Source organism: Dermacentor andersoni, chromosome 7, assembly GCF_023375885.2.
Source record: "Dermacentor andersoni chromosome 7, qqDerAnde1_hic_scaffold, whole genome shotgun sequence".
NCBI classification, from domain to species: Eukaryota; Metazoa; Arthropoda; class Arachnida; order Ixodida; family Ixodidae; genus Dermacentor; species Dermacentor andersoni.
The window spans coordinates 19,394,780-19,683,137 of NC_092820.1; the positions used below are offsets into that span (position 1 = coordinate 19,394,780).

A 288,358-nucleotide genomic window follows, 5' to 3' on the forward strand; every position below is an offset into this window, starting at 1 on the left:
GTTATACAGTACTTTGGTTATAAAGTACAGTAAGTCTAGTTAATAAATTTTATTGGGATGTGAGGTTTTATTTTGTTAAATCGAGAACTTCGTCAAATTGAAACCACTTGATTAGATCACGCAACATGCCATAAAATTGATGCAAGGGCCAAAAATGTCGTTTTTGCCTACGTTCACACTTATTGTAGCAGTTGAGCATGTACTCTGCCTTAACGGAAGAAACGATTAAACATTCTTAAAAGCTATATGTCAGTGATACTAAAATCCCCAGAACTCAATTAGACCTACTATACCCACATTTTTCTTTTTAATTATGGCAAATCAGGCAAGATATTAGTTGATTCTAGGTTTTCAGTGCTCATGAATGTGACAGTGAAAGTATCGAATGTCGTGTAGTGTAATGCAACGAAAACAAGGACACAAGAAAAAGGAAAACACAGACATAATTAGGCGCTTGTGTCTGTGTTTCATTTCTTCTTGTGTTCTTGTTTTTGCTGTGCTACACTACATGCCGTTCCATGATGATCAACGAACAAGCCCACATTGCCACCCCCGTGTAGAGAACAGGAAATTTCTTTATACACTTAAACCTTGATATAACAAAGTAGGTAAAATCGGCAATTCGCTTCGTTATATAGAAATTTTCTTGTATTGAAATTCGATCTGTTATGCAAATGAGTACAGTCGCCGATCGTTTTTGTTGCACGGAGAGGGGCCATGCAATTTTCCGAATTATTGGGCAATAAAAAAAAGTAAGTTTGAATGAGAAAACATTTTATTTTTACAAATATAGGAGTCAGCGATGAATGATACGGTTTCATATGCCACGTTGATATTTTTACATCAGCGGTACGAATTGAGTGGCGCCATGCTTTCGCGTGCACTCCGCCCCCAAAGCGTCGCCCGGTCGCACTGCGACGACGCTATCATGAAAAGCGCCGGCAGCTGGGAGCGAATGCTTCGTCTGCTTCTCGTTCTAACGGGTCATCAAAACTCGAGATTGCGCAACCTTCAATACTAAACGTGCGGGAAAACAGCTTACATGGTGCCACGCCGTCTTGGCATGCCCGCTCTTTCCACACGCAGCAGATTACCTCTAGAGCAGGGTGCGCGGCTGCGTATGCGCCCAGCCGCGTCTCGGCCAGTCATGGCCGAGACGCGCGCCAACTTACCCCCCCCCCCCCACTCCGCCCCCTCGCGCGCGCTTGATCGCGTTACCGCGAGCTCGCTTTCCTTCCCCACTTTGCCATTGCTCGCGTGGGAAGGCCGCACTTATGAAGCCACCATCTTTCTTGTCTCACCCTCGCACACACTTTCACTCGCACCTAAAGCACAAGTGCGCGGGGCGCGATAGGATCTGATCGCACTTGGACTTAATTTATACGGAACATGATGCGGCTCCAAGCTGTTGTTCTTGTCGCGCTGCACGCAGTTTGAGAGGTGCGTTTGCAAGGAGCCGCTTGTAATTCAGTCATTTGACTATCTGCGTCCGCGGAAGTTACCATTGATTGTCTCAAGTGGCACTCCTCTGCGGCAGAAGCGAAATTTCGTTATATTGAAATTGCACACAAACACACTTCTTTATATTGAGGCTCTAATTGCATGGTGTAATATGGAGAAGAGGTTATGAAAAGTTAAATTCTTCGTTATGTCTAGAATTTCGTTATACTGAGGTTTAACTGTATAGAGATTTGAATTTATATACCTTGTTGTGCAGCTCCTTGGGTCATGGTTTCTATGACTATGACTCTGTATCTGTTGCGTAGGAAACCTCTCTCACCCTGTTTCCCTATGGTTCTCCTTTTGGAGGAGGCCCCCTTTTGATGCTATCCTTGTTCCACTCTTGGCCCACATCATTTCATAATCGAGGCATCTAAGGCCACAGTTCCTTATGCTATGCAGCTCTGACATCATGCGTACCATACAGAATTGTACATGAGCCTGAGCCCATGCATAACCATTCTTCTGATCAAATGTTAATTTTTAGACTGACGTCCTTTCCTCTTGCATGACAGTTATCTCTGCTGTATTGTTGCTGCTCTCTCATGTACGTATACCAATAAATTATCTTAGTCAATTTCTTCTTGAACATTGAGTCCAATCTTTGCCAACTTAAGTGTGTGTTGAATGTTAATTTTTTAAGACCTGCCTTCACAATCTGCCTCCACCTCATCCATTTTAGCATCCTCAATTCAGTCACTTCTCCATCCTGACTTCTAGGTGACTTTATTAAACTTGTTTAGGTTCCATACAGTATTGCTGGTCATGTATTGTCTTATAAGTTTATTAGACAGTGAAAATCTTCAACTTGACTGGAACCTGTGTAACATAAATATCACAATGCATCTTTTCAGTTTTTCCAAACTATGTCAATTCTGCTGATTCTGTGGGCTGTCCAAATTTTCCATGTTGGTGTTTTCAGTTATCATTGAACCAAGGTATCCGTCTTCTCTATGGATTACCCTCAAGGCTTCCCTTTCATCTACTCTGAGAAATTGGCATGCGGCTACCAGATGTGGGCAGCTTGCCTCACAACACATGCACATGCTCAGCTACTTTCGCCAACCTTTGTGCTAGATGTCAATCAGCATGAGCGAAGCAGTGAGAATGGGGAATTATGAAATTAAGGCAGAGGTTCGAGCATTAAGGGAAGTCATACTTATGAGGTGAGTACATGTGAAGAAAAGTATTCAGAAATGTTGGGAATTTGCAGTTTCTTGTTTATTGGTCTATTAAACTCTCCCTAGCTATTTCAGTTATTTCATCATGTGTTGCAATTTTTAGTTGCAATATGTTTTTCTTAAGTGCTGCCACACTTACTACTAGAAGTTTGAGAACCTATATTTCTTATTCACTTGGTTCATTCATACCTACAAGCAGCAGTCTTTTCACTTTACATCAGCTATTGAATGCAATGCCCAGATATGTTCTCAGTCTACTTCAGTGGGAGTCACTAACACAGTGAATGATCATGAAGCATGTGTGTTCTTAGAAAGTGCCTTCACGTGATGCAGCTGTAAGTTAAGGTAGGGGATGCTTTGGAAAGCATGTTATGTGGCTTACATGATAATTATTTTATGCCAGAAAGCATACAAATATTCGTGTTTATTTCTGGTGTTCTTCTTCCTTAATTACCTCCTTGATTCAGCGCATATATATGAAGCAAGAGATCCTGGCTTGTTCTTTCTTTACATTAGCAAATTACATTAATCATATAATAGCACACTTTACATAATTGAGCACACTAAAAGTCACTTGGCGAGCAAAACATGTACTTGTCTTTTTGAATATCCCAGCTTAATGTTTTAGTGTTTGCAGTTTGGACGTGATTCTTCAGAAGCACTACATCTGCTTCAAGTATATGAGGTATAATTACTTTTGCTTAAAAATAATCCTAATCTTCCTTGATAGCTGTCCTTTTTTTACTAGACAATATAAGCATGGTGCTTAATTCGAAGATAAATATGCCTGCGGTAACTGTATGCATCAGTGTTTGACTATTCGTTACCTACTATTCCTATTAGAAAAATTTATTTGCCAACCTCCAATTATTTGCATTGAAGTAGTGAAGAGTTTGATGGCAGCCTGTCTGGTTTGGTCAAAAGAGGCACGGTAAGTAGTTTAAAATTAGATGCCAGCCGTAAAAATGAAAAATAAGAACTGGTTCAACTGGAGCTTTGTTCACAACCTTTGTGAACAAGGCTTTCAAGTGGGAGCCGAAACATCTATCTTGTATGCCCGATCTTCATTTGCTTATTATTATTATTTGAATTCATCTAGCCCTAAAGAGGTGGCAATTTATTTCGGATACTACTCTTTGCATTTTGTTTCCATTGCTGAGTTGTTTTTTTTTAAAGTAACTTCATGCACCACACAAGTGCAACTCAAACATTTTCATTCTTTCAAGGACGTCACAACTAGTGGAAGGTATTCTGCACTAACATAATTATTTTGAGATTTCCAGTAAATATGTAGTCCTCATAAAAAGTAGCTAAATAATTTTGGCCTAAGCGGTTATACATTAACCATGTAGGCTTCATCAACTTCTGATATCACTTGGTCTTGGCAAACTTGTGAGCTGACAAGTTTGAGCATGCAGTCACTTCCCTCCATATTTGTTTCGATGAAGGCTTGCCCTTTGGTGCTACTCTGGATCCACCCCCGTTTCCTGTGATTACCACTACGGGCTTCAAGGCACACACCCTCAGGAAAACTTTTCATGCACAAACCTGGTTCTTTCACACTTTTACTAAGACAGACATTGAAAGCAAGGATGGCATAGCAGGCATGTTGGTTACAGAAGTACTTTATTAAATAGCTTTGTAAGTATTCATCTAGTGGACATGTCCATATCCTCTTCTGCTGAAGTGCAAATTAGCTGGGGGAGCATGTCTCCTTCTCATGCATACGCCAGCCCAGCCAATCAGAACTTCAGGAGCGGATGAAATGGACATTTCCACTAGGTGGACACAGAATACATCCCCTGTTCTCTGTCCTATCTTTCCACCCTTCTCCATGTATTTTACTCAGTAAACTACTGGTTCAGCATGTTGGTCACCTTAATCAATCTTCCAGTAGCTCAGCACTTAAAAGGTATACAATACAAATAAGGCACTGTAAACCCAAGCAGTTAGGCTGGCGATTGCTGCTGTTATGCACCATACAGGCTGAAGCAATGGCTTCACCGTAGCTTTCTAAGTTAACTTTACTGAACTTTGAATTTAGAGAAAACAGAATATAAAAACAGACTAGCATTTTTTTTTATGTGCTTCACCACGCTGCTTTTTTGTGTTACTAAAATAAGTATATTGAACCTAAATGAAGTAAAAAGACAAGGAAATTGTGTCACTAATTTCATTTCACTGTCTTTTTAAAAGTATAGCAAGATGTTTTAATTGCATTACGAGTTGTTACTTATGTTTTGATCTTAATGTTCATTTCTCATGCTCCAAATAGGGCTACAACTGTTCCCTCATCCACAGCTATCAAGGCCTTATGGCAACCTTGGAAGCTCTCTGAACTGAGTAAATGCTATGCATTGCATAATTTTTTAAAACATTTTCATGGGTGCCTTTAACCTCTATAGTTCCTCATTAAAGCCAGCATCTCTCTTGTGGCCACCTTTAAAGACCTTGTAGTAATGTATACCTAACAAGAAAGATGGGTGCTTTGTAGTGCTAGTATGCTCTAAGTAAATCGTTTTATGCAAAAATTGCTGACATAATTGTCTGACAAATACTGCATCATGTTTGCTATTTTGCCTTCTGTTTCAATTTCACTGCATCTATACATTTTACCAGTGCATGAGTAGGGTTCAAGGCTGTTCTTTAAAATGCTCATGAGCACTTATCATGATCAGTTCCCCATATAAGTGGTTTTGCTGAAGAGAATACAGGAATATGAGCAAAATTGACATGGAACCAACATATAGATAACGTCTGCATGACTGCCTATCAAAAGTTATATTTTCTTAGAAAAAAAAACTGGAACGTGCATCGCGTAATGTAAAACTTATTGCATACACCACCTTCATTAGGATGATACTAGAATATTCAGCGTTGTTTGGAGTCCCCATCAAGTGACGCTTAAGAGGAAGTTGGAAAGAGTCTGGCGGCGCGTTTTATTTGTTCGACATAACGAAGGAAGGAATCGGTCACGCTTATGTTACAGCGTTGCAACTTCGATCTTCTTGAGGTACGTAGGAAAAAATATAGGCTGAAGGTGCTTTATCAAATAATGCAGGATCAACTTAAGATTGATAAGCTCAAATATCTACATGCTCCAGGCAAAAGATACCCGCGAACTAACCACGACTACGTCATAAAGCCGGAGCATACCAACAGTGATACATATCGATACTCATTTTTCCTGGATGCGATAGAAATGTGGAACCAATTGCCAAACGCTATTGTTAGCCTAAAAGATGTCACCGACTTTGAAAATGCTGCTGAGGCATATTTATGGGAGTTTTCGATTTAGTTTTGAAGTGCCAAGTGATATGTGCGACTTGATATTCATTGTACGTATTTTGATAAACGTCAGAAGTGTGCTGAACAGCATTCAAGTGAACATCTTATTAACTGTGAATTGACAAGTGTTAAGCAACTTTACGTACATTGACATTGTCCATATTTGATTTATGTAATTGTATTGTCCTCTCTGTTATGACCCTCTATGAGGGTTGACAGTATTAATAAATAAATAAATAGACAACGAGGAATGTGGGTAAGAACACTTTATTTTCAGCACACGTTTTTTTAATGAACTGCTGTTATACTGCTAAAATCTGCACATTTAATAAAAGTACACTGCTCTGCTTCATCACTCCATGCTAAGTGCAAGTATCCTGTACCAGGAAGTCAAACCAAGATGTGGGATGTTCAGTCTGTAAAAATAAAAACGAGTTTGAAACATTAACGTGCAAAAACTAAAGCACACTCAAGAAAATAAACACAGCACAGGAACATATCCAATGAATCAGAATTACCTTTGAGAGCAAACATATAGTTTCTATGGCACAGTGAAGAAACCTTATTCCTCCGGCTTTTTTTGAGCGCGAGAAAATATGAAAGTGCATGCGTTCTCCCCATATTGTGTATCTGTCACCTTTTCACACGCAACAAAGATGTTGTCTCAGTGTGCCCAACTGTCTTTGCATATCCATTTCTCTGCTCTCATACCATGATACCTACAGTTAAAGGCTGTAGCAATGCTTAGCTTGAATGAACCAACACAAGCTACATGCACTGTGCTGTTGAACATGGCATTGTAAGTTAGATAAATGCACAACACATTCATGTGCTAATCGTGATTGTAGGCGAGATAAATAAAAAGAAGGTATGTAAATAAGAATGTTCCCTAATAAGCTATGCAGAAGTGCTCTCCCGTTTGGACAGAAGCTGAGCACAACTTCAGTGAACAAGAAGCCAACTTATACAGCATTTAAAATCTAGGTTCTAAATGTGCTACAGATTTTTCTGAAATCATGGTCGAAAATGTAGGTGTTAAAGGTGACAAACATTTAAACAGGTCTCTGTTCGGACTGGTAATGCTATGTGTCGCCTAGTTTGATAAAATATGCCGTATCACTGGTCTCCCAAGCTAAGGCTGCTGTCCAGTTGCCAGTGCAAATCACTCAATTATGTCTAGGGCACGTTTGAGCAAAAGGCAGCCAAGATTACTGTGCCACTGAGGTCTATTTCCTGACATCTGATTTCTTCTCAGAAAGTGACCTCTCTAAAAAAAACCTTCACAACAAAATAACCCAAACCTTTCTTGAGAAAAGCCACCACACTGGTCCTTGAACACTAATTACACAGTGGCTCTTTGTGATGTAATGTTATGTACGTCAGCACCTAACGAAGTACAGGAAAATTTAATAATGGCAGCGTGACAGGTACACAAAAAAGTAAAGGGATAAAACATCACATAGGCTGCCATCAGTGTTCATATCTCCATTTCAATGTGGATGTTTTTAGCAGTGAATACATGTTCTCATTAAACTGAGTCATATTATTACAAAAGCGAAGGGCAAGGGTCTTTACATTCTAAACTGACAAATGTGCTTTATTACGATTCACCACAATACAGGAGGTGTTTTGCAGTGAACCATCACATAAGGTTTTGGCTAACTACGGCGGGCGTGTCCTGCAGCGGGGCCTCTTGTGTATTGCGGTAAAGCGTATTATTGTGACAAGAGCTAACCTGGCATGTATGGCTTTAGCCAACAAAAGTTCTCAAGACATCATGCATCCTGCCACGAAAATCTGCTTTGATGAGAGTGGAACATTAGGTTAGTCGCTGACAGAAACCATACATTCCAGATTCACGTAAATCTTTCCCAATAACGGCATGCTTCACCGCAACACACAAATATGTTGCGGTGATAACGGTGGTCGGACAGGCTGGTGCAAATGTTTCGACAGGGGAGCGTGCCTTCATCAGGGCAACTGCTTTCCTTGGCAGTTTTCATATACGTGAGTCCCCCAAACTCCCAACAGGGGAGATTTACCTGGACCTTTGCCAAGAGACGTACTGACAAGCGTTTGGTAGTGGCTGGTAGAGATGCAGGAGTCTAAAAAGCGTTGCGAAATTCGGTTCCGTAAGGTTAGCTTCACCGCAATACAAATATGTTAAGCGGTAAGACATACAAAATATGTTGCGGTGAATCATAGCAAGGGTACCTGGCCTTTGATGCAAAGCAGCTTCCCAAGAGGCACGGTAATCCCGTGGCTAGTTATGCAGTTCCCCGCATGCGAGTGAGTTCCCTGCGTTCGGCGGTTTCCCAGTGACATACAAAATTACATTGATTGACTGTGTTGTAAATGGGCGACGGCACTATATGCTGATGCAAGAGCGTCGTTTCGCTTTCCAAAACTGCGCTCGGCTAAAGAGAACAACCTTGACTCGCATATGACCAAAGCAGTTGAACAGGAAACTACGAAATTACGTAGTTATTATGGAAGAAATCAACAGCTCAGAAAAAAATGGCCGTGTAAACATTAACTGGCTTACGAGGTCGACAAACCAACGGTTCAAAGCATCACAGCCACGTCCGAAATAGCGCTGAAGGCCGGCCAGTACACTTAGGCGCCTCGGCGCGCGTAATGTAACAGGAGACGGCAGGTGCACGCGTACATCATTAAGGAACACATATTATTTATGTCGGTGAAAGCGGTCACTCTTCAGTTCTGACATGCTTCAACGCGTAACACTAGTCTACTGCGGCGAAGCTGACTTCAGGACGCCGATTTCTTCAACTCATCTAGCGAGGCAGGTCCGTTTATCACGCTTGGCAACGTTTGACATTTTCTGCCTTAATTTCGTTTGTTCTTTTTAATTTTCTTATCACAGTGACCCTGTATCACGCAGTAGCAGAGCTAGTGCCGCGTCTTAACTGCGTTAGGAAAGGCAAGCGTGTATGCAGCAGGCACGGCGGCATTGGCTCTTGTTTGGAAACTTCAAGAGACGCTCTTCCGCGCAGCAATGTCATTTGTATTATTAAAAGAATGCAGGTGATGATTAAATGAGCCGCTGCAAAGCTGTAAAAAAGCAGTAGTAATGCTGTTCTAAGATCCTCTCGCTCGAGCGAGATGGTCTTAGAAAAAAAGCGCGATGTAACGCGATCTGACGGAACAGCTCGTCATGCCAGTGTTTTCTTACGTCCTCGTTCTTTCGCGCATCCTCCCCTGAACCAGACTACTGAATGGTTCGGTGCACGCACTGACGATCCTGACGGAGGCAATACCACTCACATGAGCAGCTCCATATAAGATGCCACGGCCCATTCCACATGCCGGCTGCAATTTGACGCGGCCAGGAGGCAAAATATGCGCACAAGGTACCTAATGGTAACGCATCAAACTGCTCACAGCCCCAATCCTTTATTACACGCATATAGCGTGGAAAGATGAATTACTCACGCTCTAAGTGGGCATGGAATACGGACCGTTTCGCAGCGCAGCCGGCTCCGTAAGACGGCCGCCATGGAAATGAGCGGATGTGACATCATGGGTTATAGCGGACGTGACGTCATAGGTGAACGTAGACATTTCGGGCACCTTTCGTCTGCTGTGCCCCGGGCACAGCAGACACGGCCTTCTGTCTTTCTCCCCCTTACCTTTATAAATTAAATTCATTCTACTTTGTCGCCAACTGTCTGGTATTCGTCCATCTTTTAAAGTTTTTTCCACTGCTTTCACCAAAGCTTCCTTACTTTTTGGTCCCAATTCATTTATCAGCCTAACGGGAACCTCGTCTAGCCCTGTGGCTGTGCGCTTAGGAATTTTCTCTTCCGCTTTCTTCCAGTCTAAGTTTGTCAGCACCAGCTCCTTTTTCAAGTTAAGCCGCGTTGAGCGCCTCTAGCAGAAAAAATACAAACTAAAGTATGTGACTAAATCACAGTAGCTCCACTGACGCGCTTATGCTGGAATGCGCCGCGGTTGATTTTTCGCCCTCTGTGGCGATCGCTGGAACTTGAGAGCGGGGCTGTTTCTCACGCGTGCGTCTATTTGTCGTACAAAAATCCCTCACGTGACCTGATCCTAGGTGCCTAGGGACAGCATCGTTTAGGGATTTTTGAGAAGGCGCGATGCTGGCGCCGAGCGACGCCGTGGCGTTTTCGTCCTCGGCGTGATGGTTCTCTGGACCGCGCGTTGTTCAACATTGCTCATGTAATCGTGCGTTGCTTGTGTGTTGGTTGTAGGTTCTGTGTTACTTGGCGGAAAGCCGTGAGTAGTGGCGGTGCGGCAATGCGGCTTTGGCCTCGATGAGCTCTGGCACTACAGAATCTGCGTTGTGTGACCCGTGCTTTCTTGAGAACCCGGTGGTGGTGGCAATTGAAATATCGAAGTGGCCTAGCGCCTCGGCAGCGAAGTTCTGCGAACCGCAAAGTGGCGTCGCCGTGTCCGACTTTGCTTAACGGACATCGAGGCATGTGCTGCTCGCTGCAAGTCATGTAAATGCAACTGCGTCGACCGCCCACTGTTCAGCGCTGAATGTGTGTTTGGTGTGCTGTGCTTGAAACGAGTGGTGCAGCCGTGCAGCCGTGCAGCGGGGGTGGCGGAGGAGCAGAGTGGCTCCGTTTGCGCGTTCACAGACATGTGCTCCCGTCTTGGTCTCATTAGCGGCTGTCGCGGGATTGTGGTGTGCTAGCTCCTTGCCTAGTATGAAGTTTACGACGCTAACACACAGCACGTTCACGTTTTTCCGCGCTATATGTCATTTGCATGATGACCGAGTTGAAAACGAGACATATAGTGTTCTTTGCGTTTGTGTGTTGTAAATTACTTTCTATTGTGGAAGTTCTGGGAGTCTTATTACGCAAGGAGTGCGAACGTAAACATAAACACATACGTGTGTAAAATTTTGAATTACCCATAATACCCTTTACGACTGATAGTGGGCTACACGGCCTGTGTGAATCAGCTACCGTATGTTGCGACGCTCTTCCGTGTGGTAGACTGATGCATGGTGCGCGTTTATTTCTGTGCTGTTATAAAAACCATTTGTTTATTCACTCAATACAAATATACGGCTTCTTCGCCGCAGTACGTTTTAGTTACGCGGTGAAGCATACTAAAAGTGGGAGGGGGCCACTATCAGCCAGCATAGTATGTCCACTTAGGCGACCTGAGAGGCGGCGGGTTCGCGAGTGTATGATTAAAGAACTCTTATTATGTCCAGTTACAGTGGCCCCTTTTCACTTTTAGTATGCTTCACCGCAGTACATTGCTTAGGCTTCACCGCGAAATAATAGTGTATTGCGAGAAAGATAATCGTAAAAAGCCTAATTATGCAAAGTTTCTTTTGTAGCTTGCTACACCGCAATACAGGGGTGTAAATAAGCATCGTGCAGTAAAGCATACTAAGAGTAGAAAGGGCACATAGGTTTACACTGTGCTCATTACTTTCGATTGTGTACATAATTTGCAAGTGCATCTGTGCTCGTGGTAAGCTTCATTGACAATTCTTTGTACATTACAAATTAATATTGCAATGAAGCTTACTAAAGCACATTCGCCATTATGGTACGTGTTATTCACCTTCAATGCAGGAGCACAATGCGGATTCTTGCCCCTGCTTTTGAGAATTGATTCATTGTTCATAAGTGCACTGGTACTTTACTCTAAACTGGAGGGCTCAAGTTGATATGAAAGCACAATTTTTATTAAGGGGACAAGATGTTGCCAAGATGGTTGCAGCATAGCTTTTTTTTTCTTCCAGGCACCTTTTCTACTTGAAGCTTCCATTGCAGTGTTTCGAACATCATTGAACCAGCACATAGTGTATATAAATATTGGACACTGATTGGGAACATCACCTAAGTTCATGCCTATATATAGTAAAAGGATGTAGCACGACCAGAAAAAATAAAGAAGGGGGTGGGCTGTAGCAATACTAAGTGTTAAATGGTGCTTTATCCTTTCCCTTGAGTTTTCTGTTTTTGTGCTTTTTATGAATCTTCCGCAGTAACCATGCGAGTGCTGAGCTTGAGCTTGTTGGTTTCAAGTCTCATGGTTGTTACCAACAGAACAGTGTGATAAACGAACAAGGGCTTGGAGGCATCCATTCACCTTGCTTGCCTCATGGTGCTGCTTCATAAGCACCGTGAGCATCCAGGCCAACTAGGAAGGGAGGTTTGTTGCAATTGCTTCTGAACTTTATTGCCACCAAACCAACACTGCTCTCAATGACAGCTTTTGGACAGTAGAATGCTTGCACCCAGCAAAGTCTTAAGAAGGAAGCATTCAGGATGTGCAAAATAGGCTTTTGATGTTGGCAGCACTACTGAAGGGGCTTTGCCCATCTGCCCTCTTTATGGATACACAAGGATTATTTCCTCTTTAAGAGGGATTGTTTCAGAGGTCGTTACATGGCAACAGTGTTGGGTGTTTAGTAGCTTGTCTTTGCCCACTGTTAATAACCTGTTCCTTCTCCAGTGCCCCTGTGAAGTGCCTACTTTTTGGACACAATGTGCTCTCCATGCATTCATGCATTTTTAGCTTGTAAGGACGTCTATTACCCCTTGCCTCAAGCTGGTCTTTGCTGATGTCACCCAAGAAGGCATTGGGGAGTATGGCAATGTACGCTTACAAAACACTGTCGATACCAGTGAAACTAAATTAATGGAGCTGCTGTTTTTTTTTTGTCCACTCCATCCTTGTTAGTTACAATGAGCAATGTCCGAACAGAAGGCATATGTAGTTGGTCGTGCATAGCCTGCGCACTAAGACTTGTTGGCATATTATGACCTTAGCACAGTGTTTATATTTAAAAACCTTCTGATGTGTTGATGACTTCCTTCTCTTTATCATACTTTGCCTGGTGGAGCCAGCAAGTGGGTCAACCAGATGTTCAACAGGCTTCCCACTAGTTTTCCCAGAGTCTCCTTACCAGGGTGCTGCTCATAGATATCTGTTTTCTTGACCTTGCACTGCACTTCAACCATGGCCACACCTGTTAAACCCATAGCATGCGATCAAAAAAGTGCTATACATCATGTTGCTCCAAACTCGTAACATGTGCTACAAGGCCTTGAGGAACACCCTCATTTATTTACGCCCTCATCATACTGCATGAAGCTTCGCATGATAAGTGCGACAATTAACATCTGCTGGTCTTTCAGTGTTATTCCTGTCCAGCTTGCTGAAAGCTATCCTGAGTGTTTCAAAAGCAAACGACCGCTGCTGGACAAGAAGTGCTTAAAACAAGGTTCGCTATAACCACATATGTCACACGAAATGAAGGCCCCTGAGTATACAGGCGGTTTACTTCATATCCGACAAGCTTGGTTCTCCCTTTGCTAGTGAGTCAACTCAACTTGCCCCGAATACATGGCCTGTGACAAACTATGTGCCAAATGCTGTGTCCCCTGCAAAGCTAAAGATGTGTACGAGATCTTGACACCCTGCAGCGGCTTCTACACTGGGCAAACAGGCTACTATAAAAACGACTGTCTTTACTAATATGCTAATAACATGAAAACGGGCAGAAATTTGGCTATTCATTGGACCCAATTGCAGGTGCAAGCCACCCTTCCACCAGATGTGTGTTGTTCACAGAAACTGGAGCTATACAAATGCAGATAAAAACAATGATGTTTGAAAGTAGTAGAGCTGCACTATATTCTGCACAAGCAGTGCTATCTGCAGCGCTGGTACCTTATAGCCACAATTCATGGCTGCACCACCATGCAAAGGCACTATTCTTGAAATATTAACTTCTCTTATATTTATGGCGGCCATATATTGCAATTACATATCATCCATTGTGTGCAATATCAAATATTAAATCAATATATCAATCAATCAATATATAAAAAAATATCAATATATTAAATGTCAATTATGATGGCCATTCCTAATCTGAAATGCAACAAAAGAGCAAATATAGGCAACAAATTGCAATTCAAAGAGACAAAAGGCAACCAGTGCACAGGATAAGTGACAGACTTCCTTTTATTGAAAAAGAAACATGACGTGTCATGCCACCACCAGTGGGTAGCAATCTTTCAAGCTTGGGTGACAGAGGCAAAACTTCGCAGAATGCTACAATCACGCTGTAAAACGGCCTTGGACACACAAAAAAACCGACATCATATTGTACAGAATGAAAGGGCAAGACTTCATCTAAGAACAGTCTATGGCATCACATACTTGAAATGGTGTAAAAAATGTTGACTTGCCCTACCCACAAAGAAAAAGTAACAAACACAGAAAACACGCCTTAAAATGCAATGTGCAGTCTGAAAACAAAAAAAAAAAAACAACCTGAAAAAGGTTTCGCTAAGTCTTTCAATGATTAAAATTGTCAAACTGTATCATCACTTAATGAACCTGCACAGCTGAAAAGGAAGGAAAGCTCAATAGCGGGGCTGCAGAAAATGTCACCGAATAAATATACTTTGCTTACCAACGATACCTGTGGTTTAGTTGTGGTCTGTGTATAAACTTTTCTTGTTTAGAATGGCTGAGCGGATAGGGAAAAAATGACCATAAGAGCACCAGGTGTATGCATAGTCTACGCACAAAAAGCCACTGCTTCGTTACTTTTTTTTTTCTCTGTATTACTATTCATGGAGTATTGAGGTGCCTTATTAGCACTGCTAACATCCCACTGCAAAACACAAAATTGGGCAAGTTGTGGCATAAAAAACATTGCAGTTTCACTCATAATGTGAAACAATGATGCAGTAGCTGGTGAAATATGCACAGGAAGCTTACTTCATGCAGTGTTTGCTGAAGTGAACACTTGCCAATGCAAGTCGGTAATCTCCTTAAAAAAGTAAAATAAGTAAGAGTCCTATTTATTTGTGGGAGTTGTGCCTCAGTGTTGAAGTGGAAAGACTCGGCTTTTCTTCCTCCTCTTTCATATCCGGACTTAGCCACAGATCTACACCAAAACAACCCTTTAGCTTCTTACTGCTGAATTTGTTTTGGTTTTCTCAAATCTATATTTGGGCTATGCATTGCTATGTCTCGCGCTTTGCTTGAGGAAAACAAGACATCAACAGCTCCATCCAGTAAATCTGAGAAGCCAAGCACTAGAAGAAGATTAATGAAGCAGATGAACCCAATCATTGTCATCACATGCAAGAAGAAAACTTAACATAGGACTACCTTCACAAGTGGGAAGGTGATGTGTAAGAACTTGAAGGTGTGGATGCCAGCGCTATATACAGTATGCAGACATTGAGCAGGTGTTAGCCAATCTAGGCACCTGTTGGCTAGATCACGCTCTCCGGGATCAGTATTCACCACGACTGTACCTTCAGCAGAGTGGCTGAAATGTAGAATTGTGGGCTGCCACTCTTTTGATCGTATGTTTGAATCCTCACAGCACAATGAGAACTTTATTTGAAATATTCTAGCAAGAAATTCGGGAATTCCAGCGACAACACCAGTAGACATCAGAACAACCAGGGGAGTTAGCCCATAGCAGCTATTGCTGTAAAAAATAAGACTGGCATAAGCACAAGAATTGAGATGGGCATACCACATGCCTTTGTTCTGGTAGTGGTGCACTACTTTGGTGCTACAGTTAATGATCTCCACTGTCACTGGACATAATAAGAGTTCTTAAATTATACACTCGCGCATCCGCCGCCTCTCGGGTCACCTAAGTGGACATACTATGCTGGCTGATACCGGCCCCCTCCTACTTCTAGTATGCTTCACCGCGTAACTAAGCTGTACTGCGGCGAAGAAGCCGTACATTTGTATCGAGTGAATAAACAAATGGTGTTTACAACAGTACAGAAATAAACGCGCACCATGCATTATTCTACCACACGAAAGAGCGTCGCAACATACGGTAGCTGATTCACACAGGCCGTGTAGCCCACTTATCAGTCGTAAAGGGTATTATGGGTAATTCAAAATTTTACACACATATGTGTTTATGTTTACGTTCGCACTCCTTGCGTAATAAGACTCCCAGAACTTCCATAATAGAAAGTAATTTACAACACACAAACGCAAAGAACATTATATGTCTCGTTTTCAACTCGGTCGTCATGCAAACGACATATAGCGCGGAAAAACGTGAACATGCTGTGTGTTAGTGTCGTAAACTTCATACTAGGCAAGGAGCTAGCACACCACAATCCCGCGACAGCCACTAATGAGACCAAGACGGGAGCACATGTCTGTGAACGCGCAAACGGAGCCACTCTGCTCCTCCGCCACCCCCGCTGCACGGCTGCACCACTCGTTTCAAGCACAGCACACCAAACACACATTCAGCGCTGAACAGTGGGCGGTCGACGCAGTTGCATTTACATGACTTGCAGCGAGCAGCACATCCCTCGATGTCCGTTAAGCAAAGTCGGACACGGCGACGCCACATCGCGGTTCGCAGAACTTCGCCGCCGAGGCGCTAGGCCACTTCGATATTTCAATCGTCACCACCGCCGGGTTCTCAAGAAAGAACGGGTCACACAACGCAGATTCTGTAGTGCCAGAGCTCATCGAGGCCAAAGCCGCATTGCCGCACCGCCACTACTCACGGCTTTCCGCCAAGTAACACAGAACCTACAACCAACACACAAGCAACGCACGCACGATTACATGAGCAATGTTGAACAACGCGCGGTCCAGAGAACCATCACGCCGAGGACGAAAACGCCACGGCGTCGCTCGGCGCCAGCATCGCGCCTTCTCAAAAATCCCTAAACGATGCTGTCCCTAGGCACCTAGGATCAGGTCACGTGAGGGATTTTTGTACGACAAATAGACGCACGCGTTTCTCACTAGTTCAAAGTTTCATGTTCCGAAATTCTGCAGTTGCTACATGTGTACATACATGTGTTCGTGGGTGTCGTTTATGTAGCTGGTGCGTTGAAAGTCTTGGAACATTGTGGAAGAAACAGAGGCTGACGCGCCCGCTGTGCCGAACCGAACCTTGCGGGGTGCCGAAGCATCTACATCTACCTTGTGGGGCGTTGTTTCGAAGCAGCGCACAATGAGCATTCGTGCCCTATGCATCATTAGCATACCGCACAAGGATGCAGCAACGACCATCTACTACAAGTAAGCTGCGTGCCCATTGCTTTGTTTGCTGCGCTATCGCCAAATTGTCTGCGCGTGGGCTGTTTGTGAAAGGAGCCGAAACGCCCGTTCTTCGTTTCGATTAACTGCAATCAAACCAGCAACGAACGATCCAGAAACTCACAAAAACTTGTTGCCTGACTAGTTAATTATGATTTTCGACCATGAAACCAATGACCACTTAGCGCAATATTTATAAATTGGAAGTGGACAACAGGAGCGAAATTGCTATGGTCGAAAATTGTTAAATATTAACCGACTAGCCAAGCAACACGTAGTACTAGTTGATTATAGTTTCGCACAATGCGTTGGCGGGCTAGTTGGTGCGAATCCATGAATACTTTGTTTTGCGCTAAACAAAGTATTCATGATCATAGTTCAGTTGATATGTAGTGGCACAATTAAAAGCCCTGACGCAAAAGAAGACTGGACCGACATTGCATTAAGCTTCAGCTGGTTTACTTGCAAGCCAAGTTTAGTCTAACAGCAAACAGCAGTGCCTCCTTTATTTTTTTCCGTGCCTGCCGCGTGAGCGCCGCAGCGTCCGCCGTGTCCTCTTCTGTTACTTTCTCGATTTTGTCCCGAGATGCCGCTTGGCGGCTTCACCGTATCACCGTACCCGCTTGCAGACGACGTTCTCCCCCGCTCGCGAGCCGGCGCTTTGCGGACATTTCGCGCCCCGCTTGTGTCGTCTACAAGAAAGAACTACAAACGTTATTGAGTGTTTTTGCAATGACAATAAAAAAAAAGTTATCTCTGCGCGCAATAAAAGATAACGTCGAAATAAATTGTTATTATGGATCTTATCGGGGCCACAGTACCTGCCTCCACCAACTTGTAGATGACACTTTTAACCCGTAGGTTTCTGGCAGCGGTAGATGAAGGTCCGTCTGTTTGCTGCAATGGTGATGTTCCTGTGATGTTTTACACGTCAGTAGGCGCTGCTGTTGTGTACTGTTTTGTACGTCGAGCCAGCGAAAGAAAGACGCTGGAGTTCCTTTTCACGATATACCAGCGAACAAAGAGCTACGGGAACAGTGGCTGCAAGTTATCGTGAGAAAGAACTGGGAGCCGAGTTCTAATTCAATTTATTTGGCTGTTTGCAGCATTCATTTTTTGGAAAGCGACTTTCGCCAGGAGGAAAAGGCATATGCTCAAGCAAGGTGCAGTGCTACTCTGTCCTACTTGAATGAGGAGCAGCCTAAAGTGAGGAGTTCTAGGGTTACGCAGAAAAGAAAGCGCGATTCCTCTATGACCACGCCGGCTAGCCTGCCTGCATCTGCTGAGGAAGTGCATTCGTATGCTGCATCGTCGTCAGACACACTCAAAGTTTGTGTGAACATGCTCTCTCAAGCGCCCGAGCCCAGATGGCCCAGTGATCAGGTCACATCAGAAAGTGTATCTGCAGTCTGCAGTGATGGCGTGCCTGATACTGCTTCTTTGGCATCAACAAGTGGGAAATGCATGAACTTCATTTTTCCAACCGATGCGCAGTTAGCAGATGGAGCAGGCGCCCATGCCTTGAGATCACTAGGTGCCCAAGCTGAATGGATTAGCCTTCCTAGAACGAAAGGAGGGGTGCGAAAAAGAAAGAACCTGGAAGGAACGGAATCAGTAGCTGCAGGCAACCGTCGATGCTTACAAAAAGGAGCTACGATGCCTAAAGAAAGAATGCCATGTCGCCAATTTCTTCAAGTCGCCGTAGACTCAAATCAGGGCACTACGAAAGCCAGATTAATTATGAACTACAAAGCAAAGAAAACAATGTGGTCTGAAACCACTATATGGCAGTGCCTAATTTTGGGCAACCTTTCTACGAAGTCATAAGAATACCTGAGGACAGAGCTCCTCACACTGCCATGCAGAATGACACTTCAAAAGTACCTAGGAAATACTGCAGGCAAAGTAGGTTTCAGTGATCTCGTGAAAAAAAGGCTGAGCACTGAGATGGAATGCCTCGGGATGGAACAAGCCAGAATGTTTAGCCTAGTCATAGATGAAATGCGAATCAAGCAGAGGCTCGAGTACAACAAGCAAAGAGATATTTTCCTGGGAGATGCTGGCATGGGAGCTCTGAACAACGGTTTGTTGGCGTCTGAAAGGAAGGAACTGGCGAACTTGCCCTTGCGCTTTTTGCTCTGTGGCTTGCATGCGACGTTCAGGATCCCGGTAGGATACTTCATGAGGGCCTAGCTGTACTGGTGTGCTACTTTCGGAAACCTCGAAGCACGTCATCAGAAAGACCAAAGAACTGGGATTTGAAATCATTGGAGTTGTCGCTGACAACCATAAAATAAATGTTGCAGCAATGGAAGTATTATCGCATAGGCAACTGCAAACCCGAGTATCTCATTTCGCCGATCCAAGCTGAAGTTTGTTCCTGGCATTTGATCAGAGTCGCATTATAAAAAACATCTGATCACAGGGTCTGGCAAAAGAATTCGGAAAAAATGGAGAAATTTCTTCAACTTACATAGAGGACCTCTACAAGATGCAACAGGGCTCGATTCTAAAGCCAGTCCGTTTTCTCACGAGAAAACACCTTTTTCCATCAAATATAGAAAAAAATGGGAGTGAAGCCTGTTGTCGAATTGTTTTAACCTGCCGTGACAGTGGCTTTGGCCTTCATGAAGGATCATGCAGGGCACACTTGCGATGCAAAGTTTGCCAGCATGGGACCAACTGTGGAGTTCATGAAGAACAAATGCAAATGGTTTGTCCTTATGGATGTCAACAATTGCCAAAGATTAACCAAAATCACCTGGACTCCAAGCAGTTCTCTGATCCGGAGCACTCAAGACTTCACTGGTTGGAGCTTGTTTTCTTAGAATATGTTGAAGACTTCAATTTGGCAAGCGAACTGCAGTACTTCCTGATGAAAGAAACCTACCATGCCTTGGTATTCACAACTGTGTCTATCATTGAGGGCATTAAGTTTTTATTGGAGAGAGGATTCAAGTTTGTACTGATGCGCAAATTTTCGAGCGACCCCATAGAATCACTCTTTGGGACTCTTAGGCGCAGTAGTGGGCGCAACGACATGCTGGACATCAGAAGCACTGTTTCTGAACTTGAGGAGATGCTGAAGACGGAAATGGTTGCTGCTTCGCACACCAGGAACGTACAAACTTCAAGCTCATTCTTTTCCTCACGCAACATTATTAGGAGTAGCGAGACAGATAGCACGTCAACAAAAAATGTGCCCACATCAGTGAAACTAGTGCAGCAGACACTGTGTGAACTGTGCATCTCATCAAAACCTTTTCTTCCAACGCCAGACGTTGCAGCGATTTCCCTTGTTGTGGGATACATATCCCGCATTGTGAGCAAGAAAATTGAGTGTGAGCGCTGCGTGCCGCTGGTCACAACAGCACAAGGGAGCAGTTCTAGTGCAACAGATGGTTTGATCGCGCGCCAGGACAGAGGAGGTCTGTGCTACCCCACTCCAGAACTGGTGCGAGTTCTGCATCTGCTGAAGGGGTTTGCAGACACGATGCTTTCAGACCGCGCATCTCTGCACAAGCCCTTGGAACCTTGTTTAATGCAAAATGTTGATGGTTATTGTGGCCTTGCCAGTACTGTTTTGTGAGCGTTGTGGCAAAAGCCAAAAGAGCAGACTAATAGAACTTGTATGCAAGAAATTCATGAAGCCGCTTTTCACAAACTATGCCGTTGACTTCACCGACAAGAAAGCAGTAGCCAGGCTTTATGAAAACAAGCCACTGTCTCGCAAATATTTGAAGCTTTGATGGCTGTAGGAGTTGAGGAGGAAGTCGGGATGAAAACTTGGGAGGTTTATTTACATTATTTACAGTGAGAGTCAATTAACAGTCGTAGAGTCATTACGGGCCAGCAGCAACTTGGACGCTGCGGCCCGTCGCAAGAAGCTCGAAAGAGATGAATCAGGGAATGCTCTAGGAATGCTCTTCTGTTGCTCCCAGTCTGCGTCTTTTAAGCCCTTCGGTGTCACGTTCGGCCAATGGGAGAGCCCGCTCAGGTGACGCCATTTTTGGCCAATCGGCGAGCCTGCTCGGGTGTCGTCATTTTCGGCCAATGGTAGGCGCCCGTGCGATGGAGTCACACCCGGCGAAGAGAGTCGCTCCTTGGTCCCCCTGCGGTCTTGCCTTGCTGACTTGCAATGCGCTGTCACCATAGAGGGAAGGGGGCGACGCCGGCAGGTTGTCACGGTGCATTACAGCCGTCTTGCTTCGGGACCCACTTTACCCACCACAGTGCCAGGCTCTCGCTTTACTTTCGGGAAGAGCCAAGCAGTGAATAGCTCCACTGGCTGCACACGAAGTGGGGTCTGCCAACTTGTTTGCACGTGTCGCGCCTCGGGAATGTGGCATCCATGCTCAATTAGCTGTGGTGCGATTTGATGTGGTCGGGTGAACTCGAAGTAGGCTCAGGAAACGGTCCTGTATCTAACATGGCTAAACGACAATGCACTTGTCGCTTGTATGCTATCTTCGACACTGGACTGATCCACGTCCGTGTTGGTTGAGTTTTAGTGGTTCATACATGTTTGTTTCACCCAATTCTCTTGCCACAGTATTATTAAATTGTGCTTTTGCTTTCTCACTCATTCCTTTGAATTCAATTTATTCTTAACTCGGGCTCTCGCCATCAGCAGAGCACTTCAGTTGCTTTGAGAGAATGCGACAGATTTTTTTAATGCTTCTTTCAGTGCAATGCCCTCATGCGGTAATATCAAGGTCTTGTAAACACGGAAGACTGTAAAAAACTAAGACACAACAATAATAATAATAATAATAATAATAATAATAAATAAATAAATAAACCAATGCGCGGGTTAGTAACGGCTGCATTACGTCGCGGCCGCCACCATGGGGAGACGGTAATAGCGAAGTGCTACCATGCGGTCAATCGGAGCAACAGAGCGACGATGGGACACCATTGGAAATGGGCGTGACGCAAAAGGCACAGAAAAAATAAAGGAGGCGCTCCTAACAAATATACAAATACACTGTGCAATTGGGCATACATAAAAGTAACGTGTCAAACTAAAATGTTGTTATTGTAACAATAACTGGAAGTAAAAGACCAGTGCTGTCTAGAAAGGTTGCAAACCTGAAGTGTGTGATTCAGACAGTTTGCTCCCACCATACTAAAATAGTGTCGCCGAAAGATGACACATCTTTGTTGTTTCATTGGCACTGTTAAAGCTAGCTGCAACCTCTGACCGTGCAGTAACTGCGCGGGCAGGAAAGTTAAATGTCTGAAAAAGCATGTGAGGTCACAGGTGAAGTGCAAAACTGGTGTTATGTGATACCACCTGATTGTGGTATCACACGATGTATGTACCCATGTATGTCAAACTGGACATTGTGTTAGTGACTGTAACTGTCACTCTGACCAGGCAACTGTCAAAGCACACAGTAACGTGTACTTTCCCACACTCAGCATTATTCACTGCGTAGTGTGAGTTACTGCTAATTATCAGAATAAATGACACGTCTGTGGCAATGCAAGAAGAAAAAGTTTTGGTTTCATTGGAACGAAATGGTGCTGGCAATATCACTAACGTAAAACACAGTGGCTGCTGCATTTCAGCAATGATGATGATTTATTGGCATCCTCTTTAAAACGGGGCAGTGACAAATAGTCTACTGTCCTGCTTGATTTAATGAGGAATGCTGTACGTGCTTTTCATTCTAGCATTTTTGTATACATCTCCATAATGTTTGTTTTATATTTCTCAAAATTTCACTACCTTGTAGTGCGCTACCTATGCCTATAACAGGTCTGATTGTAACGATCTCTTCCCTGCTTTCTTTTTATGCCAATACTCTAAATGTCTCTTGCTTATCTCTCCTGCTGATGCTTCTGTCCAATTTAAATCCAAGCGCTTCTGGAAGGTTGTGTTACCCACTGGGTGAATCCATTCGCATTCCATTAGGATGGGCTGAGTGTTCTCCGGATTTTCACTGCAGCATACACAGGCTTCATCTTATTGTGAATATTTTCTCTGGCATGTTTTTGTCCTTCCCAGTAAAAAACAAACAAATAAACCATTGAGTCCAGTTGAATTTGTCAATGGAACTCGACTGGTTCCAATTGGACAGCATCGGTGGGCCAAGTTACAATTTAGCATCATGACAAGGGCTGTTGGTTCCACTTGGACATCACTGGAGCTTGGTAAGCCAATTGATCCCAACTACACCCAATTGGAAGTTACCAGATGAGTAATCTCGTGAGCAGCAAAATAGTTAGTAGTAATAGCGCAAATATAATGTTAGTTTTCAAGTAAAAGATCTTTTTATTTTGGTGTGATCAAGGAAGAAAGGATTCAGCTTTTTCTCAAGTTAAAGTTCTCTCTTGAAATTTTACCAGTTTCTCATGAACCACTGGCACCACTTGGTCAACGAAATTTTACTTACATATATAGCACCTGACATGTGTCTCTCAGAGTGAAGTGGTGAACATTGGGTATGTCAATGAAGAGAATTGCTGTAGTGTGTTCATGAATGAGTATGCTTCTCGAAAGGAGTTTCAAGTATGTCTGTGTCATATCAAGATTAAGGCCCATTTAGTTTCTTTTTTTCTTCCTGGAAATAGAAAACTAGAAATACTGCACTTGCACACGTCCTGAAATTTGGTGTAGCCCAACGTGTCGATGGCTTCTGCAACGGCTTGTACCACCGCTGGCCTCGGGACACTGTAAAACAGGTCCTTCACGTCTATTGAAAAACAAGACGTTGGCGGGCTACTCTTTAGTGTTGCAATAACTTCGTCAGAGTTGCGGAGTTTTGTGAACTTGTTAAAACTGTATCTACATGGTGCGTTTATCGAATATGGTGGCAGTGTGTATGAGCAGAAGGATGGCATCGCTATTGGTTCTTGTATAGCTCCCGTGCTTTCAGACTTATTTTTGAGTGTGGGAGACAGGAAACTTGCTGCCTTGTTTGAAGAAACTAACATAACTACCTGTTTCAGATATGTTGACGATTATTTGGTGTGCATGAAAGAAAACCAAACCGATCCATTTAGCGTAGAAACTGTCATCAGCATGTTCAAAAAAGCGCATGAAGGTTTAGAGTTCATGTACGAGACTCCTACCGAAGGTCGATTGCAGTACCTTGATATAAACATTAGGCTCAGAGGCTCCCACATCTGCTGGTGCTACAAAACTAGAGGAGAAAAAGAAATCCTGAGGTATGACTCTTGCCATTCTAAAATCTTAAAAAGAGGCATCTCCAAGGCTTGCATCTGTCAAGCAATTGAAAAATCATGCCGCCATGCTGTGAGGGAGAGCATCGATTTGCAAGTAAGCCGCTTAAGAAACAGTGGGTACCCGAACAGTATGGTGGTGCAAATCTGTCAAAACTTGTTGCTCGAAATCGGAGCCAACAGGAAAAGGCAGAAAACACAGGAAAAAGAAAAATTGAAAAAAACGCGTGGTGTTGCCTTACATCCATGGCTTGTCACGTAGGATAAAAAAGACAGCCCAACGCCATGATGTTCATTCATTAATTCATTCATATACCCTAAAGGCCCATTCAGGCATTACATAAGGAGGGGGGAGCCAGTTACAATTACAAACGTGTAAAAAAAAGAACATTGGTAATATACAGTGACATAATTATATACAGAAAGAATAACATACGCAAGTAAGCACTCAACACAGAAATAATCACACATTTAGAAAAACCTTCAACTTGTTAACAAAAACATGGTTAATGGCAGATACAATGTCCCTCGGTAGTTTATTCCAATAATATATTGCCAAAAGTAATGGTGAATGACGGTACATATTAGTGCGAGCAAAAAGGGGTTGCACTTTAAATGGGTGATCGAAACGTTGAAAAATACTGTGAGCTGCATTGATGTAAGATTCGCGGAACGGGGATCTACTATGATAAAGCACGTGAAAATGTGATAACAATGTTATTAGTCGGCGGTTTTGAAGAGAGGGCAATGAAAGTGATTCCTTGATGTCCGTAACACTGTAGTTTCGCGAGTATATTTTTGTGATATATCTTGCTGCTTTATTTTGTATTCCTTCGAGCTGTTCGATCAGATAGGTTTGATGCGGATTCCAAATAATAGATGCGTACTCTACCTTTGAACGAACAAGCGTAGTGTATGCAATAACTTAGTAGCAGAGTTCGCTAAGTATAAGTTGCGTTTAATGAAGCCGAGTGTTTTGGATGCCTTACTCGTTATGGTATTAATGTGCTCGTTCCAAGATAACTCATAGGATAAATGAACTCCAAGATATTTAAATGTGGATACTTTCTCAACAGGGATTGCCTGAATCGTGTAGTAGTTCAATTCTGGATTATGTGTTCTCGTGAACGTCATGGCCTTAGCTTTAGAAACGTTAATTTCCATTTGCCACTGGCAGCACCAAAATGCGAGTTTGTCGAGGTCTACCTGTAATGAGTTCTTGTCTTCTGCGTTACTAATTTGTCTGTAGATGATACAATCGTTTGCGAATAACCTTATAGTAGAAGATAAAGTGTTTCCTATGTTGTTAATATAGATCAGAAATAATATTGGACCCAGGACCGAAACCTGTGGTACACCGGATTTTACATGCGAAAGTGAAGATGAGTACCCATTCATGTAGACTGATTGACTTCGGTTGGTTAAAAAATTAGCTATCCAATTTGTAATCGTACTGTTTATGTTAAGATTCCTTAGCTTCATTAATAAGCGGATGTGCAGAACTTTGTCAAATGCTTTTGCAAAATCAATAAATATAGCATCTATTTTTAGTCCACCATGAACAGCTTCGTGGAGGTCAGTTATCAATTCGAATAGTTGGGTTTCACAGGAACGACCACGAAGGAAACCATGCTGATTGCTAGCGAAGAAATTGTGATCTGATAGAAATTTCATGACGGTGGATGATGATGTGCTCTAGTAATTTACAACAGATGCTTGTCAATGATATGGGCCTGTAGTGTGAGACTAAGGAGGGGTCACCAGATTTGAAAATGAGAATCATGCGTGCACACCTCTAGGCGTCAGGCAAGCATCCTGTATTAACTGACTGTTGAAAAATAGCTACCAAGATACGCGATATAGCTGGTTTTGTAAGTTTTAGCAATTTTGCGCAAATGTCATCTGGTCCGGGTGCTGAATTGACTGGTAGACGATCTATAGTGGCTTTTACACCTTCGCGAGTGATTATGAGGTCATTCATTGAAGTATTTAAGCTGATAAAGTTCAGATCTCGTGGCACTGGTTCTTCTGATTTGAGAACCAAACACAAAAAAGTGTTTAATTCTTCCACAACATCGGGCTGCAGAAGAGGCTCACCATCTTTCGTTATCGACACAAGGGATGATGACCATGGTTTCGGATTTACTACTTCCCAAAATTTTTTACAGTTTTTTAACATTTGTGATAAGTCGTAGTTGTAAAATTTTTCCTTCGCTGCTTCAATTTCTGCTTTGCAAAGTCTCGCCTGTTCAAGATAGCATTCCCAGTCATCGGCAGAGGTTGAAAGCTTTGCCTTTGAATACATTCTTTTCTTCTTATTAATGCACCGCTTAACATGTGTTGTAAACCACGTGTTTTTATTTGAAGATTGGATAGTAATTCTTGGAATATATCTTTCCTTAAATTCAGTGAGCGTCCTTTGAAAGATCTGCCAATTTCCGTTTGTATCCCGCTCGGAAGAGGTCAATAAAAACTGCGTAGAAAATGTTAGTAGGTCATTATTTAGTCCACGTACATCCCCTCTGTTGTAATCGTATATGGTTTTCTTTGCATTACGAGGTTTTTCATAGTTTATGGTGTACTTGCAGTAGATAACATTGTGGTCACTCATGCAGTCAAGGACGCGTACATACATACTTTGTGGATCTGTAGTCAGTACAAGATATAGAACTGAATCACCACGTGTGGGACATGATACCATTTGGCTCAATCTAAACAAACAAAAAACATCAAGAAACTGCCTACATTCATGCCTTCTTCCGCCCTCGACGGGTTTGCATGTCTGCCAGTCAATTCCGGGATAGTTAAAGTCGCCTGCAAGTATTATTTCCGATGACGGATCCTTGCTTTGAATAATGCTTAAAGAATCATGAAGGCATTCAACAAAGTCAGCTGAAAAATTGGGTGGCCGATAGCAAACCCCGATAACGCAAGTTACAGATGGCGATAAACAGAGTGCGATCCACAATATTTCCAGGACGAAAAAAGTGTCGACAAGATGCGCGCTGAACTTCTTATTTACAGCAATTATGACGCCACCGCCTCGAGATGTGCTTCTGTCTTTTCTAAACAAGGAAAAACTATTCGAAAGCCATAGTTCGCTGTCAGCTACATCAGAGCACAGCCAAGTTTCAGTACCAAGGACTATGTCCGCGGAACAGCATTCAATAAAGGCTTGCAGATGATCTTGTTTGTTTAACAGACTTCGGAAATTTGATACTATGATTGACAAGGTGTTATTCAGTTGGGTTCTTTCAGGTTCATTCGTTCTACGTGTCTGGTGGTCTGGGAGAACTACCACCTTATTGGCCGAGGAATCAAACGTGTAGTGCTTATTGGCAAGAATTAGTTTATCAAAAACTAGCTTGAATTTTTCGTTGGGTTGGCGGTTAGTCCGAGCAAAATCGCGGAGTTTATTTCTGATCTGCCGCAAGCGCGGTGAAAAGTATTCTTCTACTCATACTCGAGCAGGTGCAACGTCTTTAAGCTTGAATGCATTCCTCAGGATATTGTTTTTATCCTTAAAGTTCAAAAACTTAACTATTATAGGGCGATTATATCCCGGCTTTTCCTGTCCCACTCTGTGAGCCCTTTCAATACCACTAGGCTGAATGTCGAATATATTCGTTATAAACTCTGCAATTAATTTTTTCGTGTCATTCCACTTCTCAGTTCTTTCCTCGGGAATGCCCTTGAATATAAGGTTGTAGTTCAAGTTCTGTTCTCCGCCCCGCAAAAACTAAAAGGCATGTGCAAGAGGGTGAACGCTGGATCCAAAGAGGCCAACCCTAGTGCTATGGTCTGTCAGACTAAGCACGTGAAAAAGTACGTGGAATGTGCTACTTCAGTTGTTTACCAACTCCCACTAGATTGCGGGAAAGTATACATCGGGCAAACTGGACGTTGTCTAAATGATAGGTTACGGGAGCACAAATACACGTGCCAGCTTCTGACAGCACCTAGCAACTTGGCCGCACATTGCAAACAATGCAAATGCTTTCCGCTACTATAAATGCTCTCCGCTACAAGAACGTAGTGAGAAATATGGGAGGCGCTTGCAATAGCTAAAGAAAAAGAGATGTGCGTAAGCACTCCGTCCATCGCGCTTATCAAAGCTGAGGTCGAGTTTGCCAGGGCGAACGGGTGCAAGTGAACGATGTATGCCTGACCCGAACTATGATCACATGTCGTCACCTTGTCATATCTTTTTATATGTCCCCCCCACGTGCCATATCTCCTTGTATATAAGTGTGTTCTTTAACAGTATTAAACAGTTGGTAGTTTGCGCTTTGTCCGTCCACGTCCTATCCTTCCTTAATATTGTGTGTGTAGAACTGAGCGCAATATAACCATGAACGTTCACCAACTAGCCCCCTTCATTGCTTTACTAAAGTTGTTTGTCATGTTGGTCCAAATGAGTCTGATTCAGAGACCAAGTGGGTACACCAACCAATTAGTCCAATTGGACCTGTTGGATTTTTTCAATGGGTGTCCCAAACATAATTGGAAATAACTGATTTGTTCCAATCTGAAAGTTTCCAACTGGTTTGAGCAATATTTTTTTACTGGGTTAGGCAACCATCTTGAGTTTCAAAAAGCACAGCACTGCCCTTTGTGCTACCATACAGATATTCCCTTCAAATTTCATCTTACCATTCTTGTAAATCTTCATAGTTCTTTTTTTTTTTGTTTCCGTTCTTTACATCCAATGCACTGTCTCTGTTTCTCTCATTTTATTTATGATGACTCCTGGTTGGTTGCCCATTTCATGACCGCTTCCCAGGCACCCTGCCCTCCCCCCCCTCCTATATTAACCCTTTACTGCACAATTTTTTGCTTCCTCAAAGTATTATTCATGGAGTTGTAGGGAAGCATAACAGTACCTGTACTCCCATGGAAACTTACTTTAGTGAATGTGTGTGGTTTCAATTTGCAGAAAAAGGGTATGTTGCATATTTGCAACAATGTGCAAATAAAGAAGAAGTTGAAAGTAAAAGATAGATTTAGTGCGATTCATACTCAGATGCTTATTTGCACGAGACAATCATTGGTGCACCTATGATTTAGTGTGGAACAAAGAGAAGCACTTGTACATGCTTGTGCAGCACAGGTGGTTCCCACACTTCGTGCAGTACGTCATGCAGATCCCCGCCCAGCCAGGAAACAATGCAGTGTTTTCAGGTTATTGTCAAAATGTAGAACATCGAAGCACAGACGTAAAGCTGTACCCGTGACGACGTGACACGACAACATGCGGAGGCGCAGCGTACTTTTGAAAAGAAAAAAGGAAATTCGACTAGAGAACATCTTGTCCACATATTGAATCGAAACGGACTTACACTCGTGGCTGTCGTGACTAATTGAATAGTCACTGCCTTCACTATCAGGAGGAATTGCTGGGCCATACCAGCGTTTCGGAGCCATTTCACTATTCGGAAGAAAATAAACCATGTACATGTTGTTGCATTTGTGCACCATAGCAACGTTCTGTCGCCAGGAACAAACTATTCCGAAATTACAATGTTTTTTTGAACCTGCAGAGTCAGAAGAATGTGGAGCATAGCGTAAGAATTTTTTTTGCACTTTGTCTTATGGAGAAATACATTTACAATTTGTAAAACTTACCTATATCACTGCTCGCGGGCGCGCGCAGCCTCCGCCACGTTTGTTTAGGTAGAAGATGCGAAGAATTAGCACAGATTGCAGCACAAGGTGCCGTGTTTTACAGACCAATGTTGCGGATATGCAACAACGTGTACAGGCAGCTCCAAACTGACTTTGCTTTGGTTTTTAACGCCGTTCATCAGAATGTTGCGTAAATGCAACAAGGTGCAGTAAAGGGTTAAGAGGCATTCCCCAGCGTCTTGCGCCCTATGCGGTTGTATGGGACTGGCAGCCACGCATCGTTATGCAACTTCCCAAATAACAATACGAGTCGGTTGTGGCACTTGGTAGAGCAGTAAATGAGGGATCCAAAGGAACTGTGATTGTTCTGTAAATATATAATGTTAAGCCCATGAAAGGCGTTTATTGACAAGCCAGATAGAGTTAGACGCTGCGACGGCCTCGATCAGCTGAGCGCCTATCGAGATTCAGCTAGCCAGCCGCACGTCGTCTTCCGCCTTCACCTCTCCTGGATGCCCCCCATGCTGTTGAGGCGTAAACCCACTACACACGTAAGAGTGTCACATTTCCCTCTGCGTAGACGAAGCCCGCTGGACAAGTCAACAAGCTGTTGAGAAATAAAGGGCTTTAAACAGGCAACATGCGAAAGTTGAGTCTTTGCTGACCGTCAGCCATTTTACGTGAGGCGTGCTATGTGGTAGGTTAATTCGCTTATACAATCAATAATAACATAGGGTCCAACATAGTAGGCCAGCAGTTTTTCACATAATCCACATTTTCTGGTTGGTATCCAGAGCCACACTAAGTCACCAGGGCCATATATCATATGTCGGCGTTGGCGGTCGTAGCGTGCCTTCGAGCGGTCTTGTGAAACAAGATTGTGCAAAGAAGCAAGTTGTCGCGCCTCTTCAGCAAGAGAGACAGTCTCAGATATACAAAGATTATCGTAGCTTGAAAACAGGAAGATAGTGTCTAGTGTATAACGAAGCGGACGAGCATAAAGAATAAAGAAGGGACTGTAGCTCGTAACTTCGTGCTGTGAGGTGTTAAATGCGTATGTAATGATAGGTAGCATGCTGTCCCATTTCTTATGATCTGACGTGACATACATGGACAGCATGTTAGTAAGAGTTCCATTTGTGCGTTCCGTAAGGCCATTTGTTTGTGGATGATATGGGGTGAAATGTTGAAAACTTGAAGCCATAAACGAAGCATCTCCTCGACGACGTCTGCTGTGAACTGCCACCCACGATCGCTGATGATGACTCTGGGAAGTCCATGTCGGAGAATGACAAAACGCAGCTGAAAAATACACACTTCGGTTGCAATAGCCGATGGTATCGCAGCTGTCTCACAGTAGCGTGTCAAGTGATCGGCACACACGACGATCCAGCAATTCCCATCAGATGACCGCGGAAAAGGACCAGGAAGGTCGATGCCAACTTAGTCAAACGGAGGGCTCAAGGGTGGCATGGGATGTAGTCAACCAGGAGGAGCACTCGTCGGATGTTTGTGACGTTGACTCGCTGCAGCTGGACACATACTGATTGGTCATCTGGTGCATTTTAGGCCAGTAGAACCTTTCGTGAATGCAGTAGAGTGTTCGTGCAGATCCTAAATAACCAGATGTTAGATTGTCATGCATAACGTGCAAGATGGAGACACGGAGACTCTCCAGGCCATCAGAAGATATTGTGCGCTTGTAGCAGAATAGTTCTTTTTGTAAAGAACCCCATCACGAATGCAGAAACAAGTGGATGGTGCTCATTTCCTTGCAGTAATGAGCAGAGGCTCTAAAGTTCTGTCTTTTTGTTGCTCGACCTTGAAGATATTTATATTGTTACGAATGATGTTTATTTACAGGGTGAAACGGTGAAACGAGGTCCGAGAGGGAAGCTACAGGCCAGGCCCAGCCGGCGCAGAGTACCGCGAGATCACGCGCTCACACTCTACTTCTTCTTTCTCTGCCTCAGCCGCGCAGTGCTGCGACATTTTCCCCGGGGGCAGACGAAGCTCGCTGAGCGAGTTAAAGGGACCTGTGATGGCACTGCTTGAGTCTGGCCACGTGAACAACTTGCGTCGCCCGTGAACGCCGATTACTTGCCGTCACTTTGGCGACGACATAGTTCACATCACTCACGCGGCTCAGTATAACGAATGGTCCGGTGTAAGTGGCGAGAAACTTGCGGTACAATCCCTTTTTGCGAACAGGTGTCCACAACCAAACATAATCACCGGAAGTAAAGCTGACGGGGATATGCCGCGCATCATAGCGAATCTTGCTGTTGCCTTGTGAGGACAACGTCCTAAGATGCGCCAGTCGAGGTGCTTCCTCAGCACGACACAGAGTTTGGGCGATGGAAGGATCTTCTTGGCACGATAAAGGTAGAATAGTGTCCAGAAAGCTCTGGGGTGCGCGGGCGTACGTCGCATATCCAGTAACTTCGTGCTTAGCACTATTGTACGCGTACGTTACAAAAGGTAAGACGGCGTCCCAATTCTTGTGGTCAGCAGCGACATACATTGACAACACGTTGGTAAGGGTTCGATTCGTCCGCTCCGTGAGGCCATTGGTTTGCGGGTGGTAAGGAGTGGAATGACGATATGCAGAACCACAAAGCCGTAAAAGTTCTTCAACGACGTCGGCGGTGAATTGCCGTCCACGGTCACACAACACGGGGAGCGCCATGACGGAGTATGACGTGATGCAACAAAAATGAAGAGACATCTGCTGCAGTGGCAGATGGAAGTGCCGCCGTTTCCGTGTAGCGAGTAAGATAATCTACGCATACCATAATCCAGCGGTAGCCAGCTGACGCCTTTGGGAGCGGGCCAAGCAAGTCGATGCCGACTTTTTCAAAGGGTAACGTCGGTGGCTTAACTGGTTGTAAATAGCCTGCTGGGGCCGTCGTCGTTTGCTTGTGGCGCTGGCAAACAGTACAGCTGGCGACATACTGTTTCGTTGTTTTCCAGAGCTTGGGCCAGAAAAATCTCTAAGTCGGTGTAGTGTGTGTGTAAAGCCAAGGTGCCCGGATGCATGGAACGAAGGACAGCAGGGCGCAGGTTTTCGGGCACAACTAGAAGCAATGGAGGACCATCAGCAGAGTAATTTTTTTTGTACAGCAAACCATTACGAAAAGTAAACGGTGTTGTTCCTGCTGGCTCACGTGCAGCTGCCCGTAGGGATTTCAAAGTAGGGTCGCAACGTTGCTCGCTCTCGAAGGTACGCAGGTCTGGAAAGTCGGAAGAGATGGAAACTAGGTAGTCGTCGAAGTCATCATCCTCAGCTTTAGTGTGCGGCGAAGGGAGACGGGATAGGCTATCAGCATCCGTGTGACAGCGTCCGCTCTTGTAGTTAACGGAAAAGCTGTACTCTTGAAGGCGCAAAGCCCAGCGGGCCAACCGGCCAGACGGGTCACGCAGCCCAACCCAACGTTACTAGATTAGCTTCAGTTGTAAAACTACCCGCCCGCGCGCTTACAGCCGCTGTCGCCACTTCTGTGACAGCCACCAGAGGGCAACGCTGTTCCATCGGGCTCCACTGCAGACGCCTCGTCACAGCCTTGAGCTCGTGCGGATGGGCAGTTTGCGCGTGTTTCACGCTCCCTGGCGTTCTTCCTTGTCCGAATTAGTGATACCACGAGGAAGTGGTATCCACCTACAGCAATAAGATTTATCGTGCCAGTTCGTTAATATTGAAAGAACGGTAAACTGCACGAAAGGAAGAAACGCATACAGCGAAGCGCAGAAGCTGCGTTTCTAAATGTTGTGTATTTCTTCCTGTCGTCTTAGCGTTTCGCGCAGTTTAGGCCTCACGAGCCTGAATATCTGGCCAAAGTGCAGGATTGTAGGATGATCTTCATCCCCACCGAAGCTTCTCACCACGCCAAAGAAGCGCTCCAAAAAGAAAGATGAGGTCGGTCTTTGTACACACAAGCCACAAAAGAAAAAGAGAGAAAGAAAGAAGTGGGATTTATCGTTCCGTGAAGATGCCTAATCAGCGAAGCTGAAACGTGCGGCCCCTGTGTTTATCAGTGGGTTAATCCAGAGGGTTCATTAAAGTATTTCTCAGTTATGAGGTTACACACACAATCGGCTGCGATGGAGAGAACGACGTCTGACGGTATGCCCGCAGTCCGCAGTTGTCGCTTGCGTTCGATGTCTCGAGTTTGCTCGGCGGCGTGGTTAGCAGCCTTCGCCTGCGATTTGCCGCTTGTGATTCTTCGAAATTAAATTTCTTAAAAATTAAGTTTTTCCGTTACGTAAGACGATGAGCGGCTCATGCTCCCTTAAGCAATGGCTCATACCCCCGTAAACGCGGCCTCCCCATTACGACGACAGAAGTGAAGTGAAATTCTACGCTGGAAAGATGAACGGCCACGCAGCCAGCTGCTGTGGAAGACGACGACGAACGCGGGAGCAGTGGCACGAGCGCGGGCCGTTGATTTCGCAGAGAGTTCCCGGTCGGCACGAGGAATCGCTCTGTTTCACGCCGAGCGAAGCGTCGCATTGCTGGGAGCACAGAAAAAGTGGTGCGCCGAACTGTTGACATCGTTCCGATAGCGGCCTATGCAGCCAGGTACGCTGCACGTCGGCATCGTCTGATGATATTCTTAAGAAACTCGGCGAAGGCTACAGTACCACGGATGACATGCTTGCTGAAATTCGCTGTCAACAACGAAGCACAGAATACACCAACGCTGCACCGCGTGCTTAGTCCGGCCCGCCCGCGTAGGCGGCTAGTGATGAAGTGAAGCCGGGCGCGACTGCAGCGCCACGAAGGCGCGGGCGGGTGGCGGTTCCGCGCAACGGCGCCGAGTTTTAAAACTGAAGCTAGTCTAGTAACGTTGGCTCAACCAGCCAACAGAGTGAATGATGGTCAGTCACTATCGTGAATGCGCGGCCATGTAGATACGGACGGAACTTCTGAATGGCGAAGACTACTGCTAAGCACTCGAGTTCAGTAACGGTGTAGTTTGTCTCCGCTTTTGTAAGTGCCCGACTAGCGTAGGCAATGACATGCTCACGACCATCGCAGAGTTGAACAAGCACAGCGCCAACACCCGCACCGCTGGCGTCAGTGTGCAGCTCAGTTGACGCCTCCGGATCAAAATGCCACAGTACCGGTCCAGAAGTCAACAAAAATTTCAGCTGTTGAAACGCCGACTCGCAGTCAGCAGTCCACAAGTATGGGGTGTCTTTGTGAAGGAGAGACGTGAGGGGAGAGGCAAGCTGTGTGAAATTCTTGATAAAGCGTCGGAAATATGAGCAAAGGCCCAAAAAGCTTCGCAGATCTTTCACCGTTTGTGGCTGTTGGAAGTCGCGAACCGCTGCTATCTTTTCAGGGTCTGGTCGTATGCCGTCTTTGTCGACCAGAAAGCCTAGTACGAGGGCTTGACGCTCACTGAAATGACATTTCTTCGAGTTTAAAATAAGGCCAGCTTGCTGGATACAATCAAGAACGATCGACAGGCGCTGATTGTGCTCGTGAAATGTCCGGCCGTAGATAATGACGTCGTCTAAATAGCACATGCAAATTTCCCATTTGAGTCAGCGGAGCACGGTATCCATAAATCGCTCGAATGTCGCTGGAGCGTTGCATAAGCCAAAGGGCATAACGTTGAACTCAAAGAGACCGTCAGGTGTCACGAAGGCTGTTTTCTCCTTGTCTGAGGGGTGCATGGAAATTTTCCAATATCCTGACTGCAAATCAACAGAAGAGAAATACGACGCGGAGTGGAGGCAGTCGACGGCGTCATCTATTCGTAGTAGGGGGTACACATCTTTCTTTGTGACGGTGTTTAGGTGGCGATAGTCCACACAAAATCTCCATGAGTTGTCTTTTTTCTTGACTAGGATTACAGGAGCAGCCCAAGGGCTACATGATTCCTGGATCACTCCTTTCTGTAACATTTCTTCGACCTGCTCGGCGATGACTTTTCTCTCTGAAGGTGAAACGCGGTAGGACTTCTGACGAATTGGCGTTGCTTGCCCTGTATGGATGCGGTGTTACATACGAGACGCCAGTGGTGTATGGGACGCTCGTTGGCCTTGAGAAAAATCAAACGCTGTGGCGTAGCGAGCGAGCACAGCTTCCAGTAGACACTGCTCACTAGAAGACAGCGACTTGTTAATCATGCGCTTAAAGTCAGCAGAATTATGGTGGTTGGAATCGGGGTTGGATTTTTTTTCGGCAGTTGAGATTTCGACCGTTCTGACGCTGACAATGGCTTGTTCATCAAAACTTGCCAGTATAAGTCCTAGCGGCAATGTTATGGATTGGGTTGAAACGTTCACTGTCCACAAACGAGTACAACCATCAGTGGTGACAACGAGGGAGCGAGGGACTATCGCATTTTTCTTGAGCGCATTGTTATAATCGGGCTTGGCTAAACCACAACAAGAACCTGTACGAGGGCGAGAAGTATTGACAGGTACAAACATTGCAGTCTTAGGGGGCAAACACACATCTTGTGACACGGAGAGAACGTCGGCGGCATCACTGGTGCTATCTGTCATTGAAGTTCGCGCGTCGCGGCGAAGAGAAATCGCGCCACTTCCACAATCCAAAGTTGCCCCCCACTCGCGCGAGAAATAAATTCCTAAAATAATGTCATGCGTTGTACGTGCAAGCACAGTAAATTCACTTCTAAATGTCTGCTCCCCTATCGTAACTGAAACAGAACAGACCCCAAGTGGGCGTAACAGTTCCCCGCCAACTCCACGAAAGGTAGCGTTCCGATCGCAAGAAAACATAACTTTTGGTCCAAGACGATTTTTGAAGGACAGGCTCATAACAGAAACTGCCTCCCCAGTGTCAACTAAAGCAAAAGCACTCGCATTGTCAACTAACACACACACTTTGTTTTTAAACAATTTTACGCAAGGGGGTTTTGATGAAGATGAACATATTGCGGCCTCACCCCTGTCAGTCGCACCAGCTAGTTTCCCTGCGGCGGCGGTGATAACGAGCGACGACGAGGTGATGGAGAGCGTCGTTGTCGTGTCGGTGGTGGTGTGAGGCTGCGATCGGAAACGGGGGAGTCACTGTGGTTCGCGGGTCCCTGCTGCAGCCGCTGGAAGGAACTGGGATATGGCCAGGGCTCGTCAGCGGGCACGTGGGGTGTGTAGGAATTAAACCGTGGAGCACGCTGCTGGCGGCGGTGGCAATACCTAGCAATGTGTCCAGCCACACCGCAGCTGTAGCAAATGCGGGAGTCGTGGCTTATAGCGGGTGACCCCGGTGACATGGGTGTCATGGGTAGAAACATACTCTCAGGCTGGTTGTAGGAGGGAAGAGCCCGTGGAACAAATCGTTGTGGTGCATCTTGTCGGCGTTTCAGACTTGTCGGTTGTGGTGGCAAGTTGCTGCTCTCCGTACGATCAGCATAGGTCCTGCGAGGTTCTCGGAAACTCTGAGGTGCCCAGGTGGACGGTGGCACACGAGAACGATGATCAAATGCACACTGATGGCACGTATGAGCATCGTCAACAACTTTAAGGTGTTCAAGCTCTTCTTTAACCACTTGCCGAATCACCGAGGAGATGTCGTCGTGGGTTGGGACGGACACACTTGCAATAGTAGTAACATTGTCCAATCGTCCAAACTTTGGCCCAATCCTTCTCATTTTCAGCGCTTCAAATGCCCGGCAGTGTTTCTTCAGATCAGACGGAGTACTAAGATCTTCCTTCGTTATAAGAAAATTATAAACATCTTCAGCAATTCCTTTAAGCAGATGGCCTACTTTGTCTTCGTCTGTCATGGTAGCGCTGACAATTCCGCATAATTTCAGAACAGCCTCTATGTACGTTGTACACGTTTCGCCAGGTAATTGAGCTCGTCGGGAAAGCGTCTGCTCAGCCTTCTTTATCTTGGAGATTGGGTCCCCGAAGCACATGGTGAATTCTTCTACAAAATTATCCCAGCTCGTTAGAACGCTCTCGTTGTTTTCAAACCAGAGGAGCGCGGTTCCAGCGAGAAAAAAAACCACGTTATCGAGCTGCTTCGTAGTGCTCCAGTGGTTGTGGCGACTCACTCTGTTGTAGTGTTTGAGCCAGTCGTCGACGTCTTCATTGGCCTTCCCCGAAAAGGTGGGTGGCTGTCGGAGCGGTGTCCAGTAGCCAGCCTGACCTGCTTGATTGCTGTCTGGTCCGCCGCAGGTGGGGTCGTCATTGCCTTCTCCGGAATCGGCCATGTCCGCTGCTTGTGGTCGTAAACTGGCCAAGCGTCTACTCCGTCGGACAGTTGGTAGAGCTGGGTCGTCCAGGATCGTCCAAGATTTACCCCGCACGTCCACCAAAGATGTTACGAATGATGTTTATTTACAGGGTGAAACGAGGTCCGAGAGGGAAGCTACAGGCCAGGCCCAGCCGGCGCAGAGTACCGCGAGATCACGCGCGCACACTCTACTTCTTCTTTCTCTGCCTCAGCCGCGCAGTGCTGCGACAATATAAGAAAATCCTGGCTCCAGTGATGCGATATAGCAGTTGAAGTTGTCCACGTTGCAGTCCATCGTTGGAAGCGACATGTGCGAGAGGCAGTCAGCGTCGGCCTGCTGTGGGCCGCTTTTATAAGAAACAGTAAAGTCATATTCTTGTAAACGAAGTGTCCAACACGCAAGCTGGCCTGACGGATCACGGAAATTAACCAGCCAGCAGAGAGAATGATGGTCTGTCATCACAGTGAAGGGGCGCCCATACAGGTATGACCGGAAGCGCTGTACTGCGCAAATCACTGCAAGACATTCTTGCGTTGTGACGGTGTAATTGCACTCGGACTTAAAGGGTGACTTGCATAGGCAACGACGTTTTCTTTGGTGTCGACATGTTGAATAAGGACAGTGCCGATGCCAATACCGCTAGCGTCCGTATGAACTTCTGTCGGAGCTGCATGGTAGAAGTGTCGGAGAATGGGATGGGACGTCAGAAGAAACTTCAGCTCGCGAAAACTAGCCTCACATTCAGGAGTCCATTCAAAGGGAATGCCCTTCTGGAGGAGGCATGTCAGCGGATACGCGATGTTGGCAAATCCACGAATAAACTGATGGAAGTATGAGCAAGGCCCCAGAAAACTGGGTAGCTCTTTTACATGGCGAGGTTGCTTGAAGGCTTCCATAGTAGGAGTCTTTTCCACTAGATGGCCCAGAACCAGGGTTTGGTGCTCTCCAAAATGACATTTCTTTGAGTACAGCACTAAACCCGCTTTTCCCAAGCAGTCTAGCACTAGATTGAGACGTGCGTTGTGCTCATTGAACATGCACCTGAAAATCGCTACACCGCCTAGATAGCACATGCATACTTCCCACTTCTAACCACACAGAATATTGTCCATAAAAAGCTCAAAAGTTGCAGGTGCTATACAGAGCCCGAACGGCATCACATTAAATTCAAAAAGTCCATCTGGTGTTACAAATGCTGTTTTCTCCTTGTCTGCCTTGTGCATAGGAATCTGCCAGTACCTTGACCTCAATTCAACAGATGAAAAGTAAGACGCTGATGAAAGGCAATCGATAGCATCATCAATACGCGGAAGAGGATAGCATCCTTTTTAGTCATGGTGTTGAGGCGGCGGTAGTCAACACAAGATCGCCATGTACCATGCTTCTTTTTAACCAGAATCACTGACGCTGCTCACGGACTACAGGATTCTTGGATTACATTCTTATTTAGCATTTCGTGGACTTGGTTGTTGATCACCTTGCGTTCCGATGGTGAGACTCTGTACGGCTTCTTTCGCTAAGGATGGGCAGATCCCGTACATGTGATGGTGTATACGAGAAGGAGGAAACAATGGTGGCCCCCTCTTGCTGCGAGAAGTCAAGCAGTCGGGCATGTTTTAGCAGAATATCTGCCACTATGTGACGCTGCTTAGTGCTGAGTGACTTGTTCATCATAGCTAGAATGGAGGAGTGCGCAGCAGGGCATGCAATAATGAAATGGTGTTCATCCGCAGAATCAGGAGCCTCTGTAAGAATGGTGAGTGACCACTTGATCCTCATGGTAGGTGGCAAGTTTCAGACCCTATGGTAGTATTGCAGGTTCACTGGAACAGTTTACACAAGTTTAAACAACTGACAGCGTGCAATACAGTACCAGCGCATTCTTCTTGATGCAACTCAGATGAAAGGCTCCACGGTAGCGTCAAACGTTCCATCGGTGGTAGGAAAACAGGTGACTGAAAGACATGTTGCAGATAACGGTGGCACAACTGCATCCCTAGATAAACAAAGCACACTTTCATGATATGGTGGGCCTTCCATAAACGCAGCAGAAAAGCTCGTACCTACACTGATTTCTCCCGTTCTGCAGCTGACAGTGGCACCTCACAGTTTCAAAAAATCAAGGCCCAGGATTACATAGTGCATAGAATGAGGTAGAACAGGTAACTCTGCATTAAATATTTGACAAAAACGTCTACATATAACTCTACAAAATAACGTCTACATTGCACATGCCGACAGGATACAACAACTCCCCACTTACTCCACAAAACGTATTGGCACGGTCCCAGCGAAACATAGCTTTTCGTCCTAGGAGCCTTTTAAATGCAAGACTCATCATGGAAATGGTTGCTCCCTTGTCCACTAAGGCCATTGATGAAATTCCGTTAATTAATACAGACACTTTATTCTTAAACATACAAATGGGTGGAGGTGTCTCTGTCGACATCGAAGATTGTCCAGCGACCTCACCTCTAACGGTTGCACTTACTAGTTTTCCAGAGGTGGCGATGGGTAGTAACGCCACAGAGAGGGCGACCGGCTTACGCGAGGAGCAAGTGGTGTCAAGCTGCAATAAGATGCTGGAGAACGGTTCCATAGTGGTTCCGGGTGCTGGTGAGGCAAGTTTCCTGGATATGTGTGTGAGGGTGAATACGTTTTGCCAAGTGGAGCGTGGTACTGCCTAGATATCGTCGATCGGTCGAACCTCGGTGATTGATGGCTATTGCAGTACCTGGCAATGTGACCCAAGTCGCCACAGCTATAACACACAGGTTAACGACGATCGATAAACTGCTCCTCGAAGCGCTCAGCCATAGGGGGTCATGCAGCAGAGGGAAGTGGCTGAGCCTGCTGCACAGGAGCGGTCAGTCTGCGTGCAAACCTGCTGGGGCGAGGGTGTTCTGCAAGTTGGTGTTCAGGTGCAAATGTGCCCTCACGTGGCCATGGAGCTCCTCTGTGGTTGATGTGTGTGACACATAATGACGGTTGCCTTGGTGCTCCTCTGAGATTGGTGTCTGTGATACATACCGCCGGTTGTCACGAAGTGCAGGGTGCTGCAGGCACCATATGTCGCAGGTAGTAAACATGAGGTTGTTGCATGACATTGCGTGCAAGTTCCTGGTGTCGCAGAAGTTCTTCATGCATGGTCTGCTGTATAGTAGATGAAAGATCGGTGGACGGGCTCTCATCGACGCTGGAAATTGTTGTCACATTCGGCAGGCATCCAAATTTTCGCGTAATGCAATGTGTCTTCAACATCTCAAACATATGGCAGTAATGTACGATATCTGAGACGGAATCAACGTGTTCCCTGCTTATAAGGAAATTGTAGACATCTGCAATTCCTTTGAGAAGATGTTCAACTCGGTCTTCCTCAGACATCTGTGAAATGACTATTTTGCACAGCTTGAGGATTTCTTCTATGCACGTAGAGCATGTTTCTCCAGGAGTTTGAGCTCTTTGAGCCAGTGTTCTCTCCATGCGTTTCTGTTTGGCATAGGAGTCGCCAAAACACTTCTTAATTTCATCAACGAAGCGCTCCCACATTGTTAGGGAATCTTCGTGGTTTTCGTACTGCATCAGCGCTGTCTCACTCAGAAACGGTACAACATATTCAAGCTGAATGACAGAACCCCAAATGTTGTAGCGGCTCACCTTTGCGTAGTCTGTCAGCCACTTGTCGACGCCTTCGCCCACTCTTCCCATGAACGAGCATGGTTCCATGTAGTGCTGTAAAGGGCCAACTGGTGCTGACCTTTGAGCACGTAAAACTAGAGCTGGCGTTTGTCCACCTCCATCCTGAGCCATAGGGAAGGTCCTTGGTAAGAGACCGGCAAAACAATGGCTTCGGTGAAGTTCTAGGTGCTGCGATTCCATGGTTCCATTCAGCAGCAGCAGCAGTGGCGGTGTAGCAGTGGCGGTGTAGCAGTGTATGCATGCTTAACTGTTTCGCCTCGACTTCACAGGTTTACGCTATCGGCCTGCCTAAAGAAATCTTCAGCACCTACTCGCGACCCTGCTCGTGCAAATAATTGGCCCAATCGCCAGCTGCGTGCGTCATCGGGCTCCCGGCGTGATTCTGAGAGCTCACCGCAGCCCTCGGATCTGCGCCTGCACCTGGTCGCCAGCAGCTTGCCTATATAAACATCCTACGGACCACTCAACTTCATTCAGCAGCAGCAGCAGTGGCGGTGTAGCAGTGTATGCATGCTTAACTGTTTCGCCTCGACTTCACAGGTTCGTGCACATTTTCCCCTGTCTATATATTGGTACTCATTTAGTTCATAATTTAGTGCCACTGCTGCTGCTGCTTCCGATGTTATCATATAACCATGCCAACTGTCGCCGAACTGTCCAAATGCGTGGAACAGCTAGAAAATACCTTTAAAGAGAGACTTGATAACCTGCTTGACAAGATAACGACAACTGTAGTATCTAAGCTAGATTCCCAGCCTTCCTTGATCATTAAAGGCCTAAAGGACCAGATAGGGGGACTAACAAGCAGTCTTGATTTTCTGAACAGAACTGTTGAATCCCTCAAATCAGAAAAGGAAGAACTAACTGCAATGAACAAATCCCTGATTGCGCATAATGAGTCTTTGGAAAGACGAATTGGTGATATGGAACAATACTCACGAAAAAACAACTTAGAAATCAAAGGCGTTCCGGTTACCCAGGGTGAAGACTGCATGACAATTCTTCAAACTATTGCCTCTAAAATAGAATGCCCTATCTCTGTTAATGATATTGACGTCATTCATCGTGTTCCGTCCGCTTCTGAGACAAAGCACTTGCTTGTCCGATTCCACTCTCGAGCCTTGAAAACCGACTTCATCAGCAAAGCGCGAGAGGCACGCCTTAACACTAGTGACATTGGATTCGGCAAAGCACGAGGTAAAGCTTTTTTCCTAAATGACCACCTCACTCCACAGAATAAGCAATTATTCAGCAAGGCCTTGCAACTGAAGAAAGAAAAAAAGTGGCTTTTTTTGAGGACCGATGACTGCATCATCAAGGCGAGGCAATCAACTGACAGCAAAGTGTTTCGCATAAGGACTGACACGGACCTTGCGATATTCAGTTAAACTGACAAATCTTTTTCTCTTTTTTTTTCCTCGATTCCTCTTATCCTGATCTGATTGCATGTCGTACATTTCGGTTAACGATATTTGATCCTATTTTTCGGGTAACTATCATTCAGCGATCCATTTTAATTCACATAGTCTTCACAAACATTTCCGCGATTTTCAGAGTCTATTGTCTTCTTGTCTTCATTCTTTCTCAATTTGATGTGTTTCTGAGACATGGCTGAGTGATTTTGACAAAAATCTATGGTTTTCTATCATACAATTCAGAATATTGCAATCGCATTTCATCACAACATGGTGGCTCAGCTATGTTTATTCGGTCTGACATTAGATACAAGCATAGGCTTGATCTTCACTTAAATATCTGTGATTGTGAGTCCGTGTGGATTGAGGTTGATCATTCTGTAATAGGCATTGATAGTCATATTGTCTTTGGTACCATCTCTCGATCACCACATTCGCCGATTCCTGCTTTTTGTGAAGCACTTGACACTATTCTTGACATTCTTTCAAAAGAAAAAAAGCCCGTTGTCATCTTGGGTGACATTAACAATTATTTACTTGATGCTTCCTCCTCTTATCTAACTCAGTATATCAGCTGTTTCCAAGGTGATGGTCTTGATTCTCTACTCTCCCTTCCCACCCGTTGCACTAATAATGGTTTAGGAACACTTATTGATCATACTCTTTCGAACCTTCTTCATCCTCCCTCCGCATTCATTCTTCAATGCAATATTACAGATCATTTCCCAGTTGCACTTTTCGTTGAGAACAGTCCTCGCACAAATAGTGTAAGCTTTGTTAAAAATAAGTTTGATCGCGACAAATTCATAGAAATGGTATCTAATTCTGATTGGTCTTGTGTCACTTCAATGAATAATGTTGAATCAGCATACACCGCTTTCATTTCTACAATATCCAATTGCGTATCTTCATCGACAACATGTGTACAGTGCCATAAACGTTATTCTTCCCCTAGAGACCCATGGTTAACAAAGGGATTACCTAATAGCCTGCGTAAGAAAGATAACCTATATAAAAAAACAAAAAGAAAGCCATTTAATGTGCATCTACTTGACGGTTACAAGCAATATTGCAACACACTTAATACTCTGATGAAGAATGCGAAAAAGCGCTATTATCAAAACGAAATTAATTGTACTGGTTCAGATATAAAAAAACAATCGCGCTTGATAAATTCCTTCCTCAATAAAACCATTAACCCGCCTATAGCCAACATTCATCATGAAGGATCTGTTATGTCTAACCCACTAGATATCGCCAATGCATTTAGTGACTACTACTCCTCTCCCATACCCGTTCAAGCCAGTACGCATGACAAACTTGATCATTGTGGTCACAAATTTTTTTCATTTTTCCTGCTACCCCTGATGAGGTATGAAGAACAATTAGTAGTATAAGGTCCTCTAGCGCAGGCATCGATAATATTTCCGCTAACCACGTGAAAATGATTGCTGGTGATATTGCGGGTGGGCTCACCTACATAATCAATCTAATTTTTGAAACCGGCGTATTTCCCCATGAGTTAAAGATGAGTAGGGTTATCCCGGTATTTAAAAAAGGTGACAGATGCTTAATTTCTAATTATAGGCCAATATCCATTCTCCCCGTTTTTAGCAAAGTAATTGAAAAAATAATACATGTTCGCCTGTCTAGCTACCTAACGAAATTTAACCTACTTCATCCGAAACAATTTGGGTTTAGACAAGGGCATTCGACTAACCTAGCCCTCGTTTACTTCACAGAAAAATGTAAACTAGAAATTGACAATGGTAACTTCGTTGGTTCTGTTTTTCTAGATTTTACTAAAGCTTTTTGATACACTAGATCATGACATTCTTTTTTCTAAACTTGCATCTTATGGCATTATTGACAACTCTCTCAATCGTTTCCGTAGTTACTTATCTGATCGTGAGCAATTAGTATCCATCTCCGGCATCTATTCCAATAAAAAAATTATTAACATCGGCGTTCCGCAAGGCTCAATTCTAGGCCCGCTTTTATTTTTACTATACATTAATGATCTTCCACAGTGTCTAACCACATTATCGGAATGCATCTTATATGCTGACGACACGACTGTCTTATGTTCGAGTAATTCTCTAAGCAACATTTCAACAACCCTTAACGCTGAACTTATTAACGTCAGTGCATGGTGTGCTAAAAATAAGCTTTTGATAAATCCCTCGAAAAGTAAGTTCTTAATTTTCCATTCCAAGTCAATAAATAACGAGCAAGTTATGCCCCTCTTTATAAACACTCATCCTATTCATCTATCAGATCAATGTTCCGTCCTTGGTATCAAATTTGATTCCCGCTTAAAATTTAATTTGCATATTAATGAGCTACAGCGGAAAACTTCCTATGGTATTAGGGTATTACTAAAAGCTAGATGTTACTTTGACTTGACTACTTTGGTCACCTTATATTATGCATTCATTCACAGTCATCTAAATTATTGTATTGCTTCCTGGGGTCAAACATATCACTGCCACCTTTCTTCCCTCCAACGTGTACAGAATCAAGCCATTCGCATTCTCACCTGGAGCAACCGACGTTCACATGTTACTGATCTGTACCGGGAACTGCACATACTGAATATTGACAATCTAATCAAATTTAGTGTCTGAACATTTGCTTATCAAGCAGTTAAAGACCATAACCTTCTCAAATTTGTTCTTATCCGACACCTTACTAACTCAAATATTATGCGCTTTTCCTCCAATAACAATTTTATACTCCCTAAGGTATGAACTAACTATGGTTCACAAAGAGTAGCATTTGTTTTAATCAAACTTTGGAATTCATTGCCTTTTAACATTAACTGTGCCTTTTCTATATCGTCATTCAAACGTCAGCTTCGCAATTTCATGTTTAACCTATAGCTCCGTTTATTGAATATGTCTTTTAAAACACAACTTCTGTTCTGTCATTTCTAATACTGTTTGCTTCGTTTCCTACTTCTGCTTAAGCCTATCCCTACCGTCTTATATTTTCCATTGTATTATTGTTTTGCATCATTATGTATTTGAATTTGTATTTGCATTTTCGTATTTTTATAGCTCGCTGCCTTTTTGCTGTCAAGTAGTATTAGTATTTTTTAACATTATAAAAGGTCCCCCTACAGTGTTTACACTATGGGACCTTTTTCTGTCCTAAATATCAATATTTTTGTATCTGCACTAAGCATTCAATAAACTTCAAACTTCAAACTACGTTGTGTCGTACCCACACCTCCATCACTCTGTTACGCTCACGAAAGGTGTTTATTGACAAACCAGATAGAGTTAGACACCGCGACGGCCTTGATCAGCTGAGCACCTATTGAGATTCAGCTAGCCAGCCAAACGTTGTGTTCCTCCTTCGCTTTTCCAGGATGCCTCCTATACTGTTGAAGCGTAAATGCACTACACATGTAAGAGTGTCACAATATATTTCTCTATACTTCCAGAGCTAATTAAAAAAACGCTACTATAGTCGGATAGAACTTAAGTCTGCAGTGAAGCCCTGGCTACGCCCTCATAGCCACCAGCCACTGTTCCTCCGCGAGGCTGCAAATATTTTGTACTTGAAACTATCCCTGTTATCCAAATATGACGGTAACCGCAAAAATGAAATTATTAGCGAGTAACTTTACACGTTTTCCCTCACCTATTATAGTGGAATGGTGAGAGCCCAATTCTTTATTGAACTGAAATAACAAGCTTGCTCTGCTGCAACTATTTGTTGTCAAGTTTCACTTCAGTTGGCAATGAAGTTTCAAGAGTAAAACAGGTTCAGCAGTGAAATGAACGGCACCGCAGATTTTTGAAGAGTAAAATGCTCAGACTCCATGCACTTTGTCCATGTCTGTTGCACACCTCATTGCTTCCGCCGATGAAAAGACTCTTCAAGAACAGCAGACGCTCCGGAGGTATCAAGTACGATGCCATTTTAAAAAGGTCTCGTGTCAATGATTTTGTTTGCTTCTGTGATTGGCTGGCAGAGTAACACAACTCCGTGCGGTCCGTGTGCCTTGGTTGTCAACTGCTGTTTTTTTAAAAGTTGCATTCTACTATAGTAATATTGATTTTACACTTTCAAGTGTTTACGTGTTCTTGGCAGTGTTCTTCCTGCACTTCTTTTCTGTGCGAGTCCACTTGACGTGGTTCCTTGTTTGCCTAGTAAAGGAGAGGTGTATCTCATAAGCGTACCTGTAAAATACACCTTATTTCATTTCTCTTTTGTGGGTTTACACGTCTTTATGGCAAATTGTGGCCGTTATTCACATTTGTAGTAGTAAAGGTAACCCCCCTCATTTTCATAGAACAGTTACCGTGGGTTGCCGCCCCCCCCCTGAAAAAACTCTTGGGTACGTGCCTGCCTTTTCCTCCATTTTGTGTCCACTCTTTTCAGGTACAGAACCAGAGGTAGATGGCACCACCGATCCTTTGCACTGAATGAGCACTTTCTTGTCTGGCATTGCTGCAGACATTGTGTCATTTATCATAAAGGAAACAGAACAAATACAGCTTTAGAAAGCTGAATGCGCCACAAAATACCACGTCTACGCGAAATTTGAGCATGAGTAAGCCAGCAGTTTAGATGAAAGAGCCATGCATGACTGGTGGTACTCATGATCATTAGTTATTAAAAGTGGGGTGTGGAGAGTATTCAGGGCGCTGTTTTGTGGAAAAAGCTTCTCGTGGCATTCTTGACTAGTGACTCATTGTAATTATCCATGTTTCATCAACAGGAGATTTCCGACATGCGAGTTGCGAGCAAAGTGCCTGGAAGGATACGTGCCACTGCCCCCTCACAAGGGTTTGGCTGCTGCCTTGGCGAACTGCCTGGATGACACGGATGTTAGTTGCTGCTTATGCATTTACTGGTTCATTTCTCTGAGGGTATGCAGAAGTATGTTTGCTGCGAAATGGTGTGGTTTCTTCAAAAAGTTTTGGTCAAGTTAGAACAGTCGACCGAGTACCATCTGATATACCGTATAGGTCAATAATGCTTTAGAGGCTAATATGAGGTTATTTTGGGCTGGTCTGTTAAACTTCAGGAATAGCACAACATCAACTGTCGGAAATCGTGAGCGGCGCGGACAAGACAGTGAAGAACTGGATAGTGGGGTGTGGTGTTATGTATTGGTTTCGGTTTCAGGACGAAGCTGATTTGCCATTAGGGGGCACCGTCGCAGTGTTCAGAGTCTACTTAAGTGGTTGCTCGCTAAATAAACGAGTTCTTCGCCTCGGTACCTGCCTGTGTCTGCTTACCGTATTTACACGATTGTAAGTATACTCGAATGTAAGTCGACCCCCCCATATCGTGTGACAGGAAAAAAAAGAAAAGGAGAGCATACCCGAGGGCGCATTTGATAATGAAAATTTATTAGTAGCTGACATGGTCACTGGATACTCATCTTCACTAGTGCTGCCATCGTCATCGTTGCTACGGTCCCACAGCGCGTTGTCGTCTCCTGAAATTTCACATTTGGCAAACAACCGCACCACGACATCTTGTGGAACAGCAGCCCACGCCGAATGTACCCAACCACAGGCAGCCGTCAGGGAGGCTCTTTTGACAGGTCCGGTTGGCGTAATTTCGCGGTCTTCTGCCGCCAGCCACTCGTACTCACAGCGGAGCAGGTCCTTAAAAGGCGGAGATCCGGGCTTGTTTCCTGACCAAGTCGCACTTCACTGGCAAGGACCAATTGCGCATTTCAGTGACGTGCGCTGCAAGCTTAGCCTACAGCTCCGGAAAGCGTTCAGACTTCGGCACGTGCGAAATTTCTCACTTGCCGTCACAGGTGAAAATTTCGCTTCACTGCAGTCGCCACTCTCGCACCACCCGTTCAGAAACATCGAACTTGCAGCCCACTGCGCAGTGATTTGTTTCTTCAGCGTAAAAGATGGCAGCCCTCTTGAACGGTGCTGTGAACGAGTGCCGAATGATTAGCAGGTCTGGAGCACTCATGACGACTGAGGAAGCATAGAGGTAGTACTTAGCCGGCAGTCAAGTGGAACGTGTCAAACTAATGCCTTTCGTCAAACTACAGAGAAAGCTAAGTGCAAGAAGCAAAGAGAAACCTGTGAGTGGTGTCTGCTCTTCCACGAACTACCCCCGCAAGCGCCGTCATTCTGAAGGTGCTGCTGCGAATGAAACAGCGGCGCTTCCATCAACTATCGACACCCCCTCATGAGTGTTGTGTGCACTGTAAAACTCTCAAAAATGTTGAAAAACCCTTCCGAAAAGTGAACAAACACGTGGGATAGCGAAAAGCTACGGGTAGGGCCATAGAGCAAACATAAAATTGTAACTACGTTGTAGCTCCCGTTGGTCTTGCTTTTTTACCGGTGCCATGTTTTGGTTTCGACTGTAAGTCAACCCCCCACTTCAGATTTTAATGTTTAAAAAATGTGGTCGACTTACAATCGTGTAAATACGGTACTTGCTTCAGGCCGCCGTCCGCCATGCCCCTGCGTTCCTGCCATGTCCGGTGGGGCATTCATGGCAGCCACGCTGACTCGTCGACTGGCGATGAGGATTAGCCCTTCCGTACGGGCTGCACATCGTCGACTGCTGCCATAGTGCCCACAAGGTTTACCGGTGAGCTACTCTGTTGCCGCAGATGCCGGATCCTGCCCAGACGCTACTAGCGTTGCACCTGCACAACATGTTTCGTTGCCATTCACGACTCAACAACTGGTGACAAAGACAATTCGCTTCCATCGTGGCCAAATGTAAGTGAGGATGCACAGCGCTACTGTCAACTGTGATTACGTCCTCATTACTTCTGCCTGCCACCTTTAATTTCGGCCATGCTCCTCCAAAGCTTTCATCCCTGACACCTGGTTCAACGCTACTGAGCCATCATCTCTTAGCCTCACTGCGTCTCCTGTCTCCTGCCTCCTTCGTTCGATATGAATGCTGCAATTCGCTTACCTCCATTCTTGCCATGTCCCAGCATGCTGAAGATGCTGTTTAGAGAAGGACTGTTTGGGATCTACGCCATGTTTGGATGGCATTGTGGCTAATAATGCTGCAGAAGGACTTCTACCGCATTTTATTTTGGTGCCGAAGAGTCGGAAAGCCAGCCTTCATTCCCACAAGCTGTTGCTTCTGATTTTGGAAGTCTTTCTGCACCGAAATTGTCATGGAGCATGTCAAGAACAAGCAGACGTCTTGGTAGTCCCGATTTATGAGGATTGTGAATTAGGTGAACGAACTCATTCAATCTGAACAGTTTGTGCTTTCGATGCTTCATATCCTCCATAGCCAATTGCAGGCGGTGAAAACAGAGTTATCTGCGCTGAACGTCAAGCTGGAAACCTTCATGGCGGACGAGCAGGCGGCGGAAGACTACGATTCCGTCATGGAATATGAAGACGCTGCAACAGGCGCTTTAGCCCTGCTTGAGCACCATATGGACAGGCTCAAGGTTTCCGCTCAGTCTTCTATGACAGAACCACCTGCAGCAGCTGATGGGGACTGACCAGCAACCTCTGAAAGGGAAGCAGCGCTACCTCGATGCGAGTTTGGAGCACGATTGCGCAAGCTAGACCTTTTGTGATTTGACGGAACTTTTACTCGATGGCAGCCGTTTTTAAACATGTTCTGACACTCTGTGCATGAGAAGCCCACTTTATCTAATGTGGATCGGTTCCACTACCTTATTTCCCTTCTTGACAGAGCCGCTGCTCAAGCAGTCGCTGAAATTCAAGCCACCGATTTGTCGTACTATGATGAACTTGACATCTTAAAACAACGATTTGGGAACGTGAAGTTCATTGAGCAGGAACATCTCAAGAGGCTCTGGACACTGAAACACATGAGCAGAATACTGGTTACACAATAAAAGATAGGAGATGATCGTAAAAGTCAGCCATCTGTTTTGTTGATAGAAAAACAATTTGTGTATCTGTGTAGCACAATGACTGATAGGAAAGGCCAGCTGGCATATGTTTACATTGTATAGATACTTTCTTGTTTGTTGTGGCATTGGTTTCTAGCAGGTGACACTTTTAAGAGTTGTATAAAAAAATGTCTCTTTTAACACTTAAATAAATTAATGTCCCTTCAATAAAAACGCCAGTTGAGGGTACCTGCTCATGTTGTCCAATACTTTATTTGTGTATTTTATGTGCAACCGGCAGTGTGCATCCTAATCCTTCTGGGTTTCTCCACCAGTTACGGTCATGGCGGGAACATGTGGACCAGCCCCTTCAGCTGCCTGCACTGGAGCTCTCCACCACCCAGGGGACACTGTGGCCTTTCGTCTTTGTTCAGAAGGTTGGCAAAGCTTTGTCCCACTCCACTGTGTCTCAAGTGCCCATTGCACAAATGGGCTGACATAAAAAGGGGCCCTGAACCACCCTGCGGGCTTGGTGCGAGAACATAATCAACGGATGTTATATGCTGCTGTGAACATGTCAGCCAAATTTTACAGTTGTGCATGGCAGGTGGAGTTTACAAGCAGAGTGCAAAGTTGCCATTTTCTCAAACACCCTCTAGACCCTAAAAAGAATACTGGGAAGCAAAGTACCTTGGATAATTCACTTGCTTGCCTTTATAACAATACTTGCTTCTATGTACTAGTCTTGGTTTTTTGGTACCCAGGAGGTTGACGTGTTAAGCTACACCAGCTCACTCTGTTTTTGCAATCATTGCGGTTGCCACATTCATGCAACTGCAGCCACAAAAAATGTGTGTGGCACTCTTCTTTTTTTATTGTGAATGATATTTTGGCATCGTCAGATCACTTTTATTTCTGACTATCTGCCTGTCTAACCAAAAGTGTGGCCCAATCCCTAGGGAACGGCGGTATGAAAATGGGCCATTCCCATGGGGGTGTGCCACTGGGGGTGTGCCGCTTCCAGGCAGTGCCTCCAGAAGGATGTCCAAAAAGATTAAGGCACCTTTGGAGATGACACGTCTTGGCTGATTGCTTACTGGGATTGTTATAAGAGTTCGGCCTAAATATTATGTACGTCATCATACCTACCTAGCCTTACTGCTACGTGGTGTCAGCAGATCTTGCTGTTTCAAGGTATCACAGTAATGTTGATGGTCTGACATTTTGAGGCCAAGATGTCCTGCATTTATCAACCATAGTACTTCCTAAGCTTAATTCCTTTGTTTGTGATAAACTTGTGGAAGAATTCCTACAACTTCTGAGATACATGTCAGTGCTTGTAAAAGTTTTAAAAGAGTGCGGCATTTTTTGCTGCTATCAGTGGAAATCACTCAGTCGACTTGCAAAGCAATGTTGCCTATTAAGTTCTCCTGAAGTGGAATAGTTTAGTTTTTATATACTTGTGTTTCAAATTAGTGTCAGGGACAATGAAGTGCAATGTTAACCTAGTTATGCTGTATCACTAAATTACAGCTCTTAAAATTTGAACAAGATCTTATAATTCAAACCTCATTAAAAGGAAGTTTCATCAGACACAAGAATACTTTCACTATATTCGGTATTCGTCATATGCACGTGTATTCATGACATGCTTGTATTAGCAAGAAACATTTTATATTTACACTCGCACCTCGTTATAACAGAACGGGATACACAAAATAATGAATGTAATGAAGTAAATGCAATTCCCCTCGAAGTTCCCATAGAGATCCATGTATTTGAAACTTTGTTTTAGCAAAGTAAAATTGTCCTGACAATTGATATAACGAACTAGGTCCGTCTCCAAAACCAAGAGATACTGACCATTGCACACTGAGCACACCACTTTCTGCCTCTTTTGGCATTCATTCAGTGGAGCAGTTCGAAATTCTTCGAGCAACACTGGTCATTCTCACAGCTGTGCTGTAGCCATACACACCGTGGTGGTCACGCACCAAGCAGCAGCTTTTCTTTTCTCTCGCTTTGGCATGGAGCTGGCGAAGCTAGGCAGGCAGACACACCCTCTGAGATCGCAATCTCAGAGGCCATGCCTAGCTGTGCCTTTGCACAGCACACAAAAAACCAGTGCCTCCGCTTCACGCTTTTGCTGCGACATGCCACGCCGTGCAGGCTGGTGCAGCTAGGTATGTTAGCAGTAATTTTCTACTAAGAAAAAATAAGTCGAGAACTGACTTAGAGGTACTATATTGTATTCTGGTAACATTGTTACAATTTGCAGTAAATCAAAAGAAAATGCGATATCTAACATAGCTTCTCCAGATTTATTGTTAGGATCTTTGAGTGATAGAGTAGACCAGTCCAATTTGGGAGATTAAAATAGCCTACCAGTACAACACGATCACCAGACTTCACATATGTGCGCAGGTAGTTAGGCCTTCTAGTACGCTAAGAATCAAGGGTGTAGGCATGGCTCTGATAATATACCGTACTTTGCCATGATAGGCCTCGGCATGATAGGATTGGTGACTGTCCTCTGTGCATTCTCTTTTTGTCCCATCCTCAAAATGTGCCGTTATAACCATGTTCCATCAAGCCAGCAACCAACTAGCTTATCTAAGTCTATTAATCGCTGGCCTTACAAAAGGCACATTCAATATTAGGTGCATCTGGCATGTTGATCATGTGGGTAGAGTCTTTGAGAATTAAGCATACTCCTCCACCTTCGCCTTTGCAATGTTTTCTGTTTCCGCTATATCCATTCGGGACAAATTCTTTGTCATAAATTGTGGGGTTCAACCAGGTTTCTGTCAAGCTGGAAATATCTGGATTACAAGGAAACAAAAGAGCCTCGAAGTCGGTCACCTCATTCATTGTACTTCTACAATTTATGTTGAGTATCGTCACATGGTAGTGACGATCAAGAACACAGTAGCAAAAGTATGAATGATGAAACTTGTTATTGGGCAAACTTGTGTCCCTAAAAGCAAGTGACATTCACAGAACAACAGTAGGGGCGAACACAGTCGGCGATCGTTAAAAATCTGAGCCTGCAAATCAAGCATGTTGGCTTTTATACATGACTCATCGAACAGTCCAGCGTAATCACTGGTGCCTGCTTGCCTTCCAGAAATTACTACACAATTCGTGTCATGCATACAATCTGGTTACACAAAGTTTGGCGAGAACATACACAACAGATAGAATCAGTGATAACATTTGAGTAAGGTCCAAATCATGCAGGTGTGTCTTGCACTGAGCGATAACCTTAAGTTTGCAGGTGAAATGCAGTCTCCATAAAAAAGATAAATAACTACACGTGTCAGTATTTTCAGCGAGGGCCATTCATACGTGCGTCATCAGGTACCGTTTCTGTTAAGCTTATACTGACACCTGTTGGTGTCATTCCACCTAAAAAGCACTGCATCAATGCTCAGCTTTTCAAACATAAGTTTTACCTTAGATCTTCGTTTTCTCTCATCAGCTGAATTTTCTCACAGCTTTTTTTTCCATTTTTTTCCCCATTCCTGTATGTGTCTAGAAAAATCTTCGGAGAAGGACAATTGAGTGCCTTTTAACTTATGGGACATTTTCAGCACCAAACCTTTTTCACGGTAGTCGAAGAAATTTTGCAATTACAGGTCTTGTTTTGTGTTCGGTTTTACAACTTAATCTATGTAACCGTTCAATACCAGTTGCAGTTACCGTATAGATTAATGTAAGGGCCGCACCCCCAACTTAGCAGCCCAAAATTTTGAAGAAAAAATTTGAACGGAGTTCGGTGCTCCAATGCCGTGCTCACGCATTGGCAAATTCTTGCACGCTGTGTAGTTCTGCATGCCACTACTGAATGGCAAGAGCTGTGCGGTGACCTCTGATGCAATGGCACATCTGGGACATGGACAAGTCAAGACTGTGCCAGCACCATTTTGACGAAAAGGTTCAGTCCCATGGGAGGGCCACGCCTCACTAAAATTTGGCGCTTATATGAGCCTATACAGTATGCCCAACTTTCACTCGATTACCTCTTTCTTCACTCACTTTTCTAGCTGCGCAGTAGTTTCACTCTAACATTCTTATAATCCATAAATAATAAAATTATTTCTAGATCCCCTGCAACTTTTCATCAACTTCATTCAGCAACTTTTCAGCAACTTCATTGAACAGTGAATATAATTTCTTGTCGAGCCCAGATTTGATGCCTCCATTTCATTCATTTTCTTTGGTACACTATCGACGAGTGATGTCGGCTTCCTATCAATTCTACATACAGTTGCTTCAATCTTTTTTTTTTTTAAACTCACCCACCGTGGTTGCTCAGTGGCTATGGTGTTGGGCTGCTGCGCACGAGGTTGCGGGATCGAATCCCGACCACGGCGGCCGCATTTCGACGGGGACGAAATGCGAAAACACCCGTGTACTTAGATTTAGGTGCACGTTAAAGAACCCCAGGTGGTCGAAATTTCCAGAGTCCCCCACTACTGCGTGCCTCATAATCAGAAAGTGGTTTTGGCACGTAAAGCCCCATAATTACAATTACAATTTTTTTAAACTGCTTTGTCAATGCATGAAGTTTAGATATCTGGCATTGAATTCCCTCCTTTCTCTCTTGTATGTTGTCTGGAGTTCTCTGTGTATCATCAATGCTTGAACTAATTTTTTCTGGTGCTGCAGATAGGGGGACATCGCCAATAAAGCTTTGCCCAGACTCTGCCGCATACAGCGTAGATGTGCTTGGCATTTCCACGCATGTCACTGCCACACTACATTTCCACGCTGGAAGATGGCTCCCAATCAAGCCACTTGCAACCTGTATTACAAAGAAAACACTTTGATTCAGCATTGGGCTTGTCATGCTGCTGGCATGCCCTCTGAATTGTCAGGGAATTTCTTGTTTTATTATGGGGAATCATGGAAAATGAGCAAATAAATTAGAGTTGCAAATTCTCACGGTTTGGCTGCCCCGCAAAACTTTTGCCTAATCAAAAAATTGCCTGTGAAAAAAAAGTGTGATTGACCCAAGGTAATAATTCGACAAGTAATTACGAAAATAATTAACCTTAAAGACCATCTGCAACAAAGTTTTCAACCAAACAAGAATCCCAATTTCAGATAATTTAGATGTGATGTGCTAGTGTGACAATTCGGGCGTCACACCTGTGCAAAATTTTACGCTTGAGATAGGAGTGGATGCGTTACAATATGCTCATTAAAATGAAAAGTTGAAAGTTTATTTAACATAATTAAAGTGTATAATTGCAAAGTACACACTTTAGGGACCCAACAAAATTGTTAAAGGGTCCCTACCGATTGTTATTAAGAAAAAACACTTCTATGGCAGCTGTTTTTTTTATACTGTAAGATCACATAAAACTGAATTAGCTAAAGTAAGTAAAAGAAGAAAAAACAGTAGTAGGGAAAATCTCACAAATTAGGTACATTTTTCTAACAATTTTCTTTTTTAAGTCATCAAAAATATCGGCACAAGAAAAGAAAAGAAAGAAAAAGAAAAGTGAGGACATGTGCAAGCATGCGCAGTGTTACGCATTGTTAATATTTGAGTGTTCTAATTGTTTAAGAAATGTATGCAATGTTCTTAGAGTGGTTAGGTCACTATCAAGCTTATTTCAAACTGAGGTGCCTGTAAACTGTAGTGTAGAGCAGCCGTAATTAGTATTTACCTTAGGCAATAAAAAAACGACAGCGAGATGCGTTCCTAACATTGCAAAGGGAGGGATGGAACGAGACTGTTGTCAAGGCTAGTTTTTCATTAACAGTTTGATGCATGATGGAGGCGATGTATGTTGTAAATCGTAAATGTTGAGGTTGTTCAAGGTTTTAAATAAATCTTCACTCTTAATATGCATATTGTGGGGTGCTATAATGCAAAAAGCTCTTTGTTGAAGTGTAAACACCGGTGACAGATGAGTTTTGTACGTGCAACCCCAGATCACTAAGCAGTAACTATAGTGAGAGTGAACAAATGCATGGTAAAGATTGATAAGTATGTCGGGAGGGAAATAGTTTTAACATTACGACAGCACATGCAAGCCATGAGCTTGTGTGTGCTGAACAGAACGCACATGAAGGTGGAATTTTATATGGTTTCTGATAATAACACCAAGAAATTTTGTCTCCGTAGATTGTTTTATCGGATGGTTATTGTAAACGACATCTGAATGAATAGTCATTTTCATTTTTTCAGAGTGAAATAAGATAAAAACTGTCTTCGTTAGGTTAAGGTGAAAGGCATTCACTGTACACCACCGGTCCAAAATTTGTAATTCAGAGTTAAACTTATTAATTAGGTTGCATTCCTCACGATCAGCTATAATAAGGTTAGTATCGTCTGCATAGAGTACAGGGGTAGCACACACAAGCTACGAAGGGAAGTCATTTATATAGAGTAAAAAAAATAAAGGTCCAACTATGGATCCCTGGGGAACGCCATGATTAATAAGGGTGCTGTTGGCCTGAAAGTCACCTAGTTGAATAATTTGTTGCCAATTTTCTAAGTAACTGAGAATTAACGTCAAAGGTATTGCATTAATCCCATAACGAAGCAATTTATTGCTGAATATAACATGATTGAGAGAATCGAAAGCTTTCGCAACATCTATGAACAATCCCGCAACTCGATAACCACTGTCTATTGATTTTCTAATTAAGTCTGTAAATGTTCATACTGCAGTTTGTGTGGAGAGGCCATTTCTAAAACCAAATTGGTGCCGAGAAAGAATCTTGTGCTTGTGCAAGTAGTCATTAAGGCGCCTCGCGAATATTTTTTCGGGTATTTTGCTGAAGAACGGTGGCACTGAAATTGGATGGTAGTTTTCTATTCTATGCTTGTCCTTTGACTTGTACAGTGGTAGCACCTTGGCAATTTTCATCCGTTCTGGAAACACACCCGTGACGAATATAGTATTGACGATATGTGCGAGAGCTGGTGACACGATGACAGTTACAAGTTTAATGACATGTGCCAAAACATTGTCAATTCCAGAGGCTGTATTTAGCAAATTAGAAATAACTGAAGCCACCTCAAGCTCATCTGTAGGGTAAAGGTAAAAAGAAGCATTTGTGCACGGAATGTACGTTGCATCAAAATCCTTACCAGTTGAGTTAATGTGGGACGAAAAATAGGCACTGAAAGCATTACAGATACTTTCGGATGTAATGTACACAACGTCATTGTATATTATTTTTTCTGGAGGATGTTGTTTTACGTCTCGCCCTAGAAACTGGTTTTTCGAATCCTTCCCATTCTGTTCAATGCGATTGCTAAAATAAGTTTTCTTTGCTGCATAAAGTGTTCGTTTAAGAGTTTGCGAATACGTAGAGTATCTTTCCTTCAAGGAAGTGTTTTAAGGTTGCCTTATTAATTTCCTATACATGTTATATTTCGTTTTGATGTTTTTCATACCGAAACTGCAAAAATGTGCCGCCATTTCTGCTCACCGAAAGTGACATGACTTAGATTGTAGAGAACCGGCGCTCCATGTTGTTTGCTTCACTTGCTTGTACCACTCCCGCATATTGGCAAACATGTCACGCACGGCTGCTAGCCATAGAGCTAGTATATAGCTAGCTGCTTTGCGAGTTTTGCTCACACCGTCATGCGTCCGTGATGTTCTTTAATGTGAAGAATTCTTCTCCAAGTCAAGTCGGTTTCCTGTATCTGCTTGTCTACCTTCAATGAGCAGAGCCTTGGTGCATTCTGCAGGCTGCTCGGAGACGTGGAGCACACGGAGGTGACCGAGCTAAGGGAGTTTAACTACCTTACTCCGAGCAGGCAACTACTGCCATCTGTAGTAAAGGATGGGAAGTAGCTAAGGCTTGGCACAAAGAGCCTGCTTCACATTTTGTCTGTTTTGCTCTGGCGGCACTTACCTTTAGTTTTCAAGCCTCATCGCGGCTGATATTAAAACACTAGGCAATAGCAAAACGACAAGGCACGTCTTGGGACATTCAGGCCTTACCAGCTTGGCACGTGTTGGTATCTTGTACTGCATCGATTTGTGTAATGCTTCAAATTTTACTGCCAACAAAAAATGAAAAGCAGCAGTGCAAATGTGCCCTCTGATGAATGACTGCTATGAAGGCAGTATGAATGCATTTGTTTACATTTTTGGCAATATGATCTGTCAAATGCATGGTATCCTTGAACGAACAATGCAGTTTCTGAGCATACTTGTAGTCATCCTGAGAAAGTGTTTGGCAAGCAGATCTTGCATGGGTAAATGACCATGCCTGCGGAGCTTGTGCAGCTTTGTGAAGTGCAGTTTACATGCTTTGCATTGTGCGTTGGCTGGTCCACGTCGCACTTGCCTGCTGCGGCGCCTTGCATGCTTGCGCCCTGAAAGCTATGACAAGAATGATGTGTTCTGCTTTCCTCTGCGTGGCGTTGTGTACAGCACAGCCATCACTCATGTTCGAGTACGTGTTTGAGCACCCTACAGCCACTCAATGGGCCGGCATTCTTGGAACAGCTCAAATCACATGCGTAACAATGAGAAAGCACGCCGAGAGAGACATCCACCAACCAGCAAATGTTCAGCGATTGATGCGCCTGGGTGCCTAGGTGCAACTGAGAGATTGGCAGTCATGTGCGGTTCGTGGACTTTCAGCATATCCGCGTCACTGCTGCTCACCTCCAGGTGCTCGCATCATCTGCTTAGGTTCTCTTTAAAGGCTTCTAATAACAAAATTTGATAGTTACCAGCCCTGCAGCATTGCCAAGATGACTTATATTTATTATTTTATTATTAAGCAGCATCACAGGGTATGAGAAGGGGTTACAGACAAAAATAGCTCTGGAGCCCTGTTTGACGTTCACAGTCGCAAAAGGCAGCAGCAGACTTTTTCGAGTATAAAAGCGGCCCGACAGAGAAAGTAGGGCGATGGCGTCAGAGAGGCTGCTGCAATGCATTGATACAATCACTGACGAGTTAGGAGGAACGTTGGTGTCGTGCCTGACGAGTAGTTTGTTCGCCAAAGAAGCATTATCGGAAAGCGTCATATATGAGATCGGCGACAGTTCTAGTTCGGCCCGTGCGCAATGAATGACGGCATCGTGGCGGGCGAGAAAGTCCCACCCCAGGATAACTTCGTGGGAGCACTAGGAAATCACAATAAATTCGGCGGCGTATACAACGTCCTCGATGAGAACACGAGCGGTGCACGCCGCAATCGAGTGAATACGCTGTGCGCCTGCTGTGCGGAGGGCGAATCCAGCAATGGGCGTCGTAACCTTTCGAAGGAAGCGACAAAGCTTTGTGTCCATAACTGATACAGTTGCTCCGGTATCCACGAGGGCATATGTGTGCACACCGTCAACTAACACGTCTATCACATTGGTCGGGCTATGTTGAGGACTTCCGCGTTTCGACGGCGTCGCAGCCCTTGCCTCATGGACTGCAATGATTAGTTTTCCTCATTCCGAGCTTCAGGACGAGGCCGCATTGGTGATGGGGAGCGTCGGCGTGGAGAAGTTGAGTGGCGGATGTTGGCGGACCGGCGAAATGGTGGTGATGCAGCCCGAGGTTCGTCGTCATAATAAGGGCGTGGAGAACCCGCCATAGAACTTGGCACATATGGTGTAGCGCTAGGCGACTGTACGCGACTACAGTGGCGTGCGACATGGCCTGCATAGCCGCACGCAAAACATATCGGTTGATTGTCCGCTGTACGCCACCGAGTCGTTGCGGCAGGTCCCATTCATGTGGAAGGACGCGTTGGACGTGGCGGCTGGTGAAGTGATTGCATAGCAGGCTGTTGTCGGGGCATAGCGAGGAATTTGGCGTACGTGAGAGGTCCTCGTTGAGGGGAGTTGTGGAGGCCGGGTGACGACTTCCGCGTAGCTGAGTGGCACAGTCGTCGGGATCTGTTGGGGCCTGGCCATGACTTCGGCGTAGCTGTGAGGCGCAGCCGCAGGAACACACTGGTGGTGCTCAGGCAAAACCTCGTGCAGTTCTTGCGCTATGACGCAGCGAAGCGGAGGCGCAAAACTTGGCGTAGGCACGTGTACCGACTGCGGCTGTGCAAAATCCATTAACGAGAGTTGCCGGGCAACTTCCTCGCCGATGAACTCCTTCATTTCTGTGAGCAACGCTGCCTGGTTGGACATGGCAGCCAAACCAGCGAGGTGTTCGTCACGCGGTAGAGATCGACGGGTCAGTGACCGCTGCCTGCGGAGTTCTTCATAGTTCTGGCACAGTGTGACAATTTCAGCCACAGAGCGTGGACTTTTGGCCAGCAACATGTTAAAGGTGTCGTCTTCTATGCCCTTCAGGATGTTTCAGATTCGATCAGACTCCGCCATGGTCGAATCGACTTTCCTGCATAGGTCCAGGACATCTTCGATATAACTGGTGAATGTTTCGCCTGGCTGTTGAGCTCATTCTCGCAAACGTTGCTCGGCACGCAGCTTGCGAACAGCAGGGCGTCTAAATACATCGGCGAGGGAAGTCTTAAATTCTGACCATGTCTGGAACTCTGCTTGATGGTTGTTATACCACAGGCTGGCCACTCCAGCGAGGTAGAACAAAACATGGCTCAGTTTGGCCGCTTCATCCCACTTGTTATGGTCGCCTACCCTGTCGTACGCCGTGAACCATTCGTCCACGTCAGTGTCATCCGCTCCAGTGTAGTAGATGGGAGGGTCGCGATGACGAGGCACCCCGGGACACGCAGTGGGTGCAGGAGGAGGCGTTTGCTGGGAGGCGTCTTGGGGCGTTAAGGGATAAGAAAAGAGCAGATTGGGTGAGGGAACAAACGCGTGTTAAGGACATCTTAGTTGAAATCAAGAAAAAGAAAAGGGGATGGGCAGGACATGTAATGAGGAGGGAAGATAACCGATGGTCATTAAGTGTTACGGACTGGATTCCAAGGGAAGGGAAGCGTACCAGGGGGCGGCAGAAAGTTAGGTGGGCGGATGAGATTAAGAAGTTTGCGGGGACGACATGGCCACAATTAGTACATGACTGGGTTGTTGGAGAAGTATGGGAGAGACCTTTGTCCCTGCAGTGGGCGTAACCAGGCTGATGATGATGATGATGATGTCCTGGGGCATGGTATATGGTAGGGTACGGGACCGGAGTTCCAGGATGATCGTCTGAGGGTACCCCGCACACTCCAACAATTCTAAAGGTGTTTATTTGGCAGAGCTCGGAGCAGCGCAACGTCGACGGGCAGGGCAGTCACAGCTTCCAAGCACGAGAGCCGTTGCTGAGCAGGAGCGCTCGACCCACTAGGGTTTAGAGCCAGTAGCGCTTAACCCACTAGCGTCTCTCTTCGCTACAATTTATTTATTATACCCTCAGGGCCAAAGGCATTACAGAGGGGAGTGGTGTTAATATACAAGCAAAATGTAAACAAAAAATACAATATTCGCTCATAATACAATGGTGGCTATATCATTCGAAGAAAAAAACCAAAATATTAGCACAATAACATGAAAAACCAACATTACAAAGACCCTGTTTATACATCGTTAGCTAGAAAATTTCGGAAGTGTTGGTTATTACTGATAGATACAGCATCGGAAGGAAGGTGATTCCAATCGCGACTAGTCCTGGGCAAAAAGGAGTGAAAGAAATGCTTAGTGTTGCAAATGTCAATTCCAACTTTGCGACTGTGGTCGATGCGATGGGATCGGTAATGGGGCCTATAGATAAATTGGTCGCGCAGAACAGGATGATAATACAACTTATGAAAAAGAGTTAGTCGGGAAATTCGGTGGCTCGCAGACAGGGATGGGAGAGTAAGATTAGACTTCATGGCAGTAATACTATCGGTTCTATTGTAGTTACACAGAATAAACCTAACAGAGTTATTTTGAACAAGTTCCAGTGCCGTTACAAGTTTGTCCTGACTTGGATCCCATATCGAGCATGCATATTCCAGCTTGGAATGCATTAGTGTCTTATACAGCAATAGTTTAAGTGACAATGGAGCTCTAAGGAAGTTATGATGTAGGTAACCTAACATGCAGCGGTAACCTAACGGGTGCAGCGGTGGCGTAGAGGTAGAACACCCGCCTCACGTGCAAGAGGTCCGTGGTTCGAATCCCAGTGCCGTGCAATTTTCCACCGAATAAAAAAAAAAAGGATCCGCGTGTTGATAAAACTGCATAAACAGGCCTGGAGTGTGGCCTGATCTCGGTGACCAGAACTGGTAACGCACTCCCTCACCAGAGCAGGATTGGCCACCCGGGTGCAGTACTTGGCCACAACCTTCTCTATGAACACAACAATCAAACCCCAGCCCTCAGTCCCCAGCAGCTGCGCAACTGACCACGGCGGCGGTCAGACCTGCGACGCAGCAGAGGGTGCTAAGAATTCCTGGCTCCGGACAGGCCGCCATTGGAATATGAACCTGGCAACGTTTAACGCTAGAATGTTATCTAGCGAGGCAAGTCTAGCAGTGCTATTGCAGGAATTAGAGGGCAGTAAATGGGATATAATAGGGCTCAGTGAAGTTAGGAGGCCAAAAGAAGCATATACAGTGCTAAAAAGCGGGCACGTCCTGTGCTACCAGGGCTTAGCGGAGAGACGAGAACCAGGAGTCGGATTCCTGATTAATAAGAATATAGCTGGTAACATACAGGAATTCTATAGCATTAACGAGAGGGTGGCAGGTCTTGTTGCGAAACTTAATAAGAGGTACAAAATGAAGGTTGTACAAGTCATCCCCTACATCCAGTCAAGATGACCAGGAAGTCGAAAGCTTCTATGAAGATGTGGAATCGGCGATGGGTAGAGTGAAAACAAAATGCACTATACTGATGGGTGACTTCAATGCCAAGGTAGGCAAGAAGCAGGCTGGAGACAAGGCAGTGGGGGAATATGGCATAGGCACTAGGAATAGCAGGGGAGAGTTATTAGTAGAGTTTGCGGAATAGAATAATATGCGGATAATGAATACCTTGTTCTGCAAGCAGGATAGCCAAAAGTGGACGTGGAAGAGCCCGAACGGCGAGACTAGAAATGAAATAGACCTCATACTCTGTGCTAACCCTGGCATCATACAAGATGTGGACATGCTCAGCAAGGTGCGCTGCAGTGACCATAGGATGGTAAGAACTCGAATTAGCCTAGACTTGAGGAGGGAATGGAAAAAACTGGTACATAAGAAACCGATCAATGAGTTAGCGGTAAGAGGGAAAATAGAGGAATTCCAGATCAAGCTACAGAACAGGTATTCGGCTTTAACTCAGGAAGAGGACCTTAATGTTGAAACATTGAACGACAATCTTGTGGGCATCATTAAGGAGTGTGCAATAGAAGTCAGTGGTAGCTCCATTAGACAGGATACCAGTAAGCTATTGCAGGAGACGCAAGATCTGATCAAGAAATGCCAATCTATGAAAGCCTCTAACCCTACAGCTAGAATAGAACTGGCAGAACTTTCGAAGTTAATCAACAAATGTAAGACAGCTGACATAAGGAAGTATAATATGGATAGAATCAAGATGCTCTCAGGAACGGAGGAAGCCTAAAAGCAGTGAAAAAGAAACTAGGAATTGGCAAAAATCAGATGTATGCGTTAAGAGACAAAGCCAGCAATATCATTACTAATATGGTTGAGATAGTTCAAGTGGCTGAGGAGACGATAGTGGAAGAGAGAATAGTCTAGAGGAATTCGAAATCCCACAGGTAACGCCGGAAGAAGTAAAGAAAGCCTTGGGAGCTATGCAAAGGGGGAAGTCAGCTGGGGAGGATCAGGTAACAGCAGATTTGTTGAAGGATGGTGGGCAGATTGTTCTAGAGAAACTGGCCACCCTGTATACACAATGCCTCATGACCTCGAGCGTACCGGAATCTTCAAACGCTAACATAATCCTAATCCATAAGAAAGGGGACACCAAAGACTTGAAAAATTATAGACCGATCAGCTTACTGTCAGTTGCCTACAAATTATTTACTAAGGTAATCGCAAATAGAATCAGGAACACCTTAGACTTCTGTCAAGCAAGGACCAGGCAGGATTTCGTAAAGGCTACTCAACAATAGACCATATTCACACTATCAATCAGGTGATAGATAAATGTGCGGAATATAACCAACCCCTATATACAGCTTTCATTGATTACGAGAGAGCGTTTGATTCTGTCAAAACCTCAGCCGTCATGGAGGCATTACGGAATCAGGGTGTACACAAGCCGTATGTAAAAATACTGAAAGATATCTATAGCGGCTCCACAGCCACCGTAGTCCTCCATAAAGAAAGCAACAAAATCCCAATAAAGAAAGGCGTCAGGCGGCGAGATACGATCTCTCCATTGCTATTCACAGCGTGTTTACAGGAGGTATTCAGAGACCTGGATTGGGAAGAATTGGGGCTAAAAGTTAATGGAGAATACCTTAGTAACTTGCGATTTGCTGATGGTATTGTCTTGCTTAGTAATTCAGGGGACCAATTGCAATGCATGCTCACGGATCTGGAGAGGCAAAGCAGAAGAGTGGGTCTAAAAATTAATCTGCAAAAAACTAAAGTAATGTTTAACAGTCTCGGAAGAGAACAGCAATTTACAGTAGGTAGCGAGGCACTGGAAGTGGTAAGGGAATACATCTACTTAGGGCAGGTAGTGACGACGGATCCGGATCATGAGACGGAAATAATCAGAAGAATAAGAATGGGCTGGGGTGCGTTTGGCAGGCATTTTCATATCATGAACTGCAGGTTGCCACTATCCCTCAAGAGAAAAGTGTATAAAAGCTGTGTCTTACCAGTACTCACGTATAGGGCAGAAACCTGGAGGCTTACGAAAAGGGTTCTGCTGAAATTGAGGACGACGCAACGAGCTATGGAAAGAAGAATGATAGGTGTAACGTTAAGGGATAAGAAAAGAGCAGATTGGGTGAGGGAACAAACACGAGTTAATGACATCTTAGTCAATGAAGAAAAAAGAAATGTGGCATGGGCAGGACATGTAATGAGGAGGCAAGATAACCGAGGGTCATTAAGGGTTACGGACTGGATTCCAAGGGAAGGGAAGCGTAGCAGGGGGCGGCAGAAAGTTAGGTGTGCGGATGAGATTAAGAAGTTTGCAGGGACGACATGGCACAATTAGTACATGACCGGTGTTGTTGGAGAAGTATGGGAGAGGCCTTTGCCCTGCAGTGGGTGTAACCAGGCTGATAATGATGATGATGATGAACGTAACGCGCGGTTTGCGTCGTTAATTATATGTTCAATGTGAAGGTTCCAGGTTAAGTTAGTGGTAGTGTGAATGCCAAGGTATTTGTACGAGGTGACTGATTCTAATTGAATGTTGTTAAGGTAAAAAGGAGATATCGAGGTCTTAAAGTGGGAAATATGCACTATTTTACATTTGCTAGTGTTAAGTTCCATTAACCACGTTTTGGACCAGGTAGCAACAGCATCTAGATCGGACTGTAAGTGGGTAGTGTCATTAACAGTTCTTATTTCACGAAAAATAGCACAGTCGTCAACAAATAAAAATGTTAGATTTTAAGAGAGGCACCAAGTCATTGATATAGATAAGAAACAAAAGCGGTCAAGAACCGATCTCTACGGAACGCCTGAAGAAACGTGGCTAAAAGCAGAGCAGCACTGATTCGCAACAACAAACTGTGAATGATGTGTAAGAAAAAATTCAATCCATTTTAACAAACTAGTGTCTAAATTTAGTTGATTTAGTTTATGAAGCAGTAATCTACGTGAGACCTTGTCAAACGCTTTCGAAAAATCTAAGAATAAGCAAACGGCATGAGATGATCGATCTAAGGTTTGGTGCAACGTGTGCGTAAAACATATAAGTTGCGTTTCACATGAATATGTTTTGCGAAAGCCGTGTTGAGCCGCGCTAAAAAATGAGTTTGATTCCAGAAAGTTAACCAAGTTATTGTAGATTACATGTTCTAGTATTTTGCAACAGCTACTGGTGAGAGAAATAGTGCGATAATTACAAGGAAAATTACAAGGAATACTTGGATAGTATAGGCTATGCATTTATAGTGTAGCATAGAGGAGGAATGCTACAGTGGACCACCCTCTCCAGTGCTTTGCTTTGGGAACGCCGCTCGTGCTGAGAGTCCGTGCCCTGCTCTGATGGTCAGCCCAAAGTGCTGGAGAAAGCGGCCCACTATAGCATTCTTCTTCGCTGCAATAGTCAATTTAGCCCATGCGAAATGTTGTTGCAGTTGGCCTTTTAATGAAAGAGTCAGACAGTTGATCCTAAGGTAACGCATTCTATGAACATTCATGACTGATTAGAGACACGCAAGTAACTGTTGTTGATTTGTGCAGAGCGAAGAATTCTCGCAGATTTCACTCAGAAAACCAAAATTGAATTGCCAAAGAGAGCAACTGTCGTGCCCTTAGCAGACACACATGGTTGACGTGACTGTTTACGTTCTATTGTCGGGCAAGCTTGAAGTGCACAACCTTATAAAGCCACAGTCTTGCTATAAACTGCATGCTCGCCTGGCCTTTTTTTTTGTCATTGCAGCGATAACAGGCATTTCATAATTTATGAATTGAACAACAAGGCAAGAATATGGCCACCTTTGCAAGCAATTTACAAGGCCTTCTAAAGTTCCTGTACCCGTAATATGCAGAGTTCTGTAGCTATGACTGCTATGAAGGCTGATGGGTGTTTAATCGTGAGGTGGTTGCATGCTGTAATTCCTTCAAGAAGGCTCCATCTATGAGCCTTATTATGCGATGAACGCTGCTCCAATCAGGATTCAACATCATAGAGCCAAAGGACAAAAATCTGTGTAGCTAAGAAAAGCATATGTGTTTCGAATATTGTTGACGTGGTGGAGTCGTGCATTGCTTGGTTAGAGGACTGTGCCAAGTGAATGTGTGTATTACACCAAACTGTTAACCTCTAGTTGGCCGGAATTTTTTGTGTCCGCGTCCATTAGCAAAAATGTGTACTGATCCCTGCGGCAGTGCAGGGCCAGGAGCTCGTACCCCCGTAAGGCGGAGGCTTCAAGCAATCAGCAAAGTGAAGTGAACAGTGCATACATTCTTTGGAATCACGCTCTAAGGACTGTGTGGTGGAGACGGCAACTGCAATGCCAAGAGATGGCGCTACTGGGCTCAGAGACATCACCGACACGTGGCAGTGGTGCAGCTGAGGGCAGAGAATAAAGGGTGTTGCCGCAGACGTCGTGTGCACAATTCCTCTCTGACAAGTGGGGGCTCATCCATGATCAAAATGGATAGCATAAGTGTTCCGGAGGAAGTTGTGCAATACCTGGTTAACCAGACAGAAGGGTGGCCCATCCAGCCTGAACAGGTCGCATCCCTGCTGCAGCAACGATTGCCGACGATTACAGTGCCTACTGCGCCGGTAGGCTTAAGGGTGCTGGTGTCTGCTCTGGCTTCCATGACATACGTCACAACAGAGCCGTCAAAGTTTTTGGGTTTCAATGACCTACAGTCGCCGGAGGTGTTCCCCGAACATTTAGAGAACTTTTGCCTTGTGTCAAGAATTGACTCTGCCAAAAGGCTCAATAACGTGGTGCCAGCTGCCTTGGAGTGCAGTGCTAAGCTGTGGTGGCGCTTTGTTTGCATTTCCACTATGTGGGAAGAATTCATGCAAGCATTCTTCGTGGAGTTTGCTTCAATCGATCCGAAATTCCGCCTGAAGGAAGAGCTCCAACAATGCTCCCAGCACCCAGAGGAGAACCTGGAGGAGTTCATCTACGTGACATCAGCGTGCTATGACCGCATCAGTGAAACCATACCAAAAGAAGAAAAGGTGCAGTGGGTTCTTCGCCTAATGCACCCGCAGTTACAAGACCTCGTGGGAGGGCCAACATTTAAAACCTTGAAGGAGCTTGCGATGGAGGCAGATGGCTTGAGGAAAAGAGCTTGGAGGCAATGGCAGTACAAACCGCTGCCACCACTGACAAATCAGGTTGCAAGGGATCTGGCATTCCAACCACACAGGGCAGCCGCTAACATTTCTGGACTGCGGCCCATGCTGACAGCTGCCATTGTGGGCACTACTACGTCTACCCCAATATCTTTAGCGCACCATTGTCCACTACACCCGGCAGCGGTCCAACCGTCCTATGTCCATAATCACATTCATGCAGCCTCCACTGTCCCTATGGAGCCACTCATAACAGAGAAGTATGCACGCTTCGCCTGGCCATGGCCTGGTCCCAATCTGCTACCTCACTTCGATGCAAGATCCACTGGGTGGCAGGGTCCCGTTGACAGCATTTCCCATGTGTGTGCAATGTCTGTAAAGACATCGTACTTGGGAAGGACTTCGTTAGAGTGACTGGAATATCATTCTATATTGTACTTGGAGATTAAGCAATTGGGACTGAACCACAGTGCACGGTATGCTTCGTCAGACGAGAGCAGCAGGCTGAAAGGGAGCTGGACACTGAAGAATCCTACGACCTGCAAGCAATCTTTGCTGGGCAACCTGAGTCTATGGTACACTCTGAAGTCCCAACCGCCAATGACCCTGCTCACTTTTCTGCTCAGGTGAATGTAGACTTGTGTCTTGCGCAAGTGCTTGAAATCTTCAGCCGGCATATTATTTCAACTATCCCAGGTGCACAACATTTTATGAACATCGAATTGACACTGGGGAAAACCTACTTCTACTTTGCAAGCTTCACCCTGTCAATGCAAAATACAGGCCATTATGGATAACTGCATCCGTGACCTCCTAGAACAAGAACTCATACACCCATGCACCAGTCAGTGGACTAGCGCTCCCATTTGGTTCTAAAAAAAGTCTGGTGGCATCCGCCTCGCCATTGATTATCGCCCATTGAACAACCAAACAAGGGTGCCTGCTTACCAATGCCCAGGACCAACTGGCTCTTGACTCAGCTGGGTCAAGCACAATGGTTTTGAAGTTGTGATCTTTCACAAGTCTTTTTCCAAACCCCAGTGTCTGAACAGGATGTCCCCAAGACCGCATTTATCTGCCACCAGGTTTTATCGAATCTACTAGGCACAACGCATTTATCAAATCGACTAGGATGCCCATTAGAGTGGCAGGCAGACCAACAACCTTCCAAACATTGATTTACCGAGTTTTGGAGGGTATAAATCATAAATTTGCACTGGCAATTCTCGACGACATCCTGGTTTATTCAGACACCCTGGCCAACCACATGGACAAAATTTGATGTGTACTAGAATGGAGTAGAGCAGCAGGCCTTGCCATTAACCCAGACGGGATCCAACTCTGTCGTCATACATTCAAGTTCCTTGGACATATAATTTCGCCTGGGCAGTGCAGACCTGATGAAGGCAAAGTGCTTGCTGTGTTGCACTATCCTCGACCAGCAACGGTCAAACAACTGTAAGCCTTTTTTGGCCTGGTGGGGTATTATAGGGGCTTTATACCTCGATTTTCTCTCACAGCCCACCCCCACACCAGTCTCTAGAAGAAAGATTCACCCTCGTGGTAGACCAACCAGCAAGATGGCGCATTCCAGAGACTGAAGCAATCCCTGGCCCATGATGCCGTGGCAAGCCTCCCTGACCTCATCCGGCCCTTGTGGTGGAGACAGATGCCAGTGGTATCGGATTAGCAGCTGTGCTACTCCAGGCAAGCCCTGAGGAACTGAGTCCTGTGTCATATATAAGCAGAGTCTCACCGAAGCAGAAAAGCAGTACATTGCTCAGCAATGGGAGTGTCTGTCAGTGGACTGGGCAGTCGGTAAATTCAGGCCTTACCTTGAATTTAAGGAATTCGGAATCCATTGTGATCACTCTTCTTTGTCGTGGATGTTTCATATAGATCAAGCCTCACCAAGAGTCAAACGGCTTGTCCTTAGGCTGCAAAGTCCTAACTGCAAGATCAAACCCAGACCTGCCAACATTCCAGCAGATGCCCTCAGCAGTGCTCCCTTGAATTGCCCAGACAAACCAAGCCAAACTCTCCCCAAAATGCTGTCCCCATCCAAGAGCCTGAGCAACACGTTATGTTAGAGACATCTGCCCCTCTGGCTATGACAGACGATGTCACTCCCCTGAACTATATGGAACGTCTAGTTGAGAAGCAAGGTTGTGATGCACTGTTTGCCAAGTCGAAAAGCATTGTGCAAGGTACAACACTCTTAGGGAACCACTTACAATCACATCTAATTAAGGACTTGGCTGCTTCAACAAAACTGGAGTCTCGTGGGTTGCTTATTCAGCACAGAAGAAACCAAAAGGTGCCTTGGCTACAAGCACGCTTGCGGTCTCTGGTGCTGAAAATGGCACATAACCACCCCACTAGTGCACATGTAGTTTCTTCAAGATGTTGCAGCGTGTTTCTTCTTGCTTCGGTATGTGAGCAGACTGATCTATATATGTCAGATGCTGCAGTGTTGCAAAGCAAATCGCGAAAAGCCAGCAGGCCTTATGAGCAGCCAGTGGGCCACTGCACCGATGGAAGAATTTAGTGTAGATGTCATTTGACCATTACCACTCACACCAGAGCACCACCAGTACCTGCTGATGGTGGTTGACATGTTCACGAAGTTCATTGAATTGTCTCCTCTAAGAGCTGCGACCAGCTAAGCATCGTTGACTGTATGCTGCAAGTTTTCTGTCGGCATGGTGTACCAGTAGCAATTTACGACAACGGCTGTCCATTGGCCCATTCAGGCCCTTTGGTGGAAGGGCCTCCTGAAGCATTGGGCCTAAAATACTGCCATACCGTGCCATACTGCCCCTCTGGACAAATGGTAGAATGTCTTAACAGTACAGTTAAGGAATGCCTCCGGGCCTACTGCACAAACCACAGGGAGTGGTACTCTCACATCCCCAAAATTGCCTTTGCGCTTTGCACCGCAGAGTGTCATGACAGGGTATACACCTGCCTTCCTGTGTTATGGTCGAGAGCTGTGCACTCCATGGGAGTTACCTGGCACCAAGGACAATGTTGAACCACCTGCCACGGTCTAGCATGCCTTTTTCAAAGAAGTTCATCCGTGCCTTACCTAGGCCTTTGAATTTTACTCACAGGCAACAAACTGCATCTAAGGTGAAACAAAACACATATTACGACTGTCACAGGTGGCCAGTTGCCCTGAAATCAGGCAACCATGTTCTCCTGGACAGACATACTTTAAGCAATGCACCAATGTCGAAACTAGCCCCAAGACGTTCAGGTCCTTACAGGGTTACGGAGAATGTTGGTGCTAATGACTTTCTGCTGACAGATCCAACAACTGGGCGCTGTCACTGGAAAGCCATGCGGACCAGCTGACAGCATATTATGAACCTTGACTGGACATGCCCACGACAGGTTCACATTCTAAGTGGGGGGGAAGACGTGAAAGGACTGTGTGTTGGAGAGGGCAACCACAAGGCCGAGAGATGGCGCTACTGGGAGCAGAGACATCATCACTAACACCCCTGGGGCAGCGGTGAAGGTAGAGAATAAAGAGTGTTGTCCGAGGCATTGTGTGTGCGCTTCCTCCCTGACAATGCATGCGACGTACAGAACAGCATATGTTTCAATAAAGAACAAGCACGAAACCATCATAATTGATGGTTTCGTAATTGATGATGATGATGATGTAATTGATGATGAGGCACTCCTGATAAAAATGCAAAGCACATAGCACTCCCCGCATATGTTTCCCGGTAAAGATTGTTGTTGCGCAAGCTGCTGTTGGCGTGGCAGCTTGTGACGTGGGGAGTGACGTCCCTGGCCTTTCATATATAAAAGAACCAGCCTAGCAACTGATTTTAATGTTGTCGCAGCACCGCTATGGGCGGCGGTGGCATGCTGTCAAAATTACCATTATTATCATTACTCTAAATAACCATTATTACCATTACTCTGAAGCAATAAAGCATTGCATACCCCCTCCTCCCAGCAGTTGTAGTGGGGGTTATGAACAGCTTCGCTGGACATCCACTTTCACAGGGCTGGGATGGCGAGTAAATTTTTTTTCAACACGATAGCGTTAAGGGCCTCGTGTCACATAAAATCCCGACGTCGGCACCTGGCATCCAGCGTCGGACGTTGCTTCAGCAAAAAGAATTTCGAACCATGCATACCCAACTGTGCAAGCCCTCTTGTGTGGCACAAGAAAATTACTGAACTAATTGAATTTCGTAAGGCAAAATACGTAGAAAAATCATAAAGTATGACTTACACACAACCTACAGACATGATAGCATCAGTTTGTAATTTAGGAGTGGTGCGGCCCCCTCGATTCCACACCATCAAAAAAAAAAAAAGAAAAAACCACGAAGCTCGTCCTCGTGCATAGCATGAACCGCCAGAGTTTCCCAGTGAACATTATTGTTACATAAGCTGCAGTTGCTGGGAAGCGTGAGAAGCACTCGGGGATCTTTGAATGCTATTGCATTGCGCTCTTACAGGCAAAGCTTAAGCATCTTCCAAATTTTTTTTCCAGCGAATGTCGGCAATCAATTTGTCACCGGAGTAGCAGTGCTGTCTACAGGACCCCATCAGTGTGGGCTGTGCAGCTGCAAGGTAGACTGTGCAATGAGAAATGACCAACTTCTGCAGTGACTGCGGGCTGACTTCAGCCTGTGAGTTCAGAGGACAACAGAGCATTACTGAACTTCCTCCATGAAACATAGTTACACCCATTTTGATAACATTCTTGTTTTAATACTACTGTGCCTTAAATAGACACGAAAGAGAAATGCCAAATCAGTTTACTATACTGATAAAGTATTTTTCAGAACTTCTCATTGTTGATTTGTTTAGTAGAAAATAAAATGAAGGTCAAACCTCAATTTTCTTGTTTCACATCAATATGTCAGTGCCGGTACATCTGTGTGACGTCACGGTTTTTAAAGCATTTTTATTATTTGGGTTACGTCTCAGTACGAGTTCTCGAAACTCACGAAGTTCAATCTTTGGCTACGTTGCAGTGTAGTCCATGTTTATCAGAAAAAAAAAGTAGTAACTTAGCCCAAGCATATGTCAAAATCCTATGGTCTCGTCTAGGGGACGCACCTCAATGGGGCAAACCAAAATTTTGAAAAAAACTAAATTCAAACAGGAAAGCAATTGCGTTCGGTGTCCCGATGCTACGCGCATGCATCGGCGAATTTTTGCGCGTTGCATATTTCCGTTTGCTGCTGCTAGATGGCAAGTGCTGCGTGGTGACCTCTGATGCATTGGTACATCCAAGATTCTGGGGTGTGCACACGTTTCCGACTGCGCCAGTACCATTTGGCCAAAAGATTCAGTCCCGTGTAAAGGCCGCACCTTGTAAAAAAGTGTGTTTATTACACAAGTCTATATAAAGAAAGAAAAAAGCCTGCATGCACTTTTTTGAGGAACTATCCTTGCCAGCACAGAGGATGTCATGTGTCTAATGTCATCTCCACTAGTGTGTCATTATCATATTGTTAGAAAAGTCAACAAAATTGAACTGTTACTGACTTAAAGTTATTCGTTGCTGGTTCTTTTGTTTAGTCATGGAAATTTCCCTACAGAAGTAGTGGAAAACCTGTCGGGTAATTTTTGCAATGTATTTCACTAGACACCCTGTCAAGGATGCTTAGAATTTGTTTTATTGGAACACATTTTCCCAATATGGTCACTAATGGCACACCTACTATCGGTGGCTGCGGCGGCCACATTTTGGTGGTGGTGAAATGCAAAAACGCCCGTGTCCTACGTATTGGGGCAGCGTTAAAGATTCCCTGGTGGTAAAAATTAATCTGGCGTCCCCCCATTATGGCATGCCTTATAATCAGATTGTGGTTTTGGCATGTAAAACGCCAGAAATTATTATTATACCTACTATTGGCACATATCTGCTCAAACTTCAATGCTGAAGTCATGAGAGGCAGGTCTCCAGGCTGCTTGGTTCAGTTTCAGTTTGGAGGCCCAATGTCTCATTTAAAATGAGAAATGTGAAAGTAGATTTACATTTTTTTAACTTCTCTCTTGAAATTTTAATTGATTTCTTCAATTCAAGAATGCAGTGAGCGCATAATTGAGGGTCTGCGCGCTATCGGCAGTGCAGTGCACAATGTACAATACAAAGTTCTTGTTGTACAAACAGTATTTGTAATGAAGAATACTTGGTGTGTAAGTTTACAGCACCAATTTATCAGTAGTTCCAACCAACAGTAGTGGCAACAAAGTTATACGCAACGAGGTACAATGAGCATAAATCACTTTTGAGACATACAAGAGGAGAGAAAGAAAGAAAGAGAACAGTTTGCAAATGTAATTCCTATGCAGGTAGTGCCTGAAAATGATAACAGTGCCAGAAGTGATAACTGCATGCCGATACCAAAAACAATTCAGTAGTGTGATGGAATCGAGGAATGCAGTGTGGTGTCTTCTTCTTCGTTGTTTTCTTTTAACATTTGACAAGATGAATTGCACTATCTTACATGTGAGAAGAGTTGCAGAGAAATTTAATACACCCACTTTTCTAAGTTGATGGAAACATTCTGAGAACACCTAAGCACTTCTTATGACTTGTGAATGCGAAAGCAGTAATGTTGAATGCCGCTGAGCAGTTCTTCAAGTTTGAGCTCCTTGCGGGCAAGCGAGCATGTTGAGGTGGTTGGCGAGTTTTGATTTGGCCTTACTGAGGTGCAGTTAGAATGTGCAGCTAACAGAGGCTTCTGAGAGTGAAGGTGACATGGTGTCGAGGCAATGCTCTTTCCGCTCACGCCATAGTGCGGCAGGAGGTGTACCCTTTCACACACTCTGCTCTGCCTAGGCCTGGGCCAGCGTCATGAGAGTGTGTGAGGTGCACCCGTGACGTGGCGTCGCAGCCAATGGGAAGTTTCACTGCTACAGACACCGTCGGCTTTTTTGCTCAATGGGCTATTTGATGCTTTCACATCAAAATTGTCAAAGTTGCACGTTAACATGTTGGGTGCTGGTTGTCTGCCTCAACATAAAGTGAATGGTCTCATTCCAGGAAGGGCTGTACTTTGGCTGCCTGCCACTGGTGTCTTTACCACCGGGTAAGCGCCCGGATTTGCTTTCACTGTGAGTACACATCTGCCAAGTTTTCACCACGTCTTGGCTGATATTCAGCGTAAGCAGATGATCATGAAAAGGAAACACCCAGTATGGCTGCTTCACTTCATAACTTCCATGAAAGCATAGCATTTTTCATGAACTGTTTATGCCACCACATTACCACCAACCCCTCACATAATGTCCTAGTGGAGCCCTTGAGGTAAAACAAACAAACAAAGAAAGAAACAAACAAACAAGCAAAATTAATACACGAGTGCTAATTTACAGCCAGTTATTTGTGGAAATGGCTGCTATGCTAGATGCTAAATAGGCTCAATTTACTGCATAACTGATATCATTTGAATGCTGCAACACAGCATTTAGCCTACATTGTTGGAATAATTTTTCTGATCTACCATTTGCAGTTACTGTCATAGCAGAAGATTTATTTAGTTCTTATTTTCTCTGATTTTCACGTTTCCCGCATGATTACATTAACAGATTATCTGTATTCAGTTTTTTTTTGTTATGACATATATATAAATCTCGATATAACGAAGTTGGTAAAATTGGCAATTTACTTTGTTAAATCGAAATTTCGTTCTATTTAAATTTGGCCTTTTATGCAAATAAGTGCAGTCGCCGGTCCATTTTTCTTACACGGTAAGAGGCCGCAGAATTTTCCAAATTATTGAGTAATTGAAAAATGCAAGTTTGAATGAGAAAATAATTCATTTAGATAAATTTGGTAGTCGATGATAAATGATACGGTTTCATGCCACGTATGCCGACGATATCTTCTCGGTGGTACGAATTAAACGAAGCCAGCCATGCTTTTGCGCGGGCACCCCGTTTTTGCGGCTGATAGCGTTGCTCGCACTAGGACAGCGTTATCAGGAAAAGTGCTGGCAGTGGGAAGCATACGCTTCGGCTGCCTGTCGCTCCAACGGGTCACCGAAACTTGAGATTACACAACCTTCAATACTAAATGCGTGGTAAGATAGCTTATATGGAGCCACGCCATCTCGGCACACCTACTCTTTGCAGCAAATGCAGCAGCTTACCTCTAAAGCACGGTGCACAGCTGCGTATGCGCTCACCCGGTCTTACAGCCATGTGCAGCCACGACCAAAGTGCACGCCAGAAATCGAGACACGCACGAACTTACCCCCCCCCCCTCTGCCCCCCTCGCCTCCTCGCACGCGCTTTGCTTTACCTTGAGCTCGCTTCCCTCCCTCTTTTCCCCTTAGCTCGCACTCCTGAACCCAAGGTATTTGTTGTCTCACCCTCGCACACTTTCACTCGTACTTAAAGCATACGGTGTGTGGGGGGGGGGGGGCAATAGGGTTTTATCACACTTGGAACATGATGCGGCTCCATTTCAGTGGTCGCTCTTGTTGCGCCACGTGCAGTTGGAGAGGTGTGTTTGCAAGCAGCCATTTGTAATTCAATCATTTGACCATCTGTATTGTCTCGGCATTCCTTTACGGTGGCAGTGAAATTTCGTTATATTGAAATCACATACAAACATGCTTCGTTATACTGAGGTTCTAACTACATTGTGTTCTATAGACAAGAGGTTATAAAAAGGTAAATACTTCGGTATATCGAGAATTTGGTTATATTGAAGTTTGTTGTATAGAGGTTTAACTGTATATGCATTTTATATGTTATTCTCGGAGTGAGGTGTCCCACTTTCTGTTAAGGTAACACTTTAAAACAGCTTGTTTTTGTCGCATGTCAATTATTGTTTCTTGGTATAGGAAAGCACGACAAACAATATTAATAAGATATACAAATTTCAAAAGAAAGCGATTAGGTATATAGCTAATATTGACTACTATGTACACCCCTGTGAATTGTTTAGATGATTTCACATCGTCCTAATTCACGAACTTTATGAGTACTAGTACCTGGCATTAAGACATAAGCAATCACTGTTCACGCCTTCTTGGATATCTTTTGGCATTTAAACATGTTATTCCAAACCCCACTCGTTACCAACAACATTGGCTCATTCCATCCTGCAGAACACTTTTTGGGTGGCCAATGCTATGGTTCACTGTTCCTGTGTTATTAAATAAATTACTCCAGAAAAAGATAACAATTGAACAATGTGGTCCATGTGAGATTAGGAAAGCACTTTTATTGTGAAAAGAGATGCAATGTTGATTTTGTCCTTAAGGCAACTTTTTATGTACAGTGCTCACGAAATGAAACGCATCAATTTAAGGCTAACTAGGGCATATACTTTCATTTCCACAGGCAGCAGTTCGTGTCACATCAACACAATTTTGGCGTGTACACTTAGATTGGAGTCCGTGTCGCCTTTGGTGTCCAGATTCTTAGTGATGGGCCATAGCACTCTCGAGTACTTTGCACATATCCAGGATTCTACTAAATGCTCCTTGTCGCATTTCATTCCGTAAGCACTGTACATTGTGGTTTGTGTATATAGCACTTGTGTTCATGTATATTGTGATTTGTACTGTGTAAAACGATTTTCATGCTTTGTTGTACACTTGTTCAAAATGTTTCTGTGTAACATTATTATTTTACTGAATTATCTTAATGTCTATTATGTTCATCGAACTTGCTCTTATGTCCTTGTTTTCTATGTATGAGAGACACTTGCATTTTCCTCAAGTGACAAACTTCACTTTTCTCCCGAGCCTACCCTCATCCTTGAGATGAAAATAAATTTGAATTAATATTCAGACTGTGTATAATATGTTCCATTAAGAAAAACGTATATCTTGGGTCCGTGCGACTTGGGTGCACTGCACTGTCTGGCCTGGTGGAGTCTTGTTGTCATGACCCCCTGCGGTAATGAGCTTGGGTGAAATGTAGGTTAATAAATGAATTAATAAATAACAAATCAGATTATTGCAGTTACACTGAGGCTTCATCATCATGGGCCTCAACCTGGTGAGCAGCGCGTACGATTGCACGAGAGATTTACAAATGGGAAATATGCACACTGACTATCAGCTCATTCTTATTGAGAGAGGAACAGCACTGATGACAATCTTACGGACATGAAATCGCTACACTGTGCGAGTCTTTTGCTTTTGTGTAATCTTGTTGACTGTCTCTTGTAGATACTGCAGCAGAACCACATTGATAGGCTTTTTATCGGACCAAGAGGCAATAATATGTAATCTGTCAAAATGTGACATCTGCTAAACCTTGTGGCAGCACTACAGATGAGGCAAGAAGCGCCTCTCACATAACACTTTACTTGAACTTGAATAGAAAGTCAACAGACGATTGAAAAACCACTAAATTGGGACAATTGACAAAAGCTATTGAAAACTTCCGAATTTATCTTTTGAGCAGGGACAGGGCTGCAGATGCCACACCGGTGGTGCGCTGCCGCAGTCTTAACATCTGGGAGGGCAAGTCTAACAGATAAACATGGCCATATGGGAGCTGAACAGGACTGGCATTTCATAGCGTAAAGAGCGAGGAAAACGTTACAAACAGTAATGTATCGACAAGGTTCTACTGTATTCTTCTCCAAACAAAAATCAAATGACAGGTCTCTCCTGTTCGTGCTTCACTTATCCTTGCTTGCACTCACATACAAAATATAGCAAGCCCACCCTTGGACGCTCACGTAATGAAGTGCGTCCATTACGACAATGAGGCTTAGCTGCTGTGTCTTATGACCTTTGTAGCACTGATGGAGCACTCTGAGGCAAGCAGCCAAAGATACAATTTGTGCTGAATCACCTCAGACACAAAAAATATCAGTGTACTCATGGTACTTCTGTCTTCGCAGCCCTGGGGTGACCACTGCCCTGCTGGCGGTCGAGGCAGTCATCGAAGTCCTGGGAAGCAGCATTGCCTCACTGAATGCGGTGTGTGTTGCTTTCTCTGCAGAGCATGCTCACACTTTTTTTCCGCAAACAATTGATGCAAAGTTAGGGAGTGTGATAATTATGTGGCAAGAATTTTCTGGTTGACATTTTTTAGGTGCTAAATAGAAAAATAGCTGTAAATCCAAGCTCTCACACCAGCCACTGTAAACTCGAACAAAAAATTACTGCAACACAGCACTTTCCTTTGTAATAAGAGCACAGGCTCTACACAAGCAGGAATAGCAAACACTTTTTATTTGTTGACGCTAGCTCAACCTAGAGTCACTAAATGAATAAAGCGACTCTGGCCGGACATATTCAGAGTTGGTCTCTATATCAATGTGGGAACAAGCAGGCAGCTTGCTGCCTGTGTAACAGTTTTCCAGGGTACGATGATTACTTCAGGAAAAAAAAATATAATTTTTAATGGCCATTGTAGGGTGTGTAAACATTAGGTGTGTAAACATGGTGCACTGTTTGTATTAGTTAAACCTAAACATAACGATATCAGTAAAATCGGCACTTTGCTTTGTTATATTGAAATTCAACCTTTTATGGAAATAAGTACAGATGGTGATGGATTTTTTCTTATACAGAAGGGACTGCAAAATTTTCTGAATTATTGGGCCATCGGAAAAAGCAAATATGAATGATGAGAAACAAATAGTGTCAAAATCCATCTCACGAGGGCTGTCATCTGTAATGTGTTAGCATTGAATCACTGTAGCGACACTATGTACAGTGCCACCATTGAAATGAGGTAGTATGTGAGGTGTGCACTGCAGAGGAACTCCTCTTTCGCACTTCCCTGAGAACACTCGGAGCCATCTAGCACCACCACAGCTGTGAATCCTGCATGCGGCCTCCAAAATGCATAGCGTGCCGTTGCGTGCCAACGCTGAGAAACAAGTCATGCGGCAGCTGGACTCCTCTCTCGTGCTTCTTGCTGGACACTGTGCCACATAGTGGCACTGCCAATAAGTCCGCGCATGGCTTCCGAGATGAGAAGCATGGCACGCCGGTGCCTGTGAAGGCTAAGAATTGTTTGCTCATTTGCCACACACTCAGTGGCACAAACTCAGTGATTCAAGCTGGCCAGGTATTTATTGAAGAGCAGCACATACCCAGTGAATTTATGGCACAGCTTGCTAAAGCGCTGGCTTGAAAGGTGTTCATTGAAAAGTGGCACATGCCCAGTATATTTGTGGCGCAGCCTGCTAATGCGTCATGCTGCTGTCCTTGAGGAACCCTTGCGACATGATTTTGATTCTGCTTAGCATTGGAGAGGGTTAAGGGATCTTTTTCGTCATTGCAGAGCGGCATATTCCCAGTGACACATACCTAGCTACCCTATTTGGCGTCAAAGACATGCATTGAAGAGCGGCACACACTTTCTGGAACATACCCAGTGACCCAAGTTGGCATCAAAGAGGTTCATTGAAGAACCAGTACCAACTGAGTGGCGCATATACCCAGTGCTTCAAGCCGGTGTCAAAGGGTTCGAGCAGCGGTGCCGACCAGTCCCGCATCTACAGTGACTCATATAGGCATGAAAGAGGTTCATTGAAGAGTCGCATGTATGTACACGTTGGCATATACTCGGCGACCCAAGTTGGTCTGATGGTTTGTTTCAAACCCTGTTACCTCAGCACAGCAGCCTGATCTGCTACCCAGTGACCAAGGTAGCACGAAAATGGTTAGATACAAAATGAAAGCATATATACAAACACAGATAGATAGCCCCTGAAAAGTGCGTGAAGTACCCAAAGAATGTCAATGCATTAAAAGGTCATTTTGTAGAATTTTGGAGTCGGCAACAAAAAGTACAGTGTCATGTTGGGTAAACAATATCTTCACATCGGTGGTACAAAGCAAAGCCACCCATGCTTTCACATCCACTTTGCCCCCCGTGGCTGATAGTGCCGCTCGCAGTGTGGCGATGCTATCCTCGAAAGTGCCAGCAACGGGGAGCGAATGCTTCATCTGTGTTTTGCTTTGACACCTCTCCGAAATTTTAGATTATGCAACCTCCTGTACTAAACGTGTGAGAAGACAGCGCACATGTTGCTACACCATCTTGGCAAGCCCACTCTTTACATATGTAAGAGATTACCTCTAAAAAAGGGCACGTGGGCTGCGTATGTGCTAGCTGTGCTGACAGCCATGTGAAGCCATGGCCCTGCTGAAGAAGCAGACGTGTGGCAACTTGTTCCCTCTTCCTTAATTCCCCCTTTTCCATTGCTCATGCAAGAAGACAGTGCTCGTCAAGCCATCATTCTTCTTGGCTCACTCTCACATGGTTTCTTTCGCACCACAAGCATACATTATGCGGGGCATGATGGGATCTCATCACACGTGGACTTTATCGAAGCATGAACTTGCCGCAGGTTCCCACCTGTGACAAGTTGTTTTTTTATCCACTTTAATTTCCATTAATTTATAATTTCCTTATTTCATTTATTAAGCACAAGTAATTTCCCCTATGTTGCCTTTGGTGTCAGTGTTTGTTGGCTTCTTATGATATGACTAAAGTCCAAGTATGACAAGATCCTATTGCGCCCCATGCACTGTGTGCTTTAGATGCGAGTGAAAGTGTGCGAGGGTGAGACAAGAAAGATGGTGGCTTCACGAGTGCTGCCTTCTCGTGCGAGTAAAGGGAAAGATGGGGACCGGAGCGAGCTCACAGTAACGCATTAAAGCACACGCGAGGAGGCAGGGGGGAGGGCGGAGTGTGGGGTAAGTTATCACGTGTCTCGGCTGTGGCTGCACACAGCTGTAAGTGCAGCTGAGCACATACGTAACTGTGCACCCTGTTTAGAGGTAATCTGCCGCATGTGCAAAGAGTTGGCGTGCTGAGAGGGGGCGGCACCATGTAAGCTGTTTTACCATGTGTTTAGTATTGGATGTTGGAGTTTGTGTAATCTCGAGTTTTGGTGACCTGTTAGAGCGAGAAGTAGACGAAGCATTCACCCCCGCTGCCGGCGCTTTTCCTGATAGCATCACTGTGCGAGCGATGCTATCAGCCACAGGGGCAGAGTGCACGTGAAAGCATGGCTCGCTTCGCTTAATTGGTATCGCCGAGAAGATATCGTCGACGTATGTGGCATGAAACCTTATAATTCGTCGGAGACTCCGAAATTTATCAAATGAATTGTTTTGTCATTCAAATTTGCTTTTTTCGATTGCCCAACAATTCATAAAATTGGCCTCTTTCCTAATAAGAAAAATTTATCGGTGACTACTTATTTGTCTAAAATGTCAAATTTCAATAGAATAAAATTTTGACATAACGGAGCAAATTGCCCATTGTACTGACTTCGTTATATCGAGGTTTAGCTGTATTGAAATGTACAAACACACTTTGTAATATTGAGGTTCTAAGCACATAGTGTTCTATCAAAAGTTACAAAAGCTAAATACATTGTTATATAGAGTATTTTGTTATATTGAGGTTTAACTGTAGTAAGTCACATAACAATCTTTACCGTAAATTATAAAGCAAGGAGCTAAGCAGTATTTCTGGGCATTGTCACAGGCTAGTGATGGGGCACAGGTAGAAACACTAAGTAAAAGGATGTACAGGTTCAATAGGGCTGTTTATTGGGTGAAGCTTGCTTAGGAAGTGAGACAACACTTAGGTAACGATAATGGGAACATAGTAGGTGATCTTTGAATGGAATTACATTGCTTGGATCAATGCACTATTTATGCATGCATGACTACATACCCGAGCAGGTGGCAGTGCTTGCATCAGTTCAAGAATGTGCCACTAAATTTTCCACATGCATATGATCTGATTTCGAGGGGTCTATCTCGCTACCAGTGTGATGACAAACATCCTGATATGTTCTGGTATAACAGGCACATATTGTGTAAGAGTGATGACATAACAGTGATGCTTTGGTGAAAGTGATACTAGCGTAAAGTAAAATATTGCATGCATGGAAATAGCCTAGAACCATGATGATATTGCTGCACTTGTGTGGTATTTGCTTGTTTGAATGAGGCGCGTGGGTGCCATCACTCGAGAAAAGAGGAGGAAGAACAAACTGGGCTCGTGCTGTGAATCTAACTGGTCAGCGCTGCAACCGCTGTTGTAAACACAACCTATAAATAGTTGCTCGTCTTACTGACTCGTCCTTCGCGTGCCATTGTGGTGGAGGTGGAACGTTTCCCGTCCTCGCCACTGTGCTCCGAAGTGGCTGCACCATCATCTTCTCAGCCATGGCTTCCGATGGAACCGCCCCGTTGCCACCTGCACCTGCGGCGCCTACCACAATGTACGTTACGGTTCCTAGTCTCCGTGATCCTGGGACATTCTCTGCCCAAAATGACGTTGACGTCAACTATTGGCGTGTTAGCCAAAGCCACCACTGGGACCCTACCATCATGCTTGCCAATGTGATCTTTTATCTCGACGGGACACCGCGTGTCTGGTTTCGCACCCATGAGGATGAGCTCTCTAGCTGGGACATTTTCAAAGAGTGGCTGCGCGACCTATTTGGCAACTCGTCAGGTCGCCAACAAGCTGTGCGAAAAGGAGCTTGCCACCCGTGTCCAGTCGTCGACCGAATCGTATGTCTCCTACATACCGCAAGTGCTTGTGCTTTGCCGGAAAGTCGACGAGCACATGACCGAGGTTGACATGGGGGGGCCATATCCTAAAAGGCATTGTAGACGACGCCTTCAATTTGCTCGTCTATACAACGTTTCTACTGTTGACGCCATCATCAAAGAACGCCACCGCTTCGAGGTAGCCAAAAGCTGCTGCGTCATCCCACAGTTTTTCCGGCTCCCAAACACCCCTGCCACGTCCTCTTGCTCCGCTCTTACCGCCATACGACCATTTCAAGAGAACGTCACCCGTATCGTTCGGTATGAGATTGAAGCGGCGAGTCCGGCCCCCCTTCATACACGACCCCCTGACCAAGCGGCCCCCACTATTTCCGTTATTCAAGCCGTTGTGCGGCAAGAAATTGCAAACCTTGGCATCCCTACTGCCTGCTCTGTCTCCCGACCTGATTCGCCACCCATTTCCATATCCACAGCATGTAATGACCAGTACTTCGCTCCCAAACCACGCAATCCTGCTGAATGGCGAACCCCAGACAAACCGATCTGTTCCGCTGTCACCACATTGGTCATGTATCCCGCCAGTGCCGCACCACCTGAATGCCGCCATACTGGAACTCATTCCCTGCTCCTCGCCCATACGCCGATGCTCGCCGTTATTCACCTCGTCGCCTGTACCCTACTTCAGGATGCCCCTGACAGCTGCTCCTCCGTGTCATCGCTGTCACCTCAACGCCGTCGCTCCCCGTCGCCCCAGCCTCGCTGCTTTTCCTCGCCAAACCGACGGACGGAACACTATGCCATGCAGCTCATGGAGGTAGTGCTGTGTCACATTCGTCCTGTCCAAATCCTCTGTTGGCGCTCTTCACCAATACGAACCTAATTGAAGTAGACGTAGATGGTTTTCTGTTGACGGCATTAATTGATACTGGAGCCCAAGTGTTCATAATGAGCACTAACCTACGTTGTCGCCTCAAAAAAGTTCTTACACCTGCCATCGCTCGAGCTGTACGCGTCGCCAATGGCACCACTGTTGCCATCAGGGGTATGTGCACTGCTCACATAGGAATTGCTTCTGCCAAGTTCTAGTCCTGTTCACCATGCTGACCAGTTGCCCTCATGACCTAATCTTTGGGCTCGACTTTCTGACGACGCATTCTGCCCCCATCGAAGGTGCCACCGGTACGCTGTGCCTCGAGCTTCCTTTTCTTTCAGACATTCCCCCCGAACAACTCAACACCCTCTGCACTACAGCATTTGTTCGCTTACCTCCAAAAGCCCTAACCTTCGTCGAATTGGCCTCAACAGCAACTGTGCCTGATGGCGACTGTGTTGTCGCACCTATTAGTGATGTCCTCCTGGCACGCGACATCTCTGTGCCACACACTGTCATAACCCTTGCCGCTAATCGGATGTGTCTCCCCGTTATCAATTTTGGCTTAAAACGAAGCGAGTGTTACCCTGAAGGCATAGCAGTGGCCACACTCTGATCAGTGAGAGGCGACCATGCTACTGCTTTTTCAGTCGACGCGTTTCCAGACCCTCGTGATTACCCGCAGGATGCCCTGAACCTCAACGGCCCATTACGTCCCCTGGTCACTCCGGACCTCGCACCTGACCAAGCAGCCGCCCTATATCGCATTTTGCTTTCCTACTGCGACATATTTGACAGTGACAATCGACCACTTGGTCAGACGTCCCTTGTTAAGCATCGGATAAACACTGGTGATGCTGTTCCCATTCACCACCGACCGTATCGCATGTCCACGGCAGAGCGGCAAGTTATTCAGCAGGAAGTAAACAAGATGCTCGCCAGAGGCATTGTTGAGACCTCGTCTAGTCTTTGGGCGTCGCCGGACGTGCTTGTCAAAAAGAAAGATGGCACGTGGCATTTCTGCGTTGATTACCGCCACCTAAACCGAATTACTAAAAAGGACGTTTACCCTTTAACACGAATCGACGATGCTCTTAACCCTTTCGCTGTCACGGACGTACCGGTACATCATCGCGCTTCCCCCCCACGGTGTCACTGACGTACCGGTACATTCTCTATCGTGCGTTCAAAATTTCGCGCCTGAGCACAAAGCTGGCGCTCCTGAATTGGCCATGCCATCTGTTGACTCTTTCTACAAGTTCGTAAATTCTCCCCGACCTGTGTTAACACATGTATTGAAAAGTACGGTGCGACTGCCACTCCCCACTTTCTCTTTGCTGAAAGGCGCGGTGGCTCCGCGTTCGCTGGATCATGCGTCGCGTGCGTGTTGTTATGGGTTCAAGGGTTGTTCTGCCATCTCCGCTGGTTTGATGGTTTTTATTTTTCTTCTGTTGGTGTGTCTGCTACGCCGCGTCAAGTTCAGGCGCACGTGCCGTTGCCTCTCCGAAAAGAGTGACTCGATTGCTGCTTTCGCTCTCTCGCCGAACCCTCGCTTCCAACTTGCAGCAGTAAACGTAAAGCCCTTCGCACTTTGTTTAGCCTTTTTCCATCTCCCTCTGTCTTCTTGATCACGCAACGTCCCATTTCTCTCCGTTGTGCGGGCGACTGAAAGCGCATCCTCCCAGCGCGCGGTTACTTTCGGATGGCTGAGCGCGCGGGACCTTCGTCTGCTCATTGGTACGGTGGCTCAATTCCGATTTAGAATACGAGCCGAGCTCGGATTCGGACTCGGACAGAGTCACATGCAAGGAAGAGGGTTCCGCATCGTCAGATTCGGATGTTAAACGGATTTTATAATCAGGCTGATGATGATGATGATGATGTTTACTAACAGCAGCTGCAGAACACTGAAATGTGCATATAGCATTGACTACGTTATTTGTATACCAATCATAATCAAAAATAAATTGCTATGTTCATTCCCTGTTATGCTCGTTCTCTGAAACCAAGCCGACACTGGGGGTGCGTCACGGCCAGAAAGGTCCGACAGCGAAAGGGTTAATTGTCTTCACGGTGCCAAATGCTTTTCGTCCATTGACCTTCGATCTGGCTATTGGCAGATTTCTGCTGATGAGCAAGACCAAGAAAAGACCGCCTTCATCACTCCAGATGGCCTCTACCAATTCAAGGTTATGCCGCTTGGTTTATGCAATGCCCCGGCCACGTTCGAACGGATGATCGACTCTCTGCTTCAAGGTTTCAAATGGTCAACTTGCTTTTGTTACTTTGACGATGTCCTTGTATTCTCTCCTACATTTAAGACGCACCTTGAGCACGTCGCAGCTATCCTTGACGTCTTCCACGAGGCTGGGCTCCATTTAAACTCATCGAAGTGCCACTTCGGGCGCCGACAGATTACAGTGCTAGGCCATCTCGTCGATGCTTCCGGAGTACAACCCGACCCGGAGAAGGTTCGAGCGGTAACGGCTTTTCCTGTACCTAAGTCTGTCAAGGACGTCCGGAGTTTTGTGGGGCTCTGTTCTTATTTCCGACAGTTTGTGACAGATTTCGCAGCAGTCGCTCGACCACTCACTGAACTTCTGAAGAAAGACGTGCCTCTTACGTGGGGTTCCCTTCAGGCTGCCGTATTTTCACGCCTTATCACGATTCTCACCAAACCACCGGTCTTGGCCCACTTTGACCCGTCCACACCTACAGAGATCTGAACCAATGCCAGTGGTTATGGTATCGGCGCTGTCTTATCACAATGCCAACACGGACACTACTGCGTTATAGCCTACGCTAGCCGGCTCCTGACAACTGCAGAGTGCAACTATTCCATTACCGAGTGCGAATGTCTTGCTCTCCTCTGGGCTGTTTCAAAGTTCCGCCCATATTTACATGGCAAGGCCTTCTCAGTAATCACAGATCATCATGCGCTCTGTTGGCTTTCGTCGCTCAAGGATCGTACTGGCTGGCTCGGTCGTTGGGCCCTACGACTACAAGAATATCCCTACACAGTGACATACAAGTGAGGACGCCTACACCAGGATGCAGATTGCCTCTCTCGCTACCCAGTCGAAGAAGCGACCTCTGCGTCTGATGCTGACACCGACGCCTGTGTTCTCTTTCTTTTCCCACTGCTCCATGTCGCCGACGAGCAGCGCCATGACCCGTCCTTGCGCATCATCATTGACCGCCTGGAATCTTCACTCGCCGACAGTTCCCTTCGCTTATTCACATTTCCAGATGGCATACTCTACCGCCATAACATTCACCCCGATGGCCCTGCATTACTTTTTGTGATCCCTAAACACCTTTGCTCAGCTTTTTCCACGAACTTCACGACCTCCCCACTGCCGGTCACCTGGGTGTGTCACGTACCTATGACCGGATCCGCTGACACTTTTTTTGGCCAGGGCATGCTCGCTCCATTCAAAGATAGGTAGCTGCGTGTGAGAAATGTCAGCGATGCAAGACACCATCGACGCTCCCTGCTGGGTACCTTCAACCACTCGACATTCTCGCGGAACCATTCTTTCGGGTTGGTTTGGGCTTACTTGGCCCTTTTCCTCTTTCTACTTCTGGGAACAGGTGGATCGCTGTGGCCACGGATTACGCCACACACTACAGCATAGCCCGAGCGCTTCCTACAAGCTGTGCCACAGATGTCGCTGATTTTCTTCTACGCGACATGATTTTATTACATGGAGCTCTGCGACAACTTCTCACAGACCGTGGCCGGACATTCCTATCAAAAGTTATCGCGGCCATCCTGCAGTCTTGTGCCACGAGGCACAAGCTATCCACGTCAACCATCCGCAAACAAGTGGCCTCACGGAGCGTCTCAATCGCACTCTCACAGACATGCTCGCGAAATATGTCTCTTCATACCACACTGATTGGGACCTCGCTCTACCGTCTGTCACATTTGCTTATAGTTCCTCGCGCCACAACACCGCCGGTTATTCGCCATTCTTCCTTCTGTTCGGCCGAGAACCAGCACTGCCCCTCAACACAACCCTCCCTGTTCACGCGGCACCGACCAGTGAATATGCACTTGACGCCATTGCCCGCTTGTGCCCACGCAAGGGAAATTGTCCGTGACTGCCTTCTGAAATCCCAACAGTCAAAGGCATTTGTACGACCAGCGCCACGGAGACAGGCACTTCTCACCTGGTTCTTTGGTGCTTCTATGGTCTCCTTCACGTCAGGTTGGCCTATCAGAAAAACTGCTGTCTCGTTACACAGGCCCACACAGAGTTCTTCGCGCTGTGACTTCCGTTACCTACGAGATCGCCCCTGATGCTCCATCTGCTTCCCAGCCCAGTGATATCGTGCGCGTTACACGACTTAAGCAGTGTCACCCTTTCAGTGATGACATTTAGATGCTCCAAGATGTCGCTTCTGCCGCCGGGGGATTATGCTACACACGTGTGGTATTTGCTTGTTTGAACGAGGTGCGTGGGTGCCATCATTAGAGAAAATAGGAGGAAGAACAAACTGGGCTCGCGCTGTGAATCTAACCGGTCAGCGCTGCAACCGCTGTTGTAAATATAACCTGTAAATAGTTGCTCGTCTTACTGACTCGTCCTTTGCGTAACAATATTAATCTCACAAGAGTGTATGAAGTGTTTGCATCGTCTGAAATTCATATCCTTAAAGGCTAACTGCCATGAAATTTCACTTAGGCTAAATTGCCTATAAATGCTTAGCATATACTATCAATGTAATCTTGTCAAAGCCGCGGGGCTGATAGTAGTCTAATTTTCTTATTAGCAGCCTTTATATAAGCACCTAAGCAGACGACACGTGCACCTGGTGGTAAGTGGTAGCGATGCGGAAATTGCAAAAGTTGGAGAACTGTACACGACTGCTAATTTCTCGGTTGTGCCTAGGTGACCAGGCACATCGCTCGCTCAACATGTGCAAGTTTATAGGTGTCTCTCTCAGCATGCTTTCTCATTGCACGCATGATTTGAATTGTTGCAAGAATGCTGATGCATGCATGGCCGTTGGGTATTCGAATATGTACTTGGACACGAGCGATGGATGTGCAGTACACAACACGGAGTAGAGGATGTCCAAACATATCTTTCCTGTCCCTGCTTTCAGAGCGCAAGCGTGTACCGTGGCAGGCAGGTGCGACGCGGCCCAGCCATTGTGCATAAAGCACTTAAACTGCACTTGAGGAAGCTGTACAAGCTATATTTTACAAGCACAGTCATTTACCCATGCAAGATTTGCTTGCCAAATGCTTTCTCAGTATGCCTATAACTACTTTAAGCCATGATGGCGCACTAAAAGGAAATGTAAGTTTTATTCGGGGGCGCTATTCTCAAGCGACCATTTCCAGTGGTGGATCATCTTTGAGACATTCTGCGTGCTTTTTACATCGGACGTGTCAAGTAAACGAATGAATGCCTTTCTGAAACGGCCAGAAACGCTGTCAGTGGGAGCCGCCGCATGCGGCATTTGTCAGGAAGGAGAATGTGACGCGGCAGCCATGGTGTAGATGTGGTGGCAAGCCATGCAGGAATGCGACGCTGCCAGAGCAAATGAGTGAAACTTTAGCATAGCTGGAGTCCGGCCTGCCTGGCTGTGAGTTTAGGCACACTTTGCACCGAGCTCACGGGTAAACCGGGCTAGGCTATAGGGTACACCCGTCTAGCCCGGCTGTGCCGCGCCTCAGCTACTTATCACCCTTTACTACAGATGACCGCAGTTTGATCAGTCGAGGAATCCGGCCTCTCTGGCTTGCCAGGTAGCAGCCGGTGAAGTCAGATATGTCGTGCCAGAGACGCTAAGATCACTAAAATTTTACTTGGTGCTTTAAACGTGACCCGCAGCAGCGCAACGATCAGTTGTTGCCGTAGCACAAGTGCACAAGTGTGCGGCGAGCGCGTGCTTTGTTGTTTGTTGAAACTGCAAAATTAACACACTCTCATCAGTGAACCTGAATAGCATACAGGTCAGCATGGTGCTGTCCAGCGAAGCTAGTGCGTGATGCACCCTGTTGCAGCGGCTCCAGCATGCGATAGGACATGTTCTATTCTATATAAATTGGATGCTCTACATGTTCTAGACTGTAGAGCATCCAATTTTTGCCAATGTAGCGTAACTGCGCCACACGTCGATTGCGTCTGCATTAAGCCTGACCATATCTGTGCCTTTAGCCTGCCCATCCAGATGCACTCTTCCTTGAGTGGAGGCAGAGTGTATCGAGGCTCTCCTTGTTGAACGTAGACATCCAGATAGCGAAAACCGGCTTGACTCAGAGAATACTTCGCATTAAAAGAACATCGCGGGTGCACAATGGCTTGGCACAGTGCACAAACCAGCTAGCAAAGTATACTAACGCTGTGGCTAGCAGACATGTGGGACCTGTTCACTGATACACAGGAACGATATACAAGCAAGGGAAGCAGATGATCCGGGTGCTGGTTTTCTGATCTCCAAAGTACATCACTTCTGGCAACTCGTAATGGTGGTGTTTTTTTCAGTTGATTTTCAGTGTTTTTTTTTTCTGTTTCAAATTTTTTTGAATGTTTTGTGAAGCACCCACTCGCATTTCAAGCGTAAAATTTTCTTCTGAAGCTACTGTATGTCTAAATTATCTGAAACGGAGCTTTTTATGAAATCCAGAATTCTGTTGCAGTCTGCCTTTAAAAACAACTGAAATTTGGGTGTTGAGGCACCAGAAATACATTAGTTAAATCTACTGGTTGGTAGGTAGGGCACAAGTGATTGCGATTTCATTTGTATAGCCCAGAAACTAACACAAAGAAAAAAAATATTACCTTTTAAACTAGGATGCTGCAATATTGTTTTGGTAAAAAAATTGCAGACTGCAATTTTATTACCTCAGGACAGACATACTGCACTAATTGTGCATATTTTCAAGGATTTGGTAAGCCGATGTTTATGGCTTGAATATGCCTGCCATGAGTGCTCCAACCAACGTTTTTAGATTGGGTCAGTTTGGTAAGTGCGTGCGGTCGCCACGGTGACGGAGCGTTGAGCGTTGGGATTGGCGACAGAGGGTCGTCTGCTACTTCTCCATGTTGACCAGCAGAAGCAAGCCATTTTCTTATCAATGAAATTCCACTAAAGCTGGTTGAGAAGGGCTAATTTAATACCACTTACTCATAAATAGAAGGCGCGACAGTCACTACACGATATTGGATGACTAGTGTTGTTGCATTCAAGAGGGCTCATCCGTGCCTGTTTCTTGGGTCGATTCCAAGGCACGACTGTACTATTCTAGCACACGAGCCTATAGCAGTGGCGTAGCTAGGTCGTCTGGCACCTGGGGCCCATAGGTCTTCCGTTACCCCCCGTCTCCCGGGTGTTGTCGAGGAAGGCGAGGATATTGACAATTTCCGGGTTTCAGCAACAGTACAGCCGTCTTGGATACCGCGCACGTCCCCGGGGTCCCCCTCTCCTTCGCTTTCCTTCCCAGAGATGGCAAATGCAGCAGGTATACACACTGTTTTTTCTGCGCCAAATAACACAGAGTGCTGCACTGATAATGTGTGATAAGCGCATGTGCACATCTTCTGTCAGACTGTAAGGCTTGGCAGCCAATGCAAATGTGGCATCGTGGCAAATACGGCTCACGTCACAAGTAACAAAATATATCTTTATAAAGTTTTAATTACCAATTTTAACGGCAACACTGCATTTGCAAAATTGAAGGCCGACATTCATATCTTGCCCAGCAACAACTTCACAAAAATCACCGTAGGTACTATGGTACGCAGTATTTTGGCTGTGGGCAGCCCTGAACGAAAACGAAAATTAAATTGTGCGTCAGTGACGCTGATCTCCCCACCATATTAGAAAAACGGAAAACGCCATCTGCCTCCCTGCTGCGCGGGCGCCAATGCTATGACAATTACGAGTTGTCTTCATTCTGATCAATAAAGCCTTGTTTTTATTTGCTGCTATACGGACAAACGTGATTATCCGAGCTGCGGTACCACCACAAGGTTGGGAACAGAATAGAGCAAGCTTCGCGGCGATTCCTTGCGTCACCATCAAAAAAAAAAAAGGGCCGCGATAAAGCCCGTGCCAGCGAAAGCTTGCACTACTGTTGGTCTGCACTCGCAATGGAGAGGATTGAGGGATCAACGTCACTGCATGGTCCACTATTTCATATTTATTTCGCTGCTGCCATACTGGGCACCACCCGCAGTGCCAAAGTACTGTAGATTGACGCATCCAAAATGGTTTTGTTTAAGAAGTTCTTGTTGAGTTAATAATATGACTTTGAGTCCTCAATTCTCGAATTGAAGTGCTTCCTCTATAAGTACTAATTAAGGGATTATTAAGGATATGGTTATTACTTACCTGCCATGTTTTTCACGCTACTGAGTTCCTAGTAATCACAAAGACAAATAACTTCATAGAATATCGGGAAATATCCTTGCAAAATTCACCTTTTTTAAATAAAATTCTTCGCACCTGACACCGACACTGTACTTGTGACATGAAGCCACACAACAACAACAGTTTTCTAAAACTTTCGAGGGTAAGAAGGAAAGCGTGAAACATAACGGCAGGTTTCGTAGCGGCTTCTCGGAGCGAGCGGGAGAGGGGAAGTAAAAGCGAGCCGAACATCGCGGCGGGCCCGCGACTACAGCCTGTCGAGTCATACGCCACCAAACTCTTCAGCCGCACCGAGTTTGAAGACGATCCAGAGAATCCCATTCGCGACTTTTGATGGCTGCACAATTATGCAACGTCGCTGTCAACGAACGCTTCGCCGTAAACGCGAGTGCCGGGCGCGCTCGTTGAACGCCCTCTTTGTTCGCCTTCGCTGCACATTCTGACTCCCGCGACTCCTGCTCCCAGCATGAACGCACGGCACGAGTGCACCCCACATGAAACGTTCTGCTAAGGCGAGTAGTTTAGCGACCATTTTGCGAATTAATTTTTTTAGCCCGCACATTCGTGCAATTATTTCGTGGGGTGTTGACAGACCTGCAGCCGAAAATTCTGCAGCGCAACGCATTGGGTACATGAGCTCTGGCTACTGGATACCGGAGCATTCTTTGTCATTTGCGCCCAGTCAAGCCGGAGGAAAGAGGGGTGTCTTCAGGCATATATGACACCCCCCACCACCCCCCCCTGGCCCCTTGCACCCGGGGCCCACGGCCCCCCGGCCCCCCCTGTTGCTGCGCCACTGGCCTATAGTAATCATATATCCATGTTTAAACCATTGTATAAGTTAAGCTTGAGAATATATTTACAAACCATCCTACCACTTGAGCATTATAACGGGAATATGAAGGCCGCACTGCTAGTCTTGTACGACTGAGCACCCCGAGGGTGTGGTGCTTCACGTCAGTAAGCACATCTCACTGCTAGGATACCTAACATTAATGGCGCACTTTATCTGACTCGCGTATGCACTCCTCTTGGCTTTTCATTAAAATGTTCGCACCAGCTATGAAAGAGGTATGTAGAGTGAAGGAGGAAGTAATCAAGAAAAATTAGAGCACAGACCAATACATGCACCGACAGTATTGCACTTTTAATAAGCTCTACTTAGAAAAGCTTCAAGTGCCAATGGTGTGTTTATTCGCCAATGGAGTCAATTCGCACCTTACATCACCTTCACTTTCTTTTTCACAGAAGCGATAGCTCCACAAGCAGTCAGCTATTTGCATGCATCCTTTGCAACGAAATGTATTCGCAAAACAATGTAGGACTGCAACAGTTCTGCAGTCAGAGTGTTCTTGTGAGTAGTGCATCCAACACCTTTCATACCGCAGCTCTGGAGTGAATCCAGGATGTCCCAGAAGGTGCCCATGCTGAGGCTGTTCTCCTGCAGTAGATTAGAGATTGTAGTTTCGACGCTTCTAAACATGTTGAATAAATCCCACGAAGAATGCTTAAGGCATCCTTCCTTGAACTCTTATTCTAGTGTTAGAAAAGCTCCTGGGCACTCTGTACCTGATGACTGCATTTTGCTGATGCATGCAGTACACTTTTGATGTTTCAAAAAAGTGTGTATGAGATAGCCACACAAATAGTACACAGCACTATCTTGTGCAGCTGGCATGCTGTATCCATGATCTTGTGCAGTGTTTCCCTTTGCCAGATCACTCTTTGGAGAAGTGCATAGCTTCGACAGCTTTGACTTGACCACAGCTTGGAGCTGTTTGTGTTGCCAGCTGTTCTTTCTTTCCTGCCTTCATGGTTTCTTGAACAGCAGCAAGCACAAAAGTTGTCTCTGCCACAACTTTGCCTGTGATGCAAATCTTTATAGGTGTGTAGTGACTTAAAAGTCTGTATATGTGTGAGAAGCTCATAATAGTCGGGTGGTCTTCATTCCCTCCAAAGCATCTAGTGACTGCGAAAAATCTCTTAAAGAAAGAAAAGTGGAATGACATCTGTTTCCATGAAACATTTCAAAACACTCGTGTCCATGTACCGACAGATATGTAACATATGTAACCTTTCGAAAAGTTTCCCCATTTCCTACCTCCAAGGGATCCTGGTTAAATTCTCTTGTCAGGACAAGTGTGCTCCTTTGGAATGAAGGTCTCTGGTCAGATCCCACACAGACGCGAGTGTCACTAGGAGGGACTCCATGGTCACTTGTGAGGCAAACATGATGGTTCCTTCTCTGATGTGTTTCTGCTAGGTCACATCTTCAAGTCGAAGGAATTTCTGGACCAACTTGAAGGTAAACCAGTATGCAACATTTATTAGTAGTGTGCACTACTAATGTTTACCAGTTTGCTGACAGTCCTCAAGTCTAAAGTTCAACGTTTACCGTAAACCCACGCATACAGGCTGTTACCTTCACTTCAATTCTGTGCATCCTGATTGCCAAAAACGTTCGGTTGTTTCTTCACTCCTCCGTCGAAAAAATGTCTGTTCCACGAGGGAAAGTGGCTGAAGCTGAGCACGTACGCCGTGATCTGTCCAGCTGTGGCTATCCTCATCATGTAATTGAATCCGTGAAACGCCAACTTGACCATCCAAAGCTGCAACCAACACCAGGTGCCTGGAAGCGAGCTGCCATTCCATATGTGCCAGGCATCAGTGAAACCCTGCCGTATGTATTTCGTTCGTTTGACTTACAGACCATGCATGTGCCAGCTCGAAAACTGAAGAATCAGCTACAAGTCAAGGACAAACTCAAGAAAGAAAAATTTCCTGGTGTGGTGTACTTGATTCTTTGCGCTGACTGCCCATCTGTGTATATTGGCCAATCAGGTGACTATGAATGAAGGTTACATCTTTAGCAAAGGGATGTCAGAAATCGGCACACAGATCAAAATGTACTTGCTGAGCACTGGATATCTACTGCACAAAAAATCAACTGGGCAGAGGCACGTGTGATTGCACAAGAAAAGGACAGAAAGTCGCGGCTCTATCTGGTACCTTCTCATCCAGACGACAGCACATATGCTTAATCGCAATGACGGAGACATGCCTCCAATCTATGCAAGATACCTGGGTCCGCTCATTCACCGTACTTAAAGAGCGACCCAGAATCGTTCTGTCTCATTGTGAACAAGGCTCTCGTGGTGGAGCCGAAACGTCATTCCTTCTTTCCTCTTTTTTTTTTTTTTGTTGGTGCCATCTAATTTTCGTCAAATAAGTAAAAGATCTAGTTATTTTTGCGCTACTTTCTGCACTATTGCACACTTGCAATGGTAAAGAAAGCAGCAACATGAACAGCACATGTATTTGAACAAGCAAGTTTCATGCTTGGATCATCACAATACTCTTCTAACCATGGCTTATTGCAGTCACTGAGTTCTCTCTGTTTGTGTATGTTTATGTGTTTACTTAGCTAGTGTTTACTACAATTCGTACTGCCATTGTACGTACAAGCATTATTTCCTGTAACAAGCATGTTTCTATCGCATTCATTGCTTAGCCTTTCTGGCGAAACTGACTTGTCTTTGCATACCTCAATTTCTTTGGAGGAGCTTCGTGTCCCAAACCGTGGCAGCTTCACATTTAGGGCACCAAAGAGATTGTTCAGCAATAATGTGAACTGCGCTGTTCCATCACAGTTTTCAAGACTGGGATGTTGAAGTGTTCTGTACATGTTTAGGCCAATTCCAATGCTGCAGCTGAAAAGCTGCAAAGAATGCAACAATTTTAGACATTTTCTGCCACGCATGCAATAATTTCAGCAAAATTTAAGAGCAAGAAAAATGTGTGCAATTACTCCTACCTGCACAGCCAGCCGCATATTCATTTTTCGCAAATTGTTAGGGTTCACATGCTCCTTTGTCAGTTTTGGTACTAAACGGAGCTGCTGCTTGCTGTTAAGCTCCTGAAGTATACAATAATGGTCGTAGTTGATGTTATATTCGCCAATCTGTAAAGTAAAAAGATGATTGAAAAGTGGGAGCTGATATTTTATGTCATCATGATAATTTTAGTACAAGCTAACATAAAAAAGCGGATACTCACTAGGCTGTACTTGTGACGAAGCAGATTCCTTATACACTTCACAATGCGAGGCACATCACAAAGAAAGTACAGACTGCTGCCTGAAATACGTGGTTGTTCAATTTTTTGCTTAGGCACATGAAAGTTGCCAGTCGCATCAAATGTTGACCACACTGACTTGTTTGTGCTTTCTCTGTCGCTTATGACTGTTGCATTTTGTTTATGAATCTCCATGATGGCTTCCAAAACCGTCCTTGTGAGGGCTCTCCCAGGAGGAACATTTTTTGTAGCAAAGCTGGTGATTCGTTGTACCCACGAATGAAATAGGTACACAAACATAAGGATAAGTGCATGATCTGCCATGGCTGTCGACTGCTGGTCATCCCCATTATCAACAAAACCATCTACCTTATAGGTTTGCTTGTTGAATGTGACAGCTCGGCGCACTTTCATTTCGTCTAGTATGAGGATTCCACAGCAGCTTACTCTTTCTTGTTTCATGAATGCACCAACACTGTTAAGCAAAACCTTATTAAAACCAAACTTGCAAGGCATTTCCTTGATAATTTGTTTAAGGCGCGATGATGTAGGTAGTGGCAGAATATTCATCTTTGACATCAGCCTATAAGCAGCAGGGCTTGATATCTTAAGGAGGAGGCAAGTCATCAACCACTCAGTTTCATAGCACTTTCCTCTCGCTGACTTCGCTTTCGAAGCTTTCAACACTGCGCGAAGAGCAAGCTGTTGCACTTGAGGAAGACCATCCATGACTTTGTCAACTAGACTGCTAGACACTTTTGAAAGCTGTGCCTTCATAGCCCGAATTTCTTTTTTGGCGTTCTCGCAAAAATTGTGGCCCCAGTAACTCTCTTTTTAGGTTTTTAGTTGTTGAACATAACCTTTGTTGAGGCTTGGTTCGTTCCTTAGATTTCTTCTTTTTTTTTTTTGCTTATCCCATGCTTGGATATTTTTCCTTTTGCTCTTGCATGGTGGGCACAAAGTTTCCTGAGACAGCCCAAAGCATTTTGTGCTCCTCCACACGTTCTGCATCTTGAGAGCTGATGTTGCTGCTGAAACGGAAGGGAATAAACCACAATGACAGCCTGTGCGCACTTTTAAGTTGTCAACATAATTGAGAAATACAGATACTGTCTTCAAGCTTGAGACTTGTAGCTGTTTTCCCGAACCGTATTCATTGTAGACGCATGGAGGAACAAGCTTTCCCCATGGGCTGAGCACAGCAGTGAAGTCTTTCCTCACAACCACGGCCCTGTCGATCACAACAATACCTCTACTTTCTCCAACTTTGAAAAAATTAACTTCTTCGGTCATGAGCTGGACATTCCAGGACTCAAACTTTGAGCGCTGTTGCAATGTAGGGAACAAAGCTGTTTTCTCTGAACTCAACCCTTGATCGGAAGGTATCCCAGTTTCCTCAGCATCACTGTTTTCTGTTTACATAACCCACACCGCCACCACTTTCGGACGTACGAACATCACAATTTACTGTTGCTCTTAGCTTCGGAGGTTTTCTTCTAGGCTTCGATGCCTTTTTTTTTCGATAGGTGTGCGGGAATGTTGGGGAAAATTTGTGGAACTATACCCGGCTTAAACGTCCACCTGCCACGTGGAATCTTAAAAATGCTGCTGTTGACAATGTGCTCGTAGAAAGTGATTAAGTCCTTGGGTTCAAAATGTAAGTTGCAAATGTAGGTCTTTAGTATCACCTGGAAGGCTTTTCGTAGAATAGCAGCTCTCCACACCTCGAGGACTTCGGGGTCATTTGGAGGTTTAAAGAAGTGCCGCCGATTGCACATTCTCTCTTCAGAAGCATATTCACTTTGGCAGCCCGGTGCACTGCAGGTTGGCATACTGACTCTTTGTCAAGCTTAGCTTACAACACAATACGCGTGAGCTTTATGTCACATACCTATAATCCAATTTATAGATAAGCAATAACGGCAAACAAACTTTTCTGAGCGCACGCCGGCTACAGTCAGCGCAGATAGACACCAAGAAAAGCACTGAACGCACTCGCCGGAAGCCGGCGGCTTGATCCCAATGCGATGCAAGTGCCACCTCTCTCAAAGGATACAAGTTGGAGCCACCTCTGAAGCGGACTTTCCCAACTGACCTAATCTAAATACATTGGCTCCAACCCATTTTTATTTATATGGAAATTTAATTCCCATAGTACTTGTGTCTTTTTAGCCTAGATAAACACACTTATTCAGATTCTCAAAAGGCTTACTGCCCATGTAGTAACTAGTCATTGCTTGTCATGTGTCTTGTCAATGACATGACTTGTCATTAACCCATTCGCTGCCAATTCCGGCGAATTGACAGGCATAGCTGCAGTGGCAATGTTGCCGAAGCCGGCAAATCGCCGGGCTGCCGCTTTTAGGATTTCGAGAAGCTGTTGATAGATGGCAGCGCTTATCACCTGATCTGAAGATGCTTGGATATATTACTGATAGATGGCAGTACTGAGTTGTCATTTGAACGCACTTTTCTATGTTTACGTCTCTTTTTTTTCGTGATGATCTCTGGCGGCTGAAGGAATGGCGGTGCCCAGTGGACGGCGTGCTCTCTCCGAGCATGAGATATTGGATATGCTCTTCGATAGCGAAAGAGATGAGTAGCCTCAAGGGAATGCCAGGTGTGTGAGGCTAAAGGAAAGAAAAGTGAAAGCCGCTGGGAGGGCGAAAAGTGTGATGCTGCTCTGCACATGCCCGAGTGCTTCCAGATTTTTCACACGCTTGTGACTTGAAAAAACTTCACATAATAAATTGTGAAGATTTCTCAAATGTCGATGAATGTATTTTTATCAGTGCCCAGCAAATAGTTTGCTTAGGCGCTCATGACGCACAGAAAGGTGAGCGTGTGGCACGCGCGCACTTTCGGTGAAAAAATACGTGGTACGGATGGCCCACACGTGAGCGCGGCGTGCGGCAGCGAATGGGTTAACAAGTCATGTGCTTGTGTTGCTGTTGAATGTTACTCTAGTTTTCTGCAAATTAATACAGTTGATTCTAATACAGTCGCTGCTTTTCTGGTTCCTTGTGCGTGCGCCTTGTGGACCTTCTCCTGCAGTGTTGCTGTGATGAAGCAGCAGAATTTGCCTGTCGTTGTGAAGCTCGAAATCATAAATCGGATTGAACGCGGTGAGAAGTCAGATGTCCCTGCAGCATACAAGATTCCAAGGAGCACGATCTTGAAAAATAAGAGGGAGATTAGGGCCAAAGTGGCCAAACTCACGATCCAGTGCCCGTGACGCGCAACGCGTACGCACGGCCGTGTACGAATGGTTCATCCAAAATTGCTTCTCCCATGCCGACTTCCGCGTGCTCGGTGATGACTGTAAATTCTGATGAATGCGACGAAGCCGTTGCCGGTGTTGCCGAAGTTTGGAGCGAGCTGTCAGAATTTCCGGAAGCCATTGAAGGATCAACAATGGACGAGTTTGTGAGCGCAAATTATGGTGTCGCGACCATGGGAGAGCCCGAAAACGAAGACTACACTGTCGACATCGTACCGAGCACAAGCGAAAGTGGGCACAATGAGTAAAGCAACAACAGTCCTTGGCCCACATCCTCTGAAGTGATTGGTGTGCTCGCACTAATCTGGTGCTTCTGCGCAAATGCGGAAGGTTGCAGCCTCATCTGCTCTGGCTCCTTAGACAATGTGGAGAAGTACGTGCGTCGCAGGTAGCGAAATTGCCCAAGCAGAAGGAAATGCAGGAATATTTAGTGCGAAACTAAGCTAGTTTCATCAATAAAGTGATTTTATAAATGGTATGTGCTTTTATGACATCCAAATCTTTAGCAAGCTTATATCGAATTATGCTCTATATCGAACTAATAGGCGTTCTCTTGCGAGTTCGATACAGCCGGGTTCGACTGTATAACAAAGCGAACTGTTTGTTTGCTCGCAGCTCAGAGTGTGTATTCTCGTGCCGCAAAAATGTCCAATACTCAGCAAGAGCAACTTGAAATGGTGCATTCTGGACAAAGACACATGTTCTGGCCAACAGCGTAACTGGCCCTCGGTCAGCAAAGTGACGTACCAGTCTCATGCGACCATACTGATTGCACAGCTGCACGTTAACATTGGCACAAAGTGCATGTTAGTAAGCTTGCTTTGTTAACATGCTACTTATTTGCATGGCAAGCCGCCAGTAGGCCATCAAAATCATGGGTCTGGGGCAGGCATCTGCATGTCTTTTGCATAGACATGACCACAAATATGTATCGTTTTGCTTTTTTTTTGCCAATTTCAGCATGTACTTTCATGTTCGATATGAACTGCAACATGCAGTCTATGGCCACAGCGATGCTCTTGAGAAAAAATGTGGTGAGGTTTTTGTCATTTCAGTGATGCGCATACTCCTGAGCTTTCTTTGCGAAACGATAATACATGCATTGGTCTGCTGAACAGTGCACGTGGTCTTAGCCTTTTGGCACAGTGTGCTTCGTCGAGGCGTACCGTTGCCCTAACTTCGTAACAATATTTTCTTTTTCTTTTTTTGTGACAGGTGATAGCTATTCAGTGGGCTTGTGTATTATTGCTCCACAAAGAAAGCAGACAATGGGAAGCAGGTGGTATTGAAATTGCTGGCAGTGCAAAACCCGCTACTTTTCCCTAGAGAGCATTGCTATGGCCACGGCTTGCATGTTAGATGTAACTTCATGATAATCAGGTTCGACTGCATTTGAACATGCCCTCACACTTGAAGGGCTCAGGTCCTCAATTTTTGTTTGCCCTGCTCTTGTCAAAAAATGCTGCAGGCCTCTGCACAGTTAATGCAGGTGGAAGAGTTCCTGTCGGTGGCTGCCCCTTTCGGCCTGTTGCAATTCACCCAGACAAGTGTGGTGCAGGACATCCTCAGGGACAAAGAGCTGTCCCCGCCAGTCGATGGAACCACCAAGGTTGGCTGTCTTTTATTGATAGGATTGACATTCTTAGGAACTTTGGGTATGTGCCACTCTTCAATGAACCTCTGTGACACCAACTTGGGTCACTGGGTGTGTGTTAAGCGTGTGCTGCCGTTCACAATTATCATTATATAAAACATATCATAATAGGGGCCTTCAAATACCGAATAGTAGATTTCAAATTAGATATTGAATCAAATCAAGAAAGAAGTACCAAATATTGTAACGGTGTTGAGGACCACAGGTTAACAAAACAACAATATTTATTAAGGGTGAACCTGTGCCCGCAACGAAAAGTCACTGCGGTCGTGAAGAAATCCCTGGCAGTCGTGCTCTAAAACTGGCCTCGAACCGTCTTCTTTCTTCCGCGTGATACCTCGTACGTGTGGCGCATGCGAGCTGGGTCTAACCGGCTACCCATGCCACAAAGATCGCTGCCTGTTGCTAAACAACACCACAGTACGGTATGCACAAGGTCCAATACGAAGCGCGTGCAACTTGAATGTGACCAAGTTGTCGCGGCGTTATCCCCCTCCTTACCGCATTGGCCCGATGCGTGAGTGGAAGTAGGGGTTCCTGTGGGCTCTCACTTTTTTTTTTTTTTCATGACCTCTCGTGGTAGGGTTTCATGCGGACAACATGCACAACTTCCGTGAAGTTGCGCCGTCTTGGGTTCTCGTGTCCAGCGGATTTCACTTCGTAAGTGACGTCATTTCGTAAGGGCCAAAGTATCGGTAGAGAAGCTTTTCAGGTAGTCCACAGCGTTGTACTGGGGTCCATACCCACACCTTGTCACTGGGCTGACAATGAGCTTCACTACGTCGCTGGTTGTGCCGGCTGGAGTCGATGCGTTGTTGGCGGTGTATTCGGTACCTTGCCATCTGTCCTGCCTCCTCAGCTCTTTGCAAGAAATCATCTAGGTTAGATGAGTTATTGTTTTCTTCATCTAAAGGCAGCATAGCATCCAAAGTTGTGGTTACTGGTCGGCCGAATACAAGTTCAAACAGGGCGACTCGTGTTGTTTCTTTAACGGCCGTATTATATGCGAAGGTGATGTACGGAAAAATTTCGTTCCACAGCCTATGTTCAACGTCGACATCGAAAGCATGTCAGCCAGTGTTCTGTTGAGGTGTTCAATTAAACTGTTTGTCTGAGGGTGGTACACCGTAGTTCTTCTATGATCAGTATGTGCCATTTGCAACAAGCATTTCATTAGGTCCACAGTAAAGGCTGTTCCACGATTGGTAATAACAACTGTGGGAGCACCATGCCTGAGCACGATATTGTTGACAAAGAATTTTGCAACATCGACAGCCGTTGCACTGTACAGGGAATCTGTTTCTGCATAATGGGTCAGATAGTCCGTGGCCACAACTATCCATATTTTGCCCATAGATGATGTTGGGAAGAGTCCAAGGAGGTTCATACCGACTTGTTGGAATGGGACTTTTGGTGGCTCCATCGGCTGGAGGAGGGAGGCCTGCTAGAGTTACGGATGGAGTCTTGCGCCTTTGACACTCACGACAAGTCTTGACATATTGCTGCACTGATGCTAATAACTTGGGCCAGTAGTATTCCTGACGAATCCTGGCAAATGTATGGCTCATGCCCATGTGTCCAGATGTCGGTTCGTCGTGACATGCATGCAAAATTTATTCTCGCATAGCTGTGGGTACGACAAGTAAAAACTTTGTCTCGCTATTCTCAAAGTTTCTCTTGTAGAGGACACTTTCTCGCAGACAGTACAAGGATAACCCTCTAGAGAAAATACGCAGCAGTTGAACGTCGAGTCCCTCCAGGCGCTGTATAAATGGAAGCAATTGCGGGTCATCTCGTTGTTGTTGAGCGATTTGTAACGTGTCAGCAATGCCAAGGAATGGGAAATCCTCTTCTTCTGACACAGTTGTCTCAACCTGTGCACATGACAAGCAGTCGGCATCGCTGTGTTTCCTCCCGGATCAGTATATGACAGTAATATACTCTTGAAGCCTAAGGCATCTTGCTAGTTGTCCAGATGGATCCTTGAGATTCACCAGTCAGCAAAGCGAATGGTGATCCCCGACTGCTCTGAATGGTCTACCATAGAGGTATGGTCGAAATTTACATATTCCCCAAATGACTGCAAGACACTTTTTCTCAGTTGCTGAGTAGTTTGCCTCTGCTTTCGAGAGCTTACGGCTGGCATAAGCTATTACTTTCTTCTGGCTGTTCTTCCACTGCACTAGTATAGCACCGAGGCCGACGTTACTCATATCGGTATGAACTTCAGTGTCGGCTGTCTCACCAAAATGGGCAAGGATTGAAGAAGCTTGCAGGTGTTTCATTAACTCGTCAAAGGTGTCTTGTTCACTTTTCCACATGAAAGGTTCATCTTCTCTTGTTAGTATTGTAAGAGGCGCAGCAATCATTGAAAAGTTATCCACAAATCTTCTGTAGTATGCACATAAACCAAAAAACGTTGCATTGACTTTTTGTCTGTGGGTGTCGGGAACCTCGCAACAGCTGCTGTCTTTTCGGGATCTGGCCGAATGCCTTCAGCACTGATGACATGTTTGAGAAACTGAAGTTCATCGAAGCTGTATTGACATTTTCCCGGCTTAATTGTCAAATCTGCGGCGCGAATAGCTTGTAATACTAGTCGCAGGCACTCTAGATGTTGGTCAAATGTTGCGGAAAATACGACCACTTCATCCAAATACACCAAGCACGACTGCCATTTCAGTCCTGCGAGCACAGTGTCCATCCTTCGCTGGAACGTTGCAGGCGCAGAACAGAGGCCGAATGGAAGCGCGTTTAAATTCGTAGAGGCCATTAGGGGTTACGAATGCTGTATTTTCATGGTCCCGCTCATCCACCTCTATTTGCCAATATCCACTCTTGAGATCCAGGGAAGAGAAAAAGTGCACATCGGAGCCGATCTAACATATTGTCGATACGCAGAAAGGGGTATACATCTCACTTAATTACGCTGTTCAATTTATGGTAGTTGATGCAGAATCGAGGTGTGTTACCTTTTTTCTTAACGAGCACTATGGGAGGTGCCCATGGACTGCTGGAAGGCTGAATAACGTCATCTGAAAGCGTCTTCTCTACTTGCTTCTTGATGATTTTTCTTTCTTTTGGTGAGACTCGATACGGGTGCTGGCATACCGGTCTGGTGGCGTCCTCTGTTATAATTCTGTGCTTTGCAACAGACGTGCGCCGTGCCTTCGAGGAAGTAGAGAAGCAGTCAGAAAAATCCTTTATCGGGGCATATATCTGTTTCTTGTGGGCTTCCGGGAGTCTCGGGTTGATGGTAATTGATCTGTTGACATTGCAGGCTCCTGGCAGAGCAGTTGATGTTGTTGTTAGGCTGCATAATTTGGTCGCTACACAGAACTCGGGGAAATAGGCAATAGCTGTTCCTTTTGCGATGTGTTGGATTTCATTTCCGAAATTCGTAAGTGCGACATTTGCACCGCCATTGCTTAAGTGAACAAGACCCCGAGCCACGCAAATACCTTTGTTGAAAAGGAGCTCTATGTTTCCATCTGCTATGCCTTCATGGTCGTAAAATGTTTCATTCTCCACAAGAACCATTATACTGCAGCGTGGCGGCACAGTTACATCATCATCAACGATGCGCAGTGCATCAAGATGTTGCTCCTCCGATTCTTCCACAGGTATAGCTTGTTTTGTAGAGAAAGACACACTGGACCTACGTAGGTTAATTATGGTGCCGTTAGCTTGTACAAAATCCATTCCCAATATAAGTTCCCGGGAACATTTTGGCAGTATAATAAAGTCAGAAATGTAAGTGAAGCCTTTTATCATAAGTCTTGCAGTGCATCGGCCAAGGGGCGTAATAAGGTGACCGCCTGCCGTGCGTATCGGCGGTCCAGTCCACTGCATCACAACTTTTTTCAGGTGCTTTGACATCTTGAAGCTCATTACCGAATAATCAGCGCTGGTGTCGACTAAGGCATTCAGCTTGCATCCGTCTGTTATCAGATGCAAATCTGACATAATCGTTTCGTTCCTGCACCTGTTTACTGGAATTGTCTCGTCATCGCACTAGAACTGTGTTGGAGCATCTTCATAACTCTGGTTATCAGCGGCCTCACATCCACAGGTCGCTTGCTTCAGTTTTCCTGGTGTGAGCTTGATGAACGATGCCTAGTCAATCTTGGAGACGCGTGTGGGCTAGGTGATCAGTAGCGCATGGGCAACGATGACTGTCGTTGATGTTGGTGAGGAGTAATGGGGCTTTGGCATGTGGACAACTTTTCTCTCTCCTGGCCGTTCACCGTTTCATGGGTATGGTGCGCTTAAGGGAAAACCCCTTAATCCAGCTTGACGGTACGGGCAGAACCTATACAGGTGACCCGCTTCTCCGCCGTGAAAACACAGAGGCCTGCGCTCATGGTCACGCCAGACGTCACTTTTCCGGGGCCTTTGTTCCACAAAACGAGGTGAACTCGTGCTGAAGGCTGATAGGCAGCCGGTGATTCCAGTAGACGAGGCGCACTGCGTACTGTCGGCGGGTAGGGAACGGTCGTTGCAAATACTCCACTACTGTGTACGCTGGCTGAGTACGTTGGCGTACGTTCGGGTGCACCACATCGGCTGTGGCTCATGCTCTGGATCTCGTATAACCTGCCTCAGTTCGTCCCGGACAACGTCGACGATAGGTAGTGCAGTTGGAGTCTGAGGTGTCTGCAACTTGTTGAGCTCTTCCCTGATCACTGACCAGATGAGCTCCCGCAGGGCTTCAAGGTCTTTCATCATGCCTCCAGAGAAGACATGAGTAGGTGCACAGCTTGCCTCACAGTTGTATTGCCGAGCCCGCTGTTCCAGCGTCTTTTTGATGGTCGTTGCTTCGCATCTGAACACGGCGACCGTGCGCGGTGGGTTGCGGACGAGAACTGCGAAGAGTTCCTGATTTACTCTACGCATGAGATGGCGCAGCTTCTTGTCTTCACTCATGTTTGGATCAGCATGCTTCAACAGGCGGGACATGTCCTCGATCTACATCGCCACGTTCTCGTTTCTGAGCTAGTTCCTAGCTTGAAGAGCAATTTCCGCCTTTTCTTTACGATCTGTGCTGGCGTATGTTGCTGGCAGTTGTCGTCGAAATTCCTTCCAAGAGGACAAAGAGGGTTCGTGGTTTTCATACCACATATTTACGAAGTCCTCCAAAGCGAAATATACGTTACGAAGCTTCTGTCTCTCATTCCATTAATTAAAGCTCGCCGTACTCTCGAACAGTTCCAATCAGTCTTCCACGTCTTCGAACGAGTCACCATGGAATGTTGGTGGCTTACGAGGTTGGCTTACAACCAGCTGTGCCCGTTTTACCTGGCTATTCATTGTGGTGGCGCCCATTGTCCGAGTTTCTCTTGGCGTGAAGAAAAGAGGGCTGAATTTGGCCGAGTCACCTCGAAGACGGTGGCTGGTCCGCTGGTGCACAACTGTCAGTTCCACGGGATGGACTCACTGGTGGTCGGGGCTGTGCTGACTTTCATTCGTGGGGCTTTGACTCATACCTTGCACCTCCACCAGAAATGTAACGATGTTGAGGACCACAGGTTAACAAAACAATTATATTTATTAAGGGTGAACCTGTGCCCGCAACTAAAAGTAACTGCGGTCATGAAGAAGTCCCCAGCAGTCGCGCTTGAAAAACGCCTTGAACCGTCTTCTTTCTTCCCACGTGATACCTTGCGCGCGTGGTGCATGCGAGCCGGGTCCAACCAGCTACTTGTGCCACGAAGATTGCTGCCTGTTGTTGCTAAACAACACCATGGTATGGCGTGCACAGTGTCCAATACGAAGGGCGCGCAACTTGAATGTGACCAAGCTGTTGCGGCAATATTATATGGAATATTGAATATTAAAAAATATTTCACCAAATTTAATGCTTATAAATTTTGGGCTATAACATAGAGTGCTGCACATGCTTGGGAATCTCCTAGCATTGCATAACAAGAATGTAGTAAACTATCAGTAACTTAGGTACAGAGGAATCAAATTATACCGTACTGTTTACACTTATTAAAGGGAACACGAAATTGTTATGCCAGCGCTGATTATGGCTCAATTCTAGTATATGAAGGTCTCGAAAATATTTCCCAGAAGAATTTCTGTTGAGTCGAATAAAATGCTTCTTTCTCCTCTGAAACTAAATAATTGGAGACGTTCTGGTGGGTTATAGTAAGGCTAATCTTTTTGACAGATGAAAGGACCATGCATCAGGTGACCTGATCCATGTGTGGCTTGCACCAGCGATAAAGAGCAGGAGCTGTCCACGCTATTTCATTGTCAGGTTCAGCGTGAGTTGTCATCAGTCCAAAAACCTGAAATTTGGAGGGTCACGACAAGCCTGAGCTACGCTCGCTCCCCGCCACCCCTCTCCCCCTCGTGCTTATCTGCTGTCTGCACAAATGCAGGCAACTGGCCATTACATTTTTGTGCCTGCCATGTGAATCTATAGCTAGTCTTGTGAGAGGTTGCTCGAAGCTACAAAGGGAAACCAATGTGTGTTTGCAAATGGCATCAGGAGCGAGAGGCTGCCCTGTGGTGCGTTGCGAAGATGCTCCCATAAGCAAGTTTCTTGCCATCCTGAGCACTTTCTTTTGTTTGCAAGGCCATTTGTTGGCTTCCTGAGTGTCATGTGGCTGCTGTGAATAGATCTGCATTGATTCGGCACCAAAGCGTAACTTTAGTTGACGAGTAGCTGACAAAACCCAGTGAAGCAGCACCGAAAGCCTAATGAACTAAGCAGTGTGGCCGTGATGAAAATTTGCTGCTGGCCGATGTGGTAACAGGCCGCAAGCCATCACGGAGCACTTGCTGCTAATATGTTCGTACGGGTGGCTGATCAGTCAATACCATGGTCACGTGTGCAGGGTAAATTGGTGGCTGTTGAAGGAGCATGAAGTTCATTACCGCATATCCAGCACGATCTTGCACATGCTTTCGCACTTTACGAAATATGTGCTGCTTTTGTTGCCGCTCTCTGTCTGTGGTGTAGAGGGTGCATATAACCCTACTAACGTCACTAATGGCTAACCCTACTTATCATTTGTCCATTCTGTTATTCTGTTGGTCCATATAAAATATTTGGCAACAAAGTGAGCGGATATATACCTGCCAGGTTGTAGAATGCAGTGCTGCTTCGTTCACTACATGGTGTCAGCAGTGGCCGTCCTTCGGCCTCTTTCACAGTGGTGGAAGGGGTGTGCCAGCAGTGATGCGCTGCAGATAATGGTCGCCGGTGCAGTCGAAGCGGGCACCCGAGCACAACATAAGCAATAACGATAAGAAGACGGATAATTTTTTGCCAGGTGTACTGGAAATTACGCCGGCTCCCGTATTCGCAGGAGGGAACCTCAAGGCTCCACTGCCTTTCAACTTCTGCAACCCAGGGCAGTGAAAACACTGGATCGTTCAGTTAGAAGACTACCAGCATGCTTCAGGTTTGTACGCTGCCATGGGTCGGCAGGCGTGGGAAGTGCTCGGCTTGCTGCAGGTCTCGGAGGAGCAAATGGTGATATTCAGGCAAGTGTCTGGCAAGTTCAACTCTTACCTCATTAATCCGGCAAATTCGCTTTATGAGAGCGCTACGTTTCACCGGCGGGTACACCAAGCTGGCGAATCAGCAGACTCTTTCTGTACCGCACTTTGGGGCATAGCCTTACAGTGCAACTACCCTTCTAAGGAAGTCGAGGATGGACTAGCACGCGACCGTTTTGGCGTCGGCTAGCTTGAAAGCAAGTTCTCTTACAAGCTGTGCAGGTGCTCAAAGTTCAGTCTCGAAGAAGCTTTGATACAGGTGTGTCAGGAGGACGCTGAGAAGGAGTGTATTGCATGTGACTCCCCAGATGTGAGTGCGGCGTTTTTGTCCACCTGTGTGGACGCTGCGAAAGTAAAGATGAATCACCCGTGACAAAAGCCTCCCGCAGCAGCCGCAGCTCCGTCACCTCCAGCTCCAAGGTACGGGTGTGCTCTCTGCAATAAGTACTGAAACAAGGGCCACTTTGCAGTGGTGTGCCGTTGTGTAGTGTCGGCTATAGGGCTGAACGAGGTTGGCTCAGTCAACCTGCCCTGAGCCAAGTACATTGACGTGGAGGTCAATGGGACAATGCTCAAGCTCAAGATTGATATGGTGCGAAAGTTTCTGTCATAACAAGCACATTCTCTTGAATTTCTGTGTGTCTCGATCCTCAAGTAACTGAGCTAACGGGCCCTGGAGGGCAGCTGGGGGTGGTTTTGGATGCCTTCTGGTGGGCTTCCTTGAGGCCTCACTCAAGAGCTGTTCGAAAGTCTTGGCGGGATGGAAGAACCATAGAAGATGCGCATAGAGACAGGGGCCATTCCATTTTCCTTAAAAGGGGAGACGTGGCTTTGAAAATCAACTTCCTTATTTCTTCATGGATTTTGATGAAAATTGGCACAAATGTTTAGAATGTCTCCCTGATGCTTCCATAAAAGTTTCAGAGTGATACCTTGAGAACATTTTATTAAATATGATTCAGCAGAATGTTTCAACCTCGAACTTTGTGAAGAGACTGGGGAAATTAAAAAATGTGATAGAAGGCTTGTTAAGTACTGACTGCGTAGCTAAATGCACGCTGAAGGTCGCGACATTCTTGCTTTTCTTTCAACACAAATCGTTTGGAGTGTCATTTTTTATGTTACCTTTGTATCAAGCACACTTTCGGGGTGAACGAATAGCCACATCATAAATTTATACAACGTCAAGGCCTAAAAGCAAGAATGTCACGACCTGCACTGTAGCCCAAGGAACAAGACAAAAAAAACAGTCAGAATAGGCCAAACGGTAACAAAGAAATTAGCTCCGCAAACTGAGCAGAAAGGCAATAACACAGTTTTGAGAAAAGGCCTTCAAAGTTTTGCCTTGCCTCCACTCTTCTAAAGTGCACCACTCTTCTAAAGTGCACCACTCTTCTAAAGTGCACCTTGGTGTCCTTAGCACAGCGGTGCTTCTTGGGCATGTGGCCTTTCATCTGATGTTTTTTCGATGCCTTTCTTTTTCGTAGGGCATCCTTTTTCTGCAGCTCTTTGAAGGGAATGCTTTCCTGGCTTCAAGCCAAGTGAGGCACAAAACTGTCTGTATGCACGAAGCGTTCCGGCATTGTGCTTGCAGACTGCCTCATTGACAGCTGTCTCCGCTGCGATCAATGAAGCATTTTGCTCTTTTGGTAGAATTGACCAAATGACAGAGTGGAGACTCTCGGCTGCATTCTGAGTCTGAGGCAGGAACGCAGCTGAAACATGTGTTGCCACTTTGTACTTATGTTCTGGCGGAGCTTTACTTTCAGCTTCTGCAGCCCCGTGTCTGCACCAGCTCAGGGGTCCTGGAGGGCAGAGCTCATGATGAGGGTCTTTATCTGTTGAAGTGATATGATAGAAGGTTGCCATTATGGCCCTTTGCATATCATATACTTCACTATTGTTATGTATGGCCAGGCCATAATAATTGGTGAGCTTTTTGATTAGGTCTTGGGTCAGGCCACCCTTCCCTCCGATTGGTTTACTTCTGCTTTTTGACACAAGTGTTCGCAGGGCTGTACCCATTCTCTTTTTCACGTGATTGATACAGTCCTCTTTGTTGAATGTAATGAAGCCATAAGCCTTGTCTTCACAAAGGGACTGGAAAGTACGGCTATCCCCATCACAAACAATAGATGTGTAGCGGAGGTCATTCCTTTTCAGTGACCTTCTGAACAAGATCAACGCTGCCTCGACCTCCATTCGGCTTGAGTTTGCATCGGTGTTCTTTTGGCACAAGTGATTCTCCTTCCATTCACTGTAGCATTCATCGTTTTCTTTCAGCCCAAGCGTGCATCCATGGCATCTGTTCGAGAGCACAACGCAGTCAAGCACCAGATCAGTGTAAAATTCAATTATTGTGCCCACACCAATATGGGATGCATGACCACTTGTCATCCATGTCCCGTCGTAGACTACCGTCACATTTTTTGTGAATGCCAGGTCCATTTCGCTGTAAACTTTCTGCACACCTGCCACAGCATCAGAAAAGAGACTTGCCGCAGCCATCTCACCAGCAGGCCTGAATTTTGATTTCAGATGTCTTTGGAATGTCTTATGGTGCAAGCCTCTGTGTGAAACATTCATTACTGACTAAAAGTCAGTCAGTGCAGTTGCTCCTCTGCCGGTGGTTTTAATTGCTTGCATCGCACGCATATTCATGTCAAAAGCCTTACCACCCTCTACTCGCGGCGATGACCATTCACTTAAAACAATGCCGCAGGCATTGCAGGTCAGTAGCATTCGTGCAGCCAATCCATGCCTTGTTCCCAAATGAACAGTCAATCCCGGCTGAGAGCATTCTTGGAACAAGGCATTCTTGTACAAAGCATTCAATGCTGTAACCTGCACAACCAAAAACTCATCCGCCAGCTCCACATCCGCACAACTTCCACTCTCACCTGTGAGCTTCATTTTTCTCTCGGTCGCCGAAACAGAACTGAGTGATGCTTGCATTGTGTCGGCTCGCCCACGAGATGCTTGCATTGTCTCGGCTCGCCCACGAGAAGCTTCTATCGATATGTAGTGCGGTTCCAAGTGAGCCTGAATTGTACTGCCGAATCTCGACTGCGTTTAATCCACGCGCGAGGTGCTTGTTCGCGGGTCCGAGACGTCGGCGCCTGAAGTGCTTGGTCGCGGGTCCGAGTCGTCGGCGCGCGAGGTGCTTGGTTGCGGGTCCGAGTCGTCGGCGCGCGATGTGCTTGGTTGCGGGTCCGAGTCGTCGGCGCGCGATGTGCTTGGTTGCGGGTCCGAGTCGTCGGCGCGCGATGTGCTTGGTTGCGGATCCGAGACGTCGGCGCCTGAAGTGCTTGGTCGCGGGTCCGAGACGTCGGCGCGCGAGGTGCTTGGTTGCGGATCCGAGACGTCGGCGCCTGAAGTGCTTGGTCGCGGGTCCGAGACGTCGGAGCGCGAGGTGCTTGGTTGCGGGTCCGAGACGTCGGCGCGCGAGGTGCTTGGTTGCGGGTCCGAGTCGTCGGCGCGCGAGGTGCTTGGTTGAGGATCCGAGACGTCGGCGCCTGAAGTGCTTGGTCGCGGGTCCGAGACGTCGGCGCGCGAGGTGCTTGGTTGCGGGTCCGAGTCGTCGGCGCGCGAGGTGCTTGGTTGCGGATCCGAGACGTCGGCGCCTGAAGTGCTTGGTCGCGGGTCCGAGACGTCGGCGCGCGAGGTGCTTGGTTGCGGGTCCGAGTCGTCGGCGCGCGAGGTGCTTGGTTGCGGATCCGAGACGTCGGCGCCTGAAGTGCTTGGTCGCGGATCCGAGACGTCGGCGCCTGAAGTGCTTGGTCGCGGGTCCGAGACGTCGGCGCGCGAGGTGCTTGGTTGCGGGTCCGAGTCGTCGGCGCGCGATGTGCTTGGTTGCGGATCCGAGACGTCGGCGCCTGAAGTGCTTGGTCGCGGGTCCGAGACGTCGGCGCGCGAGGTGCTTGGTTGCGGGTCCGAGTCGTCGGCGCGCGAGGTGCTTGGTTGCGGATCCGAGACGTCGGCGCCTGAAGTGCTTGGTCGCGGGTCCGAGACGTCGGCGCGCGAGGTGCTTGGTTGCGGGTCCGAGGCATCCATACATTGAGGGAACTGCTGCTGTGTGTCCACGATGTCCGCGCCGCACTGAACATCAGCAGAATCAGCACTGGAAGCTGTTGACGACGCTTTACTTTTGGGCATCGGAGACTTGCGCTTACGGCTGCCAAATTGATGCGAAGTTTTGTATCTCTTCGTGCGCCGTCGCCGTTCCGTGATCACAGCCGAGATCCAACGCGAAACTACGCCACGGAGCTTCGGAGCCGCTACCGAAACTATGGAGAGGCTCGTGATACGGGCGATGGAGAACGTAGCTGCGGGAAGAGCAGACGACGCGCGGCACTTCGCCCGCCGTTGCTAGGGGCAACCGCTCCGGAGACCAACGGGGCCGCGCGCCGCTGTCACGTGGCGCGCGCCGCAAATCAGGAACCTGCGCGAGACCTCGAAACTTTTGCTTTTTCTGCGTTTGTTTTCGCTCGGAGGAGGCCGGGAAGGCGGCAGATTTAAAGTTGAAGAAATGCTATTTCTGTTGCGACCAAGATGTCGGCGCTCGGTTGCGCCGTTACGGAGATATCGTGGCTTAAAAAACACCGTCTTTTTGCGATTTCCGCAAAACTTCTCGTCGCCGTGGCTGATACAACAATTTTTTAAAGCACTTCTAAGTGGTTTTCAGGGAAGATATTTTGGAATCAGGTAGAGAAAGGGAAAAGAAAGAAACTAGGAATTGGCAAGAATCAGATGTATGCGTTAAGAGACAAAGCCGGCAATATCATTACTAATATGGATGAGATAGTTCAAGTGGCTGAGGAGTTCTATAGAGATTTATACAGTACCAGTGGCACCCACGACGATAATGGAAGAGAAAATAGTCTAGAGGAATTCGAAGTCCCAAAGGTAACGCCGGAAGAAGTAAAGAAAGCCTTGGGAGAAATGCAAAGGGGGAAGGCAGCTGGGGAGGATCAGGTAACAGCAGATTTGTTGAAGGATGGCGGGCAGATTGTTCTAGAGAAACTGGCCACCCTGTATACGCAATGCCTCATGACGTCGAGCGTACCGGAATCTTGGAAGAACGCTAACATAATCCTAATCCATAAGAAAGGGGACGCCAAAGACTTGAAAAATTATAGACCGATCAGCTTACTGTCCGTTGCCTACAAAATATTTACTAAGGTAATCGCAAATAGAATCAGGAACACCTTAGACTTCTGTCAAGCAAAGGACCAGGCAGGATTCCGTAAAGGCTACTCAACAATAGATCATATTCACACTATCAATCAGGTGACAGAGAAATGTGCGGAATATAACCAACCCTTATATATAGCTTTCATTGATTATGAGAAAGCGTTTGATTCTGTCGAAACCTCAGCAGTCATGGAGGCATTAAGGAATCAGGGTGTAGACGAGCCGTATGTAAAAATACTGAAAAATATCTATAGCGGCTCCACAGCCACCGTAGTCCTCCATAAAGAAAGCAACAAAATCCCAATAAAGAAAGGCGTCAGGCAGGGAGATACGATCTCTCCAATGCTATTCACAGCGTGTTTACAGGAGGTATTCAGAGACCTGGATTGGGAAGAATTGGGGATAAAAATTAATGGAGAATACCTTAGTAACTTGCGATTCGCTGATGATATTGCCTTGCTTAGTAACTCAGGGGACCAATTGCAATGCATGCTCACTGACCTGGAGAGGCAAAGCAGAAGAGTGGGTCTAAAAATTAATCTGCAGAAAACTAAAGTAATGTTTAACAGTCTCGGAAGAGAACAGCAATTTACAATAGGCAGCGAGGCACTGGAAGTCGTAAGGGAATACATCTACTTAGGGCAGGTAGTGACGGCGGATCCGGATCATGAGACGGAAATAATCAGAAGAATAAGAATGGGCTGGGGTGCGTTTGGCAGGCATTCTCAGATCATGAACAGCAGGTTGCCATTATCCCTCAAGAGAAAAGTGTATAATAGCTGTGTCTTACCAGTACTCACCTACGGGGCAGAAACCTGGAGGCTTACGAAAAGGGTTCTACTCAAATTGAGGACGACGCAACGAGCTATGGAAAGAAGAATGATAGGTGTAACGTTAAGGGATAAGAAAAGAGCAGATTGGGTTAGGGAACAAACGCGAGTTAATGACATCTTAGTTGAAATCAAGAAAAAGAAATGGGCATGGGCAGGACATGTAATGAGGAGGGAAGATAACCGATGGTCATTAAGGGTTACGGACTGGATCCCAAGGGAAGGGAAGCGTAGCAGGGGGCGGCAGAAAGTTAGGTGGGCGGATGAGATTAAGAAGTTTGCAGGGACGGCATGGCCGCAATTAGTACATGACCGGGGTTGTTGGAGAAGTATGGGAGAGGCCTTTGCCCTGCAGTGGGCGTAACCAGGCTGATGATGATGATGATGATGAGAGAAAGGGTTATAAAAACTGAAAATGTGATTTTCGAAAAATCGGTTTTTCGGTCATATTTCGCGATGCGAAAGCCGCGTCCCCCCTTAAGGACAACAAGAACGAAACCCATCCCATTGTGCCGTGTCGTAAAATCTAACTTCCAGAGTATGGAAACACAGGGCATAGTTAGGCGTATCACAAAGCCGACACGATGGTGCCCTGGCCTGGTGGTGGTGCAGAAAGACTCTTGTAGCTACTACATATCCGTGGACTTGACCGAATTGAACAAGTACGTCCTCCGGGAGCAACACATGCTACCTACGGTAGAGCAAGTTCTGGGACTCCACTGAGCAGTGAAGGTCTTTTCAAAGCTGGATGGGACATCTAGTTTTCACCCGGTCAGTCTGGCGGAAGGCAGCCAGGAACTTACTACATTCTGTGGAGTTTCGCACATACACTTGGGACGAAGGAACAACAACACAGTAGTGTAAACAACCAAAAAGGCATTTATTGCACCTTTCATACACGAACATCTGCTAGCCAACTTAGTACCCACAGAATGTGCCGATGGGCATGCGACTAATTGAGGAAGCCCGACTTACTGTGACCGAATAGCGAGCGGATATGTTCACTCCCATGCTGGACACCAATGCGTTTGTGTAGGTGTTTTTTGTAGGTTACACCATATTCTTTTCTGAAGAAACTACTGCACTTAATCTTTTATGTGATACATTAAGAAAAAGCAGAATGATTGTACTTTTCAAGCATAAATGTTTTATTAACAAGATGTATGCCATAAAAAGATATAAATTGCAAAAATCTAGATTGTAGGGTAAAATTGAACAAAGTTTGTAAAGACATGCTTGAATCTACTAATAAAGATATGTAATAAGTGTTTGTGTGTACAGTCACACGAACGGTGTTGTGTTCAGACGATCAAGTTCGTCCATCCCAGTGCCATGCTTCGAGACCTCTCTCGGGATGGTCCCGCAAAACATCTGCACTGTTCACCGACCTTAAGTCAGAGAGGAAGAGCCTACTCCCTTTTGCGCTCCAGTAACCTCTCTGCTAGGCTTCATTAGCAGTTCAACACTCGCTCCATCTCTCGTAATATGCTGCAACCACACCGACCCCCACCGGTGCTTAGCTACGCTGAGAAGCCAGATTACAGCTTCCATGTACAATTTTTTCTGTATACCTGTGTTAATATTTGCATTATCAACTGTACCCACCCCTTATGTAATACCCCTAGCACAGGGGTCTTTAAGGAAATAAAACTGAACTGAACTGAACTGAACGTGAGAGCTATGTGGGAAAAACAACGTCAGGGGACACCTGAGAGTAAAGCATCCCCGCATCTCTCCAAACTTAACTCTTTCCATTTCGCACCCATTGGGCATCGTTAGCCCGCTAACGATAGTTTAAAATGCTGCTTTCGAGAACTTCCGCACTGCTCATGGGCACACTGCACTATCGGACCTGAAGGAGGAGAACTATATCTTTGTTTTCTAAGCAGTTCATTTTCTTCCCGCCAGGTGGTTATATTTCAATGCGCTTTGAAGTTTCGCGATCTTCAAAATGTAAAACAAAAATGGCTGCCTCCAGGAGCGGCGCGCGCGCTTTGAAAGATGGCAGATTTCGTCATTCCGCTGCATCTGCGGCTGATTTATTGATGGATCGAGCAGCAGCGAGTCTGAGAATGTTACCTTTTCGTTGGACTTTGACACCGAGAGCGACAACGACGCAAACTAGCCTGGAACATCGGCGGCCCCAGTCTGGCACGCCAAACTGTAGTGTTCGCAGTTAAATTTTTGTAGTAGAATAGCTGCTAAATGAAAAATTTTGATTTTTTCGGAGATAGTGCCTATTATACGGCAATACATTTTGTATATATCATAACTTCTGTCACATATTTTTATTAGTAGATTCAAGCATGTCTTTACAAACTTTGTTCAATTTTACCCTACAATCTACATTTTTGCAATTTATATCTTTTTATGGCATACATCTTGTTAATAAAACATTTATGCCTGAAAAGTACAATCATTCTGCTTTTTCTTAATGTATCACATAAAAGATTAAGTGCAGTAGTTTCTTCAGAAAAGAATATGGCGTAACCTACAAAAAACACCTATTTTGCCCATGGTAGGGAAAGAGTTAAATCACTACATATGCCGCCGAAACATGTCACGCGGTCTAACATCAATGCGTGCTTCACGAACAACAGGTAGTACATGTGGCAGTGGCCGCACCGAGAAAATGTCCATAACATGGGCCCTGCCCATAACATGTGCGTGGACAATGTCTCTGGGGTACACTGCTGGCATCCCTTGGTCACAGCAACAGCCCTACAGACTGGACGGCAGGACTCTAGGCCAGGATTCCAGAAATAGGGACGCACTGTTCAGCACGAGCAAGGATGGATGGATGGATGGATGTTATGAGCGTCCCTTTTTGAACAGGCCGGCAGGGGGTTGTGCCGCCAAGCTCTTCCTATCATACTTCCTATTGTCCTACCTAGGTTAAGATAGAAAAAAAAAGAGGAGGAAAAGAAACATGATGAATTCCCATAACCAAATTTTCTGACGCCCTTGCATGGGTTCTGACCAAATTTTCTGACCATAACCAAATTTTCTGACCCCCTTACTTTGTTCTTGCATGTCTCCATATTTTGTCGTTTCCCTACTTTTTTTCCGCCAATCTTCTAATCGCCTCTCACTTGTCTCTATTGTGGACATGTTTACTTTCCCCCTGCTCTCGCTGAACCCAAGGGCTTCAAGGAGGCCAGTGGTGCCTAAATCGACCGCTGGGCAGATGTCTTCAAATTCTAATAAAACATGCTCACTCGTTTCCCTAGCTTTACTGCAGCAGGCACATGCTTCTTCTTCCTTCTTATATCTCGTTTTAAATGTGAGTGTTCTAAGGCATCCTGATCTTGCTTCGAAAAGTAATGAGCTTCCCTTTGAGTTATCATAAATTGTTTCTTTCCTGATTTCATTTTTTCCTCTTACCTAAGTAGTTACTCATGTCAGGTTTCTTTTCCATTGCCGCCGCCAAAGAGATTATTTCAGCCTCTCTGACTTTCCGCTTGACATTCTTTGTTGCTGTGTTGCTTACCCTACAGGCCGCATACTTGCTGGTAAGCTTCCTAGTTCTTTTCCTCCACTGTAAATCGATGTTATTTCTGTACAAGTACCTCAACACTCTCCCAGCCCATTTACTTTCTTCCATATTCCTCAGTCGTTCTTCATAATCAATTTTACTCCATTGCCTGGGATATCTCGGTCATAGTCTAGGGCAGCAGCGCAGACGATGTGCAGGTGACAACAAACCAGGGATGACTCCATTCACACTGCATACACGCAACACACTTTACAAACACTGTAATAGTGCAAGGGAGAGCCATTCTATGCGCATTACCAGTGTCTTAAGATGTTCAGTACTGCTAGCAAAAGATCAGGTGGCTACTCAGTTTTTAAGTAAAGCTCACTTTCTTGAGGCAAATGAGTAGTTTAAATTTGTGTGAGGCTACTGTATTTATTCGAATCTAGGCCGATAGGTTTTTTTCAAATAATCATATTCCAAACTCTAGGGTCCACTTGGATTCAAGGATTTTAGAAAACGCGGCAGTTTTTCATTGGAACTACTAAATATGGTGCATAGCTAGCGCCACCTAGAAAAGTCAGTATCGCAGCCGCCACTAGCCTTGCCAGTAGCCAACCTTACACAAGCGAGGTCGCCATTTTGACCTGCGTCGTGTCGGCCGTGCCGTATCGGTGTGCGGCGTGGTGTTATCGTGATGGCACCAAGCAGGAGATGCCACTACAGTGCCGCTTTCAAGCGAAAAGTTGTGATATCCGCAGAGGCATCGTCGAACCTTCAAGCCGGGCGGGACTTTGGCGTCGACGAGAACAATATCCATCGTTGGAGGGGACAACGACAGCAGCTTTTTGCGTGTGTCGCAACGAGGATGGCATTTAGCGGACCAAAGAAAGGCCGTCACCACGAAGTAGAGACAGTTTTGGCTGACTTTGTTCGGAGGCAGAGAGCAGCTGCCCTTCTAGTGACAACAGAAGTGTTCCAAGCGAAAGCTAGGGAACTTTCGAGGGAGTGGGGCCTAACGTCAAAGGATTTCAAAGCCAGCTGGGGCTGGCTTCAGAAATGCATGAAGCGCTTCGGCTTCAGCCTCCGACGTCGCACATCAATCACCCAGAGCTGAAAGCTGCCAAGCAGTTTCGAAGAAAAGCTGATAGCTTTTCAGCGCTACATGCTGCGAAAGAGAGAAGTGGCAGGCTACAACCTTGGGCAAATCTGCAACGCCGACCAGACGGCTGTGTATTTTGATATGCCAGTGGCGTAAAACATGTATGAAAAGGGTGCCAAGTAGGTGAAGGTGCGCGCAGCGTGCTACGAGAAGCAGCGCGCAGCTGTGATGCTGTGCTGCACAGCTGATGGATATAAACTCCCTCCTTATATGATATTTAGAAGGAAGACACTGCCTGCTTGAGAAGCTTCCCAAGAAATGTCATTGTGCGGGCAAATGAGAATGGGTGGACGACGGGTGCGATGGTGGAAGAGTGGGTTAAGATTGTGTGGCGACGGCGTCCAGAAGCGCTTTTGACAAAGAACTCGATGGGCACTTGACCGAAAATGTGAGGGCTGCGCTTGCCCAAGCGAACACGAGCCTCGCTGTCATACTGGGCGGCATGACGGGCCAGTTGCAGCCACTTGATGTCTGCATCAACAAACCTTTCAAGGATCGTCTGCGGAAATATTACATGGACTGGTTGACTGATGAAGACCACATGCTAACGGCAACGGGCCGCATCAAACGTGCATCGCTATCGCAACAGGAGGGCTGGGTAGCTGCAGCGTGGGACGGCATCCCAGGCACTGATCGTATGTGCCTTTAAGAAGTGCAGCATATCTAATGCGCTTGACGGTACTGAAGATAGTGCACTGTTTGAAGGTGACAGTGACAAGGAACACAATGACGAGTCTAGCAGCGATGACGACGTTGAATGAGCTCTGCATGTTCAGATTCAATAAATGTTATTTGCATTTTGTGAACGCTGTCCTCGCTTTTTTTGTTCGGCCTACATTCGAGGTAATGTACGTTTTTTTTTTGTTGTTGTTGGTTTGGGACATTAGGGGGTTGGCTTAGAGTTGGGGCCGGCCTGGCCTAGATTTGAGTAAATATGGTAACTAGAATGAGGGAAGCAAAGTGTGACACCTGAATGCCGTGGTCCACCAGGTTGTGTTCTCCACATACGGCAGGCAGCTTCGTAAGGCCTTAGGCCTGATAAGTCGCTAGCCTGACAACAACCAGCATCCAAAAACAACACTCAAGATATCCGCAAATCAGGCAGCTGTGAGGATAAATCAACTCTGTAAGGTGGCACTGCCCTGCCCGGTGTATACAGCATCCAAGTTGATGGCAGCCATAGACCCTGATAGTGTTGGAGTGCCCTCTGCCAGACTGCAATATTAGACGGGCCGTAGTGGCACCTGTGGCCTGCGGCTGCACGTGGCTTCCAGAGTCAAGGAGATAGAAGAAGCTATTTACCTAAGAAACTTGGACTACCCACAAGACTTTTGTACTCACTTGCTTCAGGCTTGCCAATGCTCTGCGGGTGCTAAGCCTTGTTCTCCCAGGATGCGGATCATGTGGCTCTTGCCGAATGTTCTTCAAGAACACTTGCGAAAAAGGCCTAGCATTTTGATAAGCTCAAACACACTACAGCAACCATCGCATCGCTTTAAGAAAGCATGCCACCAACGCTAGTGATCAAACTCAATGCTTGGTGTTCAGTTCAAACAAAGGTTGCCTAGAATCGAGAAAAACTGTCAAAACTATCGTCCGATGCCCCAATATGCCACATTGGGCGCCAGATCTGGGGTCTCACATGTGCCCTTGGGCCAAAGGAATGACAACACAGTAGTGCAAACAATCAAAAGGGATTTATTGCACCTTTTATACACTATGCCTGCTAGCCAAATTAGTAACCCATGGAACATGCCGATGGGCACATGACAAATCGAGGAAGTCCGACTCACCGTGACCGGATGGCAAGCAGATATGTCGCCCCCATGCTGGACACCATAGCCTTATTCTTTGGTGTAAAGTAGCACGAATGGTGTCACATTCGAACGGTTGAGTTTGTCCATCCCGATGACCCACTCCAAAGCCTCTCTTGGGACAGTCCTGCAAAGTGGGTCGGCGCACGCACAGAATGTTCATGCCGCTCACAGGCCCCAAGACAAAGAGCAAGGCCCTACTCCCTTTCGCGCCCCAGTAACCCCTCTGAAAGGTGGCATTAGCAGTGCAACACTCACGCCATCTCTCCTAACATGCTGTATCTACACTAAGGATTGGGGGCTCAATCCCATCGCTCGTAATCAGTTGTCAAGATTGGAATAGGGCATGAATTAGAAGGTAGCTGGCCCATGCCGTCGTCCAACATATCCACGATAAGGACGTTGTTGAAGGGAAGGACTGCTTCTCATAGAGAACGAGGATATAGGTTTATTTACAGTATCTACGTAAGGACGTTGCAGTTCATCAGTCTAGCATGACTGCGAGAGAAAGTGCACTGAGCGGCCGCACAGCAGCGGTTTATAAACACTCGGTCCTCCCTCAATCCCAAGGTGTGGGAAACGTTCGACCAGTCATCGTAAACAAGTCGCCTCTCTGCGCGAGGGATTACACACACACACACTTCCACACAACAGGTTCACGGTCCTCAACCGACGTCGTGAACCGACGTCCTCAACCGACGGTTCACGGTCCTCAAGCCTGCTTCGTCGAACTCATCTCGGTTCCTGCGACGGAGACTCGAGGACGCGCGTATTGTCCACCGGACACAGCCAACTTAGTGACGCTGTGGCTAGAAAGTTGCGGCGGCCTTCTAGGAAAAGTTTGACGCCGCTGTCGCAACTGGCTGGCAAAACTTGCACCTCAGCAGGCCGTTCTTAACAGCGCCTCCGTGGCCCGGAAAATCTCGACTGTCCAGTGCTGACAACCGCTGGGCAGGAAGAGAACGGCTGGTGGCCAGGGGGTGATGATGACACCGCCCCAAAACATCCAACAAGGACAGGCAACTGCAAAACGAACCCCACAACACGGCTCTGCGCCGAGACGACGTACCTTGGATCTCACTTTAGACCCGCTAGGCTTCAAAGAAAAAAGTGCAAAAACAAAAAATGCTGCATTTCGCTATGCCATTTTTTGAAGCAATTTCGTGCTGACAAATTCAGCAATCGTGGAGGGAATCCCGCTAAATGAGAGGGGATCCTGGCTTAACAAAATTAACAATAATAACCCTAAAATTTAAGCGGGACCCTTGAACACAGAATTCAAATTAACCTAGCTGCTCAAACCATCCGCATTGCTATGCAGCTTTCCCTTCTTATATCTAACGGAGAAGTTGTACTCTTGGAGAGTGAGACTCCATCGGAGCAAGCGGCCATTTTTGTGTGACATTTGATGAAGCCATGTCAGAGGACAGTGGTCAGTCTCGAAGATGAACTTCGCTCCGTACAAGCAGAGTCCTTCCTTTTTTTTTTTTTGAAAAACATGGAAGGACTCTGGTACAAGTAACACGACAACTTCTGGGCGGCCCAAACTAAACAAGCACATTCCTTCTCTGAAGCGCTGTAGGCTTCCTCTCTTACACTTAGCTTACGGCTGGCATAGAGGATAGGATGCTCCTCGTTATCATCGCCGACCTGACTAAGTACCACGCCCATACCTCTGTCGCTTGCGTCGTATTGAACTATGAATTCCTTTGTGCAGTCTGGCGCGCGAAGCACAGGACGAGAAACGAATAACGTTTTCAAACTTTGGAAAGCGTTCTCTTTGTCCTTATCCCAGCGTACGCTGTGCTCCCTTTCAGAGGGCGTCCATTAATGGACTTGCGATTTGCGAGTAATTCGGAATTTACCGTTGATAGTACCCCACAAGTCCCAAAAATGAACAAAGGTCTGTTTTCGTGCACGGCCGAGAAAATTCTCCAATCGTTGCTATTTTCAGCTCGGCTGGCCGTCTTGTGCCCTGGCCGACAACATGGCCCAGATAAGTAACCTGTGAACAACCAAATCTACACTTTTCCGCTTTCATTGTTAAGCCGGCTTCCCTCAACCGTGAGAACACCTGTTTGAGGTGTGATATGTGTTGTTCCCAGCTGTCCGAAAAAATTGCTACATCGTCAAGATATGGCAAGGCGAACTCCTGCAAGTCTTTTAGGACAATATCCATTAACTTAGAGAAGCTAAACGGCGCGTTCTTCAGCCCGAAGCTGAGTGCGAGAGGGCGAAAAGTGCCTACAGGTGAGATGAATGTGGCATAGCGGCTGGCCCTTTCTGAAAGGGGAAATCTATAGTTGAAATGTATTTAGCAGCGTTAACTCTCAATTCGTTCTTCAATGTTGGGTGTCATGTGCAGCTGATCCCTAGTGATGGCATTTAACTTCCTGTAGTCAACACACGGACGAGGGTCCTTGTTAGGGGTTTCTACCAGTATTATAGCGGTGACATGTAGTCACTCTCAGCGGGCTCAATAACTCCCAACTCTAGCATGCACTGTATCTCTGCCTCCATATAATTTCTCTCTGTCTTGGGGACACCCTGTAAGGCTTTGATCTTACAGGTTCGGTTGATGTCAGCTCTATTTCATGCGTTATTAGTTCGGTTCTACCTGGCCGATCGCTGAATCTGTCGAGATATTCCCTTAACATCCCTTTTAGCTCATCTAGCTGCTCGGGTCTTAGAGCGTGCGAGCTTACCGAACATTTTACTACTTCTCCTAGACAGATTTCAGAGTTGGAGGTTGCCCTATACTCCTTAAACTTGGTACTAGTGCGATCCTGCTCTTTGATGGTATAGTCAGAGTCCTTCCGGTATAGTTAATGACACCGCTCCGCTCTATATACAGCTTCATCCAATTGCAGTGATATATCCTCACCTCCTTCCTGCGACCGGGCATTCAGAGCATAGTTAGTATCTGAAAGTTTGTGCAACACTTTCACGAGCCCGTCCCAGTGAACTTCAAGCTTGTTCTTTTTTGAAGGTTTGAGGATCATTACCTGGTCTCCGGCATTAAACGTACGAAGCCTCGCATTCTTGTCGTAATAGAATTTGGCGTTCTTTTGCGCCACTCCCATGTTCCTTTTGACTAGTAGTTCTTAGGTTGCGCTTATAGCCGTTCCAGCAGATTTAGCACGTATTCAACCACTGTTGGACTCTCTCCTCTTTCCTCCCACATCTCTCTTAACATTCTTAGTGGAGAAGGGAGTGTCCTCCCATACACTAGTTCTGCTGGCGAGAACCCTGTCGCTTCACGTGGAACCGTTCGTAAAGCAAACAAAGTAGCCGGCAGGCAGTTCTCCCAGTTCCCCTTGTGCTCGTAACAGAGCGCACGCAAAACTCGCTTAAGCACTGAATGCCACCTCTCTACACTGTTTGACTGAGTGTGGTAGACGGAACTGTGTATCAACTTTACCCCGCACCTTTGCAAGAATGTGGAAGTCAGTGCGCTGGTGAATACTGACCCTTGATCCGTCTGAATTTCGGCTGGAAACCCAACTCCTGCAAACACTGTCAAAAGTGCGTCTACTACTTTGGTGGAGCTGAGCTCTTTCAGAGAGATTGCTTCTGGAAACTTTGTAGCCGGACACAGCATGGCAAACAAGTACCTGTAACCCAATTTTGTTTTTGGTAGAGGCCCTACCGTGTCTATCACAAGTCGTCTGAAAGGTTCTTTTGTTATGTGCACTACCTTTAGTGGAGCTTTCGATTCCATGTCTCTCCTGGTTTACCTTAGCGCTGGCAGGCGTCGCATGATCTTACAAAGTTTTCCACGTCTTTGAAACCAGCCAGGCCAGTAGTATTCAATAAGCAACCTTTCCTTTGATTTGTTTATGCCTAAGTGGCTGGACCACCGATTTCACAGAGACTCAAAAGGTCCTCCCTGTACTTAGTAGGTACGACTAACTGATCTAAAATCCTACCCTTTCGATCTCTGTAGTGCCGATACAACAATCCTCCTCTCTCATGTATTGTCACGTTGCGCCTAGCAATGCCTTCTTTAGCTGTATGATGTAATTTAGCTAAGCTGTCATCATTCTTTTGCTCGGCTGCCAGTGACTCTCTGCCCACACGTAAGAGCTGATCAAAGTTCTTTGAGGCTGGTGATAATAACGACCCTGTCTCGCTTGCGATTGCGTCAGCCTGCTCTTCCTGCAGGCTTGAACTTTGACACTCTAGTGATACGCTCTCATTGAGCTGGTCAGCTGGCAGGCTTTCCTCAACTGTTTTTTCATCCTTCGAGCCTAGCTCGGATTCGGTTAATGATCGAAGTTATCTCTTTTGCTGCTTCCGCTGGAGCAGCTAGTGCATTTTCAGCCGAAAGCGACGAGATTTTACGAGCTTGGCCTCGCGTCAATGCCTGTACTACGCCCTCTCCCAGTTTAAGGCCCTTTTCACGCTGTAACCGATTTGAACGATCCGAAAAAAATGTAAGGGCACTGCAGTGACAAAAATTTTGAAACTGCAGCCTCGGTCACTAACTCCCCGAATGGTCCACTGATTTTGACTTTGGCCATGGGCAGACACGCTGTGTTCTTCTACAACTTGTTTGATCCATGCTACTTCTCCGGTGAAGTCATCTACCGTCACGTGAGATGGATGGACAATGTCCATCGTGGCAGCACTCTCTTATCACTCAGCATGGTTTGTCATTAACTTGCAGGTCGTGAAGATATGGGCTTAAAAGTTCCATATTCTCGTCTTTTTCGTCTACGTAGGAGAAAACTACGCTAGACTTCCCGCAGTTTACAGCTATATGTCCCACTTTGGGGCATTTATAACAGCGGATTGGTCTGAAAGATTCGAATTATCTTTTCTGCTCTTTTGGTACTGTTTCCCCGTTTGATTTCTCCTCGCTCTTTTCTGAGGGCTTTTCCTCCACGTCTACAGGCTCCGGTCATCTAGTCTGCGAGCTCTTTTTGAACGGAAATGGTTTCCGCGGTCCATTTCGACCGTCCCAATTTCCGTCCTCTGCGTTCAACCTTCTACGCGTTGCGTACTCTTCGGCTAATTCAGCCGCCCTTTCCACAGTGTTTACATTCCCTCTGTCTTGCACCCACAGTTTCACAGCTTGGGGGATGCTTTTGTAAAACTGCTCTAGACACATGCATTCAATGATCATGTCTCTGCCGTCGTACGCTTCCGCGCTTTTCAACCACTCGACTAGGTTGGCCTTTAAGCCGTGTGCAAACTCCGCATACCCCTCGCTATCTTTCTTGCCTGTGCTTCTAAACTTTTGCCGAAAAGCTTCGGCTGAAAGGCGATATTTGTTCAGGAGACTAGCCTTCACTTTCGCATAATCATATGCGTCCTGTGCACTGAGTCTGGCGATTACTTCCGCCGCCTCACACAGCAACATAGACAGCAACCGCTGTGGCCATGTACTCGGACCGAAGTTCATCTTCTCGCACGTCCTTTCAAAATTGCTGAGGAACAAGCCTATGTCGGTCCCGACCTCAAATGGCTTTAATAGCCTGTCCAAGCGGTATGATTCTGCCTCACTTGATCGTCCCAGAGCCCCTTCACTTCCTTGAGACAACTCCAAACGTTTGCTTTCCAGTTCAAGTTGCATTTTTCTTAACTTACGATCTTTATCGCGTTCCTCTCTCTCTCTGTCCCGTTCTTCTCTCTCTCTGTCCCGTTTCTCTCTTTTCTTTAGAAGTTCCAATCCCATTTCAATTTCTTCCTCACTTGCCTGTTCGGAAATTAGCTCCAATAATTCCGCTTTTAGCATTTCCTTGCGTACATCTAGGCCCAGTTCCTCACCAACAATCAACAATTCGTCTCTCAACAGTCTCCTTAACTCCATGATTGCTGCTTTACTGCCTTGGTCCTGCTCGCTTAACCTACCTAGGAAAACACAACCTAGCTAGCAATCAACAATCTAGCTTCCCTACTGTTCTAAACAGAACAACCACAAAACGAAGCCTAGAGAGTCAAAACAAGAACTAAGCACTCACCGCTAACACAGCACCACGTCGCAAAGTCCATCCCACCGCTGCCACCAGTTGTTAGGGTTGTAGGACGATCCCAGCGCTGACATCCAGTTGTCAGGATTGGGGGCTCAATCCCATCGCTCGTAGTCAGTTGTCAAGATTGGAGTCGGGCATGAATTAAAGGTAGCTGGCCCATGCCGTCGTCCAACATATCCACGATAAGAACGTTGTTGAAGGGAAGTACTGCTTCTCATCAAGAACGAGGAATGTGGGTTTATTTACAGTATCTACATAAGGACGTTGCGGTTAATCAGTCTAGCATGACTGCGAGAGAAAGTGCACTGAGCGGCCGCACAACGGCGGTTTATAAACACTCGGTCCTCCCTCGATCCCAAGGTGAGGGAAACATTCGACCAGTCATCGTAAACAAGTCGCCTCTCTGCGCGAGGTGACTTGTGTGTTTGTGGCGACACACACACACTTCCACACAGGTTCACGGTCCTCAACCGACGTCAGACGGACTTCGTAGGACTCGGGGCTTACGTCAGGCAAGGTGCCTTTTATTCCCTGAGCTGACCCCCGCAGCGCGGCCGGTTGCCAATTGTCTTGCATTGCCTCGAACTACGTTCCCTCGGGGACTCCCCCGCTCGCGGCAGACTGGGTAGGCGGTGTCATGTTCCGGCACGAAGCCTGCTTCGTCGAACTCATCTCGGCTCCTGCGACGGAGAGTCGAGGACGTGCGTATTGTCCTCCGGACACAGTCGACTTAGTGACGCTGTGGTTAGAGGGTTAATTGCGGTGGCCTTCCAGGAAAAGTTTGACGCCGCTGTCGCAACTGGCTGGCAAAACTTGCACCTCAGCAGGCCGTTCTTAACAACAGCGACCGCCGGTAGTGCTTAGCTTTAGCCATGCGGAGAAGTCGGATTACAGGAAAATCTAGAGCTGCGCGGGGAAAACAACATCAGGGGATGTGTGAGAGTTGAGCATCCCCACATATCATAACACCTTTTCCTGCCTACCTCTCGGCAGCAAGGTGCGGTTAACATGATTGACGATATTCTGATGTTCGGCCGCAACTGAGAAGAGCGTGGCGGAAAACATAGTGTGTATTGGACCGGTTATGCTGGGCAGCTAGGGCTTACTCTAAATAAAGAAAAGCACAAGTTCGGGACGTGAAGCAACAAATTCGTGGGCGTTGTGGCTTCCACACATGGCATCTTGTCTGACTCAGCTAAAATGGAAACTGTTCAGAAAATGTAACCACCTGCATATGTTGGTGTCCAAAAATTCATGGGAATGGTAAATCATGTTGCAAGATTCTTGTCACATCTGTCGGACGCGGCCTCGATTTGAGAACTTCTGTGCAAGTGGACAGCTTGGTTGCGGGGGCCAACTCAGCAAGCAACCTTTGAAAAAATAGAATGTATGCTTTCTTTCAAAACCTGCATGGCCTGCTATCACCCAACTCACCTAGCAGTAGTCTGCCGATGTAAGTTTTTTGGGTTTAGAGCGGTCCTGATGCAAGGTGCAAAAGATGGCCTGTGGCCTTTGCTTCATGCTCACTCATGAAGACTGAGCAGAGATACAGCCAGACTGAAAAAGAGGCCTTGGCTGTCATGTGGGCCATGCAGCGCTTTGACGAATTTCTCCATTTCATCATTGAAACAGGCCTTGAACCACTAGCAACACTGGCATGGAGGTGGATCTGCTACCACATGGGATACAGTGCCTGCGATTTAAGCTGATGCGCTATCAGTTCAAGGTACTGTACATTCCAGGCAACTTATAGTTACTGCCGACACATTGTTAAGGGTTCTGCTTCCCTCTTCGGATGCTCCAAATGCTGCAATTGTTTCTTTTGAAAGGTACATGCAACTGGTTGTGGAAGCTGTTGGTGAGAGCGTGCCCATTTACTTGGAAACAATGAGAAGGCATCAAGCGTCTGATGGCATCTGCTCTAGCTTGGTCAAGTTCTGCTACTAGGGTTAGCTGTCTAAGACATAACTACCTGTACACTTGGCAACCTACTGGAAACACCATGGTGAACTTTCGTTTGCCTGCTTACTTCTGCTGAAAAGGGGTTGTTCCTGCAGCCCTTCAAGTAGAGGTCTTACGATTTGTTCACGAAAGTTATCTCGGAGTGAGCTGATCATGAGTCACCTCGGTCATCTAAGGTGAGAGCTGACGAGTTGGCATGGTGGCCTGGAATAAGCTGCAGAATAAAAAAAGTGGTCGAAAACTGTGGACAATGCACAACTGTGAGACAGCAGAGAGTGGAACGCATGATGCCGACAGCTACCCCAGAGCTCCCATGGGAACAAGAAGGGGCAGGCATCTTCCATTTTGAATATTGGGACATCCTATTAGTAGTTGACTACTATTCAAGGTTTCCGGAAGTAGTGACTCTGTGTGGAATGTCAAGCAAATCAGTCATTACTGCATTAAAGAGCATTGTGGCCTATTTTAGTGTGTCCAAAATTATTCGGAATGACAACAGACCACAGTTTTTGTCAAAAGAATTTGTGGATGTGGCATCGACGTATGGCTTTACTCATTGCATGAGTAGCCCTGCTTTCCCTCAGTCAAATGGGGAAATGGAACATGCAGTGTGAATGGTGAAGGAACTGTGGAGGAGGAACATTGACCATCACATGGCTCTGCCTGTGTAGAGGGACACTCCCTGCTCAGCAGGAATAAGTCCACCTCAGCTTTTTATGCCTGTGCACCTGCTTGCCAAAAGTTTGTGATCATCTAACTTCTGAAACTGCCTGACTATGGGGCCTTCGAAGGGCAGAACAAAGCTGCTAGGTGCAGGCAAACCATGAACTACAACCACCACCGCCACTGTGCTTGATTGCTACCAGGTCCACAACCTAGCATCTGTTTGGGTGACATATGCCTGGTGTGCTGCTTGTGTGCAGAGTCGTGGTCAGCGTCCACAACGCTACTTGGTGGAAATGCTAAACGGTGCAATTCAGTGGAACTGTCATTTGCTTGTTCCCTTTGCTAATCGCAGCAGGTCACCTGGACGGTGCACACCGGGACTCCAGGTCACTTTTCTTGGTACACTCTATCGGGTCGACGCATTTTTACGCCAGAGAGACTGGAGCAATAGTCTCTTTCTTTTTTGTGTGCATGGGTGTGTTTCGTGTATATTTGGTTTTGCAGTATAGTCAGAGCATGCTTTCCTGCCACGTGCTTCAACACGGGCAACCGTGTGGGACGGTAAGTCTTTATAGCCTTTGAATAGTAGCTTGGAAGTGGCAAGACTAATAGCTATTAGTGGTTTTACTGTGTGTGCTTTGGTATTAGGAATATTGCTTTGGTAGGAAAGCCAGAGCGTGGATGCGTGGTTGAACGCATGTGAACATGTGTCATACATTAAGTCTGTGCAGCATTGATTGCTTTTAAGACATCGGCGAGAATTAGCAGTATTTTAAGGATTTAGATTCTGTGCATATTGGTTTTTGCTACATGGCACGTGCCCTGAAAGCTTCAGTATTTGCATTACAAAAAGGAGTGCAATACATGGCAAGAAAGCCGCGAAAGTGTGCAGTGTGCAGGGTGTCCCTCACGGCAGACGAGGGGACGGATGAGAATGGAGAGGGAATCGAAGTCAATCAGCAGACACTGTGAGGTCGATGCCAGGCTGAAGAAAATGGAGCCTTTCCAGGATGAACTTGTCAAACAAGTCAAAGAGCTAAAAAAATCAGCTAGAGATGGAGCGATATGCACGGAAGGTAGTGGAAAAAAAGACTTCAAGCAGCCGAGGAAAAACTGAACAGAGCTGCTATTGTGAACAAGAATAGTCGTAACAATGGAACGCAGTCTCCCGACATAACAGGAGAGGGAGTGTCAGCAAAGCACACGGAACGCGTGCAACGTGGGGAGGGGGTAGCTGGAAAGAACGACACCTACCTTGTGGTGGCTGCTACACAAAAAAAACAGGACCGCAGGGGTCAATGGCTAGTGTGGTTTCTCCGGAGGCCCCTTGTCAAGTCCAAATCACGCGGAAAAGGACAAAGGGAAGCAGGGAGAGGTAGAAGTCAGTGAAATGATAATTAGCGTTGGTGACTCAAGCCTGGCTAGGTGCTCGGAAGCAATTGTGGAGAGGTTGAAAGGTGATAAAAGAGTGGCACTCGGGACATTTCCAGGGCAGACACTGGGTTCTGTCATGGAGTGAGCAATAGCAAAGCTAATGAAAAATGCCCATGTGCGCAATTTTGTCATAGTAGCATGTGGGCTAAATGACATCCTAAACAGGAAAGGGACAGGCAAGTTTGGTTGTAGCTTTTTTTTTTTCATGGAATTGCGGAAAGTGATGAAAGGAATGAAATGGGGCATCTACTTAAGTATGTTGGGTTCGTGCAGACTGCTTGGCATGCCTTTAAAAGTCGTTCATGTAGCATTCGACAGATGGTAAGCACGATCATCATTTGCTAGACTTGGCATACGACATATCACTGCGACAAGTTCAGGGTGCAATCATTACATAGGAAATAAAAAAATTCGAATTTTGGCCACAAAATTCACGGGTGCGATCATTACGCAAGTGCAATCATTATGCGAGTAAATATGGTATCCTAGACGAAGACGGAAACAAACTGGAAGGGGAAGCGGCATTAAATTACATGCGAAAAATAGCAGCCAAATCTTTCCAAGGGAATGACAAGGTTGTACTTGAAGAAAAAAAGAGCATGAAAGAGAGAACCAGATGGAAAAGGAGCTGGTGCTGACAAATTTCAACTGGAAGAGAGCCGAAGTGAAAATTCCTAAGCACACAGCCGCAGGGCTAGACGAGTTTCCCGTTAGACAGATTAATGAACTAGGACAAAAAGTATCAACCTATGGTGAAAGCAGTGCAAAGAACTTTAAAAGATAGAAGAATACCAGACAGTTGGCAACAAATTGGAATGAATATAATTTATAAAGCTCAATAGAATTCACTCGTATAGACCGTTGACCATTACATCGGTAATATACAGGTTAGCAATGCAGGCAATCAAATTAAAGCTGCAAGCATACGCAGAGAATAATGGTATTTTGGGAGAACTTCAGAATGGCTTGAGAATAGGTAGGCATCTGGATGATAACTTATTTGTACTTACTCAGTGTATTGAAATATCAAGAGTTGAAAGCAGACCGTTATATGTGGCCTTTTTAGACATTACAGGAACATATGACAACGTAGACCGCAACATTTTGTGGGATATTCTGGAAGGCGAAGGCTTAGGTGACGATTGTCTTTCGAGAGAGATTTACCTAGAAAATACCGTTTGCATGAATGGGAAGGGATAAGGAGTGAGGAAAAAGTTGATATCAACAAGGGACTGAGGCGGGGGTGCCTTTTATCCCCACTGCTGTTTATGATGTACATGGTGAGGATGGAGAGGGCGCTAGAAGGAAGTAATATCAGTTTTAATTTCTCATACAAACAGGCGGGTACAGTAGTAGAGCAGCAGCTTCCTGGTTTATTTTGTGTGGACGACAATGTGTTGCTAGCTAACAAGCAAAGTGATTTGCAACGTCTGGCTAATACCTGTGGAGAGGAAGGCGAGAATTTAGGTTTGAAATCTAGCATCATAAGATCAAGTGGTATGGTATTCAATGAAAACAGCGAACAGACAGTGGTAATACAAGGCCAGGAAATACCTCGGGTAAAAGAATATGAATACCTTGGTATATGGATAAACAAAGGCGATAGATATCTGGAAACAGGAAAAAACAATCGCAGCAAAGGGGAAGAGAAATGCGGCCATAATGAAACGCAGAGCGCTATGGGGATACAATAGGTACGAGGTCCTTCGAGGTATGTGGAAAGCTGTAATGGTTCCAGGACTTACGTTTGAAAATGTGGTTGCTTGCTTGAAATAAAGTGTGCAAGCAGGACTCGATGGCAACCAAAGGTCAGTGAGACGCCTCGCATTGAGCACTCACAGGAAGACTACAAATGTAGCTGCGCAGGGTGATATGGGCTGGACAAGTTTTGAAATGAGGGAAGCTTACAGTAAAATTGATTATGAAAAACGACTGAGGAATATGGAAGAAAGTAAATGGGCTGGGAAAGTGTTGAAGTACTTGCACAGAAAACACGTTGATTTACAGTGGAGGAAAAGAACTAGGAAGCTTACCAGAAAGTATGCGGCCTGTAGGGTAAGCAACACAGCAACAAAGAATGTCAAGCGGAAAGTCAGAGAGGCTGAAATAATCTCTTTGGCGGCGGCAATGGAAAAGAAACCTGACATGAGTAACTACTTAGGTAAGAGGAAAAAATGAAATCAGGAAAGAAACAATTTATGATAACTCAAAGGGAAGCTCATTACTTTTCGAAGCAAGATCAGGATGCCTTAGAACACTCACATTTAAAACAAGATATAAGAAGGAAGAAGAAGCATGTGCCTGCTGCAGTAAAGCTAGGGAAACGAGTGAGCATGTTTTATTAGAATTTGAAGACATCTGCCCAGCGGTCGATTTAGGCACCACTGGCCTCCTTGAAGCCCTTGGGTTCAGCAAGAGCAGGGGGAAAGTAAACATGTCCGCAATAGAGATTAGTAAGAGGCGATTGGAAGATTAGTGGAAGAAAATTATTAAAATCACAAAAAACGGAGACATACAAAAACAAAGTTCACAGTAGGGGGTCAGAAAATTTGGTTATGGGAATTCATTGTGGTTTTTTTTCTTTTTCTTTCTTTTCTTTTTTAACCTAGGTAGCACATTAGACTGTGTAATAGCAAGAGCTTGGAGGTGCAACCCACCACCCCGTTCCAAAGGGAACGCTCATAGCATCCATCTATCCGTCCATCCATCCACATCAGTAATGGCTGATGCTACTTATCATTTATCCATTTTGTTATTCTATTAGTCAATATAATATATGCCACAATAAAGTGAGCGTATATACGCTTGCAAGGATGCGACATGCAGTGCTGCTTTGTTCGCTACACTGTCTGCGTTGCGTTATCATTTCTATTGGTCTTGTGGACCCGGATGAACCTTGTACTGAGAGAGGCTGACCAGCCCAATGCAGCACCACTCTGTGAGCCCTGGCGTTCGGGTGCAGTGTTTGCAATCCCCGTACCAGGCTGACGTTGGGGAGCACTCGTAGTGTCGAAGTCCGCCACCACGTCAGCCAGGGCAGCCCCTCCGAAGCGTGCTTGGCCCTCCTTTCGCACTGAAAAGAAAGTGATACATTTGTTTGGCCGGCATTGAGCACAAGGGGGCTCCATGGAGCATCTGATATGAGGCACTGTGCAAGTCTCTGCAATGAATATATTGAATATTCGAAGAATCAAAAAGTAGATATTTGATTAGCAAATTGAATTATTCGAACGTTTACTACTCAATTTGATTCGGTAATATTTGAGTATTCGCACGCCTCTACATATCAGCAATTACCCACCAACCACAAGATACGTTGTCAATAATAGGAATAAAGTCACCGATCATCTCTAAAAAGTGCATGCACCATCAATTTTTTGTTTGCAATGTCTATGCTCAGCCAACTAGTCTAACTATAAAACAGTGAGCTGGGTGAGTTGGTAGGTTAATATTGTAGAAAACAGTGCAACAGGAACAGTGGGTGAAAGAATCGTACTGGTGGAATTAAAAAGAAAGAATCAGATCCATGTTGTCTGATTTTCTTGTCGTCTGTTTTTTGTGCACTGTTCTTTTTCTTAAATGTTCGCCCAACTTCGCACCCTTGTATACTATATCTTGTTGTACTGTACAGGATCTTCTAATATGCCCCAAATTCACCGTACTGTTACAGCACATATACACAGAGAAAAACGCCACGAAGAAACATGATGGAGGGCTGACCACGACTAGGCGAAGGTCAAAAGCCTCCGAAAAAAGGTTTCTACATCGGGAGGCAACACTTTTCGACCTTTGTCTATTCATGCTCACCACTCTGCCCTGTCTCTTCCCGTTTTTTTTTTTTTTATGTGCTGTAACAGTACGAAGAATGCATGAACAGCTAGCCTGGCAGCAAACATTATTGACGTCCCAAATGCCTTTGATGCTAAGTTTCATTGGTGTTTTATTTTTTTTAAGTTCTGAGTAGGCTTGTGCGAATAATCAATATTTCCAGATATTCAATCAAATATTGTGATATTTCATATTTGGTTTGGCTTTAATTTTATTATTTGAAGTTTACTAAGTACTCACAGTGAACGAGTATATGTATTTTTCCATAGATAAGCTGCACCCCAAATTACAACCCCCTGGAAAGAGGAGGAGGAGGAGGAATAAACTTTTTTCAAAAATGAGCTGACGGTGGAGTCATATGATGTGGGTGGCATCCCTAGTCCAGGATGCCATGGGCCTGAGCTAATAGCTTGTCTCACCAGACAATGCTGGTCTTCAGGGCTCAGGCTTGTCAGCTGGGCCTTCCACTGCTAACAGTTGGTCCAGTTATGTGTGGTGTCAGTGGGTTGTGCCCACACTCCCATACCATGTGGTAGAGGGTATTATGCACAGAGCAGAAGGTGCACTTGTAAGTGTAACTCACGGGATACATGGCGTGCAGCAGGGTGCATTGTGGGAGTGTGCCGGTCTGTAGTTTGTGGAAGATCACCGCCTCTTCTCTAGTAAGCTTGGAATGTGGGGCCTGGAATGCCCTCCTACCCAGTCTGTAGTGGCTTAGGATGTCGCTGTATGTGGGACATCATTGTGCAGGTCTACCGGGGCTCGTGAATCCGGTGGCATAGCCTGGAGAATGTGATCTCGAGCAATAGTGTGAGGCAACGTAGTATATATTTGTTGAAAATTGTCCAGTGTCTTGAAGATGCTCAAGGCTTCTTTCGAAATGCAGCCCTTTTGGTAATTTCTATGTGCTGTTTGTGAGTTCGTGATGACTGTGATATTATCTTCCTCTTGCTTGCCCGTCGTGGCTGCCAGAGCAGTGCATATAGTCCACGGAAATAACTGCATATAATGGCCAAATCTTTGTAAGAACAGTCTCCATTCACAGATGCATGAATCATGTATATCGCATCTTTGGCCGGCTGCTCTGTTCCCCCACTTCTATGCCAACGATGATGGCAGAAAATTTTGCATCGAGGGTGGTTTCTTGGCAACACAGCTCACACTGCTGTAAAACTGCACCTCAAGCCAAAATTCATATATAACCTGCATCCTGATGTTACTGTTGAATTTCAAAAATTTTTGGTACTTGCTATATGTGCAGACATAGGATAAATTTTAAAATATACTTAATCAGCAGCTTCAGTTTTAGTGAACAAGTGGCATTGCAATGCTCATAGCCAAGACAAGCAAAGACGAATTTGTTTACAATCCCCTTCTGATTTCTTCACCTGCTCGATTATTGAAAGGTATTATTCAGTGTCCATACAGTTTCCCAAAGAGCTGTATGGCTGTTCTGAGTAGATTTGCATCGATGCAGCACTACACCATAACCTTGGTGGCTGACACCCGGCAAAACAGTGCTGGTAAAGCCTAACAGCCAAGGAAGGTGTGGCAGTGAATGGCAAACCGTTGCGGGAAGTTTGTCGCTCATTGGTGATTGGGCCCCAGATGATTCGTGCAAGCTGTTAAACTGAGGACCACAAAAGTTGCATCTGCCAAGTTTATCTGTGCACATGTGATAGCTCAAGTGTAGACAAAAAGGATCAAGATGAATTTGTGTAACAAAGCGTAAACTGCAGGCGTCGTGCAGTCAAGGTAGTACTTGACAGTATTGCGACGATGCACAATGGGTGGATGTGAAACACTGCTGAGGCCACCGGAAAATATGACTTAAGCACAACAGTGAACAAGAACCTGTAAATAAATTTTCTGGGCTGCTGGAGTTGTTGTTTGACAACAACAACTCCAGCAGGTTGAGAACTCGTCAACATGTCTTTTTTTTTAAAGAACCCACTTTTCTTAGCTTTTCATTGAACAACTGGCTCTTATGTCAAGGTTTTATGCAAATCTCATTGCTATTCGAACTGTTCGGTTTGAAACTATTTGGCACCATTTGCTATCTCCTTCAACTTCACTTTCAGAAAATGTATATTTGCACTTGCCTAGTTCTGAGGGAGCCAGTACTGTGGTGTGCAGTGCGGACACCAGCTGTTCCATCACCCTCACAAGCATTTCTTTCTTTGAAGGTGCCTGCGTGGAGGCCAACGGCATTCCATGGGAAACCGGTGTTGCGCGTACAGCTTCGAGAGGTTGTTCACTCCACACAGGTGAGCTAACGCACAACGTATTATATGGTGAGGGCCAAATGTAGACTTCGCTGATTTCACGTGCACATAATCACCATTGTTGCTTTTCATCTTGGTCTTCATGCTAGGTTGTTGCGAATTTTGCAAATTAATCATTGAGTTGGTCGTTCTCTGTCAAGTGGTGAAGTTGCTCCTTGGTCCCCATGTCCTCTTCATCTTAAAGGGGCCCTGCAACGCACCATGGAAAGCTTGTTAAACGGCACCGATGGCATTGCCTTGATGTGGTGATTTTGTGTAAAACCTCGTGAATTGAAATGTCACAGGGCAAAAAAGAAAAAGTCAGAATTAACAGATTGTAAGATTATCAATGTTATCAAGAAAAAGAAATAAACAGATGCTTTTATTTACTGAACGAATGAGCAAATCCTCTTTCAGCTTTCTACAAAAGCAGTGTGCAAACTGCAATTATCCTAATTTCGTGACTGATTAGGGCTTGCAATGGCGAAGGCCGAGCATGGCCATGGCATGCGTCTTCATCTGAGACATGCTTTTCACTATTTCGTGCACATCCAGATTATTTTTTCGCCAGCGAGCTGGCCACAAACAGATTGTCTGTCTGTCGTGATATAGTCGGTGCTCTTCATCCTTGACAGCTTTGCAACTAGTCAAAACGGAGCTGCTGTTTGCTGCGACAACTGCGGAAGAAACCGCAGTCTCTATCGACGTGATCGTGGGTGGCGACCACAGTTTTGAAGGCACACTGCTGACATGTGCACTGAGTCAAAATGAAACTACTGTTTGCGGCAACCGCTGCGGCCGAAACTGTGGCCGCCATTGATGCGATCAAGGACGGCGACTACGCAGTTATGACTGCATGTGGCTGACGTGTGTATTGAGTCAAAATGAAACTACTGTTTGCCGCAACTGCTGCGGTCAAAACTGTGGCCACCATTGATGCGATCAATGGATGGCGACTACGCAGTTATAAATGCATGTGGCTGACGTGTCTATCGAGTCAAAATGATACTGTTTGCCGCAACTGCTGCGGCTAAAACTGTGGCCGCCTTTGATGCGATCAAGGATGGCGACTACGCAGTTATAAATGCATGTGGCTGACGTGTGTATCGAGTCAAAATGAAACTACTGTTTGCGGCAACCGCAGTGGCCGAAACTATGGCTGCCATTGACTCGATCAAGGACAGCAACTACGCAGTTATAAATGCATGTGGCTGACGTGTGTATCGAGTCCAAATGAAACTACTGTTTGCCGCAACTGCTGCGGCCGAAACTGTGGCCGCCATTGACGCGATCAAGGATGGCGACTACGCAGTTATGAATGCATGTTGCCGACGTGTGCACAGAGTCAAAATGAAACTACTGCTTGCCGCAAACGGTGCGAAAAAAACCATGGCGGCTATCGACGTGATCATAGATGGCAACTATGCAGTTATGAAGGCACGTGGCCAACGTGGTGTTATGGGCAGCGGTAAATGCAAGAATAAAGGCACAAATAGGCGCGAAGCGTTCTGGCATTGCTGTCATTCACATATGATTTCCGTTGATGATAATGGCGATTTGGTTGGACACTAGCACCGTTTTTGCCCTTCTGTGTCGCACGTTTGCAGAGCTCCGAGCTCACTGAGCTCGGAGATTTGTTTGGATTAATTAGTGAGCGGCAAAATACGCTTGATTTAACAAGAGTTTCATTGCATTAAAGAATGCATATGCCTGCTGGGACCAGAAGACGATTTGGAATTATCGGATTTTCAAAATTAATGAGGTTTTACTATACTAACACTAGACAGAATGCAATCTCAAAGAGTGATGCTGTGATCATTGGTTAAAAATGTAACATGTGATTTATGTTTGCACACTATTGCAAGCACTGCAAAAAGAAACTTTGGCATGGTGTTGTACAATCATTTCAAGTATCACACAGCCATAGGTGAGGTTTCGCAGCCATGGGAACAACGCGTCAGAGTGCCAAGCACTTTGGCACGCCAATGGCTGCCTCGTATAAGCTCTTGTCACTGGGAAAGAGACACCGTATCCTCTGAGATCGGACCACACACTGCCCAGTTGTGGACTCCCATGGAAACGGCAAGCTGGGCAGACAAGGCAACCATGGTGAGCCTACTTCCACTAATGCTCTGCTGCTATTAGCGCCACCCTATGATGTCATGGGAGAGTGAAATGTAGCATTAGAGCTGCAAAAATTCGAGTTGAGGGAAACTCTAATTTAGAAATTTCTTTGACTGATAACTTGGGTTTATCTGTGTTATCATAATTCCTCTTGCTCTTTGATTTTTGACACACTGAGAATAAATCTAATGCACATGTGGCAGCTTGAAAAAACTGTTGCAGCGCCCCTTGAAAGTGGCCCTAAAGAGAAACACCAAGTAAGTTTAGTCGGGTGAAGTATTCCTTAGAAACTCTATTTGTGTTGAATTTACACTAATAGGTGGGTTATTAGAAGTGAGCAGAAGTTCAAAGTTACATTTCTGAATTTCGGGCTGAAACTCCAGTGCTAGTGCGGGATGTCACAAATTTTCACTCTCCTTATTATGACCGTTTTCTTGTAGGTTGCACTAGATTATTTTCTTTTTTTTAAGAATATATTGCGCTCATAATTTATATATACATGAAAGCAAAGCACAATGAATCTGCTTTTCAGGCACACAACATTTATTAACGAGGTTTGTGTAATGAAAAAATCTACAAATTGTCAAACACTATACTTGTAAAGATATGTTTCTATCTAAAAAGAAACAAATGCAAAAATATTTCTTTTATATGTACAAAGTGTTTCGCTGTCTACTTGCCATAGCTGCAAAGAAATCAAAATCTTTCATTGAAATCTACTTGCGCTACAAAATTTTAACTGGAAGCCCTACATACAGATAGGCAAAATTTTTCCTTGAAATCTACTTGCGCAACAAAATTTTAACTGGAAGCCCTACAGATAGGCATGCCATGCAGAAAAGTAGTTCCTCAATGTGAAACATAGGAGAACTTTTGCAGTAAATTCTTGTTTTCTGCTGCTGTCATAGCATTTCTTGCAGTTTGGTATGTCTCCATGTTAGCTGGCTAGGGCTGAGTGACTTTAGTTGGTGAAGAGGCACGAACTAGCAGTGCATCCTCAAGCTCTGGGTTGGTTTCCATCGTCACTTGTAGGATCAAAGTCAGATGAAAAGGCAGCGTCCTCTGACTGGCTGGTGCTTGAGCAATCTATAAAATCAGCTGCAGACACAGTGGAATCATGAGATCTGCGATGTTATGCTGCTTATCGACACTGCTGTTTTCGTTTTCAACTTAGACGAGCACCCATGTGTCTTCGGAGCCCATTGGAAACTTGCCCCGAAGTGGGAAAAAAACAAACTCTATAAGGAACAAAACTTTGCTTCTCCTACTATGCATCAGATGGTGCAGTGTGTCCATTAGCTGCAAAAACGGCATTTGAAACTATTGTTAGTACGCTAACTGTGCCCAACGGGCACGGTAGAAAAGGAGTTAAAGATTTTTTATTCGTACTTGGGCAGTTGTGCATCCATAAATGCTCCTGAAATTTGCTGAGTTCAGTCTTCAGGTTCTTTAGAATGTAACATACTTCAGCTTTGCCGTGAACAGTTAACTAGCCCCCCAGCAGAGGCCATTGGCGATGTGGCCACCCATATTTTGTTCTTGCATCTTTTTTTGGCTTACCAAGCCTCCGATCAGAGTGACAGTGGGTGTTTTTGGTATTGTAGAAGAGCAATTTACTAATACAATACAAATAATTTTTCACCTAGTTCTCACTTTGAGTCCTTCTGCCATTTATTTCGCACATCCACAAGAAGGTGTGGGGTAAGCAAGAGGTACAAGTTAAACAAGGCAATTTGCGAACACATCTTGCTTGTGAAATGAGCAGCCTCTTTGGCCAGACCCACATTGCCAGACAGTTTCTTGAGTTCCTTAAATGACCCTCACTGTGCTTGGGCATTGCAAGCAAGCTAGCCTGATGCATAGATCATGCTGTGGTCCTTGCTACGTTGGCACCACATCGTACTTAAATGCGTAAACATTTCTATGCCGACCCAATGGGGAAACCTGTCCGTTCGTCTTTCACATAAGACAAGTCTTTATAAATAATAAATAAATAAATTAAATATAAGTAACAGCGCGTGTCCTGTGTCCTTTCACTCCGTCGTCGTTTTGTTCGTGCTGTTCCCATTATGAATGTATACCAACTCGCCCAACTTTACACTTCAATACACTATAAATAAATTGATGTATACAGTCGAGCCCACATATAACGGCCCCACTTAAGATGAATTTCCGCTTTAAATGAACGAGAGCCATGTGACCGTCAAAATATACATACAGTCACCGACCGTTTATTCGGACCTCACGGGGACTGCAGTAATGTCCGAATAAACAGGTGTCCGAAAAAGCAGATTAAGAAAAAAAGAAATCCTTTATTTCCATGCACTTATTCAGGCTCGGCAGTAGGCTTGAAGAAATCGTGAAGGCGCCGTTGCACGCTGTTCTGTTTACGCGCATTCAGATAAGGCTGAATCTTGGAGAGGGTCGTACGGTCACTATAGGTGGCTGAAAGCACAGTCACTGCTTGTACACACTCCGCATGCGATGGCAGCATAGCACATGGTGCGTCATCTTCCGAGTCAGAGTCATCGTCTGGCGGTGCAGCAGAAACCTGACGAATGATCTCGCCGTCGTCAAGTTCTGCGCATGTCAGTACAGCAGTGTCAGCACTTTTGAAACTGTCAAATGAGACGGTGTCCGGAATCGCAATGCAACCACTGCGCAGTTCTCGGCAGAACATTTTTGGTGTCGGTAGGGAGCACATCGGAAGGCGACAAATCCTAGGCCTCCTGACACCTGCTTGCCAGCATTCCCCAGTGCAGTCTGCGCGGGCCCTGTCGGCGCCATTAGACACTAGACGCAATGTTTCCGTATGCCGCGTTGGATCACCACAACCTCGACCAACAAAGGAGGTAGTTGCCTCGACCAATGCCTCCTCTAGAAAGATGCCTGCAACGTCGCTCGCTTACCCATTGTAGCCGTCGTGCCTTGAGTTGCGATCAGTTGTCAAGAGATGGCGCCACTTACGTCCCTATCTCTGCCAAGGGGACTGGGGCGGTGTGGTATCGCGGCGGTAGCGGCGGCCGCGCCGGCCGCACTGCCATGCGGTGATGTGCGCATGCGCGCATGTGTTGCAAGCGACCACCGCAACGATCGCTAGCTACCGCCTCGAGTGGAAAGGAGGAAAAGGGGAAAGGTAAGGGCAGCAGATTTTCGGTGCACACGGCAGGCATCTTTTTAAAGGAGGCGTTGCCTCGACACAGCACACAAAGTAAACACCACCACACCGTTACGCTGACACCAGTCGCACGAACAAAAAACGTGGCCTACTCGCAGCGTCGTGCACGAAGTCTTGACATGGCTTACTAAGCTGAGACCGAAACTGCTGTAACCACAAACCAGGCAGAAATGATGATGATGAGCGGGGATTTGCAGTAACGCCACTTCGTGGAGCAGCAAGGAGGCTCCATTCAAATAAAAAATGGCATTCAGCAAGTCGAACCATGCACCGGTCAGAGTCGGTGCATGGTGCTTTCGATCGAGTTGCCTCAAGGAGTATACGAAAGATCAGATGAGAGGTTGCAAGGTGTCCAAACTTTCAGCAGTTGTTATACATTATGGTCTATACGGACAATGGTGGTGCCGTGAAGCAGAATGAATAATCGAGCATGTCCAACTTCTTGAAGTCCGAAAAATCAGTCGGCAACTGTAATTTAAATGGCATAAGATCGCACGTATAACGAACGTCTTTGAGCCCTGGATATCGGTTACAACGAAAGGATGGCGTAAACCTGCTGCTGTGGTGTGAAATGACGACCTCCAACCCAATTTTGCACGCAGTCTATTTTCCCAAGCCTCCTCGGAGGCGAACTATCCGTTTCGTGCCCCTCTACCTTCTTCCCGCCATCACGCACTGCCCACAAGTGTCGGCGTGTTGCTTCGAAGATTGCCCTCCCGCCCATCCTCACAACTCTGCTCCCCTCTCCTCACTCTTGCTTGCAACTCCCTCGCTATCTCGGCGCCCGCTACGGCGCCGGCTAAAGTTCAGAAGTTTTGTTTTCTGGCCGTTAGCATGAAGCAGGCCTCTCCGCACTAGACTTTGCGTTCCTGCTAGATTTTCCTGACTTCTGCCCGGGCAGTGGCTGGCTACATCGATTCAAAGTGTGGCATGGGATTGTTTTAAATCGATTGTCGGCGAGACGGCTTCGGTAAGTGACCAAGACATTGCCGCTTGGCTTGTAAGAAACCAAGCCCTTACTGCAAGCTACATGGAGCACGACATGTATAACACAGATGAGCCTGCGTTATCAGATGCTGCCGGACAAGACGCAAGCCATGAAAGGCGACTCGTGTGCTGGTGGTAAGCATAGTAAAGAGCGCCTTACAGTACTTCGGTGCGACCAGCATGCCATTTGTAATTGGAAAAGCAAATAAGCTGCGTTGCTTTCGGAGCTGTGTACCTGTGCGCTACAGGCACAATACTAAGGCGCGGATGACATGCAATTTATTCGCAGAGTGGCTGGGCGAGTTTGACTGCAACATGCAGAGGCAAGGAAGGCGTGTGCTGCATGTGCTCAACAACTGCTCAGTGCACAATGTGCGAACTTCTCTTGACAGCAGTTACTCTACTTTTCCTGCCACCCAATACCACTTCAAAAGTGCAGCCGCTTGATTTGGGCATAATACGCGCATTTAAGGCATCGTATAAGCGCCAGATTGTTGTATTCATATAGGAGGTTGTGGCCAAGTACTGCACCAGGGTGGCCAATCCTGCTCTGGTGAGAGAGTGCGTTACCGGTTCTTGTCACCGGGATCAGGCCGCACTCCAGGCCTGTTTGTGCAATTTTCTCGACACACGTTTCTTTTTTTTTTTTTTTTCCGGTGAAGAATTGCGCGGCACCGGGATTCGAACCACAGTCCTCTTGCAGGCGAGGTGCGAGGCAAGAGTTGTACACCTCATTTAACCTACAGTGGTGCCTTATTTCATCAGTCAAGGTGGACCAATCTGAGCTCAGTTATACCGCACAGATGGCACTCAACTAGAGAACCTGGTATTTGTGACCTGCACATGTGTGGCCATACATAATAGAGGAGATTGTGTTTTCTTTTTTTTTTTTTTTTAAGGAGGGTCCCCGGGGAGTACAGTGATAAACTAAAAGAAAAGGCATATTAAAAGGGGGGGAAGAAAAAAGAAAAAAAGAAGGAAGAGAACAGGTGGTTTGAACTCGTGACCCTTGGATGTTGCCCGGAGAGATAGCTCAGTCGGTTGGTTCGTCAGGCCCCAGGTTACCTTGAAGCGCCATAGCTCCTGTTCAGAGCCTCATACTTACGTGGAAAGAGACTGATGTTGGAAGGGACTGAGTGGTTGGAAGGCATACTTTCTTGGAAAAATCGCCACCCGTGGATAAGAGCGAACTCGAGCGGCTTTAGAGACTAGGAAAAGCTTGATCACGTGCTAGGCGAGCGCGGCACGCTTAGCGTGGGAAGCTAGCCCGAGTAACTATCTCGGGGATTGCTGCTCACGAGGGCGAAATACCTTCGTGTAATTATAATAACCCTAATAAGACTACTTTCGAAAAGAGAACGGCCCAGAGGGCTGTACTACGAGTGCTATGACTGATTTTATATATATATATATTCATCTCGTCTATGGGATCGAATGTGAGCACTGTTGCTTTGTCTCTGCATGTAGTAGTTAAGAGAACGAGTTTAAGGGAGGAGAAGAAGAAAGGAAAGGAAAGTTTCTGAAGCATAATTGCAGCGCCGTGGTTTTAAAGCACACCCACGGTAGAGAAACGGAAGGAGATATAAGCGTACGTGGCCATGATACGCACACGACAAACTGCCTTAATAAGTTTAGAGACTTGAGAGAAAGTTTCGTTAACAACCGATAACATGGCAATCTAGAGGAATTCCGGATCAAGCTACAGAACAGGTATTCGGCTTTAACTCAGGAAGAGGACCTTAGTGTTGAAGCAATGAACAACAATCTTATGGGCATGATTAAGGGGTGCGCAATAGAAGTCGGTGGTAACTCCGTTAGACAGGAGATCCGTAAGCTACAGCAGGAGACTAAAGATCTGATCAAGAAATGCCAATGTATGAAAGCCTCTAACCCTACAGCTAGAATAGAACTGGCAGAACTTTCTAAGTTAACCAACAAGTGTAAGACAGCTGACATAAGGAACTATAATATGGATAGAATTGAACATGCTCTCAGGAACGGAGGAAGCCTAAAAGCAGTGAAGAAGAAACTAGGAATAGGCAAGAATCAGATGTATGCGTTAAGAGACAAAGCCAGCAATATCGTTACTAATATAGATGAGATAGTTCAAGTGGCTGAGGAGTTCTATAGAGATTTATACAGTACCAGTAGAACCCACGATGATAACGGGAGAGAGAATAGTCTAGAGGAACTTGAAATCCCACAAGTAACACCGGAAGAGGTGAAGAACGCCTTGGGAGCTATGCAAAGGGGGAAGGCAGCTGGGGAGGATCAGGTAACAGCAGATTTGTTGAAGGATGGTGGGAACATTGTTCTAGAAAGACTGGCCACCCTATACACACTGCCTCATGACCTCGAACATACCGAAATCTTGGAAGAACGCTAACATAATCCTAATCCATAAGAAAGGGGACGCCAAAGACTTGAAAAATTATAGACGGATCAGCTTACTGTCCATTGCCTACAAAGTATTTACTAAGGTAATTGCAAACAGCATCAGGAACACCTTAGACTTCTGTCAACCAAAGGACCAGGCAGGATTCCGTAAAGGCTACTCAACAATAGACCATATTCACTCTATCAATCAGGTGATAGAGAAATGTGCGGAATATAACCAACCCTTATATATAGCTTTCATTGATTACGAAAAAGCGCTTGATTCAGTCGAAACCTCAGCAGTCATGGAGGCATTACGGAATCAGGGTGTAGATGAGCCATATGTAAAAATACTGGAAAATATCTATAATGGCTCCACAGCCACCGTAGTCCTCCATAAAGAAAGCAACAAAGTCCCAATAAACAAAGGCGTCAGACAGGGAGATACGATCTCTCCAATGCTATTCACAGCATGTTTACAGGAGGTATTCGGAGACCTGGAATGGGAAGAATTGGGCATAAAAGTTAATGGAGAATACCTTAGCAACTTGCGATTCGCTGATGATATTGCCTTGCTTAGTAACTCAGGAGACCAATTGCAATGCTTGCTCACTGACCTGGAGAGGCAAAGCAGAAGGGTGGGTCTGAAAATTAATCTGCAGAAAACTAAAGTAACAGTCTCGGAAGAGAACAGCAGTTTACGATAGGTAGTGAGGCACTGGAAGTGGTAAGGGAATACATCTACATAGGGCAGGTAGTGACCACGGATCCGGATCATGAGACTGAATTAACCAGAAGAATAAGAATGGGCTGGGGTGCGTTTGGCAGGCATTTTCAAATCATGAGCTGCAGGTTGCCACTATCCCTCAAGAGCAAAGTGTATAACAGCTGTGTCTTACCAGTACTCACGTATAGGGCAGAAACCTGGAGGCTTACGAAAAGGGTTCTGCTGAAATTGAGGACGACGCAACGAGCTATGGAAAGAAGAATGATGGGTGCAACGTTAAGGAATAAGAAAAGAGCAGATTGGGTGACGGAACAAATGCGGGTAAATGACATCTTAGTTGAAATCAAGAAAAAGAAATGGGCATGGGCCGGACATGGTAATGAAGAGGGAAGATAACCGATGGTCATTAAGGGTTACGGACCTTGGAAAGGGAAGCGTAGCAGGGGGCGGCAGAAAGTTAGGTGGGCGGATGACATTAAGACGTTTGCAGGGACAACATGGCCACAATTTGTACATGACCGGGGTAGTTGGAGAAGTATGGGAGAGGCCTTTGCCCTGCAGTGGGCGTAACCAGGCTGATGATGATGATAAGCAGCACATATTGGAGCGCTTGCCCATCGCTGTTGATCGCCCGGCTGCCAATTTGCCGCTTCGAGTTTCACTGTATTCAGCCATTGAGATGGCGAAGGCAGCCTGTGCGGAAGTTACGGCCACTTGCGTGGGGAACTGTTTCCGCAAGGCCAACTTTATTGACGCAGTGCCTGATGCCGAGCCTGATGCTTCGGAAGATGATCAGTCCGGCGGTGATTTGTGGCAGTGCGTGATTGACTCAGACATGGGGGGCTAATGACACTGGTTGGGATGACTTTATTTCTGCTGATGAAGACGCTGATATTTTGGAACCGTGCATGGACGAGGGCATTGCTTGCAAAGTGTGGGTGGAGAGCAACGCGGAGGAATCAGATGACGATGAAACTTCGGAGCCAGCACCCATAAGTGTGCCTGTTGCAGTGGGCTACATAGGGAGCCTCAGGCAACTTGTCTATGCCAATGGCATCGGCGAAAAGCACGCTTCTGCATTTAATAAACTAGAGACCGCCCTCATCGGATCTACACTGCAGAAACAGATGAGCATCACGAACTTCTTTGCAAAGAAATAAATTTTGTGTTTTGATTAGCCACTTCTTCTTTTTGAGCTGTCGTCCACTTACTATGAGCTTCAAGTTATAACAGACGCCGCATAATGCTCAGGTTCGTTATAAGCAGGCTCGACTGTTAAACAAAACAAATCTGAAATAAATATGTTGGCAATGGTGAGTTTCAAACCTACAACCCCATGCCTAGAAGACAAGTGTCTTACCCACTGGGCTAAACACCCACACTTGCAGAAGGTGAGTATAGCTGAACCACATGAATGTGTTGTACCAGCAGTACAAAGCAAATTTCAAAGGAAAACAGTTTCTATGAAGGCTTTGTTGAAAGATTTGGTGATGGTGGAATAAAAGCCATCTCTAGGACCACATGTAGAGTTGACTTGAAGCATTGTAGACGTAAGGAAAGTTCCAACTTAGCGAAAATATAATGCCAAAGAACCCACATCCCCTGACGCGTTTTGGTGATCCTGGGTCGTGCCTTCTGTTGGGGCATTCCTCCATTGATCGAAATGCCACCGATCTCTGAGGGCTCATGTGCTTTGCGTCTCACAGCACTGAAAGGTAAGCAGTGAATGAGTTGATAAGCATGATAAGTAATGATGCGGGGTTATATGGTTTTCATCACAGTTGATAATGGTTCGACGTGGATTGATAAGGTTCTAAACAACAATAAGGGCTTACAATGATCGGAGAAATTCTGATTAGGTTGATAAGGACCGACAAGGGTGATATCGTGTCTGACAAGGTTGATAAATGATAATGGTTGATAAGGGTCAGATCTAGTTCGATAAAGTTGATAAGGACCCATAAGGGTTGATAACTGTTTATACTGGTCAGTTTGATAAGATTGATAATGACACTGGGCTGCACGGAGATGAGCAAGTGGCGCAATGTTTACGCATACTTAGACAACTCTAGTGGAGTTTCTGTGTAAATTTTTTTTTATTGCAGTACCCTCAGGGACCAAAGGACTACAGAGGGGAGTGGTTGCATAGGTTTTACTAAAGAAATAATAGAAAACAACTAAGGTAATTGAAAATATAATTTTTGGCATTTTGCAAAAGGAATGTAAAGGACAACACAAATAATAAACAATACAATAATTACAGAAACAGTAAACAATGTGATAATTACAGAAAAAGTTATCAATAGCAGCTTTGAATGACGCAACATCTTTGATAATGACAATGGAGTGGAGAAGGTGGTTCCAGTCCAAACAAATTTTGGTATAAAGGAGTGTGAGAACATTGCTCGTGTGCAACACTTTGAAAACAGCTGAGAATTTAAACAAAAAGCTGGGCCATCTAGCCTTCAGTTCCATAGTAGCCAGTGAAATTGCCAGCAGAGATGACATCACAAGTCCCTCCTACAGTATTACAGGCATACTTGCAGCGGGCAAATAGCCAGCAGTAAGATGTAAAATGTTTGATTTTCTGTGGAGCACAGATTGCACAAAACTGTCACTTGAAATGCTGCGTGCAGGAAAGGGGAGAGGGAAACAAAAGGAGACAGTGCTGATTACGCAAATGGAACATGCACTTTTGACTAGTAATAAAGTAATAATTTGCCATTTTTAGTATAAGCATTCAAAGTAAAAAAATCCTAAATTAAACAAAATATGCACCTGGTTCCCAATCTCGTAAGTCAGATCACACAAAAAATATTATGAAGATTTGTTGGCATCAACAATACCCATAGGGATGTGAGAAAGCAGTAGCTTCGCAAATGTGAAAAAGAGCATGTTCTTATTGTGCAAGGAGCATTTTGTTTAGTCATCTTTAACCATTGCAGTAGGCACCTATGCTGAAACCTCCTCATGCATGATGATTGCGTTAGACCAGCTTTTTTCTGCAAACAAGGTGGTCAACTGGTGCTGGAGACTCCAAATGCTTTGCTGAATTCCTGTACAGTGCTGTACACTGTGATGTGGAGTGTTGCACAGTATTGTTATGAATGAAGAATGGGTATATTTACAGTGAAAATGGTAAAGAAGACATGGGATGGTTTGAAACAGCTGATCATTCTGGAAAACCTCGTGCCGCTTCTTCTTTCTCTTTCATGCTCCTCTGGTGCAGCATTACATTTTCCTTCGGGACAGACGAAGCTCACCTAGCGAGTCAAAGTGCGCGTTGATGGTACGGTTTCAATCGTGCGACGTGCACAACTTGTGTCTTACATGAACGGCGGTTATCAGCCGTCACTTTGGTGATGACATAGGTCACTTTGCTTAAGCATTTGAGAATGACAAACGGGCCCGAATACTTAGAGAGAAGCTTTTGCCAAAGTCCCCTTTTCCAGAGCGATGTCCACAGCCACACGAAGCCACTGGTAGCAAATCTGATGGGCAGATGTGCGTCGTAGCGAGCCTTAGCATGAACACGTGACGATAAGTCGACGTGCCTCTTCGACACGACACAGTATCTGTTTGACAGGAGCATCGTCGTTAGGTGAAAAAGGAAGTATGGTGCCGAGAAAACTTTGAGGATGGCGAGCTTAGAGGAGAAAGAAAGGTGCGTATTTTGTGAATTCATGCTTGGCTATGTTATAGCATACGTGATGGACGGTAATATGGCAACCCAGTTCTTATGATCCTCTGAGACACACATTGAAAGCATGTTGACGAGGTTGCGATTGGTGCGTTCGGTAAGACCATTGGTTTGCGGATGGTAAGGCGTGGAATGACGATATTGATTTCCACAAAGGCGTAGCAACCCTTCCACGACGTCAGTGGTGAACTGCCGGCCGCGAGCACTTATCACCACATGAAGAGCACCATGGCGGAGAATAATCGAATGCAGAAGAAACCCCGAAACATTGGATGCAGTAGCTGAGACAAGTGCCATTGTTTCAGTGTAATGTGTTAAATAATCGAAGCACACGATTATCCAGCGGCAGCCAGTGGAAGACTTGGGGAAGGGACCGAGTAAATCTATGCAGACTTTCTGGAAAGGTGAAGTCGGCGGTCTAACCAGTTGCAGAGTTTCTGCAGGAGCAGTAGTCTATCGTTTGTGGCGTTGGCAGACATCACAGCTGGCAACATATTGCTTGGTAGTCTTCCACGATTGAGGCCAATAGAAATGTTATCGGAGGTGGTGGAACGTTCGAGTGAATTCAAGGTGACCGAATGTAAGGTTGTCGTGCATGGCCCGAAGTACAGCAAGGTGCAGGCATTTTGGAATGACGAGCAGCAGTGGAGCACCGTTGTTTGAATAATTCTTGTCATAAAGCAGACCGTCATGAATCACAAATGGCGTAGCCCATTCATATCTGTGGGTCGCATCAATAATCGGCTTTAGTGAATGGTTGCGCTGTTGTTCGTTCTTGAAAATGGCAAAGTTACGAAAGTCTGATGAGATTGTCGTTAAGTAGTCGTCGAAATTGTCAACATCAGCATTCTTGCTCTGAGAGGGAAGATGAGATTATTATTAAAAAATTCTAGACGTCTTCAGCGATGCCTTTTAATAAGTGTTGTACTTTGTCTTCATCTGACGTATTTGCGTCAACGATTCCGCATAGCTTCAATATTTCTTCAATATACATTGTACACATTTCACCAGGCAATTGGGCTCTGCATGAAAGCGTGTGTTCCGCTTTCTTCTTTTTGGAATTGGAGTTGCTGAAGCAGGCTTTCAATTCCTGGACAAAAGTTTCTCAAGGGGTCAGCATGCGTTCATGATTGCCAAACCAAAGTAGAGCGGTACCGGCGAGAGAAAATGCAACATTTACAGGCTGCGTTGACGTACTCCATCCGTTATGCCAGCTTACTTTTCCGTAGTGTCTCAGCCAGTCATCCACGTCTTCATCTGTTTTAGCTGAGAATATACGTGCTTCCGGTGTCCAGTAGCTAGGATGCCTTGGTCTCTGGCTGGCTTGAACAATACCTTCTTCGATGTTGTTCGTTGACCGACCTGCTTGGGCGTCGGCCATGCTTGTTGGCTCTGGTGGTAGTCCAACCAGGCATCTGCTTCTTTGAAGATCTTGTAGGACTGGGTTGTTCTGGGTGACCAGTACCCAGCACCTACACCACTTGTCAGAATGAAGAATGGGTTTACTTACAGTGAAAATGGTAGAGAAGACATGGGATGGTCCGAAACAGCCGATCACTCCAAAAAACCTCGCGCTGCTTCTTTCTCTTCCACGCTTCTCCGGTGCAGCGTTGCAATATTGTACAGTAATGAATAAGGGCACTTGCATAGGCTGTGTTCAAAATGTAAGAGATTAGTTAGCTAGTCAAGCTTCAGTTCAAAGTTGGTCTGAAATTCGACTGCGTGCTCTTGTGTGAATGAAAATCCCACATGACAGGAAGGATTGCTCATAATAATTTTCACATATGCTGTCGAAGCGCTGATAGATGAAAGCTACCCAGGGAGGGGAAAGTAAAGTTGCAGTTGATCTTGGTAGAACACAATTATCAGAATAACTCGCACTCATGAGCATGTACTGTTGTTTTTGAGATATCGTTAAAACAGCCTATATGTTGGATCGGAAAATTTACAGCCAGAGAGAAACTCCTGTGTCTTCACTGCTGCTGTCATTTAAAAGTTATGTTGCCGAGTTGTCTAAAGCGAAAATTTTGCTTCTTTTTATTGAAGAAGTGCTAGGAGCATTGGGGGCTTGTTTCGACGATGCCGACAGTCGAAGTTTTACTTTTCCTGATCCCCCATACTGCCAAAAATTCTAAAGTCTGACAAATAGTTAAGTTCAGTCGTCATTTCAGACAGTGCATGATGTTGCTAGTAGAGCTCCATTGGAAATGTTTAACAATGGTTCCAGAGTACTACGCGTCGTCTGTATCAAATCAAGTTTATTTCCAAGAACACCGAGTCGGAGGTCCTTAGGCAAAAAGATGTCACAGACATCTGGAGTGTGCTCAAGGACCCATTAAACAGCAGCATGCAGTTAACAAAAGTAATCACCTGAAACACTGTACAAGCTTGTGCCAAAATTTAAACATGACATAGAAATCATGGAATGCAACCCGTTTAGTGTACAAAATAAACACACATAATACTTGTGTCACAAAATCCTTGTAAGCACTTGCGTAAAGACAACAAAAATAATTATATACATATAGTTTACATCAAGATAACAAAGAAAGATGTTGGTGTTGTAGCGGTTCCTATATGTTTAAAAGCATAGTTCGCACATGTTTCTTGAATTTACATTACAAAATTGGTACAAGTTAAAAATTTGTTCAGTATTGCTGGTATCTGGTACTGTATTGAAGAAGGCATTCTCCGTAGATTTTCCGCGAAAAAGTAACTCGTATGTATTGATTTCGGAGAGTGTATCGGGGGGAGCTATCAAATGAATGTTGATAAAGCTTGTTTTTCTTTGTATAAAGTAGTAATTTATATAATGTATAAAGATCACTTGCTCTAGTAATATCGGGATTTATAAACAGCCGATGAGGACATCATTCGCTAGGGTGCCCGTAAAAATTTTCAAATATTCTAAGAACCTTTTTCTACAATACCTTGAGTCTGTTTAGGTTTTGAGCAGACGTTTTTGCCCATACTAGTATGCAGTAAGACAAGTGAGAGTAAAAGTGGGCGTAATATATAGCCTTTCTTAGCCATAATGGTACTAGATTTGAAACCTGTACAGGCAGCTTACAGTTCTGCCTAATTCAGAAGCAAGCTTTGACACAAGGGTATTCCACGACATGTTTTCCTCAAACCAAACACATAGAAATTTTTGCATGCGAATGCGCTCTAACATGTTGCCTTGAAAGGAGAATTTCAGGTTAATGCATGGTTTGTTCGTAGGCCTAAAAATAACGTATGTTGCTTTACTTGTGTTTAATGCAAGCTTGTTTTCATGGAGCCACAGTTCCAGATGCCTTAAATAATTGGTTATAGTAGCTTGGAGAATGTACATTGATTCAGCACTAAAAAAGGCATTCATGTCAGAGGCACACATAACTAGTTTTTCTGTGTAAGAAATATGACATATATCATTAACATAAAGTATAAATAATAGGAGTCCTAGGATTGAACCTTGTGGAACGCCTTGCTTAAGTTCAGTTTCTGCTGACCTTAAGCTTCCGACTTAAGAGGAAGCTTTAGCTCGGGCTCAGCTCCGACGCGGCCTATTAAAATACATGTAAAACGCAAAAATGTGTTTCTGAGATAACCCCTGGACCGATTTTAAGGAAATGTGTTGCATTTGAGAGTGAAAGTTAAATTCTAGTGACTGTAAGAAGCGAAATTTCGATTTAGGGCCTGAATTTTGTTACTAGAATTTTCAAAAATTCGGAAGTTTGAAAAGAATAGAAGCATGAAGTTTAAAAATTCATAGCTGTGCATCAAGAACAGATATCGCGGTTCTGTGAATGGCATCCATTAATTAATTGAAAGCAGACAAATTTGATATGTAATTTTATATCTTACGTGACTTTGTTACATTGTTTATAAGGGCTCTGCAAAAGGTGTATTTCCATGTTACTGAATTTTTTTAGATTCATGTGTAACATATCAATTTTGTCCGCTTTAGACGTACTATCAGATGCAATTTACAGAATTATGATATCATGTTTGCTTGCTGAGTTAGAAGAGAGTTGTAAACTTGAGAGTATTGTTTCCTGAAGATATGCTATTTTTGCCAATTTTTAATAAAAATTTCACAATCTAAATAAAAAATTTTAAACCAACAGTCACTAGATATTAAGTTTTTCTTTTAAATGCAACAAACCTTGCCCCAATTCTAAGCCAACTCCCGAGTGTCTAAAGCCAGAAAAAATATTCAAAACTTACGGTATCTCGAATCTAAGCTGAACAAAAAAATGAGGATAGCGTTCACAAAATGAAAACAGCATTTATTTAATATGAACATGCCGAGCTCACTCTATGTTATCATCACTTATCACCGAGCTTGTGCATGCATCGAAACACAGCACAATCTTGGTCAACAGCTCCTCTCTGTTATTGTCTGCTTATATTTCTTAGCGCTGTCATCAACATTCGTTCAAAGTTGTGATAGCTGCATCATTGCTCGTCTGTGGATAAGGATTTGACGTTGATATGTGTTTTGTGATACCGCGTCGCCCTCATTGTGATACCGGATCAAATGAGTCAAGCCAGCGCCATACCTCTCCGTCTTCTGGTGGTGGTTCAAAATCTTGGGAATCCATTGTGCACACATGGGCCGATAACCAAGGTGTTCATGAATTATGGTGTGAACCGAACTGTGGCTGTTGTTTGCACGCTCTGCCAGTTCATCGATGCTTATCCTCTGTTCTTGTCTAATCAGCTCATCAACCTTTGCAATTGTGTTGGGGATTGCACGGTGGCTTTGGCCCGGTCTTGGATCGTATTTGCAACTTTCACATCCTTCTTTGAACCATTTGGTCGAATGCTCTACAGTGGCCAATGAAATACAATGTTCAACGTACACACCAGCCATACAGCGACTAATTTCTTTTTGAGAAACACCTTCAGCTGTGAAAAACCTCACGACACCACGCTCTTCAACTTTTGGAGCGTCCATTATGTCATTATGTCATGCAACCATGTTCAATGCAGTGTACGAGAGCATTAAAGAACATTTATCGTCACACCTGTGTGTTTCTTTTGTAAATGAGAGGTGCCTGTGTGCTATGTGCATGCCTCGCAGATTATGAAGTGAACCATTATTGTGAAGGATAGGTTGGCTCACTTTCATTTCACTTGCCCTCATACATTAGAAATGCGAAGATACAGCTTGACAAAGGGCAAAAAAGTGTAACTGGAAACTGCACGTATACACACCTCACTACAAGATATTCAAATATATGTAAAAGTCTCCAATTAATTTACGTATCTAAGAAAAAGTCACCCTGTATAATGCGTCAAACAAGGCAAATAAACATGTTTTGCAATCACAGACTCACAGATCACAGAATCCTAAGGCTCGCCTCCCTCCTCCCTCTACTCCCCCTGGCGTATTGTGTGTGACTGAAGGCGGCACTCATCCTCCCTGCTTTTCTGCCTTGCACACGCAGGACTGTGCCACCACCGTCGCCTCACCCATGCCACTGCCCCACAGTATGCTTTCATTTGCACATGTAGCATGTGGCACGCGGTCATGATGTTATCGTCCTTGGACTTCATACGGAACATGAGGGTGATGGCGAAGGCAGGAATACGCCTGAGTGTCCATATAATTGCTATTGCAATAATAAGAGTATCCGGCAAATGAAGCATTCTGCGGCTCATCACTTTCCACAGAAGAAGTAACAAAATCGAACTTCCGCCATGCGACAATTTGTTGCGCTGCAACAATGTCTTTTTTTTTATTATGCTTAGCTGTATTAAGTTTTTGTCACATGTTCATTTTTCTTCAATTTGTCCCCCCCCCTCCCTGCAATAATGCCCTTGTGGCGCTGCAGGTACTTGTATAAATAAAGAAATAAAATAAAAAAAATAAATCAAAATGCCCTTGAAACATTGTGCTTAGATGGGGCTCCTTGTGTTATGTGACTCCAGGTGCATGGGCGTTGCCACGAAATCCAGTCCAAGTTCGCAATGTTCGCACTGAAATGTCTGTGTCTTTTCGAGCGCGAAAAATACTTTCTAGACAAAATCCAGAATGATTGCCGGCACCGGGGGTTGTTTTGGTCAGCAGTGCATGACAGCACGAAAAAATTTTTTTTGGGGGGGGGGAGGCTGAAGCGTCTTCAACCTCTCCAGACTGCAAACGATTCTCTGTGCTTCGAAGATATCTTACTGTCTGGCTGCAATGTGACAGTGATGTGCAACATGTCTACAGGTCATCCTTGACCGTATGTTTCACACCAATTTCATCAGCAAGATTTTGATGCACTAGACTCCTTATCGCACCCTGGAGTACGTGCCACTTCCCGCTATCTGTGGCCGTGTATGAACGCTGATGTCCGTTGCCGGACTTGGGCATGCATACAGTGCCAGTGCGGCAAATTCAGTCGACACACTACGAGTGCGCCTGGTCATTTTCTACCGCCAGACGTTCGTTTTGACCACGTTCACATTAATATTGTTTGTCCGCTGCCACCATCCTCGAACCAATGATACACACTCACTTGTATCGACCGCTTCACATGCTGGCCCGAAGCAATGCTGCTCTCTCACATTACTGCAGAGTCTGTAGCTCAGGCCATCATAAATACCTGGATTTCTCGTTATGGTGTGCCACACACCATAACGGCAGACAGAGGAAGACAATTTGACTCGTCGCTCTTTCAAGCTCTCTCCCATGTTCTGGGTGTAACGCACATACATATGACAGCTTATCACCCTAGTTCCAATGGCATCATAGAACACTTCCACCGTCAACTGAAAGCAGCACTTCGTGCCCATGACTCCATGGATTAATTTTTTAACGATAAACGATAACGATAAAAATTTTTACATGAGCCCATCATTACTTCATCATCATCATCAGCCTGGTTACGCCCACTGCAGGGCAAAGGCCTCTCCCATACTTCTCCAACTACCCCGGTCATGTACTAATTGTGGCCATGTTGTCCCTGCAAACTTCTTAATCTCATCCGCCCACCTAACTTTCTGCCGCCCTCTGCTACGCTTCCCTTCCCTTGGAATCCATTCCGTAACTCTTAATGACCATCGGTTATCTTCCCTCCTCATTACGTGTCCTCCCCATGCCCATTTCTTTTTCTTGATTTCAACTAAGATATCAATAATTCGCGTTTGTTCCCTCACCCAATCTGCCCTTTTCTTATCCGTTAACGTTACACCTATCATTCTTCTTTCTATAGCTCGTTGAGTCGTCCTCAATTTAAGTAGAACCCTTTTCGTAAGCCTCCAGGTTTCTGCCCCGTACGTGAGTACTGGTAAGACACAGCTGTTATAAACTTTTCTCTTGAGGGATAACGGCAATCTGCTGTTCATGATCTGAGAATGCCTGCCAAACGCACCCCAGCCCATTCTTATTCTTCTGATTATTTCAGTCTCATGATCTGGATCTGCAGTCATTACCTGTCCTAAGTAGATGTATTCCCTTACCACTTCCAGTGCCTCACTACCTATCGTAAACTGATGTTCTCTTCTGAGACATTGCTTTAGTTTTCTGCAGATTAATATTTAGACCCACCCTCCTGCTTTGCCTCTCCTGGTCAGTGAGCATGCATTGCAGTTGGTCCCCTGAGTTACTATCATCAGCGAATTGCAAGTTACTAAGGTATTCTCCATTAACTCTTATCCCCAATTCTTCCCAATCCAGGTCTCTGAATACCTCCTGTAAACACGCTGTGAATAGCTTTGGAGAGATCGTATCTCCCTGCCTGACGCCTTTCTTTATTGGGATTTTGTTGCTTTCTTTATGGAGGACTACGGTGGCTGCGGAGCCACTATAGATATGTTTCAGTATTTTTACATACGGCTCGTCTACATCCTGATTCCGCAATGCCTCCATGACTGCTGAGGTTTCGAATGAATCAAACGCTTCCTCGTAATCAATGAAAGCTATATATAAGGGTTGGTTATGTTCCACACATTTCTCTATCACCTGATTGTTAGTGTGTATATGGTCTATTGTTGAGTAGCCTTTGCAGTATCCTGCCTGGTCCTTTGGTTGACGGAAGTCTGTGTTCCTGATTCTATTTGAAGTTATCTTAGTAAATACTTTGTAGGCAACAGACAGTAAGCTGATCGGTCTATAATTTTTCAAGTGTCTTTGGCATCCCCTTTCTTATGGATTAGAATTATGTTAGCGTTTTTCCAAGATTCCGGTACGCTCGAAGTCATGAGACATTGTGTATACAGAGTGGCCAGTTTCTGTAGAACAAACTGCCCACTATCCTTGAACAAATCTGCTGTTACCTGATCCTCCCCAGCTGCCTTCCCCCTTTGCATAGCTCCCAAGGATTTCTTTACTTCTTCCGGCGTTACTTGTGGGATTTCGAATTCCTCTAGACTATTCTCTCTTCCATTATCATCGTGGGTGCCACTCGTACTCTATAAATCTCTATAGAACTCCTCAACCACTTGAACTATCTCATCCATATTAGTAATAATATTGCCGGCTTTGTCTCTTAACGCATACATCTGACTCTTGCCTATTCCTAGTTTCTTCTTCACTGCTTTTAGGCTTCCTCTGTTCCTGAGAGCATGTTCAATTCTATCGATATTATACTTGTGCATATACATATACATTATACATATTATACGTGTTGTACAGCAGCAATACGAAAGCCTGGATTACACAAAGCTTGTTTGAATGTTACGTTCACCGTCTGGACCGGATGTTTGAGCGCCAGAAGAGGCAAGTGATAATAGTCGTAGACAAGTGCGGGGCGCACGGTGCCATAAACAACCTGCAAGCTATTCGTCTTGAATTCTTGGCACCGAATACAGCGAGTGGGCTCCAGCCGATGGACCAAGGGGCCATTAAAAACCTCCAGGTGCACTACTGGGCCCGTTTACTTGGCCGCACACTCATGTGCTTTGACAACGGGAAGACGTACTCCGTGAACCTGTTCTCGACACTCGGCATGCTAGCACATGCCTGGAAGGCTGTTCAGCTTTGAACGATTCCAAATTGTTTTAGGCATGCTGGATTTTGCAACTCTAAAGAGCCCGTGACCGAAAAGGCAAGCGGCACCGCTGAAGACATCGACACCGGCGAGCAGCTGATTGCCGATTTGTGCAGCAGTGGGAAGGACCTTCTCGCTGCTGTTACTTTTTACGAGTTTTCCCACGATCAACAACAACATAGAGTTGTGCGTGGAGCTTATGGATGACGAGATCGTGCACCAGGTGACTGCACCGCCGCAAAGTGACTTGGACTCCGACGGCAACACCTCTGGCCACCCGCAACGATCAACGCGGGACGTTGTCAACGCTCTAACATTGTTGTTTAGTGTATATGACGAGAACATTACGCTTGCATAGATGCAAGAAGATGTCGTTACAAAAAGCAGAAATTTAAAACAAGGGACCATTTGCAACTTTTTCAGTCCAGTTTAGCTGGAATGAAGTTTGCTTTTGCGACTCGTGGATTTTTCTGACTGTTCTTTTACTCGGACTATTTTTCGGTCCCCTCCAGGTCCAGAAAATCGTTCGGCTACTGTAGGCTCGAAGGTGGTAGCCACAACATCAACGCAGTCACTTGATAAATAAATGAAAATTCTTTGTGAGCCTCTGTTCCTACAGGTGTAATAAAAAGAGAAAAAACTGGTAAGTGGTCATTCAGGTCAAGTAAAAATAGGCTGAAGCAATCTTATTTGTTGGTACGTTTGTGGTACAAACATCCAGCAGTGTGGCGAGATGATCAGTGATTCAGCTGGGCAGCTTGACAGTGTTCGAACAATAATAGGAGGACAGAACAGTTTCAAACTGCACAGGGGCCACGTCATTGTTTATCATGTTGATATTTATGTCACCCATCAGAAAAAAAGGAACGTGCAATAAGTGTAACTTAGATATAAGGGTTTCAAAAGTATAAAGAAATTCATACTTTCTGCTCGTGGTTGGCCGATACACAGCAGTCAGTAGCTGCAATATTTGGTAATCAGATTGTAATACATTCGAGGCTAGTTGCCACAAAAGTTAGCTTATCAATAACATCATGAATAAGACTGTCTTTCACATACAAGGCCATTACTATTGGTAGACCTGGTAACACCATTGCATGTGTAACAGTCTAATTGTGTAAGACTCTCGTTCGGAGTGAACCATGTTTCGGAAAGCAATATTACATAAAATTTCATAGTTAAGGAAACAAGAAATGTGTGGAGATCTGAAGTTTTGTTTTTAATACTGTGCGCATTTAAATGAAAAGCACTGAAATGCTTCCCAATCTGCTCGGGCGCTTCGTTAAAACTGACCGGATCATAGTAATGACAACTGTCAAATATTTAAAGCCATTTCTTAGCAGATTGGGCTATGCAAAAGTATTGAATTTGATACCTAGTGACACATTTAGCCCAAATCATAGGGTTCAGCAAATCTCAGCACCTTCAATGATTCTGTTTTTCTGGCAAGAATTTTGCCATTGTTTGTCCACACGTACTTCCATCCAACCTCACGCTTCTTAGCTATAGCAGCACCCAGAAGTTGTTTCCCAAGTTGGGTTAGGTTTTCATTGACAGATGTTAGGACTGGTGGACTGGAAGCCAATTTGGTTAGCACAAAGACATACTATCTCGGCTTTAGCCAGAGTAGCCTTTCATTTTTCTTGGCAATCGGAGCATACAATGATATTCTTCACATCGGGATGCTTGGTTCCTATTCTGTGACATCAATATCTGTGGAGGTGATGGGTTCCCCAACTGCTGTGCAAATTTTCTGGACTACTTTGGAAGGATCACCTTGATTGGGCACACCCTTGATTTCAAGCTTGTTTGTTGTGGTATATGCTTCCAAACCTTCAACTTTCATGCTTAATTTCTTTGTTTTCATCACGAGAGTATTGTTAGCTTTCCATGCTTCTGCGAGTTCTTTTTGCAGCGACTTTATCTCTTCCATGAGGGGCTTAATGTCATCACAGACTGCACTACTATTGGCCACACTTTTCCTAAAGTCATGAAATTCCTTCCGTATTTCTAGCTGAAAGATGTCTAGCTCCTTACTCAACCTTCAACAAAACAACAATAAAGAGACACAAAAGGGGGCAATGGTGTTTGGTAGCAGTGCTAGCTATAATATCATCATCATCTTCTTCTTCATCATCATCATCATCATCATGATTTTTGTTTTCACCACTGGATACACAAGGTGAAAAAGGGAGAGCTGGAAAAAAAGCTAAAATTTCTTTGGCTTGACAAAGCTCCCGTCTCCCAGACAGGCATAGTAGTGGCTGGTGTATCAATACAATCACGCATAAAGTGTGGACTTAAGAGTATTTTAAACACAAGTACATGTAGATACTTTCATGTTATTACATACAAACTAGTTATAATACAGTTGTGTAAAATAACTCCCAGTATACAATTACAATCTGTTATCTTGCATATTATTATTTGACACAGTCCATATATCATAAGAATGCAAAAGCAATATATATATACATATATAGATACATATACACACATACACACATAAATATAACACATTTCACAGAAGTGTACAATAGACACAAGTTACCATCAGGAAATGCTCTTCTTTTAGAAATTATTTTACATTCAGATATTTATGTGCATCTATGTTAAAGAAATAGAAACAATAGAAAAAGAAAATCTAATTAAGATGAAGCAATGAATCCTCACCTGTGTACAGAGAATACTCATTAGTGACATTAATCTTGCGAGCACTGCTGCCGAACACCATATGCCAAACAAGCATGAAATATCACCCATAGCTGTGTCCGTAAAATACATTACAGCTATTCATCCCATGCTACTCGCACAGAAGTTCCTTTTTGAAAAAGATAAAAACACTGCATGAGCGAAGGTCTGACTGCGATGGCTGCTCGGAATCACGCGCACGCATCACCCACGTGCCACCTTTCGCGAGCTCCCATTTAGCGAGGCAGTCATGCCACGCACCGCTCTGTTTGCAACGTGCTGCACGATACAGATTGTCCGTGCCAGCCAATATATTGCGAAGTGAAAACACATATACAGCTGTGTTCAATTTTGCATTAGAGAGTATTGTAATCGTCTGTGAATTTTTTAATAGTGATAACATTTTATAACTCGCAAGCCTGCTTAGTGGAGTCTGAGTAGTCAAGGTTACTGATTTGATGAGTGACCTTTTGTAAAAGCAATACATTTCACTAGCATGTCCGATTTGTTGTCAGCCAGACAAGACTACAGTAATTTATTCCTGAAGCAAAAAGTGGATAATAAATATTAGGCTTAATTTTTGATGACAAGAGTAGATGACAAAAAATTACTCCTGTAGTGAATGCAAGGTTTTTGCATAACCTTTTGACATGCGAATCTCGTGTAAGGCCAGATGTGAACGTTACCCCAAGTATTGCGCATGTTTCGGCAGTTAGAATTTTTTTTTTCTCCACAGCACCTTAAGGGCTGTTAAAGTTGAATAATTTGATTTTTGTTGCTCAGGATAGCATTACTCTTGTTTTTGTGGGATTAATTTTAAATATTTTTTACTGGGACCACGATGCAAGTTTTTCAAGTACTTGATTGCACTTTATCGCCAACTGTTTTGTGTCTCCACCAGGTATTATGACTGTACAGTCATCAGCATTGCAGATGTTGCATTTAGTATGAGGAAATATTTTGTTGAAAATAATCAATTTGCAAAGTCACAAAGCTGTGTGATGCCAGAACGACAATGCTTAGGCAAGTGCTACGCTCCATACTGGCAGATCTTGTAGACACTAGTGCCAGAGCTTCTTGTAGCACGAGGGGTGTGCTCCATCATGACTTGGGAATGGCCAACTGGAAGCAGAAAGTGTCATCTGCTTAAATACGTATTACATCCAACCAATGGAGTTGTTGATTGCTTTAGGTGCCGTTGTGTTGACTGCAGTGTGAGCGGACCGATGTGAGCCCCACGGCCCAGGTGTCGGGAAGCCTGCGGGTACATGCAGAGCTGGAATGCCGGGAACTCTCGCTTAGCTTGGCTTCCAGTGGGACGCTGTCACCCACACTGGCGGCTGGTGTGCGGCTCACCACCCACCGAGGTGCACAAGGTGAGCGTACCAGGGGAGGCCCGAGTGGCCACATGACTAAGCAGGCACCTGCACGTAACCCTCACTGGCTCACTGGGAAGTGCTTATGAGAAGAAAAAAGAAGGAAAAATATATGCAGGTCCAACTCGCATGTTGAAATTTGTGTGAAGCAAAGCTTTCATGAAATGGTTGATTGTATGCTATGCAGCTAAATGCAGTGTGTAATCTCATGCAACGTTTATGTTCATGCACTACCCAGTTCAAGAGCTATGCCATATTGCCATAAAGAAGAAAGCTTCATTTTAAAACCTGTATAAAATCATCTGTGTACCAAGTATAGAAATAAATTAAGGGAAAAATCAGACATCTACCCATTTGTAGCAATTACTACAAAGGAAACCCGTATGGGTTCCTCGAAAGAAAAGCCTTGCAGTTGAAGAAAAATTTGTCCTGGTCCGGGACTCGAACCCAAGACCACCGCCTTTCCAGGGCGGCCGTGCTACCATCTGAGCGAACCAGGCAGCTAGCAGATAGCAGGGCGAAGTCGAATTTGTCAAAAACTCGAAGCAGAGGCAAGAGTTTGATGTAATAGTCATGCAGAAACCTGCTATGTGGAGAGAAGTAATTATTAATAAACCTTGGGGGTTTCCGCAGAACTAGGTATTACGTCAAGTATGGAAATGAATGGGCTTACCAACTTCACCATCAAACAGTACTGTGGGTGCCAGATATCCGTGATCCAGATGCTCTTGCAACCCATGCACATTATATTTAAACAATATTCTGATACCTGGAGAATCTTTCCAAAAATATGCACAACACTACAATGCAGAGAAGGCTGCCTTATAATACAAGTGCAAACCAACACATTATCTCCACCTGCTAGACTCTGCTGTGTCTGGGATTCAGTGCACTTGTCACCTCCCAAAACATAAACACAGTGGAGAGTATCCCGACGCAGAACATGCACTATGGCACTGCTGTCTCAAAATCCACCCACTGTGTGCTAGGTGACTAACTCAAACACAGGATCAACAATTCTTTGCTGTGTACATCAGAATCGGCACTGGCGAACACACCAAATGATGCTGTGGACTGTATGATCATACGTTAAAATCTTGTCTCTTTCTCTTTCACTGTTTCTTCACGGGGTTTATCTTCTCACTGGCATTTGGAAAACACTCCGACTAGGTTGCAAGTCAATTCTCCCGTGGCTTTTGTACAAGCTTTGTCTTCAGCAGGCTTTCAATTACTTCATCACAGACGCTTAATTACACTGTTTAGAAGTTTCTCACGTCAGAATATTTGCAGTACACACCTTATGAGCTTTAACTACTCTACTCCAAACCTTAAGTCTATATCTTCCCATGAAAGCCTGAGAACTGCTCAGTGTGTTGGCTAAATTAGTGTGGCGTTACTTTTTATTGCATAGACTTCGTGCAGACAAATCCAGTTTCCTGAGTCTTCACTGCTTGTTGAGGTCAAACGAAGATGACTATATCTCAAATCCTCTTTTTCTTATACAGTCGAACCCACTTATAACAATATTCAAGTGCCATGAAAATTCCATTGTTATAACCGATGATTGTTATAACCGGGTTGCATAAAAACAAAGCAAAATAGGGCGATGGCACAGGTGCTGTGCAAAATCTTAAGTGCCCTTCCCCGCCACCTGCCTCCATGCGACTGCTGTTTGTGTTGACTCATTTTAACTGTTTAACTCTGTTTCCTGTGTACTCCGACAGCCTGTAACAAGCCACTGCTGTCCGTGTTCAAGAATGGCACTGCTATAACAACTGCAAAGAGGGGCCACGGACGGCAAGTGACACGCGAGCTCCACCGAGGCATCATTTTGGTGGCCCCGAAAGGGGTCTTTTAAAAAATTCCGAGAAGGTTGCCGCAGCAGCTTCTCAGCTTCAGAAATTCAGAAGAAATGTTGGGGTGAGATCACCACAAGCGTCTCGCCACGTACTTCTCACTAGCTTGCACGAGAAAACCCCACGTCCGTCAGCCTTGTTTGCTTTATGCGAAGCTTGCTGACATCTTTCTTCAAGGCATCCAGGTGCTCCACGTAGTGCAGCAGAAGGTCACTCGCGAAAACGAAGCCCCGGAGGGACTGAATCGTCTGCAGGGCCTCCTATGAGGACAACGTTGAGGCAACCTGCCTTACCGCGTCATTGCCGCTGTCATCATTATTGTCATCGTCGCTATCCGACGCAAGAACATTCGTGACGCTTACCTCATCGATTAGAAGTTCTGATGTTTCTAATGCAATGTCCATATGTAGAAACTCTTCGAGTTTCTACATACATAAAGTTCAGGTATCACTTCGTGAGTGGGAACTTCGCAGGCTTCATACCGGTCGTTCCTGCCTTGAACAAAGCATGCTTTCCTAAAGCAGTTCTGGACCGTAGAAGCACTCACTTCGGACCATGCACCAAAGGTAAACTGCACGGCCATCAGTAGATTGATTTTCAATTCTGATTGCTCCTTACCTGTCCTCGTGGCCATGTCCATCAACAAGACTAACTTGTTCAGGACACGGCGACGATACATCACCTTAAAATTGGCAATCACACCAACGTCCATGGGCTGCAAGCCTGCTGTCGTGTTTGGTGGCAGGAAAAAAACTTCCACGCTTGAGAGCTTAGGCATCGAGTGGTGGGCACTATAATTATCAAGGATGAGTGCCACTTTCCTGTTAGATCGCTCGCTATGTTGATCAAACTCCAAGATCCACTCGCAAAAAAGTTCTTGCGTCATCCATGCCTTGTGGTTGTGATGGTAGCGTACCAGTATCCTGGCTGCACTGTGGAAGCAGCATGGATTTTTTAATTTTCCGATGAGAAATGTGGGACACTTGTCGCTCCTGTCCATGCTGGCGAAAAAAACAAACAGTGAGGCACAGCTTGCTGTTTTTGCCGCCCTTACACGTCTCTCCTTTGAGTGCATGCATCTTGGACGGCAACATCTGAAAGAATAGTCTCGTTTCGTTGCCATTATACACGTAAGCGTCAGCGTAGTTGTCGAGGATACGGGGCAGCGTTTCCTCCACCCACTTCTGCTTCGCCTTTGTGGCCAGAATTGGCCCAGTGATGGGCAGGTTCGTGGCACGGGTACCGAGAAACCACTCCTAGAAGGCTTCTTCCACCTCCTTATAGGCACCTTGTAGAGTGCGTATGCACCCATTGTCTAGCGTGCATTTTTCTTTGTCGAACTTCTGAGCGGAGCGGATGATAGTCGACACTGTCCATTGCGATGGTCCATACTTCTTGACCAAGTCAGGCACCTTTTTACCGTCTTTGTAGTCCTGCACGATATTGCACTTCGTTTCCAATTCTATAGCCGTGCGCTTTCTTTTCACAGGCAACGTTCTGCATTTCCGATGACCAGTGGGCAGATCAGCCATCTTCCACTTCGGCAGTGTCAAATGAGGCGGAGAAACCACGTGGCGAGGAACGACTTTGGCGCAACCAACACTGACAATCACAAGCGGCTCACTCCGTTGGCTGAACTGCGCAGAATGAAGGACTGGCCGGGTTGGCCAATGAGCATTCTGGGAGCGGCGCAGTTGGCGTGGTCCATTCATGTTTCGGAGGGTGGCGCGGCTTAGAGGTGTGGGCGCAGCCCATTCGTGTTTGGGGGGGGGGGGGGGGGGTGGAAGGGCGATGGGAAAGAAGTGCGCATGGCTGGAGAACAGGTTCTATTGTATGAGCGCGCAGCGGCGGGGAGGGTGCAGTGGCTGGAATTTCTTGTTTTCTTCTTTTCTTTTCAAGGATTTCTCGTTCCATTACATTTCGGCACAAACACCCAGCAGCCAGACTTCATCGTTATAACCAATAATGCGGCATGGGGGAATTGTAGCAAGTGGGTTATTTCACTGTAGAAAACATACAAAAGTTAACGGTGCAGCAGATTCTCATTGTTATAACCGATATATTGTTAAAACCGGTATTGTTATAAGTGGGTTCGACTGTACGAATGAAGGACAGTAGTCACTAAAACAACCGGTGTGTGTAACCCACTCCTCTCTGCATTCATCACCTAGGTCCTTGAGGGAATGTGAAATAAATTAATGCACTGCCCCTGCAGGTTCCACAACGTGGTGCATTCACATGAGCCCACCACCTACACACCCTGTTGAGGCCCTGCGCTACTTCCTGCCACCGCCAGTTGCAGTGCCACCCATCTTGGGCCTGTACTCCATGAGGGTGGGAGGACTTGATTCATTCTTTGCTTTTTCACCGTGGAGGAAGCAAAAAACAGAGGCCGAGTCAGCCCCACACGTGATCACGTGGCACAAAAGCTTTAGTGTCTTGCACTATGCAATGGATGCAACTGCAACGTCTGGCTGCCGCACTTGCATGTTGCAAAAAAAGGCCATAATACGTATGTGTTGCATTGTGAATGGCTGAAGTTGTGCGAACATATAGGGAGATGATGTGCACAGATCGTTTGGCAATGCACTGGAATGAGTGCATGTTGATTAAAACCTACCACGAGCCAAGCCTGCTGGACCAAGTCCACTAAGCAAGAGTCACTTGTTGGGCTGGCTAGAGGCAAAAGGAAGGGCTTCGTGGAGATTTGTCTTGTGAAAGCAAATAATGAAGGCATTACATAAGCTCTCCTCTAAGTCATCTCCTTGTTCCATGATTGGCACAATGTTTGTTTACTAAATGTGCATGAGGTGTGGAGGACAGGTAAGATAAAAGAAAGCTAGGAAGTAGTGTCGCGTCTTCATTTTGAAGCCTAGGTATAAAAGGTGTTAAAGGAGCCTCATTAGAAAAAGGTTCTCACCATGAAATAGACAAGTGATAGCTTCTATAGCCCACTTTTATGCCCACTTTATGGTGGGCATTTCGTAGAACCGATATGTGATGCAACTGCCCTGATAGAGTTACAGTAACCAATTACAGTAGACAGCCAATAAAGGAAGCTCGAAATAATAAAGAAAATATGTTCTTCTTATCAGAAGTCTATCTTAACAGAAGTTAACAAATGAAAGGAATTCACTACTCAAGTGCGCCCAAGTAGTAATGAATCATGTAGCACAAATAAAAAAGAGTGTCTATTGCACTTGCATGATTCAGAACATTAGTCTATGGATTTTTATTTGAACCATAAAGTTGTTTTCCTTGCTGCTTTTTGCAAATCTCCATGCTATCTTGAAACTGACATTTAACCTAACTTGGTCAAACATCTTTCAGTGCCCTTATATTAAGTCAACATGTAAGGGTATTTGAGTAATTTTCAACTGTATCATGTGTGAGCACCACTTGCTCTTGTGGCTCCTGGCCTGTGTCCTTGCCATCGTCATCAGTCATCAAGGGCACCTTGACGACCTCTTCAATTAATGTTTTCGTGGTGTTGTCAGCCCTGCACGTTTCCAGATGATGTTCATCTCTGGTTGTTGTTTATGTCCACAGAAACAGTTTGCTGAGAGTGTATGAATATGTAAATTTTCAAATATGAATCGACTGTGAATTCTAATATTGGATAATGAATAAATATATTGAATAATGATATGCCAAAGAATTTATTGGCAGGTTTCCTTACTTTAGAAATTTGGAACATCACAATTATAGGCAAAGTATAAAAAATAGATGTGTAAGCCATCGCAGTAAAAGCTTGATTACTTGACTTGCATCATTAATTTGGTAAGTTAATGAAGTATCACCAACCTGTGCATTATCATACAGCATCAAATGCCCGTTAACTCAATTAAATGCCTACTCATATTTCTTAAATGTTCACATCTATGAATGATGAACCACTTCACTACGAGTTCCTAATGGAATGAAAATTTTTAGCAGTGTTCAATTAATGACATTGCCAACTAGAGTCAGAGTTATTTGAGTGTAGAGTGTACTGGGACAGAATTACCATCAGCATACATTGGAAGGCAAATAACTGATCGCAATAGCTGCTACTCATAATCATATGGAGGTGCGATGTGTAATCAATCTGTAGCCAGTTTGTAAGTATGATTAACCTAATGGTCAACTTCCTTGCAGTTTTTCTCTCTCTCTCTTTTTCCAAGCATAGTGTAGTCCCAAGTGTGTGTTTTGGAGTCTGAATTAAGTGACTGTAACAAGTGGAAGTGCGCCCAAAAACAGAACAGTGCATTGAAATATTTTCAGAATAGTTCACATTTTAATTTATGCTGAACGTAAATGTATCAGAGGTACTCAAGTCAAACCCAGACTTCTTATTTTTCAGGATTATGTAACATGTTTGGATACGTGGAAGTTATCTCGCATCTTGAGGTAATCCCTCTTGGAACTGGTGCTCTTAGCCCAGTGTTTCAGCAGTGCATGAATGCCAGCAGTTCAGACAGATTTCTCCTTCCATTGTAGCCACAAATGGACAGCCTGCTTAACCACGTCGTCCCTGCTCAACTGTTGGCCTCCCTTGAACTCCTATGGTCCAAACAAATGATAGTCATTTGGAATGAGGTTGAGACTCCATGGCAGATGTGGCAGTACGTCCCAACTGAGAATGTGCAAAGTGCATATGGTGTGGTGCCCAGTATGCACGCGTGCATTGTCCTGGATGAGGAGTGTGGCTGGGTTAGTCAAACCAGGATGTCTCTTCATGAGCGCACTGTGTATACATGTTGGAGAACCTTCTGATGGTCTCACCACTTGGAAGAGTGAGTGAATGAAAACTTTATTCAAAATGTCCGGTAATTTGGGCGGGGTGGGGCCATAAGCATCCTGACCTAGGTGACCGCCTCGAGTCCTTGGACATGGGCGGCTTTCTCGGCGTGCCGGACGGCGGCCCACAGGTAGGACATCAATGGCCCACAGTAAGGACATCGGTGGTAGATGTGGCCGGCTTCTCCTGGACGGTGGTCGGGGGCTTGCCAAACGTCAGTCTTCCTTGGAATACTGCGTGGAGCGATGGATTGGCTTGCTAGTGGTGGTGTGGTCGTAGGACTGCTTTGATAGTCTTGCGAAGTTCGTTAGTGGCCAGAGACTGAACTCCAGCGTAGTTTGTTGAGTTTGTGTGGCGGTTGAACTGCTGGTTCCGCATTTTCAGTGTCTTCTTGATGCTGGTGGCCTCGTGAAGAAACTCGTCGACGGTCTTTGGTGGGCTTCATACTATTCCAGCAAAGATTTCCTCCTTCACACCATGGTTGAGTAGGCGGACTTTTTTCTCCTCGGACATTTCCGGGTTGGCGTGGTGGAATAGACAGGTCATCTCTTCAGTGAAGATTGCGATGGTCTCATTGGGCAGCTGCACTCAGGTTTCTAGTAGTGCTTGGGCTTATTCTCTGCGTACGACGCTTGTGAATGTCTGCAGGAAGCCACTTTGGAACAAGTTCCACGTCATTAAGGTGGCTTCTCTATTCCCAAACCACGTCCTGGTGTCATCTTCCAATGCAAAAAAGACATGTCACAGCTTGTTGTCGGAGTCTCAGTTGTTGAAGGCCGCGGTTCGTTCATACGTCTCCAACCAGGTTTCTGGGTCTTCAGATGATGATCCATGGAAGGCGGGTGAGTCTCGAGGTTGCAGCAGAATGGGGGAGGCTGGGGCAGCCATTGGGGTTGCTGACTTGGGCTTGATCCCTCTAGTCTTTTCGGGAAGAGGCCTGTATTCCAGTAGCAGTCCTTGCGGCCTACAGCTAGCTCACTGGTCCTTGGCGACATTGGTGTTGTCTTCGAGTTTCGGGCTTGGATCGCGGCTTTGCGGGGGTGTTCGGTACATGAACGCACTAACACCTCCACCAGATGTCACGTAGTAGTGACGGTGAAGAAGGTAGCAAAACTGTGAATGGCAGAACTAGCATTTTATTGGGCGAACCTGTGCCCTCAAAAACAGGCTACACTCGAAGAACAATGATAGCGGCGATTACAGTCGGTGATTGTCGAAAATCTGCTCAGCGAGTCAAACGCATTGGCTTTTATGCATCAGTCATCAAAGATTCCAGAGTAATCGCTGGTGCCTGCATGTCTTCCAGAAAGTTCTACACCATTCGCATTGCGCATATATGAAATCAGATTACACAAGGTTCGGTGACAACAGAGTGGATAGAACCATGGATTACATTCGAGAAACTTCCAATACACGCAGGTGCGTCCTGCACGGTGCGATAACATTTGTTGGGCGGTGAAAAGCGGTCACCTGAAAAAAAAATAAAGAAGTACATGTGTGAGTATTGTCTAGATGTTGGAAGGCGCTTGCACATGTGTCAGCACTGCCTACAGAGGGATGCGTGCAGAGGTGGCGGCCACTGCAAGCATGTATTTTCGTCACATTTTCTTACTAACTGGTCCTCAGCAAGTTTTTAAATTGCTTACTGAATGAACAGTTGTATCTTGTACACCGGTGCAACTTGTATATGTTCTTTTTTTTTTAAAGAACTGCCGTTTTGAGGAGGGTGCGACTTATAGACAGGAAAATATGGTACATTATGTCTGATGTCTCATGGTACATGATATAATGAATTATCAAATGTATAAGTAAAAGAAAATTCTGACATTAGTGTAATTAATATATTCTTACAACAAATCTAGGATAGAAAAGGCATTTTTGTATTGGACATGACTTTACTATGAAGAGGTTTATCTGCACTCACTGTGCACTGAGGTTTGAAGGTGCGTGGTTCATAACTTAAGTGGCACACATTTGGGAACCAAAAGCGCTCAAATCGAAACAGAGAATAGAGCAGCATGTTCTGTGTGTTTTCATTCATTGTTCTGAGTTTACCATGGTATGTTCCTAATTTCAGATTCATGTGTGCATGGTGTGTCCAGTACAGCTGTAAGAAGTAGATTGGTAACTGTGCAACAATTTCTGCTCTTGCAGGGGGACAAGCATATTGATTTTCTTCTCCAACTGAAGCTGCAAGCAGGCATCAAGAATGCATTCCAGTCACTGGATGTTAGGATTCCATTCTTTAACAGGTACTCTTGCACTCTGACTGATGACACTGATCAAATTATCTGGCAGGTTCAATTCGAGAAGAGACGGAAGAAAATGCCCAGCAATGCTGCTACTGCCTTCATTTCGCAGTACTTACCCAATTCTTGCACACATCTTCATCTGATGCACACCCACTTTTTATGGGTTGAAAGTATAAAATTAACATAATTGGTGTGAGAGCTCCTAAAGAAGTAAAAATCTAGCATTCACCCAATTTCCTGAATAAAAAAAAAATGTTGCACTTCATCTGGTTCTGACAATTGGAAAATGATAAACCAGCCAGTTTTACCTCCGCAAAATAGAAATTTATTTACATTTGTCCTCACTCTCTGACATGACTCTATCTCTCTCTGTGGACCACAGCTTGTCATCGTCCATACAAACAACACTGCGTATTCTCCTGCCTTGGCTGCCCCACTGCATTGTGTTGATGACGATGATCTCTCTCCTACCAGTGGTGCCATCTCTTGGCCTTGCTGTTGCTGTCTCCGCCACACAGTCCTTACACGTCTCCCCCCGCAGTACATAAATCCATCACGGGCATGGCCAATCGGGGTTCATAAGACGTCGGCTGGACAGCATCGGCTATCCCGCGACGGTGCCCTGTCTTGAGGTCTGTCAGCAGGAAGTCGTTAGCACCAACATTGGGCCTCTTCGATTTTCCACTTCTGACTGCCCATGGGCTGCCAGTGCCAGCTAGAGTGCCTTCATTTTTGTCGTTGCTCCATCTACCGCGCAATGCACTTTTACCGCACATTTGTTTTACTCAGGCTGGGCGTTTCTGGCTACCCACAGGCTGCCAGAACCAGGCAGGACAATTTTGGTCTGGCTACTATCCGGAAGTTCTCTGGCTAGCAGACGACAAAAAGAGGCGATGAGCAGTCGCCACCATCTTTGTTGGGACTTGACGGGCGCTTGAGGAGATTTACCTCACTCAGTCAACTGGCTACGGTCACCTTCAAATTGCATTACTTCTAATGTTATCTTCTAAGATTCTAATGTGCCATTCCTCCTTGTGAGGGGGTGCGATACGAGTGGCGGCAAACCATTTGAAGCTTTCTTTTAAGTGTGTCCCATTAAGGCTTGTTACCGGCCACAAACCGGCATGCTCTCATGCATACATGCTATCTGCATTGTGTTCCGCACAAGTTGTATATGCTCTGCCCTTTCGTTCTGCACCACACGTTGCGGTGAATTTTTGGTTCATCTTTCTCTGGTGGTAAACCTTTTCACATCCCTCACGTATGCGGTGATATCATTTTTTTCTGCAGTTAGCAGTTGCAGCTATCTCGTGTTCTCTCTCATATGCTTGGGTGGTAGCTTGAAACCGATGTGTACTAACGATAGGCTATTGATGTTTAAAGAATGCACTGGTTGAGTAATGGCCACACGTACGTTAGCTTATTGCTCTCATGATCGACCAATACTATTTTTCGTGTGAGACCTTTCGTTGGTCACAGGTGGCATGCATTCTCGTGTTAACTGCAGCCCCAGCTCCTTAAGCACAGGGTCAGAAGAAAAGCACCATCAGCCGAAACAAGCTTTCTGAAATTGAAGCCTGTGCATGTATCTCGGCACGAAATTTTATGCATGTAAGATGTACCTGATATCCTGCTTTTTTGTCTTGTGTGGGGTCTCACACATGTTCTTGGGACAAAGGAACGAAAACAAAGAAGAGTAGTGCAAACAATCACAAGGGCATTTATTGCACCTTTCATACACTAATGCCTGCTAGCCGAATCACAGCACACAGAACAATCTGATGGGTGTGCCACAAAGCGAGCAAGTCCGGCTCACTGCGACTGGATAGCGAGTGAATAAGTTTGCCCCCCATGCTGGACACCAACGCCTAATTGTTCACGTGTGTTGTCACACGAACAGCGGTGCGTTTGAACGATCATGTACATCCATTCCGGTTTCTTGCTCTATGCCTTTAGCCAGAGGGTTCCACGAAGCGGGTTGACGCACTCGCAAAAGGTCTGTGCCGCTCGCCAACCCCAAGCCAAAGATGAATAGCCTACTCTCTGTTGTCCATGAGTAACATTGCCGTTAAGTGGCATTAGCAGCACAATACTCGCACCATCTCTTGTAATATGCTGGAAACGCACCAACCACAGTCGGCACTTGGCTACGTGAAGAAGCCGGATTACAGGAGACGTGAGAGCCATGCGGGGAAAACAACTTCACGGGATGCGTGAGAGTGAGCCTCCCCACATCCCCCCCAACCTTAAATCACTACATACTCCGCCGAAACATGTCACACAGTCTAACATCATCACTTGCTTCACAAACAAGAGGTAGCACATGTGGCAGTGGCTGCACTGAGAAAATCTACACACTGTCCATAATATGTGCACCGACAATATCTCTGAGGTACACCGCTGGCATCCGTTGGTCACAGCAGCAGCTCTGCAAACTTAACTGCACAAGTCCAGGCCAGGATCCCAGGAATGGCGACGCACTATGTGGCACAAGCAAGCATTGGTCGCCCCAATACGCTCTGTTGGCGAGAGCCTCGGTAGCCACTTGTCGCTGCTGGCTGTTTTGCGAGCTGTACACGGGTGGCCGCTGAAGTCGCTGCAACAAACTGCCCACAGACATCTCCATTGTCTGGGGTGGCTCGATCATAGTCCGGAGCTGCAGCGCAGACAATGTGCAGGTGACAGCAAACCAGGGGTGACTCCGCTCACGCTGCATACACTCAATCATCATCATCATCAGCCTGATTACGCCCACTGCAGGGCAAAGGCCTCTCCCATACTTCTCCAACTACCCCGGTCATGTACTAATTGTGGCCATGTTGACCCTCCAAACTTCCTAATCTCATCTGCCCACCTAACTTTCTGTCGCCCCCTGCTACGCTTCCCTTCCCTCGGAATCCAGTCCGTAACCCTTAATGACCATCGGTTATCTTCCCTCCTCATTACATGTCCTGCCCATGCCCATTTCTTTTTCTTGATTTCAACTAAGATGTCATTAACGCGCGTTTGTTCCCTCACCCAATCTGCTCTTTTCTTATCCCTTAACGTTACGCCTATCATTTTTCTTTCCATAGCTCGTTGTGTCGTCCTCAATTTAAGTAGAACCCTTTTCGTAAGCCTCCAGGTTTCTGCCCCGTACGTGAGTACTGGTAAGACACAGCTGTTATACACTTTTCTCTTGAGGGATAATGGCAACCTGCTGTTCATGATCTGCGAATGCCTGCCAAACGCTCCCCAGCCCATTCTTATTCTTCTGATTATTTCACTCTCATGATCTGGATCACTCAATACACTCAATACACTGGACAAAGACTGTAATAGTGTAAGGGAGAGCCATCCTGTATGTGTGTTACCCACGTCGTAAGATGTTCAATTCGGCTAGTGAAAGATCAGGCGGCTACTCAGATGCTAAGTTCATTGGAACAAAGCTCGCTTTTTTCAGTCAGGCAAGTGATTTCAATTCATGCGAGATTGACTAGAATTGAGGGAAGCAAAGTTCGACAACTCAATGCCTCATTCCACAAAGTTGTGTCCTTCTATATGCGACAGGCAGCTTTGTTAAGCCTTAAGCCTAATGAGTCACTACCCTGACAGCAACCAGCATCTGAAAATACCACCCAATAAAAGCTCAAGACAGGCAGCCACGAGGAGACTTCAGCTCTGTGAGGTGGCCCTCTACCCCGCTTGGTACACACAGCGTCCAAGTTGGCGACACCCACGATCCCAGATGGTGTCAAAGCGTCCGGTGCCAGGTCGCAATACCAGACAGTCCATTGTGCCACCTATGGCTCATAGCCACCCGGCTCCCAGAGCCACAACTTCCAGAGTCAATGAGATAAAAGAAGCTCTTTATATAAGAAACTCGCACCACCCATGAGGCTTCTGTTCTCACTCGCTTCAGCCTTGCCAATGCTCCATGGGAGCTAAGCCTCGCTTTCCTAGGATGCAGACCATGTGGCTCTCCTACCGACAGTGTTCATCAAGAACACTTGTGAAAAGGCTTGACATGTTCAAAAGTTCAAACACACTACAGCAACCGCTGCCTCGCTCAAGAAAGCACACCACCAACACTAGTGATCAAAATCCACGCTATGCCTATACTTCGGTTCAAACAAATATTGTCTCGAACCGAGCAAAACTGTTAAAACTATCGCCCGATGCCTCAAGAGGTTCACGTTGGGCAGCCAGGTGTGGAGTCTCACACGTGTCCTTGGGACAAAGGAACGATAAAACAGTAGTGGAGACAATCACACAGTAGTGGAGACAATCACAAGGGCATGTATTGCACCTTTTATACACCAATATATAGCCATCTGAATTATTACTGATAGAACATGCCAATGGGCACGCAGCAAATCGAGCTGGTCCATATGTCAATATGTTCGCTCCCATGCTAGATATCAACAGCTAATCGTTCGCATGTAAAGTCAAGCGAATGGTGTCACTTTCGAACGGTCAAGTTCGTCCATCCTGGTATTCTGCTCCGAAGCCTTTCTTGGGACGGTCCCATGAAGTGTTGACCAGTGTGCAAGACTACTCTGCATGCTCCCAGCCCCAAGCCCAAGAGGAAGAGCCCACACCCTGTTGCGCCCGAGTAACCCCGCTGTAAAGTAGCATTCACAGCTGCACTCACACCAAATCTTGTGATATGCTACAACCACACCGAATGCTGCAGGTGCTTAGCTACAGGGAGAAGCCAAATTACAGGTGACGCGAGAGCCATGCGGGGAAAACAACATCAGGGAATGTGTGAGGGTCAAGCCTCCCCACTTGTCAAATGATGACAAAACGCCAGCTCTACAATGTCACTGGTGGCTGACGTGATCGCTGTGAGCAAGTGTCCTCAAGCAATTGCTTTTGGGGATATGATCACTTATGCGTAAGCCTTGGCATCGGATGCATTGGAGACCATTTGATGCACTTAAGTGGAACTCTATATACACTTATTTTTTCACTGAAGATTGTGAGATAATGGTGATGCTACTTGCCACGCTGTAGCTTGCTTCGTGCTGTTGGTCTGGGCGAAGCGCAGTTGGAAAGGCTCCCACTTGGTGCAACTGATGGCCCCTGATTATCGCATAGTGAGATTGCCGATGCCGCAGGCGCTGTACTGACGGATGTTTATGTGCTTGGTAATTGAGAACACTGCTGTTGTTCAGCCGAGGCGTCGTCGTCGACGTTTATCATGTTGTTGAACAACTATGACGACGACTCGCTCACATCTACAAGTAATTTTTGTAAGTACACAACAATGCAAATTAAAAACAAATGAATTGCATCTGCAGTGCAAAATTATACACACTGTAGTAGAAAAAGCCATCTCAATTCCTCATGGCAACATCCAGTCTTTACTACGTACCCCTGTTGTCCCAATCATCTTCCAACATGTAGGCTTCGCCGGCAGCGTCTCTCGCGTTTGCTGCTGAGCGTTGTGCTGCTGCTTGCGTCGACGTGAGGTGCTCACGAGCTGGCTGTGATGCTGCATCGTTGTTAGCACATTGCAGTGCGCTAATCGTTAAGCCATCATTTTTCATTTTTTCAATGATGTCCTGCAGAAGGTGCTCCTTCTCACTGTACTGTTCCTCTGCGCCGGATCTATAAGGTCATGAATAACATTTTTACACTTGCAGTTTAAGATTCATATTAATATATTCCACCTAATGAACAAATCAACTCACTTGCGGAGGTTCTTCTGTTTGTTCGATGAGTAGCGCTAAAGCATCAGTTCCGCACATTTGCGCATGTTGCGTGCTGTGAATGTTTTGCTGGTTGCTGCATTCAGAACAGCTGCCATCAGGGCACATCTGCTCTGATCCCCGAAAGGGCTGGCCTCCCTTACCTCGTGCAGCAATTCAATGTCACGAAAAGCGCATGCGAGAATTGCCTTTGGCCGCTGCGCTCATGATTGAAACATTGCTTGCACTGTCAGGCACCATCTTGAAATGCACACTCTCACCTTGGCAAGACTTCGCGATACCACTCCACTAACCCCGCGAAACCGAGAACGCTAGCTTGTTTGCTTTGCATGCGCCCGCTATACCTGCTATTTCATTTAGCGTTCTGCGCATGCACAGTGGCGACCCGCTATTCTTTAGCATATGCAGTGTTATAGCGTACGCTATGCTAAAACTGTATAATTTGTCAGTACACTTTGGAAGGACCTCCAAAAGCAATGGGGCATAAAAGACTGCCATACCGTGCCTTACCACCCGCTGGACAGATGGTAGAATGTTATAATGGCACAGTTAAAGAATGCCCCCGGTCCTACTGCACAAGCCATAGGGTGTGGGTCTCTCACATCCCTGGAATCGCCTTTGCTCTCCGCACCTCGAAATGTGTTGAGACAGGGTATACACCTGCCTTCCTGTGTTATGTCAAGAGCGGCGCACTCCATGAGGACAACCTGGCACCAAGGACAACGTTGACCCACCTGCTGCGGCCTACCATGCCTTCTCCGAAGAAGTTCGCCAGTACCTTGCCCAGGCCTTTGAATTTACTCACAGAAACAAATTGCCTGTTGGGTGAAACAAAAGGTATGTTACGACTACCACAGGTGGCCAGTTAGCGTGAAACTAGGTGACCTTGTTTGCCTGGACAGCCATACATTAAGTAATGCAGCAACAGGCATCTCACTGAAGCTCACACCAAAATGTTCAGGACCTTATAGGGTTACAAAGATTGTTGGCGCTAATGACTTCCTACTGACAGATCCCATGACAGCGCTCCGTCGTGCAATAGCCAATGCTGACCAGATGACAGCACCTTATGAACCCCAACTGGACATGCCCGTGACAGGTTTATGTTCTACAGGAGGAAGACTTGTAAGGACTGTGTGGTGGAGACAGCAATGGCAAGGCCGAGAGATGGCGCTATCGGTAGGAGAGACATGATTGTCATCAACACAGTGCAGTGGCGCAGCCGAGGGAGGAGAGTAGACAGTGTTGTGCGAGACGTCTGCACGCTTCCTACCCGGCAAAGAACAATGTGATAATTCAAGCAAAGTATTTGAAATTGTGACTCTACAGAGAACAATGTTTGCATTCTACAACCCAAATAATATTGGCGACTCTTAAAGCATAACTTGTACAAACACTTCATGAAGATATAATATTGGATAATCATAGGCTACCTGATGTCCAAACCTTGATAGCACCTGTAAGTCTTGGAACAGGATGTGTGGCTGTGCTTGTAGTGTAGTAAGGGCAGGTTTTCCATGCAGGGGGCGCATCAAGAAGTCATGCCTGACGCCCAGTTGTGGCAGTGTCTCCCTGGCCAGAGACAAGTGCAGCCTGCTGTGGACGATCGGTGAGCATCTCAAGCAATGCATAGCTTCAGTCATGGCTATCATTCTAGCTTATAGACACTCTCTTCATAGCTTGTTACTTTACCCTTGCACTCTAGTACTTTATAAAGAAAATGGTAAGCTGTGCAAGTTGGTGCCTTTTCATAATTTTAATTAACGACACAATAACAAACAAACAGTGATCGTGAAAGCTGCATGTACAACAGGAACAAGACACTGGAGGAAATCTCAAGTGAGTGAGTGAGTGCAAACTTTATTCTAAATGTCTGGCGATTTGGGTGGCGTGGGGCCATAAGCACCCCAGCCTAGGTGACGGCCTCGAGTCCTTGGACACGGGCGGCTTCCTCGGCATGCCGGACGGCCCACAGTTGATCAGTGAGGTCGTAGCTGAGCAGGGCTGCCTCCCAACGCGCCCCTCGATTCGAGACTGCCATGTCTACCCCGTTCGTCAGGGACTCCTGCTGCTTGCTACCTGTGCATGCCCACAGCATGTGCTGCAGCGTCGCTCTGGCTCTGCACGCTTTACAATCATTGGACGAATAAATGTTGGGGTAGCAGAGGTGAAGGATCGCCGGGTTTGGATATGTGTGTGTCTGCAATTGCCTCCAGGCAACCGCCTGTTTCTTGTTTAGTTTGGTGTGCAGTGGTGGGTATTTACATCTGTTCAATCTAGTGTTGTGTGATGTCTCTGAAAGTCTCCATGCAATCCCACCACGTCCACTCCCGCATCGCTCTCACGGTGGGCGAGATGTCGGGTTGCCAGCGGGCGCAGTGGCTCGGCATGCAAGTCCTTGAACCGCGGCGTGGGCCGTTTCGTTGCCCGGGAGTGGAGGGTCCGTGTGGTTGAGGGTCCATATGAGGAAACTGTCATTTTTGTGGCAAATATTGCTATCTTGAACTTGGAGAATGCGGGCGGCTTCCCGGGAGATCCGGCTGTTAGTGTAGTTGCGTGTCGCTGCCTGCGAGTCGCTTATCATCACCTAGGCATCCGTGGTGGCCACCGCGAAGGCTATCGCCACTTCCTTGGCCGCCTTCATCTCTTTTGTGCGTGTCGCCGCGCTCGCAATGCAAGTTCCGCTCTGGTCCGTGATTGCGACCATGAAACCACGTCACCATTCATAACGGGCCGCATCTATGTCTGATGTCTGATTTCCCTTTATTCATTACTTCTCTCCACCTTGCGGGTTTCCGCAGAACTACTACGTCAAACACTTGCTGTTGCTTCATGTTGTCGACAAATTCGACTTCGCCCTGCCATCTGCTAGCCGCCTGGTTAGCTCAGATGGTAGAGCGACTGCCCTGGAAAGGCGGTGGTCCCGGGTTCGAGTCCCGGACCAGGATGAATTTTTCTTCAACTATGAGGCTTTTCTTTCAAGGAACCCATATGGGTTTTCTTTGTAGCAATTGCTACAAGCGGGTGGGTGTCTGATTTTTTCTTTATTCACCGAGGCTGAGTGTCGCACCATGCTCAGCAATTCGAGGAATGCCGTGCGCAACTTTGCCAAGGGGCGAATATGCGCGCCGGCGGCCGCCATCATCAGCAAGCTCCAACTGCAAGACCGTGGCAGCATCGTCCGTATCAAGTGGTTCCCGGCGCATGCCAGCGAGTGTGCATCCTCACCGAACCATAACGAGACAGCCCATTCGGCGGCGCGAGCGCTTACCTTCCGCGCCCCCGAGAGTGACCGTTCCGTGTGGTAGTTCGAAACGAAGGACAGATTGAGGAGTTATGCCGAAATAACCAAGTGTTACCGCTTAGCTCAACGGACAATGCTGCCTCCCCACCCGGCACTCATTCGGGACGAGTCCGTATTCCTAAGGCAAATACAGACCGCGTCACTCCTCGCCCCCGCAATGCTGCACGTGTTTCACCCAGAGCTCTATCTGAGTGGGCTGTGTGGTGTTTGTGCAGCGGGTCCGGCGGACCAATGGCACATCATGTGGGACTGCGCCAGGTTCCCGACGGCAGCTACCTCCAGGACTTACTCGCCCGAACTTCAAGCTGCACTGCAGTCTGCAGACAAGGACTCACAACTATGGGCCATCCAGCAGGCCCGGGGTGCGCTCGAAAAGCACAAGCCTCATGACCCACTACAAACAGGCCCAACTGGGGTAGTGTAGAGTAGGGTATAACCCTGGGTCGACGCTTGGCCAGCGTCACGACGCGTTAAACCGTCGTTTGCTTGCACTTTATTAAAGTTATCCCTATCCTATCCTAAAGCAAAAACTGCGTGCGGACAAGGGTTGCTGCATTGCGGTAATAATGGACCCAGGTGCCACAGTGTTCATCAGGAACTTCCAATCAGGTCCGCCATGGATACCTGCTTCAGTTAACTGCCCTACGAGCCGCACCTCATCTGAGGTTGTATTACAATATGGAACTGTGTGGTACAGTCATGGGGACCACATTTGCCCCAACCTCGTACAGCCACCACCACCAGCAAACACTGTGCCTCTAGATCAGCCAGCTGAGCAACAAGCAACAGAGCCTGTGGAGCCTGCAGGAGCTTTTGCTGAACCAGAACAGCCACAAAGTCAGCCCCACAAGAGAACTGGGCTGCCAGCAGCGGTCATGCCATTGGGAGAAAGTTCTGTCTGGCTGCGAAAAAGTGCCCGGACAAGACGCCCTGTGAAACGATATTCACCATGACAAGAACTAAAGGGGGAGGAGTGTGACAATTGTTGGTGTTGTGCTGCACTAGCTGTAGCGCCACCGGCTACTAGCACCACCTGCTGCTGCAAGCAGAAGGGGATGTGAGGAGAGCAGGGCTACGGCAGTTTTGGATGATGCAGTAAAGCACTTCTTTTGTGTTCACTGTAAGCTCGGGTCTCGGCTCCACTTCTTCCAAGTATACATGGGACAGTTACGTCCTCATTTTTATGTTTAATTAATTAATTAAATAATTGCACCAGTTTATTTGGTTGGCAATACATGATTGTCATGATGCTGGAGACGAAAGGCTACATTAGCAGTCACCTGACTAGGCCTCTATACTCACGGACAATGCGCCAGCTTGGTTACTTGAGAAGGTTGCTTCGACAGTCCACAAAAGAAATCCGTCTTTTAGCGTACAAAACGTATATTAGGCCAGTTCTTGAGTACGCCTCGGTAGTGTGGGACCCGTACACCCTGAAGAGCATTACTCAATTGGAAAATATTCAAAGAAAATCTGTTAGATTCGTGTTTAACTGTTATAGCTGGCACGTATCTCCGACAGTTCTTATTAACGAAATTAACCTGGAAACATTAAAATTAAGGCGATATAGGGACCGTCTGAAATACATGTATTTACTTTACCATGATATGCTGGGGATAGATAAGGATATGTATATTACTTTAGTCACTAGGCGTGCAACACGATCTAATCATCAGAAGAAAATAAAGGAATTTTCTTGCAGAACAAACATATTTAAAAACACATTTTTTCCTCGGACGATAGGTGAGTGGAACGCGCTCTCTGCAAGTACAGTGGAATGCCCGACCGTCCAGTCATTCTGCAACCAGCTGAATAGCATTTAGACTTGATGTTATATGTATATGTATGTATGAATGTAATTTTTCTTTTTCCTTTTTGATTTACAATATACGGAAGTGTTATTTTCGCTTGCTTGTCATTACTATTTGTAGATTTCTTGCTGCTCAACCTACCGAGCATGCGTGATGTCTTTCAGCATACCAGTAGGAATGAGACTCCTTGTTATCAATATCGCGTTGTTATCAATATGCTCTGTACAGTTTTTGCGGTTCAGCGAATATCTGTATTTTAAAATATATTGAAATTTTTTTATGCATTTTTCGTTAGAATGTTCTGTACGGCTTGTGCGGATCCTGTTAATTTTTGTTTTGTTCATCTGCATATCGCACTGTCCACTCCTGTCTAAGGCCTATGACTAAGGCCGGCAGTATCCTGTAAATTAAATTTTTTAAAAATACAACTTTTCTTGGCTATGAAGCGAAGGCTACGGAAACTAAGCATGCCTCTTTTACCGCTGCTGGAAGTAATCCTGCAGTTTTCTTGCATGGGAAATAGAAAACAATACTTCCTTTTGTTTTTTATTTGTTACAGCACCTCATTTGAAACGATACTTAACATTCACCAGCCAGCTATTAGTGTTTTATTGTATTCTTAATTTGCTCTTTCCAGTTTTCACACTCCCGAGACTGTCACACGTTTTGCACATTCACCAAACGCAAAATGACACCTGTGTCTTCTGTCGAGTTTTCGTCACTTGCTGTCCGGCCAATCAACTCCCCTGAGAGGCTGTTAACCAACTTTAGCAACAAAAGACTGTTGAAGCACACACAAAAGGATTTTCCAGCCTATACGCGGAAATTGATCGAACCGATTTGGGAATTGCAATCTCCAGTTTGTACAAACGAGTGGGCGAGCTGACGGCTGCGCCGGCTCTACCGACGACATTGTCGGTTGCGTGTCCAAGTCCTAACTGACACCATACAGCTGCTTCGGAGCTCCGACGCAGGCTGCGATGCTCGCTGTTCAGAACTTGTTATATATTGGATGTGAATAAATATTGGTTCATGCCGAGTTGATTGTATCTGCCTTCACTAAAGTAACGAGGTTGTGCGAGGTTGGCAAAACCGAAACCGGTGCCCCCATAGCTTTCGCTTCATAGCCAAGAAAAGTTGTCCGCGAGTACAGAACCTCAGTATGTGTTTCTCACATTACAGCAGTGGAAAAAATGTGCTATATAATATAAAAAGAAAGAAGAATAACATGAAGTGTACAAATGTACGACACAAATGCAAGTACACTATATAAAATCAGAGGCAAAGAAAAGCAGTTTTTACCATAGCAAGCATGTGATGGTTACCTTGTCTACATACATGAAGGTGCTGCTTTCAGCACCTGACCGTGGCATTTATACAAAACAGCTATATTTTGCACTTGTAACCTGCCAGTTGGTAAGAATTGACTTGAAAGGCAGTTAATCTCCCTGAGCTGTCCTTGGGTATCAAGAAGATATAACTAGGAATTGTAGTTTTTTTTAGTATTTACCAGTAAATGGCAGAAAAGACCTGCCGATATACATTTTTATAATTTGGTTTATCCAAAAAGTGCTCAAATTAGGAATTCATCACGGTTGCTGAAACTGGTTTTGTGTCACACCGTACTGGAATGTAACCAGTTTGCGAGAAGCTGAGGTCACGACAGGTCAAATTAACTGCTCACAAAACTCTTTAACACCTATTTTTGAGTATGTAAGTATAATTTTGCACCCTAGCCAAGCCTGTCTTGTCGAAAAACTAGAAATAATACATAGTAAAGCAATTAGACTTATCTACAATAAATTCTTGCATCACATTATTGCTAACTTGTTTGTGCGTCCAAACGTGCATCCAAATTCTGTCTTTTCGATCCAATTTCACTACAATCATTTTTCTACTTTATCATGGAATCATAAAAATTGAGGAGGAGGAATACCTGAAGCCACCGTGCTGGCATTCTGGTAAAAACAACTATGACAAGTGCATCCAGCTGCTTCTCACATGGTGTCACACTTTCAAGTGCTCTTTTTTTCCCCAAAGCTATAGAAATGTGGAATGGACTGCCAAATAGTGTTGTGAATTTCACTAATGCTGATGCTGCTTGTTTCCGAAATTCAATTGTTTTGCAAATCTCTGCTTGATCAATGATAGTGGTTTTAAAGTGTGCTCGATGACTGATAGTTTTTATTGTGGAATTACATCTATTTGCATTTTCAGCATTTTTTGTTCTGCATCTTTTCTTTATAAATTGTGTTCCTCATATTAGCACTGCCCACACACAGCACCTGTACCTCCTTCTTGTACGAGCCTGTGCAAGGCCTACAGGATAAATAAATAAAATAAGTGATGTTGTTAGGAGCTCTTGCATGGTGGTGTGAGGGCTGGATGCCAAGGTGCGACGCACTTTACCAACATCACACCATGCAGTGCTGCATAACATAGAGCTCTGTTTAATTGCATGGCTGGCCGAACAGAAGAGAACAAAGTGCACTTTGGGTTTTCTTAGGGCCTGGCGTTGTAAGGCAGGCAGAGAGGAGCTGAGGTGCTATGCTAGGCTTCCACAGCAGGTACAAAAACTCGTTATAACATGAGGCTTTCCTGCTGCTCTACTTGCCAGTTGTTCTCTTAACCCCTTTTCTCAGTGCTACAGACCCCTTGTAAGCTTCCTTATGAAGCGCTAAAGGTGAAAAATGCAAGAAGCTCCAGTCAGCAGTATGTACCAAAAGAGCTGTTCAACTTCTGTGCGAGTACCCACACAATACTCACTGCAATGAAAGAAATGGGACGTTGAAGAGCAACGTGCACCAGATTTTCCCTCTATAAGTACACGCGAATGGATAAATCTCCTTTTCTTAGCAACCACTCGATCCATTTTGATTACTTATCTTGCATTTAGAAAAATAAATTAAGCAATAGTAAAAGTAGGAACTGTATTTTCAACTATTCTGGAAAATTGCAATATTAAAGAACTCAATTCAAGTGTCAAGTTTACAATGCTGTAACTTGGCAATAAAAAAGAATATAATAATTCTGTAAACTGCACCTAGTGATAATTCTAAAATTTATGTAGTATGCACTACTTTCAACTATGCTAGTTATTCACGAGTAGGACTTTTGCAAAGCCATCATAAACATGTGAACAATTTTAACTTGAGCTGTACATATATACTATATCCACTGTGACTGTTTGATATGCTCTAACAGATGCAGTTTACAGAACTTTGGTAATGTTTTTGGTGAAAAGTTATGGATTTGTAAACTTTTTGCTTCAATTTTTTGTTCAACTTAGTGACTTTTAGTAATCATTCCACAAAATATTGAGGCCCAAATAAAAAAGTAAGTTTTCTAGAGTCACTGGAATTTAATTTTTTTGTCAAATGCAATAAATTTAATTGAAATCAGTCTAGTGGTTGTCTCTTAAAGGAATTTCTGTGCTGCACATGTATTCGAATAACTGGCCTCAGAGTTGGCCCCGAGGCAAAGCCATTACTCTCCGGTGACACAAAAACGAAGACTGGCCTTGAAGTCAGCGACCTTGCTTGCCAATTGGTAGCACACACATGCTGCTGCACGGAAGCTACATGCTTTTTCAGACTGAAGGAGTCTCTTAGCATTATCCAGCAGTTTACAAAAGTTCTTCAGGTAGCAGCAAGGTTTTATATAAAGTTGGGCTAGTTATGATGAATGCATACTTTAAGCCATTGTGGGAAATGATGAAAAAAGAAATGTAAGGTCACAGGGTGGCTGGCCTTTTACAACACAAGTTTATTAAAAGCGACAGACAAAATGAAAACACCACTTGTGTAAGCGTGCACCATTAAGGAACATCATGAGATAAATCAGCAGGCAGCTGCGTCTCACAGTCTAACAGAGACAGAAGGTTCGGATACGCAATTGTCATGCTGCCTTTGTATATGGAAAGCTTTTCCAAGTTTGCAAACTTTATTATTTTGTGTGCTTAACATTAATTTTTAGTGGCCACAATAAAGGGAATACCTATCTCGCATTTCGTAGCACATAGTAATGCGTGTGGTTGCAAACCTTTCTTCAATTGTACTAAAATGGGTGTTTCATGTGTTGCTCTTAATAAACTGTAGTTGTTAGGTAGTGCTCGTGTTATGCACTTTGTGGTTTTTTGCACGCTGATTTCAAGTATGTATTTTTTCAAGTCATTCTCAGTTTTTCACAAATACCGGTGGGCCTCAAGATTACATGAAAGTCTCAGTGAATGTACTGAGCATTTAGGAGTTTATAGCGGCTGCACACAATAATAATTGACATAAGAGAATCAGTCAATGGTGTATATCCCCCCCCCCTTTCTTTTGACAGAGGTTAATTGCAGTTGATGTTCATTCTGTCCCTGCAGGGCAAAAGTTTCCAGCATCTTCTCAGGAAGTCTCACTAACGGGCGCGGTCCACTTTGAGGAACAACCAGCAGACATCAATGCTTCTATGCTCTGCACGGGCCTCACGTCTTACGTACAGGTCAGCCTGCCTTTTGCTACTTTAAAGGTGGCAAAGCATGGCTGGCTGGCAGCTTTGCTACCTAGCTATTGAAGTGAAAAGCTGAAATCAGTTGTTGGAACATACACAAATCATTAATGGCCTGAACTGGAACAAAGCTGGAGTCATATTTTGCCACAATTTCATTTTTCATTTCTTTGTGCTTTGATGTTTCATATTATTTTTCACTTATTACCACCTTAAGGGTTTGCAGGCATTATTTAAGGGCAGGCAGGCGCTCTGCGCACCACCTGCTGCTCCCATCTCCCATTGCAAGTACCATATGTTGCTGCTTATAACCCACGCCAAAAATCTTTAAAATTTACCATAAAGTCAGGGTGCAGGTTATATGCGACTTTTGCCTTGAGGTATGGCTTCACAGCAGTGAAATTTTGCCTAGAAGTAGGGGTATGCGAATATAAAATTTTCAGTTTTGAAGAGAATTCGTAAAATAAAAACCAAGTGTGAATCGAATCGCATCGAATCGAATCGAACATTTTTTGAATATGAATACTACTGGTCTTGCAGAAATTCAAACTTTTTTACTAGGCATAGGTATAAAATAAAGCAAGTTTACTGCATAGTAACTAACGTACAAAAAATTATGGTTTGTGTTCAACAAAACTCTATAGTACAACACTTTTGCTTGAGGATATCATAAATGTAGTTATTTAATGTTGTCATGATGGAAAGATAGCTGCTCGACACGTTCGGGGAGTAGCAGCACCCTCCTGCATGTCCCAGTTCCTTTAGATACCTAAAAGAGCTGCTCACTGGACACTTTAATGCCTGGTATTGGCAGGTACCTTATCGCAAGCTGAGCGAACAGTGGGTGCCATGCTTACACCACCACTCACATAGATCTTCTTCTTGGTCCAAAATTTGATTATGCACATATGTTTCTACCTGTGCTTGTGGCATTTAAAATTGCTGCTGGTTGATGAACTTGTCAGTCTTTTGACAGTGCTGACGTGGAAGGTTCTTCTTGGAAGTTTTTGTTGTTGAGAACGTACCTAGGTTCCTTGGCGTTTAAGTTTTCCTTGCTTCTTCTAAAGCCTGGTCTTTAATCTAGTTTGCCATTAAAGAATACTAGTACTAATCAACCACCTTAAGACATGAGTCTACAAACATGCCAAGCTTGCTACTTGGTCAAATTTGTAGTTTGGAAACAATGCTTATAGGCGCTTAGCCAGATTAGCAGCAGACACAGAGACCTGGTGGCATGTGTTGTCCAGGTGCATGAAGAGGCAGCGCAGCACAGTCTGGGCATTAGAGCTTATAGTATCGAGTAGCCATAGGCACCAGCAGGGACCCTATGACAGTGCCCCATTATTACTTTGGTACTCTTTACTGCACGGCAAATATACTGCACCGCAATACCGTACATATGCTTCGCCGCATAACAGCTGTACTGCGGCAAAGCTGACCTAATAGAACCGAAAAAGCAATTTTCGGGGATTCGAAAATTTCGAGTAGTAAGCAGGGGCCGTATTCTGTAGCGGTTCCTTTGGGAACCGGTTCCCTTTGGCTGTTACGTCTGGATTACGTCACTCGGAGAAAGAGTGGAACGGGGCGGCGTGAGGGGAACCAATCAACGAGCGGCGGTCTGCCGGAAGATCACGTCATCATTTTTGTTTGTACTTAGGGGACGGTATAGCAAGTGAAGGATGTTGCTGGTTTGATAAAAAAACATTCGTTTGTATAGAACACTTGCAAATATATTTTCAGTAATAAATGTGAGCTTGCGGCGCAGGCCGCTACTGGGAGTTGTAATTTTATTTGTGTTGTTTTCTTATTTAGTCGCTAGGTGGTGTGCCATACGTTATGCAAACAAGTTGCCTCGCTTTGTTTACGTTTTGGACTTGCCAGTTTGCGCGCCGAATCCGAAACTGGGTCCTCATGTTTGAGCGAGGCCGCGTGATATACTCGTGTCATTTGTTGAAGAGCACCCCTACCTTGCGAAGGCGTCGTGTGTGCTGGGTCAACAGCTGACGGCGGCGCGCAAGGAGGAGCTCTGGCAGCCAGTGACTGCCTTGCTGAATGCTGAGGGCCCGGCAGTGAGAACTGCAGCCCAATGGCGCGGCGTGTGGAAGAAAGATGTGTATAACGCCCGCCGTGATGCAGCCGCTTTGCACGCCGAAAGCAGGTAAGCACACTCGTTGACGGAGCTTTTGCGCACCATATTCTAACAAACGTGTTAATCACAGAGGAACCGGAGCTGGCAGCCTGCCCGGACCGCGAGGGCGCGTCCTCTCCCTAGTTGGAAGGGCGAGCGCCATCGGAGTCTGCCCGCCGTTCTTCGAGCCCGACGAAGAGGTGAACATCAGCGCATGGGTTTCAATAGGTCAACGCCAAGTCGACGCGCTGTCGCGATTTATGGCAACACACACGCTTTTAATTTTTCAACTTTGCCCCGTGCGGTCCGTTTATGGAACGCACTACCAGATACCATTGCATGCCAATATAAACACACTGCATTTCGCAATCTGCTAAACGATCAATATGCCGTTTCAACCGTCTAAACACGTCATGTCTTTTGTAATTTTCTTGCATTTTTTCTACAAGTTAAAGAATTTCAGTGGTCCCAATTTCTTTACAATACTTACTACTGTATAACATGCAAAAATGTTTACAATGTTATTATGCTATTATGTTGTTGTTTACCATTTATTGTTATTGCTCTACATATTGTATTTGCTAATGTAATAATTTTCCATGTTCTGTGCGTACTCCTTTCATTATGCTGCAGTTTATTTCTTTCCCGATTCCATACTAATATGTTACCGTATTTCCCCATTTACACTATAGCTTCTCGAAGGCCTGTAAGGTACATGTAAATAAATAAATAAATATTTACAATGTTTGCAGATGACTGTATAGTATATAGGGTCATCAACAGCGAATCAGACCAACAAGCGCTACAACACGATTTGGATTTGATTGCCATATGGTGTGCAAAATGGAAAATGTCACTGAATGAGAAAAAGAGTGTCCACGTCACCTTTACCTGGAAGAGCTCATACGACAGCAATCGTAACACTATAAATAATGCTACTCTTGAACAAGTGTCAGAATATAAATACTTAGATGTATTTTTTTCTGCTGATCTAAGGTGGAACAGACACGTTACTCATGTTAGGAACAAGGCTGTCGGAGCATTAGATTTTTTGAAACGTAACTTTAGTAGCTTGCCACAGAAACTTAGGGAGCAACTGTATTTCACACATGTGCGCAGTACACTGGAGTATGCGTGTGTTTGCTGGGATCCACATGCTACAGAACTTGTAGATAAACTAGAAAAAGTGCAGAACAGGGCAGTTCGGTTTGTCCTTGGCAATTATGACAGGATGCTTAGCATGACAGAAAGCAAAAAAGCATTAAATTGGCATCTTCTTGAACACCGTCGCCGAAATCTCAGATTAAAATTTCTTCATAACGTATACCACTCTAATACGGGGATAGCCAGGTAATTGTATTTTCAGCCGCCCACATATGTTTCTAAAAGGCGAGATCACAAATTAAAAATATGTGAGATTCCTTTTGACCCTCTATTGCATGAATTATGAAAGTCATTTCTTCAGCTTTCATTATTGATTGAATGAACAAACATGACTGTAATAATAAAGATAAAGCTTTGTGCCAAATATGGCACACCATGAAGATGGCTGAGCGCTCTTGCTGCCATGGGCGGAAAACAAAGCTTCACGGACGGTGGCCTTTTAATGTGATGTGGGGAATGAAATGAAACAGTTGTTTGCTGCGTTCAGGCACAGATGAATGTTTCACTTCTTCTATCTTACCGACGACTTGTTTGTGCAAGGTGGCCGCTTACATCTTTGTTTCTTCTCGTCAAATTCTGGCCAGTGGCTGACTTGGTCAGATCGGTCGTCTTTGGGTGGCATTGCGGCCGCTGGTCCCTGTGCTTTTTTGACTTGAACATGGAATTCGATGTCCTGACTAGAAGTCCTTCCTGGTCGCTAGTTGGGTAGGCACTTGTTATGCGAGGTAAGGCATTCTGCAATTCCTGCTTTTAATTGAGCCAGCGGTAGTACTTGTCTCCTCCTAAGCTGCTCCTGCACCCTCCTGTACAATACCCATGCTGTTACTACCGATAAGTCTAGCATAGGCGTAAAAATTCGAAAGTGCCATTTCTTCGACATCTGATATGTATGCAGTAAAGTCCAAACAGAGAGTCCAGCAGGTGGACACCACCCATGTGCCTGTTATGGACCTTTACTACGCTGGGGCAATCAATTTCGCGAAACACCTTGGCGGAGGTAAACCAGCGCTTAGTCTTTTGGACTGGATCTCTCCCAACAAAGCTCGACAGAAATGTCACGGCGCGGTTATCGTATCAACGCACACACGATAACTCTACGTCATCTATCGCGCTTGTGAGTGCCTCTGAAGCACCACGTCCTTTACATTTCAGTTCCTTTTCGCTTTTCAGGCGGCTGTTTGGTAGACAATTCGCCCTCACTGTACCGATCGTCAAAATTACATCTTGTGATAGAGTGACCTGCAGCTTCGGGCTATTGAACAGATGGCAGCACGTTACCATATGTTGTATTTCAAGTTCATACTGTGCCAAATATGGCACACACCGATTTCGGTTTCTCTGCTGTAGTTGCAGGCAAAATTGAGAAAACTAGTAACTGCCTTGAATTGGCGAGGCCAAAAAATATGCCAAAATAATTTTCCTACGTTTCTGCGGTCGAACTTTTCAGAGAAAAAAAAAAAACAATTGCTCGTGTTTGCCCCCTCCGAGTTTCACGTCGCATCCCAAAATCTACTTCACCTCTGTTTTGCGTATCACTCAAGAGATGGCAGCACTTGCCCATAATAAGTGCGCATAACTACAAGATTTACTCTGACGTAATCACATTCTCAACTGGGAATCTCACACATGCGAAAAAGAATGGTAACCGGTATGTGCCAAATATGGGACGCCATGCAATAGAGCGTTAAAAGCGACGCTTTCCGCTACTCTTTCTATGTTCGTACTATAAGAGACTGGAATACTCTACCACCTGACACTGTCTGTATTTGTTCAAATGATGATTTCTTCCATGCTTTATGAGTGTAATTCTGAGTGTTCATTTATATGAGTTGTACCCTCCCTGCTGTAATGCCTGAATGGCGAAGCAGGTACCCAATGAATAAAATGAATAAATAAAGAAATGTTTCATTGTCATGATTTTGTTTATATTGTTGCACCTTGTTAAGCAGCAATTACGAGCATTATGTGAAATCATGTGTGCAAGAAATGCAATGTTGAAGCAACTCTTGAGTTTAAACAAAGCAGTAGTAAGCATGAGTGTCTGCTATTTAAAGAAATCCTGCTCCAATAAGTGCTTGACATGTCTCGTTTGTTGCTATACATTTCAATATGTGCTATACAGATTGCTGACGACATTTCAGTTGCTGTGTAACTCATGCTGCTCTTGCGTGTCACACATGAACAGATATCTTCAGCTTTGGAACAATGCATACTGCACAGTAAAATAGGCATTGCAAAGCAATATTCAACAATGCAAGATTGGTTGCCATTCACCTTGGAAATAACCTTTATTTAAAGAAAATTCCCTGGCGAGACAATATTCAAAAGCACAGTGAACAAAGCAAAGGAGTAACATAATGGCACATGGTTATTTGTCACTGCATGTGTATCTGTCATGCTCAACATAGACAAATCATGTGCTTTTCACTACTGCAGTATGCAGCATACTATGATTAGCCACATGTGAGCACACGCAATGTGTTATGTTGAAGTGCACGGCCTATTTACTTTTATGAAAATAAAAATAAAACATGTTACACCAGCACATGTCTCCACCTCATTTGCCAGCGAATGCGCCGGCGCACACTTTGCAGGTAGGCAATGCGCAAATTTCTGGGCAGCCGAAACACACGAACTATGGATTCACGCACCGCACGGCCTCTTTGAAACAAAGCTCGAGAAGGCTGTACAGGGTGCGCCTGCGGTGGCACCTGTACTTGAAGCAGCACTTGTGCCTGGGCTGGCTCCTGTGCGCTGTCGTCATGTGCACCGTCGTCACCTGGGTCGTCTGGCAGAGGCACGCCTGCTGCAAGGCAGAGGTTATGCAGCGCTGCACAAGCTGCAACAATAGTGGCTGCTTTCTGAGGCGAGTAGTGGAGCACCCGATACCTCTGCAGGCATCGGAAGCGGCTCTTGACGACTCCTATGCACCGCTCAACGGCATTTCGCATTGATGCGTGTGCCTCATTATAGCGCCCCTCTGCCGTGAGGCGATTTGGGTGACCAGGCACAGGAGTCATGATCCATGGCTCTAGCGGGTACCCAGAGTCCCCTGTAAAGTGTTGCACGTCAGTGAACGAACGTGGATACATTAAGGCACAATGCAAGAACACAGTCTACGCCAGGGCCCTTTTACAACAGCAGCGGGTCTTGGATTTATTGTTGCAATATCTATCGAACATTGACCTTCCCAGAAAGTTGTAAAGACAGTTCGACTCATTTTAAAGAAAAGCCCAATTTCACCTGTTGTCTCGGCTGCAAATCTCATTCTCGGGTTAAGTTGGACATGTAATATTTATTTCATACTCGTGGTTTTCTGCTCCGCTCATCCCATTTGCTTCTCCCTAAATGTACATCCTCCACTAAAACTAATTAGCTCTTCTCTCTTCAGAAGTGTTATTTTATAAAACACTTCTAAGGTCTACTCTCGAATATGCTGCCAGTATCTGGGATCCTTACTCTACTTTTCGTACCTCTTCTCGTGAAGGTACCCGAACTCGAGCTACCCGTTTGATCCTTTCTAATCACTCCACGTCGCTGCAACAAAAAAAATAGCAGACATTGTGACACAAAGAAAAATAGCGCAACTTGCACTATTCTACAATATATACTACACCGATCACTAACGTCGATGCCGAAAGTTTCACGCACACGCTTATTCCTTCGTTCCAAGGACAGTGACCAGGAACCAGCTACCCGAGTCCATTGTCACCAACCCTTTTCCATCATACTTGAAAACTGCCATTTCGACGTGTTCTGTAGAATTACACCCCTGCCTGTAACGCTCCACGTGGCATTCAGTGTATTGAAATTAATAAGTAAATAAACAGAATAACATGTCAGCTGTTGTATACATGCTGGTAAAAATATCTGCCTTCTAAGAGAGACATGTTTCTCTCGATAGTCGCTGCAGGTTCATTAGGTACTGCTGCATTCACAACACATTTCTAGCAAATCACGCTTTCTTAAAGCTTGCTAGGATGCAAAACTATTTGACTGTGTATGTTTTACATGTGGAAGAAGCACTGCTACTTTAGGTGCACTTACCAAGCAAGACTTCTCCATGAAGTAACAGGCCACGAGTGAGGCGGCGGCGAAATGCAGAATGCCTCCAAACGAAATAATCGTGGCACGATCCGGGAAACCGTGGGTCAATTGCCAGGATATTCAGCTTTGCATCACACACCTTGTAAGAGAAAGCAAAGAGAAGGTGTCAATGCCACTGCAACAAATATCTGGCACAAACTTTTGCTTACAACACTACTTGCCAATCAGTTACTGTTCAGTCAGCCAACACAATTACAGAAAAGGAGATATCAACATACGCAGTAGGCAGTTGAACTAATCATCAGCATGATAACAATGTCATCTTAACCTACAAATGCAATGTTGGCATGTGTACATGTGCTCATGTATGGCGTGCGGTCACAACACAATGTGCAAAATAATTCCTTTGGTTTCTTCCGTCCATATTGTACAAGATTCTGCTAGAGAGTGCCACCTGTGTTTTTTTCTTGTTTTTCCAGACAAAGTGCCTATTACAAGCGAAAGAATGCGGAAGTGGCAGCATGTGCCGTATTAACAGCTAGAGCAAATGGGTGTCCACACATTCTCATTCTCCCTCACACCATTTTCATTGATGGGATGCTCCTTTTCACGTTTACAGTCTGTTGGCCACAATGCTTTAGTTTTACGTCGAATAAGAATCACAAGGGTTCGTCTTCTGTTAGGATCGCTCGCAGACGAAGACTCCCTTCACTGCTACGGCGTCTATTCCGGTTTAAGTCGCGCGTAATGTGTTTACATTGTAGCATCGAAAAGGCTATTCAACTGTGATTAGAGAGCACTGAAAAAGTGCGGCCGGGTTCTATTGCCAAGATCAAAGTCGTCATTACACATACAACACAAACGCTACTTTCTCGAATAGGAACGCAAGTATTACCGGCAATCGATGAAAAATAACGAAACGAAGTTTTTTACAACGTGCACTCGCGCAATCACATATCGAAAATATTTGTCAATGAACAATACTCACGACCATGCAGTTGAGGGCGTAATACCCTTTACGGCTCCAGTACGATTCCGTTTCGCCGGGGCCGAGCTTCTTAGGGCGAACGATGGCTATCAGACTCCCGTCCACACATCCTAGAACTCCTGGAATTTTTCCACGGCTAAGAAAGCCTTCCTTGACGGCGGCTTTCTGTTGCGCCGTGGATGGGAATCTAACCCATCCTTCTTCTTTGCCCACAACCGTAATGGCCTTGGCGACGGCTGTAATGATCCGGCTGACCGAAGGCTGCGACAGTGCAATCGCTTCTTCATTCCCGACGCACTGTTGAAAGCTCCCGGTGGCAAAAAACCGCAGCGCGCACAGCACTTTCATCGTAGTGTCGACACCACGAAATCTTTGAGGTCCGAGATGTCCTCCCAGCTCATCGCAAAGACGTCACACTATGTCTTTGGAGAGCCTAAAATGCCTTCGAAACTCTTCTTCGGCCATGCCGAACGCGTCGCGTCGTTGCCTCTCGTCGCGTCGTTGTCTTTCGGCACTCCCCAGCAACACAACCAAAGGAGCCGCCATTGCCGTCTCTGTCTCGTCTCGTCTAGGTGCCGGCTCGTCAGCTGGCGCGAGGTTAGCCGGCAGCCACGGTTGCCCTAGCAACCCTCGACATCATGCTCGCCCCCGCGCGCGACCCTCGAGAGAACCACTTCTCCGCGGTTCCTCTCCTAGCAGGGAACCGGTTCCTTTCCAGAAGATTGGCAACCTGTGTGACGTCATCAAAATTTGTCGTCCCGCCCACCAGGGATGACGACAACGAAACGCCGACCAATGGCAACAGCCCAAAGGAACCGGTTCCCAAAGGAACCGCTACAGAATACGGCCCCTGTCTTTCGAATCGGACTGAATACTTATCGGTGACAAATGTTTCTGCCACTGTCGACCTTCTGCTTGTTTCCGGGTGGTATGGAGCTGATGTTATGTGCTTGATTCTATTTAAGGTGAAGAACTGTTGCATCTCTGATAAAACTAATGTTCTCCCATTGTTATAAACCAACACTCGCGGTATGCCAGAAGTGGTGAAGTTTGAATGTGGCAGATTTATGGCTGCGGAAGTAGACTGTGATGGTATTGGTCTAACTTATAGCCACTTGGAGAAGGTATCCACTATGATCAAAAACAGGTTGTTCACCAGCTCAGTAAAATTGATGTGGATGATTTTTCATGATTCACGAGGACGTGGCCATTTCTGCGTGGCATTGCTGGTGGAAGGCAGCTGTGCCTTTGGCATGTTTCACAGGAACGGACCTTGGCCTCTATAGATCAGCACCCAATCAGGCCACCACAAGTGACTACAAGTGCAGTGCTTTATCGCAGTCATTCCTGGGTGGTTAGTGTGAAGGAGAGTCATAGCTTCCTCTCTAGCCATTGTAAGAATCACTAGCTGTGCTCCCCACATATGCAACCTCGGTGCGTTGATAGTTCCTGCACACGACTTTTGTAGGGTTGATAGTCTGGGCCTTTCCATGACGCAGTATGCCCTCTTTGCAGACCCTTGTAAACTTCAGAGCGTGTGCAATCTTGCACTGCCAGCTCGGCTATCTTCTCGGTACGTGTTGAAGTTTTCCATAGACCTTCAGTCATCAAGATGTCGCCTGGTGCCGCTTGCTTATCAGAATCCAAACCAAGGGGAAGTCGGCTGAGTGCATCAGCATTTTGGTATCTTCTTGCTTCTCATTACAATAGCTCATAGTCGTCAGTGTCAGTGCACCAACGAAGCATCTGCAGCAACAGAACTTATGCAGCAACAGGACAGGACACTTGCAGCAACAGGACACATTATTCTGAGAAGTGATTTGTGGTCAATTATTATGAGCACACGCCTACCAGCAATGTACTCATTAAAGTGCATGCATCATCACGAACATAATTACAATTCCTCCTCTGTCAAGTTGGGAGTATTCCTCTCTGAGTGTACTTGACACAAACGCAACAGATATTTCATGTACGTTTCCATCCAGCTGTGCAAGGACTGCTCCTAGCCCATAAGGAGAAACATGGCAGCTCAACATCAGTGACAGGAGTCGTTGTAATGTACAAGGATTGTACACTCACGCAGCACGACCTGTCTGTTGAAATCACCTTTGTGCAAGACTTTCCATCTCCACTTGGCCTTTCGGTACAGCAGACAATGAAGAGGTTCACAAATGGATGCTTTGTTGTGGAGGACCACCCGTATAAGCTGATACAGTAAAACCTCATTATAACGAAGTTGAGGGGGGGTTGTAATTATTTTGTTATAACCATTAGTTCGTTATGACCACCATCCATTTCTGTCCACAATTAGCAAGCAAGAGAGGATGTACTCACCACCAAATCTCACAGCAGCCCACGATGCGAAAAAGAAAACGGCCATCGCACGAAAAAAAAACAAGCGAAAAAAGACAGCAAAAAATTGCTACTTTATTCATGCCAAACGGCTCATCACTGATCGATCAACAGCACACCAGCTGCAGGCGCTATTTCGAGCCTGTCGTCTCCGTCATCGTGAGCGCCAAAGAAGCGGTGCAGCAGGTCTGCCGCATCCAATGCTTGTTCAGGCATTGGTACGTCGGCTTTGCCAATATTAGGCTCCGGGCTGTCGTTGACACATTCGTCACCGTTGTCATTAAGCACCCCCGTCACCACTCGTACAATTTCCACCTCCGTTAGCTCTTCAATGGTCACCGCGTCAGCATCGGCACTGACGTACGTGCAGAAGGTGTCACAGTCGGGTACAACGCTGGCATCAAGGAGAGCGTGCCACGACGCTAGGGCTTGGTCGCCCACGGCACCCTCGTTGGTGGCGGCACCGCGATCTCTGCTGTAACCGCTGCTGCTGACGCCAAATGAGGCATGCCGAAAGCAATTGGGGATCGTGCTTGCCGGTACAGCCATCCAAGCAGCCTGTAGCATCTCGATCGCCATGTACAAGTCGATCGTAGACTCGCGCTTCATGCTCATATTTAACAGAATCCGGTCGATCACACGCTTGCAGTGGCCCAAGTGAGTTATGTGTACAACCGTAAGGCTTGGATGACGAGAGAAATTTTTGCACAATCGCTACGGGAGTGGGACGAGCGGCTGGGCAAGCTGAACCGGAAGATACGCTTCGTACTGGACAACTGCATGGCCCGCCACACTGCCGCTGTGCTAAAAAACATCGAGCTAAGCTTCTTGCCGCCAAACTGCACTGCAGTTGTGCAACCCCTTGACCACTAAGGAGTTATCATGAGCGCTCAAGTGCAACAACAACAGGCAGGCTTCCCGCCATGTCTGATTTCAGCTGTCTGCGAAACGATGCTCCAAAAACTAAAGCACCCGCCTCTTATCAGGGAGATAGTTTCATGCAGTTCTGTTGCGGTAATTCCGTACCTTCATAAGGTATCGCACAACATTAAGAAAGTGGCAACTAGGCATAACGTTCAGGTTGTTTTCTCGGCGCCTTGCAAGCTGTCTAAGCTTTGTGCCATGAACGGAGAGAAACGCCCGGCTTGTTCAGTCCAGCATCAGAAGAAGTTCACTGAATGCAGGACACGTGTAGTCTACCAAATCCCTCTAAGCTGTGGGCGCAGCAGCTATATCGGACAAACAGGTTGATGTTTCAATGAGCGCGCAATGGAACATTGTCGTAATCTGCACAACAAGGAAGGGAGTTTCCTTGCAGAGCATTGCAGAGACTGCTCTAATTGCCGCCCTCAGTTTGACAGAACTAAATTTTTGAAGTTTGGAAAAGACAGGTTTGAGCGGGAAATTGTGGAAGCGTATTTAATCAAAAAGAGGGAAACGCATGCGTCAGCAGGCCGTCCATTCTGCTTAGTGAAAAGGAGACGACTTTTTAGAAGGTTTCATTTAGGCCTCCTGTTAGAGTGATTTCATTTGGTTTTACCATCTGTCTTCCTTTTATTTAACTAGTTTTTATTTTGTTGACGATTTTTTAGTGGCTCTTAAGCTTTTGTAGCATTTCCTCTTTTTTTTGACGCAGACGCTGTTCTTTAGACCTTTATCGTTCATCACTTCTGTCCATTTCATTGTTTGTCACGTGGTTCTTTTTTCGCGCGGTCACATGTTTTATCAATTTTTTAGGTGAGTGACTATAAGAGATTTTAGTTTTGACGCAGACACTGTACTTAGATGCATTTCTCATGTTTTTCCTGTGTTATTCGTTGGTCATTATTCCCATAGTCGTGCGGGTTTTATCACTGACTGGGCCTTAGGCGTTTGAAGTGTGTTATGTTGTGGATAGATTGGTTGGTAGTGAAGTGTAGACGGTACTTTTTATGTCTGGTTTTTTGTCCCCGTTGGCTTGGAGAAAAAAAAAGACTATACCACATCAATTGCGTCCTGTGCTGATCCACGTGTGGTTCTTGTTTGCTCATTCGATAATATGTGCCAGATAATATTCCTGAATGGTTGATAGATTGGTGGTTTTTACTTCTAAAGTTTTGTGCGTGACTCGGCGTGAATAACCTACATAAGGCAGGCTTGTTGCGAAAATAAACTTAGTTGTGAGTGGCGCTGGTCCTGTCGTTTGTGTTCTTCCTGAGTCCTGGTCTTCTGCGCCTGCCTTTACTACTTCAAGCATGAACCAACTAGCCCAAGCAAGAGTTTTGCTTGGAGCTTTCGTTTGCCTTTGAAGCATTGTGGCGACGCACTTTTGCCGACCATGAGTGCTGGCACCTTTTCGGACCCATCCATGTTGGCACAAAGTAACATGATTACGCGGACCTTGGTCCGCTTACTGCCCCGGCAGCGTTCACCTTTGAGGGCCAAGGTTTTTTGTGGCAGCATCTGGTAGAACAGGGCTGCCTCATTCGCGTTGAATGAATAATTGGTGCTGTATTTTTCTAACAGTTGTCCAATATTTGTCTCCACCCACACCACTGCAGCTTCGTGGTGACAAACTGCGCTTCCTTGCTGACAGCCCTGCCACCGATGTCGTGGTGCTCTTTGAAACGCTGCAGCCAGCGTACACTTGGCACGAAACCCGTGCCCCATGATGCACGCTCCCAACAGTGCCCCACTCACAGGAGTGCCGCTTGTTCTTGCGTCCAAAAACCACTTGAAGACCACCTTCTCTACAGCTTCAAAAGCGCGGGCTCACAGCTTCTTTCCGTCGCCTTTTACGTCATGTGCGGCAGCTCTGGTGACACCTTCTTTTCTGGTCAAAATCGTTGATAGCAGCTCAACGCTATGCTGAAATCTTTGGCCACTTTTTTTTCTTCACACTGTACTCGACTTTCAGCATAGCCACCTTCTGGTCAACTGATATCGTTTTGCGCTTCCATTTGCCGTCGTCCATCTCCTTTCTGGCGGCGGGAACTCGCATGGATGAACCGATAGAAACACTAATATTGGGTGCTATAACATCAATCTATTCCAAACTTTTCTATTCCGAATCTGCAATAAGCCCACCGCGATTGGTCAAAAACTTTTTTGGACCACCCCCACTTCACGTGTCTGTCACGCGGCGTCACGAAAACCGCGATAGCTCCCCATCTTAGCTCCCCATCTCAGGAACAAGCGCTTGGAAGCGCAACCCACCACCCCATTTCACTGTCCGTGTCAGAAGAATCATCACTCGACTTGGAAATTGTACTGTCTGTGTCAGAGCTGTCTAGGAGCGCGAACAAAACCGCACGGCGCGAAGCGGCGTCCACGTTTCCCATGTCGTCCATAGCTGCCCGCGTCCGGAAACAGGCGACTGTGACAGGAACCAGAGGCGGGTGAAGGAAATACGTCACGAGGACTTCCGGTCAAATCTGTCGATTTCGGCCGAGCAAATATTTTTGCTCCACGGAGCAATCCGGGATCAGCGGCTGGTCCCAATCTGCCATTGGAACACACAGCTCACGCTCCCATTCTGCCATTGGAATAGGATTGCTCCATACAGAGCAGAAAAACTTGATCTGGATCTGCCATTGGAATTCAACATAAGTAAGAGAAAGCGGACCAATTGCAGAGGCCGGCATCACCCTCTTCGTCCGGTTATCTATATTCAGTGCAGTGGCTTGGCCCCATCGAATCCTTCTCCACTTGAGCCTGCTCCTTGCCTTTTGTGAGCCAATTAGATAAGACAAGCCACTCAGTGCAGGCAATGTTATTCGTCTTTCAAACAAACAAAAGTGACCTCCTATGAACGAGGCGAGCATTTGATTGGTTTGTTCAGAAAACCCTGCGGGTGACCGCCCGATGCTTGCGTCGGCGGTTACACAAGTTTGATGTCAGGAGATTGGAATAAAAACATATTGAAATAGTTTTACGTTATACGGCCCTTTGTTGATGTGTACGGAGGCAATGACAAACAACAAAACCGTAGTCGGCGCCGCCGCACGCACAAAGCGGAAGAGCAGGCAGGTGCACCAGTTCTACGGGAAAGGGGACGCCGGGAGAAGCATACGGGAGACGCAAACGTCGCGCGCTATGAAACATTGACCTGACGTGTACCAAAATGGTCAGTAAATGCTCGTTGTGGAAAAAGCAATTGCCGACGATTACGTTACATCCTAATGCAAAATTTTAGCCCAGCTCTTCAGCTGTTTCGGCTTTTCTATATACTGAGGCAAATAATTCGAGCAAGACATGTATTGGCAGTTATAACTTTTTATTCTTCACTTCTTCAAGGAACACTCCACTCCGAGTTCTTGATTGTCATGAAGGTAGCTTTGTGGTCAGAGAAATAGATGGACATATGCTAAACTTGCTGCACCAATGCCTGGTTCGGCATAGCGCACCTCTGAATTCTGGCGGCGACGGTGCTGGGCCTCTGCTCGGGCAGCTTGTTTAGCAGTAGCGGCAGACGAAAGACTTCCACTGGTTGCCTTGCTCATGGCTCAGAAAGAACTGGCTGAGAATAAACTACTTATATAGGCAGACGGATGATATTATAATATAAACTATCTGTGAGCCTCTGACAGTCTGTCTGGTGCGAAACCGCACCAGCCGCCACAAACGGAGCTTAGCTTGGCGCAGCTGCTTTGCTTATCGGGAGGTTGCAGGAGGGGGCACGTAGGCGCATAGGAACATTGCGTGGTGAAGAGATGACGCCGCTAGCGAGCTAACTGAAGGTGGCTTGACGCCGCTAGCGAGTTAACTGAAGGTGGCTTTGCGTTTGGGCTTGGGAAGCACGCACCGTGATCCGCTGATACCGAGCTGGTGCTTCGGCAACCGGAGAACACCATGCGCTCTCGCGCAGTCGCCGCCACAGAGGAGAGGAGGGGGGAAGGGGTACACGCAGTGGCGAACGGCGGCGGCTATGCATTTCGGCTTGGGCAGCAGCACATCATCGAGATCAGCCGCCCCCGAGCTGGCGCTCTGATTGCCGCCGCACATCGGTGGCATTGGAGGAGGAGCAAACAGAGCAAGGCTTGCACTGTGTGCGAGAGATGGCACCAGGAGCGCGTGCAGCTAGAGCAGCACACTGACCCCGGCTACGGAGCTGGTTATGGCGAGGCATGACGGCTCCACGAAATGCAGGAATGGGTGCCAAAGAGTTGCATTCTAGAAAAAGGTTCGTTATACCAATCGCAAGGAAATTTTAGTTTCATTAAAATGAGGTTTTCAATACATGGGCATCTATTGAAATTTCAAGGGGGATCACGATTGCTTCGTTATATCCGTTAGTTCGTTACATCCTGTTTCGTTATAACAAGGTTTTACTGTACATGCCTTCATGGAATGTTAAACATTTCACTTTTTAACCAGAGACATTCTCTGAGTTAAGGTGCTTGTACGATGTGTTTCCTGTTTGCAATGGGGACCTCTTTCTTGCAAAAAGCCCACTGCTTTTATCTTAGGGCAGTGAATAGTGCAGAAGTGTTCATGCTCTGTATACACACATGCACAAACAAATTAAATCACTAGTTAAAGGAGCACTAAAGTGAAAAATGATTTGTTCTGCATCAGTAAATTACCATTCTACAACACCAAAAGCACCACTCTTACAACGATAAGACGTTTGGTAAGCCAGAAAAAGTGCAAAAATGAAATATGGGTGGCGACGTCTACTCAAGTTCCCGCACCTGGGGGCTTTGACGTCTTGGATGTTGATGGCTTCTTCTAGGGCCTACTAATTATATATAGCGGTACAGATTGACTACATTGTGTTCTAAAGGAACCAAATATTAAACATGGCAAGTTTCGGGAACCTTTATTCAGCCAACGCGGCCCAAATGCGAAAACATACTTTGGAATCCCCGACATCACGCTCACGGATTGGCGCTGGGGTTTCGGCGCGAAATTCAAATACTGATACTCGAAACTTCATTTTCTCATCTAATAATCAAACTATCTTTTTGAAATGACTGCCTGCAGGGTTCTCAAACAATGCTGCATTAGTCTAAACTGATTTATTGTTTCGCTTTAGTGTCCCTTTAAAGGGGTCCTGAAGCACCGCTAAGGCTTGGTGAAAAAACATAGTGTGCGGATAGCATATGCTGCTGGGAACATCTCAGCCAAGTTTTACTGTCCTACATGGCTCGTCGAGCTCGCAAGCAGACCGCAAGGTCGCCTTTCTCTTTTCAACTCAAGCCTACTCCTCATTCTCTTCTGGTGCTTTATTTCATAATAAAATGGATTCCCATAAGCAGCTGATATTGGCCAATAGCTGACGTCAGTCAAGAAGGGTGTTTGGATCAGTGCGCTTCTTCCTAATGTTACTGTGATTATTTATTGACGAAGTTCAGTACACAGGCTGAAGTAACCAAAAATGTGCTTTCGAATTTTGATAATAATTACGTACTTCCGAAAGAAGCTGACTATCATCTGCTCATGTATCGTATTTACATGATTGTAAGTCGACTCGAATATAAGTCAACATCTCCATATCACGTGTGACGGAAAAAAAAGAAGAGCATGCCCGTGGGCACATTCCTTAACGAAAATTTATTAGTAGCTGGCATATTCACTGGACTACTCAACCTCACTAGTGCTGCCATCGTCCTTGCTGCTACGGTTCCACAGCACACCGCCGTCCAGCGAAATTCCGCATTTGCATACATAAGTGCATTTGCATATATACATAAGTCCACACCGAAAGCACCCAACCAGACAGAGCCGTCAAGGAGGCTCTTTTGATATGGTCGGTCGGCATAAGTTCGTGATATTCTGCCGCCAGCCACATGTACTCAAGGCGGAGCAGGGCCTTAAAATGCGAAGATCGAGGCTTGTCTTATGACCATGTCGCACGTCACTGGCAGGGACCGATCATGTGTTTCGGCGACATATGTTGCAAGCTTGACCTTCAGCTCCAAAAAGCGTCCCGACTTCGGCCCGCGGAAACCTCTTCGGTTGCCGTCACAGGTGAAAATTTTGCTTCGCTGCTGTCGCCACTCTCGCACCACCCATTACGAAGTATCAAACTTGCTGCCCGCTGCACAGTTATGTTTCTTCAGCGTAAAGGATGGCAGGCCTCTTCAATGCCACTGAACGAGTGTAGAATGTTTAGTGGACTCGTAGCACTCATGACGACTGAGGAAGCAGGGATGTAGCACGTGGCCTGCAGTCAAATTGAACGCATGAAACTAAAGAGCTACAGGGAAAGAGAAACACGCGAGTCACGAGCGGTGTCTGCTCTTCCATGAACTGTCGATACTACCCGCAAGCGCCGCTGTTCTGAGGGTGCCACCGCAAATGGAACAGCGGCACTTCCATGAACTATCGACACCCCCATATGAGTGCTGTGTGCACTGTAAAACTCTAAAAAATGTTGAAGAACCTTTCCAAAAAGCAAAAAAAAAACATGCGGGATAGCGGAAAGCTACGGGTGGGGCCGTAGAGCAAACATAAAATTGGAACTACGTTGTAGCTCCCCTGATATTACGTTAGTCTCACTTTTTTTTTTGCGGTGCCATGTGTTGGTTCCGATTGTGAGTCGACCTCCCCCCCCCCCCCCCCCACTTCAGATTTTCACATTTAAAAAAATAGGTCGACTTACAATCGTGTAAATACGGTACCCTTGGCTGCAGCCGCCTGCTTAGAAATTAAACTTTGGCCACCCAGCCTATCGGTGCCGTAGCCAGAAGGGTCTCGCCAATTTCGAGTAGTTTTGAATGCTCAACTAGCCTTGAACCATGCAAAACGTATAAGGTTAGACCACATGCACGCTTGCCAGTACGTGCTCACTCTTGGCCACATTTAGTTAGACGCCTTGGAAGGCTAATTGATAGCACTTTAAATATATGCAAGTTGGATGTGGCTACTATCCTTCGGTCAAGCTGGTGAAGGACAAAGCCAGTCCACACCACGTATCATGGTCAGACTGTAGCATATGAGCACGAGCACGCCCTCAAATCCCGTTGTGCACAAAGCAAACACTGCGCATATGCACCATTGTTGCATGTAGCTGTGGTCTTCTACGTAGCGTAGGTTAGAGCATTGCATGGACCTGATTTTCCGGCCCGGCCCAGGCCTACATTATGAAGCCTGAGCCCAGCCCAGGTGTTCATTACTAAGTCTAGCCAGAGCCCGCGTGTGCATGACCGGGCTCGGTCTCTAAGTAAAACATATTGTCCTGATGCAGAACAGGACGTGCAGACAAAAGACGATGACGAAGAAGTGTTCTTGTTGCTGGAGCGCTTCAGCCACCATGTTCTAGTGTCAGATGGTGCCTTCAGCATTCGCCTTGCATAAACAACATTCATGCTTGTCTCTGCCTCGTAACAATATCTTTATTTGCAGATTGCACCCTATGTGTCTGCCTCACCTTCTCGGGGTCTATCAGCTGCAGTGTATAAGCAACAAGAGACCAGAATATTTGTTTCTTCCCATGAGAAACAAATATTCTGGTCTCTCATTGCTACAGCTGACAGGCCCCGAGAAGGTGAGGCAGACAGATAGGGTGCAATCTGCAAGTATATACATTATGTGGGCATGCCCATCAGCTTCAAACAATATCAGACACAGCATAAACCACAATGCTAAAATAAAAACCTCTGAGCAGTGGGAGGCTATAGTGCTCCGCAAATGCCCAGGTCTGGGTTGTCCAGCTGGTGGAGGACGCTGCTACAGTTCAAGGCCTGGCTTGCATCTGATGGAAGGGAACTTTATGGGACTAGCCTCCCGGCCCCTCTGTTCCCCTTTTGAATTCAGCAGGGACTTTCAATAAAGATGTTTTATCTCTCTCTCTCATGAGAACATCAGTTATCTGGCCCATTGCCTGTGCTATTTTTCTGCTGGTGTGTATGCACCTTGATGGTTTGATTTGGTCCTATGAAGTCATTTAGCATGCAAATATATATGTATATATATATACAAACAGGTAAATTCTGAGCACACAGCATAAAATAAAGGCTCAAGTAAAATGAGACATGCCTTGCGTTAGGACTAAAATAATGTAGTATTGAGAGTTCTAATAGTGCAATTGCAGAAGTGCTAACAGGGAAACGGTTCGAAGAGCGGTAGTTTGTATAATTTATTTTTTGTTACGTGGAAACAATGTTCATTCTTGTAGAAAAAAAAAAGCACTATAACTCAATCTGTTTTTCTGTTTTCTTTGCTAAGGTATACAAGAGCCAGCTATTTGCTTGTGTCACTTCAGCTTGGCACAGAATGCATTGCACCATGTAGTGCATAATGTTCGCTTGTGCTCGAAGGCACTACTTAGGCCCTTTAATGAGCGGGCCCAAATCCGGCCCAGGCCCGTGGCTTCAATCCCGAGCCCACCGAAAAACGCTTCGAAGGCCCGTGCAGCACTCTAGCATAGATACCGTGGCCGCCGCAGTGTGCAGCCATGAGTCCACTGGCTAAGCGCACTGCAGCTCACTGAGGACAGTCACATTTAGCTTATGTTTGGCGTGTCATAGGTGCCAAAATTGGAAGTAGTGGTGTGTATGTTAACATCCAAAATCAAATTTGAACTGCACGCTATGGTGACATATAGAAGGGGGAGCGTTGTGGGCACACTTCGCTCTGCCGTAGTCTTTGCAGTACAAGGCATTGAAGAAGGAACGGGAGCATAGAGAAGATGGTGTTTGATTGCCGATAACTTCACTTCTGCTGAACGCATTAAAGTACCTTTTGTATTTTTGAAATAGTCTATTTTAACTTCAGAAGCATTTCTTCTTTCAATAAAAAGTGGTTCAGGACCCCTTTAAGTGCACTCTGAACATCAAAGAAACTATAGAAGCATAGTCACGGTAAATCCCAAGTTCGCTCAAGGCTGAGCTCCTTTTATCTTGCCAGTTTCTCAGCAACATACTATTTGGATTGCAGGTCGAGTTCCGAATGTCGAATCGGACATTGAGTGGATGCAGCCTTGACGCCAAGTCCATCTTGGTTACACCTCTGGTCAAGTTCAAACTGCTTGTTGGTGAGTACCCTGTCCTATATTAGTGCTGCTTTCTGCCATGCACAGGCTAGAACGAAGTGGTCTGCCCAAGCATACCTTAATGTAGCAACTGGCACTCTAGGAGAAGCTAGAAATATTTTGTGCTGTGATTACCATAACCTTAGTGTCCATACTGTGTTTGCAATCATATGTTATAGTTGTATTCGTGTACTGACCCTGCTACATACAGTCTTGCATGCAAATCTAGCAGTATGAAATAAATAAATAAAAATTAGTAAGTACTTTTCGCATGGCGAGTTTCTCAGAGGAAAGAGGTAAGTGCTGTGTAAAACACTGGCACTGTGGTAGCACAAAAATGACACAGGACAAAATGGCCTGTCTGGCTGCATAAGCCTTTTATTCTTGTTAGGCTAAAACTGGCCATGAGTAATAAGGCGCAGTTGTGGCAAGTGCAGCAGTACTTGGGATTTATAAAAAAAAAAAGAAGAGGGCAGTGCAGTTCTTGGAGACACACAATGGCTATTTCACAAGCACACTCTCGGCCTGTACACCTCATGCATTCACACCTTGGCATGAAGAGTGCTGCAATTATTGTGGGGTGAGCTTTCTTCACTGCACCTGCATATGCATCACTCTCTTCCCTGTGTTGCAGGACCGCACATTAATGTACATTGTGACCTAGGGCATTAAGCCAGAACTGAAATGAAAAAGAAAAAGAAATACACGTTATTTTTTGCACAAACAGAAACTGAACCAGGAAGCTGAGATTTTGATCATTCAGAAATGGAATCAAAAAGAAAAATAACAGTTTTCGGTTCAGGTTCCCCACCTACTTGGGAGTTTTTTATCCATGCATTGCCTGCATGCCTGCACTTGTAGCTTAACCAATATGCCACCTCATCAGCAAATGCACATGACCTTCTAATTATTTTAAAAGCGGCAACATCATTAGTATGCTTTTCAACATGCTGCGTCGGGAGGCAAGTATGTTAGAAATACACTTGTGAGTGTTTGAAATTGGTGATTTCCAAATAGTCCTGTATATATTGCTGAAATGAAGAAGTGATTCCCAGCTGGGCATTTGCTTTTCATCACAATTGTAAGTTACCTGAAGTTAGAAATTATGTTTCTGAGGTACGTCTTCATAATGTAATTTTTTGTAACTCCGTGTGACCTGAAAGAAAGAGTGCATGCCTTTTCTTTAGTTAGTTCATCCATGTGCTTCAGGAGTACTGTCAAGTTCTTGTGCAAAATAAATTATTGCTATTTTCCTGTAAATATTTTTAGGTTATGCAAACAAACGTAAATCAGAGTGAGAACCGGAATGAACGGAGTTTTTGTTTTGCACTCTGCTGCTGACCCTTGCCTGTTTCTGCTACAAACAGAGCTCGCAAACTAAGTCAGCACATGCTTCATTCTTTGGCCTGTCAAAGTCACATGCATGCAAACTGTTTATTCTTCCTTGATACCTTGTATTAGGTGGCACTGGGACCTTAATTCGTGCAGAGAGCATTCGTTCACACTGTTGTTTGCATTCAAGGTGCATTCATGCTTGCAATAGACAGGAGTCACACAAACTGCCATGCCGAATGCATATCTACAATGTACAAGGTAGCATCACAACACAAATATAAATGTCTCTCGTGTACCTGTCGTTTATCTCAAGTAAGTGAAAATTTATGTCCAGTCTGACACTCCAGTTGCCGTGTTCAATGCGGACATGTTTGCCTCTTGCTGCTTTGCTTTTCATTATATGTAGTTAGGCCCTAGTCACGTGGTTCCATGACGATGCTGTTGCAACAATGTCGAAATCCTCTGTGGCAGTGTCTGTTCTGGCAGCATTGCTTCTGTGGGAGAAAAAGTGGCAGTGGCCAATGGCATCGTGACCTCACTTTGTGGGACACCACACGCTCACCAAGTGGCTTCTTATTTCGATGCACTGCTTCGACTTGCCATTGATTGGTTGAGCAGCTTTGCAACTCTAGGAGCATACCCGAAAAATGTAGCAGCAAGAAATTTGCCCAAAACATTTGCTTTTCAGCCATTTAAATTCACTTTGAATTTTTTGTAGTGTACACTAAAAACGTCCTCCAGTGCTAAAAGCTGTCGTCGGCAGCTTGACTGGTCCCAGGATGCATTGTACGTGCCAGTTGGGAAAAAGAACAATAAAATACAGAATAAACAGTCTCTCCTACAAGAGATATAGTTACAAGCATTTGCAATAAGAACCCAGAAAAGTGTACCAGATATACATCCCTTCAATATGAAGAATATGACAGCATAATAACAAACTAAGTTGGTATTCCTATTTATTACTACCTTTTTGTACAACAGTGCCTCAACATTTCCTGTACATCCCCCCCTTTATGCAATGCCTCTAGGGGCCTGTAATGTATATCTAAATAAATAAAATGAATGACAGTACTTCAAATACAATTCACATATGTTACAAGAATAATTAAATGTACATCTAAAAAGCATATTACAGTAATAAAATGGCAATAATGTACAAAAAAACTGGCAATGATATATGTCAAAGGAAATGAATACTGCAGTAACATCAAATGAAACAAAAGTAGGAGCTACCTATCATTTGTAACTTTAATGTGTGACTAAGTGGCTAGCGTAACCTCTGTGACTTGCTGGTATGACTGCACCTTATGGCTCTGTTATCGTGTGCTTGCGTAGCCCCTTGGAGGATGTCACATGTTCAAAATCATTCTGTTGGCACAGTCGGTCCCATAAATGGTCTATTTGGGTGTCATTCACGGGTTCAGCTTGACAATGTGTACATAAGAAACTTGCTCGTCTGTTGAGCACCGAAATTTGGCATTCGTAAACGTCCGAAGAACAAAGACTAAAGAAAATGTACTTTCTCATTTGCTACAGATCATGAAGTTGAGTCGTCGGAGTATCGCATCTGGAACAAGTTTGGAGAAGTGCCCTTTGCCACAACAGCGGTGGCTGTGGACTGATCTCTAGAGTGATAACTAGTCAGATGAAGTGTTTTTGTGATATCATAAAATGAATAATATTGAAATTTCTGCAAAACTTGTCAGTCAGAGGGTGTGGAATTGCAAACCTTACCTTTGACTAAAACATTCCATTTACAACATCATAATAAGATTGTGGCAGGCGGCGCGAAGAGGTAGCTGCCATAGCCACGGTTTATTTAGGCCAGCCAGCCATGGTGCAGCGGGATCTCGGGAGCGGCCGACACCACGGCTGCTCAGGTCGAGCGCGCTAGCGTGTTCTGTTCTTGTGCTACTTGCACGAGAGTCCACGTTATTTTTCGCCTGTTTTGGAGGCGATAGTCACAGTCATAGTGTGAAGCGCAATTAAAATAAAGCCCAATGGTAAAGGATTCCAGGTAAAGTGTGCAAATGGTGTTGTCGTTGGTAATGTCGGGTTCACACAATCTGAGAGACACGTACCAGGCAGCACCGGCAGCGTAGGTTGTGAGTGAGGCATAGCCACAGTGATGCCATAGTGCGAAATCGCAACCTGCGGCAGGTTCTTGTAGATGCCTGGGCCTACAGAAGTCGGAGCTCCAAAAGTAGACCATCTATCTGGCAGCAGCTCGGGGCTTGCGTGGAGATAGCGCAAGTATTGGTCACTCACATTGCTGACTTTGTTGACTACGTTGTTGATGTAGAAGTGATTCTCAAGATGAAGAAACCAGATGGTAGAGCGGGCTACTGTAAAACTTCGGTAGGCCATGCATCCGCGGAAGGTGTGAGCACAGAACATCGGAAGGCTCGTCTGCTGCTGCTTGGGGTGAAATCTCGAATGCTCATAGCATCAGGGTTGCGGTGGTTGCTGAAGGCATCGCAAAGGTTGTACTTACGGCGTCACTGTGCCTGCAAGAGTGAAATTTGCACCTAGTGGAGCCGGTGGGAGAGCCTCTGTATCGGTGATGAGTGAGGTGCCCCTGAACAGAAAGCAGACAGCTTGCAGGAACGTGCAAGGAAAGAGAGCGGTAGACCATAGAATAGCCAAAAGCATTTACGTATGGCCCAGTGAATTCCTCGGAAAGAGTCGTAGCGCAGCTGCCTTTGAGCTGCAGAGGAGGCTCACAGACCGAGTAGAGGTCTGATGCTGAGGCTGGCGCGTGTTGACAATCGGTACGGGTGAGCACAGGTGATGTGGGCTGATAAGACATGGACTGATGCAACGGTTCAAATGGTGAGAGCTGTTGTGAGTGAGCACTCGAGGTGACGTAGTGAGCAAGGACGGATGCCCGCAAGCCCGCATATAAGCTGGTGCCGGGGGATGACAGCCAGAGCCTAGAACGCAGCCATAGACTGGAACCTTGTTGAGAAGGAAGCAGCTGTCCAGCTCGGTGAACCAGATGTCTGGCATGTCGATGCAGAATTCCCGGACACCCTACAACAGCAGGAAATTTGCTGATGGACTGCACGAGGCCACGCCACTCTCACTTTGGTAGAGTTGATGAATTGATGCTGGCATAGCCGGGCTCGGTCGTCTGGTGTCACCAGTTTGTGGGTTGACACTTGCATGACTGGGCTTGGTTGCCCGGCTCACCAATTTGTGGGAGGCGGTGGGAAGAGATAGTCGCCATAGCGACGATTTATTTAGGCCAGTCATCCGTGGTGCAGTGTGATCTCGGGAGTGGCTGACACCGCAGCCACTCAGGTCGATCGAGCATGCTAGCGTGTTCTATTCTCATGCTACCTGCATATGAGCCCATCGTCTTCACCTGCTTTGGAGGTGATAGTCGTGCCGCTACAAGATAAAATAGGCCACTGAGTGTTAATTGGACTTATTTTAGGGCTTTTCTCTACTGCATTTGTGAATATGTAAAACCGTCGCACATGGAAACTACGCTGATTCAGTATCTCCCAAGAAACCAACAGCACTGTCAAATGCTTCCAGAATATGTGGCATTGTAACACATGTGGAAGCTCTGCCCCCATAGCTTTCCATTCATTGCCACAGACAGCTGTCCACGAGTCCTACCAGTATTTGGTTAGGCTGTCATTACCAGGGTTACTAGGAAAGTTTTGAGATCCTGTAAATTAAAATGTGTTGTAGTGGAAAATGTGTTTTGAAAAACGAGGGGAAAAGAAAGGTCGTACTGACCCTTTGTTGAATTTTGATAGCAAGGTTATACCAGATGGACCTTTCTCGGCATATATGTACGTCAATGTTTGTCCTCCTATTGAGACTTTCTCTTTGAGTTTCCATAGGTAATAGAATTACCTATGTTTTCTCGCTAGTTCGAATTACAGTATGAATGTATCGTGTGTGCAGCTAATGTGTACGTTGACATAATAGTTCTGCAGAAACCCGCAAGCTGGAGAGAAGTAAATAATAAAGGAAAAATGAGACATTCACCCATATGTAGCCAAGTGCGACAAAGGAAACCCATATGGGTTCCCCTGAAGAAAAGCTTCACAGTTGAAGAAAAATTCGTCCTAGTCCAGAACTCGAATCCGGGGCCACCACCTCTCCAGGGCAGCCGCTCTACCATCTGAGCTAACCAGGCGGCTAGCAGATGGCAGGCGAAGTCGAATTTATCAATAACTGAAGCAAAGGCAAGAGTTTGACGTAATAGTTCTGCAGAAACCCGCAAGGTAGAGGCAAGTAATTAATAAAGGGAAAATGGAGACATCCATCCAAACCTTGCTAAGTGCTACAAAGCTAAGTGCGTTGTAGCAGTTTAGCTACGTTTGGGTGAATATCTCATTTTCATTTTATTAATGTGTATGTTGTAATTAATTAATTTTCTGATGCAATTGACTTCAGAAACACTAGTTGAATAAACCAGTTGTGCTTGGCAGAATGCCTAGAAGAATGTGGAGTATGCTGCACTGCCACACATGTGTGGGCACGTAACATGTGCACACAGTGACGGTATTCCAATGCTTGCTGTAGACAGCTAATTGGACAGCAGCCATCTTAAGCCTCATTCCAATTCTCATGAAGAGTCTGCGTATCAGAAAACTTAGCCAAAGCACAAGTAGAACAGCACCTGTGTCCCTAGAAGCCTTTTTCATTCAAAAGAACGAGCAGCAGTGTGTCGGTATCTTTCTTCCCTGTGGGAAGAAAGATACAAAGTACAAAAACAAAGTTCACAATAGGGGGTCAGAAAATTTGGTTATAGGAATTCATCGTGAGTATTTTTTCTTTTTTAACCTAGGTAGGACATTAACTGAAGCAGGGTGTTGGAACACCAGTTGGAAGTTTGCGCTTCACCTTGTCGCCTTTTTAGTGTCCCGTGTCCACTCTTGGACTAGTCACTTCAGTAGGACATTAGGCAGTATAATAGCAAGAGCTTGCTGGCACAACCCACTGCCCCGTTCCAAAGGGGACACTCATAACATCTACCCTTGCATCCTAGCCTGCTTGGACGAGAAGTGGGCTGGCAACTTGCTGGTCACGCTGTTGCTTTTTTAGGGGGCCCATGAGTGCTCAGGAGGCCAGAGTAGGTAGTAATGAAGAAGGTCCCCTAGGGGAACCTCAGAATAGCATCCCCATCAATAACAGAAGAAAAGGAGGAAAACAAGAAAAAGAGCTCGCAGTGCAATAGGCTACATCAACATGCAGGGCGGCAGAAGAAAGGAAAAGTGGACAGCAATTGAGGAGCAGTTAAATAGAGAACAAATAGAGGTGTATGTGGTTACAGAAACGCACCTTAGAGACTCAGAAGAGCCACTAGTGATTGAGAATTATGTTTGGGAAGGGTGCAACAGAACTAAGTTAGAAACAAAGGAAGGGGGAATTGGAATGCTCATCCATGGGGGAGCCAAATGGAAAGGAGTAAATTCAAAATGTCAAGAGCATTTTTGGTTATCTGGTACAATGAGTGGAAAAAAGAAAAACTTGCCTGGGCATAACATATTTGTGGACTGGAAATAATTGCACAGAAAAAAATAGAGCTAGTGGAATGCATAAATGCTGATATTAAGGGTTTCGGGAATGATGCCTAAATTATCCTATTAGGTGACATGAATGCCCACATACAGGATATAGATGGCCATACTGACAACTATGGAAAGTCAATACTAGATCTTTGTGAGCAACACAACCTCGTTATCGTGAATATGGAGCCTAAGTATGAAGGGCAGGTAACGTGGGAAGTGGGAAACTGGCAATCAAACTGATTACTGTCTGATGACAGAAGGAATTAATGATAAGTTGAGAGAAATGGTCATTGATGAGGAATTAAGGGCTTAGCAGCATAGGCAGTGACCATAAACGCATCATTTTGAAAATGGGATATGTAGTTGGGAAAGAGAGCAAGGAGTGTAAAATGGCCAGTACGAATTTGAACGCTGAACAAATAACAAATATCCTCACTAGAGTCGAGAAAGAACTTGGCAAATGGCCAAATAAAGACTGTTAATATAGTGAGCTTCTAAGTGTTATAACGACAGAAATACAACGTAAAGAGAAAGAACATGACATAAGAGAGAGAGAATATTTAATGGCAGAAAGGTGGAGAGGTCGGCCTGAGTGAAATGCCTCTAGCCTGCTACTCCATGCTGGGGAAGGGGTTTGGGGAATAACAGAGATAGGATGTGAAGAGGAAGGAAGGTGGTGGTATGGTGGATATGATGAGGGCTGCACAGCACAATGTTTCTGAGTAATGCGTACGTGTACACTGCACAGCACAGCAATCTTCGCGGGCAGAGGTATAAGTTACTGCAGCATAGCGAAGAGACTGTCTATAGCGTTCATAATTTTTACCGCTGTTAGTGCCACTGGCGTATTTAAACCGGACAGTAGCAGCTGCAGGGCGGCGATTATTTGTCGCGGCATGGCTTTGATGACAGAGTCCGATGGCGATATCTGAGTGCACTGTCCTTGCTCGCGCTGACAGTCTGAAGCCCGTAAGCGTGGCCATACATTCGGTTTCGGGCTTGTGCGGCTCACTTGAAGCAATGGTTTATCTATCGATGCCGATTCAATTACCTTCTGCTGGACCTGCGGAATTGGAGCCAGGAAGCGCTCGTCTGGACCTACAACTTGTCCACGCCGAGGACGCGTTCGTCTCCTTCGGTGTTGCACTGGCCCTGCCCCCTCCTTGTGGGACATGCTTGTTTTGCTCATTTGTTTCAGTATTTTTTCCTCCTTTTTCTGTTTAGGACAATCCTTGGAATTGGCCTCGTGGGGTCCGTCGCAATTCGAGCACTTCGTTTGTCTTACTGTGCATGAAGATACGTCATGGCTTCCGGCACAGCGGAGGCATGTCGTCTGGCCTGTGCACACAGCGCTGACATGGCCTAGCTTTAGGCACTTGTGGCATTGCAGTGGCCGGGGCATAAGAACGCACTGGGTGTCTCACGTAGCCCACCTTAACATGATCAGGCAGCATATCTCCCTCAAAAAGAAGCTTGACGCTCGTCGAGCGACCGAAGCGGTGGAAATCGATGACCTTCACTGTTGAAGACAAAAGCCTTTGTAGCTCTTCGTCGCTGATGTCAATCACGACATCGGAGATAACACCTGCCCTAGTGCGACCACTGTGCACGACGAACGACCGGACTTTTATGTGTCATAGTATGCGCATGGTTTTCAATTTTTCTAGGGCGGCCTGCTTCGCTACTTCCACTGTGACTACATTTATCTTGGTGTTGAAACGCACTTCGTTAATTCCTTTCGGAGCCACATTACCAAGGTAGGTGTTAAGAATCTGTCTGTGCACAGAATTCAAATTCTTAGAGACGTCGAACGGTACAAAAGCAATCCTGTAAGTCGGAGTCGGCGGTCCGTTGGGGCCCTGCTCACTCACGTCTTTGGCTGTCTTGCGGTATTTTCTCTTCAGTCGCTTTCCCTGCACGACGGTGTAGTCGTTGTCGGAGTCCATTGGCTCGCTGTTGGAGAAACAGGAAGCGGACGTCTCCATGGCTACGTTGCAAGCCTCACAATATGTCCCTGCGAGACGCAGTGCGAAGAGGCGTGCTCGACGCAAGTGGTGGCGTGTCGTCTGTCATCGCTTCGGACGACGTCTCGTCCAAGAAGCACAATTAAGCCTCCGCTATGACAAAACTAGCGCAGCAAGGCAGGAAGCGATGCTTGCTCAGATCACTTCGTCTTCAAACATGACAGAAAGCATCTCGAGAGCACAGGCAGGCAAAGAAGGTGCAGTTGTTGCAGGATGAATTAGCCAGTAAATGGGAAATATACCATGAGAAGAAGTCTGTGGTTCAAATACTGCTGCCAACAGATAAAAGCCCAAGCAAAAATGGCTGAGTGCCAACCATTGGGCGGTGCTCGGCGGATCGCTGGGAGCCGACCGCGTCGGCATAAAGAGCTTGGACCGTAAGAAGGCGACCTATGTTGCCGAGCCCGTCGGTGCTGGCTCGGTCACGGATGCTGGCCCGGAAAGTTTTGGCTGGCCAGAGCCGTCGGCTTCAGGGCGCCAGCGCGACGCTGCTGTCCAAACGTATAGGAATATGCCGCCGCCGCCTAGTAGGCGCTTGAAAAGATGACGCCTGCCGGCGGCGCCTTGTGCGCTTCGATAGGGTGGGAAGTGTAATCGGGGAGCGAAAGAATAGAGACTGTCGCCTCAACCGTCTGTGGCAGTCGGGTCAGGCAGCATTCACTGGGAAAGAACCGGTGACAGTCGGACCCGTAGGTACACGGTCGTCCACTTCCAATTTGAACACGGTTCCGGGTGGCCGGCGTTTAGGCCGGCGTAGTGTTCCTGTTATGGTCCCGCAGGGAGCAGAGTTGCGCATAGGTCCGCCGCCGTGATCCAGCTCTGCAGCGAAGCCACTCCTCGCGCGCGCAGGAGCCAAATGCCGCGCGGTGTTCCGCCTTTTTCTCTAGTGGTCGCGAGCTACAAGCGCCAATTGTTCGCAGGCGCTTAGCAAAGGGCACTTCTTAATACAGGCTACGCTCGAACGAGTCATTCGTGCAGCCGGAGGGGGTGGGCTTCCAACCAACCGAAACTTTGTATGTACCTATGTAAACACGTATGTACAAACACACACACGAACGTACAAATAGGGGGTAGGACCGCCTTCGATTCCCCTAAATAAAATACTCCCGTGGCTCGAACAGCTCCAAAGTTCGCTCGCGAACGCGCAGTATGTTGCCACAAAAAGCGGTGCAATGATTTTCAGCATGCATATGAAGCTGTCATATCATGGTCAGAAAGCAAAAATGTTTTAAACAGTGTTTAAAACTTCACACACCTAAGGTGGACACTTAGCGCATTTTGGATGCCGAAACCAGCCGATTAATGACCGTCGCCAAGAGAGCTATCATGCCTGCAGTTATGTCAGTGACCGTTAACAGAGCGCCATTTATCACTAACCATCGTTCACAACAGCTGCACGTTTTCGATACATGCGGTGCAGACACAGATTTAAGCGCATTTCAAATGTTGACATGCGCACATTTTAAGCAAAGCTTACTTTTATTTACTATTACTATTTAGTAGTACTTACTATTTAGTAGTGCTTACTATTTAGTAGCAGCAAATCTGCAAGTAGAAAAAGATTCAAGATGCAAGAGCTTCTAGCTGCTTCTCTGAACGCACGATCGACGGTCCACTGATTGCAATGGCGATGGTACTGACGGAAACGACGAGTTCGCATGAGTCGGCGATACCCCCGTAAAGTTGGCTTCACAGCGACGCGGATCATTTGACGTCATTTTTCGCGCTCGGCCAATATCGGTGCGAGCGGCGCCGGAAAAGAAATTGGAAGTGGACGACCGTGTACATTCCGGCTGTTTGCGGGAGCTTTTGGTGGGAAGAAGCGTTCAGTGGGTTCTTGATCGAAGCAGCTTCGCGCGGTTTCTTATGGTGCTGCTCTTGTTCGCGAGAAATTAATATTTCCAGCCTGCGGATTTTCATCACCTACGGACCTCCACGTTTGCACGTAAGTCGCACACATTATTTACGCTATCAGAGCCTATATGTTGTAGCGTTGTGGAAGAACGCGTAAGGCCGCGTATCTTTGTTTCGAAAGCTCGTCTGCGCTTTTCGATATGTTGAAATTGACATGTTAATAGCATGGCCTAAATTCGATGCCTTGTGGTCTTTGTTGCTACACTTAATGTGCACGAGTTAGCATACCAAAGCTTGTCTTGCAAGCGAATTAAGAGACTGTGGGTGCATTGCGTATGCATGGAGCACCGCCGTGTGCATGCAGTGTCCGCAGCATACCATACAGGTTGTCCCAAATAATTTTAACCTTGAGTTTAAAAATATGCAAATGCCACGTCCCGCGAAACACGCAAGCAGCTATTTGATGTCTAAAAGATGTCTTGAACGGGTAATTCAAAAGTCTAGTAGCTGTCTTGATCGAGACATTTTGTAGCCATTGATGTCTAGCAGTACTTCAGTAAGCCCTGCTAGCGTTATGCTAAAAGTTGGCTAATGGACAGCTTGACAAGAACAACTGAAGACATTTATTAGACATTCCCTCAAATTTTTGCGGCAGCTGTTACAGTAACACGACGTTTGCACACAGTTACAATTTATTTCAAATGAGGCATGGCCATCAGAAAAAAAAGTTTATATTGTTGGATAGAGTGATGCACAGGTAGTTTTTCCAGATGTGAATCATGGGAATAGTGTAGTACAGCCTCATTGGTCAATTCATCATCATCAGCCTAGTTACGCCCACTGCAGGGCAAAGGCCTCTCCCATACTTCTCCAACTACCCCGGTCATGTACTAATTGTGGCCATGTTGTCCCTGCAAACGTCTTAATGTCATCCGCCCACCTAACTTTCTGCCACCCCCTACTACGCTTTCCTTCCCTTGGAATCCAGTCCGTAACCCTTAATGACCATCGGTTATCTTCCCTTCTCATTACATGTCCGGCCCATGCCCATTTCTTTTTCTTGATTTCAACTAAGATGTCATTTACCCGCGTTTGTTCCCTCACCCAATCTGCTCTTTTCTTATCCCTCAACGTTACACCTATCATTCTTCTTTCCATGGCTCGTTGCGTCGTCCTCAATTTCAGCAGAACCCTTTTCGTAAGCCTCCAGGTTTCTGCCCCGTAGGTGAGTACTGGTAAGACACAGCTGTTATACACTTTCCTCTTGAGGGATAGTGGCAACCTGCTGTTCATGATTTGAGAATGCCTGCCAAACGCACCCCAGCCCATTCTTATTCTTCTGGTTATTTCAGTCTCATGATCCGGATCCGTGGTCACTACCTGCCCTAAGTAGATGTATTCCCTTACCACTTCCAGTGCCTCGCTACCTATCGTAAACTGCTGTTCTCTTCTGAGACTGTTAAACATTACTTTAGTTTTCTGTAGATTAATTTTCAGACCCACCCTTCTGCTTTGCCTCTCCAGGTCAGTGAGCATGCATTGCAATTGGTCTCCTGAGTTACTAAGCAAGGCAATATCATCAGCGAATCGCAAGTTGCTAAGGTATTCTCCATCAACTTTTATCCCCAATTCTTCCCACTCCAGGTCTCTGAATACCTCCTGTAAACATGCTGTGAATAGCATTGGCGAGATAGTATCTCCCTGCCTGACGCCTTTCTTTATTGGGATTTTGTTGCTTTCTTTATGGAGGATTACGGTGGCTGTGGAACCGCTATAGACAGCTTCCACTATCTTTACATATGGCTCATCTACACCCTGATTCCGTAGTGCCTCCATGACTGCTGAGGTTTCGACTGAATCAAATGCTTTTTCGTAATGAATGAAGGCTATATATAAGGGTTGGTTATATTCCGCACATTTCTCTATCACCTGATTGATAGTGTGAATATGGTCTATTGTTGAGTAGCCTTTACGGAATCCTGCCTGGTCCTTTGGTTGACAGAAGTCTAAGGTATTCCTGATTCTATTTGCGATTACCTTAGTAAATACTTTGTAGGCGACGGACAGTAAGCTGATCGGTCTATAATTTTTCAAGTCTTTGGCGTCCCCTTTCTTATGGATTAGGATTATGTTAGCGTTCTTAAAAGATTCCGGTACGTTCGAGGTCATGAGGCATTGTGTATATAGGGCGGCCAACCTTTCTAGGACAGTGTTCCCACCATCCTTCAACAAATCTGCTGTTACCTGATCCTCCCCAGCTGCCTTCCCCCTTTGCATAGCTCTCAAGGCGTTCTTTACCTCTTCCGGTGTTACTTGTGGGATTTCAAGTTCCTCTAGACTATTCTCTCTCACCTTATCGTCGTGGGTGTTACTGGTACTGTATAAATCTCTATAAAACTCTTCAGCCACTTGAACTATCTCATCCATATTAGTAACGATATTGCCGGCTTTGTCTCTTAATGCACACATCTGATTCTTGCCTATTCCTAGTTTCTTCTTTACTGCTTTTAGGCTTCCTCCGTTCCTGAGAGCCTGTTCAATTCTATCCATATTATAGTTCCTTATGTCCGCTGTCTTACGCTTGTTCATTAACTTAGAAAGTTCTGCCAGTTCTATTCTAGCTGAAGGGTTAGAGGCTTTCATACATTGGCGTTTCTTGATCAGATCTTTCGTCTCCTGCGATAGCTTACTGGTTTCCTGTTTAACGGCGTTACCACCGACTTCTATTGCGCACTCCTTAATGATGCCCATAAGATTGTCGTTCATTGCTTCAACACTATGGTCTTCTTCCTGGGTTAAAGCCGAATACCTGTTCTGTAGCTTGATCCGGAATTCCTCTAGTTTCCCTCTTACCGCTAACTCATTGGTTGGTTTCTTATGTACCAGTTTCTTCCGTTCCCTCCTCAAGTCAAGGCTAATTCGAGTTCTTACCATCCTATGGTCACTGCAGCGCACCTTGCCGAGCACGTCTACATCTTGTATGATGCCAGGGATCGCGCAGAGTATAAAGTCGATTTCATTTCTAGTCTCACCATTCGGGCTCCTCCATGTCCACTTTCGGCTAACCCGCTTGCGGAAAAAGGTATTCATTATCCGCATATTATTCTGTTCTGCAAACTCTACTAATAACTCTCCTCTGCTATTCCTAGAGCCTATGCCATATTCCCCCACTGACTTGTCTCCGGCCTGCTTCTTGCCTACCCTGGCATTGAAATCGCCCATCAGTATACTGTATTTTGTTTTTACTTTACCCATCGCCGATTCCACGTCTTCATAGAAGCTTTCGACTTCGTGGTCATCATGACTAGATGTAGGGGCGTAGACCTGTATGACCTTCATTTTGTACCTCTTATTAAGTTTCACAACAAGACATGCCACCCTCTCGTTATGCTATAGAATTCCTGTATGTTACCAGCTATGTTCTTATTAATCAGGAATCCGACTCCTAGTTCTCGTCTCTCTGCTAAGCCCCGGTAGCACAAGACGTGCCCGCTTTTTAGCACTGTATATGCTTCTTTTGGCCTCCTAACTTCACTGAGCCCTATTATATCCCATTTACTGCCCTCTAATTCCTCCAATAGCACTGCTAGACTCGCCTCACTAGATAACGTTCTAGCGTTAAACGTTGCCAGGTTTATATTCCAATGGCGGCCTGTCCGGAGCCAGGCATTCTTAGCACCCTCTGCAGCGTCGCAGGTCTGACCGCCGCCGTGGTCAGTTGCTTCGCAGCTGCTGGGGACTGAGGGCCGGGGTTTGATTGTTGTGTTCATATAGGAGGTTGTGGCCAAGTACTGCACCAGGGTGGCCAATCCTGCTCTGGTGAGAGAGTGCGTTACCGGTTCTGGTCACCGGGATCAGGCCGCACTCCAGGCCTGTTTGTGCAATTTTCTCAACACACGGTTGTTGTTTTTTTCTGGTATTTTCCGGTGGAGAATTCTGCGGTCCGGGATTTGAATCACGGTCCTCTTGCACGGGAGGCGGATACTGTACCGGCCCCGCAGGAGGTAAATTTAAAAATAAATTGTGGGCTTTTACGTCACAAAACCACTTTCTGATTATGAGGCACGCCGTAGTGGAGGACTACGGAAATTTCGACCACCTGGGGTTCTTTAACGTGCACCTAAATCTAAGTACACGGGTGTTTTCGCATTTCGCCCCCATCGAAATGCGGCCGCCGTGGCCGGGATCCGATCCCGCGACCTCGTGCTCAGCAGTCTAACACCATAGCCACTGAGTAACCACGGCGGGTCCCGCAGGAGTTGTACGCCTCATTTAATATACAGTGGTGCCCTATTTGATCAGTCGAGGTGGACCAATCTGAGCTCGGTTATACCGCACGGATGGCACTCGGCTAGAGGACCTGATATTTATGATCTGCACATGTGAGGCCATACATATTTGAAGATATATATCTTTATTTTTTTTTATTTTTAGGAGGGTTCCCGTACAGTGATAAAAAACGAAGAGACATTAAAAGAAAGAAAAAAAAAAGAAAGAAAAAGGGGCGAAAAAAAAACGAACATAATAGGTGATTTGAACTCGTGACCCTTCGATGTTGCCCGAAAAGATAGCTCAGTCGGTTGGTTCGTCAGGCCCCAGGCCACTTTCAAGCGCCACAGCTCCTGCTCCGAGCCTCACACTTACGTGGAAAGGGACTCATGTTGTCCGCGATAGTCGATAGTGGTTGGAAGGCATACTTTCTTGGAAAAATGGCCGCCCGAGGAGAAGAGCGAACTCGAGCGGCTTAGAGATTAGGAAAACTACCTTAAAATATTTAGACTTGAGGGAAAGCTTCGTTTACACACTATAACACGGCAATCAGCACTCGAATACGACGAGAGAAATTATTGAGACGTGGAAAATTTCCTTGAAATAAATATGGTTTGCGAGACAAATGCTTGGAAGTATTGAACCTCTTAAAAGATGAGGGGGAAATATGCGCTCACCGAGAGGTCATCGTCTGCACGGGACCCCCACCAGGCACCTTACTGAGATGGGGGGGGGGGGGGGGGCTCTGTGGGCCGGACACAAAGCCTCCCTTCTCCGCCGGCCAAGCGGGGAAAACGCGCTTTCCGATCGCTCAAGGTTGCGCGGACATAGTGTAACTCTAAGCGTCTAGAAGAAGCTTAACCAGGTGCGATGGCGGCACGCATAGCGTGGGAAGCTAGCCGCCAGAATAACGATCTCAAGGACTGCTGCTGACGAGGGCGAAATACCTTCGTGTAATTATAATAACCCTAATAGGACTACTTTCGAAAGAAAAAAGAAAAAAAAGAAAAAGGAAACGGTCCAGAGGGCTATACTACGAGAGCTATGACTGATAGTTCTCTCTCTCTCTCTCTCTCTCTCTCTATATATATATATATATATATATATATATATATAGTCATCTCATCTATGGGATTGCATGCGCGCGCTGTTGCTTTGTTTCTGCGTGTAGTAGTTAAGCGAGCCAGTGTAAGGGCGGAGAAGAAGGAACGAAAGGAAAGCAAAAAACTGCAGCGCCGTGGTTTTAAAGCGCACCCGTGGTAGAGAAACGGAAGGCGGTATAAGCGTGCGTGGCCATGGTACGCACACGACAAACTGCCTTAAAATATTTAGACTTGAGGGAAAGCTTCGTTAACAAACGATAGCACGGCAATCAGCACTCGAGTATAATTATAACCCTAATAATAATTGTAAATATTCATCTCATCAATGGGATCTAATGCGCGCGCTGTTGCTTTGTCTCTGCGTGTAGTAGTTGAGAGAGCCAGATTAAGGGAGGCGAAGAAGGAAGGAAAAGAAAGTCTCTGAAGCAAAATTGCAGCGCCGTGGTTTTAAAGCGCACCCGTGGTAGAGAAACGGAAGGCGATATAAGCGTACGTGGCCATGGTACGCACCCGACAAACTGCCTTAAAATATTTAGACTTGAGGGAAAGCTTCGTTAACAAACTATAACACGGCAATCAGCACTCGAATACGACGAGAGAAATTATTGAGACGTGGAAAACTCCCTTGAAATAAATATGGTTTGTGAGACAAATGCTTCTAAGTATTGAACGTCTTAAAAGATGAGGGGAAATTTGCGCTCACCGAGAGGGCATCGTCCGTACGTATGGTCTATTCCGAGTGGTTGGAAGGCATACTTTCTTGGAAAAATGGCCGCCCGAGGAGAAGAGCGAACTCGAGCGGCTTAGAGATTAGGAAAACTACCTTAAAATATTTAGACTTGAGGGAAAGCTTCGTTTACAAACTATAACACGGCAATCAGCACTCGAATACGACGAGAGAAATTATTGAGACGTGGAAAATTTCCTTGAAATAAATATGGTTTGCGAGACAAATGCTTGTAAGTATTGAACCTCTTAAAAGATGAGGGGGAAATATGCGCTCACCGAGAGGTCATCGTCTGCACGGGGCCCCCACCAGGCACCTTACTGACGGCTTCGGCTGTTGGTCAATTAGTGCTTTTTAATTAGACCAATCAATTGAATGCCGCCTGTCAGAATTATTTTGCAAATAAAACAATATCTGTATTGTATGCTGATATCATGCCAATGTTTGCCCATTGACCTAAACTCGAACATCTCTGCATGAAACACGTCATTATTGACAAAACTCCGTCCTGCTGGGTCTCCACCAAATTGAAATAGTTTCTAGCAGGGAAACATTTTGTCAGTGATGCTGCAGTTAAGGTAAAAATTACATGGTTTCAGCTACAGGGGGCACAATAGCCTGACATCAGTACATGAAACAGAACGCTGTGCTGCAAATAATTGTTAAGAAATAAAGGATAGTACACATCTGGAAAAACTGCGAACCACTCTAACTAGCAATATAAATATATTTTTTCTGATGCCCATGCTTCAATTAAAGGTAAATTGTAACTTGCTTTGAGGGTGTTTCTTGTAAGGTAACGCCACATGCTTGCACAGCATCACGCAGAAATAATGGCCAGTTCTTCGGCATACCATCCATTAGTGAATTCCTTGTACTTGCATGTTACGAGAACTGAAAGATAAATCATAATATGCTGTTATTTTTTTTCATACACTGTACTATGAGCTTTTCACACATAAAAGATGATTGCAAGCGAAAATGCAGCAGGACATCTCCTTCACACCATGTCACATACTCCTACCTTATTACCTAATAAATTAGAAAAGATGCAGAAAGTGTAATTAACAAGAGCGACAAATAGCAGCAAAGGTGACCATGAATAAATCTTGAAGATGATTGCCGCCGCTGCCAGAGCAGGCCAGCCTTCGTAGTAGAGCACTTGCTGCCCACAAAAGCTTGCTATCACAGGTCACGCTTGACGGTTCTTGTAGACATATGCAAGCAATACCTGCACAGAAGAGGAAAAATAGCGAGGGAGCAAATGGGAATGTTGAAATTGGAACGTCAATTAGCAAGTTGTGCTAAGTAAGAAGTTTGGCCCACATTAAAAATAAATTTAAGCACCCCTTTCTCTTAAATTACGAGTATCTTAAGGTGTATGTGATGATGTTTAAAATGACTAGTATATTTCCTAAACGAGAAAAAAGGGGGTTAACCGAGGGGCCCGATTTTTATTAGTCATATCATAAGAAGCCAACAAACACTCACACCAAGGACAACATAGGGGAAATTACTTGTGCATAATAAGTGAAATAAAGAAACGATAAATTAGTGCAAATATAAAGTGGATGAAAAAACAACTGAAGGCATCAATGTCTCGAATCCGGCAACATTGATGCCTTCAGGTAGCACGTGTGGGTTTATTGACCAGTTGCCTTCACCCAAAAAGATCACGTTCTCGTGACGCCTTCGGCAAAAAGGACGTTCCACGTCCGCCGCCAAGGTCTGTGAGTGGTGGCGCTGGCTAACACTCCCAGGGTTCTACTAGGACACATAAATACCCAGCAAAGTGGATGGGGAAGCGGCGCTGCGGTAGCTCAATTGGTGGAGCATCGCACGCGAAATACGAAGGTTGTGGGTTCGGTTCCCACCTGCGGCAAGTTGTTTTTTCATCCACTTTATATTTGCAATAATTTATCGCTTCTTTATTTCATTTATTATGCACAAGTAATTTCCCCTATATTGTCCTTGGCGTCAGTGTTTGTTGGCTTCTTATGATAGTATATTTCCTGGCATATAGCTATTAAATTGCATAGCAGAGTCAAAGTCAGCCTTTAAATTAATATATGGTGTTTTGTGGCTAAAAAGCCATTTATCAACCTGTCAAACAAGTCTGAGCTTTCTGCAAAATATAATCAGTTTAAAAGAGTAATCCACTCTGCAGGTAATTGATGTACTAACTTAATTAAAATGGTAAATATCATTTTATATCGCTGAACTAAAAGCAAGTTTGGCATTTTGCACTGCCCAGCTGTTGCCTTTCTTTCAAACTTAAGCATGACACAGTACAGAGTAAGCAGGTAGCATGCAAAGGAAGACTGGTGATAAAGTAGTCTTCCAAAGCAACACTCCTAGCTGGATCAATCACTTTTGTTGATTTATTTTCATGTGACCCTAATTGGCTTTGGGCAATACCTCACACAGAATTGAAAGTATCTCATGATGTGATCAAACGATAACATTGCCCACTGTCTTGGAAGTGTTAACATGCTATTTGCGCGAGAAAGTGCAAAGTGATTCGTATAGGTAGCAAATTGACCAGTGCATCTATAGCCTCAGGTAATTCTGAGCATCTATGTTGACTGCAAATGAGAAGCCACTGCACACAAGAAGGTGTATTCAAATAATGGTCCATGCTGAATAATTGCCCACCTAGTGAAAAGGCAAATGTGGCAGGCTAATGGGCTAGGGCAAATATATTGGTAAATTCTGATAATACCTCCACTGATATTGGAATTGGTGACAAAAACAGCATAGGTAAAATTATAGTTATGACAATATTTTAAAAGCACCTCTGCAAACTGCTGGAACCCTCAGCATCATGCCTGTTCTACAGGCACTATTGTTGCAGCGCAATATATATCTCAGACGCAGGCGCCTCCACACATCACTGTGTGATTTCCGCACAATACGGTTAAAAAACAGTCTGGCACAAGCTACCTGATGTGATTCATTTTGCAAGCGCCAGCCAAGTGCTGACAGTGGTAGAGTGAAATTGAAGTTTGTCCTTGTATGGAAACCTCGGCCCATGTTTTATCAATTCTAGCAGCAAAGCACACCTTTTACAGCACACATAAATCTTAAATTAGACTGCTTGGTAATGCTATACAGTAAATTCCTGTGAAGAGACTAAATCACACAGAAAATATTTAGAATACAGAACTAATCAAATACTGGCTTGAATACATTTGTGCATTAGGGAAGCAAGGTGTAATGTACACCGTTGTAGGAAATTTTTACCCATGTATGGAATACTCGTATAACACAACAGGGTTAATTTTTGAGTTCTTACATAACAGTGACTACCTACAGGTAAATTTTGTAAGGATTAGGGAAACTAATTATTAGTAGAACTGTGTATGTACACTGGCAACGAGAAATTGGTTGTTAATATAGTGGCAGCTTATAAGGGACCAGTGCAAAAAATGCCCATTTGTCAGACACCAACTAGCTATTTGACCACGAAGCGCTCCCTGGCCTTAACCCACATACAAAGCACTGGGAGGACCAGATAGGGTACAGTACATTGCATTACACGGATCATGATGAGCTCCCGTCATCCAGCTAGCGCCAAGGTACAAGAAGGATGTCCAGCCGTCTATAGAGTGAAAGCAACAAAATAAGAGAGCATCAAGTCAGTTGAAAGACAGATTTGCAATTACAAATAAGGTGACCCAGTCACAGTCATTCATTAATAAATGCCAAGCTGTCGTGATTGCACTCCCAGATGGAGCACCTACCAGGCTAAATGTTTAGCTGCTTATTTAGAACAAAAGACAAGTGAAATTTGTACATCAGCAGACGATTGCATTTGGAATTGTATAGATGAAGTAAACATTGCAGTTATATTTTTGTTTTGCTATAAAGTGGGAACGCTACAAACTGCACAGTCACTGACACACTCGCGCGCACACGCAACGCTGTAATCCATGCAAGAACAAAAGGGCACAAAATAGGGCGAGTTCAGTCTGGTTCAGGATTACAACCATCGCGTCGCCTTCGAATGCACTCCTTTCGGTTGGTTCGTGCTACGTTAACCACAAAGACTAACAAGCAGAGCGAAGTTCTGAATGGTGTTGCGGAAGTCGTGGAGCGCGGTAGTGCTGAACGGCTGAACACAAGCAGAACCCTCGTACAAAAATAAAGATGACGAAAACCCGCAGGGCAGAAGTGCCCATCCATCAAGAATTGTCGTGGGTAACACCTAAAAATATTCACATTGTTGACGAAAAACAAAGTGCAATGTATTTCACTTACCTGAAAAAGTGTTATCCGAACGTGCGACGTACGAAGATTCACCGAGACACGAAGGCGGCGAACGCAGATTCCGCCATTGTGGTAGTAAGCCGTCGACGAAAACACGCAATACAGCCGATGTCACGAAGCACTGATGCAAAACACACGGCAAACAGCATCAGCACAGCTAAATGACTACAGTTAATATCCAGTATTAATGTACAGAACGGCTTAAAAGGACGCACAACTGGCATAACGAAACCACGACCGAGACACTGCGGGCGGTAGTGGCCGTTTTTTCAAACTTCCTGCCTCCCAGTGTTTCCAGCACGCAATGAGATGTAGGTCTGACAAATTTGGAGCGTGTCTACTTGACTGCCGCCGAAGTGATCGCAGCGCGGTGGCTCTGTGACACCGCTGTGCAAAACCGGCGTTTCGCTCTTGCTGCTGTAAGTACCTGCTGCGCGAGCATAGAAGAATGGTTTCCAGGCGTCGTGTGCGTGAACCGTATGGAAAACAATAACGCGCCCTTATTGTTGAAGTTCTGGTGTGAAATTATCTAACATTAATGCCAACTTATTATGTTGCTTCCAACGAGTTCGATTTGTCTGTGGCGTCTTTTATTCGCTAACGCTGACGGCCGACGGTAACCGCACTTTTAACACATCGTTTGTCATTTATGCCCTTTTAGACAAAAAAATACAGAGAAGTTCTTGAGTTAGACATTCTGAATGTGTTTACCAAAATGCTGTATAGACACCAGTGGTGGGTTTTGCCACAGATAGAATATACACTAGCACATCCCAAGTGCTGAGGTTATGTTTAGAAGAAATTATATTTTCAGTCTTATCATAGACGAAGACGTCGTCGCCGTTTGTAGCCGCGTCAAGAAGTTTTTAAGAAGTTCTGTGTTTCGTGGTGTAGCTGGACAGAACAAAGGTAGTGCTATTTGCCGTCGCTTGGAGATACTCTATTAACTATTTTTTGAATTCCGCGTAATTACCATAATTCTATTAACCGACGTCTCAAATATTGTAATCAGATGAAAAGTGTTAGTGAGAAAATGGTTGAACAAAACGAAAAGAAACGGTGCCCTTCAACTCTGTGAAGAAGGATGACCAGCAAAGCAGTGTATGTGTGCTCTAATGGCGAACTGCACCTCCGCCGCGGGTCGGCCCGGCATTGCACTATCTTCGGGATCGGCTAACGTATGGGGAGAGCTTAACGCCTGCTACACCTCCGAGGCGAGTAGGGCCGGTATTGATATATCTTCGGGAATCGCCCACGTATGAGGAGTGCTTAACGCCTGTGTCACATCCCCCGCGGGTTGGCCCGGCATTGCACTATCTTCGGAATCGGCCCACTTATAGGGAATGCTTAACGCCTGCTTCACATCCGCCGCGGGTCGCTCTGGCATTGCACTGTCTTCGACATCATCCCACGTATGGGGAGTGCTTAACGCCATCTTCACCTTCGCCGCAGGTACGGTTGGCACTATCTTCGGCATCGGCCCACGTATGGGGGGTGTTTAACGCCTGCTTAGCCTCCGTAGTCGGTCGTACCGGGATTGCACTATATCGGGGTGTGCCCACGTATGGGGAGTGCTTAACGCTTGCTTCAGCTTCGCCGCGGGTCGACCCGGCATTGCGCTAACTTCGGGATCGGCTCACTTATAGGGAGTTCTTAACGCCTGCTTCACCTCTGCCGCGGGACACGCCGGCATTGCACTATCTTCGGGAACGGCCCACGTATGGGGAGTGTTTAACGCCTGATTCACATCAGCCGCGGGTCGCGCCGGTATTGCACTATCTCGGGATCGGCCCAGGTATAGGGAGTACCTACCGCCTGCTTCACATCCTCCGAGGGCCGCTCCGGCATAGCAGTATCTTCGCGATCGGCCCACGTATGGGGAGTACTTAACGCCTGCTTCACCTCCGCCGCGGGTCGCGCCGGTATTGCACTCTCTTGGCATCGGCCCACTTATGTGGAGTGCTTAACGCCTACTTCACCTCCGCAGCTGGTAGGGCCGGTATTGCAATAACTTCGGGAATCGCCCACTTATGGAGAGTGCTTAACGCCTGCTTCACCTACTCCGCGGGACCCGCCGGTATTGCACTATCTCTGGATCGGTCCATGTATGGGGAGTGCTTAACATCTGCGTCACATCCCCCGCGGGTCGGCCCGGCATTGCAGTATCTCGGGATCGGCCTAGTGTGGGGAGTGCTTAATGCCTGCGTCACATACGCCGTGTGTCGACTCGGCATCGCGCAACCTTCGGCATCGGCCCAGGCATGGGGAGTACTTAACGCCTGCTTCACTTCCGCCGCGGGACCCGCCGGTATTGCACTATTTTCGGAATCGGCGCACGTATGTAGAGTGCCTAACGCCTGCTTCAGCTCCGCCGCGGGTAGCGCCGGTATTGAAATATCTCGGCATCGGCCCACATATGGGGAGTGCGTAACGCCTGCTTCAGCTCCGCTGCGGGTCGCGCTGGTATTTCACTATATTCGGGATCGGCCCACGTATGTGGAGTGCTTAACGCCTGTTTCACCTCCGCAGCCGGTCACGCTGGGGTCGCACCATCTCTGGATCGGCCCATGTATGGGGAGTGCTTAACGCCTGCTTCACATATGCCGTGGGTCGACCCGGCATTGCGCTACCTTCGGGCTCGGCCCACGTATGGGGAGTACTTAACGCCTGCTTCAGCTCTGCCGCGGGTCGCGCCAGAATTGCAATATCAAGGCGTCGGCCCACATATGGGGAGTGCTTAACGTCTGCTTCCTATTCGCAGAGGTTCAGGCCGGTACTGTCTTCGGGATCGGCCCACGTATGGGGAGAGCTTAACGCCTGATTCACATCCGCCGCAGGTGCGGCTGGCACTATCTTTGGTATCGGCCCACGTATGGGGCGATGCTTAACGCCTGCTTCACCTCCGCAGCCGGTCGCGCCGGGATTGCACAATCTCGGGGTCCATCCATGCATGCGGAGTGCTTAACGCCTGCGTCTCATCCCTCGCGTGTCAGCCTTGCATTGCACTATCTTCGGGCTCGGCCCACGTATGGGGAGTGCCTAATGCCTGCTTCGACTTCGCCGCGGGTCGACCCGGCATTGCGCAATCTTCGGTATCGACCCACGTATGGGGAGTTCTTAACACATCCATCTCCGCCGCCGGTCGCGCCGGTAAAGCGCTATCTCGGCATTGGCCCACATATGGGGATTGCTTAACGCCTGCTTCACATCCGCCGCGGGTTGGCCCGGCATTGCACTATCTTCGGTATCGGCCCACGTATGTAAATGCTTAACGCCCGCTTCACCTCCGCCGCAGATCCGGCTGGCACTAACTTCGGGATCGTCCCACTTATAGGGAGTGCTTAACGCTATCTTCACCTTCGCCGCAGGTATGGCTGACACTATCTTTGGTATCGGCCCACGTATGGGGGGTGCTTAACGCCTGCTTCAACTCCGCCGCGGGTCGATCCGGCATTACACTAACTATGGGATCGGCCTGATTTTGGGGAGTGCTTAACGCCTGCTTCATATTAGCCGCGGGTCGACCTGGCATTGCGCAATATTCTGGTTCGGCCCACGTATGGGGAGTACTTAACGCCTGCTTCACCTCCGCCGCGGGTCGGCCCGGCATTCCACTATCTATGGGATCGGCCCACGTATAGGGAGTGCTTAACGCCTGCTTCAGATCCTCCACGGGCCGCCCCTGCATAGAACTAACTTCGCGATCCGTCCACGTATGTGGAGTGCTTAACGCCTGCTTCACCTCCGCAGCGGATGGGGCCGGTATTGCAATATCTTCGGGAATCGCCCACTTATGGGGAGTGCTTAACACCTGATTCATACCAGCCGCGGGTCGCGCCGGTATTGCACTATCGCGGTATCTGTCCACGTATAGGGAGTTCTTAACTCCTGCTTGACATCTTCCGCGGGCCGCGCCGGCATAGCACTATCTTCGAGATCGGCCGACGTATGGGGATTTCTTAACGCTTGCTTCACCTCCGCCGCGGGTCGCGCCGGTATTGCACTATCCTGGCATCGGCCCACATATGGGGTGTGCTTAACGCCTCATTCACCTCCACCGCAGGTCTGGCTGGCACTATCTTCGGGATCGGCCCACGTATGGAGGGTGCATAACGCCTGCTTCACCTCCGCAGCCGGTCGCGCCTGAATTGCACTATCTTGGGGTCGATCCATGTATGGGGAATGCTTAACGCCTACGTCTCATCCCCCGTGGGTCGGCCTGGCATTGCACTATCTTCGGTATTGGCCAAAATATGGGGAGTACCTAACGCCTGCTTCACATTCGCCGCAGGTCAACCCGGCATTGCAATATCTCGGCATCGGCCCACATATGGGGATTCCCTAATGCCTGCTTCACATCCGCGGCGGGTTGGCCCGGCTTTGCACTATCTTCGGTATCGGCTCACGCATAGGGAGTGCTTAGCGTCTGCTTTTCATCTGTCGCGACTTTCTCTGGCATTGACCTGTCTTCGAGATCGGCCCACGTATGGGAATGCGCAACGCCTGCTTACCTACGTAGTCGGTCGTACCAGGATTGTACTATATCGGGATCTGCCCACGTATGGGGAGTGCTTAACGCCTGCTTCACCTCCGCCGCGGGTCGCGCCGGTATTGCACAATATCGGTATCGGCCCACATATGGGGAGTGCTTAAAGGGAAGCTGAAACGGTTTTCAATTTCTATGAATTGCTGGTATTGGGAAGAACAGACCTAATAATTTACGGTTCTGAAATTTTTTTTTTCGTTTTGTTAATATAACGGGCGGAAATCGCTTTCTAAATCACCCGCGCGGACACGCCCCCATCGCTTCCCGGAGCGCCGGGTGAGGACGTTGGCAGAGGAGAGAACCGGCGAGAGTGACGTCATGGGCGGAGACCGAGCCAACCGAGCTGCGGACCGGCGTGCTGCCATGTGCTGGCATGCGTCTTTCCGTCCTGCGCTTTACTGAACGACGCTACGAGAGATCTGCCGCCGCCGCTCACGTTTGTTTTGCGATTTTCGTAAACTGTTCTTTCCTTCTGTGCTGCGTGAGTGCCTACAGCCAAGGGCGACCAACATGCCCTCGTTCTGTGCAGCATTCGGCTGCGCGAACACAGGCGGGCGAGACGATGTGGTGTTTCACAAATTCCCAAAGGAAAAGAAGCTTGCAGCGCAGTGGGTACGTGCGGTGAGGAGAGATAAGTTCGTGCCGACGAAATCAACTTTGCTGTGCTCGGACCATTTCCGCGACAGTGACTATCATCGGAGCTTGATAACGATGCGGGCAATCGGTATTCCAATTAAATCGGCGCGACTGAAGCCCGAACAACTTCAAGTACACAGCTTGGCAGAATTCGACGGTTCTTCTTTCCCAACTTTTTCCATACTAGCCAGACAAACTGGCGGTATGCTGCATACCTCAACTGCCTGTAAAAAAAAAACTTGCTTTTGCATCACTCTTTTTCCATTGGCCATATCATTTTCACACCTGTGTGTAAACTTCTTGCCTTGTCCAGCCGGTTCGACTCCTTTCTGGGCAAGTGCCACTTCCAGTACTGCCCTGCTGAGGCACACAGTCCTGAATTGTCTTGAACTTGTTACGCACTGCGTGCGCTTCTGTTTTTTCCTAATCTCTTGCACCTCCTGGCAGCACAAGCAGTTCTCTTCATCTTCCATCAATACGCACATACGCACATGCAGCTGCACCTAGTTTAATGAAAGCGTGATTAGGCCCACATTGATGCACTGGAGAAATACGAACATTTGCAGCTATTAACGTCTGGTAACACAGTTTTAGCGTAGCCGGATAGCCTTACGACAAATGCGAAAACGCGTTGTTGCTAGCGTTGCTATACTCCGTTTCATACATCAGGTGCAACGCTATGGAGGCTTGCGATACTTCTTGCAGTGACTGCGTTCGCACTTAGAAAAAGTTCGGTGTTTCTTGACCCGATTTTTCAGAAAGCTTTCCATATATAAGCTCAGTTCGGAATGAAAAAAAAAGAATTTACCCATAGAAACCATCCGTGTACTTATACGGCTGCTAACACGTCCTTTTAAAAAAAAATTCTTTTCGGTATTTTTTAATTGCAGCCCGTCGCGGCAGCTTCACGTGCATGCTCGCGCGAGCAAACGCCGCTGGCACGCTGCGAAGCATAGACGGAAACGCGCGCAGTAATAAATTTTGGTGACAGGACTTCGAGCGTAGCTTCCACAGCGATGCACCTGAGGTATCAAATGGAGTGTAGGCTTGCCTAGTGACATTCGACGTACGGTTCAGTTATCGTGTTTACCACACGGCGGTGCTAAAACTGCCTAATATCTTTATGTCAACACTAGCATGGAGCACGCATACCGATTCTTGATCGAGCCACACTCGCAAAGTCGTCGAACCATAGTATGAATATTGCACATATAATACCTCTGGTCATCTCTGGATGTGTATGATAAGCAACTTCCATGACTGTACCTCACAGCACTGCATGTGCGCGCTTTGAAACGCGGCACTTATGTTCGCGATCGTGTATCAACGCTGAAAAAACCACGGGACTTTAGACAAGCAGCGGCAAGGTGCTTGACATCGCGGAATTGCACCCGTGTAAATCTAATGAGAAGTTAGTGCTTCGGCATTCTTCCAGCAGCATGTTCCCAGTGACACTTTAGCGCATTTTTTCTCCCGTCATTGCAACGTGCAGCTACATGAAAAAAAAAAAAAAAAAACATGCGTACCAGCTAAGATTTCGAGCGCGCGAGAAGGTGCACACATCGCTCTCGCTGTTGGCACACTCAATATCGTCGTTGACTCTGTTGCCGCCATCCTTTTCCGTATCGGCTGTGGGTTCAAACATGTACGGGGACAATACAAGCTGTCGGAGACAGCGAGAACGTTCCATCTTGCAACTCAGCTATGAAGCCAGAACAGCAGAACCGCGTGCTACCAGAGAGAAAGGAATGGTGCTACGCTCTGAAACGGAGACATGCGGCGGCGCCGACCGGCGACTACCGCCAACGACGTCACAGCGGCCCCGACCAATCACGGCCAACAGCGGCGTTCGCGCGATGCCCTGAGGCGCTGGTGCGCGTTTTCTTGGAAAAACAGCCGCTTGCGTTTGTTTCCGCCCTTTTTGAACCAGATATTCGTGTTCAGGGGACTCAAAACTGTAGAATGCCGCAGAGAACTCATTTTTTTCGAAAAGTGTTTCAGCTTCCCTTTAACGCCTGCTTCACTTCCGCAGCGGGTAGGGCCGGTATTGCAATATCTTCGGCAGTCGCCCACGTATGGGGTGCTTAACGCCTGCTTCACCTATGCCGTGCCGGGATTGCACTATCTCGGTATCGGCCCATGTATGGGGCTTGCTTAACGCCTGTTTTACCTCCGCAGCCGGTCGCGCCGGGATTGCACCATCTCTGGATTGGTCCATGTATGGCGATTGCTTCGTCACATCCCCCGCGGGTCGGCCCAGTATTGCACTATCTCGGTATCGGCCCATGTATGGGGAGTGTTTAACGCCTGCTTCACATATGCCGCGGGTCGACCCGGAATTAGGGATCGGCCACGTATGGGGAGTACTTAAAGACTGCTTCACCTCCGCAGTGGGTAGGGCCGGTATTGCAATATCTTCGGGAATCGACCACTTATGGGGAGTGCTTAACGCCTGCTTCACCTACACCGGGGATCGCGCCGGGATTGCGCTATCTCGGGATCGGCACACGTGTGGGGGTGGTTAACGCGTTTCACCTCCGCAGCCGGTCGCGCCGGGGTTGCACCATCTCTGGATCGGTACAGTGCTTAACACCTGCATCACATCCTCAGCGGGCTAGCCCGACATAGCACTAACTTCGCGATCGGCCCACGTATGGGGAGTGCTTAACGCCTCATTCAACACCGCCGCAGGTCTGGCTGGCACTATCTTCGGGATCGGCCCACGTATGGGGGGTGCATAACGCCTGCTTCACCTCCGGAGCCGGTCGCGCCTGGATTGCACTATCTCGGGATGGGCCCACAGATAGGGAGTGCTTAACACCTGCGCCTCATCCCCCGCGGTAGCCGTTAAGCACTCCCCATACATACATACAGGAACGTTCGACTGCCACATCACCCCTCGGAACGCGTGAGCATCGTGCTCTTGTAGCCTGGTTTCCAAAACACCCGCGCACGCGAGCAGAGAGTGGCAGAGAGAATGTTTTTCATCCATAAATTTGGAACGTACACTAAAGCTACTAGAACGAGTCCGGGCCGGCTGACGTGCCTCCAGGGTATGCAGTGAGAGAAGGCAGCGCGAATACGTTTATTGCTCAAAAATTGGGACGCTGGTCACTGCTTGCTGTTCCCTCTGCGTGAGCCTCAAGGGGGCGAGCGGATCCAGTTTCCTTCGCCCTGCCACTCAAGTAGTCGTATTGAGTAACTTATTGCCCCTTCTGGGAATCCGCACGAGCTAACGTGGTGTCAGTTGTCCGCTAAACTTTCGAAAACTGTACTACACGTAGGCTTCTTAACTCGGCTTCCAAAAACTAAGCCCAGGGACGTACTCACTTTGCGAACCCCGCGTATAATTATTTTCAGAATTTTTTTCCCGTACCTCAGCTGGCCCACAAAGTTGCCGGAACGGGCCGTGCCTTGTATATGTGTATTGTGACGCTGTGTTGCTTTCGCCAAGATTCCGCTCTTTTGTCTTCCTTCTGGGCGCCTGTTCTGGTTTGCACCGCATCGCCCTATTTAACTAGCCCGTTCTCCCGCTACAACGGCGGCACGCGCACTGGTGCTGTGCAGCGACCGTTTTCTCCTTCCTTGCCTCGTGTCAACGGGAACCTAGCTGCCGCTATTCTCCGCCCCTCTTCCGTTCTCTGACTTATGTTTCCCTCCTCCATTTTTTATTTTTATTTTTCACTGGCCTCCTTGCCCTGCACACATGGGACTCCACCTTCCGTTTGCCCTGCATCGTGGCCAATAAGGCAGCTGTGAATCTGCCAAAGCGCCGAGAAAAAGTCAATCACTGTCACAACTATCCCTTTCGCTTTTATGTACCTGATAACGTCCGGGCACCCGGTCTGCTGTCCTTACTATCAGTGCAGAACTGCCATTTTCTTGTAAAGCCTGATGAAGATCGTTCTACCGGTTCAAACTGTTCAAATTAAACATTTGTTCTGTTTACCTTGTAGCATCGCTCAATTTATTTACATTTGAAAGGTAGTCTGAAGAATTTCTCTTCACCTATCGATATATATTGTAATGAAGCAGACGCGCCTCGTGTTTCCGATAGCAGCTCGGAGACGACGACGACGACCCGTGCTGTGATTTGCAAGAAAGCTCGGGTTGTTCGCTGCTGATATGCTGCGGTTTATCTGCTGCTTCTCACCTTTAATTAAACATCATTACATTTGATGGAGATTGCGGGAATCCCTCACGTCACCCTGGAGTTCTGAAATCGTACGTTGCCCACCGCCACCATGACTGATGCGATCTACGCACTGACTGTACCCATGGTTGCCCCTGTCACTTGCGCCGGCGTTATCGATCAGCGCGACCCGGCCATCTTTTGCAAGACCGGAGAGCATGACGGCCATGACCGGCTATCCTTCTAGGAACGTGTAAGCGCTCACAATAAGTGGGACGACCAGTCTAAATTGAATAACGTCATCTTTTACCTTGCTGGCGTCGCAAATCTATAGTTGAAGAATCACGAATCTGACATCCCCCCCCCCCCCCCCGAGTTGTTCCGCATTCAAGACACATTTCGCCGAAGTTTGGCCACCCCGCTGTCCGCAAGCTACGCGCCGAACAGCGTCTACGCCAGCGAGCACAGCAACTGAGCGAGACTTCCCCAGCTATATTGAGGATATCTTGAATTTCTGCAGCCGTGTTAATCCAACGATGGCGGAGGACGAGAAGATCAACGATATCCTGAAGGGTATTAGCACGACGCGTTTCAAATGCTGCTGACCAAGAGTCCAACCAACGTCGCCGTACTCTTCAACTTGTGTCAGAGTTTCAACGAATTGCGCCGCCAACGTAACATCGCCCGCTAAACCGTACCACAGGCTGACATGGTCTCGGCCATTGCAGTTGCCGCTGACCATACCGATCCTTCTGCTCTCGTCCTTCAGCTCAAGGATTCCATTCGCGAGGAAGTGGCCCGCCAGCTGTAGCTGCTCCCTCACAGCCAGGCGCCCTGCATGCCCCAACACTGACTCCGGCCGTGCAACGAGCCACCGTGCCCAAATATCTGACGTGTACCGCCGTTCGCCTGCGAGCTCCTCTGACGGCACCGCGCTCTTATGTTGACTTCCCGCCGCTATTCGTATCTCCAACGGCACCGCTCTCTTATGCCGACTACCAGTCGCGGGTCACACCTCCGCCGCTCAACTAGGCTGCCGCTGTCGCACGGCCACCACACCGTCATATTCCGTCCCACCACCAACGCACCGAGTTCCCCCTGCTTGCGTTCCAGGGCAGTCACGCCAGCTTCGTCGCGCCGACACGTGGTGCCCGCCAGACTACAGGCCCATTTGCTTCGCCTGTGGATTGCTGGTCACGACTCGTGGTGCCCGCCAGACTACAGGCCTATTTGCTTCGCCTGTGGGTTGCTAGTCACGCTGGACGCTTTTGTCGTCATAAAATGTCCTCGCACCGTTACACCTTCGACCAGTTTCCCTCCGCGCCACAACATGCCGCCGAGATACGCTGCCAAGATGCCGCTGACTCGCCGCTGAGACCCTTCGGTTGTGACTGCCGTTCAGACAGTAGCCGTTTTCCTCCATGTCGACGGTCGCTGCGTCCTATGCGTCGTCGGCCACCTATTGCCGGAGGAAACTGTGATTAGCACAGTTCCGGAGGCAAGAACTGCAAGCTCATCGAACTTTCTAAGGCCTCAATTTTCACCACAGAATGTCATTGACATCCATGTCGAGGGAGCATCCGCTGATGCGCTTACCAATACCAGGGCCACCGTTTCCGTTATTCACGAAAATCTTTGTCGCAAGCTGAAAAAAGTCACGACCTCGTCATCTGGCATGGCACTCTGCACTGCTAGCGCGCAGCGCATTCATCTTACAGCTGTATGCATCGCCCGTGTAGTCATCCAAGACGTTTTGTACATCATCGAGCTTTTGTGTTGCCCTCCTGTTTGACCTCATCATGACCTCATCCTCGGGTGGGACTTCCTGTCACGTCATAGTGCCATCATCGATTGTTCTCGCGCGCAAGTGGCCCTTTCGCCGCTACGTGACTCGCCATCGGTCGGCGCCGACCTCAGTGTTCGCAGTCTTCGTTGATGATTATACTGATCTACCTCCGGAGACGTTGGTGCTTGTGACCTTGTCGTGTTCTGCCGTGCCAGACTCAGCTATGGCGTTTACGCCATCTGGCATGCTTGCTCACTGCAAGTACTTATTTCTCCCGTTCGCCGTCCTCACTGTTAAGCCTGTTTCGCATGCGAGCGAAAATGCTCGCGATTCCTGCCGCCGCGACGCAGCGGTTTCGAGCGGTGGCGGCAGCGGCGGCGCACTACGGCGAGGTTCGGGCAAGTTGGAATTTCATCGCGGCTGCAGTGCGGCAGCAACGCTTCAGAACAAATGACAGCCCGCCTCGCCATGAGACCAGTGGAGTACTAGTGCGGGAAAGCTTGTGCATAGGACGATGTTTATTTACTTGCTACACGGGGTACGGGCAGCATGCCAAGATAGCTTTTCAACAAATTGTCAATCAGTGATGTTTCAAAACGGCCACGGCTGTGGAATGTGAAAGACAACTTCCGCAATAGGGGAGTCCCTTTGGGAAGAAGTCAGGGACGCTGGTAAGCAAAAACGCCAGTTGTGTTGAACTGAGAGAATGTCAGTGTTGTTAATTTTTTTAATGCTGCAGACTCCTGAATGGCATGACGATGCTTGTTTTAAAAATAATTTTTCTCGCCTCTCTAGCGAAACGCTGAAGGTTGTCGGAAACTCGATCTTTGTCGCCGCGCAGACTTCACGCGCTTGCGGTGATTCATACATAAGCGCTCTTCGTCGCGCTCCTACGAGCACGCGTTTGCATGTATTTCTGTTCCGGTTTACGTTCACATTACATGCTCCTTGAATTTTTTTCTTTATTTCGTGCTGTTGTTCTGCGCGGTCGAGTTGTACAAGTATTGTATTAATTGCGCAGCCGCGAGAAAAAGAAAGCTGACATTCCTTTAGTTAAGCGGAAGCTTTAGCTCGGGTGCTCCTATCTAAGTACATGTAAAAGATGCGTGTAAGAATCATCGTGTGGCGCACATAAATCCGTCTCCGTCACACGCTAGCGTCCGTTATGGCACAGTACCGGGCCGCTCGCAAGTTTGTGAGCCGCATACGTGCATTTTTTTACAAAAACAACTCGAAAGATAAAAAGTAAGCATGATTTAGATACTTAAAACGCAGGATATGTATCTATAAAATAAAAATTTGAAAAGCAGGCACAAAACAATGTCTTGTGTTGGTAGTCGCAAACTACCGAAACTGGCTGAAACTCCCATGTTTTTTTTCCCAGCAACATTGATATCCGCAGCGGCGGCAATGCATGTAAAACGAATCCTCGCGAAAATTTTCGCACCACCGCGCCGCTGTTGGCTCGATAAGCTCAATCGCTTGCACGTCAAACAGGCTTTAGGTCTGAATCCGCTTTAACACCCATCTGTAATCCGCATCGGTATCCAGTGACCATACTACACGGTGAGACCTTATGATTTGTGCAAGCTGTGACGTGTATTGAAGACCTTGACGTTTACCATGGCGCTACCCGTTTCCATCTGGACACCGTAACTACCGTCTCATCAACACCGCCTTCAGCAGTTTTCGGCAACGCAATCGCCGCAAACCTTTCGCTGTCTCATCGCACTCTACTTCTTACTCTACTGAACGAGTTCGTTTCTTCGTTCGACTGCAACGAATCATCCTTGGGTTGCGTGACTAGTGTCACTCGTATACTATCGACACCGGTTCTCATGCCCCATTGCGACAGCGTGCGTATCGCGTTTCCGCAGAAGAGCGCCGAGTTATCACAGAACAAGTGGACGACATGCTGCAGCGCGGCGTCATTCAGCCTTCTCAAAGCCCTTGGTCGTCACCTGTCGTTCTAGTGCGAAAAAAAGATGGCACCATTCATTTTTGTATAGATTGCCGCCGCCTAAATAGGACCACAAGAAAAGACGTCTACCCACTACCTCGGTTCGACGATGCTCTTGACTGTCTGATAGGTTCCGAATAATTCTCGTCTTTAGATCTCCGCTGTGGCTATTGGCAGGTTCCCATGGCTGAGGCTGACCGTCCAAAGACAGTTTCATCACTCCCGATGGCCTGTACGAGTTTAACGTTATGTTTTTCGGGCTCTGCAATGCTCCCGCTACCTTCGAGCGCATGAGCGATACCATCCCTCGCGGACACAAGTGGAAGACTTGTTTATGTTACCTGGATGACATAGTTGTTTTCTCACAGGATTTTCCGACACATCTCGCCGGTCTGCATGACATCCTGACGTCTATCACTTCAGCTGGCCTACAGCTCAACCTCAAGAAGTGCCGTTTCGCTGCCCGAAAATTAACTGTCTTGGGTCACGTTGTCTCGAAAGACGGCATCCTTCCTGATGCCGACAAGCTTCGCTTAGTCGCCGAGTTTCCGAAGCCCACATCTATAAAGGCCCTGCGAAGTTTCATAGGCCTGTGCTCTTATTTTCGACGTTTCGTGCGGTACCTTGTCTTTACTATCGCACCCTTGACGAAGCTGATTAACGCAAGTAAATGCATCTCCCCGTGGTCATCAGCATGCGATGAAGCCTTTGACAAGTTACGCGAGTTTCTGACTATCCCGCCGATACTTAGCCATTACGGCCCAACTGCGTCGACAGAAGTTCACACCGACGCCAGTGGTGTTGGCCTTGGTGCGGTCTTGGTCCAACGGAAAGCCACGAATGAAGAATACGTCGTGGCTTATGCCAGCCGTACCCTCAAAAAAGCTGAGATAAACTACTCCATTACAGAGAACGAATGCTTAGCCATCATTTGGGCATTGGGCAAGTTTCGACCTTATCTCTACGGCCCTCCCTGCTTTTCTATCATTTGCATCTCTCTCTCTCTCTCTCTCTACGGCCGTCCTTTCAGTGCCATCACTGACCATCACGCCCTTTGTTGGCTTTCCTCCTCGAAAGACCCATCGGGCCGTCTCGGCCTTTGGGCGCTTCGCCTGCAGGAATATGACATTCGTGTCCTATACCGCTCTGGTCGAAAGCATTCCGACGCTGACGCGCTCTTCCGCTCGCCGATGACACCTGATGTGGATTGTTTTTCCGTTCCTTCTCCGACCTCACACCCGTCACTACTGACCGCTATTGAGATGGCCTCCGAGCAACGCAAGGACCCATCGCTTTCCCTGTCGCTCCATCGGTGGTTCCTTCAACGCGGACGCTACGCCGTCAAGCAGCCCACTTTGCCGTGCGAGACAACACCCTCCGCCGCTTACGTTCGGAAATGGCTTCTGGCTATCCCTCGTCACATGCACTCCGATATGTGCTCGTACTTCCATGCTGACCCTCAAAGCAACCCACGCCGGCGTCCTAAAAACCTCCACAAGGCTGCGTCAACGATATTACTGGCGTGGAATGTATCAGTTTGTGCAACAGTACGTTCGATGAATGCACCGCCTGCCAAAACAAAGCAAAGCTCCCCCACTGCCCCCTACTGGCCCACTACAGCCGCTACCGTGCCCTGCTCGACCGTTAGACCGCGTAGGCATCAACCTCTATGGCCCGTTCCCATACAGCGCATGTGGAAAACGCTGGATTATTGTTGGCGTCGATCACCTGACGCGCTACGCCGAGACCGCGGCTCTTCCCGCCGCGACCACGCGCGACGTTGCGATGTTTATTGTTCGAAATTTCGTCCTTCGCCACGGTGCTGCTCGAGAACTACTCAGCGATAGGGGTCGTGCCTCCTTGTCAGAAGCGATACAATCCCTCCTTCGCGAGTGCCAGATCATTCACTGGAAATCGAATCACCCCCAAACGAACGGTCTCACGGAGCGCTTCAAACGAACATTGCGCGGCATGTTGAGGATGTACGTCTCGTCCGACCGCACCAATTGGGACACCGTACTCCCGTTCGTTACTTTCGCTTATAACACCGCGACACAAGCGACCGCCTTTTCACCTTTTTTTCTCTTATATGGGCGTGAGCCTTCGTGTCCTCTGAATACTATCCTGCCCTACCCACCTGACGCTTCCAGTTGCACAACTATTTCAGAAGTCGCCCTGCCCCATACGCTGAAGATCGCCGCCAGCTGGCGCGATCGTTAACGAGCGAGGGGCTCCGTGGCGGCGACGAAATCATAAGTTCTTGTGCGTGCTTTGAGCTTGTTTCCGTTTTTGATTTGCCGATTTTTTCGCCTTTAAATTGTAATTGGGGGGCTTTCTTTTTTCCTTTTTTATTGTCTCTCTTATTTCGTGTGCGTGGGTATGTTTCGTGTACATTTGGTTTTGCAAGATGGTTAAAGCGCCCTTTCGCCCCACGTGCTTCAACACGTGCAGCCGGATGGGACGTTGAGTTATTAGAGAGACTAATAGCTAATAGTAATAGTCGACACCACTAATAGTTGAGTTGACTACTAATAGACTACTAATAGTTGACTAATAGCTGAGACTAATACCTGTTAGCGGTTTTACTGTGCGTGTTTTTGTAGGAAAATGAGAGCGTGGCAACGTGGTTGAGCGCGTGCGAGAGCGTGTCATATCTTGGGTCTTCGCAGCATTGATTGCTTTTGAAACAGTGGTGAGAGTTGCTTTGCAACATTTTGAGGATTTGGATCCTGTGCGTATTGGTTTTTGCTAAGAGGCACGTGCTCTGCATTATTATATTATTATAGTCATCATCATCATTAGCCTGGTTACGCCCACTGCAGGGCAAAGGCCTCTCTCATACTTCTCCAACTGCCCCGGTCATGTGCTAATTGTGGCCATGTTGACCCTCCAAACTTCCTAATCTCATCTGCCCACCTAACCTTCTGTCGCCCCCTGCTACGCTTCCCTTCCCTCGGAATCCAGTCCGTAACCCTTAATGACCATCGGTTATCTTCCCTCCTCATTACATGTCCTGCCCATGGCCATTTCTTTTTCTTGATTTCAACTAAGATGTCATTAACGCGCGTTTGTTCCCTCACCCAATCTGCTCTTTTCTTATCCCTTAATGTTACACCTATCATTCTTCTTTCCATAGCCCGTTGCGTCGTCCTCAATTTAAGTAGAACCCTTTTCGTAAGCCTCCAGGTTTCTGCCCCGTACGTGAGTACTGGTAAGACACAGCTGTTATAAACTTTTCTCTTGAGGGATAATGGCAACCTGCTGTTCATGATCTCAGAATGCCTGCCAAACGCACTCCAGCCCATTCTTATTCTTCTGATTATTTCACTCTCATGATCCGGATCAGCAGTCACTACCTGTCCTAAGTAGATGTATTCCCTTACCACTTCCAGTGCCTCGCTACCTATCGTAAACTGCTGTTCCCTTCCGAGACTGTTAAACATTACTTTAGTTTTCTGCAGATTATTATTTAGTCCCACACTTCTGCTCTGCCTCTCCAGGTCAGTGAGCATGCATTGCAGTTGGTCCCCTGAGTTACTAAGCAAGGCAATATCATCAGCGAAGCGCAAGTTACTAAGGTATTCTCCATTTACTCTTATCCCCAATTCTTCCAAATCCAGGTCTCTGAATACCTCCTGTAAACAAGCTGTGAATAGCATTGGAGAGATCGTATCTCCCTGCCTGACGCCTTTCTTTATAGGGATTTTGTTGCTTTCTTTATGGAGGACTACAGTGGCTGTGGAGCCGCTATAGATATCTTTCAGTATTTTTACGTACGGCTCGTCTACACCCTGATTCCGCAATGCCTCCATGACTGCTGAGGTTTCGACTGAATCAAACGCTTTCTCATAATCAATGAAAGCTACATATAATGGTTGGTTATATTCCGCACATTCCTCGATCACCTAATTGATAGTGTGAATATGATCTATTGTTGAGTAGCCTTTACGGAATCCTGCCTGGTCCTTTGGTTGACGGAAGTCTAAGGTGTTCCTGATTCTATTTGCAATTACCTTAGTAAATACTTTGTAGGCAACGGACAGTAAGCTGATCGGTCTATAATTTTTCATGTCCTTGGCATCCCCTTTCTTATGGATTAGGATTATGTTAGCGTTCTTCCAAGATTCCGGTACGCTCGAGGTCATGAGGCATTGTGTATACAGGGTGGCCAGTTTTTCTAGAACAATCTGCCCACCGTCCTTCAACAAATCTGCTGTTACCTGATCCTCCCCAGCTGCCTTCCCCTTTGCATAGCTCCCAAGGCTTTCCTTACTTCTTCCGGCGTTACTTGTGGGATTTCGAATTCCTCTAGACTATTCTCTCTTCCATTATCATCGTGGGTTCCACTCGTACTGTATAAATCTCTATAGAACTCCTCAGCCACTTGAACTATCTCATCCATATTAGTAATGATATTGCCGGCTTTGTCTCTTAACGCATACATCTGATTCTTGCCAATTCCTAGTTTCTTCTTCTCTGCTTTTAGGCTTCCTCCGTTCGTGAGAGCTTGTTCAATTCTATCGATATTATACTTCCTTATGTCAGCTGTCTTACGCTTGTTGATTAACTTCGAAAGTTCTGCCAGTTCTATTCTGGCTGTAGGGTTAGAGGCTTTCATACATTGGCGTTTCTTGATCAGATCTTTCGTCTCCTGCGACAGCTTACTGGTATCCTGTCTAACAGAGTTACTGCCGACTTCTATTGCACACTCCTTAATGATGCCCACAAGATTGTCGTTCATTGCTTCAACACTAAGGTCCTCTTCATGAGTTAGAGCCGAATACCTGTTCTGTAGCTTGATCTGGAATTCCTCTATTTTCCCTCTTACCGCTAACTCATTGATCGGCTTCTTATGTACCAGTTCCTTCCGTTCCCGCCTCAGGTCTAGGCTAATTCGAGTTCTTACCATCCTGTGGTCACTGCAGCGCACCTTACCGAGCACGTCCACATCTTGTATGATGCCAGGGTTAGTGCAGAGTGTGAGGTCTATTTCATTTCTAGTCTCGCCGTTCGGGCTCCTCCACGCCCACTTTCGGCTATCCCGCTTGCGGAAGAAGGTATTCATTATCCGCATAATATTCTGTTCCGCAAACTCTACTAATAACTCTCCCCTGCTATTCCTAGTGCCTATGCCGTATTCCCCCGCTGCCTTGTCTCCAGCCTGCTTCTTGCCTACTTTGGCATTGAAATCGCCCATCAGTATAGTGTATTTTGTTTTCACTCTACCCATCGCCGATTCCACGTCTTCATAGAAGCTTTCGACTTCCTGGTCATCATGACTGGATGTAGGAGCGTAGACCTGTACAACCTTCATTTTGTACCTCTTATTAAGTTTCACAACAAGACATGCCACCCTCTCGTTAATGCTGTAGAGTTCCTGTATGTTACCAGCTATGTTCTTATTAATCAGGAATCCGACTCCTAGTTCTCGTCTCTCTGCTAAGCCCCGGTAGCACAGGACGTGCCCGCTTTTTAGCACTGTATATGCTTCTTTTGGCCTCCTAACTTCACTGAGCCCTATTATATCCCATTTACTGCCCTCTAATTCCTCCAATAGCACTGCTAGGCTCGCCTCACTAGATAACGTTCTAGCGTTAAACGTTGCCAGGTTCATATTCCAATGGCGGCCTGTCCGGAGCCAGGGATTCTTAGCACCCTCTGCAGCGTCGCAGGTCTGACCGTCGCCGTGGTCAGTTGCTTCGCAGCTGCTGGGGACTGAGGGCCGGGGCTTGATTGTTGTGTTCATATAGGAGGTTGTGGCCAAGTACTGCACCAGGGTGGCCAATCCTGCTCTGGTGAGGGAGTGCGTTACCGGTTCTGGTCACCGGGATCAGGCCACACTCCAGGGCTTTTTATACAATTTTATCAACACGCGGATTTTTTTTTTAATCCGGTGGAAAATTGCGCGGCACCGGGATTCGAACCACGGACCTCTTGCACGCGAGGCGGGTGTTCTACCTCTACGCCACCGCTGCATCGCCACCGCTGCATTATTATAGTATTTGCATCAGAAAAAGCAATACATGGATAGAAAGCCGCGAAAGCAGGCAGTGCGTGGCGGGTCTCTCAAGGCAGATGAGGGGACGGATGAGAATGGAGAGGGAATCGAGTCAACCAGCACACACTGTGATATCGATACTAGGCTGCAGAAAATGGAGGCCTTCCAAGAAGGCCTTGTCAAACCGGTGGAACAGCTCCGAAATGAGCTAAACAGGGAGTGTGATGCACGGAAGGTAGTTGAAAAAAGACTTGAAGTAGCCGAGGAAGAGCTGAACAGGGCCGCCATTGCGAACGAGAATGTGCGTGACAATGGAACGCAGTCCCCCGACGGTGACAGGAGAGGAAGTTCTAGTGAGGTACGTGGAATGCGTGCAACATGGTGAAGGGTTAGCTGGAATGAGCGGCACGTACCTTGAGGCCGCCACGCGGAAAAAGCAGGAGCCCAGGGGACAATGCCCTTTGTCGAGTCTGAATCACGATGATTATGGCATGCGACTCAAACCTGGCTGGGTGCTCAGAAGCAATTGTGGAGAGGGTTAAAGGCGATAAAAGAGTGGCGGTAGGGACATTCCCAGAGCGGACACTGGGTTCTGTCATGGAGCGAGCAAAAGAAAAACTCACGGAAAATGCCCACCTGCGCAACCTTGTCATAGTAGCAGGTGAGCTAAATGACGTCCTAAACAGGAAAGGGTCAGGACCAGCCCAACGCTTGGCGAAGGGGGTGGGCGACTTGCGCGAGCTATCCCCTCAGGTGCAGATCGTGGTGTGCACGGTGCCGGAGGTGCCTGTACGTGACAGTCACGTACAAAGAGCCGTAGTGGCTGTTAATGAGGCCATATGGAAAATGAGCCGAGAGAAAGGCTTCGAGGTTGTCGAAGTAAACAGGGAAGTGATAAGGTGGGGGGGTTTCAAACGAGACGGGATCCACTTCGATTACAAGCTGGCACGAGAAGTGGGCTGGCGACTTGGTGGTCGCGCTATTGCTTTTTAGGGGCCCCACGGGCGCTCAGGAGGCCAGAGTAGGTAGTAATTAAGAAGGTCCCCTAAGGGAACCTCAGAAGAGCATCGCCGTCGATAACAGAAAAAGGAGGAAAGCAAGAAAAAGAGCTCGCCATGCAATAGGCTCCATAAAACCGAAAAGCTGGTGGAATAGGGCCATGCGAGAAGCGATCGCCGAACGACAGAAAGCATCCCAAGAGCACAGGCAGGCAAAGAAGGCGCAGTTGCCGCAGGATGAAGTAGCCAGTAAATGGGAAATCTACCGGGAGAAAAAGTATATGGTTCAAATACTGGTGCAAGCAAAATTAAAAGGTGGAAGTGAACGTTGGTTGTCAGAAATACGTCAGAAAAAGAAGGCCGCACCTGGAGTATTTTGGAACCACATAATATTATTAGGCAGAAGTCAACAATACAACAACATATCCTAGACGAAGATGAAAACAGACTGGAAGGACAAGTGGCAGTATATTAAATAAAAATAACAGCCGACTCTTTCCAAGGCAATGCCGAGGTTGTATTTGAAGAAAAAATGAGCATGAAAGAGACCCAGGTGGGAAAGGAGCTGGTGCTGACAAATTTCAATTGGAAGAAAGCCGAAGAGAAAATTTCTCAGCGCATAGCCACAGGGCTAGACGAGGTTCCCGTTAGGCTGATAAATGAACTAGGACCAAAAAGTAAGGAAGCTCTGGTGAAAGCAGTGGAAAAAAACTTTAAAAGATAGACGAATATACCAGACAGTTCGCGACAATGTATAATGAATTTAATTTATAAAGGTAAAGGGGAGAAAGATAGAATTCACTCGTATAGACCGCTGACCATTACTTTGGTAATATACAGGATAGCAATGCAGGCAATCAAATTGAAGCTTCAGAGAGAGATAATGTTTAATGGCAGAAAGGTGGAGAGGTCGGCCTGAGTGAAGTGCCTCTAGCTTGGTACTCCACGCTGGGGAAGGGATTTGGGGAATAAGAGGTGGGTTGAGAAGAGGAAAGAGTGTGGTGGTATGGCAAATACAATGAGGGCTGCACATTATACTGTATCTGTGCATTGTGTATGTGCGCACTTCACACCACAGCACAGTCATCTTAGCGAGCAGAGTTAGAAGATACTGCAATGTAGCCAGGACACTGTCTATAGCGTTCGTATATTTTAACCGCTGTTAGCGCCACTGGCGTACTTAAAGCGGACAGTAGCAGCTGCAGGGCGCGATTATTTGTCGCAGCATGGTTTTGATAACAGAGTCCGATGGTGCCATCTGATTGCACTGTCCTTGCTCGCGCTGACAGTCTAAGGCCTGTGTGCGCGGCGGCAAGCGTGGCCATACATTCGATTTCGGGCTTGCGCAGCTGGCTTGCAGCAATGGTTTAGAGAGATTTATCGATGCCAATTCAACTACCTTCTCCTGGACCTGCGGAATTGGAGCCAGGGAGCTCTCGTTTGGACCTACAGCTTGCCCACGCCGATGACGCGTTGATCTCCTCCGCTGTTGCACTGACGCTGCCGCCTCCTTGTGGGACATACTTGTCTTCCTCATTTTGTTCAGTACTTCTTTTTCTCCTTTTTTTGTTGAGGACACTCCTTGGAATTGGCCTCGTGGGGTCCATCGCCAATTCGAGCACATCATTTCTTTCACTGTGCACGAAGATACGTCATGCCTGCTGTGGTATCCGTAACTTCTGGTTTCGGTTTTGGGTCTTTACATCAGGGCGCCACTCAGCGCCAAACGCTGTAAGTTGCCTCCTGTAAGTTGCCTCCTCAGAAATAAACATTCATTTTTTCACTGGTCCCCGACCGAAGCAGTCCGGCTCTTCTTGCGGCGCTGCGCGCCCCGGCCGTTTAGGCCTCGTGCCGTAACCCTTTCGTCCGGCCGCCCCGTCGAAGCTAGCTGCCAGCACAGCGGAGGCATGTCGTATGGCCTGTGCATACAGCGCTGACATGGCCTGCTTAAGGCACTTGTGGCATTGCAGTGGCCGGGGCACATAAGGACGCACCGGGTGGCTCATGTAGCCCACCTTGACATGATCAGGTAGCGTGTCTCCCTCGAAAAGAAGCTTGACGCTCGTCGAGCGACCGAAGCGGTGGAAATCGATGACCTTCACTGTTGAAGACCGAAGCCTTCGTAGCTCTTCGTCGCTGATGTAAATCACGACATAGGAAATAACACCTGCCTTAGTGCGACTACAGTGCACAATGAACGACCGGACTTCTATGTGTCCTAGTATGCGTACGGTTTTCAATTTTTATTGTGCGGCCTGCGTCGTTACTTCCACTGTAACTACGTTTTTCTTGGTGTTAAAACGCACTTCGTTAATTTCTTTCGGAGCCACATTACCAAGGTAAGTGTTAAGAATCTGTCTGTGTACAGAATTTAAATTCTTAGACGCATCGAGCGGGCACAAAAGCGATCCTGTAAGTCGGAGTAGGCGGTCCGTTGGGGCCCTGCTCACTCACGTCGTTGGTTGTCTTGCGGTATTTTCTCTTCGTTCGCCTGCGCTCCACAACGGTGTAGCCATCGTCGGAGTCCATTGGCTCGCTGTTGGAGAAACAGGAACCGGACGTCTCCATGGCTACGTTGCAAGCTTTACACTATCCCTGCGAGACGCAGTGAGAAGAGGAGTGCTCGACGCTGGTGATGGTGTGCCGTCAGTCATCGCCTCGCATGGCTTCGCGTCCAAAAAGCACAATTAAGCCTCCACTATGACAAAACTATCGCAGCAAGGCAAGAAGCGACGCTTGCTCAGATTACTTCGTCTTCGTCTTCCCAGTCAATTGAAGCTTCAAGTATGTGGAGAGAATAATGGCATTTTGGGAGGGCCCCGGGCACAGCAGACGAAAGGTGCCCGAAATGTCTACGTTCACCCATGACGTCACGTCCGCTATAACCCATGATGTCACATCCGCTCATTTCCATGGCGGCCGTCTTACGAAGCCGCTGCGCTGCGAAACGGTCCGTATTCCGTGCCCACTTAGAGCGTGAGTAATTCATCTTTCCACGCTATATGCGTGTAATAAAGGATTGGGGCTGTGAGCAGTTTGATGCGTTACCATTAGGTACCTTGTGCGCATATTTTGCCTCCTGGCCGCGTCAAATTGCAGCCGGCATGTGGAATGGGCCGTGGCATCTTATATGGAGCTGCTCATGTGAGTGGTATTGCCTCCGTCAGGATCGTCAGTGCGTGCACAGAACCATTCAGTAGTCTGGTTCAGGGGAGGATGCGCGAAAGAACGAGGACATAAGAAAACACTGGCATGACGAGCTGTTCCGTCAGATCGCGTTACATCGCGCTTTCTTTTAAGACCATCTCGCTCGAGCGAGAGGATCTTAGAACAGCATTACTACAGCTTTTTTACAGCTTTGCTGCGGCTCATTTAATCATCACCTGCATTCTTGTAATAATACAAATGACATCGCTGCGCGGAAGAGCGTCTCTTGAAGTTTCCAAACAAGAGCCAATGCTGCCGTGCCTGCTGCATACACGCTAATTGCCTTTCCTAACGCAGTTAAGACGCGGCACTAGCTCTGCTACTGCGTGATACAGGGTCACTGTGATAAGAAAATTAAAAAGAACAAACGAAATTAAGGCAGAAAATGTCAAACGTTGCCAAGCGTGATAAACGGACCTGCCTCGCTAGATGAGTTGAAGAAGTCGGCGTCCTGAAGTCAGCTTCGCCGCAGTATACTAGTGTTACGCGCTGAAGCATGTCAGTACTGAAGAGTGACCGCTTTCACCGACATAAATAATATGTGTTCCTTAATGATGTACGCGTGCACCTGCCGTCTCCTGTTACATTACGCGCGCCGAGGCGCCTAAGTGTACTGGCCGGCCTTCAGCGCTATTTCGGACGTGGCTGTGATGCTTTGAACCGTTGGTTTGTCGACCTCGTAAGCCAGTTAATGTTTACACGGCCATCTTTTTCTGAGCTGTTGATTTCTTCCATAATAGCTACGTAATTTCGTAGTTTCCTGTTCAACTGCTTTGGTCATATGCGAGTCAAGGTTGTTCTCTTTAGCCGAGCGCAGTTTTCGAAAGCGAAACGGCGCTTTTGCATCAGCATATAGTGCCGTCGCCCATTTACAACACAGTCAATCAATGTAATTTCGTATGTCACTGGGAAACCGCCGAACGCAGGGAACTCACTCGCATGCGGGGAACTGCATAACTAGCCACGCGATTACCGTGCCTCTTGGGAAGTTGCTTTGCATCAAAGGCCAGGTACCCTTGCTATGATTCACCGCAACATATTTTGTATGTCTAACCGCTTAACATATTTGTATTGCGGTGAAGCTAACCTTACGGAACCGAATTTCGCAACGCTTTTTAGACTCCTGCATCTCTACCAGCCACTACCAAACGCTTGTCGGTATGTCTCTTGGCAAAGGTCCAGGTAAATCTCCCCTGTTGGGAGTTGGGGGGACTCACGTATATGAAAACTGCCAAGGAAAGCAGTTGCCCTGATGAAGGCACGCTCCCCTGTCGAAACATTTGCACCAGCCTGTTCGACCACCGTTATCACCGCAACATATTTGTGTGTTGCGGTGAAGCATGTCGATATTGGGAAAGATGTACGTGAATCTGGAATGTATGGTTTCTGTCAGCGACTAACCTAATGTTCTACTCTCATGGCAGGATGCATGTCTTGAGAACTTTTGTTGGCTAAAGCCATACGTGCCAGGTTAGCTCTTGTCACAATAATACGCTTTACCGCAATACACAAGAGGCCCCGCTGCAGGACACGCCCGCCGTAGTTAGCCAAAACCTTATGTGATGGTTCACTGCAAAACACCTCCTGTATTGCGGTGAATCGTAATAAAGCACATTTTTCAGTTTATAATGTAAAGACCCTTGCCCTTCGCTTTTGTAATAATATTTATTTTATTTATTTATTTATTTATACATACTGCAGCGCAATTTGCGCTATAGCAGGAGTGGGTTAAGAAAATGTACAAAAAAAAGCATTGGAGTATACAGCGGTATACACAAGTGAACACTTTTAAAGAGCACAGATAAAAAAGAAAATACACAGAAATATAAGTAAACACTTTTGCAAAAGAGCACTGGTGAAAGAATACACAAGTTATACAAATACAAATGCTGCCAGGCATACCCATGCCTGATTATGCCCATACCTATACCCATGATTATGCATCTGGGATGGCGGTTGCAAAAATTTGGGATGAGCATGAGCGAATGGATCCAGGTAATGAATTCCAGTCTTCGATTGAGCGGGGAAAGAAGCTGAATTTGAACATGTTAGTACGTGCGTAGTAGGGTATCAAGTTTAGGTCATGATGTCTTCTCGTGGATGATCCCGGCGTGAAGTTAATGTAATTATCATTTGAGAGCCTAACTAAAGAATTGACTATGGAGTGCAAGAATTTGAATGAGTCGATACGGCGACGAGAAGAGAGCGTGTTTAGGTTCAAGGAAGAAAGTGCTGAAGAGGGCGAAAAGTCTCGATCGTAACGATGGCATATAAAACGCACAGCTTTTTTCTGTATAGCCTCTAGTTTATTAATCTCCAACTGCTTATGCGGGCTCCAAACTACAGATGCATAATCAAGAACAGGGCGGATTAGAGATTTATACATTAGTAACTTTGTGTCTTTAGGAGATCGGGTTAGCGTTCGCCTCAAGTAACCTAACTTTTTTAGTGCTTTACTGCATATGTAGTCTATGTGTTTGGACCATGACATGTTATGCGTAAAAATTACACCAAGATACTTATACTCAGAAACCTTATCTACTGTACGGCCATTGGACGAGTAACTGAAAAGGGAGGGGGAAGATTTGTTGCAGAAAGACATCAGAACGGTTTTATTGAAATTAATGTTCATTTGCCAAGTGTTACACCAATCGCAAAACCTAGAAAACGACTCTTGAAGGCGATAATGATCATTAGAAGATTTAATCACTTCATATAAAACGCAGTCATCAGCATAGAGACGGATGTTAGAAGAGTAGTGAAGTGGCAAATCGTTTATGTATAATAAAAAAAGAAGGGGCCCAAGGACGGAGCCTTGGGGCACGCCTGATGTCACATCAACAGTAGCGGAGTCAGTCGAACTGTAAGAGACGAACTGGGAGCGAAATGAGAGAAAGCTTAAAATCCAGTTAACCAAATGAGGATTATTCAGTACAGCATTAAGTTTAGCAATAAGTTTAGAATGTAAAACGGTGTCAAATGCCTTCGAGAAATCTATAAAAATTGCATCGACCTGGTTGCCTACGTCAAGGTTAAATGAAATGTCATGCGTGAACTCAACTAGCTGCGTTAACGTGCTAAAGCCGCGCCTAAACCCATGTTGCATGTTAGACAATAAATTATTTGATTCCAGAAAGAGCATGATGTGCTTATGAATGATGTGTTCCAACATTTTGCATGACTGTGACGTCAGTGAAATTGGTCTGTAATTCGACAAACACTGCTTATCTCCAGATTTATAAAGAGGGAGCACTTTGGCTAACTTCCACGAAGAAGGTACAGTAGAGGATGATAAGGACTTTCTGAATATGACTGACAGATATTTTGATGACCACAACGAATAACGAACAAGGAACGCATTGTGTATCCCGTCCGGACCGGTGCATTTCTTAACATCCAGGTTTAATATAAGGTTGAGGACGCCTTCGCAGTTTATCTCAACGTCAGTGATTGCTTCAGAAGAAACTATAGTGGTAAGTGTCGGGATAAGGTTGTTATCGCAAACAAACACGGATTGGAAATACTTGTTGAAAGCATCGGATATCACCACCGGGTCGTTGGTGACGTCATTATCTATTCTGAAAGAAGTGGATGAAGCACCGCGAGGTAAAATAGAAGACCAAAATTTTCGTGGGTTAGTCCTTAACAAATTGTGCAGGCGAACGCGAAAAAAGAAATCCTTGGCATTTTGCAACATAAGATTGAGTTCTTTCTTTGCCTTAAGAAACCTATCCAATGCCATGGGATCAGTGCCTCTTCTGGAACGCCTTAACCTTCGAACGCGACGGGACAAATGCAAGATATCGCGAGTCATCCAAGGAATGTCAGAATTTTTTTTCTTAGTCTTAATGGGCACAAAACGTTCGATACATGATTTGACAAGACGCTCAAAGTAATTAGCAAGGCAGTTGACGTCCTGGTTGTCTGCAAGTGCACTAAACGTATCGAAATGATGAGATAAGGCATCAGTAATGGAGTTGTCGTCCGCACGAGTGAAATCAGGGAAACTAGTAAACGTGTAGGGGGATTTAGAAATTGGACAGGAGAGTGACACTAAAACGCCTCTATGGTCTGAAATACCATCGATTACGTCGCAAGAAAAGTCACGTTCGGCTAGGTTAGCGCTTAAAAAAACTAAGTCAAGGACGGAATTTAATCTGGTTGCGCTAGAAACAACCTGGGTGAGACCAAAGGACAAGGAAATGTTGATTAGTTCTTTACAAATAGCTGTGTCGCGACCGACTGCAGACAATGACGGCCAGTGGATGCCAGGGGCGTTGAAGTCACCCATACAGATAAAATTCGACGAAGCAATGTTGATCTCACTCATGAAGTTAGAAACAGCATGAAGAACATCAAGAGTAGAGCCGGGGGGACGATATATAACACTAATCACAATACGCCGATTGTGAAGGTAAATTTTACACCACACTGATTCTGTTTCTGGAGGAGAAGGCAAGACTGAGAATCGTATATCCGACCGGATAAGCAGTGCCACTCCACCACCAGTACCGCTAACTCTGTCTAAGCGCACGGCAACAAAACCGGGTGGAGTGAACTCAGATTCATAAATACCATTGTGCAGCCAAGTCTCAGTGATGCCGATAACATGGGGGGAATGAATAGATATAAGGGACAATAAATCAGGAAATTTTTTAACAATACTACGAGCGTTTATATTCAAGACAACAAGGTTCTCAAAATGACCAGGACGAATTCAGGAAGTGGATGGAAGGGAAGTCAAATGGCCAGACTCAGAAGAAACACGTTGAGCGGGTGCCATTACTAATGAGTTTGAACTGTCATCCCAGTTATAACGAACCTTGTTAATGAAAGCATGATCGTATCTCAACTTCACAACAGAACCGCTGTCCCGAAAAGAGGCTGATGCATCCCAGATTTTTTTCCGAATTAACCGAACCCTAGAAGAGAAGTCTTCTTTAATCACGAAATTTGAGCCCTTGAGTTTTGAAGCGTTCCTAAGAACCTCGGTTCTGTCGCTGAAGTTAGAAAGTTTAAGAATGACGGGACGAATGTAACCAGTGCGTGCTCTACCGAGCCTGTGGCAGCGCTCAATACGAGGGCAGCTAGTATTCAGGTGCTGAGTAAACACAGATGAAACTGCACTCATCAGGGTGGTAGCGTTTTCATCCATTACTTCAGAAATACCGTGTATTATCAGATTGTTTCTACGAGAATGGTTTTCAAGGCTATCATTTTTTAAGACCAAGTCCGTTACTTTAGTAGTCAAGGCATTTATTTCAGCGCGTAAATCACGCAGTAAACTAGAGTCTTTGGACATAGGAGTGGATTCTAGTGCATGAACACGTGACTCTAAAACATCAAAGCGACGCGCAACTGACTGTTGAAATGACTTAATTTCCGCAACATCTCGTGCCAACTGGGTCTGCCCCTCCAATAATTTAGAGAACATATCGGATACCGAAGGGTCGTTTTTATCATGGCTATCAAAGGAAGGGCGAGCATCGTCATTCTCATCGGGAGCAGAACCGGATGCACGCCTAGACTTAGACCGAGGGCCCGGGCCAGGGTTGATTTCCACATCTCCGCTTAATAGGAGATAACTTGCGCAATACAATGCATGCGAACAGCAAGATACAAGACGTTGTGGGCAAGGGAGCAGCAGCAGAAAGCGATCATCAGATCGGATACACTCGGCATCAGAATAGTAACATACCTGCATGAAGAGCAAGCAGCGGTTAAACATGGTGCCGGTGCCGCTGCAGCCTAGCCCACTGAAGAGACGATCCACGCGCTGGACATTTATACCGTCGGCTGCTGACGTCACAGACCGAGAGTTGTCGATGATTGGCTGATCAAAGGGCAGGGCATCGGGGTGACTGGCATGCTGTAGCTTGAAGTGGGACACGCCGAGGTAATCGCATATGGTAGCGATAGCGCAGTTCTTGGGCAAGCACTCGATGACGTCCACGTGCTCGACCGCCGAGGGAGCCAAGTCAGACGAAGCAGTTCCAAGCCATGTGACACCGCAAAGGGGGGTACAGCAAGGAAGCCGAAGAACTGCATGAAGAGCAAGCAGCGGTTAAACATGGTGCCGGTGCCGCTGCAGCCTAGCCCACTGAAGAGACGATCCACGCGCTGGACATTTATACCGTCGGCTGCTGACGTCACAGACCGAGAGTTGTCGATGATTGGCTGATCAAAGGGCAGGGCATCGGGGTGACTGGCATGCTGTAGCTTGAAGTGGGACACGCCGAGGTAATCGCATATGGTAGCGATAGCGCAGTTCTTGGGCAAGCACTCGATGACGTCCACGTGCTCGACCGCCGAGGGAGCCAAGTCAGACGAAGCAGTTCCAAGCCATGTGACACCGCAAAGGGGGGGTACAGCAAGGAAGCCGAAGAACTGCATGAAGAGCAAGCAGCGGTTAAACATGGTGCCGGTGCCGCTGCAGCCTAGCCCACTCAATATCACTCACTTTAATGAGAACATGTATTCACTGCTAAAAACATCCACATTGAAATGGAGATATGAACACTGATGGCAGCCTGTGCGATGTTTTATCCCTTTACTTTTTTGTGTACCTGTCACGCTGCCATTATTAAATTTTCCTGTACTTCGTTAGGTGCTGACGTACATAACATTACATCACAAAGAGCCACTGTGTAATTAGTGTTCAAGGACCAGTGTGATGGCTTTACTCAAGAAAGGTTTGGGTTATGTTGTCGTGAAGGTTTTTTTTGACAGCTAGCTTTCTGAGAAGAAATCAGATGTCAGGAAATAGACCTCAATGGCACAGTAATCTTGGCTGCCTTTTGCTCAAACGTGCCCTAGACATAATTGAGTGATTTGCACTTGCAACTGGACAGCAGCTGTAGCTTGGGAGACCAGTGATATGGCATATTTTATCAAACTAGGGGACACATAGCATTACCAGTCCAAATAGAGACCTGTTTAAATGTTTGTCACCTTTACCACCTAGATTTTCGACCGTGAATTCAGAAAAATCTGTAGCACATTTAGAACCTAGATTTTAAATGCTGTATAAGTTGGCTTCTTGTTCACTGCAGCTGTGCTCGGCTTCTGTCCAAACGGGAGAGCACTTCTGCACAGCTTATTAGGGAATATTCTTATTTACATACCTTCTTTTTATTTATCTCGCCTACAATCACAATCAAATGTTTATGCACTGTGCATGAATCTAACTTACAATGCCATGTTCAACAGCACAGTGCATGTAGCTTGTGTTGGTTCATTCAAGCTAAGCATTGCTACAGCCTTTAACTGTAGGTATCATGGTATGAGAGCAGAGAAATGGATATGCAAAGACAGTTGGGCACATTGAGACAACATCTTTGTTGTGTGTGAAAAGGTGACAGATACACAATATGGGGAGAACGCATGCACTTTCATATTTTCTCGCGCACAAATAAAGCCGGAGGAATAAGGTTTCTTCACTGTGCCATAGAAACTATATGTTTGCTCTCAAAGGTAATTCTGATTCATTGGATATGTTCCTGTGCTGTGTTTATTTTCTTGAGTGTGCTTTAGTTTTTGCACGTTAATGTTTCAAACTCGTTTTTATTTTCACAGACTGAACATCCCACGTCTTGGTTTGACTTCCTGGTACAGGATACTTGCACTTAGCATGGAGTGATGAAGCAGAGCAGTGTACTTTTATTAAATGTGCAGATTTTAGCAGTATAACAGCAGTTCATTAAAAAAACATGTGTGCTGAAAATAAAGTGTTCTTACCCACATTCCTCGTCTATTTATTTATTTATTAATACTGTCAACTCTCATAGAGGGTCATAACAGAGAGGACAATACAATTACATAAATCAAATATGGACAATGTCAATGTACGTAAAGTTGCTTAACACTTGTCAATTCACAGTTAATAAGATGTTCACTTGAATGCTGTTCAGCACACTTCTGACATTTATCAAAATGCGTACAATGAATATCAAGTCGCACATATCACTTGGCACTTCAAAACTAAATCGAAAACTCCCATAAATATGCCTCAGCAGCATTTTCAAAGTCGGTGACATCTTTTAGGCTAACAATAGCGTTTGGCAATTGGTTCCACATTTCTATCGCATCCAGGAAAAATGAGTATCGATATGTATCACTGTTGGTATGGTCCGGCTTTATGACGTAGTCGTGGTTAGTTCGCGGGTATCTTTTGCCTGGAGCATGTAGATATTTGAGCTTATCAATCTTAAGTTGATCCTGCATTATTTGATAAAGCACCTTCAGCCTATATTTTTTCCTACGTACCTTAAGAAGATCGAAGTTGCAACGCTGTAACATAAGCGTGACCGATTCTTTCCTTCGGTATGTCGAACAAATAAAACGCGCCGCCAGACTCTTTCCAACTTCCTCTTAAGCGTCACTTGATGGGGACTCCAAACAACGCTGAATATTCTAGTATCATCCTAATGAAGGCGGTGTATGCAATAAGTTTTACATTACGCGATGCACGTTCCAGTTTTTTTTTTCTGAGAAAATATAACTTTTGATAGGCAGTTATGCAGACGTTATCTATATGTTGGTTCCATGTCAATTTTGCTCATATTCCTGTATTCTCTTCAGCAAAACCACTTATATGGGGAACTGATCATGATAAGTGCTCATGAGCATTTTAAAGAACAGCCTTGAACCCTACTCATGCACTGGTAAAATGTATAGATGCAGTGAAATTGAAACAGAAGGCAAAATAGCAAACATGATGCAGTATTTGTCAGACAATTATGTCGGCAATTTTTGCATAAAACGATTTACTTAGAGCATACTAGCACTACAAAGCACCCATCTTTCTTGTTAGGCACACATTACTACAAGGTCTTTAAAGGTGGCCACAAGAGAGATGCTGGCTTTAATGAGGAACTATAGAGGTTAAAGGCAGCCATGGAAATGTATTAAGAAATTATGCAATGCATAGCATTTACTCAGTTCACAGAGCTTCCAAAGTTGCCATAAGGCCTTGATAGCTGTGGATGAGGGAACAGTTGTAGCCCTATTTGGAGCATGAGAAATGAACATTAAGATCGAAACATAAGTAACAACTCGTAATGCAATTAAAAAATCTTGCTATACTTTTAAAAAGACAGTGAAATGAAATTAGTGACACAATTTCCTTGTCTTTTTACTTCATTTAGGTTCAATTTACTTATTTTAGTAACACAAAAAAGCAGAGTGGTGAAGCACATAAAAAAAATGCTAGTCTGTTTTTATATTCTGTTTTCTCTAAATTCAAAGTTCAGTAAGGTTAACTTAGAAAGCTACGGTGAAGCCATTGCTTCAGCCTGTATGATGCATAACAGCAGCAATCGCCAGCCTAAATGCGTGGGTTTACAGTGCCTTATTTGTATTGTATACCTTTTAAGTGCTGAGCTACTGGAAGATTGATTAAGGTGACCAACATGCTGAACCAGTAGTTTACTGAGTAAAATACATGGAGAAGGGTGGAAAGATAGGACAGAGAACAGGGGATGTATTCTGTGTCCACCTAGTGGAAATGTTCATTTCATCCGCTCCTGAAGTTCTGATTGGCTGGGCTGGGGTATGCATGAGAAGGAGACATGCTCCCCCAGCTACTTTGCACTTCAGCAGAAGAGGATATGGACATGTCCACTAGATGAATACTTACAAAGCTATTTAATAAAGTACTTCTGTAACCAACATGCCTGCTATGCCATCCTTGCTTTCAATGTCTGTCTTAGTAAAAGTGTGAAAGAGCCAGGTTTGTGCATGAAAAGTTTTCCTGAGGGTGTGTGCCTTGAAGCCCGTAGTGGTAATCACAGGAAACGGGGGTGGATCCAGAGTAGCACCAAAGGGCAAGCCTTCATCGAAACAAATATGGAGGGAAGTGACTGCATGCTCAAACTTGTCAGCTCACAAGTTTGCCAAGACCAAGTGATATCAGAAGTTGATGAAGCCTACATAGTTAATGTATAACCGCTTAGGCCAAAATTATTTAGATACTTTTTATGAGGACTACATATTTACTGGAAATCTCAAAATAATTATGTTAGTGCAGAATACCTTCCACTAGTTGTGACGTCCTTGAAAGAATGAAAATGTTTGAGTTGTACTTGTGTGGTGCATGAAGTTACTTTAAAAAACAACAACTCGGCAATGGAAACAAAATGCAAAGAGTAGTATTCGAAATAAATTGCCACCTCTTTAGGGCTAGATGAATTCAAATAATAATAATAAGCAAATGAAGATTGGGCATACAAGATAGATGTTTCGGCTCCCACTTGAAAGCCTTGTTCACAAAGATTGTGAACAAAGCTCCAGTTGAACCAGTTATTATTTTTCATTTTTATGGTTAGCATCTAATTTTAAACTACTTACCATGCCTCTTTTGACCAAACCAGACAGGCTGCCATCAAACTCTTCACTACTTCAATGCAAATAATTGCAGGTTGGCAAATACATTTTTCTAATAGGAATAGTAGGTAACGAATAGTCAAACACTGATGCATACAGTTACAGCAGGCATATTTACCTTGGAATTAAGCACCATGCTTATGTTGTCTAGTAAAAGAAGGACAACTATCAAGGAAGATTAGGATTATTTTTAAGCAAAAGTAATTTTACCTCATATACTTGAAGCAGATGTAGTGCTTCTGAAGAATCACGTCCAAACTGCACACACTAAAACATTAAGCTGGGATATTCAAAAAGACAAGTACATGTTTTGCTCGCCAAGTGACTTTTAGTGTGCTCAATTATGTAAAGTGTGCTATTATATGATTAATGTAATTTGCTAATGTAAAGAAAGAACAAGCCAGGATCTCTTGCTTCATATATATGCGCTGAATCAAGAAGGTAATTAAGGAAGAACAACACCAGAAATAAACACGAATGTTTGTGTGCTTTCTGGCATAAAATAATTATCATGTAAGCCACATAACATGATTTCCAAAGCATCCCCTACCTTAACTTACAGCTCCATCATGCGAAGGCACTTTCTAAGAACACACATGCTTCATGATCATTCACTGTGTTAGTGACTCCCACTGAAGTAGACTGAGAACATATCTGGGCATTGCATTCAATAGCTGATGTAAAGTGAAAAGACTGCTGCTTGTAGGTATGAATGAACCAAGTGAATAAGAAATATAGGTTCTCAAACTTCTAGTAGTAAGTGTGGCAGCACTGAAGAAAAACATATTGCAACTAAAAATTGCAACACGTGATGAAATAACTGAAATAGCTAGGGAGAGTTTAATAGACCAATAAACAGGAAACTGCAAATTCCCAACATTTCTGAATACTTTTCTTCACATGTACTCACCTCTAAGTATGACTTCCCTTAATGCTCGAACCTCTGCCTTAATTTCATAATTCCCCATTCTCACTGCTTCGCTCATGCTGATTGACATCTAGCACAAAGGTTGGCGAAAGTAGCTGAGCATGTGCATGTGTTGTGAGGCAAGCTGCCCACATCTGGTAGCCGCATGCCAATTTCTCAGAGTAGATGAAAGGGAAGCCTTGAGGGTAAACCATAGAGAAGACGGATACCTTGGTTCAATGATAACTGAAAACACCAACATGGAAAATTTGGACAGCCCACAGAATCAGCAGAATTGGCATAGTTTGGAAAAACTGAAAAGATGCATTATGATATTTATGTTACACAGGTTCCAGTCAAGTTGAAGATTTTCACTGTCTAATAAACTTACAAGACAATACATGACCAGCAATACTGTATGGAACCTAAACAAGTTTAATAAAGTCACCTAGAAGTCAGGATGGAGAAGTGACTGAATTGAGGATGCTAAAATGGATGAGGTGGAGGCAGATTGTGAAGACAGGTCTTAAAAAATTAACATTCAACACACACTTAAGTTGGCAAAGATTGGACTCAATGTTCAAGAAGAAATTGACTAAGATAATTTGTTGGTATACGTACATGAGAGAGCAGCAACAATACAGCAGAGATAACTGTCATGCAAGAGGAAAGGACGTCAGTCTAAAAATTAACATTTGATCAGAAGAATGGTTATGCATGGGCTTAGGCTCATGTACAATTCTGTATGGTATGCATGATGTCAGAGCTGCATAGCATAAGTAACTGTGGCCTTAGATGCCTCGATTATGAAATGATGTGGGCCAAGAGTGGAACAAGGATAGCATCAAAAGGGGGCCTCCTCCAAAAGGAGAACCGTAGGGAAACGGGGTGAGAGAGGTTTCCTACGCAACAGATACAGTCATATGAGTCATAGTCATAGAAACCATGACCCAAGGAGCTGCACAACAAGGTATATAAATTCAAATCTCTATACAGTTAAACCTCAGTATAACGAAATTCTCGATATAACGAAGAATTTAACTTTTCATAACCTCTTCTCCATAGAACACCATGCATTTAGAGCCTCAATATAAAGAAGTGTGTTTGTGTGCAATTTCAATATAACGAAATTTCGCTTCTGCCGCAGAGGAGTGCCAATTGAGACAATCAATGGTAACTTCCGCGGACGCAGATAGTCAAATGACTGAATTACAAGCGGCTCCTTGCAAACGCACCTCTCAAACTGCGTGCAGCGCGACAAGAACAACAGCTTGGAGCCGCATCATGTTCCGTATAAATTAAGTCCAAGTGCGATCAGATCCTATCGCGCCCCCGCACTTGTGCTTTAGGTGTGAGTGAAAGTGTGCGAGGGTGAGACAAGAAAGATGGTGGCTTCATAAGTGCGGCCTTCCCACGCGAGCAATGGCAAAGTGGGGAAGGAAAGCGAGCTCGCGGTAACGCGATCAAGCGCGCGCGAGGGGGCGGAGGGGGGATGACTGGCCGAGACGCGGCTGAGCGCGGCTGTAAGCGCGGCTGAGCGCATACGCAGCCGCCCACCCTGCTTTAGAGGTAATCTGCTGCGTGTGGAAAGAGCGGGCATGTCAAGACGGCGTGGCACCATGTAAGCTGTTTTCCCGCACGTTTAATATTGAAGGTTGCGCAATCTCGAGTTTTGATGACCCGTTGGAACGAGAAGCAGACGAAGCATTCGCTCCCAGCTGCCGGCGCTTTTCATGATAGCGTCGTCGCAGTGCGACCGGGCGACGCTTTGGGGGCGGAGTGCACGCGAAAGCATGGCGTCACTCAATTCGTACCGCTGATGTAAAGATATCAACGTGGCATGAAACCGTATCATTCATCGCTGACTCCTATATTCGTCAAAATAAAATGTTTTCTCATTCAAACTTGCTTTTTTTTATTGCCCAATAATTCGGAAAATTGCATGGCCCCTTTCCGTGCAACAAAAACGATCGGCGACTGTACTGACATTTGCATAACAGATCGAATTTCAATACAAGGAAATTTCTATATAACGAAGCGAATTGCCGATTTTACCTACTTTGTTATATCAAGGTTTAAGTGTATAAAGAAATTTCCTGTTCTCTACACGGGGGTGGCAATGTGGGCTTGTTCGTTGATCATCATGGAACGGCATGTAGTGTAGCGCAACAAAAACAAGAACACAAGAAGAAATGAAACACAGACACAAGCGCCTAATTATGTCTGTGTTTTCCTTTTTCTTGTGTCCTTGTTTTCGTTGCATTACACTACATGACATTCAATACTTTCACTGTCACATTCATGAGCTCTGAAAACCTAGAATCAACTAATATCTTGCCTGATTTGTCATAATTAAAAAGAAAAATGTGGGTATAGTAGGTCTAATTGAGTTCTGGAGATTTTAGTATCACTGACATATAGCTTTTAAGAATGTTTAATCGTTTCTTCCGTTAAGGCAGAGTACATGCTCAACTGCTACAATAAGTGTGAACGTAGGCAAAAACGACATTTTTGGCCTTTGCATCAATTTTATGGCATGTTGCGTGATCTAATCAAGTGGTTTCAATTTGACGAAGTTCTCGATTTAACATAATAAAACCTCACATCCCAATAACATTTATTAACTAGACTTACTGTACTTTATAACCAAAGTACTGTATAACCATAAGCAGCTACAGCCGCCATGAGTGGCGAGCAGAATTGAAATGAAATTGCTTTAGTCGAAACACGCCGAGCGCTGCTGCTAAAGTATGTGCCACATGCATTGGGCAACTGCGGGAACCACGGTACCACACGCAGTTATTCAAAGCAGCTCATAAAGGTGCCGTGGACTCAAATTGGTTAGTAAATGCATTCGGAACCAGTCTTTCGATTACTCAATTAATATATCAGCCACACACTCGCATAGCACGGCCACGTGGCAAACGCGGCCATGCGGACGCTTCACTATGCGCGGATCGGCTGGTTGCAATATTGGGGCACTCTATGGGTGCATGTTTAAAGCACAGTGTTTTTTGCCTATCGCATCATCGTTGCGGGTGCTCCATGGCTGAGTGTATTGCATGGTACAGAATTGACCCCAGTACCAAAAGTACACAGGTAGGGCGGTCCGTGCAGATGAAGCGTGAACGCGAGCTCAACATAACCACGTCGTCATTATTCTGTAGCGATAATTTATGCGAAAGCGTCAAATGGCCCATTGAGCAAAAAAGCCGGCGTCTGTCATCTCAGCGAAACAGCGCCTCAAATCCCATTGGCTGCGACCACGTCACGAGCGCGCCTCGACGAAACAGAGCGGGTGAAAGGGTACACCTGCTGTCGCTATAGTGCACCAGGTGTTGCGTGAGGGGAAAGGGCATCGCCGCGATGCCACGTCATCCTTGCTCTCCCAAGCCGCCGCCCGGTCCGTATCTCCCCCCTCCACTGGGCTTAGCTGCTGTGCGTGCCTGCCGGCCTTGGTGGCCACTGCTGTTTCCTGGTATCTGGTCACGCAGCACGTCGGTGGCATGCGGTGTTGGCACCGCAGGCTGCTGCTGCTTGCTATCTCGGGCCCAATGTAGCTCTAGGGTGCATCACTTGCAGCGTAAAACTCGGACTGCTCAGCGCGTTCAATTGGGCATTAATGCTTTCGCAATCACAACTCAGATAAGACATGCTTAGCTGTCCTCATATGTTTTTCTTTAGTTGCCAAGTGGACGCATCATTGTTCACCATTCACAGTCTTCCATCTGTCGTCATCATTGCATTGTCATTTCAAATTAGTTGTAATATCACGCCGTTGGATGCTGCCGCCTTCACGCTGTGTAGTAGATACGCAGTCATTGCCATGCATGCACTCATCATCCCAAAGTCGTTATGCCTCAATCGTGATGACTCTAGAATTGTCATCCCATCGTCGATCATGCCATCGTTGTCACCGCATCAGCATCATACTGTTGTCGGCATTCGACAGATGCATTACACAGATTAGCATTACCTTTTCAGCTTCTAGAACAGAATGCACGTGGTGATCTGCCGCAGTAATATTATGAGAGACACTTGGGCGGAACAATTGCTGGCCTCAATCGCCAAGCCTCCCTAACATCATTTATTTCAATCTCCATAATAATCCTAAATTGTGTCACAAAACTTCTACAACAAATGTCAACATGGTTGCCATAAGACCTTGTCTCGCATGAAAAACATAACTATATTGTCATGTTCACTAACTTGATCTCCTCCATTGAACTTAGTTCTTGCGTTGAATGGATGCTTCTAGCGTTTTAAATTCTGCTACTTTGTGCCACTGCCTCCTTCTCCTGAATAAGCTAACTTAATATTGATCCACATGCAATTACTAAAATTCACTGAATGCTTTCTTCATGACTAAACACAATTTGTATGTTAACAACTCCAATTCACAAATCTGTCTTTTGTCACTTCTGGCATGCCACAATGCTGAGTGCTTAGGCCCTTGATTTTTCTCATTTTAGATCTCGCAATGAACTTAACGTAGAAAACTAAACTTTCTGTTGATGACTGTGTGTTTTGTCGTGAAACAACCAAACTCTGGCAGATCCGTTTCTGTTCAAACAGACTAAACAAATGGCCCGCTGAGTAAAAAAGCTAGCGTCTGTCGTCTCAGCGAAATGGAACCTCAAATCCCATTGGTTGTGACCACATTGCGAGCGTGCCTCTACGGAGCAGAGTGGGTGAAAGGGTACATCTGCCATCACTCTAGTGCGCCAGGTGTTGCGTGAGGGGAGAGGGCACCGCCGCAATGCCACGTCATCCTTGCTCTCGCAAGCCGGCGCCCAGTCCATATACCCCCCCCCCCCCACTGGCCACTGGGCTTAGCTGCTGCACGTGCCCAGTGGGGCATGCCTCCACTAACGTCTCTTCGGAGTGCCATCACTAGTTTAAAACCTAATATCAGTACCCTAGCAAAAAAAACTGATAGAAATTTCTACAGGTCTCTTAGGAATATGTATAGGTTGTATGGGTCCTTCTAAGAGTGATATATATTCGTACCTGACCCATAGAACTCTTTACCAGACTGGCAGGCAGCAGATAGATCTCACTGTGCTGCCTACAAGACCAAATAGCATGATGTATCAGTCTTTTAAACCCAGGTAGAGATCATCATATGACATACAGGAATCTGATTGAGGCACTGATAAAGCATGTTAGAAATAGCACACATGCAGGTGCCCACACGCCTGAAGAGACGTTTTTAAAATGAACTGAATATACAACCCTGAATGCATTGCCTGCCACGTGAACAGATTAACAAACACAGTTGGTATATTAGAGTATCAAATAAAAATGAAGCGTGTAAACTGTGCAATTATCAAAACTTTTTACAGCTTGTATGCACATATATTATCCTAAACATGTTTCAACATAAATTAAAGCACACGTTTTCAAAGCACAGCAGCATTACTTAGCCTGTGAAACTACCCTAGTAGCACGCTTTGTTGCCTCAGTGTGGCCACAACGTTAGCTTCTAACATTGCCTTAACGTGGCTAGCGTCCTCTTTTTGCAACGTTAACGCAACATACATAAGACAACGTTGAGACAATATTGCTCCAATGTTACATCAACTTTCAGTCAATGTTAAAGCAACTTCTGGAGACAATATAAATGCAACATTGCTACAACTTTTTATTTGCACACATGCAACGTTCCCACGACAATGTCACTGCAATATTGCCGCAATGCTGTCATAACATTTCAGAAACTTTGAGACCGCATTCTAAATCACTGAAATATTTCAGCTATCAATGGTTGCTGGTCAATAAAATAATCTCGTGAAAGGCTAAACAGTCTGCAATGGTATCCTCATACCACAACGGTTACGGCAGTTTAAGGTCGCAAGAATGAGCAACTGACCATTACTCCTTGCTACACAGTGATGCGGTGCTGTGCTATAGAATACAAATACTTACAAGGCTGCACAGCACAACACATTGTTTTTCCATACTTTTCAGACCGCTTACTCTAAACAAGTTCTTTATGTAATATTCATCAGCTCTCTACTAGTGCTCTTGATCATCTAGATGCTACAAGCTGCCGTAACCTGAAGATACCACTGCACGTGGTTATTCTGACAATTAGAATGATTTATATATATGGGTGCACATCACAAGTAGCCATCATTTGTTTCTGATAACGCTATTTTATTTGTCAAGAACTGAATCAACTACACTAGCATCAGGCTTCAGACTGCTGTATAACTGCACTTTAGCTTGGCATACAGCTAGTTTCACAAATATAACTTAGAAAAAGGAAGCAGACATATAATACACTTAATATTACATGAACACATTAGCACAGCTTGAAAAATGTGCCATGTGAGCTTACATTTCACTAATATGATTTATATTATTTAATTACTTTATAAATATGATTATATTATTTAATTACTTTACAAAGAAACTTGCAACAATCTACAAAACAGCACACATGCAGCCTATTTTGGCTACTCAGGAACAAAAACCATAGCTAATGTTTTGAACAGTTTGAACAAAGAATGAAGGCAGGTTCCAAATTTGTCGAGCACTGCAGTGACTGCACACAGATTTTCAAGTGTGAAAATCATTAGCAGAAGCAGACCACAAACCACATGTGAAGTGACAGAGGCGCATTATATTAAAAATGCTGGTTCACAATATGTGAGCAATACTTCAGTTGCATTATATAACATAGAAATAGTGTTTCTTTAACGTTTTTTTTGTGATAAAGTTGTGATATGTTCCTTTTTCCTTGTACGGTGTGCGCCTGCGCTGGACTGAGGGCATTTAAGTAGTGTCTGCATCATTAAATAACCAGTTGTCAGTGAGCGCCATGTTTTATCCTTCTTCCCAACTTAAGTAAAACGGCGAGATAAGCGAATTTGTACATACTTGAAGAAAACAGTGCAGCAACAGGGACAAGACAGAAGACTGTACAGGTGCTGACTAGCAACTGAAGGTTTATTGAAAAGGAAAACATAAAATATACTCCCTTTACAACCTAGAGCACGCATGGTCTACACCAACAACTCTGATAAGCTGTCAACTTCAGTCATGGTGGTCAGCTACAACAGGTAACAGTCATGAACGAGGACGGATGGGGTGATTACGCATGTGTTGCGGACCCCATCCGTCCTCGTTCATCACTGCGAACTGTTGTAGCTGACCACCAAAACTGAAGCTGACAGCTTATCAGAGTTGTTGGTGTAGACCATGCGTGCTCTAGGTTGTAAAGGGAGTATATTTTATGTTTTCCTTTTCAATAAACCTTCAGTTGCTAGTCAGCACCTGTACAGTCTTCTGTCTTGTCCCTGTTGCTGCACTGTTTTCTTCCAAGTCTCCTTCATCCCTTGTTTGGCCATGTGCCGTTGCACTGGAAAACTACAAATTTAAAGTACTGTCAACATTTGCCTCAAAAATTCAGCACATCTAGAAACTTCTTGTCCCCTTGTCCCCTGGTGGCCTCCAGCTGCTCATGATGATGGTCTGATTCATGACATCAAAGGCGAAGCTGCATCCCTGCAAAAAAATAAATAAATATGTAAAGAACCAAAAATTTTCTATCATAAGCATCTTGGTGGACACACTTCCAATAGCAAAACCTCTAACAACAAAAAGTGCAACATTAAGTGCAGGTTGCTGACACTGCTCAAAAATATGGATCAAGGATGAGGAAAAGTAAAATAACATATATACTTGCACTAAGATATCTTCCAAATTAACAAAACACTTCCTATTTTGTCTGCCCCCAACTTAAAACCAGAGGTTATTTAAACTCCAGTAATGCATGCAATAAAATGCACATATTTATTAGGAAATATTTAGTGTTGGCGCCTCTAAATTGCTGATCTATAACTGCCAATCATTAAAGTACTGAACTGTCTCTTACCGTTTCTTCTGTCTTGATGGTGCATAACGGAGCCATTCGGCAATCGAAAGATGTATTTGTGACTCCGTGGCCTGTGCGAAATTGCTTTTCAGCGTTTCTGAAAAACAAATGAAAAAAAAAAAGAGAATGAATCATCAAAGACAAGGCTACATTGGTTGGCTTGGAGAAGAGGGTTAAAGTAAGATAAGAGAAAGCCTCATGGCTTGTGCTGAACAACGGCCTCATCACCCTTCGCTATAATAGGCAAAGCAGAAAACCAGCAGGGTGATGGCATGCCAGGAAAAGCCCATGCTATCAGTATAAAAAAATATACTGCTTATGTTCCTTACACAGGAAATGCATTCAGTGCTTCAAGCCTATGCATTGTTAACTGACAGCTAAAAATCATGGCATGCTGAAATGCGAATGTGCGTATGCATGCTACACATGAGAGATATATAAATATAGCACCTGTGAGGACTTGGAGCAGGTATAGCCCAATAAATGGCCTTTTTCCTTTTCTCCCAGTCAGAGAAAAGTCCTGGGCCAACGTGTCACACATGCATCTCCGCATAATTTTGCGTACAGAATCTTGCACTGATGTGCCACCGATTCGCGATAAATGGGCCATCTAGAAAAAAAAAAAGACATCCACATAAAATTTCATGCATGTGTACTTGCAGAGCAAAAATTTAACTTACGAGGTCTGTCCTGTTTTTTTCATCATGAAGCTGCCACTCCAATTCTTCCAGCCTCTGATGAGTTGCCAGGGGAAGCAGTTCAAGAATGGCACTGCTGACAGGTTGTGCACACGGTTGTTTATTTTCTGTGATGGCTTGCTCTATCCTTTGGATGGATTTTTCCAGGCCATCTACCTGAGCTCTTATTCCCTTCACCTCCTTGAGCAACTTTCCAAGCATGGCTAAAACAAAGAAGAGAAAAGTAACTTGACCAAGCTAAAACATTTCACTGTAATGGTTTTAATCTTATGTAAGCATCATGTAACCGCACTGAAAAACAAGGGACAAGGAAGGAACACACAAGACAGGCGTGTGTGTTCCTTCCTTGTCCCTTGTTTTTCAGTGCGGTTACATGATGCATTCCATTAACGACCACCAACTAGCCCGCTTATCCCTGTTAAATATGTTTCTTATGTAAGCAGTAACCTAAGTATGTCTTCATTCTTTCTACAAGCAAAGCAATCCACCTAAGAAATAGTAGTAACAGTTAAATAAAGGATTCCTGCCATTTCTTTCTTTAACCAATAATCTGCAAAGGGCCTAACTTAAGTTGCATGAATAACACTTTGCATTTCCAATACAAGAACACCATGCAGAAACATGCACACGTAACTTCACAGGATCCTTAACACAGCCAGAGTACTCGTGCTGCAATGAAAGGTATAAGAAATGCAGATATAAAACAAATTATTCAACAGTCAGACTTAAAAATGGTGAATTAAACATATGCAAATATTCTACTGTTAACATAAGTGCGTTTTCCCAAAAAGTATTGACTAAATTTAGGGGATCTACAATAACAGTGAACATATTTGCTTGTAAACGCACTGAAATAAATTAAAGACCTATTGCACTTTGAAGACTTACTATTTACATTCCACTCCCACTTTTGCTATAGCTCCACATGGAGCTGTAGAATATTTAAGTAAATGAATAAAATTAAATAAGATTAACTTATGGCAATGACCAATATGTGATCATGTGGCTGCTACAACTGAACAGACCAACTTTTCCATGCTAAATTGTAACACCATGGTTGGATGCAACCTAAGTGCAGTGAAGCTCCGCCCACATTTGGGACCCCCACACCGAATTCCACTGCAAAAAAATGTAGTCAACTGTTAAAGCTTTTGTGACCTAAACAAGAAGCTAATCACCAGACGAAATGATAAGACCAAGAATTTTGATGCTCATGCTTGCTTGATAAATTAAAACACTAAAAGCTGCTCTCATTTACTGTGCTGATTGGCCAGCAGAGTAATATAGAGAATGTGAACCATGGCCCAGTGTTACCAACTTCTTTTTAAAATTGTATCCTACTACGGTAAAGCTCACAAATGCGGCAGGCACCTGCATATGACACCAACAGATGCATCACCAAAATTAAACACATTCAGTAAGGCAATGTTAGAGCAACACTGTCTATAAAGTGCCTAATGTAGAAACATTCGCATGATCATGCAACCTGCACCTTCCCTGTATGGCGGCCAGAAATAAAGGTTTGCTGTCGTCTATCTATACGCTCCACTTATGAAATAATCAACTATAGCCCTTCTATAACCTTTACAGAATTAAAAAGCACCTGACCAGACTGTACATAAAGTTGGACAAATTCTTGCGACCTGCAACTCATGTCGCAAGCATAATAAATGATTCCAAAGGCTGACAGCAGCCCCTACCATTTTGGTCAAGCTTCCTTTTTTCAGCAAAAGAATCGCCATCATCTAAAGCCACTTCCCGGCTAGGTGGGGCCTTTTGTATCTGGGGATCCTGTGAAGCAAGTGACTGGGGCTTGAACCGTGAAAATTTCACAATTTTTGGCGGTGGTGGTCGTGAAACAAACTTCGCAGTTTGTTGCGAAGAATTAAAGCACTGTCCTCGTAGAGGAACAGGAAAGTCGATGCTCTCTTCATCTGAAGACTCCAGGCGCGCTGGTGGCCGCCTCTTCCGCCTTTGCTGAATTGTTTCAACATCTGAGGCCAAATCTGATGTGAATTCTGCTTGCTGCTCTTTTTGTCTAGCACTTTCATAGCTGCCTAAAAAGAATGAATGTAATATTTATTGCCCAAAAAGAAATGAAATGCAAAGCACTAGTTTTAAAAAGACAAACAAAAAAATTTATAGAACTGTTGAACACTGAGTGGTGAAAGAAATAACAGCATAATATAAAAATGACATGTCCAAATTAATATGTTTAGTATATTCATCTACTCAAAATTTGCCACCTTCACTAGTTTCAATACAAAAGCAACCAGTTCTGGTACTAAGAGTAAACAAATTGTAGATACCTTAATTATAAGGTTCAACGAAGATAACTTTCAAGCTCAAAGTTTAGCTAACAATACTGCCAAAAATTTACCGATCTTACTGATAGTACACGAACTTAAGCTACCAACTTGAACATGTTTTTAGAAACTTGGGCAAGAAGCTTACCACATGTCCACAACACTCGACATCTGTAGCTAGTCCAGTCGCTTGATGGTGGTTGTTGCTCTTTGATGGCAGTAGTTATCTTTGCGGTGCTCTTAAATGGTGGCCACCTAACTGTGTTTTCTGAAATCCACGAAGTGGGCACGACGGAAACTTCATCTTCATCTTCAAAAAGAACGATGCTGTATGTCTTCCCCCCTGAAATTATAAAACAAAGAAAACTGAATTAATGCGATGGAATCCTAGCCACGGTGGGTGCAGTTTGATGAAGGTGAAATGTGAAAAACATGTATGTGGCGAGTGATGTCAGTGCAGATTAAAGAACCACTGGTGGTTAAAATTTATCAGCAGCCCTCCACTATATGCCTCTCGCCCGCCTTTAAACTCACGTCATTGTGAATCAATTCATGTGCCTTATCTACCCTGATAGGCAAGTTTTATATTTTACGAAATCAACCAGTGATCCCCGAAAATATTGCCTTTCCTATTATTCAGCAATGCAACTGCTACACTTGTACTGCAGGTAATGATATGGTGGAATGAGAGGTTTAACATTTCGAAGCTGCACATGGATTTTTTAGAACACAAAAGCGGAAGGCTGCCAATTAATTTTTGACCACTCAGTGTTCTTTATAACATGCACTGACATCACACACATTTTCACTCCATCAAAATGTAGCCACTGTGGCAAGGATTCAATCTCATGACCTTGAGAAGAGCAGGTCCAATGAAATGAACAGTTTAAATTAGCAAGTATACCAGCACAGGCTATACTTGTCTCATTTAGTCCATTCATTTCAGTGGACCAAACCATGGCATGTGTGCAATAGAGGAAATACTGCATAATTATCTCCTCCGCTTGGCAAGCACATGCATTTATTTCTAATTTCATCAACAGGCCACACAGAAAGATCTTGTGAAAGGTCTTTAGCAGCAAAAACCAGGAGCTCTGAAGACGGCAATGGTTGCGAATACAAGTCAGCCAAAGTTGTGAAATAGTGCCCACAGATGCTGGCCCCCGACACCGATTGCAACATATTAGTTACTAATACAATGTGACCTTCTTTAAGCTGGACACAATTATCCAGCCTGCCAAGCTTTAGCACAGTTCCTTCAAACTCTAGCAAAGAGTACTGTCTGCCTTGAAACCCTGGTGGCACAGGTCCATTAGAGTGCTCTCCTGACAGTCTTGGGTATGAATTGAGAGAACCTGTGGAAACATTACTAAGAAAGCGTTTCTCACTGAGGCGCTTGATAACCTGCTGAAGAGCTCGAGCCTTCGTCCTTACTAGGGTCTTAAGTTTATAAAGGAAGTTTTCAAAAACGAAGGCTGAAAAGTCATCAAGAGGGCCAAATCTTCTGGCATCGTCAGCTAGATGCAACAATGAGTGCACGTTATAGACATAGATCCCCTTTCCATATAGGGAGCCAGCCTCAGCTACAAACTCTTGAAGAAGGTGCTCCGCCAAGTCCACGTTGTGCACTGCGTAATCTGGGCATGCAAGGATAGCAATAGCAGCACTAAGCTTCATAAAATGGTCGTAAAACTTTCTTTCCAAATTTCCTTGGAGGACAAGTGGTCCATAGTACAGTAGAAAGTTCCTAAACTCAACCGCTTTCCACTGCTCCAAAAATTGCAGTGATCGTGGCCTGCGCTTCATGTCACTTGGAACATACAAGTTAAAACTAGCAAGCATCGTGGATACATGAAGCTTTGACTGTGATGACATTTTTGAAGCTGATGGCTTTTTAGAAGCCCAATAACAAATGAGTAGTTTCTTCATTACTCCCAAACAAACCAGGTGCATATAGTCTAGTGGGAACTGTGTGACCATCCCAACACCAAAACACTGCAGCGGAGACTCGCTATGGTGGTGATGTTCTTGGGCAAAGCTCCTGAAATCTTCATCAGTGCGCAAGGGACTGTCATGGGAATCAAAAATGATTTTCCTGTCAAGTGCAGAGTATGCACCCTTTTGAGTGCACCTTTCACATCCAAAATAGGCTGTATGGCCCTTAATGCATTTGATGTAAGCCCTTGCTGGGGCATCACACACAAATGCATGGATTTTCACAGCATAGACCTTGCCATTGTACATAAGGCCCTCCTCAAGCAGCTTCCTTATTTCGGAGACAAAATCACTTAAGTACAAGGTCACATCTCCAGGCTTGCTGTCACCCTCATAGAGAGCAGCAACAAATGGAGAGGAGTGTGAACTTTCCTTTACAAGCACGAGAATCGGCCAGAATTGCTTTCTCGAGCTGCGGGAGAGCGGAAGGCCGTCTACGTTCACAATGAGTGACAATGTCCGACAATCTGCAGGAACATGTGCAACATGTTCTTCCAAAGAACGAGAAATTCCAAAATAGTGGTAACGACCACCGGTCATCACTGCCAGATCAGTATGCCTCTGCGTCTTTAGCAATGTTCTAGCATCCGAGGGTAACTCTGGATGGTATGGCTTGAGCACTTTAAGCAGGGAATTCAGGTGTGAAGCAGGCAATTTACTATTAATAGCCCATACACGCAAGTCGTACTCTAGACACTGAGTAGCGGCACCAGACTCAGGTGTCATCCTATCTTCACACTCCACCAACTCGTCATCGTCAGAAATCCGCGACAAGTCTGACGTTGCACTTCCTATGTCAGAGATGCCGCTAGAGGTGCCAAAATCTGACAAGTTGGAACTGCGGCTTTCATCTGCGTCCTCGCCTGGCACTGATAAAGAGGATAAAACGACATTATGCGACAAAAAGGCGTATTGATCCTGCTCTGCTCCTGATGCGCACAATCTGCTGTCACGACCATTATCAACAACGGCCAAACAATTTTCTAGTTCGCCGTGAACAGCCTCTGCTATTCTTCGGCGTCGTTGCCGAATGGACACTTCACTTAGTGAACGCTTCACTCTCTTCATGATGCAACGAATGTAGCACTTAAAACCATCACGAAGGGCATGGCTAAATTTGTGCCAACCAACACGTGTTACAGCACAACAATGAGTAGAAATCACTTACCACTGAGGTCATCCTCGGAGCAAGCCTGCGCCATTTCAGTTGAATTGCAGAGAAGCTACAAGAAAAAAAGCACAGGCACGGCGACTGCAAAAAAAACTATGCTAGAACAACAAAAAACGCGGACTTTGACACGACTGCCGCTGAGTGGCACGTTTTTAGATGAGCGCGCGTCGCAGGGCTGGCTGTCGCATGGAAGAAGGCATGGAAGAAGGAAATGGGCTCTCGGCTGTACCGCGATTTGGATTTGTGATGATCTCCATGGCCATTAGACTGCGGAGCGTCAGTGAAACCAGAACTCAATTTTTTCGGCAGTTTTTATTTAGACCGCCTGCTTAATAAAAAAACAGATATTTCAGCTGTTTAGAAATATTTTCGATACAGGTATATATTTTTACATCAGTGTGACATAGTTAAGTACACTTGCACTGCTCGCCAGCTGTATGCACACCACATGCAAGCTTGCGCTCGAAGCAAAAAAAAAAAAAAATTAATGTAGTAATGGTGAGGAGAAGTGATCTAGCTGGTACCGGCTTTTCTATTTGGGCTTCAGAAATAGCCCGAGAGGGCAGACAATTAGCCTATAGCATGAATGTTATAGCAATGTCATCGTAGGTGGTTCAACATTTATTCATCATTTGACAATATTGCTGCAATGTGAAAAAGACCACTTTAGAGCAACGTTATCAGCATGTTGCTTGGTAACATTGCAGCAACATTATCTAATGTTGAAGAATGTTAGCGCAACATAATACAACATTGGCAATGTTGTTGCAACGTTGCAGTAACATACTGTGCTACTAGGGTACATTGGGGAAGTTGCATGAGAAAAGTATCACTCCATCTTTGTAGCAGGTGTGCTCCAGTTCTTTTATACAAAATTACATTTACAAATTTTGCGAGACGGATGTGCAACATTTAATGCATATCCAAAACAGGATTACTGTCATCATCATCATCATCATCATCATATTTATGTCCACTGCAGGACGAAAGCCTCTCCCTTCGATCTCTAATTACCTCTGTCCTGCGCCAACCGATTCCAACTAGCACCCGCAAATTTCCTAATTTTGGCGCACCATCTAGACTTCTGCCATCCTCTACTGCACTTCCCTTCTCTTGGTACCCATTCTGTCACCCTAATGGTCCAACTGTTATCTAATCTGCGCATTACATGACCTGCCCAGCGCCATTTTTTTCTCTTAATGTCTATTAGAATATCATCTATACCCGTTTGCTCTCTTGTCCAAACTGCTCTCTTTCTGTCTCTTAAAGTTATACTTAGCATTCTTCGTTCCATCACTCTTTGCATGGTCCTTAACTTGTTCTCAAGCTTCTTTGTCAGTCTCCAAATCTCTGCGCCATATGTCAGCACCCGTAAAATGCACTGATTGTATACTTTCCTTTTCAATGATAATGGTAAGCTCCCAGTCAGGAGCTCACAATGTCTGCCGTATGCGATCCAGCCCATTTTTATTCTTCTGTGAATTTCCTTCTCATGGTCAGGGTTTCCTGTGATTAGTTGACCTGGGTAGATGTACACCTTCGCAGACTCTAGAGGCTGACTAGCGATCTGGAACTCTTGTTCCTTTGCCTGGATATTTAACCTTATCTTTGTCTTCTGCATATTAGTCTTCAGCCCCACTCTTACACTCTCCCTGTTAAGGTCCTCAATCATTTGTTGTAACTCGTTCGCAGTGTTGCTGAATAGAACAATGTCATCGGCAAATCGAATGTTGCTGAGGTGTTCGCCGTCGATCCCTACTCCTAAACCTTCCCAGTTTAATAGCTTGAATACTTCTTCCAAGCACGCAGTGAATAGCATTGCAGAGATTGTGTCTACTTGTCTGACTCCTTTCTTCATAGGTATCTTCCTACTGTTGTAATAAAGTTTATTTACAAAAGCAAAACAAAGCACTTTCAAGACTGTGAATACTAACTGTAGCTCTAACATGTCAGGCTGAGTTTGTGAATGCCATAAATTAGACACTACCAACGTGATTTCATTAAAGCTACTTTCTGGGCTAGTTGGTGCATACTTGATTTGAAAATTATGACAACGCTAATGCATCTATCCACAAAGGAACAAGGACAAGACACAAGCAACATGACTACAAACATGACTAGGGTGTATTTTACACTCCATTATCTAAAGAATAAGCAAGCAACTTTAGCCACATTTAAACAAGCACATAAGAGGAAGAACGCAGACTGAAGTACCAACTTCACCATGCCCATTTGTGCTCACAGATGCTGGATAGAACACCAGGTCTAATTGGCACATGCTTTTATCATATTACAACTTCATATGAAGCTATTTTCTTTAGACTATGCACTTTTGCATTCATCCCAAAAGTGTTGTGATATGTGACAGAACACAAGTGAGCTTGTGCAAAAAGAACAAACTGGCATGGCACACTGACAGGAAGCAAGGAAACAGGACAAGCATCGCTATTGGTACAAGATCTACAGCAATATATCAGAACATGACAATACAGCAATATTATTTAAGCAAAAGTGAGTACAGATCTGAGAATTTATTCAAGTAAGAACATGGATTTACCATTATTAAAACCACATATTCATGAACAAAAACAGCTAAACATCAGTGCACATATTGCAAAATCAGAAGACACAATTCTTCACTGGGTGCTAGTTCAACCACCGCACGTCGAAATGTGTAAAAGTAGTTTAACCTGTGTAGCTTTCAGCACGCGACAGCAAAGAAGACTATCAGAACAGGCTTCATATATAGTGTTTGGAGTCCTTGATTCAAACCGTAATACACTGTTAAAATAAGATTTCAGAGTTTGCTTGTTTCATTCAGAAAAAAGATAGTGTCTTAGTCATGCCGCCACAGTTAACGGATTAACTTGCACCAGCTACATTGAGTCAAAGGAGAAAAAAAGTGAGGAAGACAGATGCATGGTGTGAAAATGTTGCTGTTGTATCAAGTAGCATAACTGCTCACTTAACATTCAGCTGCTTTCTATGCCTCTGCATACAGACTGAGAAGCTTTACCTCTTCACCATCTGCTAGTGAAGCACTGTTTGTTCACTGTGATCACCCACTCAAGGCAGTCACGTGGTTAAGTAGGGCCCTTCGCTACATGTAAGGACACCGACCCGAAACTGTGCATAAGTCCTGTAAAATATTGTCATGTTTTGGCTACTGCAACTGTTCATCAGCAGCTGCATCACTACTGCCAACATGCAGACCATGCAATTCCCCAAGCACTTAATCAACGAGAATACAATAATGAAGAGTGGCAAATTGGGCTAGCTGGTTCATTAGGAAAACAAAAAGCTATCGCAAAAAAAAATAAACACTCTAGAATTTTGATGGCTCTGGCTTGTGTAATATATTCAAACATCGAAAAGCTGATTATTACAGAACGCCATAAAGCGTGGTGCACTGTTACCAACTGTTGTTTTTTAAAGCTATAACCTGTTATTACCAGACATTCATGTACCATGGCTGAAGACATACCGTTCATCGTTGCCATGTCTTGAGCACGGGAATTAGTCTCTTTCATAATGGTTTCATATTTTTCATTAAAAATATTGTTGTCTATTTCTATAAACACATAAAGGCGCATAACTTCGCTGGGTGTTACGTAAACTAGTGACTCCTCTCTTCTGACGCAGACTGAAAGGTGCTTTGCATGGAGAATTTCAACAGGAAATAGTTTCTTGCATTTCAGAATTATACAAGAATTCGCTCCAGTAAGAATTCTACAAATGAGAGAAAACGCACCTGAGAAGCTGACAAATGCACTGTTTTTAGTCTTTATAGTTCAAGTGTACTGGAGAGAGTGGATTGTTTGTTGGTTGATGACCATTCGGTAATATTCAGTGACACTTGTTGAGTCACCGCCACGGTTGTGGACTACAGCCTGTTTTTCACTTTCATCCATGTTCAAGAACAGCTTTCCAGTGCCTAACAAAACTGTATGCTGACCTGCTCTCCTCTCCTGTACACCAAAAAAACTCACTGCTTCTGGTGAAAGATTTAAACTAGCTTTAGCTGCCTGTAACTTTCGAGCAAGTACATAACATTCCAATATTTGTAAAGGAACATCATTAGCTCCGCGTACCAATTTCACAAGAAGTTCATTTCCGCCTTCAAATACAAATGAAGAATGCGACCAATGAGGTCCTAGTTTAGCCGCACTTTTAAGAAGATGCAGGATTTGGTGTACATTGTATGTCATTGCACCCAATCCATACAAAGACTGTGCTCTCACAACAAACTCCGAGAGAAGATCAGATGATCTCATTATGGTCATCTGAAGTGACGGTGTCCAGTAGAAGTATATAGACACCCTGCACAAGCAAACTGGAATGTCTGACATACTTATCCGGCAAAAAGCCATGAAGGCATGGTAATGAATAATGAAGAACCCACCACTTCCATTCACTAGCTTTCCAGATTGTGAAGTCTGATAATCTTCGTGGTGTACGTGTGAATCAATTCGGTGGCTTGACTGCCAATAACCTCCTGTTTAAAGAGGCTAAACTTTGTTGTGAACCAATGTAAACACCTTTTCTCTTTTAAATGTGATCACATTTTTATTCTTTTTAAGCTGTTGTATGGTGTATAGTTGTTCCAACAATCTTTCCTTTCTGAATCCTGGGCTTCATATTTGATTTGTATGTATTGTCTTTTGTGATAATATAAATGCATTATTTCTGACTCATTTTTTGGGCAAATGAGGAAGCTTGCTTCTCCTTGAAGCACATTACACCTATACAACACATATAGATACTGATAGACTATAGATCTGGCAATTCTAATATGAATACATTATTACACTAATAAAAAGAATACACTAGTAGACTGGTACCAGCAGAATAGCACAAATACGTCCAGAATAGAACTAAAAGTAATTTTATCAGTGTATCAGTTGTATCGTTTCATAATGCAATAGAAAAGAACTGATATAATTTTTATTAGGTTGCCCTATCAGATATTTTGCTAGTGATCTTTCAGTGTAAATGCATATCAACTTTTTGACTAATGCTACTAACTGAACACATGGCTTTTTGTGCTGCAAGTTTTCTTGGACTCCTGCTTCCCTTAAACTTATACTGTATAATATGCTTGCAAGATCAAAACTGGAGTATGCTTCATCAATCCGGGATACACCAACAAAAAACACAACTCTCATATTTAGTTGAAGCCATACAAAACCAACCTGTAACTTTTATTGTAGCTGCTTATTTCCATACTGCAAGCATATCAACAATTAAAACTTGCCTTGATTGGCCAGGCTTGTCAACAAAAAGCTTACCCATTTATTTCACAAATTCTCAATTGAAACATATGTTATTACCTCCTTGTATCTCATTGAGAATGAACTACAACCTCAAGGTACAGGTGCCAACTTGCCAAACCAATCTTTACTATTCCTGTAAAAGGCAGCCTCAGAACACACACACGCACACACGTATATATCAATGAGCTACAAGGAGGTAATAAAAACATGTTTCAATTTAGAATTTGTGAAATAAACAGGTAAGTTTTCTTGTTGCCTAGCCAATCAAGGCAACTTTTAATTGTTGATATGCTTGCGGTATGTGAATAAGCAGCTACAATAAAATGTACAGGTTGGTTTTGTATGGCTTCAACTAAATATGAGAGTTGTATTTTTTGTAGGTATATCCCGGATTGATGAAGCATACTCCAGTTTTGATCTTACAAGCATATTATACAGTATAAGTTTAAGGGAAGCAGGAGTCCAAGAAAACTTGCAGCACAAGAAGCCATGTGTTCAGTTATTAGCATTACTCAAAAAGTTGGTATGCATTTGCATTGAAAGATTATTAGTAATATGAATACCTATGTACAAGGTGCTTAATAAGAGCAGGGTGTTTAATTTTGTAGGTAAATGTGTTAAAAGGACTAGTCATGATGTGAAAATCTCTTCATTTTACTTTTACCACCCCGCCTTACCACCATTTTACCTTTACACACACACACACACACACACACACACACACACACACACACACACACACACACACACACACACACACACACACACACACACACACACACACACACACACACACACACACACACACACACACACGCACGCACGCACACACACACACACACACACACACACACACACACACACACACACACACCATGGCATCCATTCCGTAACTCTAATGCTCCATACGATAGAAAATACGATAGAAAATTGGGCAAGTTGTTGAAGCTTCATGGCAGCTACTGCATGACAGATGCCGACAAAAGTAATAAAACGGGACAGGACACAGCACTATCAAATGAAGTTTATTGAAAGAAAACAACCAATATATAACACACATCACGTGACCAACACCCGGCCCCCTAGCATATGCAGAAACATACCAAAACAACCTTCACATCACCGAATGCACATGTTTTGACGGCAACACACATGTCACGGCTGATTAATCAACGTAAAAAAACAATTACTAAGGCACTATGCAACTCAGTGGCTTTACTTAAGATCTAACACGGCAACCTCGCTATCTTGCAGCGAGATGGATGGCTGGCTAACACATAGTGAGCCTTTCTTTCTAATGTGATAAGCCTCCATTATATCATGTGAGAGCTTTTCAGTGTGTGAACAGCAGAATAGTACTTTCAAAAACTGCATGATGCCCAATGCTGCAACAATGCACAGAAAGGTGTGGATGCGCAAGAACCTTTCAAAAAACTATGGTACTTCCTTAGTTGAATGTTTAAGCACCTTCCAGTCTGACTGATATATATTTTGTAGGCTTCAAGAAAAAGGAATCGAATAAACAACATTTCGTGTGCAAGAGGCAAACTGTATGCTATATTTCAATTTGCAGTCCTCCCTGCTCAGACACCCGTTGTGAAGAATGTGCTTGTTTATTGCTTCACATATTCCCTTCAGCTTATCTTTAAATGAAAACCCAATCCTCTCCTGGAACTTGGAAGCCACCTTTTTCTGCCTGTGCGACAATTAATAGAGGGGATAATGGCAACTTTGATCCACTCTTGCTCCTTAAGCTTCTTCCACCCTGGTTGCACCTTAAGTTCCTTAATTAACGTGTTTCAAGATAAAAAAAACACTGAAACTGAATAACCTGCCTCATTAAGCCAAGTCACCAGATTCCTTACACTTTCAAGGATAAGGTGAGGATAGCTCTTGGTTGGGGCATCTCTAATTGTGTGAGTGGCAATACTGTACTTAATAAGTTTTGAATGGCTAGACCTATAATCAAGAAGGGGCTTAGAAGTTCTCGACTGATATCCCCAGCATACATGATCCCACATAAAAGTAAGCCTGATATAAGAAGTTGCAGCACATTTTTTTTCTGGAACTTCTAAAGTGAAGTTGAAACTTTGCTATTGTTCTCTAAATAGTTTCAGTACTTCGATGACAGCTCTGCGAAAGTTATCATTTGCTTATGAAAAACAAATAATCATCCACGTATTGGAAAATTTTAAGAGTAAGCCCACTCAGGTTTTGATTATTTTCTGGTCAACATAACTTAAAATATTACTGAGCACTGGTGCAACACCGGAACCTATGCAGGTACCAGCATTCTGGACACATATTTACCTTCTCACTAGACCAAAATTGACCTTAAATAGAAATCAAGAAGCTCCAGAAAGTTTGCAACAAGAATTTTACACCTTCCAGCAAATTCCAGTTAACCTGTTTGATTGTGTATGCAGTCCTTAACAAACTGCAAGAGACGCACCTGCGGCAAAGAATTGTATAGATCTTCTGCATCTATACTAAAGCCTGTCCATTTTCCCAGATTATGCTCCTGCAGGAAGTGTACAACAAACTGAGAGCTGGCAGCAAGAAATTGGTCGTTGATTCCCAGCCTGTCAAGGTGTGTCTGCAGAAATTCTGAAACATGAAGCCATGATTTATATTCCGACAAAATGGTTCTGAAACGGATTCCCTAAGCTTGTGTGTTTTGCACTGAAGAAGGCGCATAAAAGAAGACCTTTTTCTACCTTAACATCATTTGAGACTGTTGTCAAACTAAACTGATTCAACTTTGTGACAGCTCAACATTTTGTCAGCTATATTGGTATAAATTTCATTAAAATTTATGTCAGTGGCTGACACACCCTCCTCCGGAAAAGTGCTTTCCAACATGACAACATAATGCCCTTTTTTGTCTCCAAGAAACCTCCAAGTTTCTGCCCCATACGTTAGCACAGGTAGAAGGCAATGATTCTATGCTTGATTGTACACAATTATATATATATATATATATATATATATATATATATATATATATATATATATATACACTTTGTATTCACCATCCAGGGCCAGGGATCAAGAGAAGCCAGACACCACTGACCAATTTCTGACTAAAAGAATTAATTTTTGACCTTATAGTACATCTTGTTTTTACTGTACATGTCCCTCACCTCCATCCAGGTTCCCAACATTTATATCTAAAAAGCTTGTCTATCACCACATACAGGGTCTGTCCTGAAAGTAATGTCAGTAAATTTATTGTGATGTGACTGTATGTCAGAGTGGTCTAACTGGTTGAAACTAGTAGTGACAGAATCCATCTAAGCACCATGTCGCGCACCACACATCACACAGCGGTCCGTCACTCACTGTGCTCCGAACATCGGAGAGTGTTGGACGGGCCTGTCCGTGAGAGCTGTTTTTTATTCTTGTGCAAGTGAAAATGCAACGCTCATTAGAACAAAGATTTACGATCATATTTTGTGTGAAACTTGGCAATACCGCTGCGGAAACTGTTACTATGCTCAAGACTGCTTATAAAGAACATGCCCTGTCAGATCGGCAAGTGTTTCGGTGGCACAAAGCCTTTTGGAAGGCCGGGAAGAGGGCGACGACAAGGACTGCGCTGGATGGCCATCCACGACCACTACGACTGACAATGTGA

The 288,358-nt window shown here is 45.5% G+C and overlaps 4 protein-coding genes, 3 long non-coding RNA genes, 1 other non-coding gene and 1 pseudogene across 9 annotated transcripts; 4 read left to right on the plus strand and 5 right to left on the minus strand.

Annotated features, from left to right (window-relative positions):
- Window positions 1-6,220: 6,220 nt before the first annotated feature.
- Window positions 6,221-9,578, minus strand: LOC140219391 (uncharacterized). The gene is made up of 2 exons (XR_011895622.1): window positions 9,423-9,578; window positions 6,221-6,385 (listed from the first exon to the last, which is right to left on the minus strand). It is a non-coding gene; the product is annotated as an uncharacterized lncRNA (long non-coding RNA).
- A 7,020-nt stretch (window positions 9,579-16,598) lies between these two features.
- LOC126535529 (AP-5 complex subunit mu-1-like) lies at window positions 16,599-212,750 on the plus strand. Of its 2 annotated transcripts, XM_050182341.3 has the most exons (14): window positions 16,599-17,030; window positions 47,930-48,038; window positions 51,367-51,468; window positions 75,910-75,980; window positions 79,738-79,816; window positions 102,476-102,616; window positions 138,705-138,785; window positions 164,742-164,904; window positions 168,976-169,094; window positions 173,695-173,792; window positions 181,012-181,097; window positions 188,970-189,088; window positions 209,635-209,731; window positions 212,600-212,750. In XM_050182341.3, exons 1-14 carry the CDS (start codon window positions 16,963-16,965, stop codon window positions 212,683-212,685), a joined length of 1,419 nt encoding a protein of 472 aa, XP_050038298.1. In that variant the 5' UTR covers window positions 16,599-16,962; the 3' UTR covers window positions 212,686-212,750. The 2 variants fall into 2 exon arrangements, with proteins under 2 accessions (XP_050038298.1, XP_054929160.1); XM_055073185.2 differs by lacking the exon at window positions 102,476-102,616.
- Window positions 160,547-161,549, plus strand: LOC140219444 (tigger transposable element-derived protein 4-like; annotated as a pseudogene).
- Window positions 182,363-182,436, plus strand: TRNAS-GGA (transfer RNA serine (anticodon GGA)). Its single transcript has one exon. It is a non-coding gene; the product is annotated as a tRNA-Ser (tRNA).
- LOC140219392 (putative nuclease HARBI1) lies at window positions 194,656-198,266 on the minus strand. Its single transcript, XM_072289164.1, has 3 exons — window positions 197,422-198,266; window positions 196,434-196,572; window positions 194,656-195,438 (listed from the first exon to the last, which is right to left on the minus strand). The coding sequence occupies exons 1-3, from the start codon at window positions 197,767-197,769 to the stop codon at window positions 194,921-194,923; spliced, it is 1,005 nt and encodes a 334-aa protein (XP_072145265.1). The 5' UTR covers window positions 197,770-198,266; the 3' UTR covers window positions 194,656-194,920.
- On the minus strand, window positions 210,084-212,593 carry LOC129385994 (uncharacterized). The gene is made up of 2 exons (XR_008613460.2): window positions 211,360-212,593; window positions 210,084-210,407 (listed from the first exon to the last, which is right to left on the minus strand). It is a non-coding gene; the product is annotated as an uncharacterized lncRNA (long non-coding RNA).
- Window positions 212,751-253,661: 40,911 nt separating the features above from the next.
- On the plus strand, window positions 253,662-261,848 carry LOC140219393 (uncharacterized). The gene is made up of 2 exons (XR_011895623.1): window positions 253,662-253,875; window positions 261,682-261,848. It is a non-coding gene; the product is annotated as an uncharacterized lncRNA (long non-coding RNA).
- Window positions 261,849-271,016: 9,168 nt separating this feature from the next.
- On the minus strand, window positions 271,017-276,653 carry LOC126524695 (uncharacterized; the record flags this gene model as incomplete). Its single annotated transcript, XM_072289166.1, has 6 exons — window positions 271,017-272,908; window positions 273,279-273,375; window positions 273,729-273,888; window positions 273,959-274,179; window positions 275,677-276,033; window positions 276,431-276,653. Coding segments are annotated over 6 exons (1,086 nt in total), but the record flags the coding sequence as incomplete, so codon positions are not given.
- On the minus strand, window positions 276,652-280,260 carry LOC140219394 (uncharacterized). The gene has a single exon (XM_072289165.1). The coding sequence runs from the start codon at window positions 279,343-279,345 to the stop codon at window positions 277,225-277,227; it is 2,121 nt and encodes a 706-aa protein (XP_072145266.1). The 5' UTR covers window positions 279,346-280,260; the 3' UTR covers window positions 276,652-277,224.
- Between the last annotated feature and the right edge of the window lie 8,098 nt (window positions 280,261-288,358).

Excerpts from the sequence above, each read along its gene's own strand:
- LOC126535529 (XM_050182341.3), top strand. The coding sequence starts at position 16,963 with ATGAGCATTCGTGCCCTATGCATCATTAGCATACCGCACAAGGATGCA. Across the intron at positions 17,031-47,929 it reads GCAACGACCATCTACTACAA|GAGATTTCCGACATGCGAGT; the intron begins GTAAGCTGCGTG and ends TTTCATCAACAG. Across the intron at positions 173,793-181,011 it reads AGGATTCCATTCTTTAACAG|GGGGCGCATCAAGAAGTCAT; the intron begins GTACTCTTGCAC and ends TTTTCCATGCAG.
- LOC140219392 (XM_072289164.1), bottom strand. The coding sequence starts at position 197,769 with ATGAAAGTGCTGTGCGCGCTGCGGTTTTTTGCCACCGGGAGCTTTCAA. Across the intron at positions 196,573-197,421 it reads ACGCCCTCAACTGCATGGTC|GTGTGTGATGCAAAGCTGAA; the intron begins GTGAGTATTGTT and ends TTCTCTTACAAG. Across the intron at positions 195,439-196,433 it reads TCATGGAGAAGTCTTGCTTG|GGGACTCTGGGTACCCGCTA; the intron begins GTAAGTGCACCT and ends AACACTTTACAG.
- LOC140219394 (XM_072289165.1), bottom strand. The coding sequence starts at position 279,345 with ATGAAGAGAGTGAAGCGTTCACTAAGTGAAGTGTCCATTCGGCAACGA.